This window comes from Musa acuminata, chromosome BXJ3-6 (genome assembly GCF_036884655.1).
Source record: "Musa acuminata AAA Group cultivar baxijiao chromosome BXJ3-6, Cavendish_Baxijiao_AAA, whole genome shotgun sequence".
Taxonomy (NCBI): Eukaryota; Viridiplantae; Streptophyta; class Magnoliopsida; order Zingiberales; family Musaceae; genus Musa; species Musa acuminata.
Window position 1 is genome coordinate 7,421,525 of NC_088354.1, and position 263,347 is coordinate 7,684,871.

The following is a 263,347-nucleotide window of genomic DNA, read 5'->3' on the forward strand; positions in this document are numbered from 1 at the left end:
AAGATTTACCTTATTCTTTCTTTCTAGCATCTTCATTTAGCAAACTGTCTTTAACCATATCTATAGTTAGAGTCCCCTCTAGCGTGAAATTATAAATTGTCACCACATATGTTTCCCAATTTTCTGGTAAAGAGCTGAGAAGTAATCCTTGCATCTCATCATCTATATTCATTTTTATAGCAACCAATTTGTTTGCAAGACTCTGAAATAGGCTTATGTGCTCAACAATATTACCACCATCTTTATACTTCAAATTTACAAGCCTTCTGAGGAGAGAAATTCTATTTCCCATTGTCTTTTTCGCAAAGAGGCTTTCTAACCTTTGCCAAACAACATCAGCTCTGGTTTCATCAGAAATATGCTCATGCAAGTTTATATTTATCCATCTTCTAATATAAGTAATAGCTTTTCTATGTTGAACTTCTCATTTTTCATCGTCCATAGTAGAAGGTTTATCTTTAACCTTGATAGGCTTATATAAATCTTTGCAATAGAGCAAATCTTCCATCAGACGCCTCCAAGTGAAATAATTTGATGAGTTCAATTTAATCATACCATCTGACTGCTTCATTTCAATCACACAAGAAAAACTAGCACCAAACAACCTATTGCTCTAATACCACTTGTTGAGAAAAAACTTGTTAAAGCAGAATATTCTTTTTCTTATGTATCAAAATGGGTTCCTCATCAAAATACTAACTTGATATCCAAATGAAAATATTAACTAGCACAACATAAACAATAGAGCAAATAATCAATCACACAGTGAGACCAAATCTTTATAACGTGAAAAACCCAATGTGGGAAAAACCACGGGACCGTAATCCACCTCAAACTTCCACTATCAATAGTAATGATAACAGGTTTACAATAGGTCTTATCTAGAATAACTAGAGGATCACAATAATATCAAGATCATAGATATTGACTCAAGAATAACATATCTTCATCATAAGGTGGATCTCCTCATAAAAGAATTCTAGGTCTCACAAAATGATTATAACATAAAAGTATCTCAGAGAGAGTAAAATATAGATCAACACCGTTAGGATTGTAGAGCTTACTGCAAGGATTCTTATAAAATTTGGATCAAAACTGACAACGGTTGGCCACCGATCGTCAAGTAAAAATCTCAAAAACCTTACTTTCTCTTTGTTTCTCTCTCCTTTGCACTTGCCGCACACGTTCACTATACACACGTACTATCATGACCCGAGCCTGATGGGCTAACTGGCCTATCAACTTTCGTTTGGTCTAAACCACTGACCAAAATGCTTAAGCTGAAGTTGATAGTAGTACACTCATCAGACCCTTATAAGTCAATCTTAATCCTGCCCACTTTCAATGTGGGACTAATCAGGGGTGTTACAATCACCCCCACTCAAAGGCTTGACGTCCTCGTCAAGCCCCAACATAACCCAGATCAAACCCTAGCATAGTGCATGTGAGGCGTAGCCCTGTGGTGGCTCCACGCCGTGACGAGTCCTCTAACTCTGTCTACGAGTAGCCCTTTCCTACTCGAGCCCCCTCACCATGCTCAAATGCTAGGTCGGCTCTAATACCAAATATCATGACCCGAGCCTGATGGGCTAACTGGCCTATCAACTTTCGTTTGGTCTAAACCACTGACCAAAATGCTTAAGCTGAAGTTGATAGTAGTACACTCATCAGACCCTTATAAGTCAATCTTAATCCTGCCCACTTTCAATGTGGGACTAATCAGGGGTGTTACACGTACGTTGCCCTCTCTAATTTTACCCTTTTTTTTAATTTTTAATTTTTTTGATTTGAGCTCAAATGGTTCAATTTGTCCAAGCCGACATATAAGCTGGACTAAGACCCGAGTTAAAGCAGAACTCTGTGCACTCCCCTATAAACGTAGTTGATTCTACCCGTTTTGAAAAGATATGGCATACAAGATTATCGAATATATAAGAGATGATCCGCAGATTAATAGAGTCAAATTATATATCGACGTCGAAGTCGATTGCCTTATGGGGTGATGTGATTAGCACGCGGTGTTATGAACGCATTCCCCGTCTTCCTTCCGTTGTCTACCCTTTCGGGCATACCATGCGGTCACTGCGACCGCACAGCGACGAGGATTGGCTGAGACCGTGTGCTACTTAATTTTCTATGGATCAACACAGAGAGAGAGAGAGAGAGAAGGGGAGCTCAATGTTGCTGCTGTTTGTTTTCTCCGATTGTAATCGACAGAACCATCACGTGAGATCGGACAAGCCGAATCATACGCTGCCAGTCCACTGCGACTCGGAGGACCGAGCAGATCATCTTTGATTCCATGATACACACACATTTGTCCACATTTAAGTTTTTACTGGCTGTAAGTTGAAATTAATTTATCCCCTCTTATTATTAATTTTATGTTGTTCTGCCGTAATATTTGTCTTCTTCTGTCCGTCTGTTAAAGATGAACATGACTTTGTATAGAGTATTTTCGTGATTTCTCTATTTATGGTTAAATAGAAATTTAAGAAAAAAACTAGTCGTAATATTCCAATTACCTTAGGGTCAGTTCTTGATTTTTTTTCGATCGTTAAACTCTATACAAAGCAATTAAATCGATACCATTGATTGTATAGGTTATAATAAAATATTTTTGGTCCTCGTTTTTCTCTTGCATTACTTGTATTCGATATCTTGTCTTATCTAACAATTCCATTTACAGGGCTCATTAGAATCCATCCATAAAAACATTATATGATCATGATAGTCCCAAGGACCCCTTGCCCAATAAAAAAAAAGAAAACCCTTCCGGTTAGAGGCTAAAAGCTATTATGATCATCATATCACTATTCTAATCGTCATATCCAAAATTCTATCTCAGAGATGATGAGCGCCTACTAGTACTTCTATTTGCTACTTGAAATACAAGTTTAACTTGTTTTAGCATAATTTTTGGTTGTCTAAGTCTTCTATTTGCTACTTGAAATATAAGTTTAACTTGTTTTAGCATAATTTTTTATTGTCTAAATCTGAACCAACTTCAAGATAAGGAAGGTTCTTCTCCTATCAGTCCCATTGTGAATTATAATTATTAATGATTTAATTACCTTAAACCTATAAAACTAATTAGTTGGGAGAATTCTCGACTAGTGTTCCTTTGATGATCAAGTTTGTATTGAGTTTGAATGAGTTCTTAAAAAAAAATCGTGTCTATGCGGATAGTACTTTTTATAATGGGTCATATTATGAAAAATAATTATGTATTATTCTTGAATCAAATTGGGATAATGACATCATGATGTATTAAATCCAGGTCACGTATTGACTAACTGGACTCATTTTTGGGTGTTGAAGTATCGAATATGCCATCCATGTGACATCAATTTGTTGTTATGCCAATCACATTAAGTTATACTATCAATCATAATATGTTAGTTATGTATCATTCATGTAACTTTGACTGTCAACGTATTAGTCATATATTGTCTATGTGACCATAAGGTGTTCGATTAGTCAATTTTGGTTGACCGTTAAGGTTAATTCAAGAGCACGTCTTCGTTTTGCACTCACACGCACAAAGCTTCAACTTTGGGCAAGTTGGTGAGTCGGAAAACATCTTTATTACATTAAATGCTGGAAGACGCATAGAGTAGTAGAACTTCCGAATGAAGCGCCAGGTTTTGCCAGATACGAATGCAGAACAACAAGTGCATGATTGTTGAAACCTCTCGTGAAGCGTAGACTCTGCAGGCTGCAGCAGCATGGAGTCCACGGGCACCACAGCGGAGGAGGAGGACATTATAATGGTGAGAGTACAATCTGACCGATTCAGAGATTAATTCTACTATATTTCCACGGAACCGTCCAAACAAAAACGAGTGCCGTCGCCATCAGGCTCGAAGGAATTAGTCCAACGGTAGCGCAGTTTAGTAAGATGAATCCACCCTTCCCCGGGGAAGTCTTCCGTTCACTCCTTTTTCATGTCGATCTGGAAGAAAGAAAAGACTGATGGCCTCGAAAGAGATAGATTTCCGAAATGTGGAGTAAATCAGGCTTATAACACAAAAGAAACTTGCATCACATTCAACCGGCCTTCCTTTGATTGCTGCGTCATGTCAATTTCGCATTCTTATCTTGACTGCCACATACGCTTTGTCGTACATTTTGTCCACCGTTGCAAAATAGAAGAGCCTCCAATCTTTCTTGAACAGCATGATCACGAACACACTCCATAAGCCGACCAAATATCCGAGCCCGGTACCGAAGTAAAACGACAGCACATGAGATCCTTGTTCGTACTCCTCTTCCGTCGAATCGACGTTGGGATCGTCGGAGCAACTCTTGGTCACCGGAGGCCCACAGAGATGGACATTTCCGATATAAATGGATGCATCATCCAGCGTCTGAAGTTGATTCCCCGATGGAATCGCCCCCGATAGATTGTTGTAAGACAGATTCAAGTGGCTCAGAGAATTCAGCGCCGAAAAGCTTTGAGGAATGACTCCGGATAACTTATTGAATGATAGGTCCAGAGTTTCCAATGACTTCATATCGCCCATTGTTTTCGGAATCATGCCTTCAAAACTATTTCTCGACAAATTCAATGTTTGAAGCGCAAAAAGAGAACCGATTTCCGGAGGAATCACTCCGCTCAGATCATTGTTCGAAAGATCTATGCTCTTCACAAATCGGAGAATGGTGGAGAAGCTGAACTCATCGCCCTTGGTAACCAGAGATATACTCTCGCTTGCCACGAAAGAGGATAACACAAAATTCATAATGTTCGAAACCGTAGAAGCCATCGACTTTGACGCGGAGATCATCGCGCTGAAGTTGCCGAAAGAGTGCGGTACCGATCCCGATAGTCTGTTGTTGGAGAGATCGATGATTTGAAGATTACTAGATCGTCCAAGTTGCAGAGGAATATGGCCCGAAAACATATTTGAGCGCAGTAGGAGTACTTGCAGATTCCGTAAACTTTGTCCGATCCACGCCGGAATACTTCCCGAGAATTTGTTGTTGCCGAGATCAATGACAGCCAGCCGACTGCAATTTTTCAGCGACGAAGGAATACGTCCGAAGAGGCTGTTGTTGTTTAAGTGAAGGAACTGAAGGTTGCCCAAGTTTCCGATGGAGTCAGGAATCTTTCCTCGTAGCTTGTTGTTCGCCAGATTGACAAACAAAAGTTGTGATCCCTCCGGCCGACAACGCGGGATTTCTCCTGATATTTGATTGTTGGATAGATCAAGGGCATAAAGTTGCTGCAGGTCGCAGACGTAGGACGACGGTATGCTTCCAATGAGATAGTTGTGGGAGAGGAACAGGTAGCCCAACTGTGATGAGATGGTCGAGGGTAGCGATCCCGACAAAGAATTGCTGGACAAGTCCAGCGCTTGTAGGTTTGGTGGCAAAACAGGAATGCGACCTCGAAAGAGATTGGAGCTCAAATTCAAGAGCATCAAGGTGGCCATACTCTCCAAGGATGCCGGCAAAACTCCACCGATCTTATTGTGGGACAGATTTATGTCCATAATGGTGGAAGAAGAAGAATTCCAAAACCAATCAGGCAGTGTGTCTTCGATGCTTGTGTTGGACAGATCAATATCAATGAGGAATTCCTGAGAACGGAGCCACCTGGGAAACGCGGGACCCAAGTCACAGGTATCAACTTTGATGGATTGAAGTTGAAAAGGAGGCATCCAGTCGTGGTCGAATCGGATGGTCAAAGGGTTGGCGTACGCGTACAGGACGACCAACTCGGTTAGGTTCACGAAATGGAGTTCGGACATGGTGCCCTCCAGGGAGTTATCGGAGAGATCAAGAGCGGATAGGTCGGAAAGCTTGCCGATCTCAACCGGTATCAGTCCGGAGAGTGAATTATGACCCAAGTCGAGCTGCGTTACGCTGGACAGATTCCCAATCTCGGCGGGGATTCGACCCGAAAGTGAATTGCCGCTGAGGCGTAATTCCGTAAGACTGGTCAAGCGCCCAATCTCGCCAGGGATGGAACCAACGAGGAAGCACTGAACGAGGTTTAGCTGCGACAGACTTGTCGTGTTCCCGATTTGAGGTAGAAGGGGACTCGTAAATGAATTGTGGCTGAGATCAAGTATGGTTAGACTAGCCAAACTCCAGAGATCGACAGGTATGGAACCGGAAAGCGAGTTGCCGCTAAGGTCGAGCTGCGCGAGATGAGTCAAGTTCCCAAACCCGGCAGGTACGGTGCCATACAATTCAGAATTGCTGATCGCGAGATAGGAGAGGCTACGGAGTTCAAAAAGCCAGCTGGGAAAGGTGGAGTTGAAGAAGTTGCCACGGAGATCGAGGGTGGTGAGAGCCGTGAGGTTGACGCGGGAAAGAGAGTCGGGGAGGGCAGTGAGACCACAGCCTGACAGATAGAGTTGTTCCAGGGAGGGCACCTGGTTCACGGCTCGTAGCCAATCGGGAGAGGCCGTGCTGAGGTTCACAAAGTTCATTTGGAGGAATGTTAGAGAAGAGAGACGCGAGAGCCACTGTAGGTCGTCCCCCGCGTCGATCCTCAAGTTGTACGAGGACAGGCTCAGATAGCGGAGGGTTGACAGGTTACCCAGCTGGGGAGGAATGGCTCCGCCGAAATTGGAAAAAGAGAGATCCAGATATCTCAGCCTCCCAAAAGAACCCAAGAACTTGGGGATTTGGGCGCCGCCGAAGTCGTTCTGAGTGAGATTCAAGCGACGCAAATGAGTTAGAGAAAGCAAAGATGGACCGATCTCACCCCCCAACACCGTCGAATTGTCGTAGTAAGCCTCCGCATTCTGGAGGTTGAGCTGCACGACGTGGCCCGTGGTGTTGTCGCACACCACGCCGCTCCATCTGCAGCAGTCCACTGGGCGACGCCACGAGGACAAGCGGCGGGATGGGTCGAGGATGCCGGCTTTGAAGGCGAGGAGGGCGTCCCTCTCCGCCTCCATGCACCCCCTCGTCGTCGTCACGAGCGTCAAGAACAGAACGCTCATTAGGCAAGAGCAGCTCAGCGACGAATGGGATGGGCTTCTCGTGTCGCCCATGCTCATTGGTGAACGAATGACCAGTTGGCTGCAGGCGGCACAGCGGAGAACATGTATATATGAATATAATATATAGAATGCGGTAGGTTGAACCATTGCTCTCCGCGATTACCAATGGATCCTCTTGTGAACTGACTGGTCCCTTCGTCTCCACCCGGCATCCCATGTGATCAAAGTAGTGAAACAGGATACATATTATAACGTGAGTGCTAATCTTTTTCGTCCTTTCGTCCAACTTGGACTCCTAATCTAATGATCATGGAAGCGCAGCTGCCAAGAAGGACGCACACGGAGTTGAGGTCAAAAAAGCTCCGAAGGCTAAAATGGCTTCAGCAGTCGAGTCTCTTCCTAACTCTAAAGAACGGGCATAGCGTGTGCAAGGAATCCTGCAGGGAAGGACGAGAGTCCACAATGGTCCTCCCAATCGTGGAATGCCATATAGACTCACCGATCCTTGTCGAAGTTGACTCCGGTCGCCAAGCGGTTCGAGTCCCCCACCGCCCTGCCTTCGAAGAAGCTTCCACGGCTGCTGCGATCGGACTCGAAGTGACTTCTCCATCCTTTCTTCATCTCCTACTTTTTGATGGACGGGACGTGTGAGACTGCTACGGAAATGGCCCAACGTTGACTCGGTCGGTCTTCCTTTTCCATAAGCACATGCGTGAAAGCATGACTGTTTACGTTAAGCGCATAATACCGTGGGATTTTTATGGCGTTATCGTCAGCATAGGTGTTGGCCAAGTCTCAGGTCATCGGATTAATGATTGAACCGGTGGATCGAGATTTAATATTAATTTAAAAATAATATAATATACTGTAACATATTAAAAATACAAATATATAACATAATATTATAAAAATATTGTATTATAATAATTTGTTGGGTCCAGTCGACATGTGGGCTTGGACAATTTGGACCATAAGCTCAAATCAACTAATCGGAGATTAGAGAGAATGAAATTAGGGTGAGATTAGAGGAAGAGCGTGCAGAGTGCCGCGTGCAGAGAAATAGACGGAGAAAGTAAGGTTTCTGAGTTTTTCTGCTTGACGATCGGTGGCCAAACGTTGTCAGTTTCGACCCAAATTTTATGTGAAGAATCCTTACAGCAAACTCTACAATCCTAACGGTGTTGATCTGCAGTTTACCCTCTCTAAGGTACTTTCCTACGATATCCACTTTGTGAGACCTAGAATTCTCTTTGGAGGAGATCCACCTATGTGATGAAGATATGGTATTCTTGAGCCAAAATCTATGTTCTTGATGTTATTCTGATCCTCTAGTTATTCTAGAGAAGACCTACTGTAAACCTGTTATCATTATTATTGATAGTGGAAGTTTGAGGTGGACTACGGTCCCGTGGTTTTTCCCACATTGGGTTTTCCACGTAAAAAAGATTTGGTCTTACTGTGTGATTGATTATTTGCTCTATTGTTTATGCTGTGTTGGTTGATATTTTCATTTGGATATCAAGTTGGTATTTTGACGAGGAACCCATTTTGATACACAAAGAGGGAAAAGATTATTCCGCATTAACAGGTTTATTCCCAACAAGTGGTATCAGAGCCAGGTTGTTTGGTGCTAGTTTTCTTGTGTGATTGAAATGGAGCAGTCAGATGGTATGATTAAATTGAACTCATCAAATTATTCCACTTGGAGGCGTCTGATGGAAGATTTGCTCTATTGCAAAGATTTGTATAAGCCTATCAAGATTAAAGATAAACCTTCTATTATGGACGATGAAAAATGGGAAGTTCAACATAGAAAAGCTATTGCCTATATTAGAAGATGGATGAATATAAACTTGCATGAGCATATTTCAGATGAAACCAGAGCTGATGTTGTTTGGCAAAGGTTAGAAAATCTTTTTGCGAAAAAGATAATGGGAAATAGAATTTCTCTCCTCAGAATGCTTGTAAATTTGAAGTATAAAGATGGTGGTAACATTATTGAGCACATAAGCCTATTTCAGAGTCTTGCAAATAAGTTCGTTGCTATGAAAATAAATATAGATGATGAGATGCATGGATTATTACTTCTCAGCTCTTTACCAGAAAGTTGGGAAACGTATGTGGTGACTATTTGTAACTCCACGCCAGAGGGGACTCTAACCATAGATATGGTTAAAGACGATTTGCTAAATAAAAATGGAAGAAGGAAAGAACATGGTGAATATTCTTCTGGTGCATTTGTTACTGAAAAACAAGAAAGACGTGGAAGAAGTCATAGCAGAAATCCATATGGTTATAGAGGAAGATCCAAGTCTATAAGAGATATCAAATGTTTTCATTGTAATAGGCCAGGTCACATGAAGAAAGAGTGTAGGTTTTGAAAGCGAGAACAGAATGAAATGAAGAAAAATGAGAAAGAGATCAATATAGTTGCTGCTGAAGGTAATATCACTATTGTCTGTGATGAAGGTTGTGTTAGCCTTGTAGCTCAGGACAGTAGCTGGGTAATTGACTCTGGTGCTTCATTTCATGTCACTTCTCATGGTGATTTCTTTAGATCTTACACTGCTGGTGATTTTGGTAATGTCAGAATAGGAAACAATGATATATCTAAGATTGTGGGTATTGGAGATATTTGCTTGGAGACCAGTATTGGGAGCAAATTGATACTCAAAGATGTAAGGCATGTTTCAGATATTCATCTTAACTTGATATCTACAGGTAGACTTGATGATGAGGGCTTTGCACATTATTTTGGTGAAAGTAAATGGAAACTCACTAAAGGTTCTCTAATTGTGGCAAAAGGAAAGAAGATTAACTCTTTTTATGTCATGGAAGCTAAGCTACATAAAGGAGAGATTAATGCAATTCGAAAATGTGAAAGTATAGATCTTTGGCATAAGAGGCTTGGACATATCAGCGAGAATGGACTTCAAACTCTTGCTAAAAAGTAGTTCTTACCAGAGTTGCAAGGTACATCTCTTAAATCTTGTGATCATTGCTTAGCTGGAAAAACACATAGAGTTGCATTTCAGACATATCCATCATCTAGAAGATCTGATGTTATTGATTTAGTTCATACAAATGTTTGTACTATGCAAACTAGAACTCTTGGAGGTGCTTTTTATTTTGTTACTTTTATTGATGACCATTCTAGAAAAGTTTAGGCTTTTGCTTTGAAATCTAAAGACCAGGTACTCGATGTTTTCAAGGAGTTTCATGTCAATGTTGAAAGGGAAACTGGCAGAAAGCTAAAGTGTGTTCGATCAGATAATGGTGGCGAGTACAAGGGTCCTTTTGAGAATTATTGCAGGTTCCATGGTATCAAGCTTGAGAAAACAGTTCCTAAAACTCCTCAGTAGAACGGTGTGGCAGTAAGGATGAACAAAACCATTGAAGAAAGGATTAGGTGTATGCTTTCTCACGCCAAGTTACCGAAGTCATTTTGGGGGGAGGCCATGAGAACTACAGTTGACCTGATAAATCTTTCTCCATCAATTCCTCTGCAAGGTGATGTTCCAGAGAGAGTATGGAGAGGAAAAGATATATCTTATAATCATTTGAGAGTCTTTGGGTGTAAAGCATTTGTGCATATTCCCAAAGATGAGAGGTCCAAGCTTGATAATAAGGCAAAAGCATGTATCTTCTTGGGATATGGTCATGAAGAGTTTGGGTACAGATTATGGGATCCAGTGAACAAGAAGATTATTAGAAGCAGAGATGTTGTGTTTCTTGAAGACCAATTGTTTGATGATGGTGATAATGTTGAGAAGCCAGAAACCTCTGTTTATATTCCTTGGAGTTTGGGTCCAGTTCCTTCACCTGTAGTTCATGATGATCATGGGGGAGATGAACAAGAAGATTGTGGTGAGAATACTAGTGATGATACACCTACAGTTGATGATGCTAAACCAACTGAACAGACACCTCCACCACCAGTTGAGATTCCATTGAGAAGATCCACTAGAGAGCGACAACCCTCTACCAGATATCCTCCACATGAGTATGTTATGCTTACTGACGGGGGAGAGCCAGAAACTTACTAAGAAGCTATTCTACATGAGAATAAGAATGAGTGGGTTAATGCCATGCAAGAAGAGATGAGATCCTTGCTTGAGAAAATTACAGTTGGAAAAGGTGCATACCAATGATAATGGTTCAGATATATTGACAAAGTATTTGTCTAAGGAGAAGCTTGAAGCATGTAGGCGAAGAGCGGGCTTGGTACAGCCCACCATATGAGCTGAAGGGGGAGAATTGTTGGGTCCAGTCCATATGTGGGCTTGGACAATTTGGGTCATAAGCCTAAATCAACTAATTGGATATTAGAGAGAACAAAATTAGGGTGAGATTAGAGGAAGAGGTGCAGCGTGCGGCGTGCGGCGTGCGGCGGCATGCAGAGAAAAAGAGGAGAGAGAAATAGAGAGAGAAAGTAAGGTTTCTGAGTTTTTCTGCTTGACGATCGGTGGCCAAACGTTGTCAGTTTCAGCCCAAATTTTATGTGGAGAATCCTTGCAGCAAACTCTACAATCCTAACGGTGTTGATCTGCAGTTTACCCTCTCTAAGGTACTTTCCTACGATATCCACTTTGTGAGATCTAGAATTCTCTTTGGAGGAGATCCACATGTGATGAAGATATGGTATTCTTAAGTCAAGATCTATGTTTTTGATGTTATTCTGATCCTCTAGTTATTCTAGAGAAGACCTACTGTAAACCTGTTATCATTATTATTGATAGTGGAAGTTTGAGGTGGACTACGGTCCCGTGGTTTTTTTCACATTGGGTTTTCCACGTAAAAAAGATTTGGTCTTACTGTGTGATTGATTATTTGCTCTATTGTTTATGCTATGTTGGTTGATATTTTCATTTGGATATCAAATTGGTATTTTGATGAAGAACCCATTTTGATACGGAAAAGATTATTCCGCATTAACAGGTTTCTTCCCAACATAATTCAATGCATTCTTCACAACAACATTATTACATTCAACAATTATGTTTTCATCTTCACAATACACACAATATTTACAAAGATGAAACAAAGAAGAAGAGAGAGAAATATTGAAAAGAAACATTTACATGATCTCAAACGATATCATCTTGCAAGATTCAAACTTATTATGGATACAACACACAAGATACTCCTATTACATTGACTTTTGATGGTGTCCTCACCCTCAATCAGTTGTTAATCTATTAATTCTTATTTTGATGAAAACATAAGCTCTATCATATATTTTATCAAACATCTGAAAATAAAAAACTCTCCCATTTTTCTTGAACAGCATAATGATAAATACGCTCCATAATCCAACCAAATATCCGAGTATGATACTCAGATAATATGACGGTATAAAGGATCCGTCTTTGTTGTCTTCTTTTGTCACATTGTTACTTTTAAGATCGTAGCAACTCTTGGTGAGGGGAGCTCCACATAGATATGCATTGCCAATATAAATGGATGAGTCATTGAGTGTTTGTAGTTGATTTCCCAAAGGAATAACTCCCGATAGATTGTTGTAAGACAAATTCAAGTGATTCAGAGAATATAGGTCTGACAAGCTTTGAGGAATGGCTCCAGAAAACTTATTAAATGAAAGGTCCAGAGTTTCCAATGACTTCATGGCACCAATTGTCGTTGGTATTTGGCCGACAAAATTATTTCTTGATAGATTTAAAATTTGGAGTGCCGAAAGAGACCCAATTTCTACTGGGATTTCTCCGGTCAAATTATTATTTGAAAAGTCTATAATATTGACAAGGTAAACAATAATCGAAAAGATGAGACTTTTTCCCTTTATAGTTAGAGTGATGCTATCATCATAAGTGCCATCAAAATGCGACAAAATAGGGCGACTGCTTGCCAATGCTCTATAAGTTATACCAGTCAATTTTCGTTGCCTATAAGATTTTGTTGCATTTAAATTGCCAAAGGAGCGTGGAATTGGCCCTGATAAATTATTATTAGCAAGGTCGATAATATGTAGATGATGAAGTTGTCCAAGCTCTGTAGGAATGTTACCAAAAAACATATTTGAGCATAGTCTGAGTACCTCTAGGTTTTGAAAGTTTTGTGCAATCCAAGTAGGTATGCTACCTGAGAATTTATTGTCGCCAAGATCAAGAAAAACTAATCCACTGCAATGTTTCAATGACAGAGGAAGATGCCCATGTAGACTATTATTGTTTAAGTGCAAAGACCGAAGCTGAGTCAACTTTTCAATAGAGCTAGGAATTTCTCCCGAGAGCTTATTATCTGCTAGATTAATGTAGAAAAGGAAGTTTGTCTCTTGCCAACACCAAGGGATTTCACCTGATATTTGGTTGCTCGATAGATCGAGGATACGAAGTTGTGTCAAGTTGCAGATAAATGATGGCATGCTCCCATTGATATGGTTATGTGAGAGATCCAACAGTTCCAATTCTAGTGGGAGAGAAATTGATGACAACGATCCCGAAAAGGAATTATTTTGCAGATACAAATAACTCAAGGAAGGTGGCAAACGAGGAATAGGGCCTTCAAGCAAATTCATACTTAGTTTCAGAGTGGCTAGGTTTGTCATTTGCTCCAAGAAAGTTGGCAAAGTACCATTAATCTGATTTTGGGAGAGATTTATAGAAAAAGCGGAAATGTTCCAAAACCAATCAGGCAAGACGTCCTCGATGCTTGTGTTCGACAAATCCAAATCCTCAATGGAGTTTTGTGAACGGAGCCATCTTGGAAATGCAGGCCCCAACTTACAAGACTTCAGTTGAATGGATTGGAGTTGAAAAGGGGGAACCCAATTATAGTCTACTGAGATGACTAGGGAGTTTTCAGATAGATCGAGCTCACTTAGTTTGGTTAAGCGAGCGAAATGGAGTTCAGACACGGTGCCCTCTAGGGAATTACTAGAGAGAGAAAGAATATTGAGGTTGGAAAGCTTGCCGATCTCAGTAGGTAACGATCCAGAGAGTAAATTATTCGTGAGATTGATAAGTTGTAGACTGTTCAAATTTCCAATCTCAGTGGGTACGGGACCTGAAAGTGAATTATCACTAAGATGAAGTTCTCTTAGATCGGCCAAATTTCCAATCCCAGCGGATATGTTACCATGAAACATAGAAAAACTGAGATCAAGATAAGAGAGTCTGTGGAGTTTCCATAGCCAGTTGGGGATGGTGGAGTTGAAGAGGTTGTCACTGATGTCCAGAGTGGCCAGTGCTGTGAGGTTGACATGGGAAAGAGAAGAGGGGATGTCGGTGAGGCCACAGTCATGTAAATGTAGCTCCTCTAGTGAGGACAACATGTTCACTGCTTGAAGCCAATCGTGGGAGGCCATGGAAAGGTTCACAAAGCTCATGTCGAGGTATCTCAAGGAAGTGAGACGCGAGAGCCAGTGCAGGCCATCGGTCGATAAGTCATTGTGGCTGAGGTTGAGACGCTCCAAATGAGTTAGCAGGAGCAAGGATGGTCTGATCTCACCTCCGATAGACGTCTCATTGTTTAGATAGTCTGGATTGAGGTTGAGCTCCACGACATGGCCGGTTGTGTCGTCACAGACCACCCCGCTCCATCTGCAGCAGTCTACTCGGCCTCGCCATGATGACAAACGGCTGGAAGGATCCTTGACGATGCCGGTTTTGAAGTCGAGGAGGGCGTCCCTCTCGCCCTCTACGCACCCCTTCGTCGTCGGCGTTGTTGCCGCCGTGAACAAAAGAATGCTCGTAAGCCAAAGCCCGAAAGAGTAGTGCCGAGGCACAGGGTGTGTGGTTCTGGTGCAAGAGGCCATGATGCTATTTGGTGAGTGCATAGTGTACTGAGAGATGGTAGGCGGTGGAGGACATGTATATATAGAGTGGGTGGTGTGCGGGCGTGATGGCCCTCCCATCCCCAACCCATCATAGACTCCTGTGAAACGTGAAGATTGATGCGCTGGTAGCGATAGGCAGATAAAAAGACTTGACTTCAGTGGGATTCGACTCCTGCTGGACCTGCAGTGCGTGCACCGTGTAGCTTACTCAAACTTGGTTTCTACCTCGCCTGGGTCCCAACAACGAAAGAGATTGGTACTGGATTTTAAACTTGAAAGATACGGCCATTTAATCGGACTTGTTGGATTGCGTAGAATGTCTCATTCGGCCCGAATGCGATAGTGTGGAAACTAATTCATGCCTCCCTCATTCCACACGGTTTGATTCTGATGTCCGCACATCGGAACGCATCATCTTCTTAGCCAAGATAAAATGTATGGAGGCGATGAATACCATATTCCAGGGGTCGGAATGTCGCCACCACATGTCAAACGTCATCACGGAAGACAACGTGGATGAAGACTCCGACCCACCGCAAACGATTCCTCACCCAAGATAACACGGTAAGCCATCGCTTCGCTTTCACGTGTGGAAGTCTTTGTTGGGAACCCAAAGACACGCAACAAATTGATTCGTTTGATACACAAGTGGTGAAGATGATGAGGATTTCCCACCATCTTTGTGATGAATTTTGTGTGGAATTGTCCCCACAGGAGCGAAACAAATGGCTGCAATTTATTTTTCTTTTTATCTCTTTCGTTTTCTACAAAATTGCATTTTTTTTGTATTCCCTTCAAAATTAATGATTTCGTACTTATTTAAAATTAACTTGATTATGCAACTTTTATTACCTAATCACCAATAAATATATAGATTTACAACGCAAATGGATGGATCCCAACTTGATTCCCATATGCTTTTGTTCCCGAGAGATCATCCTGACTAACACCCAAATGGACGGATGGGATGCACTGAGCTACCTTGGACTCCGTGATTTTTTTTGTACATAAGCGTGCTTGTTTTTGTTAATGATTACCGGTGAAGTTTATATAGTTAATGATAGAAGAAAAAATAATATTAAATCTATGATCGAATTACGCATTCATTAATATTTTTTTCATAAACAAATTATAATATTGAACATATAAAATAAATGAATAGTTATAAAATATATAAAAAATAAAAGCTTGAGATTATGCATTACATAACCTTTAAAATATTAAGTAGGGATATTCGAATGCATTGACCTTTAATCCATCATCAACCTAGCGATCCGTATCTTGAATGCTACGTAAATCTTGTCATACAAGTTATCCATCACTCGGAAGTAGAAGATTCTCCAATCTTTCTTGAAAAGAATAATGATAAATACGCTCCATAATCCGACCAAATATCCGAGTGCAATGCTGAAAGGAAATGATAGCACATCAGATTCTGTTTTGTTTTCTTCTTCTACGAAATCGACATTAGTCTCGTTGACGCAACTCTCGGTGACCGGAGGTCCACAGAGATACGCATTGCCGATGTAAATGGATGCATCATCGAGCGTCCGAAGTTGATTCCCTGATGGAATGACTCCTGATAGGTTGTTATACGACAAATTCAAGTGGCTCAGAGAATCTAGCTCTGAAAAGCTTTCGGGAATGACGCCAGATAACTCATTGAATGACAGATCTAATGTTTCCAATGACTTCATCCGACCAACCGCTGCAGGAATCGTGCCGCCAAAACTATTTCTGGATAAATTTAAGGTTTGCAGTGCAAAAAGAGAACCAATTTCCGTAGGAATCACTCCGGATAGCTCGTTATCTGAAAGGTCGATGCTTTTCACGAGATTGAGAATGGTCGAGAAACTGAACTCATCTCCCTTCGTGACCAGAGATATGCTTTCGCTGGCCACAAAAGAGGATAGCACAAACTCTACATTGTTTGATATCGTAGAGGACATCGACTTGGAGATAGAGATCATCGCACTGAAATTGCCAAACGAGTGCGGCACTGACCCCGACAGTCTGTTACTGGAGAGGTCGATGATCTGAAGATCTCTAAGCTGCCCGACTTGCATAGGAATATTGCCTGATAACATATTCGAGCGCAGTCGAAGCACCTCCAGATTTTGCAAGCTCTGTCCGATCCATGTCGGTATGTTCCCGGAAAATTTGTTGTCTCCGAGATCAATAATAGCTAACCGATTGCAATATCGCAACGACGGCGGAATACGTCCGGAGAGACTGTTGTTGTTTAAGTGCAAGAACTCAAGGTTGCTCAAGTTTCCGATGGAGTCAGGAATTTTCCCCCACAGCCTATTATTCGCCAGATTGACGAAGAATAGTTTCGTTGCCTCCTGCCAACACTGAGGGATTTCTCCGGATATCTGGTTGTTCGATAGATCGAGAGCATAGAGTTGCTGCAAGTCGCAGATGTCGGATGGTATGCTTCCCCGAAAATAATTGCGGGAGAGGAATAAGTATGCCAAGAACGGTGACAGGGTCCATGGAAGCGATCCGGACAAAGAATTGTTCGATAGGTCCAGTGCTTGTAGGTTCGATGGCAAAGCAGGAATGTGACCTCGAAGCGTATTGGAGCTCAAATTTAAGAACATCAAGCAGGACATGCTCTCCAAGGACGCTGGCAGAGTGCCACTGATTTGATTGTGGGAGAGGTTGATATCCATGATGCTGGAAGAAGAAGAATTCTTCCAGAACCAAAGGGGCACCGCGTCTTGGATACTCGTGTTGGACATATCCAAATCCATGATGGATTTCTGGGAACGAAGCCACGTGGGAAACGTAGGGCCCAATTTAATGGCGTCCAATTTAACGGTCTGGAGTTGAAACGGCGGGACCCAGTTGTGGTGGAATTGCATGGCCAAGGGGTTGTCGTACAGGCACAGGACGATTAGTTTTGTGATGTTAGCGAAATGGCGTTCGGACACAGTTCCCTCCAAATAGCTACTGGAGAGATCGAGGGTGATTAGGTTGGAAAGCTTGCTAATCTCTGGTGGTATAAGTCCGGAGAGCAGATTATGACTCAGGTCGAGATTGGTTAGATTAGACAGATTCCCCATCTCGATGGGTATTTGACCCGTCAGTGAATTACCACTGAGGCTTAGATCCGTGAGACTAGTCAGGTACCCGATCTCGGTAGGGATGGAGCCAATAAGCGAACAGTGAACGAGGGTTAGCTGTGACAAACGAGTCATGTTCCCGATCTGTGGTAGAAGACGACTCGTAAACAAATTATGGCTGAGGTCGAGGAGGGTCAGACTGGTCAAACTCCATATATCGGCGGGTATGGAACCGGCAAGCGAGTTGCCGGTAAGGTCGAGCCGTGTGAGACGAGTCAAGTTTCCAAACCCAGTCGGTATGGTGCCATGCAATTCAGAGTTGCTGATCGCGAGATAGGAGAGGCGGGGGAGTTCAAAAAGCCAGTTGGGGAAGGTGGAGTTGAACGAGTTATCACGGAGCTCCAGATCGGCGAGGGCCGTGAGGTTGACATGGGAAAGAGAGGTGGGGAGGGTGGTGAGGCCACAACCGGATGACAAATAGAGTTGTTGGAGGGAGGGCAGCCGGTTCACTGCATGTATCCAGTTGTGGGAGGCGGTGCTGAGGTTCACGCCGCTCATGTCGAGGTATCTCAGGGAAGAGAGACGCGAGAGCCAGTCTAGGCCGTCGGTGGTTAAGTCGTATGAACGCAGATCCAGATAGCGGAGGCTCGACAGGTTGCCCAGCTGGGGCGGAATGGCTCCGCTGAAGTTGGACCAAGAGAGATCGAGGTATCTCAGCTTCGGAAAAGAGCCCAGAAATGCTGGGATCCGGGAACCCTCGAAGTCATTGTGATTGAGATCCAAGCGATCCAAATGCGTTAAAGAGAGCAAGGATGGACTGATCTCACCACGCAGAGCCGCCTCGACCGACTCGAAAGTCATGTTCCCCGCATTTTGGAGATTGAGCTGCACGACGTAGCCCGTGCTGTCGTCGCACACCACGCCGCTCCATCTGCAGCAGTCCACTCGGCGTCGCCACGACGACAGGCGGTGGGATGGGTCGTCGATGCCGGCTTTGAAGGCGAGGAGGGCGTCCCTCTCCGCGTCCATGCACCCCTTCGTCATCCTCGTTGCCGTCGCAAGCGTCAAGAACAGAACGCTCAGCAGGCAAGAGCAGTGCAGCGAGACAGTGTACGTGCTTCTCTTGTCCATTCCGTTTGGTGAATGAATGGCTATTTCGTTGATAGATAGACTGCGTTGGACATGCATGCATTTATAGAACCAAGAATAGGTACAATTAATGAAACGACCCGACCTTGTTCGAGTCTCCTGCCGACGCAAGACGAGGTCTAAATTGACCCATCGATCGGGAGTGGGATGCCATATCGGGCCTAACAACACCATCGGTCTCCCAACTTTAATATAGTTCGTCTTACCGAGGCTTCTCGGAAGCTTCTTGCATGCTTTCTTTCACGTCGAGAAATTAAAGAGGCCATTTTCCTGATCTTTTCTTTTCCAGATTTTTCATTTACCTCTTCGTTTGTCCTCACTATCTTAAAGGAGTTCTCACTCTTCAGTATCTTAGATCATCATCCTGGGATGGGATGATTCAGAGAAAAGGAGAAGGGGAAAAAAATAAGAAGAAAGAACTAGCAAACCGAAACGAAAGGAGGATAAGAAGTCGTAGTCAAGTCCTTTTCCATTCCCACCTCACCCTCATCGGTGGTGGGAAGTGAAGGCCGACATCCCATGACAATTAGTGGATCGTACCCTTATCGTTCTCACATATAATCGACAGTGATGTCACTGTATCTACTGTACGCTTGCAGCCCAACCTTTTGATCCCTGTTATGTTAGAGATCGGCTATTATTAGTTCCTGCTCGGTGCGTCTTAACTCTTCCACTCGTAAGGAATATGATGTTGCCACGTACACTAAATGCTGCATCGATATCGAATGTGGTGCACATTATCTGATTTGTAAGGGACCAAATCATGCATCGGAATTTTAAGGGATGATTTAGTCCGATGGAAAATTAGATCTCAACTTGAAGCCATCACCACTCATGTGTACATTATTGATGAGTTTTTTTGCTTCTCACACAAATAATTCGATGAGGATGAAAATTGTTATTGTCTTGATGTCACCGATTGGGAATCGACACAGATTCTATCTCGAAGGTGTAAGCTCGATGGCTCGTGTGATAATTATGTGATAGGACCTGAGCTAAGGAAGGTCGGACTGAAGTAAGGTGGATTATGTGTCGAGCAAAGGTGACCTAGGCCTCCTCGAGTCTTCTGGAGACAATCCAACGTATATGTTGGCTTTGCTAGGGTCCCTGCACAAGTGGTCAACATCGGGGAGTTCCCAATCTGATCTCTCCGATGGTAAAATTAGTATAGTTGGAGTATGAATAGTAAAAGTTCTCTCTTCGACCCTCTCTTCAAACCCTGGGGATTGACTTTTATACATGAGTAGCCGATGGATGAAGGTTGATGATTGATGAGGTCGTGCCCATATGTCCTTCGGGAGCTCATTTATAAAGACGGTCAATCGGTATAATTCCCTGTGGTGCATCATTAGTGAGGAATGATTGTAGGGGTATCGTTTTTCAATGTTGACGTCGGCCCAGGATAAGCGAACGACGATCGCTTGTGCCAGGCGATCGAAAAGAGGGTAAATAGACTTGTCACCATGGGTTAATACTCTCGACGGCCGGTCTATAATGCCTTTCTCGAAACTATGATTGATTGGTGATGGAAGGTCACCTCATTGCTACTTGTTGTTGGGAAAGATAGACGTGTGGGTTATTTCGCCCATCTCATCGTCTAGGTGGTAGTGGGTCATCAAGCGAATCAATCGGTTAAAAATTAATCTTGATATTAAAAAAATACAGATTGATATTATTTTATTATTTAATATTCGAGAGATTATTGTTCCCTAAATCATAAAAAAAATTGAAGAGGGTGAAAAAAAAATGTTGATATCATCGTTAATAATCTTATAGAATGACAATAAGTTATAGTTTAAAGATGATAACAAAGCAAAAAAAAATCTATTATTTATTCTTATTATATGATATATCTATAAAATTTAAAAAAATGATACATTTATGATTAGCATGTGCGAGTGGAAGTTGTTCATATGCATCGTATGAATGTAAATGACGAGGACAATGGCTTGACCGATATGACCCGACCGTTGACTTCACCGAGTCTCCCGCGTTCGCAAGCACGATGCTCTAAAGTGGGATTCCATTTCCACGTCCGGCCTAACACCGCCCTCGAACAACAATAATGAATGCTGCTTTCTTCCCTTCTTTACTTTCGAGGAAAGGAGAGGGGAGAAGAGAACAAGCGAAAACGTGACGGAAACGAAAGGGCAATAGGAAGTCGCGTAACCCAAGTCTCGCAAACACACCGAGCTTTCCTTTTCCGTTTCCACCTCGCCCTCGTTGGTTGTGGGAAGGGAAGGCTGTCTTCTCCAAGACAATTAGTGGATCTTCTCCCAGTCATTCTCGCACCTCATCGACGGTAACATCATTACATCGGCTTCGCCGGCCGGCCTTCACCTTTCGACAACTTTGTCTTCCATGTTTGATTTATGAAGATGTATGGATCAGCTTTGCCGTGTGGGGAAGCGTCCCTGCACTGCACTCAAGTCGGTGAAGGGCACAGAGATCCTTACATAGGCTTCGTCATACGTTTCATCAACCATAATCCGATCAAATATCCGAGTGTCTATCAGATCCTCAAATCGAAATCAGTCTCATCGACTGTCGGTCCACAGGTTCACCACAAAGATTTGTCGAGCGTGGAAGGGAACCTTTGTGGAATGACACGACCACAGGGCATTGGACCTGCTAGCATGTGTGTTTATATTGGGCCAAGTCGGAGGCTCGACTACGAAGAATGCATCCCCTACTGTGTTCATCTGGCCCCATCCTTATCATCTGCGTGATCTTTCGGCATGTTGGGTTGCTAATGAAATGGATTTCTTTGTGGCATTATCTTCTGTTGCAGAATACGACCAGTCTGCATATTTCAGAATGCAATCATTTGTGTTATCATGCAATCACAAGCGAAAGAAATCCTCACCGATCTATAAATTCCATCGTAGACGATAACGCATGGTATTTATGGGTAGTGTATGAGCAGCGTAGTAGCGCCAAGCCTTCGTCTCCATCTTTCTGTCATCGATGATGACGTTACTTTAGAAGAGCACGTGATCCTAAATTGTTGCGACTCGCCTCTTCCCAATCGACTCTGCCCTGCCTTCCTGCCAACAAAAGGACGCCATTCTTTCCTGCACTTCAAACGCACAGCCACAGCAGCAGCAGTAGGTGCTCTAATTTTCCTGGTTTCTTGTTCTACCTGTCCTCTTGGTCCCATAGGCTTGGACTTCAAACCAGCAATTCGTCTGGCCTTCGAGGTCACAAGAAAGTAAGGCTTTGATCCACGTGAAAGCAGAATTCGGTGCACTCCCCTACAAACGTCGTTGATTCTACCAGTTTTGGAATGATATGACACACAATACCGCTGATTAATAGAGTCAAATTATATATCGCGATTAGCACGCGGTGTTATGAACGCATCCCCCGTCTTCCTTCCATCGTCTACCCTTTCAGACATACCAAGCGGTCACTGCGACCGTACAGCGACGGGGATTTGCTGAGACCGTGTTCTACTTAATTTCCTATGTATCAACTGTATCAACAGAGAGAGAGAGAGAGAGGGGTGGGGAGCTCAATGTTGCTGCTGTGTGTTTGCTCCGATTGTGATCGACTGGACCATCACGTGAGATCGGACAAAGCGAATCATACGCTGCCAGTCCACTGCGACTCGGAGGACCGAGCAGCTCATCTTTGATTCCATGATACACACACATTTGTCCACATTTAAGTTTTTACTGGTAGTATGCTGTAAATTAGTTTATCCCCTCTTATTATTTTCATGTTGTTCTGCAGTAATATTTGTCTTCTTCTTCTTCTGTCTGTTTCACTGTCTCTGTTCAAGATGAACATGACTTTGCACAGAGTATTTTTGTGATTTATCTATTTCTGGTTAAATTGATCTTAAAATTTTTTTCTCCCGATCATTAAACTCTATACAAAGCAATTAAATCGATACCATTGAATGTGCAGTTTATAATAATGTATTTTTTTTGCCCACATTTTTCCCTTACATATCTCATCTTATCTAACCATTCCAGTTATAGAGCTCGTTAGAATCCTTCCATAAAATCATTATAATTTTCTCCTAAGATGTCGACCCCCCCTATTCATACTTCTATTTGCTATTTGAAATATAAGTTTAACTTGTTTTAGTGTAGTTTTTGATTGTTTGAGTTTGAATGAGATAACAAAGGTACTTCTCATGTCAATCTCATTATGAATTATAATTATTGATAATTTAATTATGTCAAATCTATAAAACTAATTAGTTGAGGGCATTCCCGACTAATATCGTTACGACGATCAAGTTTGTATTAACTTCGGATTGATTCTTGAAGAAAATTGTTTTTGTGCGATGACGATATGTCTAAACTAACTAAACTCATTTTTTAGTGTTAAGATATCGATCATATGCCATTCACATTATATCGATTTGTCGATATACCAATCATATCGAGTCACACTATCATTTATGTATAGAAAGCATCCAAAGTGTGTTTAATTGTTGTCCTCTTCCATATTGGATTGAATAATAATAAATAAATACTTTATTCATGTCTCTTAAATCGAATGGAGAAGTGTCACTTAGTGATCCACTTTTACGCTCCTCGATTCTTTTTTTTTCTCTTTTATAAAAAATATTTTTACTTTTTCATCTATCATGAATGGCAGAAAATGTTTTCTCCCTGCAAACAACACAATTTTCTTATTCGTTCCTTTACATTTAATGCATTAAAAATGTGTTTTTTGGTCTTACAAAACACCAAACACGGAAAAGGTCCTGAAAGCATCGTCACTCCCTGGCGTCTTTGGTCTTTAAGCTCCCATTTTACTCGCCATGGCCGAACCAACCAGCAGAACCCCCCTGGTCGACGTAGCTTCCACGAATAGGATTGCGGGTCCCACGGCGGGGAGAGATGCATCACCCAGGAAAATGGGAGGCCGGCTGACTCAGTCGGTCGCGCGGGTCGGGTCGCTTTATATCGCTGCCCTCGGCAGCATAAGCGAGTTGACAAACGTCACCTTCTCTTCCCACTGGCTGACTCCTCTTCCCCGTCTCACTCCCTTATTCTTCCTAAATCCTCAATTCCGAGGGTTTTCTCATCGCGGGAGTAGAAAAATCTCCGGCTTCTCGCTCTTCCCCCTCGCTCCAGCTCGGTCCCCGGCGACGGCTCGGGGAAGAACACCGCTTCCGGGAGCCAAAGGTACGGCCTTTCCCCATCTCCCCGTGTCTCACCTTCCCCCACCTAACCCTCTCCCATTTAGGGTTTCTTCCACAGATCAAGATTCCTCTCGCGAGTCTTCTTGTTCGAAACGCTTGATCTTTGATCTTCCGACGTGGTCGGCGTCCAAACTGTCCTAATCTTTTCTCTTCTTGGATTTTTCTTGTTTCTTTTTCTGTCCGTGCGTTTGCCAACCGAACCATTTTTCGAGAAATGGTCGGATCTTGGGAGGTTCGAATTGAAACGAAAAATTGCTGATTTTTTTCTTTTCTTTGTATGCTTCTTGGTTGGATTAGGGTTACTTCTTGCTCTTTGAAGGTTTGATTTTGGTCTTGGAAGGGTTGCCTTCTTGAATCTTTGATGTTCTTTTGCTGCAGGCATCTAGTTCCGGTTCCATGGTTTGACTAGAAACTGGGTGGGGGGCAGAAGAAGGCATGGAAGGAGACGAGCAGCATCAGGTCGTTCTGGCATGCACCGTCTGTGGGGTTTTCTTCTGTGTCCTGAGTCCTCTCAGTTTTTGGATCCTCTGGGCTGTGAATTGGAGGCCGTGGAGGATATATAGGTGCGATCCTTTTAAACCTTGGATGCTGCTTTTATTTTGTGTGGTAGTGGCCATTGATTGTCCGTTGTGGCTTTTTGCCATGGAACAATTCTGGCACGAGCACGAGCACGATCATGCTCGATTTCTTGAATTGTTGAACTCACCAGTGGATCTTGTGGTATCTTTGGGTTATTGTGATCTTCCTTGGAATTGCCAAACGGAGAATCTAGTCCATATATCTTTCGTTGACAGGGTATATCATGAGTTAACTCTTCTAGAGTGAGATCTTCATGCCATGCGATATACGCAGGACACGTAATGGATCAAGTAGATGGGTTTTTCCAGAAGCTATCAAGATTTGAGATTGCAAACTTTCTGGAACAGCAACCTTAATTTTCTAACTCTGGCATCCCATCTGTTAATACATCACGGTGCTTGCCACTTCATGTTCGCTTTGCAAACTTTGCTGCTGCAAAGTTCTTGGAGACAAGGATCTATTTTCTTGTTCATGCTCATAACTGGGTCAGTCTAAAGTGCTTGTCATGAAAATAAATCTATGCAACTTTTAAGGCGTTATACTCCATGATGTCCAAGAATCTTGACCCTCTAGGAATCTATTGGAAATGTCCACCAAGAATCTTGACCCTCTAGGAATCTATTGGAAATTATGAGCAGCAGTTAGGAGAGTTTGGTTTTCCTTGGACCAGAGTATCTTAGTTTTAGGCTTATAAGAAGGTGGTACAAGATCATTAAAACAGCATGAACGTGGAATGTATCACCTTTTTCTAATATAAAGCTTCTGCATGTGTTTTTCTCCAGCCAGTGGAAGTCTTGAAATCATAATGGTTGTGAAGAGGGTCCTGTATTAGTTGATTATTGCTATTGTCAGCTTCCCTATTTTAGATTATTGTCTTAACTCATTTTAATCTAGCATTTCCCCCCTGATACCATGTAAGATTGTTGTTGGGTTGGGGGGGGGGGGAGGGTAGGATCTGAATTAATTACGTACGTTCAATCTTTGGTTTCATGACTATGCAGTCTTTGATTACTCATCAAACTTCTGTAGTTTGATAGACTCTGGGTGGTCCACAACAAATTTGAAATGCTGACACATGATACCAAATTTTGTTACTTGATTTCTTTGGTATACTGTTGCATGAGGACTGTTGGCTACACTGAAATTATCTTGGGATTTAGTATGTCTTTAAACAAGTTGGCATTGTCATATTTTTGCTTCTAATGAGCTTATGTACAATCAATGGTTATGTTTTCCTTGTAGAACTCTTGATTGTTACATTGACCAATATGACATCAGATTTTGCTTCATCTTCAAGTTCAATGGGGCTGGGCTATCGTTCATCCTACATGCATGGTTTTAGCAATTAAACTTTAGCTAATTGTGTAAACTATTAATTTGTACTTCTTTTTAGTCTTTTGAAACTTAGTATTTCAAGTGGTTCCAACTTCTGTGAGCCAAACTAGTAATCTAATTATTGTTCATCGTACATAAGTTAATACTTCTTGGTTTGATCAGTTTCTATTCTTACTCAGTGGGCCCATACCTTTGTCTGTCTTACATATGCCTTTGGTTATTTGTTCTAAAGTGAAAATGACTTGCTGTTATTTAGATGGGAGATAATAGATCATGTGCTTCAGTGTTAATTTGCAATAATAGGTTGCTTTAGTATGTAACTTTGAGATTTTCCTTTATGATGTTGCTTTTCCTTGCCATTCTGGAAGGCATAATGTTTTGATTATTTTTTTGAATATGCTTCAAATGGGCTGTTTTGGTTTCATGAACTGGAGACAAATACGACTATTAGATCTCCCCATCTTTCAAGTTGGCCTCCTAATTGGTCTGGCAGGTTTTCAGATTTGGCCATAATAGCTTGATAGGATTTCTGTAAATTTTGTGTAATTCTTAAATGCTTCTCTGTCATGTTTTTTTTTAAAATTTGATTCAGTATTTTATATTGATCTATACTTTTTATTTGATGAACTACATATCTGATTGTAATAAATTGAATTGTTTGCCTTTTTTTTAAGAAAATGGTAATCAATTTGAAGCTGCAATTTGCCATGTGACCTGTAGTTTTTTCTCTTACATGATACTATGCTGACTATTGACTGCGAATTGTTTCTTGTCATTGGTGTTTATAATGTATATCTTTTTTTGTGTAACCTTCAGTTGGATATATGCAAGAAAATGGCCAGATATCATACAAGGGCCCCAGTTAAGTGCAGTTAGCAATGTGTTGTCATTTCTTGCATGGGTGATTGTTCTTTCTCCCATTGTCGTGCTAATAACATGGGGAGCTATTGTTATTGGACTTCTGAGACGGAATATAATCGGTTTGGCTGTAATAATGGCTGGCACGGCTCTTTTGCTGGCATTCTATTCTATAATGCTTTGGTGGAGGACACAATGGCAAAGCTCAAGTATGTATATCTCTCCAACTTTTGAATATTGTAGTTGATTTATTCAATTATTTTTAGATTTCATGTACATGGCACTTGATATTATGTGAATCACTAAAACCATTAGAATTGTTCTGGTACTGCAATTGCAGTTAGGAATTTTGATCTATAAGTTAGGCTTCCTTGTCTGAATAACTCTTGTTTCATCAGGTTATCCTTTATGATCTGTATCTGAGTTCTTAATATCTGTATTTCATTCCATTTCATTCATGTAGTTGCTTGCTATCTTCTTTACTTATTCTTTTGGATTATAAGCATTCTTGATTTCATGGGTTTTTTTGTACCCTTTTTTTTATAGTAGTGGCTTGCCTTGACTTCTTTTGCATGTTATTGTTGGATGATGAAGGGAGTAAAACACTTTTGGCTGAGTTGCACTTTTAGTTAGTGAAGATTATCTGAGATGGATTGCCAGCATTAGTTATGGTTAGCAATGTGTATGGTGATATAGATTAGGGAAAGTATAGTAAATTACTCTTTGGAGATTGATGCGTTGCCTGTTGAGCATGTATAGGCTCCAATGAGATTGGTAACAAAGTACTAACATGCTATAACTTGGACATGAAAGTGCCTAGGCATGTTAGCAGAGGAGGTGCAAGTGTGCTGATATCCCTAGGTCCCTACCAACTCAAGATACAGAAATTCGCTCAATTTTTCATACCACCAAGTTTAATCACAAGCTTCTTAGATAAGAACTGTCCTTGTTTGAGATACAGCTGACAGTAATATTATAGGCTAATATTCAATTGCTGTAAGATCTATTTGTCTGCTCATGCCATCAGTGAGGCTTCGACTGGGAATCCCTTAGGTTGCCTCCTCTTAGAACAGTAAATTTACCTTTGAACACTGTTTGCAGACTGCTGAATAGGTCCATTTGTCAGGAAATTTATTTCTGAGTTTGAGACTTCTTATTGACCGTGATAATTAAGATTGAGTCTCATGGCCTCTGTTTGCTGCACTAAGTTGAGAGTTCTGCATTGCAGGGGCAGTTGCTTATCTTCTTCTTCTGGCTGTAGCATTGCTTTGTGCATATGAGCTTTGTGCTGTCTATGTAACAGCAGGTGCAAGTGCTTCTGAGCAATATTCACCCTCTGGATTCTTCTTTGGTGTTTCTGCAATTGCACTAGCCATCAATATGCTCTTCATTTGCAGAATGGTCTTTAATGGTAATGTTTTCAGATTTCCTTCTAATTTGATCACGTTACTATACTGTAAATGATGGAGCTGCAAATGTATACACTTTAATATCTGGGAAGTGTTGATGTTACAATTGATCACATAACTAATAAATGTTTCATATGCTTAGGAAGTGGATTTGATGTGGATGAATATGTTCGAAAGTCATATAAGTTTGCATATTCAGATTGTATTGAAGTTGGTCCTCTTGCTTGCTTACCTGAACCTCCAGATCCAAATGAGTTGTATATGCAGAGATCCCGTAGGCAAGTTCTGTTTATTTTTCAACGAAGGATTCATTAATTTTGATGACCTGGCTATTTTTGTTGGATATGTTTGTGCCAGATATTCACATCTTCATTCTTCCCTTTGAACGCGTTTGCACAGGGTCTTACATCTAGGAGTTCTATATCTTGGTTCCATGATCAGCCTTGTTGTGTACTCTGTCTTATATGGTTTGACAGCAAAGGAAGCACATTGGCTGGGTGCAGTGACTTCAGTTGCTGTTCTGGTTCTTGGTAATGCTCACTCTAATATTGTCTCTTCCTTTGTCTCTTATTCTATGTGAATTTCTCATTAAAACTCATCAATTCATTTCATTTTGTGATAGACTGGAACATGGGGGTATGCCTGTTTGCATTTGAGCTAGTTAGAAGTCGGGTGGTGGCATTATTTGTTGCTGGAATATCCAGAATATTTCTTATCTGCTTTGGAGTTCATTACTGGTATACCTTTATCTTCAGTTCGTTTACCCCATGATATACTGTGAATGTTAACAATATTACATTTATCTTGTTTATCTTAATTTCATCTTTCAGGTACCTGGGTCATTGTATAAGTTATGCTTTTGTCGCATCTGTGCTATTGGCTGCAGCTGTTTCTCGTCGTCTGTTTGTCTCAAACCCACTGGTTGAAAGGAGAGATGCTTTAAGAAGTACTGTAATACGATTGCGGGAAGGATTTCGGCGCAAAGGACAGAATAGTTCTTCAAGCTCTTCTGAAGGATGTGGATCAAGTGTGAAACGAAGTAGCAGCAGTGTTGAAGCAGGTCACCATATTACTGCTATTGAGGATATTTGTGGAAGTAACTCTCATTGTGCAAGTGGTAGCAGTAATTGGAACAGTATGCTTTTTGGTCGCTCTCGTAGTTGCCAAGAAGATGTTAATTGTGACAAGAATGTTGATTGCGGGAGTGCAAGCTTAGCACTACGTAGCAATTCATGTCGTCCTGTTGTTCATGATTCTGAAATGATCAGAACTGCTGCTGATAGACATCTTGATCACAACAGTTCTCTTCTTGTTTGTTCGAGCAGTGGCTTAGAGAGCCAAGGCTGCGAGTCAAGTGGATCAGGTGCTACTTTAATAAATCATGCTGGTTTGGACTTAAATATTGCTCTAATTTTTCAGGACAGACTGAATGATCCAAGGATCACATCTATTTTGAAAAGAAAAGCTGGACTTGCAGACCATGAACTGGCTAGCCTCCTTCAGGATAAGGGTCTCGATCCAAATTTTGCTTTCATGTTGAAGGAAAAGGGTTTGGATCCTAGGATCCTATCCTTACTTCAAAGAAGCAGTTTGGATGCAGATAGAGATCATCAAGATGCTGCAGATGTTGCAGTACCTGATTCAGGTAGACTGGACAGTACTGTCCCAAATCAAGTATCTTTATCGGAAGAACTCAGACAACGGGGGCTGGAGAAGTGGCTCAACATTTCCAGGCTTATGATGCATCAAATGGCTGGTACTGCTGAGCGTGCCTGGATCCTTTTTAGTTTGGTCTTCATTGTGGAGACAGTTCTTGTGTCAGTTTTCCGGCCAAAGCCTGTTACGGTTATTAATGCTACACATGAACAGGTAAATTGGTGTATGTCAATTGTTGACTGTTCATGATTGGACTTGTTGAAGTAGCTTCATTTGTTACTTATCATATTGTGTTATATTTTGTTCTTATTCTTTTATCTGCAGTTTGAATTCGGTTTTTCTGTTCTTCTTCTGTCACCTGCTGTCTGTTCGATTATGGCGTTTTTATGGTCTCTACATGCAGAAGGAATGTCCATGACATCTAGACCTCGCAAGGTAAGCTGGAAAAATATGATTGTTTCATTTTCTCCCATGGGGAGATCACATAAGTTCAGTACCTAGAATGTTTCTTCCGTTATATATATATATATATATATATACCTTGTTTGAAGGCTGTGAACAGAAGTACTTTTCTTAATGTAATATGAACTCAGTAATTGATGGGTGTGATTTTCAGTTATCTGGTTTCTTGATTCAGGTTAAGATTTTTACTGCAGATACACGAACAATTGTAGTTCTTGAATACTATTGCTTATTACAAAAAGTAATCTCTTATATTATTAGCAGAACGTCTCTAAAGGTTAAAGTAGTACTGTCTACTTTTTCTATTTTGCTTTGTACACTGAGCTTAGATACTATATTTCTATAATTTTATTTAATGTATAATATCATACATGCTTAGTCGCTTTTGTAGCTTCAAGTTTTTTTAAACTTTCATTTGTTTAATGTGATGTGCCTTTTTTGTTTCTGACTCCTCTAAACATTTGGTCCAAGAATAAATTTTATAGTTTTTTCATACTAACTGATGTGCTTTTTGTCTAGCCTAACTGTTAAAGTAAAGCATTTACCTATAGTCCTTTTCCTTTTTGCAAGTGTTTTTATTATTTTTAGCTGGATCCTTCCTGACTTCTTTTTTTGTGCTTCAGTATGGTTTCATCGCATGGCTCTTGAGTACATGTGTTGGCTTGCTTCTCTCTTTCCTAAGGTACACTATTTTCTTTTCTCATGATGGACCTTTATGTGTTTGTTTTCTATTTTCATCTAGCTGTAAAGTCATTCTCCACAATTAAGTGTAATATACAATTAGTAGGAACCCATTTGGGTATCTTTGATTGAATCTGTGGTTGGTTGGTTTTACAAAATACTTGGAACTAGAAAAATGATAAGCTTTTCTGAGTAACTTTTGATGTTTGCCACTTATTGGGCTAATGCCATCTTAAAAAAACAAATGCTACATGAGAGTTTTACAAGTAGGTCACTGTTGTGAGTTGTGCCAACATGTATGCCAAATATAGTGAGCTTTAGGTTTCTGTTAGGTTCTGAGATGCTTGTTTCTGCTAGTTATTTTGTCACTCATGGAATCATTTAACAAGCCAACTTTCAGATTTTTACTCAGGTCACATGGATATACTATCTTTTTATATGAAACCTAAGCAAATGAAAATAAAGTATGCTCTCAAATCTCAATGTTTATTTCTTAATGGAAAAGCTACATTTTGAATTACTGGTATCTTATTTGTGCAAGTTGAAATGCACAGACCAATGTAGTACAATGAGATAAGGCCATGGACCGGCATGGATTCAGCAGCCGAAATTGAGAACCTTGAATGATCATTCGTAAGCATTACCATACCAAAATATCACCAATGTGCCAGGATCATCCGCCGTCCACTATGTAATCAGAAAAACTTGAAGAAATAAAATACTAATGTTCATCAATTATATGGACAAAAGCAAAAGATGATATGCAAATTTAGCGATGATGGACTCATTTATCATATTTATCAGTGAAAATGATGGATTTGTGCCCTCCGATTAAAATAGGTGCCATTGGTCTTTTTTTTTTGGACCAAATAAGGTTTAAAAGTTAATATCTGAGGTTTTTTATCTTGAGCTGAGTTCTTCTTAGTTGAAATTGATGAACTTGTTGATTATTAGAGCCATTCAATTTTAAGCACTTACTATGGGCCTATCATGTGATACGGCTGCCATTTGCCTAAGCGCTTGTTATGGCACCCGTTATATACTGTTTCATGGCACTGCTGCAATCTTAGCATAGCACATACATTTACAAACCATGATAGCAGTTGCTATGGTCACTCTTTGGAGCAATGGTTATGCCTGATGTCTGCAATTTGCAGCAGATGATCATCGATCATGCACTGCATCTGGTATGTGATCTATCAGCAATCTATATCTTAATTTTTTCTGCTAACCCTTGGATCAATTTATGGTGACATTCGCTGCACTCTATGAGATAATCTACTTTGTCCGATTGACTTCATCAGGAGATCCCTATGGTATGGAGAGACCCTTCACACAAGTGCCAATCTCAATTCAAGTAAAAGGAACTAGTGTGCTATTCTTGCGAAAACATCTGGCATAGCCATTTTGGCCTGGTCTCTTTATTGTGTAAAGTCTAAAGCTCCCTTCCTCTCCCATTCGGTTGAGCCCTTTCATTATAAGAAAGAGGAATTAGTTCAAAACATTTATCACCAGGCATTTAGTTTCCATTGACTGTGAACATTGGTTGTTCATGTTGAATTAATGAATGCAACCACTGTGCCATCAGAAAATGGAAAAAAAGGGAAAAGTTTAGGTTGATCAGAATCCGATCAAGGAGAAATTACTTGCTTTTTGTTTTCCATTTTTGCAACTTTTTCTTGTATTCATTGGTCAGTGGAGGCATGACAAAGTGCCACAGAGATACCATGAGGGCTGTTATAGAGGCTCGGTTAAATGACTTCCATCCCCTCTCCCTTTTCTCCTTCTGTGTGTTATGCACATTTTATGTATCTGTTTTACTTCTGATGGACAGTTAATTTTATATGGACAATGTTTTGCAATTTTTTGCAAATTACTTATGTTTGTGTATATTTTGTAGCAAATCCTCTCTGATACTAGGATTGGCTTTGACCTTCCCGCTCATGGTGGCATGCCTTTCTGTTGCTGTTCCCATTTGGAAGTGTAATGGTTACCGTTTCTGGATATCAGGAGACCTTGAAAATCATGCTGACAGTCGGCAGTCCTCTAGGAAGGAGGTCAGGATTTCTGTTTCTTCTAACTTTGAATCTTACACATTCCCCATTTATGTTTCATTCAAGGTTATGCACGAGTATGAGAATATGCGTCATTGATAAATGCTAGTTTAGCTTCATTTTTCTGTTCTTCATATTTGATAGTTATTTAATATCAAATGGACCCATACACTGGGCTTACGAGAGCAATGCATCTAATGGTAAATGAAGTTTCTTCATATGGTTAATATCAGGATACAACTGATTTGGGATCTGCTGATAGTAAATTTTTTTTCCAAGGTGCCATATGATAGTATGGTTTTAATTCTCTCTTCCTTTCTGTTCATTCCCCTCCTCACCTTTTTCTTGTGGGTGACATGTTAGCTGCATTCATTCTCTTTCTGGGACCGTTCTCATCTTCTTGCCATTAGATTTCTCACAACTCTGATTTTGTGACTATTCTTGTTGACTTGTTGTTATACTTTCAACATGATGTGTTTCTATTGTAGATTGTTCACATGCCTAAACAAATTGAGTAAAGAACATTGTGTATAACAATGTAAGATACAGAACAATTTTTAAATAACTTGGCCATGCTTGAGCACACTGTACAACATATAATGTACTGGTGAAAAGTGGCAATTTTAATCCTCGTAGCTATTTGAGGTCTCACATCTATAGCTAATGCAGAAGTCGGTTCATGTTCTGTTGGTTCTTATAAATGGCCAAGTAAATCTACTTAGCAGATGATTGATGATGAATGTATCAGAAGTGTCAGTAGACTCAAATATAATTTTTGAATCATTGCCAGCATGATTATGATTGAATCTATCTCAGAATATAAGATGTGAAGTGCCATCTTTCCTTTTCAAAGCTTCTGTATGCAGATTTATAAATGAATGTACTGATTATCGAGTATTATATTTTTTTTACTAACATGTCCATGGTTCTTGTCTTGTTTTTGTTGTTTGTTTTTCTTTCAGCGCATCCTGCTTGCTCTCAGCCTATTCATATTTATTGGATCAGTTGTAGCTCTTGGTGCCATTATATCTGCCAAGCCTTTAGATGATCTAGGCTACAAAGGATGGAATGTAGACCAAAACAGTGCGTACTCTCCGTATACAACATCTATGTACTTGGGATGGGCACTAGCTTCAGCAATTGCTTTGATGTTTACTGCTGTCTTGCCTATTGTGGCATGGTTTGCAACATATCGGTTTTCACTTTCGTCTGCTATATGCCTTGGCTTTTTCACAAGTAAGTAATGTTTCAATTTGCATGATGCTGCTACACCGTCCATGTATATGCCATGTCTAGCTCGCTTTGCATGATGCCTTACATGACTCGGCATCATCTTTGGTGAAAGCTTGTAATAAAAGTTACTTATTTTGCTTTAGTTGTTCTTGTTACCTTCTCTGGCGCATCATACTGGGGGGTGGTGAGTTCGCGAGAGGACAGAATTCCAATGAAGGCCGATTTTCTTGCTGCTTTACTTCCATTGATATGCATTCCTGCCTTTTTGTGTCTCTTCACTGGTTTATATAAATGGTAAGCAAATATGTCTTGGCTAGAGTCGTTTAGCTGCATCTCGAGACACTGAAATATGAGATTTTCAAACTTGATTTGCAGGAAAGATGATGATTGGAAACTTTCCCGTGGAGTTTATGTCTTTGTCGGCATTGGGTTTATGTTATTGCTTGGTGCAATATCAGCACTTACATGTTTGATAACACCTTGGACGGTGAGTGTGGTTTGAAAATTGTTGCTACATATAATATCTTATATATTTTGTTTGTGATGATTATCATTTTTTATAAGCTTACAGCTATTTATTGCATTTGACAGGTTGGGGTTGCTTTCCTCTTAGTTATACTTCTTATCCTCCTTGCAATTGCCGTAATTCACTATTGGGCATCAAATAACTTCTTTCTGACAAGGACTCAAATGTTGTTTGTTTGCTTTCTTGTTTTTCTTCTGGCTCTGGCTGCATTTATTTTGGGGCTTTTTGAAGGTGGAAAATGTCATTCACTTTTGGTATTTTTATTAATAATTAGAACAATTTTTTCCTAAGTTTTTCTTACAAGTTGAGAAATTAATTTCGTTGCAGGCAAACCATTTGTTGGTGCATCTGTAGGATACTTCTCTTTTCTGTTTCTGCTAGCAGGGAGGGCGTTGACTGTATGTTATATAATCCTCTTAAAAACTGTTTTTCGTCTCGTCTTAGTATTCTTCTGTATATCATATAATTTTATCCATAATCCTGTTCATACTTTCTTTATAATTTGTTTCCCGTTGTTCATGACACTAATTATTCTCTTTTTCCTCTCCATTATCAGGTGCTTCTTTCACCCCCAATTGTTGTATATTCGCCAAGGGTTTTACCAGTTTATATTTATGATGCTCATGCAGATTGTGCAAAAAATGTTAGGTTTGTCTAAAACCACTTTATTTGGGTTAATTTTTCCAAATTAAATATAAAGTTTGCTTGATCATCAGATATGTATGTTTTTCTTTTTCTTTTTCCATGTTTGATAACCTATTTATATTTTCATCACTGACAATTTGATTCTTTTCAACAGCCATGCGATTCTTATTTTATATGGCATTGCTTTAGCAACTGAGGGATGGGGTGTCATTGCTAGCCTGAAAATATACCCTCCGTTTGCTGGTGCTGCTGTATCAGCTATTACTCTTGTTGTTGCCTTTGGTTTTGCTGTATCCCGTTCTTGCCTGACATGTAAGGTAGGTACATTCCTGTTCTGGATAAGGGTCAGCACGAGCATACTTCTGAATACTCCCTCTTATTTTTCTTGTTTGTTGTTATAGTCTTAGCCTTTTAGGTACATGCCTTCTACTTGTCTGCCCTGCTAATAAATGTGTTGTATTTCCAGATGATGGAGGATGCTGTACGCTGTCTTAGCAAGGACACTGTTGTGCAGGCAATTGCACGATCTGCCACAAAGGTGAGTCTTCGGCCTAGAGTAAATTGTCTCTGAGGTTACCTTGTAAGTTTTATAACTTTCATGTTGTTTTTTTATTTTCTATTTTGTCCAGATTTTGTTTCTTTTATTCCTGCCTTTCTGGATCTTTTGTCTTCATAGGCCCTGCTTCTGTATGGGTTTCCTTAAATATTTCCTTTGGAGAATGTTAATCAAACACCATGAAAATCCCATCGGAAAATCTACTTTCAAATCCCATCATTCAAATGACACATTCATAAAAAGTCAAGCTAAACACCTTTAAAGTCCCACCCTCACAATCCTGTACTACATTTCCACCCTCATGAAAATCCCTTGTTCAAGTTAACAAGGGTACTCAGAGAATTGAATCCCAAGATTCATAACCTTTCAAATTCTTATCCATGTATCCAATGCCCGACAATCCCCAGTCATTTACAAATTTTGATTCATACTTGGCATTTGGAGAAATCCCTGCTTGGAACTTCTGTAGAGGTCCCATGAAATCAATTCCCCATCCCAAAGAGATCTTAGGGTTTTGTCACTTAGATAGTTATCTTGTTCGTCTTTATGTTTTTGGTTGTTTGCATTCATCCTTATGTGCCAGAATTTATATGCACATATCCACTTATATATGTAGATGTATCACACTAATATATTTCATATTGGACTGTTGAGGTCTTTTAGAAAGCATGTACAATTGGCACTTGCCATAATATTTTTGCTTCTTGCATTAAATTATCCTGTTAGTTGTTTTTGTGGCTTTCTATTATTCCTCTAACTTATTCCAAATATATAAATATGTAGAACTTGTAGCAAGGTGAATCGTGTGTTTTGATTTTATGACCCATATTTAACCATGACTATAAAGTCATAAGATATGCTGGGCTATATCCTATTCTATTTAAAATTCTTCTTGCTTTTAACTTCAAATAAAGCTTGTTTCATCTTAGCATGTTGTATTACATGTCATGTCAAAATTTTAGCAATTTCTTTATCTTGAATTTATGTACATTACTAGTAAAATAATACCAATTTATTTCATTTGGTGGGAAGTACAGACTCGAAATGCATTAGCTGGTACTTATTCAGCACCTCAGAGGTCTGCCAGTTCAGCTGCTCTTTTAATTGGTGACCCTACAGTTACACGGGATAGAGCTGGAAACTTTATGCTTCCAAGAGCAGATGTCATGAAATTGAGAGATCGTCTCAGAAATGAAGAAATTGCTGCTGGTTTATTCTTTTGTGGAGTAAAAAATGGCCTCATGTATCATCGTGAGTCTTTGAGTGATGCAGACTACAAGAGAAAAATGTGTGCACATGCACGAATTCTGGCATTGGAAGAGGCAATCGACACTGAATGGGTATATATGTGGGACAAGTTTGGTGGTTATTTACTTCTTTTATTGGGTTTGACTGCTAAAGCTGAACAAGTACAAGTAAGCAAATACATCACTTTAAAACTTTGTTAATGATATGTCTCTTACGTTCGTGCTTTAATCTTGTGTCAGGATGAAGTCCGCCTTAGACTTTTTCTTGACAGCATAGGCCTATCTGATTTAAGTGCCAAAGAGATTAAGAAATGGATGCCTGAAGATCGCAGGCAATTTGAGATTCTTCAGGAGAGGTGAGCATTTTGAAATAGTCTTCCACATCTATGTTATGTCTACATTGAATGATTACCTTAGTTGATATGCTGATAAAAATGTTTGTTATAATTTTGCAGCTATATACGAGAAAAAGAGATGGAAGAGGAAATCTTAATGCAGAGAAGGGAAGAGGAGGGCAAAGGAAAAGAAAGGAGAAAGGCACTATTGGAGAAAGAAGAGAGGAAATGGAAGGAGATTGAAGCTTCTCTTTTGGCTTCAATTCCCAATGTTGGAAACCGGGAGGCTGCAGCTATGGCTGCTGCAGTGCGTGCTGTTGGAGGCGACTCTGTTTTGGATGATTCTTTTGCTAGGGAACGCATATCCAGTATTGCTTGCCACATTCGCACAGCAGAATTGGCTCGCCGAGCAGAGCAGGTTTCCTTTTCTCTTACAAGCTTTTTCTATAAATGTGAAAATATACTGCAAATTTTCCAGAAAGATATTGTCTACATCAACTAGATGTGCTCTTAGAAGGGGCCAAAGAATAGGACAGTTTAAAGATATCTGAAAGTGATGCTGGACTAGAATTTGCAAAAGTATTGTCATCTAAAGCTCAGGAATGCAAATAAAATTAATGGAACCTGTGACCTACCCATATGTAGTTTGATTAATGGCACAGTACCCCATGGTGCAATCCACCATGTGCCCTCTTCTTGCCGGGAGCATGGAATCGCCTTCGAGCAGCTGATATTGGACACTGTCGCTACTGTCATTCACTGTCGCCTCTGTAGCACCGCCGCTGTCCTCCCCTGTACGCTTCCTCCTTTTCCTCCATCTCCACCGTCTCCTCTTCTTCCTCTTCCTTCTTCCTTCCTTGTCCACTGGTCCCTCTTATTCCTTCCTCCACTAGTTCCTATTCTTCCTTCCTCCATCGGTTCCTCTTCTTCCCTCCTCTACTGGTTCCTCTTCTTCCTTCTTCCTCCTTCGTCCTCTTTCTCCATTGCTTCCTCTTCTCTCCTTTTTCATCCTTCCTCCACTGTGGCTTCTTCTTCGCCTTCATCTTCTTTGTCTTCAAAACACCGGCATGCTATGTGTAGGTATGTACTGGTGTACTGTGTCAGACACCAGGTTGTACCTGTATGTACCGGTCTGGCCAGGGACCGATGTCCGGTATGTGATATGATATTCCTTGATATATACACACTTACCGAGTTAGGGACAAGTTTTTATTGACAGAAATTCTCCTTGTGTTAGAACTTAAAAGTCATTGTAGTCTTTCGGTGCTCATAGTTCCTGCTGTTTGTCAATCTTTTATATAATACAAGAAAATTGTAGGTGAATGTTATTATTGAAGCCTTTGATAAACATGCGTGTTGCAACTTGTGGTGCCTTGAACTCTGAAACAACACATCTTGTTCCAAATGGCAATCTTGTCTAGACATGTCCTGACCAGATACACCTGGTTGATGTAGTCATATATATCATGTCTTTCTTTTGCCTCTGAAATGTATTCATATTAGAATATATGTTAAGATGTTACTTATTTATGTGTTGACCGTGTAATCGCTAACCTTCAAACATGAACTCCACAGACTGGCATCCAAGGTGCAGTATGCATACTCGATGATGAGCCTAGGAGTTCGGGCAGACATTGTGGGCAGATTCATCCTAGTCTTTGTCATAGTCAAAGGGTTACCTTCTCCATTGCCGTGATGATTCAACCTGAGTCTGGTCCTGTCTGTCTATTAGGAACTGAATATGAAAAGAAGCTCTGCTGGGAAATTCTTGTTGCAGGTTCTGAACAAGGCATAGAGGCTGGACAGGTTGGTCTCAGATTGATTAGCAAGGGTGACAGGCTGACAACTGTTGCTAAAGAATGTAGTATAGGCTCTGCAAGCATAACAGATGGAAGGTATGAGCTGTCAGTGGAGTTATCAACATTACTTTTTTTTTTCTCAATCTTTGCATTTGATATTCTTCAGGAGCTTCAGTTCAGAGTTTTTCATATCAGTATACTTGTATTATATTCATGGCCATAATACAATCTCCTTTAACCTGCCTGTTTGGTGATGCAAATTTGTACTGATCTACAGGTGGCATATTGTGACGGTGACTTTAGATGCCGAATTAGGTGAGGCTACATCCTACATAGATGGAGGTTATGATGGATATCAAAGTGTCTCACTGCTTCAGGGGACTAGTTGCATCTGGGAGGAGGGGACAAGTGTCTGGGCTGGAGTTAGACCACCTGTAGATTTGGATGCATTTGGAAGGTCTGATAGCGAAGGTGTTGATTCTAAAATGCAAATAATGGATGCTTTCTTATGGGGAAGGTGCTTAACAGAGGATGAGATAGCTGCACTCCATGCTGCGGTCGGCACTGCTGCATATGACTTGATTGATCTCTCTGGGGATGTCTGGCACCTAGGTGATTCACCTTCAAGGGTATGTCAGCTTTTCTTGTTTGTGTGAACCAACTTTACTACTCTTTTGAGCATGATGCGCTTTGTCATGTTAAAACTATACATATACCTCTCCTTATTGGCTCCGTTCCAGTCATGCTTACATTATCTGTGTTGATTTCTTAAAGATGTTGGGCCTTTTTCAGGGGACATAACTATAAGTTGTCTTAGGTTCCAGATTCTTGAACTCTAACATGATCGAGCAAGTTCCGAAATTGGATTTCTGTTAGATAGCTGACAGAAAGCATAGATTTCTATCAAAACACATATTAATATGGATATTCTAGGGAGAATAAAATAGAAGGAAAAGATGCATCTAACTGTCCCTTCAGTTCTAGATGTGCCCTCTTACATGTAGTGGCAACCTTGTTGAGACTTTGACAGTCTGGGGCTTAATCACCAATAGCAGCCCCCTAGTCTAATTTACTGAAGCTTTCTGCTAAAATTTTTCAATCAACCAAGGGTCATGCGACTTAGGGATACTTTTCTATATCTTTGTTAATGCTGCAACTGACTCTTTTGCTTGTTTGATAAGTGGGTGATCATATTATCGTGACTATTTCTTTTAACAGTAAGCCAGGATTTAGGAATTCTTTCCCTGCTTGTATTATGGTCTTGCTGCAGTGGTATATATTATACATATTCTGTTTCTTGCCATTGCAAGCAATGTTGTGCATGAAAAACCAGGAGATGCTTGATTGAGTTGTAGGCACTTCTGAAAAAGGAGTTGTTTCGAGCCAGTTCATGCTTATCTGTGTATTATGTCTTAGCCAAGTACCTTCATTTCTAGATGTCTTTTTCTATTGTCAGTTTTCATAACTTGCCATATGCTAGTTTATGTTAAACATTCACCCGAAGTCCTTTATGGATTCTTTTCAAGCTCAACTCTTTTAATGCATGGTGTTGCTTCCTTTGTGGCTTTTCTAATCAGGATAGACTTATCCCTTGTTGCAAGTGTCCTATATTTGACATAAACTATTTTATTTGATAACTATTTTATTTGATAACTATTCTTGGCATATTTGACACAGTTAGCTATTTTATTTGATTTTTTATTTTTATTTTTGTACTCTTTTTCTGATTATGCAATATAATTTCATTGCAACATATACTGTCATACGAAACTGACTTCTTTGCAAGGATTAAAGTTGGTGTATATTTTATCCCATAATGGATATGCACCATTAAGAATTTTGGTACATATATGAGTAAGGAGTATATAGTAAGAATGATTGGTTAGTTCATTTGGGTTCAGCATCATTATAAATTGTATCAGAATTTGGTCTGACTCAGAATTTTTTGTATATGATCATAAAATAAAGGAATAGATAGTGTACTGGAGGGATGCTCTGACTCTATCTTTGAAATCTTTAGCTTGTTAATCTTAAACTAAAATGTTCCTATTCTAAAACAAATTTGTTCCACATTCTTGTTGCAATTGGAACTCAGGAGCTGTTTAATGGCGAATGATTATAGTTTTTCTTTGTCCACTTTTACATAAAGTAATGCAAATGCTTATCTTTCCATGCATGTGACACCTAAATGACATATTTGCTAGCTATTTATTCTTCTTATTTAACTATTCCTTCTAAGGTTTTTGATCTATGCCCTAAAATTATATAGGTAGATGACTGGGAAAGTGAAGAAGCAGAAGTGGAACTTTATGACAGGGAAGATGTAGATTGGGATGGTCAATATTCAAGTGGCAGGAAAAGGAGGTCAGCACATGAAGCTGTGACACTTGATATGGATATCTTTACCAGAAAACTGAGGAAACCTCGGTTTGAAACTCAAGAGGAAATCAATCAACGTATGTTATCTGTTGAAATGGCTGTCAAAGAGGCTCTTTTAGCTAAAGGGGAGACACATTTTACTGACCAGGATTTTCCTCCAAATGATCGTTCTTTGTATGTGGATCCAGTAAATCCTCCTCAAAAGTTGCAGGCAAGTATTTTGTCCATTGATTTGTCTCATGGAACCTTTAGCTTAATTAAAAAAACTTGCTATCGTGTTGTCTTACTGTTATGCCTTCTAATGCTTGTTCACTACTGCAGGTTGTTTCTGAGTGGATGAGACCAACTGATTTAGTGAAAATAAGATGTATCAGTTCTCGGCCTTGTTTATTTTCTGGTTTTGTTAACTCCTCAGATGTTTGTCAGGTACTGCTTATTGGCTACCGTTATCACCAAGAAACTTTGGTTTTCAACTGTTGTCTTTTCTTTATGTCTAAATAAAGAAAGATTAATAATGTTAATGAATTACTGTTTCAGAATCTCCCATTAAAATTATTGAAATTTTGACCTCCCTTGCAGGGTAGATTAGGTGACTGCTGGTTTTTAAGTGCTGTTGCTGTTTTAACAGAGGTGTCTCGTATATCAGAAGTAATAATTACACCAGAGTTCAATGAGGAGGGAATATATACAGTTCGATTTTGCATTCAGGTACCTTTTTTGCCTCTATCGAAAGCACTAGTTTTCTTAGCTAAGAGGGTTCAAAACAGGATAACCAGTTTTTTCCCCTTCCTGTTAATAAGATAAGATATCTATGCTATCTTTTCTCTTTTTAACTTTTGGAAGCATCGTGTACACCTATTTTGATTTTAATCTCATCTATAAACTTTGTATGCTAAAGTTGTGCTTCGTATGTATAGTTTAATTCTGCTCGTTTAAATCCATATTTTTTTACTTTATGACTTTATAGTTCATGTCTATATTCAAAGCTACTTAAACTCATCAAACACAGTAATTTCATCAACAGATAACGTGCACAATGCAGTGTTTTCATAAGGCGCTCACTTAGCAAGGTGTTTTGATAAAGTGCTGCTCCGAGCAAGGCGTTTTGATGAAGTGCTGCTCGGGCGCTTGCCAGAGCACAAGTGCCGGACGCCTCGGGCAAATGCCCGTGTGAAGTTGGGTCTGGGTTCGAGCGTGGTTTGATTGAACGAGCAAGTTGGTTCAATCGAACCAACTAATGTACCCTAACACAAAACCCGCATCCGACCCACTGAGACAAACCATAAGTGAAACCCTACGGCTGTCGCTGCCACTTTCATCCACAGCTTCGTCCACCATCGCTGCCTTCATCTGCAGCTTCGCCCGCTGCCCTCTCCTTCCCCCACCTTCCTCCACAACCATCGATTACTCCTCTTCTCAGTTCCCTCTTTAGAATTGTTATGCATTGATTAGAGTTGTTTAGTACTATATTGACCCACTCTTTAGAATTGCTTAGCATGGTTCGCCTTATCGGTCCATATCGGTGTATCGACCAATCGTTGGTACGGTATGTATCGATCCGTACTAACGTATTGACGCATGGTATGGTAGGGTGTGCCGACATATCGGTACATACCGCCCACATCGGTCCCTTGTCGGATCGGTATGTACCAATATGCCCATATTGGGCGGTATACCGTGGTGCGACGAACCTTGCTGTTTAACATCAGTTAGAAACATTTTTAGCATAGGTTTCCATCAGTAGAAACCCATTTAGCATATTTTTGTTTAGCCACATATATCACATTGATATGAAAACATTGTGGATGTGTCATTGTTTATATAATTTCAATTTGATATGTCAGTTTTATTTTTATGATCATATTTATTTTTTAAAATTTAATATTTTGGAGTTAGCTCGAGCGGGCGCCTTTCGCCTCTGGCGTTTCGGGACTTTGGCGCCTAGCGCTTTTAAAAACATTGGCACAATGGAAGATTATCTTGCAATTGCTTATAATGATTTAAATTGAATAGATACATGTTGACACTTGATGTAAACCTATGATAGCTTACCACAGTAAATAAATAGCATTAATGAATGATCTTAGCGTAAAACCAAATTAATTTCTATTAATATCCTAGCCTTGATTCTCATTCATTTATTAGTGTTGATGATCAACATTTTCTAACCTTTTACTGTTTGCAATGTGCTTTGGTCTTAATGAAGATTGGTCTAGATACAAGTTTACGAGTGCTGTTGGTTTCCTTATCTGGTATCATATTTTGTTATCATTGCCTTTTCCCCTTGATCACATCTGTTGTTGTAGAAACCATTCGCTTATGTGTGTTATGCCAATATTTCAGTATTGTTCATTTCATGAGTATGGTAGTTGGTGAAAAGTCTGACCTTGTCCATGTAGGGTGAGTGGGTCCCTGTGGTAGTTGATGATTGGATTCCTTGTGAATCTCCTGGAAAACCAGCATTTGCAACTAGTAGGAAACGGAATGAACTCTGGGTTTCCGTCTTGGAGAAAGCTTATGCCAAGCTCCATGGTTCTTATGAGGCATTGGAAGGTGGGCTTGTCCAAGATGCACTAGTCGATCTTACAGGTGGAGCTGGGGAAGAGATAGACATGAGAACTGCTCAGGCACAGATTGATCTTGCGAGTGGAAGGTTATGGTCTCAGTTGTTGCATTTTAAAAGGGAAGGTTTTCTACTAGGTGCTGGTAGTCCATCAGGTTCAGATGTACATGTTTCATCAAGTGGAATTGTCCAAGGACATGCTTACTCAATATTGCAGGTATGCTGAAATTATTAACATTGTTTCCCCAATTACTCTTTGCTAGATATGCTGTAACCATATCTTCTTTCTCAATTGGTGATCCAGGTACGAGAAGTAGATGGCCATAAGCTTATTCAGATTCGAAATCCCTGGGCTAATGAAGTTGAGTGGAATGGCGCTTGGTCTGACACATCACCTGAATGGAGTGATCGAATGAAGCATAAGCTCAAGCATGTACCTCAGGTGTTTATTCAGCCAATTCTTTTATCATGGTCTTTTTTAATTGGTCTTATATGTTGTCATTTATAATGCTGGCCTGCTAACAATGTGTTACTTGAGGAATTCTTTGATAGTAACTAGGTCACATTATCGTGACTGCCAAATACACATGTAACAAGCTTCTTGTGCAAATTTTCTGACTATCTCCTTGTTCAACAGTCAAAGGATGGGATATTTTGGATGTCTTGGCAAGATTTTCAGATTCACTTTCGGTCCATATATGTTTGTCGAATATACCCACCAGAGATGCGCTACTCTGTCCATGGGCAGTGGCGTGGCTATAGTGCTGGGGGCTGCCAAGATTATGAATCTTGGCATCAGAATCCTCAGTTCAGGCTGAGAGCAACTGGGCCTGAGGCATCTTTCCCAATTCATGTGTTTATCACCCTCACCCAGGTATGTATATGGTCATTAATTGCATATCAACATCATATTGCAGGTCCGATCTAATTATTTGTTCTCTATGCATTTATTATTAGGGTGTGAGCTTCTCCAGAAAGAGCAATGCATTCAGGAATTTCCAATCTAGTCATGATTCTTCATTATTTTATATTGGAATGAGGATACTCAAGACTCGCGGACGTCGTGCTGCATACAATATTTACTTGCATGAATCAGTTGGTGGGACTGATTATGTCAATTCAAGAGAGGTATCATGTGAATTGGTATTGGAACCTTATTCTAAAGGATACACAATAGTGCCAACAACTATCCAACCTGGAGAAGAAGCACCATTCATACTGTCTGTTTTTACAAAAGCATCAATAACCCTAGAGGCCATATGAAACATAAACTCTCTGAGGCAGTTACATTTGTAGATATGGGTCAGGGCTGCATCATTGCTAGAGTAGCTTGGGGCCTTTGGGACTCGCAGGCTTGCCAGCAGGTCAAGTGTGCCACAAAGTAGAAGAGATGCCAATCAGTGGTATGAGTTCTTTCTCCATTCATCTAATTGTCAATGATCAGTTACCTCTTCTTGGTTAGCATTTATATTTACACAACTAGTTGCACATATCAAGTCTTCCTTGGTTTAGCATGATCAAAGCTTCAAAAAAATTTTATCTAAAATATTTTTTGGAATTGCCACTGTAAATTTTAGGGATCTTGTTTCTGATTCACTACAGCTTGCTACTAATATAGGGGAGCATATCAATAGCTTTATCCTGTTAATCTCTTTTCATTTTTGTTATATGATATATCTTTTAAACTAAAATTTTCAGAAGTATGCTATCTGCTGCTCGGTTCTGAAATGAAGTTACTCATATTCGTCTCTTATATCATTGTAACAGATTGGATTGGAGCTGGTATTGGTGCAAATCGCAGCAGCTAATCCCTGCTGGCAGAAATCATGCAATTGGCTTATATTTCTTTTGGAGAACCATGCAGCTGTGCTTGAGTTTTTATTGCACATGATTATTTTGTTTTGCATGACAACCGCATAAGTACGAGGGTGGTGTACTTGGATAAGCCGGTTGCCTTACCAGCTCGTTTGGCACTCCTTGACCCAGCTCGCACGGCGTCCTCGGCCGAGCTTGTAAATAGCGGCAGCGGCAACCTGGTTTGAAGAAACAGGGCCTGATCATGATCAAGTGTAGGTATTGTCGATGATCATGTATAGAAATTAGAAAGGGAAGAGGCTTTTATTAGCAAGACAATGAACATTGTGTTCACGAGGGGGATGCAGCTGAAAATGCAATGGTATTAAGTTCCAGCTCCAGCTGCAGTTTTGTAGTTCCCATTCCTTTCTTTTTTTCCCTTTTTTGTTGCCACAGGCATTTGTATTAATGTTTTCTACGAGTAATTTCGATATCTATGATGTTTAAACAGGGCCTCCAATTGGAGTCGTGAATTATTGAGTCATTTCTTTCGAACTATTTGATCCATTGTGCTTCGGATTGGTTCTGTTGTTGTAATCGTGGAATTATTACACTCCAGATCATACCTAACCCGTTCAATTCATAATTTTATGATTACCGACTTTATAATTTGATTCCAATTAAAACCCTCTTCTTGTGTTTCTTTTCGGTTATTTTCTTCTTGAATCATTCAGGGTTTTCCCCTCGTCTTCCCACGCCGTTGCTCTTCCCTCCCCTATTTCCACTGCTCCTTTCAATCAAAGCTTACTGTTCTTGGATTTCTTTCGGTTCCTTCTTTACTGTGTCCTTTCTCTTTCTCTCTTGCATCCCCTGTTCTACTGATCCTTCCCATCAAAGCTTGCCGTTCTAGGGATTTCTTTAGGTTCTTTCTCGTTGGTTTCTCATCCTTTGAAAATTTATGTATGCTCTCTTTTGCATTTCGGTACTTGATTTTAGATGCTAGTTCTTCTTACCCTTGGCTGTTAAGTAATTTTTGAGTCGATTCATTCTTTTGCAGCTAGTTCTTCTTACTCTCGATTCATTCTATCGAGATGTCACTCTGAGATGCAAATATTGTTTTTTTTTTTTTGTATATATGGATGGAAGAATGTACATTTTAGTTGTACCATTTGAGGTGTTTTGCTTTTCAATCATCTAGCATGTTGCTGCAATTGTAGATTCGTACGTGGTGCGATCCGAGTCGCTGAAAATATTCTTAGGTATCATGGAACCGCATCTCAGATTCATCCACCTTTCAATATCTATTAATTGTTATTATTAGTACAAGTCGATATATATTGGATCGAGATTTGAATCTGATAGATGTCGTCATGAAAGTGTTGCTTTTTCTTATGGTGACAACGCTCCCACCTCGTAAAATTCTAAATATGTTGGTCTTCTTCGATCGTGGATCGGATGCTCGGACGACGTTCGGACATGCTCGTGCGCGACCCCCGCGCGTCTGTTTGTATATAGTATATACTATGTCGGGGCAAAGGAAATCCGACCGGGTCGGCGGTCGGGTCGGACCGGACGGACCGGTTGGTGTCCGAACAGGATAAGACGATCTTCTTGCGACACGGACGGGGGATCAAAACCCTAGTCCCTCTTTTTTCCTCTTGCAAATCTTCACGAAACCCTAATTGGAAGCTCGGTGGCGGGAATAACAGCACCATCCGCTCAATGCTTCCTTTCTGGAGGTAATCGCGGCTACCTAGCTTTGGCTTTCTCGTTTTGTATTTCTCCCTTACTTTTCGTCCATAGTCGTCGTCGTTCTTCTGTTAGGAATCGTGATTTCTTACAAATCTAGCGTGGTTGTTGATTTTTGTGAACGAAAATTACTCTGAAACCCTAATTCTGTCCGCTTCGCTGCTCCTCATTAAGAACTGATGTACCCTCGAGCGAGTTCGAAGATTCTTCGTTGCTGTCGCTAATTCTATTGATCGGAAGCATTTGGTGGATTTAGTTGTGTTGCGATGAACTGGAAAAAGGTTCGACGTAATTCACCGTGGCATATACTTACGAACCCTTGGAATGTTGGACAATTTTAGTATTGGGGGGCTGTGAAAATTGTTCAAATTACTAAATGTGTCTCCTCATTTTAAATTCCTCAGGATTTCTGTTTCAGTTCGTAACTCGAGCAGTTGGAAATTCATGTGCTTTGTACTAGTACGATGGTACCTATCATATGCTGTTTCCTGTTCTATGCTGATTTTAGATGACTGCTTTGCTAATTGAGGTCATGCATCTATCGTTGACATCATGTTCAATATCTTAAGTCTTTTTTTGTACGCATGCTAGGTGCATACTTACCTTTATTTGCAAAATAGAAGTACCCTCTATATCAATGATGTTATTTCTAATAAATGTTTCTAAATTGGTTTCATGATTTACAAAATAGAAGTAATTCCATATTTTATCTTAAAATATGGAATTACTAATTTCAATATTGCTTTTCTTCTGCTGTATCAAACGTACTATTTGCTTTTATAAATCCTGTATATATATATATATATATATATATATATATATATATATATATACTGAGCTGGTTTAGTAGATCAACTATTGATGGGTGATTTTTTATGGTTGGATACAGCATATAAGAAACCTTCGTGTCTCTTCTCAAATGACTGTTCCAAATGTGTGGAGTTTAGAAACACCAAGCGACATGAAAGAAACTTTCCCAGCTGTCTTCAATTATCCAACTTCAAGCACCGGAGATGCTAAAATAACATGTAACTTGTTTCAAAGTGTCTCATTTAATTCCCATCTATTTGATAGCCCAGTGCTTGGTGACGGTTTTTCTGCTTCCCACAGTGAGTTTGATTAGGAGTATGAATTACACTCTCAGAATTGTTCAGAACTGCTTTAAGTTGTTAAAATAACATTGGCTGTTGCAGGATATATACCTAATGAGCACCATCGCGTAGTTGCCGGTGTTTCTCTTGGTTCTGCTGGAAACCTTACTTCTTGGTGCGGAGGGAAACCTGAACCAAAATCTCCTCAACATGTACCACCATTATCAAGAAACATTACCATTAATCAACACTTTGGCAATCAAATGCCACCAGAGCAATATAATGAATGCCACAATAACCAATTTTTGCATGAAAGCACAACTAAAGGGATGTCTTGCATGGCTCAGATGCCTTTCTGCAGCACTGTTAATAACTTTCACAATGCTGACGTGCCTCTTTCAATGGGTCATGTTCAAGTAAAAGATGGGGCAGGAGCACCTGAAGCATTCACAGATCCCAGTATCTATGGTGAGTCTATAGTACTTAATTGATTTGTTCCAGAATCTTCATACTTTTTTTCATTTAACTTATTGACTTGACTTTGCAGGTGATACTAGATTGATGTTTGATTGGAAGTTTTCTTCTTTAAATGTGTCCAGCATGCCTGTATCACCATTTGTTTCAAGCATAGATTCCAAAATTATGAAGGGACGGTTTATAGGCTCTAACTTTGAATTGACCGACATGATCGGTATGCAACACCCACCACCTGGTTCAGGAAGCCTCCTTCAGTCCTATTTAAAATCACAGGTGCATGATTCACATCAGGGGCATTTGTGTCAAATCAAGCAAAAATGTATGGGCTCACAACCGTCACCGCAAGGGCCTCATCCACCATATGATCCATTTGTTCAGCATCAATTCTTGCAAAAGGATCAATATCAACAACAGGAAGAAAACATAGTTGGAAATCAGGATTTTGCGTCATCACATTCAGAAAGCTTTTTGAATGGGCCACGTCTAATGAACAGTCAAAATTTATTGGACGTAGTGCCAATTGAGCCCCTGGCTATCCATGACGTCATTAAGCATGAGCAACCTCCACCAATGTTCGAGGGTATTGCTTCTGAGGTTGACCATTTAACTACAATCCCACAAAGGCCAACACGATTCCAAGCCATCCACAATGTCTTATTCCTATACGAACATGTTAGGAACTGTCAGGATGATGGGAAAGGTTGCATCTTGTTGCAGTGCATGAACTTGAAAAGGAATCTTCATCACATTTTACATTGTAAAGATGCTAACTGCACAAAGAATTGCTTTAAATACAAGAGGCTGTTTGATCATTATACAGAGTGCTGTAAAAGTTTATGTAGTATTTGTGGTCCTGTAAGAATGAGACTCAAAGAAGTTTCTCAGAGGAATTTTAGTAATGCCTTCACTGAACCAGAGACTACTTTGCCTGCTCTTCCAAGGCCAGACCATAAGGAATCCCCCTTTAAACGTGCGAAAACTATGCATCATTTTGATCAAAATGGAACTCATCATGTATCTCTACCAGTCATGAATTGCAGTCTTCTAACTGACACAGGAGTGTCCCAACTAGGTCAAGAGGTGAGCATACCTGTAGATATGAAAACTGACAGTCCAGAACCAGTGGAAAAGCAATCTGTGGATTCCAATTTTAGAGTTTCTGGAGAAATCTATGACACAAAAATTGAGGATACAGAAGTCAAGATCCAAGAAGGTTTTGGTGTTGAGCCTGCTGAGTTAGCACAGGTGGTTACACATTCTGAACAAGAAAACCTTGTTCAGCTTGAGTTTCTCGAGGCTGATATCAGTGGTCAGTGTGACATCACTCTAGCAGCAGCCTCTAAAGTGTCTGAAACAAAGATGGACAACCCAAAAAGAGTTGTTTCTCTGCTTGATACATTTACTGTAGAAATGCTTAGGGAACATATCAGAAGTCTTGAGCAACACATTAGCAAGGTGTGTCTCCAACTTACTGGAACTAAGATTTTGTGTTTTTCATGCTTATGAATCTAAGAGATGTCTAAACAAAGGATCCAAAGAGGACACTGTTCTGCAGGTTTCCATATTGAATGAGTTTCACATATTTTTCACCCATGATTTCACATATAGCCTCAGATTGGCCTTAAAATAGTATATTTGGTGACCAATTTTGAAATTTTAATTACCACTTTGGAGTATCTATTATTATGTAAAGTTTTATGTTTTGACTAGTCAAAATTGGTGGCAGCTTTGTGCTAATAAATCTATATTTATATTAGCTCTATCAGAGCATTGGATTTATAAATTCTCACAAGTGATACATTTCGGGTGTTTCAATAAAACGACAATCATTTTCAAATAATATTTTGGTGTAACATGCTAATTCTGTATCTTGCATGAGATGTTGTTTGGCTAAATTTTTCATGTTGTGAAGTCTTTTATTCAAATGAAATTATGTATTCTTTTCTACAAGATATATGTTGTATGATGCTACTTTTGTATATTTTTTAAAACTCTTTTCCATGATGCAATAATTAAAATGTGTATGTAGGCCTAGCATTGAAGCCAATCGGCTTTAGTGAGCTCAAAATTCCTTAAGTTGATTGCAAGAAAAAGGAATAGGATGTCCTTGTAAGTTACTGCTGTTGCACATCTTCTTGTGATGCTCATATTTGTCATATAATGTGTACAACCTGTCTGTCATCGTGGTGCTGTACTTATGGTCAAGGTACAATTTACTCTCATGCTTTAAGCTGAATGAATTATTAAATAGACAATAATTACACTCGGAATACAGGGTAATAATTTGATGCCAGGTAGGCCAATGAACCTTTTATGGCTGCAGCATGATCTTCTAGTTATATTTAGATTCGGTACAAGCATGAACCGTTTAAAGCAAAATGTGATTATCAAACAGCTTGGAGAATGAGAAGATCAAGATCGACATATTTGCATGCTGTATTCTCTGATTAACTTGCTTTAACACCTTTTTTGAATTTCAAAGTTGTGCTGAGATCTTTTTCTAGACCTATGATCCTGAGATAATGAATTTTGTGCACATGTGCTATTGATTTCACTCTAGCTATCTTTCTATTGTGCTTTGAGGAATTAATTAGTTTGCAACTATAGTGTCTTATCTGGAAAATTATCTAGGGTAAAGCAAACACCAGCGAGTCCCAAGGTATGGAGCACTTGGTAGATCAGAACTTTTGCAGTTTGTGTGGGATGGAGAAACTTATTTTTGAAGCACCACCAAGGTATTGTTCATCATGCTACAAGCAAATCAATCCGAAAGGAGTTTATTATACCATGAGAAGTTTCAAAAGCACAAAGTACGGGTGTGGTGCAAAGATTTCTCTCTGTGGTAAGTGCCATGGTGCTTCTGGTGAGAGTATCAAGGTTGGTGGGGAAGATATTCGAAAGTCTGATTTGGAGAGGAGGTTAAATTATGCTGAAACTGATGCTGAAACTGAATGGGTAACTGCCTTCATATTAAATTTGCCTTTTTTTTCTTTACCATGAAAATATTTTTAAACTTTGTTTGTGAATGTGTTTTCCAGTGGGTCCAATGTGATAAGTGCAAAGCTTGGCAGCATCAGATTTGTGCTCTTTTCAATGGGAAGAGGAAGGAAGCATTGCAAGCTGAATACATTTGCCCAAAGTGCTACTTGGAGGAACTAGAAAGGGGAAAACGTGAACCACTACCACAGAGTTCTATTCTTGGAGCAAGCGACTTACCAAAAACAATCTTGAGTGACCACATAGAGCAATGGATATTCCAGCGTCTTAAACAAGAGAGAGAAGAAAGAGCAAGGATATTGAAAAGGAGTGTTGATGAGGTAATGCATCTTATATTCTCTGAAATTTATCCATGTTCCTTGTCTTATATGAAAATCATCCATGTTATGTAAGATCCTTATTTATTAATGCACACAAGATACTTGGCAAGCTGATTTTTTTCCAAGTACTTTGTACCATTGATAACATACTAAGCAGTTTGACCTTTTTTATGCATTTAAGGATAGAGCATGTCATGCAGAGAACACTAGCCCAAATAAATAACAAAGTGTTTACAGTGGCCACAGCTGCTGTTCTTGTAGTCCTGTGTTTGTGAAGTTTCTGAAAGCATAAAAGTTTTAGCTTTCAAATCGTCTTTGGCAAAACGGCATTGGAAAGTCAGTTTCTCGTGCTAGTTTCTAGCTTCACCTTTAAAATGAAAAGAACATGATAAACATGATGTCTGTCGTAAGTAACTCAAATGGAACTATAAATCCAAGTAAATCCAAAGTCTCTTACCTTATTTTAATACTTCCCCCTTTCATTTTTTTATTCTGTTAATAATAGAATAATCAATTTTTTTAATGAACTTAGCTTGTTGCTTATCATTTCCCTGTCTTATATACTGAAGTTCAAGAATCTCCACTAGATCTGATATTATTCTCTAGTTTGTTGTGAAAAATGAAGAAAGGTTGACATGCTCATGTCTAAATTTGGTGTTCCATTGTGTGGTATGACTGTTTATAATGGCTTTTCACTACTTCCAAATGTTTTAACTTCAACAAAAAAATGAATAACTTTATCAGATTCATGGATGGTCATACATGAACAGGTATGTAATTATATAGATCGTTTATAATGTAGTAATATATTAAAGATTGTGCTTATAGTACAAATTGGTGGATTGAATGACATAGTCACATTATAACTACAAGTAGTTTTCTGCCATCGTTTGGAAGGATTGTATTCTTTATTAAATTGTTCCATTAAATTTACCAATAGCATAGTTATGATACACACTTTTAAGGCAGCCCGTTTATGTCAACTTGCTTTGTCGCCAGAAAGCCTCCTTTGGTTGATTAGTTGCTGACTACATATAAACGGAATACCTGACGTTAGTTGGGATGGTGAAACCCAGTGAAACATTGAACCCTGATTTTTCATATAGAAATCATTCTCAATCAAATGTCTTGAATATTTGTGGTTAAATGCGATCAAGGTGAGGACTTTCTTTCTAAACACGACAGTATGTTCTGCTATCATGCTAGTGGCAGATGATGGTCTTTGAAGCTTGATTCTGGCAGTGGCACTAGTCCCTCGATGCTTTGATGCATAACTAATGGGCAGATCTGCTTAGTTATTTGGTCTTGGTTAAACTGAATTTTAGTTATTTTGCTTACTTTAGTTTTTATAATGGATCGGACATAAAACTCAACTAACATCAAACTCCTGTATTTTAGCATTTACCCCAGTTATATGGTAGTTGTGGAATTAGATAGTATCAGTTTTATGTTTTGATTAGATTTTATTTTCTCATGTCAGGTGCCTGGAGCTGAAGGTCTTATAATTAGGGTGGTTTCATCAGTTGACAAGAAATTGGAAGTAAACCCAAATTTTCGTGAGGTTTTTAAAGAAGAAATGTACCCTTCACATTTTCCTTACAAATCTAAGGTGGAAAATTTAAAAGCTTATTCTGCTGTGTCTTGCATTTTTTCATGTTATTAGTTGCAACATTATCCTAGCAATCTTATATATCTTATGCTGTATCAAATTTGTTTATCCTCTTTAGGTCATTCTGTTATTTCAGAAGATTGAAGGTGCAGATGTTTGCCTCTTTGGCATGTATGTCCAAGAATATGGTTTGGACTGTGCTTTCCCAAATCAAAGATACGTCTGTATTTCATATATAGATTCTGTTAAATATTTCAGGCCTGAAATAAAGGCTGCTACAGGGGAGGCTTTACGGACTTTTGTTTATCATGAAATTTTGGTATGTAAAAGAATTGATAGCTATTGAACTTCTTGTAATCTTATCCTATTAAAAATGAAATTATTGATGAAATTGATCTGACACTATTTTGATATTTTCTGTTTATCTAGATAGGGTACCTTAACTACTGCAAGAAATGTGGTTTCACTAGCTGTTATATATGGGCTTGCCCATCTCTGAGGCAAGACTATTATATTCTGTATTGCCACCCAAAGACACAGAAGACACCAAAGTCTGATAAGCTTCGTGAATGGTAAGTGCTATTCATGTAACATGCTTGATGCACCTCCAAGTTGTACCATTATCTTGCCTTCCAGCTTAGTCTGATGATCTCTCAGGTACCAAACAATGATACGGAAGGCCATGAAGGAAAAAGTAATTCTGGAGCATACCAATCTATATGATAATTTCTTTGTGCACACTAGTGAATGTAAGACTAAGGTCACTGCAGCTCGTTTGCCATACTTTGATAATGATTTCTGGCCTGGAAAAGCAGACATCCTCCTTCAGGAGGATAAGAATGAGTCTCAGAGAAAAGGAACGAAGGCTGTAATCGAACGAGCACTACGGGCTGCCAAACGTGATGCTTCGGCAGGAAATCCAAAGGATATTCTGCTTATGCACCAAGTAATGCTTTCTCGAATTTATTGATTTCATATATCTTCACTTTGCATTTTTTTCCCCTCCAAATAGTTGTTATTTATGGTTAAATCCAAGTTTACTATGTGCAATCAGTTCAATTTAATCCTGCATTATATTTGGTGGGTATCAACTTTGTGGTTTACCAGGACAGTGAGCTTTCTCATATCCATACTCTTCTATTGGAGTTCTTTTTAGCCTTCACTTTCTGGTCTTTCTTTTATTCACAGGATAGTGCCTTCTCCACTTGGCATCATTGTAAGGTTCATGATTATCATTCATCTGGCATGAACAGCATGTGTCTTGTTGTTACATGTTTAGGTCATCTTTTGGCCTTTGATTGCTGACACAATAAACTCCAACTGGCACAAATTGTTGGCGTGTCAAAAATCTATTCCCATACCCATAAGCCATGAGATAGTCCTTGTCCCAATTTTACATGTTGATTCCTGATCATTTTGGTTCCTACTGCTTTTTCTTTCATAGCATGCTTGTGACACTTTATGACATAATACTTGAAATTTGAGTCTTTAATTAACATGTATATTTGGTCATATATGTTAATTTATATTCAACAGCTTGGAGAAATCATCCGCCCAATCAAGGAAGACTTTATCATGATCCATTTGCAGCATACATGCAAATATTGCTATCTGCCTATTGTATCTGGAAAGCAGTGGGTCTGCAACGTTTGCAAAAACTTTCATCTTTGTGAGTGGTAAGCTTCTTTTTTCCTTATACTATGATTAAGCACTAAGTTTATGTGCCCTTTTTTTGTTTTCTCTACATATGTAATTACTCAGTTTATAAAACAATTTTATTGGTGTTTAAATTGTGTTGGAATTATTTTACAGAATTGTCTTCTATTAGCAGTATGTGGCTTCCTCTTCTCATATCTATGAGTTGTATATTGGACACTAATAAATTGTTGTTATAAGTAATGTAACAAGAGTAAAATGGTTTAATTGAATTATTTATTTGAATAAAAAATAACAAAAGAAACAACTAAAGATGGTTACTTAAAAAGATATCATGCAAACTGCACAGCAATAATGGTGACATTCCTGGTCATGAAAAGTCACTAAATCGTTTACTTGATACATGAACACAGCTATGATAAATTAACTAAAGATAGTTTCTTCCAATGGATTGCCATGCCACATTCTGCATGGCCGCAACTATCATGTGCGCAAGCGTCTTTTGGCTGTCATTCTTGGTTATGGTGTTTAGCTGTGGATGCATGAATCTGCTTAGCTTTATTTTATATCATATAAGCATATACAGGTTCAATATATGCAGGCTGGCACTTGATTCCTGGGGCAAGTTGCTCAATGGACACTGCTGATATGAGTATATAGCGCATGCTTATCAACTTGGAATAGGTGTTTTTGCATTTGGTAACTAAGTCATGAATGGTGTACAATGTATATGCTGCTTATAGCCAGCCGCCCAAGCTCAATTGTTTTCTTAACTTCTGAAAGAACAAGGATATTATAAGTTGACAAAGATGTATAGTTTTCAGATATATCTTCTAATCATATTTCATTCTCTTGACTGACCCTGAATAGCAAATGTATCTGAATCATTTGACAATATTATGTTTTTAGATGATTTCTTATAGTAATTGAAAGGAAAATTTGGTCAACTCCATTTTCTTGATTTTTTTAATTACTTTTCATCAAGGTATTTGGTCTTGCATTACTAAGCATAATAGAAATCAGGGCTGACAATGGAAATCAGGACTTGATCAAAGCAGAATAGCTATTAGAAATGAGGGTTGTGTCTGGTGAGATTGAGATTACTAGACAGTTTGTATTATTTTAATAGGAAGTTAATATGTGGATGACTGGAGGTGAACTGCCCTTGAACTTGGTTCCTTTGGATCAAGGAGGACTATTAGTTGCATGGCAGGTTTACATGTATCTTCTTGTCAAGAATAGTGTTGTGGTGGCTTGGTGCACTGTCCATTATGAGTAAAAAAAAGTGCTGATCGTTGTTTTCTTTATGAGTTTTTTAGAAACATCTCTCTGGTTTTTTTCACCTGGTTTTAAGTTTTGGTTTTTAACATTTTTTTCTTTGTTTAAAATTTTTCTATCAGGTGCTATGATAAAGGGCAGAATCTCGATATGAAGGATAGACACCCTGTTACTTCTAAGGAAAAACATTCCTTTCGACTAGTAAGCACCTAAACTCTGTTTTACATGTAATTTTGTTGATATCTTTTCTAATTTTTTGAAATTTCAGGTTGAGTCAGATGGTCTTGCAGATACCGATGATAAAGATAAAATGATGCAGAGTAAACTGTTTGACATGAGAACTGGATTTCTAGGTTTTTGTCAAAGTGAGCAATACCAATTTGACACCCTCCGAAGGGCAAAACATTCAACAATGATGATCCTTGATCATCTTCATGATCCGACTGCAATCACTACTGCATCCTCATGTGCCATTTGCCATTGTAACATGGATAATGATCCGAATTGGCACTGTATGATCTGTCAAGATTATCATCTTTGTGCTGATTGCTATCATAAGAAAGGAGCTTCTTACCATAAGCATCAGTTGGTAAGCCATGCCACCATGGCTGATCGTACACTGCAGCCAAAAAAACAAAGAAATGGAAAAATAAATATTCAGGTGTTTGTTTGAATTTTTCTTATTTATTTAGTGCATCATAATTTTAAGATATAGAAGACGACTTTTTGCTTTTGTAGAACGCTGTCCTCTCTGATCCAAGGGAATAACTGATAGTATTTATATGCTTCTATCAGTGTGACATCCATCTTTGAAGAATAGGCTGATCATGGCCCTTCCTCTTTGTCTTTTAATTTGTCTTCTTCATTTCCTTTCCACGAGGTTCTTTGATACATCTTTTACCATTTATACAGTTGCTAAATTCACCACCTTGTTCTTTGGGACAGATGCTAGTAGCTCCTAAAGACCATGATTGTTAAAAGATTGATTAGCATGCATCCATAGGTTTCAAAATTTCATTATTAGGGCATTTGGATCATTTTAGCACTTATATGCTTTTTTTATATTATTCCTTTCGATCACTAGAATGCTTCTCGAGTGTTCCGCTATATTATGTGCATAGCATTCTTATGTGTCTTTACATTACAGCTCCGTCAAATGCACGTTTATTATGTCATGTTATTGGTCAGTCAAATAGATTACTAAACCCATGTGATCTTGTTTTCTTCTGATACATATGGAACTAAATTTGTTCTGTGCCTGTTTCTACAATTCACTGATGTCTCTGGCAGAAACTTGAAAAAAGAAAAAGAGTTAAAACATTTTAAGGCATCAAAGATATCTCAACTCTGGTACACACACACACACACACACACACACACACACACACATATATATATATATATAGAGAGAGAGAAAGAGAGAGAGAGAGAGAGAGAGAGAGAGAGAGAGAGGATGGGCTACCAGTTCCCCTTCATCGTATGACTTGTATAAAAAGGCAGTAACTATGGAATTTCATGATTGCAATGCTTTTGAGGATTCCTTTTTCTTTTCTTATTTTCCTACTTGCATGTGAAACAGCTTTAGTGCACTTTTTTAATGCTGGTACGTGTCAATTAACAGATGATCCTTGATGCTTTGCTGCATGCACCAAAGTGCTGTGCTCCTCGGTGTGCTTATACATGCTGTCTGCAAGTCAAAAAACTCTTCCTTCATAGTAGGAAATGCAAGGTGCGTGCTCATGGAGGTTGTATATCTTGCAAAAAAATCTGGCTGCTTCTCCGGTGGCATGTCCGTGTTTGCCAAGAGTTTGATTGCCATGTGCCACGGTGCAAGTATGTATACAGTGCATTTTTATTTTTCTCTTTTTGCTGAATTTCCCTTTTATCTATTTCCTTTAAGACCTACATTGATGATTTTTTACGATTTAGGGATCTTAAGGATTTTACAAGGAAAATGAGACATTCAAGATCAAAGGAATCAAGCAGCAAGGTGATTTCTGAATCCAGTATTTCACCAGATAAGCAGTTACCAAGTTTTTTTGCAAGTCTAGAGGGCCTATTATGATGTGATTTATCTAATCCAAGATGGTGGACTAGCAGCTGTAGCTTAATTTTTTTCCTCAGGTTGAAGATGGAGGAAATAATGAAGAAAATGGAATTCCCTGTTTGTAACAGCTTGTATATATGTAGGATTCATGGACGGGAGAGCAAGAAAGCAACATATTTGCCCTGGATACGATCATGCGATTTGCCTCGTATTGATCACTAATTTATCAGGGTGACTGAAGTAGAAAAGTTATAGAAGCAAAATGACACCAGTGCAATAACCTTGGCATCAGTGTCCAAGTATCATGGACAATCTGTATATTAAGTTCTTGTATTTAATTGCACAGTATCAATTCTTTTGTATGACTAAATAAACGAGTAATTGCATCAGTAAAAGGTAAAACTTTTCCTGTCTGCTTGGTAAGATCTTTCTGTTCTTTATGGTGAATAGTTTGGGTTGCAAGTAAATGTGGTTCTTGCACAAGACTTGATGATAATTTGCTTTTGGCCTGTGTCTCTTATTCTGGGAGAAACTTACTGGGACAGTATTTGGACTCGCACAAAGTGGAGTTTGCTTTGTGAGGATGCAGCAGATGAACTCCAATTCTTTCCCCTCTCCTCATTGCAAACAATCATATCGAGTCGAGCCCTAGTCAAATAATGTCAAATCTAGAGATGGGACCGCCAAAATGCTACAGCAGAAATGTCAAATCTTGAACAGAGACTGTACGATGGTACTCCACCATTCCATCAAATAATGTACTGCTTTGCATCAATCTTCACTGCGGCCTCATTGATGGGAGATGAAAGGAAACCGATGGTGGAATCCTCGATAGGTGGAAGTAATAAATAGAGAGGCAATGATCTGTTAACTGCACTTATTCTCACAATGAACCAGCGATAGAACAGCAATGCAATCCAGGGAGTCGACCTTTAAGCCTAGGAAGAGAAAGCTGGCCATCCACAATCAAATGCTGGCTTGAAGTGCAATCTTTAATGCTGCATCCACAAGATGATGCTGTCCTCTGCCCACCGCAATCATCATAGGATAAGGGTGTAGTGCAATGGCCGCAAGGCTCTGCTTAATGGTAACAGATGGCACAGGTCAAAACCTTGTGAGGAAGCCAATCAAGTAAATGGTCCACATAATCACCAGCATCCATGTAAAACTTCTCCGAATCCATCATATTGGCTGTGCTGCCGTCAGGATTCATGGTAAGAAGTATGTTCTGGTTGACTTCGCACCTCGGTTGATAGGACAGAGATAGATCTGAGTTAGTGGCGAGCCAGTGGATGTCGGATTCCACGTTCCATAGAGAAGCTCGATCTGACAGCAGAGTTGGCATGCTGCAGAAGTATCTCATTTATCGATTTAGGCTTTGATCCCCTCTTCTGAGAAGAAAAAACAGTATTATTGTTCTACATGAAAGCTCTAATGCCGAAGCACAAAACAGAGCTACAGCTCTAATGGAAGAACCCATGTCCTAATCTACATTGAAACTATTCACTCTTTCTTTTCGGTGTGACATATCATTTTCCTGTCAAATTTTGCTGCATGCATTATATTGATCATTTATGGATCCAACTGCCTTTCTGCGGTCTTCATTTCTCAGCACTGCAGGAATGAAGGATTATCCTGATGACGAACTCCATGAAAGCATTCATAAATACGCACTGCAGATAAGCGACAATAGCTTGACAAACTACTCTAACATTCTGCCAGGATATACTGCCTGCTTCATACAAGTAGTAAATATGGTGTGTACAGCTATCTGTGCAGGTTTGGACAATCCTACAAGAGCATGACCAAAAGAAACATGACCATCACCTCTTGAACAACAATTCCCCACCAAAAACCACTAATTGAAGAAGCAGGAAACAGAAAAGAGGTCAACAGACCAGAATTCTGATCTGGATTCCTATCATCTACCCTCTCGTTGGCATTGGAGCCATTGGCGGAGGGCTCTTGGTCTTGCTTGCATTGTGCCACACCGTGAGGGGCACTTCCTGTGGCCATGGCTGCAGCATTGCAACAGAGATTTGGATTGTTCCAAGAAGCAAATCTCTTTCCCATCCTCCGGTAGAACCTTTCGGGGAACTCAAGCTCCCCCGTTAAGTTGTTGCCATTGAGATAGAGAGCAGTAAGAGAAGGCAGAGCTGCGAACTTGGAAGAGACAATGCCAGAGAGGTGGTTGTTGTCTAACGCGAGGTATCTCAATCTCTTCAGGCTTGCAATAGTTTCAGGAATCGTGCCTTCTAAACCCATATGGGAAAGGTCCAAGGTGGTAAGGTTCCTCAAGTTCTTCCACTCGAATTCCAGCAGACTCCCACCCCATGGGTTGTAAGACAGAAGCAAAACCTGAAGTGACTCCATGCCAGCAAGTGATTTGGAAGGAACACCAGATAAGCTATTGTTCCTGAGGTCCAGAAGGGTAAGGTGGCTGAGATTTCCAAGCCCGGGTGGAAGGCTTCCATGTAATCGATTGCTGTTGACGTCCAGCTTTAAGAGTGAACTGAGACCGCAGAGAGAGGAAGGGAGAGAACCGGTCAGGGAATTCCCGCCGAGGTCCAAGATCAAGAGCTGGTTTAAATTGTTGCAAAGAGAAGCTGGAATTTGACCAGAGAATCGGTTCCCCGAGAGCATCAGTCTCTTCAGCTGGATCAAATTCCCAAGTTCCATTGGCAATTCTCCCACCAGTGAGTTGTCGACTAGCACAAGGGACCGTAGATTACGAAGCTGACCAAGGTTGGCTGGGATTCCTCCCACGAGGCCTTGATTGGAGCGCAAATCGAGGTTTTCCAAGCTTTCAGCTAGCTTCTCCCAGTTGCTTGATGGCAAGCTAGTTTGTTCATGAGAAGAGAAGCAATCGAAGATGGAGAGGGTTTTGAGATGCTTGAGCTGAAATAGCAGTGGACTGAACTCTGATTTCTCCGTGCATTCCAGTGAATTCTCAAGGATGGGTCCGATGCTTAGGGCCGTAACGTACCATAGACCATCAAAGAGATCGCATGATACTCCCTGCATTGGGAAAAGATCATGAATCAAATAAGTAAAGTCAAACCCCTGACTGACTCTGGAAAAAAGTCAATTTTAGAACAAAATTTTGTTGTATGATGAGCATCCATCATCTTCCTACTCTATCGAATTCCTGAAATAAATATGAGAAGCCGCATCAATCAATTTAACATCTATGTGTTTTGGACAGCAACAAGCTTCGATAGCTAATGCTGCTCGAGTTTTCAGTCTTGCAGGCAGATACTCAAAAGTATATCCATATGCGAGTGAGATCAAATCAAACATTCGAAAAGCAGCACTCGAGTCATGCAAGCTCATGCTTGTCGAAAGTAGCAATTCCCTTGTCTCCGAGATACGAATGATGCTTAGAAGAAGGGAAAAGGAGGAAGGAACCTTGGTACTGTCTTTGCGACACAAATCTATTTGGATCTCCTAAATAACTTTCGCTATTAAGAAAGCCGATGGCAGGAAGCGATGTTCGCAATTCAAAATGAAGTTTTGCTATCTTATATGTATCAGCATGAATCTAAACACAAAAAAGAGAACTTGCAAATCAATTTAATGAAGGAATCAAACTTCTGATGTCTGTTAGGAACCTGTATTTGCGTCCAGCCGCAAGGATCCGGATAAAGATCCGACCCATTCCACCGTTGTCCGACAAAGCCTTGGATCACCATGTACAGGGCTTCTTGCTCTGTCTTCTCCATCGGAGCGATGGAGCTTTCTGGTTGGGATAACGCATGGAAGATGAGGAATGGTAGGAGGAGAAAAGCCCGTGGAGAAGCCATCTTTGTCATCGTGAATCTCGAGAGCAGAAGAGCCAGGGTGATGTCAGTCAGCTCAAGACACAAGCAAGAACAGTGCCGAAACTAATCAAAGAGATGCGAAGAAGCGCAACCATCTGGATAAAGATGCAGAAGCAAGCCTCTCCGACGACTAAAAACCAGAGAACCTTGTGATCTGTCGACGGTGTGGGAAGAAGCGGAGCTTCTCATGCGCGAAACGCGATACTCATGCTGGTAGAAACAAGGCCGACATTATCAGAGAAAGCAGCACTCGGGCTCACAAGAAAAGCAACGGTAGGCAGCAGATTCTGAAGTGGGATGCGGAAACTCTAACAACCACAAAATCCAAAAAGTGAGCTAAACAAAAGAAATGTATGCCAAAAGGAAATGGATCGAAAGAAGGGAAGCAGTGCCGAGAACATTCCCACAACCGATGCGACAACCAAAAATTGAATCCGAAGGAGAGCAGTTGATGGGCTCTTCAAGTACTCGAAGAACACTAGTATTCGAAAATCTATGGAAAGAACGGATACAGATCGGAGAGAGAGACCGCGCTAACGATGACATTTATTGGGGCTCGGTGAAGTCAGAGTGATGATGGCGAGGACAAGAAGTAGAAGAAGCGCGCTGAAAAGATGGGGAGATCGATGCACGGCGGCTGAGAATAACGAAGGGGAGGGGGTTAATTATTATTACTAGCTAGTTACTTTAGTATCTTAAATTTTATATTTTAAAATATTATATTGATATGTTTATAATTATAAAAGTAAAACATCTTCATCTATTCATTCTAATATTTTTGCTTTTATCAATAAAAAAATAAAAATAAAAATAAAAATGTACTTTTAATATTTCAGTTAGTAACGATAGACGACATCGAAGGTGATAGACGATGATGTCATTGGGATCGCGGATGATTATTGTACCGAAGAAGAGTGACGATAAGAGGTAAGGATCGTTTTTCATCTACGTTAATATCGATACAGTTATCAAGAGGTTCTTTCATTGCTTTGTATCTATATCGAAATCGCCAATGTCGAGTAGTCCTTATCTTTTACCATAGCTCTTCTCATCTACAATAACTCGCGGTCTCTAACGATATCATTATTTTTCATCAACTAAAATATTAAAATTATATTTTTTATTTTTTATTTTTTTTTATATTTTTATTAGTAAAATTGAGTAAATATATCTGTATATTTTATCTTCGTAACTATAAGAATATTAATATAACGGATCAAAATACTAAATATACCCAAGGGAATGGGTGAGTAACTCCGAGAACTGTACGTTGCTTAGTTGTATTTTAGTTGAGGTGGAAAAGGATGTGGAATACGTGTGGGGTAGGAAAAAATTGGAGGTATCGGCATTGTTCTTTAACGAGGGGACCGTGCTCCGTGCATGTGCCTGCATGACCATTACGTGATGAGGGAAGTTCATCCATTTGTCACTTCTTTATCATATCCAATACCACACAGGGTTTTCACTGTCCGCGTCGACTGTTGCTTTCGTTTTCCAAACAGCGAGCCACAATAATAATGGCTGAACAGAAAACACAGGAAATCAATCAGGATGACAGCACCGTCGGGGCCGGGTGAACCATAGAAGTGGTGGAAGAAGAGGTGCCTCCCATTTATTTGTCCTAATGTCCTATCGTTCATAGACGGAGGAGGAGGACCGCTCATCGTGGGACGGCGTGGAGAGAGAGGTGCAATGAAAAGCTACAGAAAGTGATGTTTGCAGATCCAGGATGGGCATACAAAAGCGTCTCATAAAGATTTGAGAGGCCGCCTTTATCTAACATAGCAGGTACTGCTCTGTCCTGCAGCCTAATCCTACAACTCTACCTGCCCATTCCATCACCAAAATGCCACCCGACACAGTATCTACCCTTCCACTCGACACCAGGCGGGAAGCATGTACAGTCGATGCGCTACGGCACATGACTACTTCGATGCCTCCAAAAATTAAGGTAAATTGCTGTTCACCATGGGAATTGTTGGTCTGCCAGCGGTAAGACAACTTCGAAGTTTCGAGAACAGGAGGGGGTGTCACTCTTAAGATGGCCAACAATTTACTGCGGCAGTTGGCGAGAAGGCAGCTTTATCAAAGATCTCTGACGACAGATCTTGGAGAGCACAACTCACGCCTCGCTGTGACTCGGTTGTGAGGAAGCTCGCAGAGAGGGAGAGGGAGAGGGAGGACCACGCCCACCACCATCACCACCACACGGTAGCATTGAGGAGCTATTAGTGACGCATTCAGGTCTGATCCTCTGGACAATCCACTGAAAGAGAAAGAAGCCAAGGTGAGCGAAGCCACCTTCACATCTCTCATCCACGACCCGTCCCTATCCATGCCGGCCTTTTTGTATTTTGGCAGCTCCTCCCTCTGCTCCGTGCGGCGGTTGCGTTCGGCAGTAGGCCTTTGCATTAGCTTTGGTAAACGACGAAGGCATTCACAAGAACTAAAACTGATTCACGAGGCAAGGCCAACACCTAATCATCCCCGGGCTGGCCGTTCTAACATAAGATCCATCAGAAATTACTTATGTTGAACTACAAAAGAGTTACCAATCAAAATCAATACCGTAAAACTTACGTCCAGCGTCTCTCTTTACCAGCGAACGATAATCTTTGAAGAAAACTGAACGGGATGTTGAACTGAAGGTTAAATAAATAACAGCGGCAGGAGCTTGAGGAGCAATGGTAGCAATCTGACTTAGGCAGAAGAACCATGTTCTGAAGGTGGAAGATTGAATACATCCACTGTTGATACACACAAGTTGGTTGCTATGGAGCATCACCAATTACTACAGACAACAAATAGCAATAAGAAACAATGATACACGAAACCTACATGACTAGTACCCGACCCATCAAAGCAGCTTAAAGAAAGCTCAACTGACAAAGTAGTGTAGCTACAAGAGAAGCAGGACCTACAATTTTTTTCTTTTTTCTTTTTTTTGTTTTGAGGGGGGTTAGTCTGGACTTCTGTCCTATGCACTTATCATGTCGTGAAGAAAGTCCAAAGCTTTTTCCCAATTGAACGATTTTGGTCATCAGAGTTCTCTTCAGCCTCGTCGCTGTCATCATCTTCACTGCATCCATCATCAGGAGTGGCAGGTTCTCTTTCTACTGCTGTTGCCCCATCTGCCATGACCCCTTCTATGCCAGTCTGCTTGCTGAATTCAACCGACTTCCCAGCATCATCGGCATGGCACTCCTCTATCTCGTGCTGTCAAGAGTCATCATAATTAAGACCTCAGTCACACATTAAAAAATTAAACAGTTAAAGTATCTTCCAAATATTAAACAGTTCAAGTATCTCAAGGTGTCAATAGAACCAGATATGCTCAATAGCATGCTATAATTGGTTACACTGGCTACACATGATGCATTCCATAAAGTAGTTCGGCTTATCCTAATATGGTCATTATGGCAGCAACTTACTCTTGATGTCCCAAGATTAATTCCTGTGGGACTTATGTAACTAAAGTATAAACATAATTCTTGTTGGCAAAACATTGATGCTTTTATTCAAGTCTTATATCAAAAAGATGACCCAATGAAATATTTGGTGATAGGACCGATCCAGCAAACCACAAATCATGGTGAGGATTAACAAGGTATATCCACTTGGAGCTAACAATGGAGGCAAACAGTACAATCTGAAACTTCCAGAGGATTGGGTCCTTCCCATATTTATGCACCACACAGAATGGTAAACTCACCGAGACAGGTTTCTGGAATATCTCCTGGACGTCCAAGACATTTTCTGCAGCCATCTTCTGCATGTCTACTGATTTCAGACTCTCAGCAGCAAAACTTGACGCCGGTTCAACATCTAGCCTCAATTTGGAAGTTCCTTCTCCATCACCATCTCCCCTCAGTGATTCATCTCCAGAGGGTTGCTGGTGACCTCCTCTTTTATGCCCTTTAGTCTGATCAGATATTGACCTGGCTGCAGCAGCACTGAGAATTCAAAAATATGAACAAGTTATTCAGCCACAGCTTTCCATAAGATATTCAAGATTGTTAATGATAATAAAACTCACATCCTTGAAATTTCAAGGTGAAAGGTTGTGGAAATCAACAACATACACATAGAAAACAACAGTAGTTCAATGTTGAGCAGAGGTGGTGATTAAAATTTAAGCGGGCCTATACATTTCTAGTGCAAACTATATTTTAAAATCCAAAATATACCAGACAAAATATCAGATATCCTACTGAGATGAACTGTTTGAAACAGAGCTTTGGGACATGAGCCAAACCAAAAACGTTCAACCCCGGCAAAGGAAAGAAACAGAACACATCCACAGCACAACCCATCCAGACCTTAAAGAATCTAGCCTAACAGAAGACTCATATGTGCAATTTCAGTCTAACAACAAGTATACTTATAACAACTGCATCAGATCTAAAATCTGAACTCTACATCAAGATAATGTGTTCAAACAAAAAATGAATGTATACTAAAAGCAACTCACATTGTAGAGTGCCTGAAATTGTAACGTTTTTCCCCAGGAGTCTGAGTTTCTGGAATGTTTATTTGTCTCCTTTTACGGCGCCCTCCAAGTGAAATGCTCTCTGAACGAGTTTCACTGTCCTCCCCATCCAGCTCACTAGCTGCAGCCACAGATATGTGAGTAAGACCCCTCTTCTGCCCAGCATGAACTAAATTGCCTTCGGTAGACTCTTGGATATTCAAAGAACGCTTTGCAAGCCCATTTGGCTGCCCATTCTTCCCCATAGAGGTCTCACCAAGAATAGCCTGTGCTTCTTCTACAACTGCTTTCACCGTGCGTGTTCTACTGATCTTTCTAGGCCTACCACTCCTCTTAGGCTGGCGTGGCTTCTCATTTGAAGGTTCAGGCTGGGACTCATTTCTGGGTGGTACAGACAATCCTCCTCTCTCATTTTCATTAATGGGGTGAGTAAGATGAACAGCTACCTCCTTGATGGCATTATCTGTCTGGATCCCAACAATATCAGCTGAATTATCAGCAACACCAAAAGAAGATTCCAGCTCCTCTCTAGCTCTGCCTAACCTTTTTGATACTTCGTTGTCCCTGATTCCACTATCTGATTGGGTTCTCTGGGTGTCAAAAGATTTGGCAAAAATTCCTTGTGACGGTGCAGGTTCATCGCTGGCTTCACCATCCAAAGCTTCTCTAGCAAGTCTTACATCAAGAGAAATAGGGTTCTTCACCTGGTTTTGTGCTGTGTCCTCCGATCCTTTTGGAGAGAAACTAAAAAATCCTGAACATTTTCGCAGCCACGATAAACGACCACCTGAAGACACAGATGGAGACACCATATGCCGAGGAGATGTTTCAGAATCCTTGGCTTCCAAACGATCCTCGAATGTCAGACTTGGTAGCTGAACAACTTCAGTATTTTGCAGACCAAGAAGATCTAAGTTACAAACCGAAGAGCCACAGTTCTTGCAAATCTTAAACTGATTGGCCAGACCAAGGAATCGATCTCTCTCCTCCACAAATTTTTCCCTTTGATCCTTCAATTCCCTACTGAGCACACGAAGAGTGTCAATATCCTTCTGAATCTCAAGTTGGTCAGTTTTAAGACTCTCTCTGAAAGCAGAGAGATCTTCTTTTTCCCTCTCTAGTCTATCTTGTTCCATTTCTAAATTCCTGGATTTTAATTCAAAATCACTGCTTACAGATCTTATTTCATCTAGCTCGATAGTCATCTTTCTCTGGAATTCACTCTCTCTGTCTTGCAAGTCCTTCTCCATAGCCTCCTGCCTTTTTCTCATATCCATCTCCAGCTCATCTTTGCGAAGCTCAAATTCCCGAGCCACAGCAGAGCGCTCCCTCATGAGCATCTCATGAACATTCAACCTCTCATGTTCCATTGTTTTCTCAAAAGCTTGTTTCTTCATCCTAAGGTCTTCCAATTCTGTCGCAATGCTAATTCTTTTTGCCTTTTCCTCATTCCTAATCCTTTCCTCTTCATCATATCGCCATTTTCCAAATCTTTCTCGTTCATCATTAATCTGCTTTGTCTCTGACTCTAATGCTAACTGTTTCTCATCCAACAATTGCCATTCTTCCTCAAATTTCTCCCTTTGCTGGCGCAAATCCTCACTATCTCTACAAAGTGAATCCTTCATTATCATGTAATCTTCAATCTCTTGCTTCAGTTTTGACTTCTGCAGGTTATGTTCTTCTCTCTCTTCCTTGGTAAGTCTAAGTTTTTCCTCCTCTTTGATAATTTGTTCCTTCGCAGCTTCTATTGTAACCTTCAAGCTCTCCAGTTCAGAAATAGATTTCACAATGTCCGCACGATCTCTGTCCAGCTGCTGCTTATCTTCCTCCAACTTCTTCTCATAAATTTGTACAGATTCCTCCCACCTTTTCAAGGCTTGTGATTTTGATTCAAGATTTTTTTCCATTTCCTTCAGTTTCTGCATGTTAATCTCCAAAGCATGCTCTCTTTCCAAAATTTGCTCCTCTTTATGGTCAAGTTCTTTTTTAATCTCTTCCACTTCATCAATTTTGGCTTTCATCTCTTCTTCAAAGGATTTTCTTCGATTCTCCATTTCAAGTTCAAACTCATGTTTCTTGGAATCTAACATAGCATTATGATCATCAAGAAGCTTTTGAATCTCCACCTTCAGAAACAGAGAAAGAAAAAGTCAAATATGATATGCATGAAAAGGAATAGGAACCAGATAAATATTCAAATAAAATCTAAAAGCAGATGCCACGGTGCATTATGCCATGTAAACACATGCACAGACCAATTTTCAACCTATGTCTACTATCTGCTGACCAACATGATCAGGACATACAATATCTGAAAGAATCTGGCCCTGCTAAACAAATACGAAAATAAATAAACATACAATGAAAATGGGATGGGAATGACAAATATCCATCAAGTACCATCATCCGAAGCAAAATGCGCAATCTTTTTATAATATATATGTCAAAATGCAAATAAAGAATAGGCATGCCATTCAGGTAAAAACAATATTTTTAACATCCAAGTTCTAGACACACAAGCTTCTCAAGAGAAATGAGACATCACGTCCACAGACATGCACAACAACAAGCGAGCATATACTGCCATGCAGATAGGTCGTCCAGTTGCTACAAGCAGATTTGCTCCAATTGGAAGTAATTGCTCAAAATCAAACTCATAATAATCCAAATCCAGGTCAAGATTGACAAAACATTAAAATTTTAGAGTTTAAAAAAATTCCTTATTTGATAATAAATGGCCTGAATACACATGAGTTTGTTCATGCCTAGCAGAAACTTTAGCTTTTATATCATGAAACTTTGCCCATTTAACTAAAATTTGAAGGTATAAAGTGTAATCCCCCATGTCACAAGAAAAGCATAATAAAATCTCACAGAACAACAGGACTGTGATAATAGAGTTGAACTGTGATCTATGAAATGATCAGAATGCATTTTAAAGAAAAAGAGAGAGAATAGTACTAAGTGAGATCAAGACTTGGTACAACAGCAAGGTTGCCCCTTTGCGACAAAAGAGACCAGGTCTTGAATCACAGTAATAGCCTCTCTATATTTAGAGATAAATATATGAACCCTTCCAGATCCCACATTGTGGGGAGCCTCGTGGACTCCTCATGGACTGGTATGCCCGGAGAAAGTAGTATAAACAACATTAGACAACAAAAGCTGGCCCACAGCAATGTTTCATAAAGAAATGGCAACTCGTTGCCATCCTGATCCATCAACCAGCATGCATCCGGCAAACATGGTGCCAAGGAGTGCCATAATACCACCTATGTCAGCATGGCAACAGCACTTATGCCCACTAATGGTTTCAGAAGCATGCAAAGCCAAGAAAAACCATAATCATGAGGATAGATGAAAATCAGAATTGGATCTCGAATGATAAAGCTTAAGCTAAATTTTAACTCTAGAATTCAAGAAATTTAATTGACATGAATAAGAAGTTAAATATTTGACTAATTAACTCGTTCATCGACCTTAATGACCAGTACAATTACTAAAGTCTTCTCACCAACTACATGAATGATTAAACGATTCCAATATGATACATACGAAACTAACAATCAGATGCCAACTCATTTACATGTTCTTCGCTCAATCACTGATGGATATATGACCCCAATATTCATGATATTCTCCTAATGAAATTTGATGCCACTTAGAATTATTTAAAACCATATCTGTAACACAGTTCCGAACTGGTTGGATTCTTGTCTGTCAGTACTTTCAGCCCATATTGTTCTAGCCTCAGATTTCACAAATAGTAAAAAGAAAACGACATAAAAGCAGTAGTACCACAAAGGCAATTCAACACATTCTGTCCGTCAGTACTTTCAGACCATAATATCCTAGCCTCAGATTTCACAAATATTGAAAAGAAACTACATATAAGCAGTAGTATCACAAAAGCATTTCAACACATTCTGTCTCTCAGTACTTTCAGCCCATAATATCCTAGCCTCAGATTTCACAAATAGTGAAAAGAAAACTACATATAAGTAGTAGTATCACAAAGGCATTTCAACACATTCCTAGTCACCTTAAGATAAAACTTACTCTTTCTCTAGAATTAAGTTTTTCTTCTCTTGCAAATAACTCCCTCTCCTTCCTCTCGAGACTCCCCATCTTGATTTCTGCTTCCTAAAATCAAAAGTTTGATAAAATAAAAAATTAGACAATGATGACAGTAGGTGACCGAGGGAAGAAACTGCACCAAATACCATGTTAAAGAAGCCTATACCTTCTCTTTAGAAGCTAATGAACTTAGTCTTATGGTGATATCATCCTCTTCTAATTTCAAGGATCTCTTAGAAGCCTCGATTGCTTCCCGTGTCTCTTCAAGCTCTGTCTCTTTCTTTTTAAGAATGTGATCTGCCTCATTTGCACTATCTTCTCTTTCATTGAGGAGCCTCTGCTCCTCAACAAGCCTCCTTTGACTCTCTTGCAGCCTTTTCTCCCAATCAAACAAATGTTCTCTTTGTTCAAGAAGGTCCTTTTCATGTGCTTTTCGTCTAAATGATAATAATACAAGTCAAATGAGTTATCTATTGACTAGAAAAGAAGGTAAAATGAAAAAGGAGCTAAACATACTCAGATGTTAATGACAGACAATCTCTCTGGAGTTTCCTCTCGCGTGCCTCAATATCCTCCAATTTTCTATTTGTCTCAGAATTTCTGCGACCTGCTTCTGCTAGCTTAGCATCTGCTGCATGCATCCTGGCTTCAATTTCCAGATATTTCTCTTCTAAACCAGTCTCTAAAGCATGAGCTTCACTCAACTTCCTTTCGGATGAAAACTTGACTTCTGAAATTTCGAAGCGCACCTCTCGCAAATCCTTTTCAAGCTGACATGATTCAATCAACAAGAAAGGGAAAAGGAAAATAAAGGGGATCAGAAATGTCTTTTCTGTAAGATAAATAATCACTATTTCATGGACAAAGTGCAGCACAAAGATGTAAAGGTACATGTTTAAACAAGATACCAAAAAATATACCTGAGATAAATAGGGTGATGTTATTTAAAGCAAAACAAATAGGACAAGCTCAGAAGAAGTATGTTGCAAAATTTGAAAAAAACAATGGTCTAAAAGAAATATACATTAGAGAATGATGAGTCTTCTAGTTCAGACACTGATTCACAATAACAAATAATTGAGGAACTCCGCGGCTAAAAAACCTACACACAGATGCATGATACAAAAAAAATAAGGGCCTAAAAAAGTTTTAAAAGACAGGTAGGAAAAAAAAATAAACATATATGAAAAAGCATTAGCCTATTTACATATGTAACTAAAGCTACAGAAGTTACGTTTTCATATGTATCACCATCGGCACATGTTTCCTTAAATGATGATATCTTCCATTATAATTAAAACCTAGTTAACTACAAAATCCATTTTTCAAAGTCATCCCCTTAGATGACCCTTGGTGAAATACACCGTTTATCTCTGCTAAATACATCTGCAGCTTGAGTGGGTCAATCTGAGCCCAATAAAGTCCAATCGCTCTTTAATGTGCTTGTATATAATTTTGTAAAGCCTGTGTGCGGCTTGGTCTAACAAAATGAAATCTGATTTAAATTTTGGTCAGGCTCAAGTCAAGTAGTGAGGCAACTCAACACATGTAATAGAAGCCCTAAACCAAAGCTATTTCTTTCTTAAGCATTTAAATTTTCACAAAAAGAACATCTTACATTTTTTTAACATACTCCTACTTTACAGACAAAAGCACTTCAGCCATGATTGATTGATCTCTTGATGTTTCATCAGTAACTGCATTCATTCATGTGTCTGATCTTGAGCAAGAAATTTCACGAAAGACATAGTAGGCCAAGAGATGTTCCCTTATAATAAGTTCAAAAAGAATGAAGTCAATTAAATCTAAGTCATTAGTGCTTTTCAAGGTTTATGAAAAAGCCTCAACAGCAGTACATGGTGATAAGTAAAGAATAATAGTTCAAATTCCAAAGAATGATACCACAAGCCCAAGCCAAGCTCCTTGGGGGTATAGTTGGATTATCAGTAAGCAACAGGTTAACTTCAAATGACTAATGTATCCAAGCAGTTGCTTAAATGTAATGTGGAAGTAAAAAGTTAAAAGTCAGACTCATACAGCTGAAACTTTTTGCTTCTCAACCCCCAAATCCTTCAGCCAGGTCTCCTCACGCTTTTCATATTCAGAGATCGCAATCAAATGTGCAGTTTGTTCCCTCTTCAGAATCTCCTCTGCCTCTGCCAAAGCTTGCCTAACTTCTTCATACCTAGCAATTGACTCCTTCTTCTCAATCAGTAAAAGACCCATATTGTATTGATATTCATGAAGCTGCATACAAAATATCACAATGCAAAGTTACTGAATGGTAACTATCTGAAATATGGAAAAATTTTCTGTATCTGACAAAAGTAAGGTATTTTATTTGACAATATAAAAGAAATTAAGAATTGAACTGAATTGCATCTATGAGAAGCAAAATTTACAAAATTCAACAGATTGCCGAAAAATTATAAGCAAAAAAAAAAAGAAGTTCCAGTTGATCCAACCTCCAATAGTGACTTGAAGACCAATATAAACCCCATGTAGCATCAACAAAATTTAATTGACCACATACTGATATGCAACAATATGATAGTATAATCCATAAGAATAATCATGGAACTCATAAAAGAAAAGCTATCAAGACCAAGCTTGCAAAACTTCTCATGTATTTTTTATCAATTCATAAGAAAACTCTGTTTCAACCAAGATCAGATCAGACCAAACTGTTCAGAGGCATCCAAGAAAAAGAGAGACATAAAGTTGGAGAAGCAATGCACTTGTTGCTCTTTTCACTTGAAGTTCAAGATGGGTTTGGTTTGTTCAGGATCATATTAGAGTTTGACTAGAAGCAGATGCTTCGAAAGGAGAAACAAGTAACGTTTTACTTGACCTATTGATTAGTTTATTTGCAATCAAGTAATGTTATAATTCTTAATAATATGTTTTTCTTCGAGGTATATGGAACCACAATTTGCATTAATCTCTGGATCACAGAGATCCAAGTGGGTACCTCAGGCATCATGCTATGTTCGTGTTCAAGGAACGGGTAGAAATAGACCAGCACAGTGTTTTCGGTATTATATTATCAACTGAATATGAAGTAAAAAAAAAGCATGTCCAAGTTCATTGGATAAACCAAACAAATATACGGCACAGCAGATAAAAATTAAGATACAGCCAAACCAGCTTGAGAGAGTATAGTCATCATGATGTAATGAAAAAGAGATCTTACGTTGAATTCCCTAAAGTACTACTATATTGTCCCTAGCACGTAAGACGATGCAAGTGAACATGAACTTCAAGATTTATGTTGCATTACTTTCATCATGTGAAATAATACATAACCAGTTAGGGACCATCACAATAAGGACGGGAGTAAACTCGCATATCTTCTAAACTCAGATTATTATACTTAACAAGGTAGGATCCGCTAACTACCAATACTATTGAAAAAGGAACATGGAGATGATTGCAGAACAAGAAGAAAGATAATAACCTCTTTCTCGAGCTCTGTAATCCTCTGAACAAGAGCTTCCCTGTCTTTTCTCTGCAGAACAGACTGGTCCAGCAATCCAGCCTCGCGAAACCGCCGCCAAGCCTCCACCTCCGTGCTGCCACCGAAGGCATCCTCGCCATCGTCACCAAGCAAAGCCTGTGGTGGCGGTGCTGCCTCTACCACGCTCTTCCCCTTCCCCTTGGTGGAGGCCAGTCCACCGAGACCTCCTCGAGGGTTGGCCGTTGAACCCGAGCCATCGTCGGCTCCGCCGCGAATCCTCGGCGAGAGCGACCACCCTTTATTCTGCGGGGTAAACATCAGGAAGCCTCCTCGTTCATCAAACCTCACAAAGCCTAAACCCTAGCAAGGTCTCCTGGTCCTCCGATCGGAAGCCAGAAACCCAAATCCCCAAACGAGGTTCAAACAACCGAGAAGAGGAGAACTTAACGCCCAAAAGGTAAAAAGAAATCAAGCTAAAAGCAGAAATAAGAGAATTTCTTCTCGCAGACGAAAGAAAGGCTTTCTTTTACAGCCCTAATTTGGAGAGAAACGGGATCAAAGAAAGATCTTTACGGCCCTAATTCAGGTAAGAACCCTAAGAGCTAAGGAAGCGAGGAGCGAAGAGGAGGAGGACAGACGAAACCCTAGAATTGCAGAGGGATGACTGAGTTGGCTTTCTCCGCTGCATTTCTCTCTCCTCTTCTTATCGTTGGTTTGATGGAGACGTGGCCATCGGATATATGGACTAGAATACCTAAATTACCCTTACCATGGCGTGATGAGATTCGCCAAACAAAGGTACGGGAAGGCTGTTAATTGGTGAAATATGAAGCTAGGGAGGGTTTTTTCGGTACTCAATCGCGATCCGAGTGAGATGCGGATGGATGGATGGATGGATGGATTCAGGGTTTGGAAGGTAATGATTGTGGCACGGAAAGGGGATCCCACTCACAGGATAAGCATCTGTCTCTCCGGTGCCCACGTGCAACTCCTTGATCTATCATCGATTTTTATTTATTTATTTATGAGTAAATTGTTCTTCCCTCTTCATTTATCATCTCCAATATGATACAGTAAATACTCGTGAATTAACGTGTGGATTTGGTCGTCCTTTATTTTCATCTTACATCGTCATGTTCTGTCTCCCCCCTCTTATTCATTCGTTACCCCTCGATTTTTATCCGATTAGGAAACATATACCTATTGCGTATCAGTATGTAGCATCATCGCGTCATCTTATGGCAACCATCATCGTATCATAACCATCTCTTAGGGACAAGCCTTGAGATGTTACATGGACGGATGAATGGCCGAGATTTGGTGATCGGATCATCTATTATCGAATCTCAAAGACAAATGATGACGATTTGGCTCATTAGACGGACTATATGTGCGACTCCGCTCCAATAATTATTCGGATCAGAAATATTCTCACACGTGAATTAGCCGCGCCGGTTCGCCCGAACCAATTAGCCGATCAGATAAATGCAATGCACATCATGTACAGCTAGATGGACAACAGGCGCCGAATAAACAAAGCCGACGCCCTCAGAAGCTAACGGCGTCAAGAGAACTAACGCCTCGCTCCGCTCCCAAGCGTCGACTTCTAGTCTCTCTCCCCGTAGAGAAGAGAGGCTTCTGGCTCCGGCCCGGCTCAGATCCGGCTTCGATCGGCTCCCCCTTCGGCTCGCTCCGTTCTTCTCTCGGCGCGTCACCGTCCCCCTCCTCGCTGACCGAATCGGGCGCCGGGTGGGGGTTCGATCCCTTGTGACGAAGCCCTAATGGCCGATCCTTCATAGTCATCTAGAGAATCCAAAACCTGATGCTCGTGTGTGCGGATCGGGCTTGAGCCTGATGCCTTCGCGCCATTTTGCTATGAATCTTGGGGTAAAAATTCCTTCTTTCTTGTTCTTTCTGTCGAACTAGCGATCCTGGGACGTTTTGGGCGATAACCCATGCATTCAGTCGTGACTCTGCTTTTGATTTCCGAAATCTAAGTAGCAGTTGCATGGTTATTTGTTGCTTCGTATTTTCAAGTGAAAGATCACCTCCTGTAGTCGCAAGGTCTACTTACCGAGTAGTGTACTCGGTATACCGTCGCTGAATGTTTCGTGGCATATAATGTTCATTAGTGTATTCATCAAATTTATATGAGAACATAGTATTAAAATGAAAAGAGTTTTGTCTACTTCATGCCCCTTAACTATCCAGCATTTGTTCGTTCTATAACTTAGAAGCGTGATATATCTTGAATAGAATGGAGAATTTAGACAAAAGGACCAGAACAATGTGATTCAAATGCAGGTCAACAGCAGCTGGCTTACCTAAATTGCTTTAATAGATATTTGGCTCACAGTAACAAAGTTGGCTTGATTTACCTTTTAATAGAATATATCGATGCATGTGTGCCCTATCATTTATGCTTTGCTTGTCATATGCAATATTATGGGCAGCAATATGTAGGACATATGCTTATGTGGATTTTATTTCTTTGTTCTATTCATTCTATCATTTCTGATCTCATTCAGACTTTTCATATGATACCACTAATTCATGGTCTATTCCAATTTGAAGATGCTTCTTTATAAGCTGTAAGCAGTCAAATTATCAGCAGAACAACTTATGATACATGCTTCAATAAATTCTATTGAGAAGTAATTGAGATTTGATAGAGAGAATTTGTATGAATGGAACTTCCGCCTTTTGGAACGGCTGCATACCTTTCCATCATGATTTTTCACCCGCTAATTATAAAATGTCTTACTCGACTGAACTTTTCTTGGCACTGTCTGATGCACGGAGTTCTGGTTTTGCCTTTTGATCTTATAGTTTGTGTCTTTTAAGTAGTTTCTTATAAATTCTCCTCCTCTCACCTAAAGATTTTTCTTAGTTGTAACACCAGATTTACCAGTGTACTTGTCCTAAAGGCATAAAGTGAAACTTACTAGAAAAGGCATTACAAGATCTTATGCATTATTTTTCTCTATCTACATGTAATTTATGTAGAGATCTTATTCAGAAATTGAATTCCTTTTATTTGATTATGGTTATTGAAAATTGTTTTTTGTTGATTTATAATTTCAAGAAGGTTTTCCACTCTACTGATAATTTACTCTGACAGTGGTGGAAACAAATGCTTTAATGGACATGGCACTTGTACCATCAGGAGCAACTGCAGATGTTTCGTTGGGCTTGTCAGAGAAAGGGAATGCTGGTCCATCACTTAAACCAAGAAAAAAGTCCATGACCTCACTGTATCTCAAGTTTTTCGAAACATCTCCTGATGGAAAGAGTCGCAGGTGCAAATTTTGCAAGCAAAGTTACTCTATAACTACTGCTACTGGTAAATGCTATCTTTATGCTACCCTTTTTGCAACTTGCATTTATATTTAATGATCCTGGAATTGTTTGAATATGCTACTAGGTTGTTACATAGAAAATCATTTTTTTCTTTTGCCTTGAAGAGAAAAGGCTCTATTTTGGCAGATATAGTCCGGCACTAGATTATCATTACAAGTGTGCATTTACCATAATTTGCATAAGTAAGCTTTTTTATTGTGATTTTTGTAATGATATATTTTCTAACACATTTATTAATAATCGATGTACATATCTCATCCCCTAAGAAAAAGTGATGTAAAGGGAACAATAATATGTTTAATCTTCACAGTATTGTGGTTTTTGTCCTTAATTAGTCCTTATATTGTCCCATTGTTAATTGTTTTTTATTTGGTTTGTCCATGGGCTTTCTTTAGTGCATGTAATATATTGATTATTGAACGCAATAACATTAGGGCAATCAGGGTGGGTGATAGTCTTCTAATTGCTTGATGTCAAACATTATTTTATTCTTAATTCTTAAGAGTTACTTACTAGTTTCTGATGTATGAAGGAAATCTTGGTAGGCATCTCAGTCATCGCCATCCAGGGTATGATAGGCTTGGTGATGCTGGCCAACAAGTCCAACAGGCTGTTGTTACTTCCAAGAAGCCTCAGCCTCAAGTAAAACCTTCAACTGATCTTGATCATCTGAACTGGTTGCTGCTTAAATGGCTCACTGGGACCTCTGTTCCTCCTACCTTTGAGGATGAGATGCTTTTGAATTCTTTTAGGTTTTTAAATCCATCAGTAAGGATTTGGCATAAAGAAAAGGTCCAAGCAGTAACTCTTGAGGTTTTCAGAAGCATGCGGGAGGATGTAAAGGCATCATTGCAAAATGTAAATTCAAAGGTTTCCCTTGCCCTGGATTTTTGGACTTCCTATGAGCAAATATTTTATATGTCAGTCAAGTGTCAGTGGATAGATGACAACTGGTCATTGCACAAGGTTCTTCTTGATGTCTGTCATATCCCTTATCCATGTACTGGGTCTGATATATTGACTGCCACAACGAAGGTACTTACAATGTTCAACATTGATAGAAAGATTCTTTGTTGCACAAATGATAACAGTCCACAGGCGGTTCAAGCCTGCCATGCGCTAAAGGAGGAGCTTCATGCTCACAGTTTGCCCTTCTTTTATATTCCCTGCGCTGCTCGGACCCTGAACTTGATCATAGAAGATGGCCTAAGAACTCCAAAACCAATACTATCTAAGATTCGAGAATTTGTCCTCGAGGTGAATTCCTGTCCTGATATCGCTGAGGATTTTAAGCAAATGATGGCACTCTGCCAGGAGGGTTCATGGAAGTTCCCCCTTGATTCCTCAACAAGCTGGAGTGGTGATTATGCTATGCTTGATATTGTGAGAAAGGTACCCACCGATTTCATTGCTAATGGCTTCATAGATAGGTGGAATGATTTTTTCATTGATCTATCTGAAGATTGGATACTGATTCTCTGTATGATATCAACTATGTAGGCACCTAATGCCATGGACAGCACAATCAAAAAGCATGAAGAAACATTCAGCAGCAGAAACTTGTTGCTGAGCACGACAGAGAAATCTGTCGTCAATATTTTACTTTCGTATCTAGAGCCATTTCATAAGATAACGACCAACATATCCACAAGCAAAGTTCCTACAGTTGGTCTGGTGCTTTTTTTCATGGACCATGTCTTCGAATTAATTAGTTCTTGCAGGGATAGTTGTCGTCAAGAGTGGCTCAAGAGTGTTGCTGATGATATGGCTAAGAGAGCAAGAAGCTTTTGCACTCAAGCCTATAACTTCTTTACCTTCATGGCTGCAATTCTTGATCCAAGGATAAAAAAAGAGCTCATACCGGAGAACCTTAATTCGGAGAAGAATTTGGAGGAAGCAAGAAGCTATTTCACGAGATATTACCCCAGCAATCAATTTCCCATCATGGCTAATGGATTTGGCACCCAGGATACCACGGATGAAGAGAATGTTGTTTCCTTTGCTGAAGAGATTGCAAGGAAGAGGCGTCGTGCGAGCATGAGCACTGCTGCAGATGAGCTATCCCAATTCTTATCGGAACCGCCTTTGCCAATCGCCACTGACATTTTGGATTGGTGGAAGGTAAATAGCACACGGTATCCCCGTCTCTCTGTTATGGCCCGTGATTATTTAGCTGTTCAGGGGACCTCGGTAGAGCCTGACGAGTTGTTCACAAGTAAAGGTGACGATATACACAAGAAGCAGTTTTGTTTGCCATACAGCAGCATGCAGTCCTTCATGTGTATCAACTCATGGGTCCAAAGCGGATACAAATTCAAATTTCGGATGACGGAAATCAACTTTGAAAAGCTGGTAGAATCTAGTTCTGCCTCAATTGATGGTGTCAAGTCTTGACGAGAAACAAGAATGCCTCAGTAATGTAATATACCGTAATACTTGCAACATCTGTCCCACAATTCAAGAGCTGGATTTAGGTCGACAAGTTGATAAGTGATAGGGCTGTATAGTTCATGATGTATAATATCAGAGTTCAAATGGATGTCAGAATCTGATAGAACAGTGTCTAGTTAGTAGATAGCTGGAAATTTGTGTTCTAGATCTACATGTTATGTTGTTAAAACTTTTATTTATTCATAAGGATTAGTCTTTTTGGCTGCTCGTGATTGATCATACATGTCTTTTAAGATGAAGTTTCGATGGAACTTTGCTGCGAATGATAATTATCTTGAATTTGTTGAGTTGTCTGGTGCCCGTTGCCGAAAAGGTTTCTTATGTTACGTGGTTGAAATAGAAGATAAGTATAATAAACCCCGCGGAAGGCGAGGTCGTCACAGCAAGCTTCGGATACGAGGAGAAGGCAATCTATCGTTCCAAAAGAATATTAGGACCATGATGTCACATCACATGGCTAGGAAGCCATCAGTAATCAAGCAAGTTTCTTTGAAGAGGTATAAGTTATGTGCTGATGCATCTCATGGCCATGTACGGTCAGAAACATTGAATATATAATCACAGAACACTAGTCTTGATCTTGAAGCCAGGTTGTTTCTTCTTGTATTATTCCATTAGCTAGATTGATCTTATAATTAACCGTAGAACCTTGTTGCACAATTAGCTAAGACCCATCTGCCAGTAGAACAGGTTAATCCCAACAAATTAAGATCACTGGGTGTTCTCCAGAAACAAGAAAACAAAAAGAACATCCAATATACTCTTGAAATGTTCAAAATTCAAAACTGGGATTGCTGCAGTTTAGTTCAGTGACCATTGCATCTCAACGAAGGCAAGTGTCAAAAAAGACGGCCCTTGCCTTCTCCTCAGCATGCAGATTCAAAGGTTCTAATTGCATTCTTAGAACTGGAGCTTCCATCTCTATGAGAGGATAAGATGGCATCAAGAGCTTCCTTCACTTTGCCAACGTCCGGGGCTTTTACTCCTTGTGCTGGCCAGAACTCATCGGTTGCCAACACCTGCACAGGGATCGAGAAGGTCACTCTCATGCATCGACATACGAAGAAGAGAATCCCTTTTTGTTTGATCGAGGGAAGGACGGGTAATTAGTTCATGCAACGAAGAGAAGATCTTTAGATTTTGGTAGCTACATTACCTTCACTTGCAACTGAAGGAACTTCACGTAGCTAATTGCTTTCTCGAGCATGGTCACCAGATCAACCTAAAAAAATACAAATGCTAAGACAACAAGGAAACAAAACCGAGAAACTAAATTGATCCGAAGCTCGGCAAACCTTTGTGCCATTAGGAACAAGATCCTGTAGAATCTTGAGCCGCTCGCTGATCCGTTCCCGCCGATTCTGCAACAAGGAAACATCTATAAATGGATCGAGTAATCCATTAACTACCTTCAAGTGCTCGTTGGTACTGCTCCATCGGTAATTTCTCATACAATCAGCGAAATAAAAAGAAAAAGGAGCACAGATATTTGAACGGTCATCGAATCATGAATGCAATGGATGGAGGAAGGCACCTTTGCTGCGGTGCTCTGAGGATCCTTGGATGGACTAGACTTGTCTTTGGTCGTTCCAGTGTTGCCACGACACTGCTTCTTCGGACTCGGCCTGTCAGATGCATCCTGCATCAATAAACATATCTCATTTTAATCCAAAGTTGGTTAATCACTATAGAGAATCCAAGAAATGACATGATCTCTTCGTTTCTCCCCTTAGCCCTGTTTAATCTATTCTATCACGCATCAGCATGATCAAACTCTAAAACATAGGCAAAAATTACCGTGTACGGGCGCTTTTGTAGGACTGTCGCTCGGCCAATGCTTTCTCGAAGGCCATCCGCAGCAGCTGCACCAGGGTATATCAACCCAAACCGATCCTGACATTGCCGCTTATCTTTCTCAGGAGTTCCTACTACAGCGGACCAGTTTTCTACAGCGAAGCAATCTTGCTCGTGAATCAACGTGGAATCAGCAGTTGGACACTTGATATCAAGGTCGCTCAGCTGACAATTTTGGTCCATGGCGTCGATCCAAGCAGCACAATCGTCGTCATGATCCAGGCTCGGAGGACCAGCACGAGGCATACGACCTCCTTTCTCGAAGCAAAGCACCGAAGCGTTGGAGTAGGCCCAGTGTTCGGATGTGGTAGCATTGCAGTCGAGGATGGAGAGAGCTTCTTGCGGTAGCGCATCCACTGCCTCAAGGGTGTATGTACTGCTAAACGAGTTTTTAGGGTCCGATAAGAAAGGAAGAAGACTGCTCCAACTGCTCCCGTGGAAATCGGAGCCTTCTCCTTCTCCGATCATCATACGGCCAAGTGAAGGAGGATTAAGCCTTTGAATCGATGCCTCTCCACCGTAAAGTGGACAAGCTTGTGAGCCTTCCCAAATTCGATCTTTCTCGAGGGCCATAGAGCGAGGCAGAGCTGTGAAGGAGGGGAATAATTTGTGGTACTAAGGCAAGCAAGAAGAAGGACTTGCTCTTGGGGAAGTCTTGTGCTTGTATGTTCTTATATATGCATGGTGTGGACTTAAACATTCATATAAGGAGATGTCTACTGCAGCTTATAAATTAATATACATATGCGATGGTTCATCAAATATATAATCAGAATAATTCATGTAATCTACAAGTATTTTTGCGAGGAGTTGTTAGCAGGCATGAAGGAGAGAGAGAGAGAGAGAGAGAGAGAGAGAGAGAGAGGAAGCCAAAGGAACGCCGGAAATCTCGCGCTCCCACGTCAAAGATTCCATGAGAGTAATCCATGGAACTTGGCATGAAAGCTCATCTTGTACCTCTATGGGCATCATCTTCTTCTCCATATCTCAAGACAAGTCTGGTTCTGGACAAGATACTTGCGTGGCGCTTTAAATGCTGCCTTCCCTTTTCTATCAGTTTGCGGCAGCAATATCGAAACAAGAGATCGACATGCGCAGTCGATCCATCCATTGATATACCCTACAATCTGATCTCCATAGCTTAGGATCAGGTCTGTCGTAATATAGAAGCCCAAACTAAACCAAGCCTATATATAATGTTTCTCTGGGATCAATCTACAGAAATCCATTTCGGCTGTCAGAGGAACCAAATTACATGTAGTCGTGAAGAAGTGATCTACTTCTTTAATCATCATCAACGAGTTAAATTAAATGGCGAAGGGCTGTAACAATTCTGAGTAATCATGGAGTTGATCTCGAGCAAAGCCTGTTTCCCGCTGTTGCTCCCAAGAGGCACCTTCTCAGCCTCCTCTGCAGCCGTTCTCAGGAACTGCAGCTCAAGTCTTAATTAAGATGTAAATTACGCTGTAAACCTTCCTCCTTAACTTCTACAACCATCTGCCACCATGATTAACAACATCTGAAATCACTTGCTTTGGTTGCCGGAAGGATTATTTTAGTATCCAAATGAATGATCAGTGATGAGTGGGTTCCCTGCAGATGGGCATGCAGGCCAATAATGCAATATGATAGAGATTAAGCATTAATGGTTCATCGAGGCAGCAGTTAAAAGCATTTATGCTGGACGGGGACAGCTGTTGTTAGTGAGAAATGCATGACCTTAAAAGTCCAATGATCATGTGCATGGGATCCTAAGAGCTTGGGACTAACATTGATCCTGAACTGTACGTTCTATGAGATGCATGCAAATGAGTGCAAAGCTCAAGCAATAATGGCCACTTAAAAGAGCATTTAATGTTCAAGGGTCGTCTTATCCTTAAACAAGTGAAACCCGATGTGATTGAAGATAAAGTACACAATCATGCTCGGAGAGTTCCCTATTGAGAATTATTTGCTAGGAATGGAATCCCAGATACTGTAAGAAAATGCACAATCTTTCTCATACTTTAAGCTGTGCACAGATCCCTGGTCGTCACCTGGGAGCAATCCATCCATTAGTGCACTACAAGGAAATATTAGGTCTGTTTTAGCATGCTGCGTGAATGCTGTTAAGACTTCTCATACTAAAAACACTTCTCATATCCTCGTCCACTTCTATATGATAAAAAGATTGGGGGCGGGTGTCGGCAAATGAAAGAGAGAGAGAGAGAGAGAGATCAAAGTACGATATCTCTCAGTTCAAACTTATCCGAAATGATTCAGAAAGAGCATAGTTAATATGTTTGGTTTCTTTTGTTTTATTGGATGATTAACTCCTTCGATTTATTTTATTACATCCATAGACATACAAAAAGTAGGAAAGGACCAAACTTGTGACTTCCATCAAAGCCAAACCAACTGGGAACGGGATTCAATAATACTGAAGCTTGACATGCAAGGACATGTAACGTTCCGCAACGTAGTTTACGACCAAGTAGAAGCTCATGGGAAGCAAGGGAGCTAAGTCAAATCAAGTCGACTCTGGGCCAGCACTGAATGCAGTCAACTTCAACCTGCCTTCGTGTGTGATCGTGAGCACTCCAGCTCTCTTAAAGTAAAGAAGGAAGTTCTTTCTGTAACACATCGATTAGAGCAACATCACCTTCTCGACCAGCAAACGCTCGATTGATGAGAGCAAGTTTTGACACCAGTTGCTTCCCTACGGCTTGAATGCCGCACCGAAATAACATACATTGGCATCTTCACCTTGATTCATCATGAACCATCGTACGAATTTCCAGCATAATTCTGAAGCTGTTCAGAGGAGATATTTCTCTCGATAATATTGAGTTCCAGTTGCCTGAAGACTCGTCTTCGCTCCTCAAATAAGATGTGCCGATAGCGAAAGACAACAAGTCGAGGAAGCTTTCGATAACAACTTCCGCAAGTTGGCTGGTCCTCCGAGATCACATGCTGCATAGGATCAAATAGACGAAATGAGAGATTAAATTCTGGAAGGTATTCCTCGGAGAACGAACACCGGTTGTCCTGTAGAGCCACTACCGAGTTCAACAGTGACAGTAGAAAGTTAAGCAGATTGTTTTTGAGGGTCAGCTCAAGGCCTCCAAGGCCCGAGCATTGTGTGAATGTTTCAGATTCAATTTTCTGAAGCCTCTCCAAATTGGGTGATGGAAGAAAGCTGCTGCAAGTCACTAGTGTTGCCGGCATGAAAAGCTTTTGCAACATGAACCTCCACCCGCTTTTATTACCCCTCGACAAGCAGCATTGATCATGATGCATGAAATGAAATTTTTAGTTTGTTGCCTGCATATGTAGCTGAATAACATAAGCAAATGCCAGTAATTGGGTGTAAATATAATTGTACAGAAATGTAAAAATAAGACGGACGATATGTGATAGATTGTCGACAATATTAAAGTTTAGTGCTAAAATAGGGCTCCAAGTAGATGCCTTAAATCTTATGTAATACTAGAGTTTAGAACAATGAATGAGATAATTACATATTATTTCTAATATATCTGTCCTGTAAAAGTTACATTAAGATTTCTATACTTACGAAAGTAAAATATTTAATCATGTTGTTCCAACAAAACCCATCTCTCTCGTTTTTAATCATGTGAAATTACCTTTTTAATCATATACGGAAATCTTAAAATTTTACTTTCGTAAATATAAAAATCTCAATATAACTTTTGAAAGTATAGAAATTGAAATGCTAAAAATAACTAATTATAGAGGATAATATATGATTAGTTCATCGTAATATAGACCATTTGAGATAAGAACGGATTATAATAAGCCAATTATCAGCCAAGCACTGTTCCTATCCTTGCTTTCTCTATTTTATCATCTTTTTAAGATAAATAAACATCACGGGTAAGTTTTATTTACAACACTAACACAAAAAGCACATTCCACTCAATTTACAATGATAGGGAAGGGATCACATCACCTAATAGACATGTTCCCACGTTCTTAACAGTTTGTATCACAGCATCAGAGTCGCATTGTTTCTTGATGTCATTATGATTCAACACAACTGATCTTGACTCCATATATATTGCATGATCAGCTGCAGTGTTTTTCTTGAGTGTCTACCTTTAAGAATGGTGCACCTAATAGCATATAGCAAAAAATTGGTTCCAGTGTCTAATACTAGACTTCCATGAGTAGGATAATCATGACATGAATTGCAAACATTAATCCAATCTTTCAATTTATAGTTTTTCCTCTTGATATGCTTGCCTTTCAGCGTACAGTACCTAAAAATACTTTTCGAGCGATGCAAGATAACAAAGGAAATGAAAGCTAAAATGAACAAGCAAGGTGCAATCAGCCTACTTGCATGCCATCCTCTACATTCGGCAGCTGCAAACTAGTGGTTTAATCTTAATAGCCGAGGGAAAAGGGAACAAGCAAAAAATAGACGAGCAACTTGTACCAGTTCCAAAATGACCCCGTTGGCATTCCGACAAACACATAGCAATCATTCAAGAAAGTGCATGCAAGAAGCAAAACCATACCTCACGATTCAAAAGAAAAGGAGATGATAACTCATAATTGGACAGAGATATTTACATTAAAAACGGAACTCTTCTGACTATAGGAGGTGGGAGGAGAGACGTGACCGTTGAGGGTGGTGGCGGGTAGCAGCGCTGAACGAGTCGCAGGAGGAGAAGAGATGAGAAGTTCGTCAGTAAACCGAAACTTGCGTAATATCGAAATTGTAGAAGGGTGTTATCGATAAAGCCTGGGAAAAAAATTCCAAATAAATATATGCATAATTTATTTATTGTTGCATGAAATTAACTTTTTCGAATATTTATTTTTCGGAAAATGAAGTGTATAGATCTCAGCATTCAATTAAATCAAATTAAATACAAGATATATATGAACAAATTCTCTTTGCATTCTTCTTTGTTGATACTTATGAATCAGGGGAGAAAATGGTTGTGCAAGCATGATATTAATAACCATTTTATGAATGTGATCCATCAAAGTAGATCACCAGATCGTCGTCAAGTGTTTCTTCTTGGAATCCAATGCCTACAGCGTGCTGAGCTTGTGAGCGCCTCAGCAAGCAGACAAAGGCAAGACACGCAGTCATGGGGTCCGAAGCACGGTGCCCAGATGCCCGCTTCCAGCGTCTTCACGCGCAGGGCATGAGCGAAGCCAATGCCCCAGTAGTACTTCCAACAGCCATTGCATCGAAAACTCCACTCATTTACCGCTTACAGACTCCAGCAGTGGGACATCAAACAGAGCCCTTGAAGGGAGGGCTTTGATCGATGTCCTTCTCAGAGTTCTCATTGCCTTCATTTCTTTCTCGGCATCAGTGCAGTGTGGCCATTTTTCTACACCAGGACGAATCCAAGGTTGGATTTGAGGGAGTAAAATAATGATCCAAAGCTGCACTCATGTCACACTTGATTACCACATGGCATGATGTTTAGGTTAATGCTGAGTTAATCACAAGTATGGGAGTTTAGCCGAATGAGAAGAATGTGATTGTGACTCTGCAAAAGGCATCAGGCCCGATACATATGCTGAAGGCCGGAGAAAAAGCTAACACTAACATGATGGACTTCAACTTTTTCTTCTTCTTTGTTCAGTATTAAGAAGAGGCAACGAGCTGCTATAGAACTTTATCGTGGTATGTGTTTTAAAGGCAGCGGTAGGAATGATGACGAGAGAATGATGGAGCAGCAGCAGCAGGAGGAGGTCATGGCAACTCAAGAGCCCCGCACTGCACTGCACTGCACTGTTAGCTTTTTGTTGTCTGGTGAGGGTAAAGTTCGGTGGAGAAAATTCTGTTCTATACTGCATTCTCCTGCCATGCTACGTTGTATACATCCTGTTGGAACGTGTGATAGCTTTTTACGAAGAAAGGAAGGCCTTGACCCAATTCTTGAGAAGGTGAAAACTGCAGTCGTAGTTATCTTGCGCAGGAACTACAAGCCCTAAAAAGGTGGAGAACCTAAGAATGATAGTTGTTGACTGGAAGATTTAAAGAGTCATCTGGCGTTCGGAACACGAGAAGTTCAGCGTCTCAGTCAATGCATTAAAACACTCTCAGGCCCAGGTTGTCGCCTGTGGGCACATACTGCGATGTACGTGTATCTCACTGTACCAAACATACCGCAGATTTCCATACTTTCTTTATCAATCACTAAGATTGCTGACATAGTTTAATTTGATGCAAATTTTCCATGGAACTCGAACGATTTCGATCAGAAATACGAGCAATATACGACGACAGTAAACTTTATTACATGCATACCACATCAGCAAAGCATCAATCTGATGATCAAAAAAGCATTATGATCCAAAAGGCTTAAAAGTATCAAGTGATGGGTATCTTTTTGTTAATTTGGTTCTTCAGATGGGCCTATCTTCTCGAGGTAATAATGATTTATCATAATAATTTTCAGAGGATTTGGAGTGATGCCCTCAGTGTGGTTGAGTGTATTCTACACTTGCCCTCCAAAGCCATATACAAGTAACATCCACTTTATCCAATCATATACACAATCAGCCCCTCCACAACCTTCTCCCCCTCTCCTCCGTGCACCGATCTATTCTTTGGCCTGTCTACCTTTCCCTCTCGCCCCATTTCCTCTCGAGAGACACAGTAAGAAAAGAAGAAAAAGAAGCCACGTAAAAAAAGTAAAAGCGTTGCACTCACCACCTCAACACCCTCCCGCCCTCATTACTCATTCCCTTAGAACGAAGCAACAGCACATCATAAGGTCCACTGCCTCAAAGAAAACACCGTGATAGAAAGAGGAGAGAGAGAGAGAGGAATGACAACGATGAGCCGTCTTCTACCGCTGCTGCTATCTCTTCTCCTCCTCCAAGTCTCCCTCCTGGCCGCGCAGCCCGCTCTGCCCGAGCCTGACGCCGCTTCCATTCAGCTCATACCCTCCACCTCCTCTGCCGCTGCTGGTGGCGCCTCCTCCTCTTCCCCTCCGGCCACCATTCCCGCCTTTCCCGAGCAGTCCGACGTCTCCACAGCCGCCTGTCCCCTCGACCCCCCTGCCGACCTCCTCCCTTCCGTCTCCGCTGCCTGCGGTGCCTCCGATGACAGTCTTCCCTCCCGCTCCCGGTGTTGCCCCACCCTCAACGCCTGGCTCCTCGCCGCCTACTCCGCCTCCGCCCTCGCCGCCCACCCGCCGCCGTCCTCCGGCTACGACCTGCCCGCCCTGCCCGACGATTCCGAGGCGTGCATCGGCGGCGTGGAGCGCGCTCTCCGGGACCGCGGCGTGGATCTGCCGCGCGTGAACGGCACGTGCGACGCGGCGTATTGCTACTGCGGCGTCCGCCTCCGGCGGCTAGCCTGCGCGGGGGCGTTCGTGGCCGATGCCGCCGAGGGGCGGTGGGTCCCGGCGGGAGACGCCGGGCGGCGGCTGGAGAGGGACTGCTCTCGTTTCGGATTTGCCGGGTGCACTCGGTGCCTCCGTTCCCTCAACCAGGTGAGTAGAGTGGCTCCTCACCCTGTCCGACTCCCTAGCTGACTCGCTTAGCTCGCTTGATCAGCTCGTTTTTAACTCGGTACTCGAGGTGAGAAGTTGAAAAGGGAGTCCGCCAACGAAATGCTGCAAAATTAAAACTTCGTACAGCCATGGCACGAGAATTCGTGAGAGTTTCTCCTTTCTAAGTTTTGTTTGCGTCCGAGTTCCTTTAGAACCGAGGCAGCACTAACTCGTTAAGCAACCATCGGCATCTGCAACAATGTGATAATGCAACTGTCATCACTTCATTTTCCATGGTTTTGATGCATCGCTGGTTTGGAGATGTCTATAATAGTCTCTTATTTTTCCTTCTTTTCTGATTTTGCTGAGCTGAAACAAAGCAGTATAAACATGGATTCACATGCATCGGTACTCATGTCAGTTTGTATAAGAATTCAACCTTCCTATGGCCCAGAAAGCTTGGAGTTTACCTGCACCAACCATTGGCATCGCTGTCCTCTGATGCGACTCTCTTCTCTCAGATCAATGATTGCAGCAAAATAACACATTAAAATAACACGTCCAGCACAAATCTCCGTTGTTTTAAGTTCTTTCTTGTTAACATATCTAAATCTGAATTCATTGTTCTCCTTCGATCTGTGTGTTCTTTGGCAGCTAAAGTCCGAAGAGAAACGAGGCATCGGCAACGCAACCAAGTGGGACAAGAAGGCGGGCCCAACTCAAGACCGGGAATGCCAACTGATGGGGGTGACGTGGCTCCTGTCAAAGAACCGGACGCACTTCCTGCCGGCCGCCACCTCTGTCCTCCGGGTGCTCATGGCGGCCGACGGCGTCGGCGGCCCCGATCCCACCTCATGCACTCTCTCCCTCGACGACATGCCGCTCGCCGTCGGATCCGACCAGATCGATAGCCGTGGCGGATCCTCCGCCGTCCGATCTCTGCCCTTGTTCCAGCTCTTCCTGATGGCCACCTTTGTCCTATTCGCACTCTTCCATGTCTAGTTTGTGCCCGAAATAAAGAAAAGAATTTAAATGACTCGGATTAATGTGCTTCCAACCTTCCCATCTGTCACGGTCGGCTCTGCTGACATGGGCAGGGTGGGTCCAATTGGATCATTGATGTGATTGGTTCGAGAATTTTACGTGCAGACGTATGATGGAAAGCAGAAACTATATTACGATGGATTTTTCGGGTGTAAAAATGCTTCGTATCTGAAGCCATAACCGTTCTCAGATGGTCAACCTATGCCTTATGTTAGTAAATGAGTTGATTGATCAAAGCATATATGCATTGATTAATGCAAACAAGATAAAAGATAAGATTGAGCGAAATCAAAATTATATAATATTGACCCTAAAATAAAATATGACTGACTCGATCTTCTCATGAACCGAGTCAATTATTCTAATTCGTATATGACATATGAACCCAAATAACATAAACGAAGGTCATATTAGGAGTTCAGATCAAGATTACTACACTTAAACTGAGATAACTGATGCATAGATTTTAGGTGGAGTTCAAACAGGGCTTGATCATTACCTGTTCTCAGGAAGGAAAGCTTTCTCTTCTTGGTCTGAGCACTAACAGGCAATCCTTTAGCGTTCATAAAAAGCAGGCCTCATAACATAAGTTATCCAACCCCTTACAGCGTAATTCGACCCATTACGGCCCATTTAGGCCATTCCGGCCTATTTTATGATCACATTTGTGGTTCTTCATCCGACGCTCCACACGTCCCCACGTAACTGCGGAAGGATTCTCGATTTGCCCGTTGGCTTTATCTTCGCATCTACCCTCGCCCACACTCGGCCCCTTCCGTTGTTACCGCAGAGCCACCGAGCTATCGGAGTCTCTCGAAACCCGCTCAACGGTAACTCTCTCTTCCGCCTCCTCATCCTCCTCCTCCTCCTCTTTCTCTTTCATCGATTGTATTGGAGTCTCAAGCCATAGGTTTTGGTCGCTTCAAGATTCATGGTTTGAGTGAGGTGCTCGGCCAATGGGATTTGGGTGCTTGGAGCTGGCAGCGCGATGTGGTCTCCCAGTCGGTGAAGACCGTATCCGTGGATCCTTTAGTTTACCTCCTTCTTAGTTTTCGTTGATTCTTTTGGTGTCGAAAGCTTCGAGATTCATGGTGGTTTGAGACGCTCAACCGTTGGTATTCGGTGCTTAATCTTCCTGTCCCGTCGTTGGTCTCCGAGTGGCTAAAAGTCTTTAGACGATGATCTCCTTCTTTTCCGCTTCTCTTATCGATTCTTTTGGAATAGAAAACTTCGAGGTTCATGGGTTGAGTTGATCCGCCTTGGGATGGGTGCTCGAATCTGCTTGTCCCATGGTCGAGTGGTTAAAAATTGGTCGTCATCAGTCCTCTTCCCCTTTTTCTTCCCTTGTCTCATCTATTCGTTTGAAGTCGTAAACCCCATACTTTTGTCGCTTCAAGATTCAGCGTTCAAGTGGTCTTCCGTTGGGATCGCGTTCTCGGAGTTGGCACTGATTATGTGGTCTTCTTCCCAGTCGGTCGTTGAGCTGGTAGGGATCTTGTCCCTATTCTCTTCCTTTTTTTTTTTTTTTTGGAGTCTTAACCCCTAGGTTTTTGTTACATCAAAATACACGGTCTGAGGTTTTCTGCCATTGGGATTGGATGCTCGGAGTCGGCGATGCTATGTGTGTCTTCGTATGGGTGAAAGATCATCAGACATTAATTGACATTAATCACCGTCATCTTATTCCCTTTACTCATCGAAACTTTTTGAGTCTTAATCCAAAAGTTTAAGGTGGTTTGAGTTGGTCTGCCATTAGGACTGGTTACTCAGAGTTGGTAGGTTGTCACGGGCTTAGCTGAAATTGCCTAAGTCGTGAAGCACTCTTACAACAAAGTCACAGATTTAGTTGGAGTTGCCTAAGTCGTGAAGCACCTTTGCGCCAACTCCTCGAATTTAGTTGGGATTACCTAAGTCATGAGGCACTCTTGCGACATATGCGTCCGTAAAGGATCAGCCTAGTTGCAACCTCGTACAGGTCCCGAAGGACCTGCGAAACAGAAAGTTGATTAGTTTGAAAATGAGCGACTCTCGCAAAGAGAAAAGCTTTACAAGCAATTCCGCGAGCACCTTGAGTGTAAGAGAGAAAAGAGACGAAGGAGGAAACAAAGACTTTAGAAGGTAGAACGAATAGTTGCAAGTTCGCAAATAACTGCTCACTGGGTGTCGGAGGTGAAAGTAAATTCTCGTTAAGTTAACGTGCGAACTTGTGAAGATTGTTCAACGCTCGACACTACCTCAAAACTCCATCCCTCTTGGTGCCACCGGGGGGGTTCTAGGGTATTGAGATAACTGACGTTTTGCGTGAGGCTATGGTCTGTAGAAAACAGGCCGTGACACGTGAAAACGGAGCCATTTTGGGGCAATTTGGCCTGACGCGGTGAGCAGTCGCACTGTAGCGCTGCGAACTGTCGTTGCAAAAACATAAAATCAAGGCAAAACATGCTGCCATGTAACTGTACATGCATGCAAAAGCGACGAACGGTTCGTTGAACAAAGTTGTTGCGGGTGAGCGACAACCGTTCGTGACAGGGCGATGCTGTTTGCTTGGCCTTTGTTGGTCTCTGAGTGGGCGATGCTGTTTCCTCCTTGTTTCTCATCAATTCTTTTGGTCTTGAAGCTTGGTTTTCACTTCAAGATTCATGGTTTGGGCTGCTCCGCTGCTATGATTGAGTGCTCAGACTGATTTCATAGCTTATGGTTTCCCTGCCCCTGTTCTTACACTCCAAGTGGCTAATGATTGGTTGAGAGGAAACCAGGATATTGTTTCATTTATCCATCAGACCGATCACCAATCACGATAAGGGGGCATTTGCCACGGTCTAAAGTGTTTCTTTTGGATTGTATTTCATGTGTATGAGGGAGAATCACAATTCTTTGAAATACTTTAGTAATGGTGGAATATGTGCGGGAAGTGATTACACAAACATACCATGGGTAATATCCAACACGATGTTGTTCTCATCCAAGAAGATTCTTTTGAAAGGGTACCTGCCATATGACGTCTACAAGATTTTGATACTCGATTAAGTACTCATGATTCTATTTGTGGCTATAATATTGCTGCCTTGTAATGATTTTTTCCAGTAAATTGGAATAGATATTTGTGAATATTGAAGTATCTCCACTTTTCTTTCTTCTTAGTCACTTGTGCCTTTTGTTTTCTTCCTAGAGTGGCTTAATGATCACCTTGTAGATGGCTCAGCTGGCTACCTCATTTGTACAAGCATGTTGCAAGGTAGAGTTGAATATTGTTTCCTGCATGTGTTTTTCCCTCTAAATTAGAGTTGCCTTTTTCTTAAATTTTCAAAGCTATTTTATAATAATGGTTTCATTTACAGTCCATCTTTCTTAAATTATGATTTTTAATAAAAAAAGGGACCCATTCAATGATGTTTGGAAGGACTTTCATGTACTATCATGGTAGCTCTTACTTGGAACTTAGTCCCTGTTTCATGTTATGACTTCTGAGGTCTTGGAAAAACTATAACAATTATGTTTAGTCTACTATTATTAATGCTCCTGTCAGTGACATTCTTTGCATGAAGCCAGAGTAATGGTGCACCAGCTCTCAGTATCCCCCATCAGTTTTATGTGTCATGGCTGGATAGATGCGATAAAATCTTCACCATAAACTACTTGTAGTTTGGCCACTGTTTGTCTTAGATATACATTGCAAAATCTCTAATTCTTGATCTCACACTATATATTTCTTTTGTCTTCAGGCATCTCCATTTTCTTTTGAGTCATGTATGCAAATGATAAAAAACATCTTTTTGTAGCTCTTTCAGTGGTAAGAAGCTTACTGACTTAATATGGTGGTGAAATTCTGTTCTCACCCTCCCACTTTGCTTCCAGCTGGACCTTTGATCAACACTTCTGTTTTTCTTACTTTTTGATGAATGATATTCAAAAAGTCAAGATCGGTATTCAGGATTTCTTTTTCTATTTGAAGCATCTACTCTTACCACATTATCTTATTAGGTTAGGCTGTACAATCTGTATACTTCTATATATTGTAGATTTATGCTGTTTCAGATTTTTTTAATTACACTACATATTTTTTTTGTACAAGCAACTTCTAAATTATACCTAATTAGAAAGTTTGTTTTCAGGGTTTTAACGAGAGCCACCTAACACGTGCCATATCTTTTGAAGCCGAAAGAGGACACTGCAACACATTTGGTAGGACTATGAGGTACTGTGCATATATTCACAATATGTCTACTCATAATTGAGCACAACTGCGAAAGACTATTTCATATTAGTTACTTCACTGGCAGGTTTAGCAACTTTCTCCACTCGAAACTCCTAAAATGGTGTTCCCGATCTAATCATGGGTCCTCACAGAAGCTGTTGGAAGAAGTTGGTGACTATAGCACAGCAAGCACGTCAGAACGGTCTAAATTTCTAAATAAGGTACATAATTCTTGTCATGCTATTATGACAATTATGCATGCTGTTAATGCCCCGCCTAAATAGGTAGCCGTGGAATCATTTGAAGTATCACAAGAGAGTAGATTTGGAAATAGAATCTGCCAAAAAATCTTGAATAGGACAACATGAACCTAATGTGCCTGCATTATAAGATGCCCTTGGGCAAATTGGAATTCTTTGTTGTCTTTTCTCTTTTGCTTGTTACTGTTGTTAATACTTTAATGAAGAGCAAATGTAACATGGTAAGTTAAGTTAAAGTTTAAGCTTAAGACATACTTAGAAGCCTGCAATTCACATTAGAGTTAAAAATTTTGTCTTTTGATAATTTGGTGGCGAGGCTCATTTAATTGCTCGTGTTCCAGATTTGATGGTGCTTCATCAATGTCAAACCCCAGTCACCAATTTTTATAGCAGACACCAAGGTTTCAAATCTTGATTTAGTACGACGCTGGTTCTTGAGCGAATCAATTCAATGTCGCTATTGTGGAGCATATTGTGTGTTAGTGTGCCCAGGTTTAATCGGAGGAGGAGAAGACGGAGGAAGAGGAGATGGCGAAGGAAGAGGAGAAGAAGAGAAGGTACTGAAACAGATAAGGTGATGCATATTGAAGAAGGAGACGGCAACAACAGCTACATGTGAAGAAAATGATGGCTGTTATGTGTGGATTTAGATGCAGAAGCAAAGTCGATGGAGGTGGAGGAAAGAGTGGGGGGGAGAGCAAATAGCTGTTGAAATCTTTGTTTACAGGTTTCAATTGCTTCCATATATATTGATGTAGTTATAAGTTGTCAGCAGCCATTAACAACTATTTTCAATTACAAATACTTAAAAAAAATGAACTTTATGTATTTCAAACTGGGACCAAATAATATCCCTCGATCCATATGCCATGTCCTGTGTAATCAGTAAATACTTAAACGTACATAGTAGTATGCCAGATATTTGAAACCTTGGCTGCCTCTCTCAAGTCTCAATTCCTTTCGATTATTGAGATGATTTTGTACTTTGCCACAACAAAAAGTTTGTATGCACTATAATTGATCGACTTTTATTGGTCTCTGATCAAGGATTGTTACCGGACCACATAAGCTGGTACACTTGGTATCAAGCTTTTTGATTCTTGTTACTTGAGTGATGTCAGTCCATGGTCGGACTGGTGTGCTGGAATGTATTATTGTACCAATCTGTCAGGGAGGGAGAGGGAGAAAAGTAGAAGGAAGGGGAAGGAGATGGAAGCATGTAGGCAGCTCTTAGCTGGTAGGCAGCAACGGGCTGCAAAGAGGAGAGACACTCTCAAGGAATCGCCAGCCCTAGTCCATGGGCAACGGGACATTTAAAAAAAGAGAGAGGAAACAACGTTATATAAGACATTTAAAAGTAAAAAGAAAGAGAAAACGATGTTATATAGCAAATCAGATTGGACTGCTCGGTTTTAAGTGATCCTCCCAACTGATGATTGGATTGGTAAATACCGGTTGAATTGTGCTATACTGGGCAAACTAAAAACTTTGGTTGGTGTGTATTTATTATTATTTTTCAGTAATATTGGGTGGTATGAGTCGGTACGCCATTCCAATGCTGTGTTATTCAGTTTCATTAGTCCGACCAAGGATTGGGAAAAAGCCATCTAGGTCGATACTTGTTGTTGTCAATATTGTTATTTCATTCAGTAATACCGGGAGGTATGAGTCGATATACCATCCAGTGCATTAGTACTATACAGGTCTGATTGGTTATTAAAATTGGTATTGGACCTTGATTTAAATCCTTGTTTGCAAGGTTGACAAGGCTGCAAGGATCTAAGCCAAATTGGATATATATTGGAACAGTCCAACATCTCGATCACCAGCACGAGGTGTAAGAACTAAGAAACATCACAATATATCAAATTTCCTTATAGTTTCCCTTGTTATATCGTTCAATTTCAGATTTTTTTTGCTTAGGCATATATGCTCATAGTTTACAGATGTGTTGATGCACAAAATAGAACTTTACCTCTATTGAATGTTTGAATCTTGCCAAAATGGATGGTAACTGGGTGTCCTTTTTTTGTGTTTCTTTGCCTTTGTGTTTCTATGCCTAGATATGCCTAGATTTTTATTGGCTATATGATTCAGTGCATGGTGGCTGTAATTGTTTTTAGCTGTTCATTTTATGAGAAAATGTACAATGCAGGCACACCAACTTTAACCATTATGTTTGTCATTTTATTGCCAAATTATGTGATATCTTTATATATTCTTAGCGCTGTAGTGCTTGGTAGGGTTACATAGAATGGAAACCTGAAATGTTCTTTTTATGACAAATTTATTGCGGAACTTTCCAAGCAACATCTTTTGGAATTGTTTGAAATTTGAGATGCATATAACTTGCTTTTGCAAGTGTTTGTGTTTGACAGATTAATTGGCTGATTTATATTGATAACTCCAACAATTTTGTCTGTTCTGTGAAACATAAAATTTGTCCTGTCAACTCTTTAAAAGAAGTATTAAGATGTAGGCAAGCTGAAATATTTTAACAAGATCAATATGACTATATTGAAGGAAGATATCTTTTTGTGTGCATTATATGTTTCCCTTGTGGACAGTCATTTGTTACATTAATTCTGATTGCTATGTTTTCTGCTTGTAGATCTCAGTTTTTATGGGTTATAACAACATACAAGATCTAGTTGCGCAAGAAAGAGATCGAAGACAATCTACAACAGATGCAAATGATGTATATGAAGAATTTGATTTCTCATTGACCTGTGGAAGGTTTCCGTGCATTAAACTGGGTGATTCCTCACTTGTTGGACTATATGATGAGGTTCCACATGCAGAAGAACAAGAGAATCTTTTACCTCCTGAAAGCTGTGACAAATACCTATCTACTTCTGGTGCAAACTGGGAAAAATGTAGTAAATTGGTTGGCACATGGTATTCAGTAAGGCCTCCTCCCACAGAAACAAATCCTTCATCACCTATGGAAGACAATTCGTTCGTGGTGCAGTTAGATTCTCGAGAAGCAGATTCTGATGTAGAAGGGAAGGTAGAAGAACAAGAGACTAGCAAAAACTTACTTGAAAGTTCATCTACTGAATCAGTTTTGGACAGAGCTATCAGAAGTTTACCAGGGACAACCAGTAGACAATGTTGTCAGCTTGAAGGTGGTGGCTTCTATACGGTGAGGAGTTGGTGATCATGTGAGATTGTAGATCCTGGTTGATGTTGATCTTTTATATGTTCTTTGTAAATCTTTTGTAGGTCCGAAAATTGTTGCATCATTTCCCTCACACGTATTCTGATCTACTGAATCCCTTGGAAACAATAGAGGAAGGGCGCTATGTGATGCTTGTTGGAATTATTTTATCTTCTAGGTCAGTTGTATTTGAACTTTTAAGAATCTTAGCATGTGACTAACTTACCCCAATTTCACTTCACATAAATCTTCCCTTCTTTTTGTTTTGACACTTAAATTAGGAGATATATTGGATCTGTTTATTTTCTAAGCTGACTTAGTTTTAGTGATGAGTGATGACAACATCCTTATAGACTAAAACATAGGTGATGATTATGGATTTTTGATGACTGTGGTTGTAGAATCTTATGACACAAGTGACATATCTAGAGATACTTTATGTTCCTGTTTGAATATTTAAATCCAGTGTTTATGCAAATAATACCTTGTTTGATCCTTTTAATCTAAAGATGATTAAGAGGAAAAGTCAGAAATTGGTCTTAAAGTCAGTGAAGGAATTCACAAAATGATTTTAGCCGCTGGTATGCGTTGGATTAATCCCATTAAGAAAAGTATCATTATGCGTTGGATCTTTGCCTCGTGATCTGGCTCTTAATCTTTTAGCTGCACAGATGCATCAATTTTTTATATTTTATGGATTATGCCTCAACTCTCAATACAATGGAAAAAATGGTCATGAGTCAAGGGAATTAATCTTTCTACCTCCTATCTAGTTCCTATAGAAAAACTGGTTTACTGTTATCATACATGCCTCATGACAAACCAAGGATCACAGATGCTGGTTGGCATGGGTTGGCACATGCCAAGAAGCCAAGTTTTAGCTTATGCTGGTCGTTATGCCCTTGTTCCTAGAAAGATATTAGTGTGTTGCTATTCCCCAGTGCCATAAAAGATATTAATATGTAATCCTTGCTACATATTATCCACTCAGTCTTCACCCATGACTGTCTATGTACTTCATGTTCAAGTTCTATGGTGTATCTATATAATGATGATATATATTTTTTGTATTAAGGTAGCATAGATATAGTTTTTAGGTTAGAGTTGAGTTAAACTCTAAAAACTAATATATTATTGAACAAGAATAGCTTGAAGATGATATTTCACTAAGAGTAGGTTTGATAAAGTGAAGATTTTGCATTCGAATTGTTGTATGACTGTTTTAGTTGCACTTTGATTGAAAGGAATCTACAAGGTAGCTACTAGATTAACTATGTTTATGGATCAAAATGTTGGATGATTGACTTGAGATATTATACAATAAGATGGTGAAAGATGATGTGGATGTTTAATCTTTGATATTGCAAGAAAAAGTAGGATAAAGTGAGGATGGTTGCATTTGTTTTCTTGTACAACTGGTTAGGAGCCCTTTAACCTAAATGAGATATATATATATATATATATATATATATATATATATATATATATATATATATATTATTAAAGGTGGCTATTAGATTAGCCATGTCCATATATCAAAATATTGAATACTTGACTTGTGAAACAATACAAGAAGAGAATGAGGTAGCCCTGTTTGATAAATGACCTTGCTAGAGAAAAAGTAAGATAAGAAAATCACTTCGCGATTGGTTAGTGGTAGGCTGGTAGCCCGATTTGTGTCTAGTAGTAGAGAACAAGGTACTTCAGACATGTTAATTATGACTTTCAAGTGTTACGGTGTGGAAAACTAAACCGATATGGTTTCATGTCTTTGGAGAAAGAAGATCAAGAGAAGGATAAATTGCAAGCTGTGAAACTGGACATACATGACCCTCAGATTATCTGAGCATGGTGCCTTTGATAGGATACTGGAATAAATTATTCATGCTGCCCCCAAATAATTGAAATTATATGACAGGTTATGGCCTACAATCAACTTAATTCTCTTTGTTTTCCTCAAAAGTTTATGCACTAGACTAGCCTCAAGGAGCATGCTATATTTCTCATTCTGTGTGCCATTTCCTTTCTCTCTTTTGATCAAAACAAACATTTTGGCTTGCAAATTGTGGAAGAACTCATATTTTTCTGTGCCCCTAAAACTCATACATTTAGAAACTTTGACCTTTTTTTTTTAACTATGTGGAGATGTCTACCTTCTGTTGTTGTATTTATTAAACATCCTTTTCATGATTTTTCAGGGGAATCAGAGCTGGTAAATCATTCTCTTTCCTTGAAGTTGTTGTTTGCTGTGAGTTCCAAAAGAATGAAGAAGATTCTAAAATTGAGGATGATTATGGCACCGAAGATAAGAAGATGATTTACTTACACTTGAAGAAGTTCTTCCGTGGAACACGCTTTACATATCAGCCTTTTCTTAGAAGTATCGAATCAAAATATACTGAGGGAGATTGTCTACATGTTAGTGGTAAAGTGAGTTAGACTTGGATATTGTGTGTTTGTTCATTCTTTCAATTGTTCCCCATCTACATGTTAGTGGTAAAGTGAGTTAGACTTGGATATTGTGTGTTTGTTCATTCTTTCAATTGTTCCCCATTTTCATCAAATGGCTTTTTCAGTTTCTTGCTGTCCATTTATCTTATTGATTTATGATTTGGATTCCATGAACTTACGTGTTTCGCCTTATTCTGGTGACATGAATTCTGATCATACCTTGACTTGCAAAATTACAATCAAGGTCGAAATATGGCTTTGTATTTTCGTCCACAATTTGTAAGAGTCATCTAAAATATTGTCTTTTGCACTTCTAAAGGTTATTAGCTGTTTGTCATAACATGGTGCACATGATACCTTGCAGAAGCCAAAGGTGATGCATCACATTTAGCAATTTTTTTGAAGTTTTTTAAAAAAGAAAGCTAATAAACACTATGCCGCTTTAATTGATAATTGTTATTTGTCAACCACACTTGCTGCACCTTTTTCTCCCTGCGAATGAATGAAGTTGGAGTTTATCAATGATGAAAATCATGGACTATTGTGTTTATTATGGTGGTTAGTTTCAAATACTGTAATGTGCTGAAGTGTTGCCATGTTGGTTTCTCCAAAGTATTTGGTAGAACTAGAAGCCTTAAGTCTTAAATGTAAGTTTAAGGTCAACTAACTACTCTTGCCTTTATATCTGATGGGAGAATTTCTACATTAACATATCATGACATATTGAAGTTCCATTCACACAAAATCTTTGGTTGCAAAATAATTGTTGTTTGGGATTGCTATTTTGTGGCATGAGTGCATGTGAAGCCCTTTCTAATATGGCATGTGGCACACCTCTGCTTTGGTTGACATGGGGCAAAAATTTGGCCTAGCCATTTCTTGAAATGTTTGACTTGGATTGGCGTGACTCACGACAATATATTTCTGGCACAGTGTGTTCCATTATGGATCAATCTGTTTGAAGAACTTTGGTTATTATATAATATCGTGGACTGCAGTCAACTGGCTGATGATTACATATTATTTTTGTGCACATTCTTTAAAAGTACATATTATAAACATGGGTGAGGAAACCTGCTTAGTTGTTTGTGGCTATACCATATAATATATATGCTGTTTTTATTTGTTATTTGCCTAGGTGAACAAATTATCTTTTTAAGTATCTGAAATTTGCTTAAGTGTAGGTTAGAAAGATGCTTGCTGAAGGCCATTATGAAATGACGGAGTATGTTATTGGTAATCCTGATGAGGAGGAACGGGATGTAAATAGGCAGAAAATGCCATATCCACTCTATCCTTCTAAAGCTGGCATAAAACCACAATTTCTTCGTGACATAATATCAAGGTCAGCTGACTCATAGCTGTCCCTCATCAAATGTCTTTGTTTTTATAGCTAGACTTTTCCACTAGTTATTTATTATTTCTTCATTTATATGTTTGATTTTATGCGACATTAGACACCATTAATTTTTTGTCATCATATGAAGTTGTTGCATTAAAGAGCTTTTGTACTTGAGATTACCATCATGACATTGATCAATGCCAAAGATCCATATTTTGGTGCATCGCCTTGTAGTATAATATATATGGGCATTTTCTGCTATGTCATGATCAGGTGGGGTGCATGTTGATTGGCAATGGAAACATGTGTCGAGTCATGTTGTGCCAGCCATGGTGACACATGATCTGGCCAATCTTTTGGCTTAGTTGGCTGGCATGATATGGATACTTCACCATTTTATAAAGGTATTGACACTGCTTGTTTGTCAAGAAATGGCAGCCTTTGTGACCATATTGTGCTGATAGCATACTTTAAGCGCCTGGCAGCCCATGCTTACAAATCTTCATCAATAGAATGCTCAATCACTGAGGAACTGTAGATGTATGTTTCCTAGGAGACTTTTGAGTGATACTAATTATTGCATAGACAGATAGAAGAGATCCTGGTACTACATCTCTCTCTGTTTGCTAAGACATGATAATAGGGTGCTATATTTCCGCCTGTTGCTTGCATTGTTTATGGGCAAAAGCAGGTGAATAGAGAGAGGGAGATGACATTGTCCCAATTGATGTGTGATAGCTCTCCAGTAATTTGTGCTACCTGCTGACGCTGAAGTAGGAAATAGATTGAAAAAAAACATTCTTTTAAGGTAATAGTACTTGCCTCAGTTGAGCCCAGAAAGTAGTTCCAGTAGAATTCTGCCGAGTTTTAGAGACAAACCATCTAGGATGAATCTGGTGAGTAACTTGTTGACATTGAACTACCTACATGTTCAAGAATTTTTGGACCCATATGCTATATATATATATATATATATATATATATATATATATATATATATTGTAGCAGATATGACTACAAATTTTAGGCTTTTACGTGTATATTTCTTCTGTAATCCCTGAAAAGTTAAGTCTGATAAATGTGCAATGGCAAGTAATGTGTACTTTAGATATATGCAGAGCCTTGAAGACATTGACTGTTGACATGGACCCCATGCCTGATGAGATTCGTAAGGATTTCAACTTGCTTAACCTTTATGATGTAAGCAACTTTTTTACTCGAGATATTCTTAAGTTTGAATTTTCTCAATTATCTTACTTCCTATTCCTGTATCTTACCTAGTTGGGTTTTTGTTGATATCATATCTTCCTACAGCAACTTAATGTTTCTTGCGGAAGGTTGCTAATTAACTCATTGGAATTGCAAATCTTATCCCTTATATGTAGTCTTTATCTTTTCTGTATGTATTTTTCAACATTTTTGCAATTATAGAATCATATCATTTTTATGTTGGTAATGGACAAGTGGTACTGCTCTTTTTGCTGTTTTTTTATCCTCTTTGGGAAATTTGTCTTGCCTCTAGGTTGGTCTATTTGTGCATGATCAGAAGTTAAGGATTAGCTGTTGGGTTGGTGGGGAAGGGAAGTTATGCTAAGAAACTCGACTTAAGTTGGAAATTTTGTCAACTACAAAAAAAAAAAAAAAAAAACTGCACCTAACAATTTATGAAAAATAAAAGAAAATGATCATAAAAAAGGTTTTTTTTACCTTGACAGATGCTCTTGCCGTCATGTAACATAAAGAAAAATCTCAGGACTTTCCTCATATATAAAGACCCTAAAACTTGCATATGTCTGTATTCCCCCTAAAAGGTAAAAGTGATTGAAAATAAGTTCTAATGCATCAATAACTAACCAAAAAGAAAAATAATCAATAAATAAATTCACCAAATTGAAGATACACCTAATAGCCATTATTGCAATCCTGAATTGGCCTTGGAACATTGATTCAGCAAGCGGAAGGAACCAGGTCTTAATGTAATCATCATGAAATCAACCTTCTATGCAGTCCTAGAACCCATTATCATCAGCTTTGATGGATAGAATCCTTTTGATGTTATCATCCTTTGGAATTCAATTTCATGTGATGTTAGAAAAAGGGTCCTTTCTTATCATGTTCGACGAAGTTTGCTTGTTCAACTTCATATGTGTCTCAACTGGCCACAACTGATTAGTCCTATTTTATATTGGCATATTCTGAATTATTTACCTCTGTTTTATGCCCTTGTGATTATTCACTAAATAATCAGTTTTTCTTCTTTGCAGCTTATTTTTTCTGAATATAATATTAGTAATTATGTCTACCATTCTTCATGGTGTTTACTTTCTAACAAAATGCAGGCCTATATGGGTATCCACCTTCCGAAGAACTTAAATGAAGCTTATTTAGCTCGTAGAAGACTAATATTTGATGAATTTTTTTACCTTCAGGTAATTGTTTGTGCAATTTGTCACATATCTTCCAAAACAACTTAAATGAAGCTGATTTAGCTTGTAGAAGACTAATATTTGATGAGTTCTTTTTTTTACTTCGGGTAATTGTTTGTGCAATTTGTCATATCTCTTCCAAAATAGACTCCTCCACTTATGCTGATTGCATCATGCCTTGCCACCAAAGATTGCCTATTGAAAAAACTTCTTATGGTAGAATCCTAGAATGAGCCTTAACTACAACTTGAGGATCTCAATCATTTTATCTTAAAGAAAGAAAAAAAATGTAAAAATCACCTCTCTCATAATATAACTTCTAGATTGATCATCCTCCTTGTTTCTATGCATGTTATCTGACTCGTAATTCCCTAAATCGATTATGAATATTTAGAAACTTTTTTATTTTGCATGTATACTTTCTCAGAAAATTCCTGTATCTCTCACACTAAGCTATTTGTAGTGCATGTACGCTAGACGATCAGGCCAAGTATGAGTTGAACTCGAATTCAGCTCAATGGATTTTGAGTCATACGCCAAATTGATTTTGATCCAACTGAACCAAGCTCAAGTTTGAATTCGAGCTCAAGGATCCAAACACAGCTTAAGTCTCATTCTAGGTTAGCTCGAATCAAATTCCAATTAAAGTCCAATTTGGCTTGCCTGGACTTTGACTTGAACTCTGAGTCAAATCCAATCTAGCCTAAACCAATGCAAGACGAAAGCTTCAGATCAAGTTCGGCCATACCAACATTATTGAGTCTCACTCGAATTAGGATAAGGCTTTGCGGCCAGCCTAGAGAAGCAGCCTTTCTCAATCCGAGTTCTTCTCGAGTTGTAGGAGAACTTGCTTCCCAACTAGGAGGCACCAAGGGGCGCTGATCTTAGCTAAGGTGGTAGTCTTAACCTGGTTAGGACTCCACCCCCTAGCTATAAATCAAAGGGGTCGTAGCCCCCTTGAAGGATCCAATGCAACCTCCTCAAAGAAGAAGGCGTAGCCTCAAAACAATCTATGTGCAGCCTTGAAGCAACCCTTCACAGCCGGCCCTAGCCTTCTAGCTTCTAGCTGAGCAAGAAGGAGGAGGAGGAGGAGGAGGAGGAGGTGATGGAGGAAGATGAGGACGAGGAAGGAAGAAGAGGAGGAAGAAGGGGAAGGAGGAATAGGAAGGAAGAAGAGAAAGCAGTGTATGACAAAGAGCTCTTGCAAATATGAAGGAAGATAAAAGAGGAGGAAGAGGAAGAAAGAAGGAAGAGGAAGAAGAGGAGGCAGTGAAGGAGGATGTTGAAGAAAGAAGAGGAGACATGGAGGAGTCGGGAACATACCCAAAATTAGCAACACACAACGGTTGGTATTAGACGACTTGCAGAGGGAGCTTATACCGCGAAGAGTGCTCATATAAACCTGAATTATATAGGATTTTTTTCTTTTTTAATATATTGGACCAGATCACTCGAAAAGGGGGCGATTGACATCTTGGTTCAGGCTCGGACCGGTAAATACTGGCTGGTATGAACCAAACCGGCTGAGACAGCAAATGGTCGTTTTAAACAATAAACATGCATACTGTTTTACATATGCTGCCATACAGACTACATGTGCTAAAGTCCCTTTGCTTACCATGATAAGTGATTTATGTATTGCGTAAGCTGATCTTAATCATTCTTATTCCCATGTCTCATTTTGAGAGAACTGGTGCTATAACACCAATCAGTGGTTCAAACTCTGGAAACCTGGAAGCAAGCAGAATGCTGTTTTGGCTTTGTCACCTAATTTGTTTTTTTAGTTACAGCTAAGGTATACAGTTTCGAATGATACCACCCGGTACAAATGGTATATACCAATACGTGGACAGCTCGCTACCGGGCAGTATATATATATATATATATATATAGGCGACGTCGTGTTGTTCTTCTGCGACGACGCCCTGCCTGGGGAGAAGAGAGGCGACGTCGCACATTTTTTTTAAAACTTATATATATAAATATATAAATAAATAGATATATAAATAAAAGAGTATATACATATATACATATATATACATATATACATATATACATATATATACATATATACATACATATACATATATACATATATATACATATATATATATATATATATATATATATATACCGAATGATATATCGAGCGGTACACAGTACAGTACCGTACCGAGAGAATATCGAAACTTTGGTATGGTACGATATTTCAATCCTTGGTTACAGCTACTTTCAATTTTGTCACAAGCTGCTCTTTTTTGCTGCTAAAATAATGGAATTAAGTATTAGTTCATATAATGGCTGAGTTGTCTTATTATGTTTTATAGTGTTGTAACTTGTCAATGTGCATGCCACACAAAACTTTCCCACATCAATTATGAAAGGAAGAACATTACCTTGCTTCAATAATGCAATCTTCAATTCCCAAATTTCGAGATTCTGCTGCACTCTGATTAGAATTTCAAAGTTTTAATTAGGAGTATTCCAGATGCAAGATTACTTAATACTTTCACCAGGACTTCTATCCTTCATTTTGCTACTGTTGTGCTAAATCTGCACTTAACTTTATTGGTTTTCACACTTTCACCTGTAGTTATATTTCTTGTTAGGAGCTTATGATATACTTCTTCGTTATCATTTATTTCTTATGAATGCATTGTGACTAAATTTTTTTTTTATGTTCCAGTTGGCAAAACTATTTCAGATGCTTGATGCAATTGGAACACCAATGGAGAAGGAAAAGTTGCTGGACAAATATAAGAACCATGAATTCAACACTGTCTGTGTTAAGGATTGGTCTGATCTTACTAAGAGTTTTCTAAAGGCTCTTCCGTATTCTCTTACTCCTAGTCAGCAAAATGCAGTTTCAGAGATTATTTGGGATCTCAAGAGGCCTGTTCCGATGAATAGACTTCTACAGGTGTTGTCTTTTATTTTCTTTTTCGTTTTTAGCTATAACTTGAAATTGGTTTTTGAACATGAACACTGTCCCACTGTTTCTTATTCCTATATTATTCAAAATACCACAAAAAGTTTTCTGCATGTATAAGTTTTTTCAAGCAAGTGGTAAGAGGCGTATTCAGTCTGGGTCAACCATGGCCAACTATTAGGACTATGGTTCCTTGATTGGTCCCATATAGGAATCCCAGAGGTAGACTCTAGGCTACTTAATGAGGACATGATGCCTTCAAATGGAGGAGGTTGTAACTTGTATGGAAAAAGGGGTTGGTTGGGCGTATATGACTGGATCTGTCAATTACTAAAGTCTTGGCTCAAGATGTTAGGTCACTTTGTGTGAACCAGTCTCCTAAGGAAACTAACATATTTTTAGAAGCAGAAAGAAGCATGTAGCAGTGTTAATTGTTTAGTTTTCCCCAGAAAAGGAAAATAGAAAGTGCAGCGGTATCATCTATTCAAATGTGTTTGTGCCTCTGTATTTAACTGGATGTTAATCCAACTTTGAACATTTATTATAGACAGCTGGTATCTTTAGCTATTCTTATAACTGTTTGTAGACTGATGATTTCTCTCCTGCTGTACCGAGGACATGTTTGGTTTCGTTGGCCTTTTTTTCTTTGAATTTAGTCACTATTTCAGTTATATCTTAATTAAAATCATGAAATAAGTGAGTTCCTTTTGTTCACATTTCTGAGCTTTATGAACAGCAATGATCTTGCTGTCAAGCTGTTCGGTTGCTCTACTTTTTTTTTTTTTTTTCAATTTTATGTCTAATAGATTCCTGCATGTGATTTTATAGCAACACTAAAATTCACCTATTGATGATTTCCAAATGATTACTGAACGGATAAATTCTATTTTAGGGTGATGTTGGGTGCGGGAAAACTGTTGTTGCATTTTTGGCTTGTATGGAAGTTATAAGCTCAGGATTTCAGGTTGGATACATCAAGATATGCACTTGCCAATTGATTTTATCCTAATTTATATGATGTTGCTAGCATTGCTGGCCTGCTTATTAATAATAAGCTTTACCATCAATATTGTAAAGTGCTAAAACTTCTGTCAGGCTGCTTTTATGGTTCCAACTGAGCTGCTTGCCATCCAGCATTATGAACATTTGCTTTCTTTGTTGGAGAATATTGGAGGGACTGAATGCACACCTTCTGTTGCCTTATTAACTCGTTCTACATCCTCAAAGCAGTCACGAATGGTTCTCAAGGCACGTGTTTTTCCTAATTCTTTTGTGGTTTAGGTAATTATCTTAGTCTTATTTTTCTCTTGTTGGTCAACAGGGTCTTCAGATGGGAGAAATAGCAATGGTGATTGGAACTCACCGCCTAATAGCTGAGAAAGTTGAATTTTCCGCTTTACGTATCGCAGTCATTGATGAGCAGCATCGCTTTGGTGTCATCCAAAGAGGAAAATTTAACAGTAAGGTTGTTTGCTTTTCACTAAGATCTTTCCTTTTATACTAGAAGTTCTTTACTGTGGATGTTCTTTCTTATTTTTTGAGTAATTTAGAAGTAATTTATAGGAAAATTAATATAAATAAGGTATTTTTTTCTTCCTCTTGTTCTCTACTCTACTCTCGTTCCATCTCTTCTTTTCCTACCTAGAACTTTCACTCCCTAGCAAGTTGTACTTCCTCATCTTAACCTTTATAACCCCGATACAATTTTCAATTTATGAAATAGTTATTGGTGTTGAAGTATACTGTATATAAAGAGCAAGTCTTTCTTAACCTTTTATAATCGTATCCAAACTTGCAAAAGAAGTTAATTTTATTTTACGTATATATTTATAATAATGGAAGCTGTCACCTATAGACTGCATTTTGTACTGGTATCATACAAAATGGATGGTATTCAGGCATGAATTGGTATACAGACCATCCCCGTTTTGGGTTGATTGGTTCCCCTTACAAAAAACAAATCAAAAATAAAAAAAATACTTAATGTTTGGTTTAGGGCCTGCCACGTCCATAGGTCCTCTTTGCCCCTGAGCAGCAAGCACCATTGTACGTGTTTTCTTCCTCTTCTCTTCCTCCCTCCTCTTTCTTGATCCACTGCTCCTTCATTTTTGAGTCATTGGTAAGTGACCAACATAACAAAGTAACAGTGTATCAATCGGATCGGTGCATATTGATCAACCAACCACTAATATAGGTCCGGTAAAGTATCTTAAGATGTATGCTTCTTACTTTGACATAACATGACCATGTGTTCCAAATGATGCATATTTACAGCTCTATAACACATTTGTTCATTAAGATTGTGGTCCTTTTGTTGACACTTCAATTTTGAGGCAAATTAGTGATACTGTGATCATATGTATTATATACGTTCATAATATATTTTTAAAAATTTATTTTGATTGATATTATTACCATGAGTTTGGTTAAGGTACAAGTTTAATATATGCATTGCATAAGCATAAAAAAGAGATAATTTGTAAGGAAAATATATTTTTCATATGTATAGTGATGTGCGATATGAGAGTCCACATATATAGTATGACGTGTGGTGTGAGAGTGCTTGTAAGTGTGACAATGTGCAACATTCTCGATCCTCCCTCCTCATCAATCTCCTATTCTTGCTTCGCAGCATCACTCTCGATAGGTTGTCGTCTCAAATAGGTTCGCATTATTTTTGCTTTTGATTGACATTCTGTTGGAAAATGAGGCAAACAATCTACTCTCGATAGAACCGACCATCATTGGTAAGGATTTGACAATTGTTGTCTTCTATTAAGTCTCTTCGAGGGACCTTTGAACATATGTCAATTAGATAAATACAAGAATTGGAGTACTCGATTTCGCCTATTCTCTTAAGAGCTGAGAAGGCAAAGGTTACTTGACTTTGCCTATCTCCTTGAGGGTTGTACTTCATGTATCAAGTTGGTAACTAGTCTTTGCCTGTTCTTTGCTCACACTTTTGAAGCACCCAAAGTGTTTGCACTCATTGTGTTGAATTAGTTATTGCAATTCGTCTCATTGCCCGAAATGAAAAAAAATTGTCTCAACTTAAGAGTCTTAGATAGTTTTGTACGCCTATGAGATTGTACCATCTTCTCTATCATTTCTGTCGCCTACTCCTCTGAGTATAAAATGTACATCACTGCATGCTACCTACTCCGTTCCTTGGTCGGGTACTCCTTCATTGACCTAAAGTCTCCCCACTTTTGGCTACATTGATAAGAAGCACGTTGACATCGGTCTTACAAAGTTTCCAAGCCTTTACACTTCGGTCTTGTCTCAGTACTTAGAGTTTGCCTTTGTATTTTTCACCTTCTCGGTTCCCTTTCACGACCATGCGCTCTCCCTCCAATCGAATGAAGTTACCCCATAGGATTCACTAGTACTTGCACTTGGAATCCCCCTCTGTGGTACACAATCCTCTCATATGCTGATGACCAAGGCTTTCATCCAATGTAAAATTCAATCTACGCACGGAAGACTTGCCTATGTTGTACCATAACATTCACTTCTTGAATCCATAACCCTTATTGTTGTCGTGTTGCTCACCGAAGTGGAGCTCTCAATAGCTTCCGATCATATCTTTGTATGATAAGTCCTTCATGGGACTTCTCCTTTGTGTGTTGCATTGTCTTGAACTGTTCCACCACGATTTGTTACACCATGTCGCTTCCTAGTGATATCTCCATTGCATTAATAATATTTGTGAGATAAACTCGCACTGTGATCTCTCCATGTATGACATATACTAGCACATCGTAGGGCCTTCGTCACCTCCGATTGTGTTTGCTCCTCTTTGTCCATCGACCTTCGTCCACCCGCTCTTGTGTCACACACAAACGAAGTGCAGCTCTATGACACTCCGTCGCTCAGCAACTCTCGAAGTCCATTGACTTCGTTGTAGTTGGTGTGTCATTGTATGGATCTCAGCCTCCTTTCCCAACATAATCTCCACTGTGCACAGCTTCCTTTGGGGTAACTCAAACGGTAGCACATCGATATATTCTTTAAAAGTACCCACTTCCGCGTCCTCTTGTCCCGTGTCAAGGCCTTTTGATCTTAACTTCGCCTCCGCTAGTTGAGTTGCCTTAGTCCCTCCATCAATTGCTTTATCGAGATAAGGTGTATGTGTCTTGAATCTCTCTTCGACTTTTGCACCACCCAACATAGGTCTGCTTTATCAGAATGAGGGACTCATAGAATGACATGATCTTGCTCTTGCCTCTACAAGAGTTCATGTCCTCGACCTCTGTCTGATGAAAGCTTCACGCCTCTGCTCCATGCTTCGTCTTTTATATCGACTCCCTTCATGTGGCTTGAGCACTTCACTAAGTTTCACCCAAGTTGCTCCGTTTCTCAGTTTGTATTTAGTTGATGATGGCTATTGCGCCCATCAATCCACGGGTCACCCCTCCGTTAAGTCCGATCTCCACATTGGCTCTAAGTGTGCATTCGTTTGGTGTTGCCTAGGGTTGCTCTCCGACTTGATCTCGCAATGCGTCTACCAATGCATTACCTTGTGCGAGATCATATGACGACTCCTCGTCGCTTGCTCGGTCCATTGAGCTTTAAGGAGTTGTCATCTTGAGGTACCCCATCAACATGTGCAGTCCGTTGCACATGATTCTCCCACTAGAGAATCGAGATTTATCTCTCCTATATAAGTCCACCATCTTGTTAGAGCAATTTTTCTCTTCACATCCTTCCCTCTAGAAGTTTCGAAGACTACCATCCCCTTGGACTACTTTGCCTTGCTGAACTAACTGTGCGCTATTCCACCACCGTAAACACACTTGTTAGATTATGACTCTTCGCCAATATAGCCTCCTCTATGCCCCTCAAGGGCTAGTAATATGTTGAATCTACTACACGCTTCAGCCTCTTACGAGCATATCCTTCCTATGACGAAGAGAAAGTTTTCATGCTCTATGACGTCGAGTTTCGGTTGCCTTGGGATGGCCATGGACAGTCCATCATCCGTATACAAGCCCTTGCACGAGTACTATATTTTTTGAGTTACTAATTCTCCCCACCTCTATGAGCTTTGCACAACTCTTTCAGTTATTGAGCAACCTATCTCTCTTTGCACTGTTTCATCTTTTGCCAAGCGCTCTGCTTACTTTGAGCACCGTCAAGTTTGGTTGCCAATGGTGAGCTGTAGCTCGAACTCAGCTATCCCAACCTTTGTGCGCTATGTGTTCTTCCCAACTTGCTTGGCCTCGTTGTGCCTCTTGCGCGAAGGGTTGACCATTCCTTTGAATGCCAATCTTGAATGCTTGCTCGTACGAGCGACTCCTTTTCCTACGTCTCTACGCTTGTTTCCCTCAAATGGTCACGCGTACTAGCTACCTTCAACGCAGTCACGCTAGGATTCTGACGTTTGCATGCCAAGTGTTTCTAAGCATGTTTGTTTGGCTATTATGCTATCTGTCATAGACTTAGCTGGTTTTGCTTAAGTCGTGCGGCACCTTTGCGTGTCTGTCCGTAAAGGATCAACCTCCTCGAAACCTCTTATGGTCCGTTAAGGACCTGTAAAAGATAAGATAGGTTGGAGGAAGCATTTAACTCAAAATTGTACAAGTAGACATTTCAGTAAACACTTAATATATAATACAAATTATAAATATAGATTTTGTAAGCTTTGAACAGCCACGCGATAAAAGTCCAAGGTGGTTCGCCGCTGCCAAAAGTTCTCATAAGTGCCCACATGACACTGTTGTGGAATAACGCAATGAACTAGCCCTAGACACTATCCCAAAGGCTCATCCAACCATGTACCACTTGGGTGCTGTGTTGGCTGATACTTCGCACCACTCTGTAGAGCTAGAAAACCCTCAACAACACACCCTGTCCTCTTGTCTCTTCCCCCTTCTCCCTTCCCTCCTCTCTACTTCAGTGGGGCTCCGATGGCCCACATTACTAACTTCCTTCGCTCTTTGTTTCTCCTTGCAATTCTTGTTAATAATAGTTTATGAATTGTGTTAATTACTGAATTTGTCACTTGTCACTATAGTTTTAGAATCCTGGGATCTTAATCATGGTAATCATAGATTGTACTGTATTGTCTAATTTTTTAATTCTTGTTTTCCTGCTTAATTATATTTTATAATTTTTATATTGATGAGCATCTCATTTCGCTTAGGCGAACGCTTGGTTTCCTGTGTGTTTTGAAACCTTGGCGCCTTTTAGCTCTTAGCGCCTTTGACAATACAGGTTCTTACAGTTTGGTACTTGTTTTTACCTTGGATTTTCTACCATAAGTCATTTTGGTAAAAATATTTCTTTTCAACTATTTTTTAATTTTTTTTGTCAAATTCGTTTGGTAATAGCTTTTTATTCATGAAGATCTTGGTTGCTAGAACATTTTGTACTATGGTATTCTTCCTGCTTAATGTTCCTGCTTGAGATCTGCATTTGTTTCGAGAATTAATGTCTCCTTTTGAGCAGAAATCTTTTCTTTTTTGGAGACGGAGTCTTGTTTTAACATAAGGTTTCCCATAGTTTGACTAGCTAAATGTGCATTCCCATTAATGTAAATTCGTTGATGTACTAGCTGAAGCTGTGGACTTCTGTTTTCCAATTTTTAGCTCCATTTTTGTCAAAATTGCACTAATAACATACGACTATGTGATCTCTTAGTATTGTATCTAACGTCTAGGCTCTAAAATACTATGCTTATCGATTGTTACGGGTCGGTATTTACTGATCTGACAGCCAATCAGGGGGTGGACTGAGTGATGGTTCAGCTGTGGGCTGTGCTGCCCAATAAGCTCATTATGCTAATCTTATTCCCGGAAGATATGTAGACCTGCACTGAATGACATTTCTAAGCTTCCTGGAGGATATGTAGACCAGCACCGAATCACATGGTGCAGTAAACTTACCACTCTGGTATCAATATTTCCTTTTTTAAAAAAATTATGTTGACTGTCATCCATCTGTCTTTTCTTTTTTCTTCACTTTCCTTTTGTCCATCTCTCTCCCCTTCTTCATATCGTATAGCCATGGCCTCCTCCCTGTGGCATTGTTGCTCCCTCCACGTCCTCCTGCCACCATGATGACCTTCTTCTCTTTTTCCTCCCTCGCCACCACCTCCGCCACTGCTGCCCTACCTCCTCTGTCTGTCACCTCTTCCTCCTTATCCTCACCTCCGCTTCCTTCTCCCCTCTTCACTCTTTCTCAATCTCCCTCTCTTTCAATTCTCTCCTCTCTTAACTGGACCATTATTGTTCAGAGCAAGGTTCGCCGTATCATACCGTACCAACGTTTCGACCCGGGCTCGGTACAATACGGTACCGGTGTATCGGATGGTACATCAGGGCATACCGAGCGGTATACCCTGGTGAACCGAATAATTTTATACTTTTTTTCGTGCTATAGCAGTGCTACAGTATAATACTGTAGCACTATAGCGGTACCGGGCGGTCCGCATACCGGTAACCTGTCGGACCGGTACGTACCGCCTGGTATGGGTGGTATGCTTCGGTATGGCAGACCTTGGTTCAGAATGGGGGTGTATCAACACAACATACTCAACGAAATAGGTATTGGACTGAGATTTGAGACTTTGCCTTTTACCATCTTAACAAATTAGCTTTATCCTTTGTGAGTGAATAACTTGTCAAGTTTGGTAATTCTCAATCCAAATAACTTCAACTTGAGCTCCATGAAGGCATGAACTTTAACTTGTGACTGACTATGTAAGAGCTTTTTATGTAGTCTTTCTTTCCACATCTAAATTCTTTTATAATGGTAGATTTATTTTCCTTTTTTGATCAGGTGATATGATGCTTCATGCCATTTTCTTGTTCATATGTTATTTTTATTTGTTGTTCTGACCATGTAAACAATTTTATGATTGTTTTACTGAATCAACATGAAATTGTGCTGTCATCATTCAACATGTTTTCTTCCAGCATGTATACATCATTCTTAACAAATAGTGTTTTGTTAAAACGCAAATAAATGTTAGCCAAGCTCAGTCTATATGTACAGACTTAGATGCTACTGTAGCTATAGTATTGTTTTAATTTGTTATTTTCTTCTATAATCAATGATGCCTCTGACTCAAATGGAAGATAATTAGCTTTATCCTTTGTGAGTGAATAACTTGTCAAGTTTGGTAATTCTCAATCCAAATAACTTCAACTTGAGCTCCATGAAGGCATGAACTTTAACTTGTGACTGACTATGTAAGAGCTTTTTATGTAGTCTTTCTTTCCACATCTAAATTCTTTTATAATGGTAGATTTATTTTCCTTTTTTGATCAGGTGATATGATGCTTCATGCCATTTTCTTGTTCATATGTTATTTTTATTTGTTGTTCTGACCATGTAAACAATTTTATGATTGTTTTACTGAATCAACATGAAATTGTGCTGTCATCATTCAACATGTTTTCTTCCAGCATGTATACATCATTCTTAACAAATAGTGTTTTGTTAAAACGCAAATAAATGTTAGCCAAGCTCAGTCTATATGTACAGACTTAGATGCTACTGTAGCTATAGTATTGTTTTAATTTGTTATTTTCTTCTATAATCAATGATGCCTCTGACTCAAATGGAAGATAATTAGCTTTATCCTTTGTGAGTGAATAACTTGTCAAGTTTGGTAATTCTCAATCCAAATAACTTCAACTTGAGCTCCATGAAGGCATGAACTTTAACTTGTGACTGACTATGTAAGAGCTTTTTATGTAGTCTTTCTTTCCACATCTAAATTCTTTTATAATGGTAGATTTATTTTCCTTTTTTGATCAGGTGATATGATGCTTCATGCCATTTTCTTGTTCATATGTTATTTTTATTTGTTGTTCTGACCATGTAAACAATTTTATGATTGTTTTACTGAATCAACATGAAATTGTGCTGTCATCATTCAACATGTTTTCTTCCAGCATGTATACATCATTCTTAACAAATAGTGTTTTGTTAAAACGCAAATAAATGTTAGCCAAGCTCAGTCTATATGTACAGACTTAGATGCTACTGTAGCTATAGTATTGTTTTAATTTGTTATTTTCTTCTATAATCAATGATGCCTCTGACTCAAATGGAAGATAATTTTTTTTACAGTTATATTCTGCTTCACCAAGCTTAAGAATGAACTGGAGAAACTTGGATGATTCTCTTGAAGATAAAGCTTATATGGCTCCACATGTTCTTGCAATGTCAGCCACTCCAATCCCAAGAACATTGGCTTTGGCTTTATTTGGGGATATGTCTCTAACTCAAGTACATATTTCTTTTCTTGCTTTTTATACACACAATTAATGGCATAATTTATGATTACTTGAGAATTGAGGTTGAATGGTTTGTTCTTCCCAATACTTCGAATGAAGTGATCAGTAGTATTATTTATTGGAGTAGAGATCATTTATTCTCTTTATGCGTTGATACAATCTAGCTTAATTTCTTCTATTATACAAAAAACAGAAGCTTGGAAAAAAGGGAGACGGAAAAAAGTGAAAACTCACATGACTCAGTGACCATTTTTCACATCTTTACTTAAGTACAAGCTATCATATCAAATAATTATTCTCGAATTCACATCGTTACTTGTGTCTTTTTTATTGACAAATAGAAAATAAGGGGGTAAACTAGCATCATAATTTTTGCATGGGAGAGCAAACTACTAAATTAGAAAATTAAATGAAATTCATGTTATGTGGAAAACATTTGACAATTTCTCTCATATGTTTGATTGTAATGGTGAAAAACACTTTCAGATCTTGTCTTTAATGTTATAGAATGATATATGTAGCTTGGACTACATCATGTGTGCAGCTTATATGCCCTTGAATATGTTAACAATATTCATAACTCCAACCATAGTGCTTTTAGTTCCATTGTGTTTTAGTTGTGATTAGTTGATCATTGTCTTTGATCTTCTTTCCTGTAGATTACAGATTTGCCTCCTGGTCGGTCACCAGTGCAGACTTTTGCTATTGAAGAAAATGAAATTGGTTTTGAGAAGGTATTCCAGGTAACAATTAATACAATTTTATAAACTATTTTGTACCCTGACAATAGCTGGACAATCATCTTTTAATTTGTGTAAAGCTTAGTGTAGTCAGTTCGTTCTGTAATCTGAAGGATTCCATCATTGTGAGCTAAAATGTGCCTTTTGCATGTGCATCACTCTTCTGATTCGTTTCAGTTTTCTTGTGGTTTTAACTTTTAAGTGGGGATGCCTGTTTAACTAGTAAATGAATGTCACGTTATATTTTCTTCAGCTGTTCCATATATATATTTTTAATTGCAAAGTAGGTAAGCTTTGATTATTATGCCCTGATTAAAATTATCTTGTTCAAACTTTTTCTTTAGATGCGGTTATTGATTTTTGTAGTTATCCTATGACATGTTTAAAGTAAAATTTAAAGAAACTGTAAATAAGCTGATAAAATTTTAAGCTAAGAAATAATATATGGAGAAGACTGTTCTACAAGCAAGTAATGCAACATGAAGTGCTGATTAGTCTTATTGGGTTAAGTGGGCCCACAAGTGTGAGTCCCATAACTTGTGGTTTGTGACATTCCAAATTACCCATAAAATTTGCTAAATAGCTTTTCTATTAAAATCACCAAGCCGCTTATTAGTGGCGTAACCATTTGAGCACATTACATTGCAACAGAATCAAAAGTTCCTAATTAGATTAAACATATAATAGCTAATATGCTATCTCAAGTTTTTAAATACTGGTCCAATACTGGATCTGACAAATTGTCAGATTGGTATGATATCAAAATACCACATCGTATTTTGACCTGTCTCGCATGATGTAATCGAACATTGATATAATAAATGAGCAGTCTACTGACTGATGCCGAGTTGTATGAACCATTATGGACATTTGGTCGGAATGGCAGATACCAGTCAGTAACACTGTTGGACCTGCTTTTCAAACCATGTGCTATGTATTCGTAGAAATTTAGAATGACAACTATTTAAGTGTTTCATCTTCTATATAATGCATAGTCTTTTGGACATGATTAGCGTTTATCTGTTATAAATACAAAGATTGGCAATAATGATTCAAATTTAAATGTTGGGAGACAACTTGACACCCTTAACAGAGCCATAATTTAAGAAAAGTGCTAAATGCACTCATATATTTAGAAAAATCCAACCTATATGCACTTCAAATCAATTGCCAAGAGGGCCCAAAAATAAACGACTAAATGCAGGTGGGATTCGTAACATAAAGTTGAGGCCTGCTATGCCGGAATGAAGTGCAAGGGGACTGTATAGGCTGCTTTAGCTTAAAGGCATGAGCATGCAAGTGGGCTCCTGAACACAAACACTAGATCTGCCACTCGATGCGATATGTGTGGTTGAGGGCCTGTATGAGCTGCTTTTGCCTATAGGTATGCATGTATTGTAAGCTTATTACTTATAAGTACCTTGAGATTACTTGACAGCACCATTAGAATGTCAGATACATGGTTCCTAATTTTCTCCGGCCATTATGTACCAGCGGTGTGTACTGATCCAGGCATAAATTGGGATGTGGACTGTTCCTTTGTGGACAGTTAGGGTCAGATACAAGGGTTACTGCCTTGTAGCCCCTTTGAACCAATCTTACTGCCTGCTTCGTATTTCTTCAGCTGTCAGCTCGATAGGATTTGACATCACTGCCAAATTGTGCTCACTCACTCCCACTCATTCTTATGCACACTGAAGGGTTTGGGCGAATCGGGCCACCACCTCTTAAACCTGAGCTGAACAACTCTGTTAAGTCGCAAGGAAAAAGGTCTCACATCCCCATGAATCCCCTTAAACATGAAGACATGCAAGCACTCTTAAGAAAGACACTTAGTCTTGTTTGATTTTGGTTAAAAGTGACGTATATTTTTCCTCATTGGTAATAGGACTGATTTGTTGTTATTATACAAGGCTATGCTTTATGAGACTATAAATTCAATCAAAACTCGACAAGTAGAAAATAACAATTGACACAACAAAAAAGGTCATGTAGCCCTGCAATCTCTCCTAAATATGCATGCTCACACACGCATACACTCTAATGAACACAGTTATGTTTTCGTTAAAACTGAGATATACTTCCTCCTTATTGATCATAGGTCTGATTTGTCATTATTACGAGGCCATGCATACTAGACAAGAAATTCAATGGAAAATTGTCAAGCAGAAATTCAAAAATAACTTTCCAAACAAAATCTATGCTCTCATAAAACTTGACATGGCGACTCTGAATTCCTTAAATCATTAATGGCCACTTTTCCTTCTATGTGCTTCCCATAAAATGATATTTATTTAATATCTTGGTATTTCATAACAATAAAACAACTTACCATTTTAGTTCGTGTCCTGAAGATCTTTGTTGAAACATATTGCATGTCATTGCAGATGATGAGAGATGAGTTGATAGCAGGAGGAAAGGTATATCTTGTTTATCCAATAATTGTAGAATCTGAGCAACTGCCACAGCTTCATGCTGCTACTGCTGATTTTCAATCAATACCAGACAATTTTAGAGGTTACCAATGTGGTCTGCTGCATGGGCGCATGACCAGTGATGAAAAAGATGATGCACTGAGAAAATTTAGAACTGGGGAAACCCGTGTACTCCTTGCAACACAACTCATTGAGATTGGTGTTGATGTCCCTGATGCATCTATGATGGTTGTTATGAATGCTGAGAGATTTGGAATTGCTCAGTTGCATCAGTTGAGAGGACGAGTTGGAAGAGGAGAAAGAAAATCTAAATGTGTTTTCTTGTCTTCTACTTCTGCGGGTCTCAATCGATTGAAAGTACTTGAAAGATCTTCTGATGGATTTTACCTGGCAAATGCTGACCTTCTACTTCGTGGGCCTGGTGATTTGCTTGGTAAGAAGCAATCAGGACATATTCCAGAATTTCCAATTGCTAGATTGGAGATTGATGGAAATATTTTACAGGAAGCTCACCTTGCTGCCTTGGTAATAATCACCATCCTGGATATATTTTCTTGTTATGGTTTGCAAGAAAAGTTTAACTTATTCTGACATTTTAAATTTTGTCGTATGTTTTATTGGAACTTTTATAATGTACATGCTAGAACAATGGAATCTTTTCTGATCGTCTGTAATGTAAGGTTAATAACTCTTATTAGTACATTGAATATTTACAAGCCTATCAGTATTCCTTCTAGGTTGTTGACTTGTCAGTGTTATTATTTAATTCGTTTGTGATTAAACTGACCTACCTAAATAAACATAGGCGAGAGTTTAGCTTAGGTAAGAAAACTGGAGCCAACCCTAAACTGAGTAGTCTTGAGCATATTGCCAGTAGATGACTCTAGGCCTATATTTTAAAATTGCTTCTTTTGTAAAGGTGCTTGATTTTGATTAGGCACCAGATGGCACTTAAATCCTTCTTGCTATTATCCGGATGCTTCTTGAGTTAAAGTGGTATGTCCATGATCTTTTAAAATTTATACTTATGACATTCTTTACCAAAAAAAAAGGTCACAATATTTCTACTTTCCAAGTCTTTCAGTGCAAGGGAATTCATATACGACCTTCGATGGTTCATCTTGTCACCCTGTTATGCCATGTAGCTGACCTTGGGATTCATGTCATGTTGGCAGCTCCTTCAACTCATATATTAATTATTCCGTAATTAATGTTTTTCGGAGCCTGTTTAAGGTTTGGGATCCCTTTAAGTTTTGTCTTCTTTGAAACTCTTGGGACTGTCTTGTTGGAGCCTTTATTTACTTATCATTACTCATCACTTGATAGGACCTTTTGGTTTTTGGTTCCTTCATTCCAATCTGATGGCAGTGTGTAATTTCTTTTGGTTTTATGTTCCAGTCTTTACAGCATGGTTTTATGTTCCAGTGTTTGCCACGTAACACTAAGTATACCTGTATTATCTTGATATCGGGTCCAATGTCAAGCACTTGCCGACATTCTGGTGGCTGATAGCAATGTCTCTGCTGGTGTATTGCTGATTTGTTCCCATTCTGCAGAATATATTAATTACCTTTGCTGCCAGTATGCCTCCTTGATCATTTTGTGCTCTATGCTATCTGTTGCCCTTCATTGTTGCTAGTCCTATTACTTGTTTCTATAGTTACATGATCTGGTTCATGGCTATCAAAATAAGAATGAAGTGACAACGACAATAGTTTTAATGTTGTACTAAGTTTTGGTTGTGATGTTAGAAGCTTCACCACATTAGAGTCCTCTATGCTCAATTTCCAACGGAGACATGCAACTTAAAGTACCTAAGGAGTTTCAGTGGAGTTTTCGTTTACAGAGTTCTGAAAAGAGGACAGGACACTGATCTGCTTGTTCTTGTGAAACCTTTTACGCAAAGATGGTTCTAATTAATACTGCCTATCTTCTGTATTGTTTATTGCTTTCTTGCTCACTTTATTGCTGAACTAAGGAGCACGTTTCCATGCTATGTGGTGCATCTTCCACCAGATTAAACTTAGTCATCATTGTTGAAGTTATTTGTGACAAACAAAAGTGCAATGTCCTGATAATCTCCTATTGCTAGTTATTTGTAACTTGATTTTCTGGATGACAGAAAGTTTTGGGAACAAGCAACGACCTACAGCTTTTTCCAAAGCTTCGAGCAGAGCTTAGCATGAGGCAACCTCTGTGCATTTTGGGTGATTAAGGTTCTACCAAGGCTGGAGTACTTTTTGAATTTTGGATGATTGAGGTTCTACCAAGGGTGAAGTATGTTTCATGGGACGGTATGTTTGTTTGAATTTATAGAATTATGTTGTGTTTCTTTCTTGTAAAAGCTGTCCCTTACCTCGTGTGGTCTGTAGCTGGTAATCCAGTCCTGCTGATTTTTCCTTTTGAAGAGCTATGTTTAGGCATCGTGTATATTGTTATGACAAATGAAAACTCTAGTAGCAGGATCTTGTTTTGTGCTTTGCTTTAAATAATTTATACCTGTATTGGTAGTTTAGGTGCACACATATATGCTTTGAATTATGATATTAGTCTATCTGATGTGATTTGGCACAAGCAAACAAACCAAGCGCACATAGTACTGTTACATCTTTCTAAGCTTATTGATGCTCTCAAATTTTTTGATGTTTTCAGTGAAGAGGTACTTGTATTGCAAAGACATCGAACTATGTTTTCTGCTGTTGCAAAGTTCTGAGCTAAATATAATTTGTTTATCTACAGATACGTGATCCATGTTATATGAATTGTACCAATCTGTCGTGATAGAGAAGCATTTACTGTCCTCTAAATCAGTAGTTTAGCCGTTGCTCGACTGCTAAACTTGTTCAAGAAAAACAGTTTTGAGTGGTTAAAAAGCTCAGCTTAGCAGATCCATCAAATCCAGGGATATCAGAAATGCACTGTTTTGCTTTTAGTACAAGCTTTGCTTAAACTTTCATTATATATGTATGTTAAATCCATATCAATATTTCTTGTTTAAATAGTTACATTGCTATCAATATTTTTAAGTAAGTGTCTGTTATGTTCACAATTTTTATTTAAATATCAATAAAAAGGAATCCATGCCTTGTTTTACTTACCTGTGTTTGATTCCGCATCCAATATTTCTGACTGATACCCACCTTCTCATGCTACATCCTCATGTAATTACTTTTTAGATATTCTGAATGAGAGGTCTATGTTTATAGTGTCGTTTGATATTATTAACTTTTATCGTAGTCTATATGAAAAATTTTATTTTTCATTTGTCTAACATTGTTTATTTATTTTATTAACAATAGTATTTTTAAATTTTTTACCATATTTAGTTGTGGATAAATTCATATATTCTAAAATACTTGTAATTGATGTGGTGCAGCCAATTGATCCATCGGTCCAACTGACGATTTGGCGAGATCACTTTCCGTTCCCATAACTTTGCTGGTTTGTCCATACAAAATGATTAAGGGTGCATTGATACAAGCACGCAATCTTTGGCTAATCGTTTGCTATCGGGATGCCTTTTCTTCACATTAAGGTTGCATTGTTCCGTGCTTCTGTCTTACAAAAATTAAACAAAAAAATTAAAAGGTTTGGTAGATGTGGATTACATTGGAATAATAAAAGAGAAGATTGCCGCCTATATTGCAATAAATTTTTTCGGTTGGAAGATCCTACATTGCAGCCTTCTAATTTCTGATAGATTGTTAATGTTTTGGGATTCATACCTCTTCTGATTGTGTCTTTTCTTCTACTGTAACCATACGAGATCGGTGTGTGAACTGATCCAAATTAAGCTTGGTGTCATCTTCTTGTACATTATACCTGAGATTATGGTGATTTGCTATAGAAGATAGCAATCCCTTTTCTTTGCTGATCTGCCATAACGATTACCTCGTTGTCGATTTCCTCTTCTACCCGGCATTCCTCCCATGCCAAACCTCTTAGATCCGCCCTTCTCGCTCGCCAGCCATCATAGATCTGCTCTTCTCGTTGACTTGCCCGACGAAGCTTCCTATGTTGCACCTCTTCACCCACCGCTTGGCTCTTCTCATTGTCCTACCCGACACAGCTTTCTTGGTTGCTCCTCTTCACCCACCGCTGTTGTTGTTGCTGTAGCAAACAATGTCGCTTCCTTGTTGATCTGCAGCAATAGCAGCACTGCTTCCTCGTCGCAGCAGCAACGACAACGCGATCTGCGTAATAGATCTGCTCCGCCACCTCGATGATCTGATTAGTCCTCCTTCGACGCTGATATCGTCTCTGGCGATCGTTCCCCTCTTCATTGCTGATTTGATCAGTCATCCACCTCGCTGATCTGATCAGTCATTCATCTTTTCCTTACAAAGACTCCATTCAAGATCTATTGTCGAAAACGAATATAAAAAATATTTAAAAAGTCATCATCCCACTCTCCATCATTGAATCACTTCAATTATATGATAACAACTCTAGTATGGATCTCACATAGTATTGACAAATACTTGGTTCCTTATAATATCTCTCACACACATTCATACGTCTCATTTGCGGTCAATAAATTATCATACTCTATGTATCGTCTCTCCTATACACATTGGTCTACGTTTTATAGGATACGTATCCTAAAGGGACTCTCAATTATGAATTTATTCTTCGTAAATACTTATTATTTCATCTTCATGCCTTCCTCAATATTGATTAGACAAGCAACATTGATGATAGAACATCTATATCAACCTACAATTGAATACAATTGCAAGATTCAACTAGATCACTAATCTGCTACATGAACTTGGCATCACCTCCAAATCCACTTCTACAATATAATGTGAGAATGTTGGTGCCATATACTTATGCACTAATTCGATATTTCACTCACGCATAAGTATATTATCATTGAATTTAATTTTGTTATAGATCAAGTTATCAAATATCAACTACATGTATCTCACATCCATACTTCTGACCAAGTAACAAATTGCATCACAAAGCCTCTTAAAATATTTCAATTACAATGGTCCAAGATTGAGCTTCCGATAAAGATTGACATCCTTATCGAAAGCTCAATCTTACGAGGGCATAATAAAATATCATGACAAAAGTAAATATGGAATGACATTCCCATATTCCTTACATTCTCAATCAAATTTAAGCATCAACCACATAGTGCATGATTTAATTGAATAATTTAAGTATATGATGGAGGGAAATCTCTTCCTCAAATCCTATATAAAAACACATCACCACTCTTTACAAAAGTTCTTCAATTCTTCAATCGAAAACTTTGATCAGCTTCAATTCTTGAACTTAAATTATAATAGTCTCTTTGGATATCTTCCATCATCACTACAAAATTGCAGCTGGTTGGCTGTTATTAATCTCGGCAATAATAGATTATCAAATCATCACTCCAAGTTAGATCGTGTTTATATAACAAGGAGCCTTGCATCGATTTGGCCGAAGGAATTAGGAAGTCGGAAGAGGTAGCTGCTGCGTAGACGAAGTAGATACAGAGACCGATCTGAGGAGGTAAGTCGATAGAGCTTCTTTTGCTGCTTTTAGTTTTGTTGTACTTGAGTTGCTTCCTTGGACGTATCAGGTCGAGGAAGGCTAACTCTGCTTTCGACGTCGTGTTAATTCTTCCTTATCAAACAGGTGGCTCGATTTGATGGGATCGATACATGTGCAGCGTACCAAGAATTTTGCGCTCTGCTCTCTCCTCGCTGCTATTCGACCAAACAAAAGCTCCATGCCGGAGTCACCTGGTGGTGCACTTGCATCCACTTGGCTTCCTGTGCAGATCAAGCCTTGCGTCATCGTTCCCTATGCGTGCCTCACACCCTTCGAAACCATTCTTTGGAGGCTTCTGCTCCTGCATATCTTGGATGACGCAACGCTCAACATTTTGTTCTTGCTGCAGGATTCAGGTTGATCCTTATCGCTACATCCTCAGCCGGTGATCGCATGCTGTAGCGCAGGAAAACTTGAACGTGATTGCATGGTGATCATATATGCTTGTGCTCCGAAATCGGAAGGAAGAACGAGTATTAATCCTGCGCAGGAAGGCCCAAAGGATAAATCTGTCCGGATCATTCGTCCATGCGAACGCAGATGATGTCGTGCATGCCTGAACCGACTTCGTCTCCCACCCTGCGTTTGCATCCCCCGCCTTCCTATCAGCGAATCCCCATAATCCACTTGTGATTGACACCTGTTCAATTCCCCTAGTGGCCTCCACGTGTCGCTCTCATGCCTTGTCCGAGAAGAACCCTACGCTACGACATATATCCATGCTTTACCATCGCCACCCCCCTCGACCACGCTTTTCTTGCCATAAAGCCTCGAACAGCTACCCTAAACCTTGAACACACATCCTCTGGTTCCTCTTCTCTTTGCAACCTCTTCGCCACTTTCTTGGTTTACTTCCTCTGTGACCTTTGGTTTTAGGTAATAAAACATTAGATAACTGGCATGGCTGGCTATGTGGATCCCCTGGTGGTGGGGAGGGTGATAGGAGATGTGGTAGACCTTTTTGTGCCCACCATAAGCATGATGGTGAGGTTTGGATTGAAGCACGTCAACAACGGTTGCGACATCAAGCCTTCCATGGCTGCCAACCCGCCGTCGGTGCAGATCGCAGGCAGGCAGTCCGACCTCTATACTCTGGTCTGTGAAGCTTATTTCTGGGGGTTCGCTTGCTTGTTTGCTGAAGTGAACGTTTCCTCTTTCTTCTTTCGTTACTTGAATTCAAGTCGAAAAAGGGATTACAGGGGAGTTTTCTGGTGTGCAGGTAATGACTGACCCTGATGCACCCAGCCCTAGTGATCCCACAATGAGGGAGTGGCTCCACTGGTAATCACCCTTCGAATTGCTTATTGTGACTATAGTATCATTCCTGTACCTATATATGTGGTCTGTTCATGCAAAATCTTCCTTTCTAAACGTTTTTTTCTTTGTTGTTGTTGTATCTGTGGATTCAGGATGGTGATTAATATGCCGGGTGGAACGGATCCTTCTCGAGGTAAGTGAGAAGAGAAGGCTAGAAATGACCATTGACTTTATGGTGAATGATTGTGACCTGCATGCATATGATCCAAAAGTCTTCTTTCTCTTGGCCACTGCATGAACGGTGCATACAACTTGAGATCTTCTTCCACAAACCCTCTCTTCAAAGAAAGTAACCTCTTCTACAAACCCACATAATTACGAACTCCTCCACTGGATCTCATATGGCACCTCACACTTGTTGAACTCTACATCTGAACTTGAGACCTTCTTCCACAAACCCTCTCTTCAAAGAAAGTAACCTCTTCTACAAACCCACATAATTACGAACTCCTCGAGTGCATCTCATATGGCATCCCACACTTGTCAGAACTCTACATCTGACATATGTCACACTTTGCCTCCGCCTGAGGGGTGGCTCACCGACGGCACGACACCTGTCGTGTGCTGCATGACGCCGGCGGACTCTTGCTCACCACGTTTGCTTCTCTGGTTGGGCAGGCCAGGAGGCGGTCCCGTACATGGGTCCCAGGCCACCGGTGGGGATCCACAGGTACGTCCTGGTGCTGTTCCAGCAGAAGTCTCGCCTGCCGGGGGTGGCGCCCCCGGCAACGCGCGCCAACTTCAACACCCGGTCGTTGGCGGCGCAGTACGACCTCGGCCTCCCCGTCGCCACCGTCTACTTCAACTCGCAGAAGGAGCCAGCCGCCCGGCGCCGCTGAGCAGCTGCAGGGACTGTGGCTCCTCCATGATATCGAGGCTTTTAATCACACACACATGCTTTGAGTTCGTCTTTCTTCTTTACTCTCATGCTCTGCGTTTGTCTTTTTATTTGTCACCTTAAGCTTCTTAATTAGGTTGGTTTGTGGGACTAGTAGTTCGATTGATGTATCTCAGAGTCTGATATATGTTGGGGTGTTTCCGTGCTTAATGTTGCTGATGTATTTACGATTGCTAATTAAGCCTAGTGGTTGTAATAATGGGATGACGATGATGACTACATGCATCTTTCTATTCTCTTTTATTGCTTAATTTCGGTAGAGGTATTAAAAATAAGAGGGATTGGCTCACACTGACTCATAGGTGTATAGATAATTGTAGCATAGTGCAATGACGTTGTAGGTGACTGCTGCAGTGCGATAATAGCCTTCCTCGATCTCTGCATGCAATCAAAACCAGACTTATGTAAAGTAAAAGACAGAGATGGAGCAATAAGGGATTAAGAAAATACATAGTGGGTCATCATATGTGAGGAGCAATAAGAGATGGAGCATTTGTTCCATTCCACATCCCTAACTAAACCGCCCCCATTAAAGAAACAACGCCGTACACCTCAAGGAGCTCCGACCTAATCAAACTCTTCGCATCTGCAAGCGATGCAACTCTACAGAGATAGACAATAGGAAGGGAATTGTAGAGCTTAAAAGCTTAGATAGAGATGCGAAGAAGATTGATATTTTATTGTTCCCTCTCCACATTCGTGCTTTTAAGGTGCATGGCAAGACCTCTGACACTACAGTACTCGATCATTCAAGTAGAGTTAAGTAAGTATATGAATGGACTCAACATAAACTTTTGAGACAAATGATGATTCAACTCAACTCAAATCTTTTTTATCATGTGGAAGGAATTCATTGGCCACAAGCAAAGAACTTAAGTAGTGGAGTGGGTGATGATAAATTTGGCAGTGATGGCCGGCCAACTCATCTTTCCTCATCCGTGTGGCGGGCACTACGTTTTTAGCATTTCTTCTTGATGCATCTTCTTTTCCTAGTGCATTTGTGGTCCTCCTCCCTCCCTCCTCATCTTCTTCGGATGATGTTTAAAGTAGAGGAGGACATCATCAGTTTTGTGTGATCAACAACGATTCTATAACATAGTTTTTAGGCCAATGATGCTTTATAATAGATATGATCGTTTCGTCCCTAAGAAACAATATATGAAAAAAAAAAAGTTTATATCAAACTAGATGTGTAAAGTTATTAACAAAAATAAAAATAAAAATATTTTCATTCACGAAGAATTATGTGCTAAGAAGATCTATAAACAATATATTAAAAAATTTAAATAAAAATTAAATATTTTAAATTTAAATATGGATTTTTATTATTTTTATAGAGTTCAATAGCGTTAAAAGATGCGTATAAATGATCTCGATATCGTAGATGTTGGATCCCTTTGTGAGGTGGGCTGGTCCGAGACTTAGGGTCATGAGGCACGAAAAATTTGGGCCGGACTGTGCCTCGCTGACAGATTAGAGAAGCCTTGGCCTACAGATTGAGATGTCTATTGGGCCGTTGGAAACTGGGCGTGAAGTTGTCATCGCCGTCCATTTATCAACGGCCAAGATTGTCCCATAGAGTTTAATCAGCCCGCGGAATGGACCCACGATCTCCCAACACGCCCTGCTTACTACCAACTGCCATGTGTACTCATTCAACGTGGCGAGATTCCATTGGCTGTTTTCAAGCCTTTCCATGTAGTAATTCGCTTTTTTAGGGTCCAATTTTCCCTTGATCTATTATACGTGTATATGTGAGACGGACAACTATTTTAAAGAAAATAAAGCGGTGAAAACTCAAATAAAGAAGTAAGAAAACTCCGGATGAGAGAAGTGAGCTCCGCTTCCCTCCTCCTTCCGTAGAGCTCCAATTCCAATTCCCGCGGAGGCGACTTCTCCAAACCCTAAATCTAATCATCTTCCAATGGTGGTGTTCCCCTCCCGTTCCCCATCCCCTGGTTTCTGATCCCATCTTTCGCTACCAGAAATCCGTTCTTGATCTTGATCCGTGGCCGGCGCTCGAGATCGGCCGCCGCCAAGATGTTGAGATCTGCGGCTGGAATCCGGTTACGCTTGGCCCTATTTTTGATCTTTTCCTCGTTTTCGATTCCCTCCGAATCGGCCGTCTCGAGCATCGATCTGGGCTCCGAATGGATGAAGGTGGCCGTCGTCAACCTGAAGCCCGGCCAGAGCCCGATCTCCATCGCCATCAACGAGATGTCCAAACGGAAGTCCCCGGCCCTCGTCGCCTTCCATGGTGGTAACCGCTTCGTCGGCGAGGAGGCCGCCGGGATCGTCGCGAGGTACCCCGATAAGGTGTACTCATTGGTCCGCGACATGATTGGGAAGTCTTATAAGCATGCCAAGGATCTCGCCAAATCGCTCTACCTACCGTACGATCTCATCGAGGACACGAGAGGGGCCGCCGGTATCAGGGTCGATGATGGCGTCACCGTCTATACCGCAGAGGAGTTGCTTGCGATGATCCTTACTTATGGGATGAGCTTAGCGAAGTCCCACGCGAGGGTTCCGGTGAAGGATGCGGTGATTGCAGTGCCACCCTATTTTGGCCAGGCGGAACGGAGGGGAGTGCTTCAGGCAGCGCATCTGGCTGGGATCAATGTGCTTTCACTGATTAACGAGCACGCTGGCGCTGCTTTGCAGTATGGGCTTGATAAGGATTTCTCGAACGAGTCACGACATGTTATACTCTACGATATGGGTTCCAGTAGCACTTACGCTGCTCTAGTTTACTTCTCGGCGTACAATACTAAGGAGATCGGGAAGACAAAATCTGTTAATCAGTTCCTGGTAAGCTTTGGTTTTACCCTGATAAATTTCAAATGTGGCATACATTTGACCGAGGAAGCTATATTTCATTTTTTTTTTGTTACTCAAGGGATAAATTTCCTTAAACAATCTTCCTACATTCATTTTTGGTTTGGTCTCCATCTTCAATCTGACAAGATTACGCAAAGATACTCAAATAGATACATAGGAGATGTTTCCATGCGTCAAGTTGATTATGATTTTTTTAAATAGCTCCTAACTTATAAAATTTATTCAACTGAAAAATAAATTAAAATGTTCCTGCTCCAATGTAGCTTACTGAACTCGATAAATGAAATCACAGCCTGTGTGGAGCTGTATTAAGGATGAGATTTAGAATATTTTATGCTAGACCTTGGTGAAGGAATTTTCTGGGCAATGCTCACAAGGGTTGATCTGAAAGACCTTAGTCTGAAACTAAGCAATTTAGGTTGGTTATTTATTGGAACCTTGGACAGCTCTCAGCAAACAGATTGTTTGTCACCAAATTGATCAATGTTTGCCCATGATTGATGTCATCTTACAGTAAAGAACACAAATAATGGGTAGCAGTAATACTAAAAGATCTGGAGAATAAGAGGGAATAGGTACAGTGAGCTCTCGGGTACCAGGAGCTTTTTCTAGGATTGAAGGTCTAACACCTTTCTCTGATGCCTCACATGATTGGTGCTGTGAAAATTTAAAACCATGTTATTTTGCATTAAGCATTCAAAGACATTATATTTATTACTAGTTCCAATTTCTGCCAAAATTGTGGTTATGCATGAGCGATAAGCCTAATGATTCAATAGCAACTGATATTAGCTGTGAAGGCTATCAATTGTTTATTCTATCAAGTTTCTTTATTGTATTTCCTGCATTATATATGTGTTGGGGTTTGATAATTTGGTTCTTCAAATTCTTCAACTTCGGTTTTCCCTTATTTCCTTTTAGACTGCTAGTCTAGTCGCATTTTCTTTGTTGACCTTCCTTCATTCATTTGACTTCCATTCAGTATCCAACTTGCATATTGTCTAAACTTTGTTCCATGCGACAAAATTTGACCTGCCAGGGTCATGTCAAACATATGATTTCTTCTGTTTAAAAATTGTAGGAACTTCATCCCAGCATATTACTTTTTGTCAGGTAAAGGATGTTAGATGGGATGCTAAACTTGGAGGTCAAGATATGGAGATGCGGTTGGTGGAGTATTTTGCTGATGAGTTCAATAAGCAATTAGGAAATGGAATTGATGTGAGGAAGTCTCCTAAGGCAATGGCTAAACTGAAGAAACAAGTCAAGCGTACAAAAGAAATTTTGAGTGCAAATACGGTAGCCCCAGTTTCAGTGGAATCCCTCTTTGAGGACCTTGATTTCAGGTATAACCACCATGAAGCTTAACAACACAATATACATATTGGCGCTGATCAGATTTTCTCCTCTCTGATGACATGAATCTTACGCTGTTTTTCATATTGCCAATATATGTCTAGTACTTATATTACTAGCACTTTATCATATTATTCAGATTGTTAAAAATAGTTGTGGAATGTTTATGACTTGAGTAAACCTTAAATTTTGTCACTACTAAATTATTGAGTTTAATGTTCATTGTTTTGTTCTGTTTGCATAATTGTGCATGTACTAGGGGATAATTGATTATATAAGATGTTCTTTTTTCTTTATTTGCATTCCTCATTGGGTTAAGAGCATTACTCATTGCATTAAGAGGTATAAAGTTACAATATTTAAAGATATTGTATTGAATCTTAATGGGTGTTATAAAAAGTGTTTCTAATTGCATATTGCTACCAAACTACTAATATTGGCCAAGTTTGTGTTATACGATAATGTTTATATGCAGCCTTCGTAGCATACCTTTAGGAAACAATCACTGAAACTATTCATTGTTTGTGTGTTCCAGAAGCACAATATCCCGTGAAAAATTTGAAGAACTATGTGCAGACTTGTGGGAGAGGGCGCTTGTGCCAGTAAAAGAGGTGCTGAGACATTCCAGCTTGAAGATAGATGAAATCTATGCTGTGGAGCTGATTGGTGGGGCTACTCGTGTGCCAAAATTACAGGTAACCTTAAATTATTTCTTTTCCATTGAAAACTGTAATTGTGTAAAATTTTTCCCTGCATTATTGCATAGACAAGCTGGAGTTCTGAAGAAAGCTTTAGCCGAGTGGTCATTACAAAATGATTTGCCGTAGTTTCTTGTATTATGACTACAGAAATGCTTTGATGGCTCAGAGTGGTGATCATGAATATTGAGCGGTGTTGGTGTGGATGACCTATGTCACCATACTGATTTTACATCGCTATTCAGCATGTTGTTCATTGTTCTGATGCAAATGGATCATATATTTTAGTACCTATCCTGACTAATTAAGATTCCTTCAACAAACTCAATATTGACCAGATACACATAGGTTAAATTTCTTGTACAGAACCAGGATTTTTGTCAATTGAGATCTCAATCAGTAACCTATATCAGATGAAACCAAGTGAGATGTGATAAAAATTAATCTGTGTTATCGTGCATGTTAATCAATTCATAAGTATAGAGAGCTTGAGATTAAAAGGGACAACTTATTCTAGCGTTGCTTGATTGGAGAAGGCTGAAGGCTGATTGACTACTAAATTATAATAGAGTTGCTAGATATAAAATTATGACGGATGCTGTTGCCTTCAACATCAGTAGTAAATGCAATGAGTGACCAGCTAAGTATGATGACAGACAGTGACCTCATAATATGAAGAGGTGAATTTGAGCAGTTCTGCTTGCATAAAAGTCTTCATAGCAAGGATTAAAAAGATTAAGACTTGATTAATTATGTTGTCCATTGGAGGTGCTGTTCGAATTGCATTGGATTTCAAAGTTCCATGATGGTATATCAATAACCAAGCCAAATAAAGAGACTGTATGAAGGTGTATTAATATAAAATGAAGATATGCTGTCTTGGTTAATAATCATTATCTAAAATCTAAATACAAGAAAAGGAGTAGTGCTTGTCTAAAGCATCTGCTTATTTCTCATACTGGTTGGCAAATCTGAGGTGCTGGCTTTTTAACAAAAACATCTTTTACTTACCAAATTTGGCCTAGATAAATTGGTATCACTCGCCTTAGTCACCCTTAAGTATAACTGGCATTGGATATAAAACCATGACAAATGTAGTACAAAGTATGTTTTCGCTATTATTTGTGCCATCTAGATTTCTTCTTTTACAGATGCTTATATTTAAATGTACTTGCTATGAAGTCCGAATGATCGTTTAGGTAGAAATTTCTCATTGTTTTGTATTTGTTCTAATCGGTTGATATTTTCAGAAAATTTACAATATGTTGTCAATAAGATCAAGTCATATAGTTTTGATGTCAAAACAAGTTGCATGCAGTTCCATATGCACAAACTTCAGAAGTCTATGCAATATGCTTGCGCAAGTTGATACCATGTAAAATAATTGATGCATAATTGAAACACATTTGCATGTGGCTGAATCCTATACGCATCTTGATGAATAATTTACGTGCTATACCTATCACTTTCTAAAGTATGGCCCTTAATCAAGGTTTCCAATACCGGTCGCACCAAACCATATGGGTCGGTATGATTGCTATACAATTTTTTTTCTTTTTCTGGTGATACTAGGTGCTATAGCCCCAGGTACCACTAGTATGCTGGTACTATACAAGACTGAGATTTAAATTTTTGTTATTAATTAATATTTGTAGTATGAGGAGAGGTGGAGGAAGACCTAAAAAGATCTTAATAGAAATTATAAATAAAGATCTAAGTACTTTGAACCTAATCAAATATATGATTTCTTACAGATCTTCATGGCGGTAAAAGATCTATATAGTCGATCTCAAACAATTGGGACTTACGGCTTTGATGTTATTATTATTGTAATTATTTATGAATGCCATGTTGAAGATTCTTGTTCATCAGCTACAGAAGTGTAGTGATGTAACTGCCTGTCTACAATGCATCATGCAGGCGAAGCTTCAGGAATTTCTTGGAAGGAATTATCTGGACAAGCACCTTGATGCTGATGAAGCAATAGTTCTTGGCTCGTCGTTGCATGCTGCAAATTTGAGTGATGGCATCAAGCTGAACCGTAAGCTAGGAATGATTGATGGATCTTCTTATGGCTTTTTGCTTGAATTAGATGGCCCTGATCTTTTAAAAGATGAGAATACTAATATGTTGCTTATACCACGGATGAAAAAAATGCCCATCAAGGTAGAAACTTCGTACCTACTTTTAAGTTTTAACCGTGCACATTATTCTCTGATGTGGTAACACCTATTTGGACTTGAGCTTCTTGGCTATCGTCATGACCTTTTGTTGAACAGTTATTCAGGTCTATCAAACATAACAAGGACTTTGAAGCTTCTCTTAGCTATGACAAAGTGAATGAACTGCCCCCAGGAGTTTCTACTTATATATTTGCACAATATTCAGTATTGGGTCTGACTGAAGCCAGTGAAAAGTAAGACAACTACCTATGGACCCAACTAGCTATAGGCAACTTCTGTTGTATTTTATCAGTTGCTTTTGTCGACTGCCAGTCATGCATTTTATGTTGATTAGATTGTTGCATTACTAATTTGCTTTATTACGTGTTGTTCTAGTTACTTTGCTAACTCAGTGTATTTCTTCTCTAGGTATGTGGCTCGCAATCTCTCAGCTCCCACCAAAGCAAATCTGCATTTTTCTTTGAGCAGAAGTGGAGTTTTATCTCTGGATCGAGCTGAGGCGGTTATTGAGATATCTGAGTGGGTAGAAGTTCCTAAGAAAAACACAACATTGGAGAATAATGCCACTAATAGCTTTAACGTATCTACTGAAACAAGTCCAGCAAACAGTTCGCAAGATAATGCAGAAAACCTGAATTCTGCTGATAGTACTAATGGCTCATCCAACTCTACAAAAGGCGAGCAAGCTTCAGATATCATTACAGAAAAAGTATTAAAGAAGAAAACCTTTAGGGTACCATTGAAGGTAAAAACTGAATGATTATACTGCTGGCTTTTTGTTCGCTTCTGTTATGTTTGAAGTGTCAAGGGGAGATTAACTGAAACTAGAGTAAATCCATATGCTGTAGGTACTGGAAAAAACTACAGGCCCTGGATCTGTTCTTTCAGAAGAATCAATTTCTGAAGCTAAAATCAAATTAGAGGCACTTGACAAAAAGGATGCTGAAAGGAGGATAACTGCAGAGCTCAAAAATAGCCTCGAAGAATATATATATTCTACAAGAGAAAAGGTTTGCCATGTAGTTTTTCCTATATAATAGTAATGATTGTGTTATAAATTTAAGGTATGATCATTTGTGATAGAACTTATATATTGTCTGTGAAGAGATGTCTCTACCTTTATAAAGATCAAATCAGCCCATCAATAAATTCCCAGTTAACCTAGAATTGTGTCTCAGGTTCTGTAGGTTTGGGTCATTTGCCTTTCACCCCTGATTTTACAAAGAAAAAGGAAAATAAGAGTTGGGGGGGGGGGGAGGGGGAGGGGAGGGGGGTGTGGTGGTTGTGCGGGGTTGGTGCAATTTTGCTTTTGCTCATGGTGGTTGGCTGTATACGATAGTAACATGGGTTTATATAAGAAAATAATGACTGCACATTTTGGTCATTATGTAGTAGTCACAAATTGCCAAGAAACTACATAATCTTATATCTAGTGTTGTGTTGTATAGAAAAACAATTAGAAAGCCTTGTTCTGGAAACTGTTTTGAAGGTCAGAGAACATCTTTAAGGACAGTCTTGTAAGGAAAAGATATCTAATAAAGCAAATCAAACAGATTTTGTCAAAACATGTTCTGAGGAGAGCATAAACTGCCTTATCGTCTATAAAACTAGATTAGAGGAGAATTTGGGAGTAATTATTTCAAAATGTCAGCAATGACTCATCATAAATTCATAGTAGCTTGCCTTTAAGCTTGATAAACAACTCTGAAACAATTTATCCTGGTTGAAATATGACAACTTATATGTGGTGATGACAGGATTTTGTTTTATGTTGAAATAAATTTTCTTATCAGTTGCTCGGATCTCAATAATTCTCCAAGATAACAAAGTACAACAACAAATTCAAGCATCATATTTCCTGAAATTTTGGAAAATGCCTGTTAGTTCATCAGTAGATTACAACAGCAGACTGCAAATTCTTTTGACTAAGAAATTGGATTCTTACGTTGACATGTGCTTTGTGGCCTTTGAAAAAGAGATCTTTCATGCAATGCAAAAATCAGTTCTCTCCGACAAGAATATGACCATCTCATTTAACTGATTTAATTTTTCAGATAATTCAGCTGGTAAAACAACTTGACTATTATATGCTGAACTTAATTTTGAAAACTGAATTCTCTTGTTTTAACTAGATATCTCTTTCTTCTTATTGCAGATAGAAGATAATAATGAAGTTGAGAAAATATCATCTGAAGAAGAGCGCCACTCTTTTGTAGAGAAACTTACTGAGGTGAGTTTGGTCACCTGTTTGATAGGCTCACTCACATGGTATTCTGCATTGGGTTTTAATCATCCTTTTCTGTTCTGAAGGTGCAAGAGTGGTTGTATACTGATGGTGAGGATGCTTCAGCAGGTGAATTCAAAGAACGACTAGAGTTACTTAAAGCCATTGGTGACCCAATATTTTTCAGGTAGATCCCAGTTTAACTTTCAAGTAATAAATAATATGGTGGTAATGATTTATGCAAATATGAAGTAACTAATATTTGATATATTTATCTAGATTAAACGAGTTGACTGCACGACCACTTGCTTGTGAACATGCTCAGTTGTACCTTGGTGAGCTGCAAAAGGTAATTTACCATATGATTTCACTTGCTCAGATCTACTGAGCCTGCCTATACATGAAAAGTGGTGATCTTATCACTTCTATTCTTGGACACCCAGGCTACCATGGAGAAAAACTGTTGTGGTGCAAGGTTTTAGTTGTCCTGTATGACTACAAATACTGCCCTAGTTTGATATTCAGAACAGGTCCCTGTGAATTTCCACGACTGATTTGGTTACATAGACATCAATATCATTTTTAAAATGGTAAATGAGGAAATTTTGATTTAACTGTGAAACATCTAGAAGTGCAAAATATGAAGTTAGATTTGTGTGCTGGTTCATGCTTGATGCCCTTGTCTCTGCTAAATATCCTTGTTTATGCTAAAGTATGTAAGTTCTCAGTTTAGACAACTACTCATTATGGTTTAGAACTTGTTTAAATGGTATATTGGTTACATAGACATCAATATCATTTTTAAAATGGTAAATGAGGAGATTTTGATTTAACTGTGAAACATCTAGAAGTGCAAAGTATGAAGTTAGATTTGTGTGCTGGTTCATGCTTGATGCCCTTGTCTCTGTTAAATATCCTTGTTTATGCTAAAGTATGTAAGTTCTCGGTTTAGACAACTACTCATTGTGGTTTAGAACTTGTTTAAATGGTATATGAGGCCTTAAGTTTGCTTTTTCTCCCATGCAATTTTTTTTTCCCCTTGGGAGATGTTATCATCTATTATTAAGTTGTTATGTCTGCATATAGGTTTTCTGTGAGGATATTTGCTTTAGTTTTTGAATTGATTTCATGCAACAATCATGCTTACTTTCAGAAATTTATCTAGACTTTCACAAAGCATATTCATGGGCAAGCTTTTAAATCATGGGTTTTCAGTTTTTCATTCCCCTTTTTTGATGATATGGGAAATTGATATATGCTTATATAAAGAAACTATGGTTTAATTTTGTTTATCGGTTTTGGTAGAGAGGTTTTGACAGTCATTTATTGATTTATAGTCTTGTCAACATTGTGTAGGTAACTGATTACTGTATACACTTTAATTAATTTTGTTCTCTGGATGTTTACAGATCGTAAATAATTGGGAATCAAATAAACCATGGCTTCCCAAAACTAGAATCGAGGAGGTATACTATTAATCATATGACTCCGATTGATCCTGTTGTGTGTTTTTCTGGTAAGCTATTATCATGCTTAATAAGTTGTAACCATAACTGCACTGAAATTCACTGTCAGGTACTGAGCGAAGCGAAAAAACTTAAAAATTGGTTGGTAGAGGTGGAGGAACTACAAAAGAAGTAATTTTTTGAACTCTAATAAATGGATGAGCCTTATCTTTTTCTTCTAAAATATGTTACCTTATTTCTACTATTGACTGAATCATATTCTATATTATTGGTCAACGAATTACAAACTTGTACTTTAGATTTGTGGCGCTAGAAGAGATTAAGGCACAAGAAGATATTTCAGAAACAATTAGATGTTTGTGCTCACTTAAAGTCTTTTTTTAATTTTTTTCTGGCTCCAGGGCATCCCTCCTCAGCACACCAATCTTCACGTCAGATGAAGTCTACCAGAAAGTGTCCAAGCTTCAGGATAAGGTAAGAGCGGTCTCTGACCTGTGCGCATAACTAACATTAGATTAATCTCTTTTCTTTTTCTTTTTCTTTTTCTTTTTTGCTACTTTGACATATGAAAGATCCTTTGTGCTTCTAGGTAGCAAGCGTCAATAGGATTCCGAAGCCAAAACCAAAACCTGAGAAGCCTCCAAAGGAAGAACCAGCCAACCATGATAACAGCACAAGCACATCCAACTCCACTTCTGGTGAGCAAACATCTGAGACAGGGCACGCCACGCAAGATTCATCCAGCACAACAGCTGATCAAGAAAATGTGGTCCATGCGGAGTTGTGATATCTTCATCTAGTTACCAGCTGTAAGTCTAGATGGATAGCTGTTGACTTCCGGGGGAATATACCATAACTTCAGAGACATACGGTTGATTCCAAAGTGGTGGGTTCTGCTGCGTGCAATTTTGTTAGACTATGCGCCGTCAGCGTTGCATCCAAGAGTTATGAGCCATCGTTAAGAGTCTCACATATGCAATTACTTGGATACCATGTTCTTTCATTTGGTCATGCTTCAATGGCTGCAAAAGCGCAGGGGCCTTTACATTTGATTTATTATGTTGATTAACCCCACTAATCAGGGGGTATCCTGTACCTTAAATCATCAAGCATGCTCTAATTTTGTACTAATTTTGTTGGAGTTAACAGCTTGCAAATTTCTCTCATTTTTTTAACTCTATAGAGTGTAAATGACGATGATGCCATCGCGTAATAACAACGGTTTCTTCGCCGTTGCCGCCGCCGCCATAGTAGTGGAGATTGCGATATTCCCCTTTGCACGCTGGGGCTATGGTGGCGACGCCCTGAGGAACACGAACTTCTCCTTCCCGTCGCTCTGGCTCCGGCCGATCATCAGGTCCCGGAGACGACACCGCAGCGACGACCCGGTGGAGGCGCTCTTCTTGCACCGGTCAGGCTCCCACACGCAGTACTCTCCGACAGCCTTCGGCTCCTCCGACGTCGAAGCCGACCGTGCTTCCCTCTCCTCGGTCAGGAGCCATCGGAAGCGTAATTTGGTCGGCTATATCGTTGGCTTCCGCTGCCGCTTCTGTCTCCTCCGCGCCGGAGGAGGTCGCGGTTGATGACGGGGTAAGCGGGGACGATCCGGCCGCCAGAAAATATCTCGTCGGCGGTGACCGAGGGGGAGGCGTCCGGGTCCCTCACCACGCATGCGAACTCGAAGTCCTCGCCGGAGTCGTCGTCGGCGTCGTCCTCATCCGCCGCCTCTAGGAACTCGATGTGATGCGGAGGATCATGGTGGATGATGAAGCTACAGTCATCGACCGCCGGGACGTCCTCGTTGGCGGAGGCGGCGCTGCCACCGAATCTGAGGCAGGCAGCGAGGGTCCGGGCGTTGTGTCGTCATCTCTCTTCTTTCGCTGTGTTGTTAGCTTCGTCGATGGGGTTTCGATGGGAAGGCCGGCGTTTATAAAGACCGATGGGTGTATGTGTGGAATGGAGCGAATCTGACATGAGCGCCGACGATAAAAGAAACGCGTGAAGGCGTTTGAATTGAGGGCGACCGGCATACGTTGACCATAGCGTGCGTCGTCTCCTTGCTCGTACGGGCAGCAGTAAGCGTTCAATTGGTCGCGAGCTCTCGCCCACGTGCAAAGCTTCTAGATCGTCAACGCAGCGCCCTTTGGTGGGGCCATCCACGTGGGATTTCTATGCGGATTCTGGATCGCCGTCCGTTTCAAGATGCTTACGTCCTTGTGCGGGCGAGCGCGGTTTTCCGCGTTCGGGCCAAGTTCCCATTTCGCGAATGGTGAGTGCGCAGGAGATGAGACTGAGATTACCGTCTGTCTTGGCCCAAAACATCTTGGGCCATAGAGTTTGCTTAGGCCCAGTTCCATCGAATGAGGCCCACCCGACGGGCCGAAACGCTTGCCTCCGCCTGACCCATAAAAGATCAGGTACGATCACCGGTACATGAGCGTACCGTCAACCAGTCGAATGACAGATAGGCCCGATTTTTTTTTTTTTCGGGGCTCAGAGCCTTCAATGGCCACGTCTTATTATCACCTCCGGTCACTGGAATCTTGTAGATGTGATGGACCATCTGACGTGTTGTGAATCATAATGCATCTACCGTCGCCGTCGCACGATGGCACCGTCTTCGATCCAATGCTCTAAGCTTCTGCGACTGCCCTTTGGCTCCCTCCCAGCTCGTGCTATCACCCTTCGCCACCGCCTACGTCTTCCAATGCACCGTTGCATCATGTCCTTTCATTTCGCATCCCCTCAAATGCCCGCCGTGCGTACTCCTCCTCCCATGTCAAGAAGCTGGTTACGTCGGGCCTACGAATTAAACGCATCATATCTAAATCAATATGGGGCAACATGGTGTACTAATTAAACATAGGAGATCAAAACAATATGGCAATGTACTAATTGAATGCATGAGATTTAAATCAGGATGGGGCTACTACGAGTACAACGCATGTGATTTAAGCCTAGATGGCTCAATATGCGATTACCCAATAATCATGATTGAGATGGCCCGATATACATAGAGTGGGTAGGAGTACCTTCGTGTGAGTTTACCGCCCACCAGTCTGATGATAAAGTGGGCCAAAAGAAAAATTTTCGGTCTAAAACTCTTTAATTTTCAGTTCCTTATTCTCACTGTGGTGACCAGACTCTACGGACATATTTATATGGGCCTATCATTTCAAAACGTTCCACCGGGCCTGGCCTTACACATAACCATTAGGAATCGACATCTCCGGTCAGCTTAACAGTTCCCAGTCCGATGACAAAGTGGCCCAAAAACAATTATTTTAGCGTCAAATCCTTTAAGGTGGTCATTCTTATTCTCACCGGAAGTGATCAGAATCTTACTTTTTTCGTAGGGCCGGTTGCTTACGCCACTCCTAAAGCATCGAGCCATTCGCCTCTTCGTTGCCACCGTCCTCTCTGTGCCGCACCGGCTCTCCACGCCTATTGCCAGCTGCTCCCGTGCGACCTCTCCCGAGTCCCTTTAATCTCTCAATACCCGAATACAATGCGCATGTCGACATCACTCATCGCAAGGGGAGCCTTGACCTCCACCTTTTCTGCCACCCTTCACCGCCTTTATCATCCGCCGCATGCCACTATGTCCGTCTGTCGACCACGACCGTCATCCTGCCGGTGATGGCACCAAGCTCGGAGGACGAGAGTGCTATCGGTGCCGTGGCCCAGTGGCCTCCCCGCTAATAATCACGACCTGGCCGGGTGCAACAAATGTTAAGTACGAGTACCGTCAGTTAGACTTACCGCCTACCAATACGATGATATAAAGCCCCAAAAAAAAATTTTGGGCCTCAAAACCATCAAGTTTTCGCTTCTTCTTCTGACCGGTGGTGATGGGAATCCACATCAAAATATGCAAATGATTTTTAGAGGGCTTCTGAATATGACACGTGTCTATCTGCGACTTGTAAAGCATCACTTGGTCCGCGTCTTTGTCGCCACCACGCATGTCCTCGATGCCAGAGTTAGTCCCGCCGTCCTCTTCGTACCTCTCATGTCGGTCTCTGTCGTCACCCAGAGCGCCGCGGCCCGTCGCTACATTGGACCAACGAGCACGATTCTTCCCCTCCCGACGGCGGCGTCGTGCTTGGAGGATGAGAATGAAAGCGGTGGCGCCACATCCGTCGACCATGCTAGGCAGCAATCAGTGAGTGACCACCACTGGGTTTGGGGTCTCCTCCGAAGTCAGTTGTGCAAGCGCCGAAATGAGAGACATCAACCTGTTAGTGCGTTGCCAACCCCTCTTAAACATACAATATGTATATACATACTCAACTCTGGTTGAAACACCTAATGTGCCAGATGTGACTCACGTCCACCTCTCTTAGCCACCAGTTGATTTGCCTTTTTTCCCCAATATCCTGTGCAGTAATACTCTTTCTTGCAATTGCAAAGTCATAAATAAATCACTCCTTACGTCTCCAAATACACAAGTACATCAATTCGTAGATTTATCTATTAGCTTTATTTAAGATAAGAATGGATTTAGAAAAATCCTCCATATCACATAGATTTATTTGTTAGCTTTCGTTCCAAAGCTTAACCCTTTTTTCATCTCGACATCCGAAGTGCCACCTCAAAGTAAAACCCCACCAGACGGCACAAGAAGTAGACAACATATTTCCATCGTTAGGACTCTCCACCTTAGGCATCGTTAAATCTCATTATTTACACCCGCTACAGCGGTAGCAGCAGGGAAGACCATACTTGAGAACCGCAGCTTCTGCGGTATAAATGGTAAGATGAGTGTCATTATACTTCCTATACTATCCTGCGGTTGTCTCGAGCACCATGCTTGTTGCTTAAACCAAAATCATGGCCCCCATTCGTTGTTATCCAACTGAAATCAAAGCCACCTTGCCAAAACCACTTTCATTTTGGAGTTCACCTGGCCAATTGACACCTCTGTTCAGCAACTGTTGTGTCAAATCAATTCTCGATACTAAGTAAAGCAATCACATCTGACTGACCACAAGTCCCGGCAATCTATTTGCCAGCATGTATAGCTAACCTCTATTTGTTTTGACTGCAACAGCAGCGCTCACCATATCAATGGGCAATGAGTTCAGCTGATATGGAAATTTTTCAATGGGGGCGAGTTAATCCGAAGTGCAAACTTGACCACAGTAACAAACATAGAAAAATAAACCACATAAATGCAACAAAGCACAGAGATTTCCTTCAAGATGGTTACTAAAGCAGGATCCAAGCTGATGGAGGAACCATCTGTTCTACTGACCATACTTCTGAAACTCCCACTCACTGTTATCTGCAGATGTACAAAGTTTTTGTCAGCCACATGATGTACAATTGCAGTGGTTAAATTTGAGGGGGCATATCAAAACAATGGATGCTCAAAGGACAAACTTGATGAGTCTTGAGCCAGCGACTGATACAATGGAAATGGAAGGCATGATTACAGACACCTGTTTCAAGCAAAGCATGTCAATTGTAGTCAATCAATAAATCACTATTTGGATAAAATGTGTCCAATTGTGTATAGGCATTTTGCTCAACAACTCGAACTCCACCTTAATAAAGTGTGTGCTCTTTTTCTCCAATCATGCATTGATATATTACAATGTATCTTTCATCAGAAAACAAATATAAGCTTATACTAAACATATGTAAAATATATGAAAAAACTCCCACATATCCACATGCATTTGTATTGACAACATATGCACATATAATTTTACTGACCAAACCAGGGTATTCTGCGACCACTCACTTTCTCTGGTTTCAATAAATCTAGCGCCCCAAACAAATTCAGCCAGATATAACGAGTGAAGCAAAGTTTGATTGAGCTAAACATGCAAATTAGCTGCATTAACTTACAAAGTTCAGAAAAATAGAAAACAAAATCTAAACCACCGTGCCAAAATGACATCTATGTAGCTGCATTTGTGGCATTTGTGACATTATATGTATATGCAGTCGTTTGATAGGTTATATAAGGTTGTGGTCTCCGTACATGATTCATTGCAAGGTTCATCGTACCATGGCATATCGCTCAATATAAGTGGTACACACCAGTTTAATAGGGGACTGATATGCCCTACCATATCATGTGTCGGTGCATCAGAATGGTTCGGTACATACTATACCGACAGCTGATTGGTACACCGGCATGGGCTAGTAGGGCGAACCATAGTTCATTGGATATATGAAATCTCATGATCTGCATAAGCATGAAAATGCGGTTGTATATATAATTTAAATTCGTCCTCTTTAGTGTTGTTTAATCTATTATCGTTATTATTTGGTATTAAATACATGATTCATGTTGATATGACTGAGAACTTCTACCTTTCTTATGGCATCTAACTTAAACAGCTACCTCCGACATATGCGTTATGCAATACCTTGACCATCCACATATTGCAACTGCTTTTCAGAACATCAATCCAAACATAATCACGATTTAAATACAATACTTTAGGTTTCTCAATGTTCTATCTAAACAGAAGCAAAATACATCGCATCCAGAGTATGAATTCCTTTTTTATTATACCTCACGTCATAATACATATACTCACATATATAATAATGTACGGTGTGAGAGTGCACGTATATATTATGATGACATGGGGTGTAAGGGTGCATTTATATATTATGATATGGGGCATAGAAATTCATAAATTTGCTATGCTTTCTAAATGTGCATATAAGTATTTTGAATTATTTCGATATAAAATTTTATCTCTTTATTTTGCATATGCTATGTTGTAGGGTTATGCTTATTAAAAAAGTCATAGGATGAGGGGTTTATCATTGAATATCTTATGCCAATAATTTTGAAATGTATACATGACATATTGTATGCTCACCCGAATAAAGCTATAAAGGCTTATACTTACTGAGCGATCACTTATTATAGATCATACTTTGTATGTTGGATACTAATACCCCATCCAAGTGATTGGATAGGAAAGTGAGTACGTGCAAGCCCATGCCAGCATAGATATGGACGATTGATCTATGAGCATTTTGTGTGTATAAATTTTGGATATGTTATGTTTATGTTTTCCTTTGATCAGATGTTGTAATCAAAAATACTATGTATAGGGAAAACCCTATTAGTAAGTTAACATATTTTAATTTTAAGATTGCCTACTTTTCACTGCACTCCTATCGATGGTAGTAATGAAAATTAAAATGTGACATCTGACTTTAGTCATGTATGTAGGGTATTGGTAGAACTAGGAGTAGGACGTTATAACGATAACACCATCGAGTCGGCCACCATTTCCTTCAACAACGTGGTCGAATCGATCACAAAACATTCTATGATGACAACGCATCAAATCGACCACACATCCTACAATGATAATACAATCAAATCAACCACAAAGCATCTTACGATGACGATGCGATTGAATCAACCATAAATTCTTCTACAACAACGACACAATCGAATCAGCCACAAAATGTTCTACTACGACTTGACCAAATTGGTCATAAAGTGTTCTACGATAATAAAATGATCAAATCAATCACAAAGGTCATACAATGATACGATCGAATTAGACACAAAGCATCTTATGACATGACAGAATCAACCACAAAGCATCATACGATGAGGACAAGCGACACCCAATGACGACAAACACAAATCCAACAAGGACCTTCAACGATACAGATAACTAAGTATTAGAATATCACCCGATAAGCAATTGATGTGATCGACATGTTAGATGGGACCTAACCCCATGTCAAATAGAACATCACCCAACTTAGTCTTGGAATATCACCCAACAACCCACTAAGCACATCGTGTCCCGACCCTTTTCACATGTCAAAACACGATGAGAGCATATGACACATTATTGGCATGTCACACCCATTTGATCGACATGTCAGATGGGACCTAACCCCACAAGGTAACAATGTAGCATCAACGAGAATGTTGACCCAACCACACGAGGTCAACTATGCAACACTAACGAAAGTTGACTCGATAGGGCCGTTACCATATAACTACGGCCCGAACGGTTCAACGCATGATTCTACCACCCTTTAATAGTTGTAATTGTTCGTGACATTTATCGTAGCTTCAACCCAATGCCCATCACACTAGAAAGGCTTCAATTGTTCGTGACATTATCGCTTTTAATTTCAACACTTGACCAAATGCTCTGTGTGTCTTTCCTAACTTAAGTATCAAAAGGCCTTGTCAAGCGCACGACTCCTACATAATTTTTTGCACGATCTCAATTTGAATTCCCAAGCTACCCAATACCTCAACTTTGAGACAGATTCAAAGTGGACCTCAATTAGCTTGAAACCCAACCACATGTGACAACCAAAATCTAACTTGACAAAAGATAGAATTCAAATCTAGTTTGAAATTATCATTAACATGTCTAGCATGAAGCAAGTATATATAGTCTGCTCAACTTTCCATTACGCTAAAGTTGCATTCTTTAGGCGGTGAAGCCACAATGCATGATTAACTACAAGGGTGGGTAGTATATCAGATTTTTCCAAGGGGAGTGTTTTCAGAAACTTTATGGATTTAAGGTCGCCTGCAGATGTAAGTAGCCTGGCCCCTGCATTTTTCACAATAGTAAATTTTGCTAGCCACTATATTGGAAGTCACCTCTCATGGATTTTAACAGTCCATGATTCCAAATCTGAACATAATTAGGTTTAAATATGTGACAGAAACCATAATAAAAAAGAATAAAAATATGCAGGACACTTCTTCAAATAAAATTCCTGGATATAACAAAAACACCCTGGTTTGTTCTTGAAGAAAATCAAAACTGCAACAATCTCGGGCATAATACCTGCTCAAGATTTATTTGAGTGTCACCACAAGGTTCCTGTCGATGAATTTGGCACCTCCTACCTTTCCCTGCATGGAAGAAGGCAATTTGATTACGCGTCTCTGGTCCCCAGCTTCCACCAATAGCTCTGACCCTCCCCGATACTGCATGTATCAGATAACAGCAAATCAGCATTCCAAATGTTGGCCATTACATCGATAACATGCACAAACGCAGAAAAAAGAAATAAAAGAAAACGGCATGAACCCTTTGCCTGTGCAAGGTTGCCGAGTTAGCAAATCCAGGTAATGATGAATTGTTGGCTTGTGGCCTTATAAACCTTGTCAAGTCTCAACAAGAAAAGAGAAATATACTTCTATTCATAACTTAGCAGCAAAATATGACAAGTGTACTAGATAATACAACCATATAGTTCCATATTCCACATCACAATATTCGGAGAGGAAAGAAGTGAGATGAACTCCTTTTTACTGGAATTCTTGCAAGATCCTGCTATTGTGCATGGCCTATTCATCAATCAGACCATCCCTAATATCCTAGGAGCCGAAATGCTCGTGACATGTGACAACTAATATCCTTAGACACATGGTAGAACTAATGGAGTCCAGTTCCATGAGAGGATAATAAAGAAAAAACAACCATCTTTAGATTGGCAAATCAGTCTGCTTAACAAACTTGAGCTTCCTCAAAAAGGATCTAATGAATATGTTAATCAAGAATGTCCATCATACATAATCCATGAAATAACAAAGTTCTGTTATTTTCTTGAAAAGAAAATACTGTAACAAAGTTTTGTTATTGCAAACAAATATGTAAACACTAGCACAAAATATAGAATAGGGAAGTTACAGTTTTGCATGAATAAACATGCATGGGCCACAAGTTCTTATATAGAAACACCTATTAATAATTCCAGAATCATATCAATCTACCAAAACAACAGGTTCTTCCATATAAAACACAAGTGAGATCAAAAATGGAAATAGTTCATTAATGATATGCATTTCATGAATCTCATCAACAGTCAAACAGTAACAGACTGAAGACTAAAAGGTCAACCCAAGGAGGTCACCATAGTTCGTGATGAAGAAGAAAGTCTCTTTGCTGATTGTTAGTTAAGAGAGGTGAAGAGAGACAGAACGGATGAGATGAGTACAGTGGGCGAGATAGAAGTTCATATAACCCATGCATATATTGTAGAGCAAACAAGTGTCTTATCAATTAACACTGGAAGAAAAAAGAAAGGATCACCCAAGTGCATAAGGTTCTCACCAATGCAGAATATAGGGAGGAACAACATAAAAGTTGCTTCCATGACCCAAACTGTTGCAACAATCTCCGATGGTAATCAACAAAAGAAATGATAATCATGTATTGGTCAAGGTTCCATCAAGTTCTATTATGCAAAAGTTTACTAGGTGCAATTTCGCAGCAGTGGCAATGAAATTCACGGCATGGAGGATTCATGCAGAAAAAGTTGACTAGAAAGAAAGCAAAAAAATAAAAATAAACAACACCAATTAGTACCTAGAATGTTTTATATCCAGAAAAAGATTCTCAAGGACCAAAATCAAGTTTTATATGGAAACAGTCACATATCTCTGGGCAGCATGCAGTTAAAGTAATAAGTGCAACTAAACAAAAATTTACTGTTTATGTATGACAACATGGGTTACAAACACCTAGTCAAGATGCTATATTAAATAACACAAAAGTATACCACAAACCAGGTGCAACATACTTGGTATAATTTTATCTCCGCCTTATCAAAACCTGGCATGAAGAGGGTCACCGACTTCTGGCTAGGGTCAAAAATAACAGATGATTCAGAACAGCGGCTCGAAGTCCGAAACAGATCTTTGGTGTCTTTGTTTAAAGATTCTATCATGGCTTTCAGATCTACACATTCCTCTGAGGAGATATACGGCAGACACCCAAAGGGTAAAGGCAAGAACTTTTGGATTATCGATTCTGTCACAACTGAAGATGTTGGATCAAACCCTAATACTCCACATATGTGTGTTCCAGCTTGAATTGCACAACCCCAATAACGCAATGCAGCATCAACAGATGTTGATCTGCTTGTATCCATAACAAGGTAACAACCAAACTTTGATGAATCAGTGAATGAAACTGAGGATTTCTGCAAAGACAGAAGCAAACGGTGATGAGTAACTTCCTGACAATAACAAGAGAATGAATATCATCATAAACTATAAAATAGATATCAAGTTGAATTAGGATAAAACCTCTAGAACCCGTTCAATGTCATCCCAAATTTCTGCACTTGTTTTGTCTTCAATGGATCCACCATATAACCTTATAGATTCATATGCTAGTTTCAATAAAGAAGGTGCTGTCAATCTTCCGATGTCTGTCTTCTCAGCCATGTTTCTCATATACTTCAAATACCATCTTCCTTTCAAGGGAAAAGTCACTTACATTCACAAACAGAAATACATTTGAATCATAGAGGCAACACTTACCTTGCTCTATCTGTGGTACCAATCAACCTTAACGTCTCCTCGGTGCTCATGCCATCATACACGATCACATCAAAGTCTCTTTGTGAGAGATTTCTCTCGCCAGGAACAAAATTCACCATCTTCTGAAGCGTCAAGGCAGAGAAAATAGAGTCCATCCCAGGAAGAACCCCGAGTTCTTCACCCACAACCTATCCTTACAAAGAATAATATCAAGTAATTCTTCTCAGAGGTAGAAATAGTGTAAAAAAATACAGATTGTACGGATTACAAGAGTGGCATTCCCACCCCTTCAAGGACTCCTTGAGTCAAATTCAGACGGGCATCTACTTTCTTCATTCGATCAAGAGGCTCCAGAAGCATCTACACTTTTTAAGAAGATTGGATGAAGCAAGACTTGTCATTTCCATAATCAAGCAACAAAACATAGTGGTTGAATAAACAAAATATGATCATAACACTTACCTTGCTTGTTTCCAACCTAACAACAGAAACATTATTATCACACACCCGTGGAGAACTTCCAATCCTGCAACCCATCAGCTTCTCAACAGTCGGGTCTTGAGAATGTACTAGTAAGCATGTCTTCAACCCTTCCATTGCATAATACTAGAGATTCCAGAATGATAAAGAAATGGATAATAATACATATGCACAGTTTTGAGTAACACAAAAAAGTACTGAGAAAATTTTCCAATCATTTCCTTTCAATATCACTGCACTCAAGGGACATGGCATTCTACTAAACAGCTAGCAGCAGTGGTTTCGGTCCCAAATTTTCCGAGCCCGTGAAATGATTGCAAGTTTCTCTAGGAACTTAGAACCAGGTAATCAAATATCCACATAACAAGCTATTATAATAATCCTAGTAAATACTTAACCTTTCGTTGTCTAGTTGTCTCGTAGATAATATCAAGAAAATAAGCACCTTAGCATCACCGTATGTATAGCACACAAGAACACCACATTTCAATTTCACATTTCACTTAAATATCAGTGTCCCATCCGTTGTCATCATAATTGAAAAGTGGGCGTTCTCTGTTCAAGAAGTAAACTACCTTAATTCCAAATTTTCTCTAGAAATAAGATAGCGAGGTGTAGGACGGAAAGGATTAGATCTCGAGTCCCATTCAGACTAAAGATAAGAGATAACCAGAATGCTTATAGTGTACTGAGCCAATGTATTCATTTTACTGCCAAATCAACGGAAAAGCGGATATAGGTCAATGACCTCAGAAGGTGGGAGCGAGACGAGGGCAGAGAAGGAATGAACCTGGGCGGCAAGCACCGCGGCGGTGGTCTTTCCTGAACCGCCTTTGCCCAAAAATGTGACCAATCTCGTGGGCTTCTGGGGAGGATTGCGCGAATCCGCCACGACCGGGGCTCCACTTCTGCGAGGACGGGCTCCTCTGCGTATCCGGAGGGGTTCAGCGTTAGGGTTTTGTGGGGAAATGGTCAGGGTGGAGGAGAAGGGTGGAGGAACCAACAGAGCCATGGATTATCGAGGGATCGAAACGATCCAATGAACTTGCAAGCAGCCCAAATCTCCGGATTTCTGTCCTGTAGGGCATGGCGACATTCCTGGCGTGGGGTCTCCCATGGAAGGGATGAAGGGTAGGGATGACACGTGCTGTTGCCGTCACATTCCCAATCGAGCTAATAATATTTTATACTGTTCGAATGGATCAATATTAGCAAAGTAGATTAAAATAAGTAGATTAATATAGATTATATCAATACTGTTCTTGCTATCTTGCCAAAATAATAATAAAATAAAATAGAACTCATACTACCAATAAATTCACAGAGGCCAGACATGGTGAAGAAATCGATCGATCTGCTCCAATCTAAGTCAAACAGCTAAACAAGCTGGATTAAGCTGCCGTGAACATTGAAACGGACGCTCGCATGCGTTTGGAAACAAACAAACAAGCACTGAACTCGTCCTGTTCCTCCTTGTGCAATCTCTAAAAGTCAATCAAAAGAGTAGGGCGGCGGGTTGACTATTAGAAACATTAGCAATCCAATCGCCGCTATTCCAACCAATACATGAGAGCTGACTTCGCCTGATCGAACTAGTTATATAATGCCACCATGAAACACGTCCCTATTTTCATCAGAATCAAAGCTTTCGTCAACTTCGTTACAGCCCAAAACTTGTTCAGGCTCGGCTCATCTACCAGCTAAAGAGGAGACTCGAACAATTCAAAGAACACACAAATAACAATTATCCTTTCTCTAAATCTCTCTTACATAGGACAGAAGTAAACACACCAAAAGACAGAGAAAGAGGACGTAGGATATTCTGACGACGTTCATATAGGAATCGTGTTCACCGCGCTAAGTGACTCAATCGGCAGTCAACGGGCTCTTCTGAGCGAAGGAAAGCAACGGGCTCCGCAGCGGCGAGCGCGGGGTGGGCACCTCCGAAAGCCGCCGCCCGTCGGCATCGTAGTATATGACGCCGGAGAAATTCAGCGGCTGGCACTTCTCCCCCATCAGTATCGTCCGGCGCCACACGCCGACGTCGCCCCTCGTGTACTCCTCGCGCTCTCCATCCGAGTCCGCGTCGCCGAAGCCGTCCACCCTCAACTGAGTGACCTTCTTCTTATGGATGATGCTAGACCGGCGCCGCGAGAGCTTCCTGGCCGCGCGCGACATGCGCTTGGAGCAGGTTGAGACGAGGGCGGTGACCACGTGGAGCAGCCGGATCGTCATGGCCGGGCCTCCGGAGTTACTCCCCATCACTGTTCGGATCACTTCCTTTCGAGTTCTACGCTTCAAATGCATTTATTTATAGACATCGGAAGGGACAGAGTATTGTCAGTATAAGGAAAGAAAAGAGAGATGCAGATGCAAGCATGAAGTCCAGCAAAAGACATAGTTATATGGATAAAAACTGAAATGTTTGGCTAGTTTAGTTATAAATTCAGGTTAAATCTTAAAGAGTTACAATCCTCTACAACTCTTATCTTTATCTAAACTTAAATTTTAAATGTAAGATTTTTCTTATCAAGATTATCTTAACATGGAAAGTGAACCTAAGCCCATTAACTTGCAATGTCATAATAGAATAATAGTCCAAGATACTTAAATTCAAAATAATGACAATAAACTCATCTAACTATTATTTTCGATTGAAATCAATTAATTAGCATATACATGCGGGTTTTCCTTCCTCCAATCGAAGAAGTTGCTTTTGGAGAGGAGTTCTCTTATATTGTATGTGATCAAAGTCAGGAACAAATAGTGAATGATGACAAAAAGAAGAAGACGAATTGAAGGAAAAAAGTTTATATAGCTTTCATTTATGTCACTTCCGCAACCATTTCATCAGTGAATGAGAGAAGCCAAACAATGGTTGGCCATGCTCAAAGGTCAGTGCCCCCTTCTGAAGCAAGCAAGACTTGGTCCATGAGTCAGGTGACAGTGGAATTATGACTGAGGTGGACAGTTGAAGGGTCAGTTAATCTCCTCAATTGGCCATTGCTCTCTCTAAAATATGCCTGGGGTATAAGGTCAACTCACTGATGGAATCACCAAGGTCAAGGTACAAGGCTGAAGACATTGTAATTAAGCTCACATCCAACACGGTATCATAGTTGACTTCAAGGGATGTGCAGCCATCCCAAGCATAAATAATTATTATGACTTGCATGTACCAATGATGCACGTCCAGTAGAGGATTCAGTGTACCATCCGATCATCGTAGAGAAGAAAGAAAATACAATTACTTTAATGCCCTTCATCACTCCAAATCGATATTCCCAAAACGTCAGATCCTGGCAATAAGCTTGGCATGCACAAAGAAGGAAAAAAGGAACACTGCAGGTACACGTACCAATTCCCGCAATCACTTCTCTCCTCGGTCTAAGACTTCGTGGGTTGATCATTGCATTATTAACACAACGCATCAAACAAGTCAAAAACCCAGTATCTAAACGATCAATTTGAGGCCTGACAAGAAATTTTAAACGTCAACCAGGGAATTTGAACCTGATGGCTGGCATAAATATTACACTCGCTTAACTCATCAATAAGATGTGAGCCTCTTATTCAATTGAAAATTATGGAACATATACTCCAATTTAGAATAATGAGGTGATTTACAACAAATTTTTAGCTCACTGGACCATCTTAATTAATAACCTATTGTAGTTGCATAATCACCAACCTCATCCCTTGGTGATCGAAGGATAAGACTTCCTAGTGGCTCTGGCGTGAACCGTCTCACAACTTACATGATGTGTTGTTTCCTGATGCTATGCTGCAACTCAAGGCCTTGATCACTCTCCGACGCCACGTGGCAGTCTCTGGATCAAATTTAAGTTCCCAAGTAGGCCAGTAGTGAAGGTCCTGCTTCAGCGTCAGCACGTGCGGCTTTCCATTCAAGTGAACGGTTTTCACTCTCACGAACTCTCCATGCTCCAGTCCCTATAATTTTAAGAGAGAAGAATCTTATAAGATCTTGAATTTAATAACACTACCGTGTGTGCACAACATAAGACATACCTTTACAACCTCCAGAAAAGTTCCAAGATCTGGTGTAAGTTTCCCATTTACTTCTACTATCCATTGCAGAGCATAAAGACCATATCTATGTACTGGACTGCCATGGCACCATCTGCATTCACAAATGGTAATGTAATGCTTATGACAGATATGAGAGCTGATAACCTCCAAATAACAAGAATATGAATGTTTGTCCAGAAACAAAGATTCATATAGAATTTCTGCTGCTTCAGTACCCCCAATAACTCTACCAACAATGTAATCCTGCTGAGGGAGGGAGTCCATCAACTTAGATGGCTCCAGTGTAATGAGGTATGTGTAATCCATCTCTCGTGAGATCCAAAACATTTCCCACATAAAAGGGTATACCTAATGCACGAAACTCCCACCAATGCAGGTTTAGGGAGAGTCAATGTACATAATCTTATATTTAAATATTTTAAAAAAATTATTTCCGTGACTCGAACCCGAGTCTCCCAGATTGCAAAAGAACAACCATCATATCATAAATAGAATATAAATATCATAGAATGTCACAAAGAACCTTCTATGAGAACATTTCCCACGTAGAATATAAATATTTAGTTAATTAATGCTTCATGTAGACAAATATACCCTTACCATCTTATCTTTCATCAAAGGTTTATAAAAGCTTGAAAATTTCAAAAGCGTTACAAACCGGATGATCATAGAAGGTCAATAAGACGCATGGAATTGAACCAATGTTAAACATGCATCCTAAAGCACAAGAAAAGCACAACTATAAAATTCATTTCTCCATTGTAAGCAGCATATCTTGAACGATGAGATGTAAATTTAAGTACGTATGACCTAATACCATCCTATTAAGCCTACTATCAGACATGTTATTGACTGTACTCTGTGTAACAAATAGAAAACTGGAAACAAGGAGCAAGTGATTTAAGAAAGGGACTGGTTTCTCACCTTGCCACATAAACCCCATGTCCTTCTTCAGGAAGAAACCCAAGTGCGCGAACTGCTGAATGCGGATCCTGAATTATGCATCCACACCAGTTCACCATGCGAGTTGTTCCATTACCATCCCTTATATCAGTTCCAACAACAATCTCTCTTTCTTGACCCTGTATTGACAAGAAGCTAAGTCTAAAGCAATCTTAATATTTTCTTCCAAAGCACATTATTCAGTTTACCTGGCGTAAAATAGTCATTTTTAATTCTCCATCATTGGCTTCACATTTGTCTAGTTCCCTGCAAGCATTCTCTATGTCAAGAAAGCATGTGATTGGTTCTCTATCGATTGCCAGAACCATGTCCCCTTGTTCTAATAGACCCTCAGCTTTTGATCCAGCTAAACAACCCTTAACACGCAAGACTTGTCTTCTAATTGGATCCTTTTTGGCAAGAGCCTGCGAATAAACCTCTTGATCAGTAGAGAGGGACATATAGAACAATATGATTTATACTTATTAAATCCCAATCCAATACCAGTTTTTGTAACCAGTACAGTTCTAAGAGTGGATGGTATAACAGAAAAATAATAAAAAATACATACCAAGCAGTACTAACCTATACGATCCAATACTAGTCTTCAGTTGTCCCGGTAAACACCGAGCTTAGTACCAACTGGTACAACTGAAATTTGATTCGTTGTTGCTACCAAACTAAAGAACAGGGCCAGTTTCAGAAACTCAAGCTGAGTTCCAACAACAAAAAAGCATGCTCAACAGTTATAAAATCAATAATCATACAAAGAAGATGCCTTTTGGTACAAAACTAACAAGTGACAAACTTAGATCTAGATCATCAATATGACAAGTATATTGATATCAATCAATCCATATAGAAGATCATAAGGTGGTCTGATATCTGACAAATATATTTCACATCAGCTAACTACAATTCTGTCTGAGACCTTCAACCCATGGATCACTTCAACAGAAACTAGTTGAACATGCTTTAATCAATAAGACAAACAAAAGGGATCTCGTGGCTCAAATTGGTATCTTACTAAAACTAGGTGTAGAGAAATTCTTAAACTTTATAATCATCCAATCCAGTCTAAAACTGTGTAACTCCAATGCCCAGAAAGGAATGGCCAGAGGTTACCGTTTGGGTGGATTTGAGATTATAAATATCATTATGCTCACTGCACTACTGCTACCACCAACAATGTTTCATCTCTTAGTTGTTCCAGAAATTCACAAAGATGCACAAGTCTAAATGATCTACAACAAGGTATCAAATACCAATAGCAGACCAATACTGGTCCCTGTTTGGACTAGTTTGGTCCAATACATAAGAGTCTTTTTCAATGAATTCTACCTGATTAGAGCCAAAAAAATCATTAAATATAAGTGACTTTTAATTATAAAACAACAAATAATGAACTGAAACATGTTTTTAACAAGGATTACAAACTGTATTTAAAGATACAAGCTAGATTTGCATGGATCTGACCTAAATCCATGAAAATCAAAGCCTCATCCAAGAAGATATAGACTACATCCATGAGGTCAAACCTTGATCCACGCAGGTGTAGAGATCCACAATGTTAGCTAGACCCAAAAGGATCAAGGTTTCATCCTCATGGATCTAACTTAAATACATCAAGGATAACACCTAAAATCTATCCTATGTTCATGAAATCCATTCCTAAAATTGTTGCAACAAAATGAGAAGTGAAAACTCGAATCAGATAATCAAATAAAAAATTATTGGATTTGCCTATTTTGGACAAAACCCAATTCGGATCATGGATTGAGGCTTGAATTTGTAGAAATTAAGCTTACCTTTGAGTAATCTTAATTAAATTTGGGAGAGGATTCAAGTGAGTTTGTAAGAGATTTTGGGCAAACTTCAAGCGGGATTGAGAGAGGGAGTGAAAGAGGAATGAAAGAGAAGAGAGGGGAAAAGGAGGATAAAAAGGTCCAACAAGTGTTGCAACGTCTCTCTTTGGATCCAGTAACCAGGCAGTAGGGGATGGTCTTTGTACTTGTTTCAAGGCTGTCCAGTAAGTACTGACTGGTGTGTATCAGTCCACCCGATATTAAAATGCTGATCTACACAATGCTTTGTTTTATCAGAGTCGAAGTCAAGAACCACACAACTTTGGTAATTTGTAATGACTTTATCATACAAAAAACATAGCCTACAATAAGTGAGATTGAATGTGAGTGCCATAATCCCCCTTGATAGGGCACATTTCGGTATCGTCCACGTGGACACAGTAAAGCAGACACGATGGCACGGACATGGAACCTTAAGTCTAATGTGGCGTGCAACACACGAGTATGCCTCATACTCAGGCGGCCAGCCACCCCTTCCGCACGAAACAATATCATGCAGTACAACCGCTCCGAAAAGCTCGGGGCGGCGCCGATCCGTGCAAGTTGGTCGGCGCTCACACAGAAGCTTAAGCCGGCCGCCCGAGGAGCCGACCGTAGTTAATTGACCGTATACAACCAACTCATCCTCGCAGGTATAAAAGCCAACCCTCCCTGATCGGTAAGGGGTGGATTTTTCCAAAAAGCTCAACTCCTCTAACTACATAGTGTTGACTTAACCTTCGAAGGGGCTAAGTCAGGAAACCCCTCCCCTCCCGACGTAAGCCTGTGTGCAGGAGCCTAGTGACGACGAAGTGGACCGCGTGTCGACAGAAGGATCGCATGCGGAGCCAACCTTGAACTCAACTCGACCCGACGAAGGCCTCATTGCAGGGACGATCCTGAACACCGATGATCGAACCGAGCCATGCTGACACCTCGACCACAGCTAGAGAAGTTCGTTAACACCCCTTATGTCCATGGCATTATCATCAGGATCACTTGGGTCTATCCTCACAAGTGATGCAAGATTTTTGAGGCATTAATTCTGTTTTTTGGTCAAAAAGCTCTCTTTGGTTCTTGCTATGGAGGTTAAAGATGTCCTCTTAAAGACGGCTGCACCTTGTGACTATCCTTTAATGTTCCTCCAATTATCACTCATAAAAAATTGATCAACAGGATTAAAAATTTCTTTCATAATAGAAAAATAAGCCACTGGCTTCAGTGGAACTTAAATTCTAACTTCTAAATGAAGAAAGACAATCAATGAGAATTAAGAATGAACATATTAGTTACCTGTACCCAACGATCACTCAGTCCAAAATTTCTGGCCTTAGAAAGCAAGGTTGGATAAAGCTCAACTTCCAATATTCTAACACGTGGCATTGGTCTCTTTATGCCATTGATGAGAAGAAGTGGTCCTGGTGACCCGCAGATAATTTTCTCCAGAACTTGACTAATTGCATAGATCGGTATGCCCCTAACAAATTGATGATCTTCCAAAGAGCTACAACCATACTTCAGCTGCACCATGGAATCATGGAAATTCTTGTTTATAAACATGTTTTATGATAGATAATTTATAGTAGTGCAAAAAATTGTGGTTACCTGAGTAGAAAAGCTTGCCCAAAGTGCTTGAACCCTTCCATGTTCATCGGTAAGCACACCAGAAAAAGTACTACCAAAATCTAAAGTTAACAAAAACTTAGTACACAAGGAAAATAATGTATTTCTTTAAAACAAAGGTCCACACATCTGAAAAAACTGGTATGCAATAGAAACCATACCAGTATCAAGCTCAATGACTTCCATATTAGTTGCTCGATATCGTGGGCAGTCAGCTGATCCAATATTCAGAGCAGCACAAGGATTGGTAACAATAGATTTCCTTGATGTTGCTTGTAAACTCCTACTTAATCCCACAAGATATACCGAATCTCCTCGGCGTAATGCAGGCTCTGGATAGGGGATCAGAAAGCATAAACCATGAGTTAACTTGTAGATAAAAAATATAGTGATTTTGACCAAGTTAATCAACATAAAAATATATGAGCTGATCATCTAATACAACTAAGATCAATAAAATAAAAAACAGTATGGACAAATATAACTCTATGTCTCTCTATCTAGGTTAAATTATGGTATTCAATTTGGAAGATAATACAGATGGCCTAGTTAATAGTTTATTCTTTGGGTATGCACAAACCTTTAAAACAACCAGTTCACATCTTGCTGCTTGCAGTCAGTATATCTTGGGTGTTGCAACAAACATTTCCTCCTCTTTACAACATTCCAAATTCATGTTTGAAAGAAGATATAGTACTTGAAGACTTTGCCACTAGGTAAAAAACAATGTTTTCTTCTGCTACTTAACATAACAGTGATTTAAAATGCGCTAGGCGCTAAAAGGCGCCAAGGTTCAAAAACGCCCGAGGCGCTAGGCGCTCGCCCGAACAAAACGAGGCGCTAAAATATAAAAATATATAATATAATTAATAAATATAATTATTTAAAATTTTAAATAAAAATATGCTATTAAATTAAGAAAATCTAAGATATAAAATCACAATGGCAGCGGCAGCGGCAGCGGGAAAGGGAAAGAGAAAGGGAGCGGGAGGCGCGAGCAGCGGGAGGGCTCGCGGGAGTCGTGAGCAGCGGGAGGGCTCGCGGGAGGCGCGAGCAGCGGGAGGGCTCACGGGAGGCACGAGCAGCGACAGCGGCGAGCAGCGGCAGCGGGAGCAGGAGCGACGAGCAGCGAGATCGGCAGCGGGTTAGGGTTGGGTAAGTGTTATATCGGTTTAGTTGGTTCGATTGAACCAACTAACAACCGAACCAGGACCGAACCAGACCTAAAATCCTGGTTCGATCACTTGGTTTACCCAGGCGCTCGCCCGAAGCGCCCAGCGCCTAGGCTCGGGCGAGCGCCCAGGCGACGCCTGTTTGAAGCGCTCGGGCGAGGCGAGGCGAGGCCCGAGCGCCTTTTTCAATCATTGTAACATAATGCTATATTCAAAGCAGGTAGTCATCAGATTAAAATGATCTAAAATATAGGTTCCTTAATGATCCACTTTTAATATACAGATCGTAAACTTATTCACATATGCATGCGTCAAAAGTATTTGCATCACTACCCTACAAGTCATAACATATTTTCACAGGTGTCCTCTGTATGAATTCTGTAAAATCAATCATTAAGCAAATCGGAGTTAAATGCTATGAACATCAAATTGTCATTAGTTAAGAGTGTTCAGTCCTAGCCAAGAATGCCCAACCATGCCTAGCTGTTCCACCAGCATGGCCACTGTGCAAGCACTGAAATAGGAAGAACTACAAACATTGCTCTTCCGTGTCTATCTAGAAGCGAAAGAAAATTCTCATAACCCATCTATTGCAGCTGAAGTTGCACTCTTTTCTTGCCAAAGTTGATTAAAAGCATAGAGCAGCCTAAAGCACAAGTTCATTGAGAGTATCAATGATGAAACTATAACAAAATAATTATCATTCCATACTGCGATTCACTTTTAAAGTAAAAGACCAATTATTTCCTTACAAAAGCAAGATGACATAACAGAGGAAAGCTAGGATCATGATTGAGTAAAATATTTCATCAACTCAAGCATAATGTTATGACTTCAACAGAGTCACATGCAAAATGTAACAGTGTAATAATTCTCACAAGAAATGAAAGTCTGAAGAGGCAACAGAAATAATGACTAAGAATAATTGTGACAAGAACAATTGCAGAATGATCAGCCAGCAGAGAAGTCTGTGTCTAGATAAGTAAACTAACCAGGAAGAAGTTCAGCGGCACGAACACAGGAAGCACCCATCCCCAGAGCAGAAGGATTATAAGCAACAAGAGCATAATTGTGAACAGGGTGCAAGAAAACAACCTGAGGATGGTTGCATAAGTACAACAGCATTACACTGATCATAGTTTAAAAATTAATGAACCTTACCTCTCCAGGAATTTCCATAGGATATGCAGCAAATGACAGCATTACATCAGACACAGATACAGCAACAGTGTTCTTATCAACAGCAGCTAAACCCAAGGTATCTGAATGATGTACAATAACTCCTGTCCCAAAAAAATGTTGAGAGTGCACACCATCAATCATGCATGATGGTGGTACATGAACCTGCAGTGTGGACAACATACAGAATGTCAGAGGATTAAGCATGCTTTATGTAAAAGCAGTTTGCTAATCATGATAGGTCATTGTCGATCACACATAACTAATCCAGTTTCAGTTGATTCTGTAAGTGTCTAACAGTACAGACTCCAGACTACGTAAGAAGAGAACCTCGTTGAAATGGATAACTCATGGTATAACTATGAGACTTGATGAAGTATCAGGTTATTAAATTTATATGAAACTTCCAGTTTCTTTATAGCTTGATTGCATCTTTTTCTCTGTTCTCCTGAAGAATTTCTTTTACCAGTATACATAGGAGGCTTCTATGAAGCAGTGAGTTATTAAACTTATATGAAACTATTGAGTTCCTTATAAAACTTGAAGGCATGCATACCATCTTTGCTCATAAAACCCATCAAACTTCTATCCCTACTATGGCCTTCTACCTCCTATATTCTTCCCTAACTTTACCTTGCCTATTCTTTTCTATATTGCATCATAACAGTATAGCATGGTTACAATCACAGATACCTAACTCATTAATCTTTTTTTATATTTTTCAAAAGGTTTGTCCTCAACTTTCTTAGTATTTCGTAAGAATAATTAGAATAATCAACAGATTTGTTTTGGTCAGTCAAGGATTTCTAATTAAATTTTAATTGAAGGTAAGATGTCAGGAATGCAAACTATGGTACAAAATGATTCAACATTATCCCTTAAGAACATGATTTTAAATAGGATGGATACAACAACAGAAAATCAAATCAGCCATGATAGAACATTGAAGATTATGCTCCGAAAGCGAAAAAAATCAGCCTCTTCTAGTGAATTTCGTTTGCGAGAATATATAGGCATCTTTTATGATGTATTATGTTAAAAAAATGGTTAATTCGAAATTCTCTACGGATGGATGACCATGGCAATCCTCTTCCCGAAATTATTAAATTTCACCAACTGTTAAAATTCCATCTTCCCGAGTCCCTACCACATATTTCTTCCTACCTTGCACTATGATTGCACCGCATCAATATTTCTGAAATGATATAAACAAATTTAAAATGCCAACAAATAACTTGCCTAACACAATGCAAAACATTAAACAGTCACGTTTTGCAGTGAAAAGGAAACTTAGTCATTTGCAACCTAACCAAATATAACAAACCAACAAGATAACAACTCTGTTTTATTAGCTCAAGTTGCAACCAATACTTTCTACCTACCAAGCAAACTTCCAAGTTCTATCTCCCATAAGTTTATGATCTTCCAAGGAGACTTCAACTTAGTTTTTTTTTCCCTATCTTCTACCCCATATGAATGGTACTTCATTATTTGTCAATGTATCACCAGTTTTTAACAAAAATTTGGTTAAATAATTATTAGACTTGAAATGTGCACTAATTATTAGTCAACCCATATGAATGTACAAAAACCATAGAAGCACCAAAATTATTCATGACCTATGGGTCAAAGCAACACAATGTGAGGAATCCATATCTTAGACCAGCAATTAGAGAAATCCATTATAAGTTTCTATCTTAGCCAAGAATTATCGTACCACCTGAAACGGTACAAAACAGGAGGCACTCACCAGTCTAGGCATGGAAAGGTACACAAACCATTCCCATTTTGGGCGGTTCGATCCAAATGTTTTATAAAAACATACAAACCCTAAAATAAGTGTGAGGTCACCCAATTAGGGCTTGCTACCCGACGCTGCTGTTGCCGATGTCATCATTGCCATCACAGGACGTGGCCCGCCCATGTGCTGTCGTTGCAGGACGTCGCCCACTAGTTTGCTGCCACCGGGGAACGTCACCCACCTGTTCGCTGCCGTCGTGGGACGTCACCCGCTCATTCATTGGCGCCGCAAGATGTTAGCACTCGTACGCTGTCACCACAGGATGTCGCCCACACATTCACTAACATTTATCTCTTTAGTACACACTCTTCTCGTCCTCTACCTTCTCCTCCACAGCTTCGTCCTCTTCCCTCTTCCTCTCCTCTTCTTCCTTTTCCTAGACCGCTCCATCTTCTTCCTTCTTCCTCCATAGCTCTGTTTTCTTCCTTCCTCCTCTTCCACTGCTTCCCCTTCTTTCTCCGCCTCCACTCTATCTTCTTCCTCATCCTCCATCGCTCTGTCATCTTCTTCCTCTTCTTCCTCCGTTGCTTCCCTTTCTTCCATCTTCCTCCTGCTCCATTGCCTCCCTTCTTCCTTCTTCTCTCTCCTTCCTCTATTTCTCCGCTACCCATTCCTCTTCTCCCTCTTTTTCTTCCTCTATGAAACACCGATACATACCGATGTACCAACACATAGCACTATGGTAGTGACCGGTATGTACCAGTCCGACAGGTCCATACTAGAGGGTGTGTCAGTGTGCGTATGTCAACACATACCAAGTTTGAAAAAAATCTTTAAAAAAAAAATTGTCCGGTACAAAGCCTGCACTGCAATGTACCAGAGAGCACCAGCCTTGTACTGGGTGATACCAACTTTGGACCAAGCATTCCATGCGATACAGACCCTGTATTGTCCTGTATAAATGGGATACCGGGTGTACCACCCAGTTGACCCAGTCTGTGTACAGATAAACTCCAGCATAAATACCGAGGAGGTGACCTATCGAAGCAGCAAATGCCACTTGTGCAGAACTGTACCAGACGACATAAAAAACCCTGGCCTTAAGAAATTTTAAAATAAAAAGCTAATGGCTGCTGATTGAAGTGCTCCAACTTAACATAAACAAGCATAATATACTGCATTCAGTAAGAAACCAGTAATTTGAAGCAAGCATACCACAGAAAGTAAACAAAAGATGAAAATAAACAAACAAAAGCCAATCTGGTATTAACAAATAGAAATCCATATAAGAATTTGTAGCCTAAGCCTCCAAATTTTAAATCAAACATTCAAAAAAGCACTGAATTAATAGATACATAAGAGAGGTCGATCAATCATCGAAAACAGAAAAGTTGCATCGAGAAACATTTAGATTTTCCCATTGATATAACAATATCGAAAAATAAATCACTTGTTTGCCTACCTCAAACATTACAAGAGTGGGCTCGATAACCTGTTCTGCAAGTGATGCATTGATCCTGACTGCTTCCTGATCATGTAAAACCTCAGTATTTCCCAAGTTGTGTTGATGCTCAAAAGCCTGATCTTTAAGTTCATTCAAAGCTCCATTAGAGAATACTCTCCCTTCCGCTATTGACTCTTCCTCCACTCGTCGCCGTTTCTTCTCAATTATCAAACCTTCACCAGAGATCGAATCATCAACAATGTTCTCATCGTCAGTCTGCATTCTGTTACATCCATCAGCTCGGTTTTCATTGCTGTCATGATGATTATCTTCCAATTGTTCTGACCCAACCATTGGTGCTACCATAGTGGAGGTTGTGCTTATTTTATCACAATTAACAGCTGAAGATAATAAAAGAGAACCAACTGGTGCTGCTGGCCTAGCCATCCATAAGCCTGTGCTATCATTGCGTTCATATATTTGAGGAGGAGCATACCATTCATGACGATCAATTGTGACAAGAACTGACTGCAGGCCAAATTAATAAATCCATTATAAAAGAGTAGAGTTTGTGAGCATCATTTCATGACGTAAATATTGGCTTTAAAGGCTTTCAGTCGTAAAAGCCTGAAAAGGCTGCACATTACTAATGAATGAAGACCTTGATAGTCATTAGGAAGTTGCAATTAAAAGGGTTAATGACTAATGAGATATAGTACACATGGAAATCTCAAGGATTCCACTTGCTAAATAACAACACATAAAAGAATGAGCAGAACCTTGTTCCGATGGCGATCCACATAGCTCACATATTCTAAAGGCACACGGGCACCTCTAGATAGTTTGGACAGAACTGATATAAAGTCACCTATTTGAGATGTCTCTTCTCCAGCAAGCTTCTTGATGATGGCATGGCGTGGAACACCTGCACGAGATAGCATATACCTGCAAAATGTAGTCCAACCAGACTTTGCATTACGGAAAAGAGTATTTGACAACAGCTTAAGTAGCCAATCTTATAAGCAGACACTGTTTGGCACACAGAACTAATAGGATAGATATCATATATCATCAGAGAAAAGACATGTTAAGAAAATTTCACTAGTGAGAGAAAGTAAACAAAGCATAATTAATTAGATAGTGTCCTAGCCTCCTAGGAAGGTGTACTTGACCATATAGCCACCAACATGTGAGTAATTAACCAGAAGTTTGGTAATACAAAATGAAAACAACAAAAACAATATATATCACAACCAATCCACCAAGAGCATCCTACTAATTATAACCAATAAATGTATAGCACTACTTATTACAAATGTATGACAGCAGACCACCTAGTTCCTAACCAATAGACCAGATTAGATCAATCACGCTGATCCTACTGATTTACATCTGGATTCAACTAAGCCCACCAGTCCAACCATTCTTGTTCAAAAAACATATGATTTTACAACCAAATTCAGATAATTCAGCAAAACTAGATGGTGGTTTTGCCAATCTTTCTTTTACCACTATCACCACAAACAGCAAGCCTTTATTTCGATCATGGTCTTGCCAATCTTTCTTTTACCACTACCACCACAAACAACAAGTCTTAATTTCCAAGGACACTAATCAAGCTACATGCCACATTAAGAGACTATGCAATCAAAATAGGATCATATTAAGATAAATTGACACAACTTACATGTATAATGGATAAATTACAATAAAACAATAGAACTTAGTACAAAGATTGAGCTTGTTTCTCAAAACAAAAGCTTACCCTGTATCTGCAACATATACAAGGCCACATTTGAAGCGAAAATTTCGAGCCTGTTAAAGAAATGGATAAGCATACTTGGAATACATAACAAACTTATGGTCATAACCAAAGCCTAAGAAAGCCTCATGATAAAACATAGGTTGCTAAGGATTGTGGTTTCGAACAATTAAAAGTAAAAAAAAGATACTTATATATCCAAACTAATAAGTGAACTAAAGATAGATTTCTGATGTTAAAACATTAAAAAAAATTATCCAAGGTAGTTTCCTTTTTAATATATGCCCCTTGAAACTTGGGCAGTTCAAGCAAGCAAGTCACTTTTAACCCCATAAGGCTTCTCATTTTCTGCTGCTCTATTTATGAGCGCAATTAAATGTCACCATTATCTTAACTCAGTTGGCCATGTCAAAGGTTGTCATTAAAGAAATCAGTATACAGCAAGCCACTTGGTACCACTACAGCATCAACATGCTCATGTATACAGTTGCTGTCAAACAAAATCAATCAATTTAAAATCTGTGTTAACAGTTCGACTTATATGGGCTCAACAAACTTAACATTCACAATCTAAGTGCTGCTAGGTCACTAATTTACGATCCACTGATTAAGACCCTTTAAGTGCAACTAGGTCATGAATTTAGGATTCACAAAATAAGTTAACAGAGAGATAAGCAGGGACATGTATGAAAGCAAGAGAATTCAAACAAACCCGACAAACTTTTAGTACAAAGGCAAAAGAATGCCAACTATTTTTTCTTGTACCCCATCTTAACCCTATAACTGGACAACATTTACCAAAGTGGTATCCATCTATGTCTCTCTATTTTTGGTGGGTCAACAATCCTTCTTCAAATGCCAACATTATGTTAGTCTCATGTCCTAAAAATGGTTTAGACTTTCGGTCCTATACCAGTTTTAACAGCTCATCGAACTAATATATCAATATGCCAAATGGAATACGGACTCGTACAGACCAGTATCAATAAAAATATAATAAAATATGAATACCATCTAAAATTGGACCAAATGATCCGATACTTGTCCTTAGTCGGTCTGGTAAATATCGGTCTATACGTACCAGTCTGAATGGTATTTGAAATCTTGTTCACATATACATTAGCATCTCTGATCTCATCTATTGGATGGATACTACCTCTGGCAATATTCTTCTTGACTAACCTACACGATAAGTATCAATTGTAGAGCATGTTAGATGGATTCAACAACCTATTTAATAAGGTTTGAAAAATTAGGATTGATAAGGGAATTGGCTGAGGGGTTTCATTCCAGACCAAACTAGAACCAACAAGTTGACTTGGATTTTTAGATTCTCAAGGATCATAGGAATAAGCCTAAATCAGCTAGAATTATCTGTCGAATCTAGGATTGCTTCCAAACAGTCAAATGACTGCTCACTGACATTGAACTGATTGCTCATTGAGATTATAAGTGCCACCTGGTTGAATGTAGATTGAAAATAGCATGGAGTAGTTACTCGAGTTCCATTGAAGTAATTCCTTACCTGCTGATATGAAAGAGGATGGATCACTGCACCACTCACTTCAAGAAAATAATTTGGCGTTATGGAATGCAAATCCTGAACCTGAAGAATTAAAAATCAGCAGTGCAAATGCAAATCCTGAACATGAAGCATTAACAAATAAATGTGAACTTGTCAAAGCAAACTGAGGAATATATAAACACCACATGTATCAAATGCGGTTCATAGGATCATCAAGAAAGCATTTTACTATATGAATACCACATATTTCAAATGGTGAAAAAGAGAATTTGCCACATAGGAAACTTACATTCAACTTAACGGTCAAAGAAGTTCCACCTCTTTCAATAAGCAAATCTATATCTTTGTTTACACTGTCATCAAGTAAGGTCTCCATTTTAAGAAATTGAGTAACAACCTGAAGTTAAATATCATCCATTAAATCACAAATAATAAACAGTTAGCAGATTTATGTAACTAAAACGAAAAGGATATGACAAATGGGAAGATATGTTTCCATTGACTACTTTAAAATAAAGTGATCTTCGCATCCTGAAACAATATAACAGACTCAAATAGGTAAGAGCATCCTCTATGATAACTACAGATAGTGACTATGCTCCTGGGGATTTCCAGTAACAACAGAGCTCTGGTTGCCCTTTATTTGCTCTTTTCCATCATTGCAGACCAAATGGTTGCAGCGAACATAGTAAAACTGAATATAAACAAATGGGAGTCTCCTTCAGAATGTGCAGTCAAATCTATATATTTTCCAACAAGGCTAGAAGATATTCTGCCACCGGTATATGTATCTTCTCCCACTAATTAGGAAACCCTAATAAGAACCTTGTTCATGTAAGGCCTGGGAATGAGCCACTAACTGATTCAACAGTCTTCCTTAAGATAGGATTGGCTAGTGGAGGAGGCTTGCTGTGAATGTTTTATGGTCAGGATAATGTCTAGGCACCTAAACAAATTCTGGTACACCACATTGGACTAACACTCTTGAGGATCATAATGGATGTTTCACATTAGATACTAAGTTCACTACTCAGAAATATAAACAGAAACAGTTGTGCATTCTTCACTAATAGTTATTGTATGTTAGCTAGTGTGACCCCATACCAGTCCCACATAGGAAGTGAGAAGATAGCGTATATAAAGCTAGATGGGCATGGGTTTAAGCATTTTGAGTCATGTGGAAAAATGTTCATTATATCCAAGTTTTGTGCCAGTGGAACTAGCACAAGGGATGTGCACTAATAAGGTAAGGACTCCCTGTAGATTACAGAGCCATCACTATGACATGAGCCTGACAAGTCACCTACTAATAAATTATTCAGGGCTACCAAGCCTTTAAGCAGGAGAGATTGTAACATCCCAGTTAGTATCACATCAAAGAGTAAAAAATGGGCATGATGGTAAGGCTATCTAGGCTTACTATTACTAATGTATGCTTAAGCATCTTAGGCCACATGGTTTAAGGCCAACTGATTTGGATTTCAAACCAATCAACCAACAAGTCCAGTTTGGGACTGAGAGAAACATGAAATTACTAGTAGTGGTGGGACCTTGACTGAGAGTAAATAACATTATAACAATACTACTATCACACTTAGTAATGTAATCATGCTTCTCAAATATATTATCTACATCACCTTTATGTGCTGAATGTGCAGGTGTCTATCTTATTTTAAGAGCTGTAACTGCAATGGCTATTTATCATGAAGGCACATTTCATATCCCCATCCAAGCTTTATGCTACATCATGATATAAGATCAATACTTATACATATCACAGGACCCAGAGTTACTATGATTTAGTAAAGTAATAACCAAGGTATGCAGTTTTGAATAATATCGCCCGGTATGGGCGGTACGTACCGGTCCGTCAGCTGACCGGTACATGGACCGCCCATTACCGGACGGTATATATATATATATATATATAGGCAACGTCGCATCACCTCGACGACGTCGCCCGGAGAAGGATATATATATATATATATATATATATATATATATATATATATATATATATATATATATATATATATATATATAAGGCAACGTCGCGTCTCCTCAGCGCGACAAAGAGTTGAGATATTTTATCATATGCTAAGTTGCATAACATAACAAATCTAATATCAAATAGCATTAACACAAAAGAGTTGAGAACAGAAACAAATTCTTTGATGGCAGACAATAATACATGCATCAACTTGACTATGACAAGAGTTCATAGTTATGCATATGATGGTCATAGATAAGCTTTACTTCAGAAAACAATGAGTTGAGAAGTCAGAAAGCAACAAAAAAGATGAAATGGTTAAATGACAACAAAAATTAGTTGATAGGATAATTAAGAGAAAGATGCTCCTACTTACGTCTCCATTGACACGAACAAGCACATCACCAGGTTCCAGATATTTATGAGCAGGACCACCAGGCACCTGTAACAATTAATCAATCAGAACATAGAACACCATCACATGATTACATGAAAGCTATAAAAGTTCTTGGTAGAATTAACAGAAACTCACCACAGAGTCTACAACTAACATCCCTGTCTCTCCGGTATGACAAACGAGCCTCACCATCTGATTGTTAGCCAAAAAAAGAGAGAAAGTTATGGTAAGCATATCAAGTATTAATCAACAGTGTAAAAAGAGTTGGATGCATAATAGGAAACCGAAAGTCAAATATTAAGGAAACTTTGAATGCAAGTGTATATATACATATATATCAGCAAAGAGATAAGTAACTTAATTTCCGAATGCACTAAACATCTAATGAATAGCAACATACCTTCTCTGTTTCGTTTTGAAGGCCAAGTCTCCGAGTTTCATCAAATCCCTTATGAACAAATGTTACCTAAAAAATCAAACGTAAATCATAAGAACTTTAAGAAAAGACGATCTAAACAAACAAAATCATTTCTGTTTTCATGTTATACTTAGCAGCTTATCAATCAGATTGACCAAGAAGAAGATTGAGGCAAGTACATTAAACCTCAGGCATAACATGGACTAATGTCATGGTAATATAATTTTGCAATTAATCACATATCTATAATAGTGGCCTATATTCTGGAACATCATCTGAAATCTTCAACTCTGCAGAAACATAGCAATACCTTGGCCGATGCAGTTGCATACTCTGCCCTTCTTAAAAACAAATATCAGAGCACACAAAAGAAAATTAGAAAAGATCACCCTAACTAGTTCCTTTCGTCTTACTTTTGTGATAGACCATTTTCTGACCCCGCATTTTCAAATAAGCAAAATATCAGTATTCCATACTACAGCAAGCCTAACCGATTTTACCACGGCAAAAAAATGGGTCTTTTTCTCAACAAAATAATGGTTCGCATCAGGTTATATTCTGACAAATTTTTAAAGCAAGACAGGAGTGGTCTCAGGTGTAAATGTAATTACAATTTTTCTGTCTCATCATTGATTTTACTACTACATCAAAATCAGGTCGGGTACATTTGTCGATGGTCAATCCACCCAAACCACTGACAGACCATATGCATGAAACTTGAACAAAATAAATGAATTGTGAAAGTTCTTAACATCAGTAGTAAGTATTGTGCAAATAGCTCTCATACAAACATTTTACCTTTCAAAAGTTTTGCATCATAAAAGGCTGGGGAACAGATTATTCACACAATGATTTGATCAACTTGGTTGACTTAAAACATGTCAGTGATGAATGCACTTCTAAGTTCTACCAAACATATAATGATATTTTATCTGAACCACAAGGAACAACAACGGCAAACAAGCCCATAAGATCTCAACATCTATTACACTAAAATCCTAGATAAAAATAATGTCTCAAGTCAAGATCTGACAATAAATTTAATGCTCATACAGAAGTCCAGATGTCGAATTAAAATGATGGTGAATGTCAAGGGTAATGATTCCTCGATAAAGCTCAAAACTAAACAAACAAAAGTCCTTATAGCAGACACCATATATATGGGAAGCAAATAACTAGGTGTTAGCTGGTCAGCAATTTCTAAGAGGACGAGAGAGAGTCTAGAGACATCATTACAATATTTGGTTGGGAAACAAGAAGGCCGTGGACAAGGCAATAGAATTAAGAAAGATCAACAAAGAATATGTACAAGGCAACAACAGCAACAATACATTACTAAAAAGCCCAGCAACCTCATAAAATGCACAGAACAAGAGTAGCAGATATGTTTACCCAAAAAACAAACCTGAAGTGTTCCACGAGGAATTGTAACAGCATCAGGCTTGCTTCCAAACGTACTCCAACTCTTTTGAATTAATGTTAACGCTCTTACAACCTGTAAGAAATTACAAGATAAAAAAGTTACAAAACACTTAATGAGCCAGAAGCACAAATCTTAAAAGAAAGCAAGCACTTATTCACAATTTATGGTGCTAAAATACAAAACAAGTACATCAAGTCATGAAATCAAACCAATGGTCACACATCAACATGTAATAGTGCTGACAGTGCATTACAATAACCTACAACAAAAGGTAGCATTATTAACATCTAGAAAATACAAAAGGTAACTTTATTAGGTCCACAAATAGCTTGAAGAGGATCTGAAGATTCTAAGGATGCCAATTGATCTGATCATTCAAATTATCCTTCAACAAACCTAATATCCATATAATCAAAAGATGCCAAGCTTGACAGCATTATGTGCATGAAATTACTTGTCTTATGCTAGCATTGTGGCTTGTGCTCCATCAGCCTTTTGGCTTAACTTATATCCTTCTGGAGCAACTGTTTAGCTTTTCCACTTCATTCATTAAATTTCCAAGGGAAATTTATAGGCTGCTCAAGTTCAAGAGCTTAAGAAGCTAAAGCAATATCTTTTTACTAGCCACTCATCATTTTTGTTCATGTAAATTCTTCTATGCCAAAAATTGCTTTGGTTAGTAACTTTCACTAACTTCAACTGGCTGATGCTATGTTAATAATAGAAGCCTTCTTGACTACCGAGATCCTGAACCTTGAGCAGTGCATAATTGGACTTCCATATCTTTTAACAAGAAATTCAAAGTAGCAGATTAGTGCTTTTATTTAACACTCAGAAAATTTATAGGAGCATTATGTTAAGAGTCTTAAGACTAAGAAATCCGACATAATTTAAAACATTTGATATGATAATATAGCCAAAAAAACCAACTCGCTCTAGTGGAAGAAAAAATGCAGAAGCACTAGACGATTTGCTCCCAGCATTTAAGGCAACAGCTCTTCCTTGGCAATCTATGACTGGAGAGCCACTTGAGCCACCTTTTGTTCCAGATGCAGCCTGCACAAGAAAGTAAAACATGAGTGAAATGTTATGAACAAAAAGAACAAAAAAAGGTGCAAATACTCATAATAACAAGTTTAAATTTCACAGAGATGCTAAATAAGAAAGAAAAAACATGACAATGCTGACTGTATTCTGATTCTCTGAATACACTCTCACTAGAAACTTCTAAGAAAATAATTTGAAATTCTTACTCACAAGGCAATATCATGATGCTACCATGAATTTTTACTGAGTAATTGATTTGAAATTTCTAATAAACTGAATGTCATAAGTTACACCATATAAAGCCAACATGTTGATTAGGTTAATTTAGAATAGCACTTTTGTGACTTGCATTTCTCAGAGAATCTTTAGGGCTATTCTAGTCAGGATGGTGTACTTAAGGTGTCTTAGTAGCAAGGTCTGCAATTTCGTACCGTACCGGAGTTTCGACGTTCGCTCGGTACGGTACGAAACTGTATATATATATATATATTATATATCATGGTATGCAATTTCGAATGATACCGCCCAGTACGGGCGGTACGTACCGATCCGAAGGCATACCGATACGCGGACCGCCCACTACCGGACGGATCGTGCTACAGTGATACGCAGTAGCAGTGCTACAATGCTATAGTAGGAGGAAATCGCTCGATAAACCCTGGTGTACCGTTCGGTATGCCCTGGTATACCGCTCGGTACACCGGTACCATACCATACCGAGCTAACCTCGAAACACTGGTATGGTACAGTATTGCATACCTTGTTATATATATATATATATATATATATATAATGCGACGTCGCCTTTTCCTTCCCCAAGCGGGGCGACGTCGCCGAGTTTATATATATATATATATATTATTTTATTATTATTTTTCGTTCCGCCCAGTAGCGGACGGTCCGTATACCCGTATGCTATCAGACCGGTACGGACGGTATCATTCGGTATCGCCTACCTTGCTTAGTAGTAGTTGAAGTAACCTAATCACAAAAAAAAAGGTAAATCTTTAACAACTAAAATAAGACGCCTAGGGGGTTAACAACAACTTCATGGCCACAAATCACACTTCAAACCAACCATCTCCAAGTTGGGCTCCAAACTGATATCTTCAGAGGGATAAGCCTAAACTAAAAAACAATCTTAGAACCACCTTTTCAATCAATCTCAAGTCTCAAAACCCTATCTTCCAAGGATGCTCCTCACATTCTTCAACACAATTTATTTCCATAATGCCCAGCAACAAGGCACAGCTCTTCAATGATAAAGTGATAAAGAATTGAATTAGCACGATATATGACACCTATCCTCATGTATTTTTTCCCTTGTTATGGGTGAGAATTTGGGGTTAATTTAAGCAACATGATCAATTTTTTTTATCTCTGTAGGTTTACAACAGATCAATTTTTTTATCTCTGTAGGTTTACAACAACTCAACACCAATTTGAGCAATATATTGTAATATTTAGTATTAATATTTTTCCTTTTTTTTTTGTTCTAGCAGCATACCACTAGCACGGCACAATCATTTTGACAGCCAACTGAAACCCCACGTGCCAATGAATTTTAGGCCTTGCTTCTGGGAAATCTGGCATCCAGAGGCCATCAAGTATACTCGTTTAAGCTTCTACAAACTAGAATTCCAATCTGAAAAATAGAATCTATATAGGAAGGCAAATTAACAAGACAACTTATTCACATCTAGATATAAAAGACATCAGGTGATATTATGAGCAAGAGGTGAACACAAAATAACACACGTAAAGCACTATGGATCAGAGAGATCTGTTGGCAGCGCAAAGAAGGAAAAGAGGAAAAAACCAAATAGGAGTAGGGTAAAGATGGACAAGGGAAAAGATGTTTAATATTTCAACCATTTTGAATTCATAAAAACATGCGCTATTCAAAACAAGGATAACCAAACACAAGTAACTAGCAAATCATCGCAACCAAGAATATGTCGGAGTGCTAGCATGCATTTCAACCGAGAATCTTTATAGATAAGTATAGCATGCAAACCATCTAACCGCATAAAGTCATTTAACCTCAAATAGTGTATAATCACATTGAAACAATCAATAGAACATTCATCCAAATATGTTCTAAAGGATGCATTAACAAATAGGTGGTCCTAGACTCCTAGTCATAACAATTGTCATGGAGATAAAAATATTTGCCACATCCAAGGTTCATGCATGGCATACCTATAGGCTTAAACAACTCCTACCAATTGAAAGCAAAAGGAGGAAAGAACTCTCGAAAACCTAAAGTATGGTCATTATTCTAAATCACCATTCTTAAGGTATGACATGGAATCACTTATTTAAGACCCAAATGATGGGAAAAAAACCATCTCAAAGAGGGTCATCTCTTGCATTCAATGCTAGTTAGAATTCAGTGGTGCTTGGCAGCATTCATGAGAGTCAATCACCAGATCCTTTCTTTCTTGCACTTTTGCTATTGACATTGAATGAGATATCAAGTTAACTTTAAAAACCTTTAACTTTCATTTTGACTTTTCACCAAGTAATCATGGGCAGATTCAACCACTATCAAAAGTCGAAGCAGAAATTTACTAAACTTAACACCATTGAACATATAGCAGGTAAGCTTTAATATCTTATATATACAACAAAGAACAATTTATGGAGAAACTATTTTGGAGTGGATAACTAGGCGCCGTTGTAAATGGTTCAGTGTGATGACATTTGTTTTTCTTTGGATTTCCATTTCCTATAACATATCTAATTTGAGATTAACATACTGATGATTAAAAACAACTGACAAAACTCACACCACTATATGAGATTATTCCCATGAAATTCTCTTACAGCCTTTGACAGAGGTTAATTCGCTATAAAAAGTCACAATAAACAGGTATTCATGTTACAACGAAATATGTAAGTGATTAACTAGCAGCAAATGGTTAAAACTGATTGAAATAAATGGAAAACTAGAATTCAGTTTTAAATGTGCAGCTTCTGTGAACATCTATCAATCATACATACCTGCATGTAGAATGTATTGAAGTCATTGTATCCATCCCTGTATTGAGAATGCAAAAATAACATCACTTAACTAGGAAATAGTGGACACTGATGAGAGACTCAGAAACCATGATGTAACCGACATAATGATAATGCAGCAACAAAACATTAGTGTGACATACATGATCCAAAAACAGTGTCAATCATGGTATACATCACTGGATTAACATGAATGCTTCCTTTCACAGTTCATGTGCTAGATACAGAAGATCATGGTAAACATCACTGGAGTACTAATTATGTAAATATAACACATCAATTCATTACAAACGCAAACTACTGTACATCTGAGCCAAACTTGAAGATCAACATAAGTATCTAAAATGGCAGTTTAATGAAATAGAAGATGAGTTTGAGATGTTTTTCCACTTCGTTGAATTGAACAAGTGTCAGACAAGTGTAGAATGCTGAAGAAAATAATTGTTGCAATTAGAACTACGAGCAGATCAGATGGGATCCACCTCCGGTTTGGCTACAGACCAGATCATCAGGTCAGTCAGGATTTGGATTACCCGAATCACAAACTTAGTCCTTATCCAATCAAGGGGAACAACCTGGAACTCCAATAAAGGATAGTCAAGTAAACAAGGATTGCAATTCAGCCAACGGACACAGCCAGAGAATGAAGTAACAAATTCAGAGCCATAGACCAGAATGCAAAAGATAACTGAAGCCTCATTTTCTTAGCTAATACCCAACAAACACTAATTAATTGATAACTGATTTTGTGAAACAAAATTACCAACAAAAAGAGAGAAGGAAAAATAAACATCAATGAAACAAAAACAATCAATCAATCTGAGAAAGACGAGTACGAAGCCATGGATGATGTTGAACAGTCGCTCGTTACTGATGTGAAAAGAAGATACTCTGAAGTTATAAGCAATGGGAAGAGGAATGAGGGGAGGCAGCGCACCCTCAAGACTGGGGCAGCAAAAGACAAGATAAATGGAAAAAGGTGGAGGCAAAGATTAAAAATGAGGGAAGAGGGGGTGATGGTTGGTGTTTCATGACAAAATCTGATATACGAATGTAGTTAAATTGTAAGGAATTAGTACGTTAACTCTTCTTAATTCTTATAAGTTATAAGTACAGAAAAGTTCTCAATGGTGTTTACTATCATACATCATAGCAAGATATACAAATGACGCATATATTATGAGACAGATAAAGATGACAGCACATACTTTTTATAGTGAGGAGCATCTCTATCAAGACGCGCTACAGTTCCTGCTAAAATGGAGACCTGCAAGTTTATAGAACCACAGCATAAGGAAACTCTTGAACTACACTTGTTCATCAGTTTATGGTGCATCCTGGAGTCAAAAAAATTTACTGCACATATAAATGAAGGTATGGACTTCCATGCATAAATTGAAAGGCTCTTATGTGCATATGGTGCATGCATTAATATGTAAGCGTGTTGTGGGTTAGGTGCTTGTATGGCACATGTATGTGTGGTTGTGTGGATATCGACTGGTACTTGTGTGCTGCAGGTTATCATTTATTCATGTCTAGCGAGCATGTGAAGTATATAAGCATTCTTTGTTCTAGTTGCATGCAAGTGTAAATTCATACTTGTAAGAGTAAAATCACATATACATGAGCATTACCAGAAGATGGATTATCTAAAAAGATAAATGTTGGTAAACGAGATGGTGAATATCGCATTCATAAATTTAAATGGGTAACAATAGCATTATCAACATGATCGAAGATTACCGTTTTGACTGACATATGTTGGCACGAATTGAAACATACCATGCCAAAAATGTATTAGCGTTAAGCATGTCGATCCATGCCAGCAGTGCCGACAAATAGCAGCCAATATTTTGCTTGTGCCAACCATCAAGGGGGCATTAATTGGCACACCACAGAACCATGCCACATCAACAAGGTGTTGGCACAGCGGACCGCTCGTTACCAGGCGGTATGTGTGTATATATATATATATATATATATATATATATATATATATATATATATAATAGAAGGCGACGTCGCCTTTTATAAAAATATTTATATATAAAAAATCTTTTTATATATAAATATATTTATAACATTTTTTTACTTATATATATATATATATATATATATATATATATATATATACACTTATATAGGCGACGTTGCTTCGACGAAATCGCCAAATTTTTATTTTTATTTTATTTTATTTTATTTTATTTATTATTATTATTATATATACCTATACCGAACGGTATATTGCTCAGTATACAGTATCGTACCGTACTGAGTGAATGTCGAAACTCCGATACGGTACAATATTTCAATCCTTGCCAAGAACCAAGCTTCGCATTGACAAATCTTTATTTCTCAGCTATTCAGTTATTTGACATATAAAATTATGTGAATTCTCAAAAGCGACATGTATGTATATGTAATACTTATTGTCATTATAATCTTTTGCACTAGTCACACATATAAACATAATCCCTCCTCCACCAGAATAGTACATATAGAAAAAGATTCATAGCAACTCCTTAATTAAAGACATTTTAAGAACCTCACCCTGTTTCCTGCCAGGTATTAACCACACAATTCTAAACCACATGCAATAACAATTCTTTGATTTACTAAGAATGAAAAATTAACAAGGTCCATTAAACAATCATAACTATGATACGTACCTTTTCACCACTATCGTTTCCTACAACTCGTATCTCCAAACCAACACAAGCAGCTTCAGGTGTAAGGGGAATCTCCTCGTAGATCAAAAACTTGATTGCTTCAGGGTCATAGCGGAAGAAGCCAAAATCATGTATCTAATCATAAAAAGACAGGAAATGTGTAAGACAGCAACCAATTTTCCTAAAGCAACATGAACAGCATTCAGATTTTCACCAAATTGAGAATCTGTAGAACCCACTACTAAGTTAAGGTGGAAGACATAAAATATCAAATGCTTGCTTGACATAAATTATCCGATGTACTAAACATCTATGTTAAATGTCATAGATATGCTTGTGTTCTAAAATTCAAGAACAGATCAAGCAGATGGATTTCTTGCTTCATATTCCCATTCTTCAAGTGTCCAAATTCTCAATCCGAATCCATTCAACTTAACAGATGTCATAAGATAAATGGTAAGTGGGGTAGGAAAGAGAATAGATCTCTCCATCATAACACGAGTGTCATTGCTTGTTGATCACTGGCAAAAATTCTATCAGAACCTGGTTAATTATAAGCTTTCATGCCTAGCAATACAAACATATGCCTGAATAGTACATATTTGCATTATTAACAAGGCCCTCCCAAGAAAATAAGACGAAGACACGAAGCTATCCACTGAGAGGCTCAGTTTATTGAGATAACAATCTGTGGCATCAACAAGTGCATAGACCTCATTAGTTATAGACCAAATTAGTGTTTTGAAATATTTCCACAGGATCCTTAATATTAGATTTCAAGAAAAATAACCCAAAAAAAAATTATATCCAAAGAACAATGACAAGAAAACGTAACCGATGTCAAAGACCTCCAAGAAAATTCATCGCTCGAATAGTTGCTAATCACGAAGTTACTGAAACTGCAGCCAAGAATCAAAAAACTGAAAACTTACAGGATCCTTATCTCTACTGGATAGACCGGAATCGTGAGCTTGAATTCAAAAAAGTGATCCGAGAAAAATGATATTGAAAGAACTATCTCAATGGTGAAAAGGTAACCAATGTCGAAGACCTCCAAGAAAATTCATCGGTTGAATAGTTAACGATCAAGAAGTTACTGCAAAACTGAAAACGTACGGGGTACAGAATATCCAAGAAAACTCACAGGATATTAGAATTCAAGAGAAATGACCCGAGAAAAATGACATCGAAAGAACAATCGCAATGCCGGAAAGGTAACTGATGCCAAACACCACCAAGAAAATTCATCTCTCGAAACAGTTACCGATCAAGAAGTTGATGAAACGCAGCCAAGAATCAGAAAGACAAGAACTTACAGGATCCCTGTATATCGGATAGACCGGAATCTCCTCTCGGTTGACAAACATCGCCTCCGCAACGACGGGGCCTGCACCAGCATAAAACAATCGCATGGATAAGAAGGGAGCATCAATCTTGATCGTAACGGCGAAGGTCAAGATCGAAAAGGTACCCGGCTTGACCACATGGCGGTTGGTCAAGATGATGCCCCGGCCCTTGTCGACGACGAACCCGGTGGCATAGCTGGCCCCGGCGGTCTCCGTGTCGAAGCCGCGCGCAGCAGTGGTCCGCAGCACCACCACCGCGGGCACCACCTTGGCGAGGGCCCGCCGCCAGTCCTCCGCCGTCGCGGCGCCCTCCCGACACGGCTGCGCGTCGATCTCCATCCCGAGATCTCCCTTCACGCACGAGGTATCCATCGCCTCCGGTCCCAACCTCTCCAGCGCGTCGCCCTCTCCCATCGATCCAAGAACAAGCGATCGGATCCAACCCTTAGATTTAAGGTCAGTGTTAGGGTTAGGGTTCCCAAATAGAGGCGAGGGGGAGGGGTCCAAAATGAAGGGGGGGATGGGGGATGGAGAACCGAAGGCGTCGGCCGGAGAGGAAGAATGGAAGAACAAGAAGAGGGTCGAAGATTGACAGGAGGGGTCGACCAAATAAATTGTACGAGGCGTCTTCCCGTGAGTGAAGTCACCGGGAGGTACGTTTGAGATGCCTGTGACCACTCCTTAAAAAGTTAAAAAAGAGAAAGAAATAAAAACGACTTTGACCGACCACTGAAAGGAAAGGGGCGGAGTGTCTCCTGCATGCGGTGACCGGGAACAGTGGGAAGTCAGGTCTGGAGTCGACGTGAGAAGGCTTCTACGTTTGGGCTTTTGCTCGTTGCGATGACCTTTCCACGCCAGTAATGCATCGGCTCGGGGTACGGACGACGGAGTCCGTTGAGAAGGCTACGTGTGCAAGGAAGCGTATTCTATGTGGGGGACCTTTGCTGTTCACTGACACTCCTGTTTCTTTCATTATTTTTCTTATCTTGCCTTTGCATTTTATAAACAACAGCAAAATATAATTTTAAAATAAAGACCAAATCAGCATGTTAGTACATATGAAATATGTATCTAATATTTAAATAAATATATATTATTAAATTTTGAAGGGATAAATATTAATTTATATAATGATTTGAGACATAAGATAATGGACGTGTAATAAAAAGATGTCAATGATATTCTAGTCAGTGATATATATAGGATTGTTCAAAGTATTTCTGAAATGAAATATCGAGTTCCCGATATATTATATGTACGGAGTTAAGGAAGATTTCTTGACTCGATTTTTTTGACATCTAAATTAATAACTTAATATAGGTACGTGTGAACGTAAATAATTTAAAATGATTATTATCCCTCACTAATTATACTAAAAATAATTTTTTATATCTGATCATAAAAAGATAAAATATTCTATAGGAATGTAATCCTTTACGTCTCTGACCATTTATCTTTATCCTTTTATTTATGTAGATAATAAGAAAAAAAATAATTTATAATTATCTACATTGAACTTACTTATCTCCACACAGATAGATCAAGAGAGCAGGTCTAATCTCTTCTGTGTTAGCTTGATCGTCATGTGACGACCCAAGTATCATATTTCCCTAACAGGTTGAAGACGAAACCGGCATGCTAGGTAGATACAGAAATCATACCTCAGTTTAACCTTTTTATTTATTGAGCGTGCAGAAGATTTATCGTTTGCAAGTAAGCTTTCTCTTTTGGCCTTGTTGAGGTATTGCCAATAAAAGATCGCTCATATGATTACAGCAAGAGAGCACGAACGGTGACTCGTCGTCGTCGGTGGACACCGAACTGGCTCCGCTGTCGCTTTCTTCTTTGCTGCAATTCGGTCATAAAACCATGTCCAAACACCTCTAAGAAACCCGAAAGATGTTATGCTGCGAATGGACTTAGTGTTGAATACTTAGGGTGGGTGAACAGGACAAACAGAAATTGATAGGAAAATAATGTTTATTTTGTATGCCAACTAGATAACGATGAGCTTTCCCAGTTTTCATATCCGAAGACAGACAGACTTGGCCACCGACTTCCAGAGAGACAAGCACAGGTGAGCCTCTGCCAAATGTTTTATGTTATTAGTATTCGTTTCATTGTCGGCCATAAAGAATAAACTAGAAGTTGGTTCAGATTTAATGCATTAAAAAGAATAATCTAACAGATATCGAGGTAGCAAAGGAAATATCCATACTAGATGGCAGGAATGTGAAGTTTAGTGTTCAGCGTTACGACATACAGGGGAAATGATCCATGGCATCACTGGAATTACATTGCAGGTGTTACACATTCTCCACTGTTCGGAGCCTAGAAAAGTGCCATCTATGTTTCTCAAAAGTTCATCCATAAGATAGATACTTAATTTGTGCTCTTGAGTATCGCAATCCACATTTGTGTTTGGTGGTTTTTGATTCAAGACTATGCTGGATGCATTTTTTTTACACTGATATGCAACCATAAGACACAGATGAATATAGGCAGAAACAAAAGAACCCATCCAAATTAAGGCAGATGTCCATGCAAAGCCTTATTTGCGAATTATGAGAAAGCTTAATTGGCTACTGCATTCTGTGATTTGCGATACTTCAGAATTCCAACACTAGAATTTTATCAGGAGAAAAAAAGGATATACCATTAGCCCACAGAAAGGTAAAACAAAGAACACATGAACTCAAATTAACACTCGACTGCTAAACCAGTCACCTGATACCATCAGTGGCCTGGACCGGCATCATCTTGTTACCTTATTATTAATATGGTTTTCTGTCACTACTTTTTGTACAAGTACAAATGAGAACAAAGGATGAAATCGTCGAAAAAGAAGATGTTTATTTTGAAGAGACTTCAGATCGGTGGTTACCAAGAGGCAGCTCGGCCGGAGTGCACATGAGGGCCCTTCGCTGCAAATGCCTCAGGCTCTGCTCCATGCTAATCTGAACCATCTCAGCCAATATCTTCTTTGCCTTCTCTGCCTGCTCATCACCACTGATCCTAGACACGATGCTACTGACAACATTCTCAAGCATCTCTGCTTGTAATTCAGAGCTTCGACAGGGAGAGTCCCTCAGCAACTCTAGAAGTCGACGAGCTTTGGCTTGAGACTTCGGTGTCCCTTGGACGGTGAGCTCAAGAAGACCCGGAATGGCGCCTTCTTTGAGAATAACTTCTTTGTATCTACTTCGATCGCTCTCACACAATGTTAAGAGGGCTCCAACCGCATGCTCTCTACTCTGAAGGGACCCTTCTTCCAGAATTTCTACCACAGCAAGCACCCCACCTTCCTCAGCTGTCAAAGCAGTTCTTCCTTCATCAAAACCAACCAATGATTCCAAAAGGGCACAACATTTTTCAGCTGTTTTCGAGGATTTCTTGCAAGTTTTGAGAAAGCTGATCAGAGGAGGAATAGGACAGAGTGAGAGGACAGTTCTGAGGTTGTCTGTGATGGTGGAGAGATTGTAGAGAGTTGCAATAGCATCTATCTTGGCTTGTTGACTTCCATTTTCAAGGACCTTGATGAGGAGGGGAATGGCTCCAGAGGCACTTATCCTGGATTTGTTGACCGACGAAGCAGAAAGGGTATACAGTGCAGCAGTCGCATATCCTTGTAAATCAGCATCTGGAGATGCTAAGCAAATGATCATTGGTTTGAGCGCACCTGCTTCCACTATGCTGATCTTGTTCCTGTGAACATAAAAGCTCAGTGCAATTCAGCAAATATTTTATATTAGTTGTTAACAGCATCACAGTAAAAGACATTCATGGATCAAGAGAAAAAAAGTGCAGAATCTCCGAAAGAGCAAGGATATCGTCGTTTGATCTTTTCTCCATCTCCTCAAGACTAATTTCTGTTGAAATTTAATTAGAGAACCTAGTGTGGAACTGGTAGTCACAATAATTTTTCAGCTAATCAATACCTAGGACAAAATTGCATAAACCAAGGAGTGTCCATTACCACACTTTGTCATCCGACAATACACAACTATTGGTCCTAGACTTCTATCTCTGCATCAAGTTTTCAATATCTCTGCTATTCTTTCTATCGAGTAAGACATATATGCAGAATTCTTAGTTCAAGCAACCATGTCTGTGGAATAGAAGAACAAGTTCTAGAACAAGAGATCTCAGAGAGAGGTTCAATTTTTTGTTTTACCATGTACAAGTTGCCATTTTATTATCCTCATGTGAAATAATACATGTTACATATATCGACTATAACTTCACAACCAACCCGAGCTTGCCATTAATCCTCATATGAATAATATAGAAGTCCTCTGGTCCTAGACAACAAAATATGGTGAATTGGCAACAGATTTTCTCATTCAATGATATAAGGCCAACATCTGGGAGTTTGTCTTTTTTAGTAATAATAGGATAGCGAATTGGCAATATCATTATCATCTCCACACTATCTTGATCATCCAAAGTACTCAAACATAAAAACAGAAGACTACTTATAAATTTATTATCTCACTTGTGATTGGAATAGTTAGTAATGAAGTGGCAATTTCTTTATGCTCTATGTGTGTGACATTTAAGGAAAAAAATTATATGAAGACTGAGCAAAGCAGTTTAGGCAGAAGGATCAGCCATCAACTTTCTGCTTCCATTTTAATGGCACAGATAACAGATGAAATGCAATCTGCTTCCATTTTAATAAATCTACAATATGCACTAAACACTTCCTTTTGACAAAATTATGGAATACCAGCAACATATCAAAAGGAAAAAGAAATATCAGATGGTTTATCTGAAGCACCTCCTTTAGAAAGTAGTCAACATTTTGGCTACAATGTAACTTCTATAATTCCTGGTCTGGTGTTTTTCAAAATATCTAAAAAATGTGGTGCCAAGGGCAATTTTCAGCCCAAAAAAATGAACAAAAGGAAAAAAAAGAAATGCTTAGATACTTAATCTAGAGTAATTATTTGAGCAATTTCTACTCTAGATTCATATGATATCTCTGCTAAAAAAATAAACTTTGAGCTGTCGATTTCGCAATAACAAAAGAAGGCAAACGTAAATAAATAAATAAAAGCAGCAATATCTTCTCTTTTTAAAAGAACATAAAGGATACTAGAATACTAGAAGCAACAATCAACGAGTTATTCTCCGAACAAAAGACGAAGAAGCAACCCAACAAGAAGTGTACAGATCGAAAGAATCAAATCTTTTCCGAAGCGAAAGGCCAAAGACCGCACCTTTCGTCCTTAACCGCAAGATTAAGGAGGCCAAGGATGGCAGCCTCAGCAGACTGAGAGCTCCCCGACCGGAGCATCAACACAAGGGGCTCGATGGCGGCGGAGAGGTGCCGCCGGTTCCTCGACGACGTCTTCGTGAGCCTCCGGATCTCGAACGCCGCCTGGACCTGCTGCACCTCGACCCTGGACCTGATGCGGTCCATGATCCCCTGCAGCTCCGCCGCAGAGACTCTCCCCTCCCCGACGCAATCGCCGGATCCCTCGCCCGAGGCCCTAATCTCGCACGAATCCATCCCCGTCTACGTCTACGTCTCTCTCTCTCTCTCTCTCTCTCTCTCTCTCTGTCTCTGTCTCTGTCTCTGTTTCTGCAGGGCTATAAAACTGTGGAAGGAGGGGAACGAGAGAGAGAGGAAACGCGCAGTGAGGGGTGACGAGGCAAGGGCGACCGCTCGTGTCGGCTGTGCTGAGCGAAGCGGTTGGGTACTTGGTTTTTTGTGGCCCCACCAGATCGGAATGGTTCGACCTTGATCTCCGTCGGCGAGGAGAGAGAGAGAGAGAGAGAGAGAGAGAGCAAAAAAATATAGTGGTGGACGACGGAGTCTAACCTGTACCCAACCATAGTGACGAATGCGTTGTTGGGCTCGCTTGAGGCTCTGTGACCGGACAAAGAGACGACGTAGTGCGGGATGCGTTGTTGCGCTTGTGTTGGATTCCACGTTCCCCCTCAAATGCAACTGTCGAGGAGACAGACGGTTGATATGGTCGATGAGGATGGATCGACGGACGACACCGATAAGAGAATCAGAGAATGTTTCATTCTGATTGAAACATGATAAGTGCAACTAATACGAAGATGCGAATGATGGGGAAGGCAACTATGATAAGAAAATCTACTACAAATACAGCAACTTATTCACGAGAAATCATTTTTGTTGCAATAAAATGAAATGAATGGGGCTGACAGCTGTAAAATAAGCACTATAGTTTGGAATGAACGAGAGCTTCCGAGCGACAAATGCATCTAATACAACAAAGATGCATGTCATGTCATCTTCCCTGGAACGATCACCGAGATACGTATGGCAAGGGAACGCCTGACGAAGTCGCGACAAACAAACCCACGATAGATTTTTATTGTGCTCAACAGAGTGCACCGGACACCGGAACACAATTTGACTTTTATACAGACTAAACCGTCGGTTTTACTTTAGTCATTGGTCAGGAATGGGATTCCACGTTTCGACTGACACGTGGGCGAAGTTGCAACGATAAAAATGGAGTGGTAACTCGACAAATATTAATCAAAAGAAAGAAATAAAAAGAAAGAAATCCCACCAGAGGCGGTGTTGATGCGTACGCGTGGGGCCCTCGATCACAACGTGGCCACGCGAGACACGTCGCTCCCTCGATCGCCCGATGCGGGTGGGGCCCGCCCGATTTGTCACCGCATTCTGCTGACGAAGCGTTACTGGATTCTTTTGTACGCGTGCCATCCGCAGGGCCCCGAAAAATCCTGCCCTTCAGCTTCCGCCCGGGTTGTGGGGTTTGCGTAGACCTTCATGATCTCGAATCCAACCCGGTCCATCCAAACCCGACCCAGCCCATGGGCTGGCTTTTTTTTCACATCCGTACCCTGAATCCGGCACACCTATTACGTTCGATCCGGTAAACATACGACTGTTCGTCGAAGTGACTTGCGACCGCTGGATGCGAAAGATGCAATGAGAAGTAACGCATCGTCGTTGATGTCGACCGCCGCTGTCACTTGCGGCCTCGGGCGAAGGGCGATGAGTTGGATCGTACGTCGAGTCGTCTTCCTTGGAACCGAAGAAGTTGACCTCCAATTCCAAGCACATATCTTCGATTGACGATGAATGCTCAATATCATGCGAACACGTTGGGCGAGACGACAGTGACCCCAGCCGTTTGGTTGGATACACGAATGAATGAATCACGATTGCAATCTAGCGTGATATCATCTCGACGAGATATGCATACAGTAGTATAGCGCTTTCAATGTGACCGAAATCATCTCAACGTGACATGCATATAGTAGAATAGCGCTTTCGATGTAACCTCATCCGTGAGCGTATCGAAAGTATAAATTGCATGACTCTAATCCATATTAATTGACTCGGAGCCTTGCTAATCGCAAGATCAAACCGCGGTAGATAATGTGAGAAAATTGCACCCTTTATCTTGTCATCTTCAAATCTAATTAGTAATTGGCTTGGAGCTCAAAATGCTGGTTATTCCCTGTCGTGTTTATGCAAATTGCCATTGCCATTTCACCATTATTATTCATTTCAATTACTAATAAAATGTCATTATTCTATCGCTTGATCTACGAATACATTTGTTCGTCACCAACCCTTTTTCTCCTTGTTATGCTATCGATCGATGTCATCTTCATGAACAGATGTCATTTGAGGTGCTGTGCAGCTTAGGCCAAAAAAAAAAAAAAGATAAAACCAGTTAAAACGGTGACAACATATGCCAAATCAAAGATCTCCGCCGTCAGAGAGACCCCAAAAAATAAGGCCTGCATAAAAAAAAATTAAAGGTACAGTAAAAGTGAAAAAAAAAGAGGGAGATAAAAAGGCAAGGCCTTAAAAAAAGAAAAGAAAAGAAAGCTTTTCCTTTATATGATAAGATATTGGAAAGTAAACAGGAACCAGAAAACATCATCGATACCGTCGTCGTCGCGAGGATCGATCTCCACCGTCGGATCAGTAGTGGGACAGCCAAGAGACGAGCTCCGCCCCGATCCGGCGGTCGACGACGGCGCGCAGCTCGGGTGCGGCCAGCTGGGAGCGGCACAGAGGGCAGGAGAGATTCAGCTGGCGGAGCCAGCCGTCGAGGCACTCGCCGTGGAACACGTGGCGGCAGGGGAGCCGCCGGACGCGGTCGCCGTCCGCCAGGCTGCACAGGCACACCGCGCACTCCGGCCGCCGGTCCCCCCCCTCCGACGGGCAGGAGAGGAAGGGGAAGGGCCGGTTGGAGGCGAGGTGATCGGCGAGGACGACGAGGCCGGCGAGGCCGGATCCGATGGACGGCTCGATGTCGTGCACGGCGTCGACGGGGGAGGATGATAGGGGGAGGAAGCGGAGGAGTAAGGATCGGAGGTAGGCGATGGATCCTGCCGCAGCGGCGAGGAGGAGAAGCGGGAGGGAATCGCCGGAGACGTCGTGAAGATGGTTGGAGAGACCCATCTTCTCTTTAATTAAGAGAGAGAGAGAGATAGAGGGGGGGGGGAGAGAGTAAGGAATTTGAACGCCAGAAGGAAGAAGATTTATAGGGCCATTGTGGGGTCGGATATGCAAGAGGCGTTCATGTGATGGATCCCATCATTGGTTGGGTAAATCGTTCCCTATCTAATATTTTATTTTATTTTTTAAACTCTATATATATTATTAAATATAAGAAAATAGATAAATAAGTTATGATTCTATGTATGGTGGATTAATGGTAAATGCTTATGCAACGCTAACACATTCTTATCTTTTTTTAGTCAATAACATAAATTTCATTAATAAATGCCCACATAATGTTGTTTTATTTGGTGAAGTCGAAGTCCGTCAGAGCAATAATTCGGTGGGACTTTTTTCTTTGTCCACACCGGTAAATCTCGAGTCAAAGGTTTCCGTCACAAACAAGGAACAGTATGTGACAACACACTCTAATTAGCTTCCTGTCAACGAATTGTACTATTCTGTTGTCATCCTCCATGGTGACTGGTAAATAGATATGTCAACGCCATGGAATAATGATCTAATCGATCGACGAGAGGGAGGAATGGAGTGACACATCTCCATCAAAGAATAATTACCGCGGCATATGACATCCACATGTTTTGTGAAGTCGATCGTGTTGTCAGCACAAGTGGACAATAGGTTATTACGATACGCCGAGATCTTCGGACCTAAAAAGCATGATTTGTCCTCGAAAGGGTTGATTACAGAGAACATGGAAAGTGCTCGTGAGATCGTCCGAATCTACCAACACGGCTTAAAGCTACTTTTATGCCTCCTCGTTCACATCTCCCTACTTGCCAACTTGCATCTCCATTTGACAACTTCCCCTCCGCCTTCTCTCTCTCTTTTCCTCTACCTCTAACATAAAGAATGTGTCCCTCGTCTTTCTTTTTTGATCTCAAGACTAGTAGTGTCATGGTAAGCTTACTTCTTTTACCACATGGAGTGTTCATCAGCATGGATGACGACAGCGCATCGACCTTTAGAAACCCTAAACAAGCATCTTTGGCAGACAAAACTACATGCTTTGGCGACGTTTCCGTTGAGGTGCACTGCTCACCTACCGGATATGAGGTTTCACCTTGCACCGGCGAACAAAAAGGCACATGTTTTAGGCCCCATGACAACGCTAGACCAGCGAAGGGATGTCACGTTAGGTCTTGCAAATTGCACAAAGATCTGAATGCATCAGTTGCCGGTGCCCATCTTTATCACACGGTGTGAGTGCTCGAGTAAAGATCGCCGGCATCGGAATTTCTTCTTCCAGTGCCCTCATTCTCATTATCAAGCCACAACACGTTGTTGCATTTGTAATTCTCTTACCTTGAGTAGTACAATCACAGTCTTTCTCCAGTAGCTTACATCAGATTAGCAGAACAAATTTGGCAAATCATCAAGTTAATTACCTCAGGGGCTTTCTCTGAGAAGTGGATGTCGAAGCAGGAGCCCCTCTCCACAATAGTGCAGACAACTCCTGAGACTTTGGATCAATAAATTACACAGAATCAGTTCTAGTTCAATTATATAACCAGCAAAGGTATTAAGATAGCAAATGCAGATGGCAAATTCTATTTATGATTTCAGAATCAATTTAATTGACGGTAGTTTAAGGTTAGTCTGATCATTTGATAGATAAACTTGACCAATCTAGTGAGTAAGCACTGTATATTGCGTAAACTTGATAACTTTGAACTTTTGGCAATATTTGCAAGCCCCAAGGCAGATATGTATGTCTGCACACAACAATAAACCCTCCATAATCCAGGAAGATTAACAAAATAAAATTAACATCTGGTACAACAAAAATATCATGAAATACAAACAAATGAAAACGAAGATGAAAAGCAATGACCTCGAGCTCTTCCAAGCCGCCATTTTTTGTATTACCCAGAGGACCTGCCAACTTGTGTCACAGCATCTTTGGCGTTAGAAGACTCCACACAGCAGTCACTCACAGGACCTCCAAAAGTAACAGGACTAGCTGAAGAAGCAACGGCCTTTGCTGATGCTGATCGGATAGAAAATTTTGATGATAGAATATTCACATAAGGATATATTATCTTTTTTGGGTCTAATTTAATTAGTTAAAATTCTAAGAAGCAAAAGATAGTCGTATGGTCTATAACTGAAGTTGAATATTGTGTTATCGCTATCATTGCTGCTGAACTCAATTAGGTTACGAATCTCCTCAAGGAACTCAATGTTAGTTTTACCCTTACTCCCACAATATTTTATGACAATGTTGGAGTTACCTACTTATGTGTCAATCCAGTGTTCCACTCATACATGAAACACATTGTTATCGACTTTCACTTCGCGCGAGATCAAGTTGTCAAACATTAACTTCATGTCTCTCATGTACATACGGTTGATCAACTAGTAGACTCACTCACGAAGCCTCTCACCCGTAAACTATTTTTGTTGTATTGGTCCAAGATCAGCATCCTTGACAGAAGCTCAATCTTGCGGGGGTATGATAACAAAGAGATTTTCCCAACTGCATAGCAGATGAGATTTTCCCAACTGCAAGAGGAAATCTCGCTGCTCAATTGAGAAAAATACTCTCTTTCAACATGTATAAATAGATATCATATCACACTAATTGAAGTATACTCTTTTTACCTTTTCTCTTCATTCTCTATTCTATCAGGAACAAAGTCTTTAGCGTATCACTTTTTATTCGACTAAAGTGCTAGGTAAGAATTAGACCTACACTTACCTCTTGTCACACCTATGTGTGCAACCATTCAACTTGTTTTCAATAGTCAATTGTGTTTTGTTTTGTGTTGTTTGTAATCTCAGTTATCTTATCTTTCTTTATACGATGATAATATATTACCCGCATGTTTATCCCGCTAACATTTTCTTCTATGTGCATGTCCTTCGTGGATGGTAAGAGGTTAAGGTGTACATCGACTCTTGCAAACTAAAATCACTAAGTTGCTACATATCTAAGGAAATCCCAACTAAAAACGTAAAAAAATGATATATGAGTGGGTCAAGCAAACATCAAATTGCCATGGTGGGTTAATATGGTAATATTAGCACTGTTATACAAGAGAAACAACAACCATATATGATCATTCAAGAGAAAAAAATGAGAACTTATGCACAAAATAGCAAAGTTCTCAATTGGAGGGTGGCTTTTGTAAGGAGTTTTGCTATGTAGAAGAGGCCAAACCTAATGGGTAGTCTGAATGACACTGAAGCACCGAAGGAAGAGTGATCAAGTTGGTGGAATATTATAGAAGGCCAAACCTAAAGTTAATGAAATTTTATAGAAGCGAGTAGTGGCAAAGTACATGCAAGAAGGTTTCGAATATTGACATGATTATCTAGAAATCTAAATCAAAAGTTAAGAAGGACTTGAAGAAAAAAAGCACCCCAATAGGATATGAATCTAGAAGAAACATTCTAAAGTTCGACAAATGTTTTTTTGAAAGGTGGACATTATCTAACGATGGAATTCTCGCAACAAAAAGAGGTGCTCGATACTCTTATGACTTCTTTCTAGTTGAAGACATGTATAGTAAAAGCAAAATCTCTCAACTCGAGAAGGTCATGTCTAAGTAGCAATTACTTGTCACTAAGAACTTGCATGGAAGTTGAGCATTTGTTGAATATATTATGAGACGAAGTTTGATAGAAATCTTAGTAAAAGCCATCTAAGAAGACTTAACTCTTCAAGCTCATGTTTGTCGAAATTGAGTCCTAATTAAGAATCATCATAACGATCTCACCTTAGGATAGTGCCATAATTGAATACATTGTGAGATCAAATAGAAGAGCAGTTGAAGACACCGACTAAAGAGGCAAGGGCATAGTGAGGTTTCTACACTTGAGTTGAGTTAGTTTGGTTGCAACTTGATTAGGAGTTTGAGACTGAGCTTGCATTGGGGTTGAATTGAACTTCGACTAAGCTAAACTAGATTTTGATTGAAACTCGATATAAGCTGAACTCTAGTGAGACTTGAGCGACGTTCAATCTGGTCCTTGAGCTGGATTCAGGCTTGAGTTGGATTTATTTGGATTAGGATCGATTTAGTGTTGGATTTGAACTCTAATTGAGCCAAATTAGAGTTCAGTTCTAACTTGGGCTAGATCATCTTGGATCACATGAAGTATCCTTTGACTATAATGCGATAGAATCTAGCTATAAAGCACTATTAAAACAAAACACAGTCAAAGTTGTAAGATATTGATTACAAATAACTTGAAGTCAACGCATCCAAATACATAGCGGATGAGGTAGTCAAAGAACCTACCAAACCATCCATCATATTCTGATACTATGCATGCCAAAACAAGATGAGGGTCCATTGATATAGGGTTCTAACAAATAAGCTAATTAATGACACATCATGCCCATTTGTATACTTCGTCCACCCGACTCAACGATTAAATTATCATCCCATAGAGATGCTGACCAATTATCAATGTGGACAGTGATATTGCTAGAAGGGTTGTCTATTCAACTAGAGCAAGAGCTAGCACCCCCCAACATCAACGTGAACTATTACTCTACGTAACAATTCCCGACACTAATCTATATCTTGATCTAGTGATCACCTTTGCATATTATAAAAGTTCACATGATTTGACAAATAGATGCTCTCTTAGTTTCCTTAACCATTTGAATTAAATTTTATGGGCATGCCCTTGATATAAATTTTATATGATCATCCGTCAAATCCTTCATCTACCCAACACCTCAACTTACAACGTGAATCTAGATTGGATTGGAATTGTCACGATGTATCAAAGAACCACAATCTAATTTATTATATTATAATCCAAATCTTTTTGTATTAAATAAATCATGTGGACCAAATTCATTAAGGTGGGGAGGAAAATTAAAAATTCCATAATTTGCACATTATCATATGAGTGTAATTTATTTCCTAATAGGTTCATCCAAAAATGAAATTTTATTTTGCCAACCACTAAGACTATTTCCTTTATTGAATGGGTAATTATGGAATAATATAATTATTTAATTAAATATTAATAGGAAAATAAAAATTAGGATTTCTACTTTAATTGAATCATTTTGTATATTAATGGTGGAGTCCCCTGTTCATTCTATTGATGTTGAGAGGAGCACAAAGATAAGAAGGATCGAGGAAGAACAACAATGTCGGAAAGGTATGTCCTTCATTATTTCTTTAATTTTTATTTAGGTTGAAAATATTTAGGATATTATTCAATACTAGATTTTAAAAAAAATTTGATGTAAAATTTAGAATTTATAATGTTATTAAATTACCACGAATTTTTCGGAGTTTTAGATATTATTTAATATTGTATTATTGAAAAAAGAGATACATGATGTACATTTTAAGATTTAAAATGTTGTAAAATTATGTTAAATTCTTTATGAGCCTTGTATGTTATTTAACGGTAGACTTACAAAAAATTGAGATTCATGATACAAAACTTAGAATTCGGAATGTTTTTAAATCACCTTCGGTTTGTTATGAATTTGAGATATTATTTAATGGTAGATCTTCAAAAATATTGAGATGCATGATGTAAATTTAAGAATTTTCAATGTTATCATATTATTATGTATTCTTTATGAATTTTGGATATTTTTAGTGATGGATTTTCTAAAAAAATTGAAATGTAAATGATAAGTTATTCTAAAATCCTAGACAAACTCATATTATCACTAACCTTAAATTGGACCAAATTAACAGTGTATGAGACTAAAGCTCTAATCCTTATATAACCCAAATTTTAAATATTTTTTATTATAAAATAACTTCGTCTCAATTTAAACAAAGCATGAGGGGTACTCCATGCAAAAAAACAAGTGATCTATATTTTTTTTATTATAAGATACCTTCATTCCAATTTAAATAAAACATGAGAGATACTCCATGTAAACCAAGCAATCGACATGAACTCAGGCATAAGCTATGTAATATACCCCACTCCTTATATCCTCTCTCTCCTTTACATCTTTGTCTCAGTTTTGCTTAATTTTCACATGACTTGATAATAAAATAATATCATATATTTCGCTTTCTCGTAAAACTCATATATGTCTATCAAAAATATGGTTTCTTTTCTATCTTCCTCTCGACTACACTAGATTATATTTATTTTTTATTTTCTTAATATATGATGTTGTGATGTAATTATTTTGCAATAGACATATGATGGTAAACAACAAAGAACTAACGGAGAAGGAGGAGAATATGGCCAAGCATGTCATCAAGTATATTCCCATCGATATCATCCAGTCAGTGTTAAAGTATTTGAACCCCAAGGATATTATTCGCTTGAGAACTATATGCAAGGAGTGGTGGGCCATAGCTCCACGATATGACCCAACCATGAGCAAAATCCCATGGATATTAGGCAACGCAAAAGGCAACGATTATTGGAATGTACACAATATGATAAACAAGGACATGTCGTTCAAAATCAAACTTGATTATAAACCCGAAAAATACAAGATTCATGGTAGCTCACATGGATGGCTAGTTCTGGAGCTTGACAGGATCTTTCTGTATAATCCCTTCTCTAAAGTACAGGTAGACCTCCCAGCACATGAGCACGGACGATTTGTAAAGTTCATTTACATGTCATCACCTCCAACAAATCATGATTGCACCATCATCTTTTATTTACATGAGTTCTCTCATCTCTATTTTTGGAGGCTGGGAGATAAATCATGGACCAAAGAGAATGATATATATGCCTCCTCTTATACGAAAATCCTCAGATTCCAAGAGCAATTCTATGCTTTAAATGATAAAATGCATTTAGTGTGCTTCCAAGTTTGTCCATTTCGGGTCGGAGATTTGGATGTGCCACCGCCGACAGACACAGACATTTTCAATAAATATATCTATTTAGCTGAATGTTGTGGGGATATGTTTTTAGTTAACTGCTTATGGTTAGATCATGAAGTTCATCTATTTCAATTTGATATGAAGAATAAGAGTTGGATGAAGAAGATGAGTTTGGATGATCGAGCATTATTCATGATTAATGACAAGTATAGTAATTACTGTCTCTTAGTCTCCACTCTCGAGACAAGATGTTGTCCTAACTGCATATATGTAATTAAGTGGATCCACGGAAGACCACATGTTTTCAAGAAAGAAAATCACACCATGAGAAGAGTGATCGAATCAAAAGATTGTTTTACATACTGCTGCTGGATCACTCCAAGTTTTAGTTGAAACAAGAAACAACAACGACTATTATACTAGTTAGTCATGGAGGTAAAACATATATTAGAGTTTTATGTCATGGATGTGATTGATGATTAATTTATGTTTCATTATATGAGCTTTTGTTTTGTTGTATAAACCAACTTTTGATACTTGTGTGCAAAAAGATATGAAGGCCGGTGGTGAAGACTAATGATCATTTATTAATCATATCAAAATTTTTGAATCTACGAAGAATAATGTAAATGATTACTTCATAGAGTAATCCCGAATTTGATAAATCACATAAATCATCTTAGTCGAAGTACCTCAAGTTTCTAATTTATCATAAAGATTAATTCTAACATTCTCTCAAGGAGTTAGTCATATATGTCACAATCACATGAGTGATAACACGTAATACGTCGCACAATCTTTTTTATGTATTATTATTATTATTATTATTATTATTATTATTATTATATTTTATATTTTATATTACCTGTACATATATTATGATATTCATGTATCTATACAATGGGAATCGGATCGTGATGAGATCACGATAATGAGACCCTAAATAATCCTGATCACATGTTACTCGAAAGGGATATTGAGATAACCGAATATATTAGTATGTTGTATACTAATCCGAGACGACTAGTCTCATAGCTATTCATATTGGGATACTAAAGATACAGTATGGGTGCTCATTAAAGAATGAGTTCACTTATTAATCCGCTCACGAAATGCTAGATGGTTAATGATATTTTATTGTCAGACAATAATTTCGATGTCATAGTTGTATATCTAATCTTTAGACTTGAGATACTAAGGATGTTTTACATAAGTACTCCACTTTTTGATACCAAATTTATAGGTTTGAAAGTTTTAGATTAAGCATAACTGATCCTCGAAGAAGACTTGACTCGTCAAGCACAAGTTTTTTAGAATTGAGTACTAAATAAGAATTATCGATTTCACCTTGGATAGTACGATAATTGAATACATTGTGAGATCAAATAGATGAGTAGTTGACGAGAATGACTCTAGTGAGACTTGAGCTACATTTAGCTGAGTTAGTTTGGATTAGGATCGATTTGGTGTTGGACTTGAACTCTAATTGAGCCAAATTGGGGTTCAGCTTTAACTTTGGCTGGATCATCTTGGATCACATGAAGCATTCTTTCACCACAACGCGATAAAATCTAACTATAAAGCACTGTTAAAAAACAACACAGTCAAAGTTGTAAGACATTGATTGCAAATAACTTGAAGTCAACACATCCAAATACACAGCGGATGAGGTGGTTAAAGAACCTACCAAACTAGCCATCATGTTCTGATACTGTACATGACAAAACATGATGAGGATCTATTGATATACGGTTCTAACACAAGCTATTCAATGACACATCATGCCCATTTGTATAATTCATCCAACCGACTCAATGATCAAATCATCATCCCATAGAGATGATGACCAATTGCCAATGTGGACAGTGATATTGCTGGTAGATTTGTCTATTCAACTCGAGCAAGAGCTAGCACCCCCACAACATCAACATGAATCATTACATCCGATGATTTGAGATATAATTTTCTGGCTGGATGATAGGTGGATAATTTACATAATAATTCCAGACACTAATCTATATCTTGATATAGTGGTCACCTTTGCATACTATAAAATTTCACATGATTTGGCAAATAAATGCTATCTTAGTTTCACAAACCATTTGAATTAAATTTATAAGCATGCCCTCGATATAATTTTTACAGGTTTATCTATCAAATCCTTCGTCTTCCCAAGATCCCAATCGACAGAGTAAAGCCGAGTTGGATTTGAGTCGCCATCGTATTTCGAAGAACCACAATCTAACTAGTTAGAGTATAATCCAAATCTTTTTCTATTAAACAAATCATGTGGACCAAATTCATTATGATGGGGAGGAAAATTAAAAATTCCTTAATTTGTACATTATCATATGAGTTTAATTTATTTCCTAATGGGTTCGTCCAAAAATAATGTTTTATTTTTCCAACCACTAAGACTATTTCCTTTATTGAATGGTTAATTACGGAATAATATAATTATTTAATTAATTATTAATAGGAAAACAAAAATTAGGCTTTCTATTTTAATTGAATCATTTTGTATATAAGCATGACGGAGCCCCCTATTCATTCTATTGATGTCGAGAGGAGCACAAAGATAATAAGGATCGAGGAAGAACAACAATGGTGAGAGAGGGACTTCCTCCATTATTTCTCTGATTTAGGTAGAAAGTATTTTGGATATTATTCGATACTATATTTTTCTAAAAAATTATATAAAATTTATAATTTATAATGTTATTAAATTACCATGAATTTTTTAGGAGTTTTAGATATTATTTAATATTATATTATTGAAAAAGGAGATACATGATGTAAATTTTAAGATTTAAAATGTTGTAAAATTATGTTAAATTCTTTATGAACTCTGTATGTTATTTAATGGTAGATTTACAAAAAAAATTGAGATTCATGATACAAAACATAGAATTCGGAATGTTTTTAAATTACCTTCGATTTGTTATGAATTTGAGATATTATTTAATGGTTGATCTTCAAAAATATTGAGATGCATGATGCAAATTTAAAATTTTTCAATGTTATCATATTACTATGTATTCTTTATGAATTTTGGATATTTTTAGTGATAGATTTTCTAAAAAAAATGAAAATGTAAATGATAAAATTTGCAATGGTATTGAAGCACCTAAAATTTTTAATTGTGTAAATCATAATAAAATAATTTCATGAATTTGATACCTTATATTGATTGATTATTTTAGACTAAATTAAGTAATTTGAAGCTTGTCAAATACTTTTTAAAGTTTATGTCGTATTAGATTAAATATAATTGCTTATCATTTTCAAAATAATTTTATTATGAAATATATGACAAAATTCTAGGCTCTTACCATAACAAAAATTTTTGGATGAATGGGAGACTAATCTTTAAAAGAATTGGATTAATAGGTCATTGTCAAATATAGTTTGACTTAATTTAGTCTCTGGTTTGACATGGACAAGATTCGCATGGAGTCAGGTCAGTCGATTAGGGTGCGCCAAATATAACTTTAGTCGAAGTCCAACCCGCCATGATCGAATAAACTTAAACTTGTCTCAACTCCAACCTTATGCCTCAAGCGGAAGCCTCCATCTCAACCTAACGCATGCGACTCAGCCAAACCCTATGCAATTGAATTTAATCGAACTACTTTAATCGATTCAGATCAGTCCAAAGAGATCTTTGATCTATTCCTACTAATTGAGGCTATTCATTGGTGGCTGATTTGGACTGGCCTCGGGTAATTCAAATCAATTTGATCTGGACCCGATTCAACGTGACTTCGTCTCAACATTAGATTGGTACCTTCCAAATGAGTTCATCTATAGTTTAGGTCAAAAATAGGATATAGTGGCTTTGGTGCCTTCCAACAATAAATCTTTTGATTTAATGATTTAAAAAAGTTCTTATTTGATGTTAGAATTTTCAAAACTATTAATGAATTTTGAGTTTAATTAGTAATCGGGATTAAATCAATGATATGATGATGATAGTTGTTAATATTATTTTTCTACCTAATAAGATAGTTTATTTTGGGATTATTAGATCTTAGATATGGCAGTTAGTTAGTTCATTATTCTTGAAAGAAATATATTCTCAAGGATACTACTCTATCTTTTATTGGGACCAAGATATGATTTCTAAATAACATTTGTTATTATATTTGTTTTTAGAAAATATAACATTTGTTATTAGATATACTACTCTAAATATAAGATCTTTATATATGTTATTAGAAAATATATTATCAACTTTTATGATTAGTGGTAATGAATATCACATGATTTGATATTTGTCTTGAGATTATATCATGATTTCTCATTTAAGTCTTATAAAGTTAATTATGGAGATTTATATTTAGGAGATTCTTACTTTGGTATGACTGTTGGTATGTTTTGATTTTATATTTATTTTTAAAGCAATGTCTTAACTATGTTAGATGTGTATCGATAAGATCTTTATTACTAGGTAAGATTGCTAAAAATTTCTAGCTTATTGACCCTTAGTTTATGTTGATAAAGCTTGTTTTATTTTCCTTTATGAAACACAATTGTTTTGAAAAATAAAAATAAAAATATTTACTAGTTTAGTTGGTATGAACTTTGACAAGTTATTGTAAAATCCTAGACCAACTCACGTTATCACATACCTTAAATTGGACCAAATCAAAGTGTATGAGACTAAAGCTCTAATCCTTGTGTAACCCAAATTTTAAATAATTTTTTATTATAAAATAACTTCGATCCAATTTAAACAAAGCATGAGAGGTACTCCATATAAAAAAATTGATCGACATGAACTCAAGTATAAATATTTTTTTATTATAAGATACCTTCATTCCAATTTAAACAAAACATGAGAGATACTCCATGCAAACCTAATGGTCTACATGAACTCAAGCATAAGCTATGTAAAATATCCCACTCCTTATATCCTCTCTCCTTTACATATTCCTTTCGATTTTGCTTAATTTTCACATGACATAATAATAAAAGAGCATCATAGGGTTTGCTTTCTCTCTATCAAAGATATGCTTTTTTTTTTGTATCTTCCTCTCTATTACACTAGATTAGATTTATTTTTAATTTTCTTAATATATGAGGTTGTGATGTAATTATTCTGCAACAGACATACGACTGTAAACAACAAAGAACTAATGGAGAAGGAGAAGAATATGATCAAAAATGTCATCAAGTATATTCCCATCGATATAATCGAGTCAGTGTTAATGCATTTGAACCCTAAGGATATTATTCGCTTGAGAACTGTATGCAAGAAGTGGTGGGCCATATCTCCACGATATAATCCAACCATGAGCAAAATCCCGTGGATATTAGGCATCGGACATGGTAATGATTATTGGAATGTACACAACATGGTAAACGAGGACATGTCGTTCAAGATCAAACTTGATTATAAACCCGAAATATACAAGATTCATGGTAGCTCACATGGATGGCTAGTTCTGGAACTCGATAGGATCTTTCTATATAATCCATTCTCTCAAGTACAGTTGGACCTCCCAGCACATGAGTACCAAGGAAATATAAGATTCATTTACATGTCATCACCTCCGACAAATGATGATTGCACCATCATCTTTTGTTTATGTGAGTACTCTCATCTCTATTTTTGGAGGTTGGGAGATAAATCATGGACCAAAGAGAATGATATATATGCCTCCTCTTATAGGAAAATCATCAAATTCCAGGAGCAATTCTATGCTTTAAATGATAAAAGGCATTTAGTGTGCTTCCAAGTTTGTCCATTTCGGCATGGGGATTTGGATATGGCACTACCCACAGACATAGATATTTTCAACGATGACATCTATTTAGCTGAAAGTTGTGGGGATATGTTCTTGGTTAACTGCTTATGGATGGATAATGAAGTTCATCTATTTCAATTTGATATGGAGAATAAGAGTTGGACGAAGAAGATGAGTTTAGATGATCAAGCATTATTCATGACTGATATCAGATATAGTAATTACTATCTCTTAATCTCTACTCTCGAGACAAGATGTTGTCCTAACTGTATATATGTAATTCGGTGGACATGGAGAGGACCATATGTTTATATGAAAGAAAATCATACCATCAACAGAATGGTCAAATCAGAAGATTGTTTTAGATACTGCTGCTGGATCACTCCGAGTTTCAGTTGAAACAAGAACAATACTATTATACTTGTTAATCAAGGAGGTAAAACTTATATTAGAGTTTCTCTATCATTTAAAGTAAAATCATAATTTAGAGTAATTAATGGACTTTTATGTCATGGACGTGATTGATGATTCATTTATGTTTCATTTTATGAGTTTTTTTTTATTGCATAAAGCAATTAGTGAACTTTTTATTACAAAAAGATATGAAGACCGGTGAAACCTAATGGTCATTTATTGATCTAATTAAAATTTTTGAATCTACGAAGACTAATGTAAATGATTACTTCCTAGAGTAATCTCAAACTTGACAAATTACATAAATCATCTTAATCTAAGCACCTCGAGTTTCTAATTTATCATAGAGATTAATTCTAATATTCTCTCGTATTAGAGGAGCAAGCTACTAGTCATATGTGCCCTATAAGCCAATCACATAAGTGATAACACGTAATACGTCGCACAATATTTTTGAGTATTATTATTATTGATATTTTCTCACTTTATATTACTTATTATATATATTGTGATGTCCATGGATCTATACAATGAGAATCGGATCGTGACAAGATCATGATAATGAGACCGATTTATCTTTAAACAAAGCTCCTAAATAATCCTGATCATATGTTATTTGAAAGGGACATCAAGATAATCGAATAAACTAGTGTATTGTATACTCATTCATATAGTTGAGGTAACTAGTCTCATAACTGCTATTATGAGTATACTAAGAATATAGCGCAGGTGTTCATTATAGAATGAGTTCACTGATTAATCCACTCACAGAATGTTGGATGATTGATGATATCTCATTGTCAAACTATGATTCTATTATCATAGTTGTGTATTTGACCCTTAGACTTGAGACACTAAGGATGTCCTGTATGAGTACTCAACTCTTAGATACCAGACTTGTCAGTTTAAAAGTTTTAGATCTAATTAGTGTCGGAATATTTTATGTATTCTTACTCAAGCAAATCCCTAGCCATGGTCATTTGGATTGAGAGAGAAAGAGTTTTCTTAGAGAATCTAATTAAAGCGAGACTCGAGTAGATTCTGGGTCTAACAATATTATGCCGATATATAGTCTATTTGTCCTTCTAATATTTCTTTTCTGCATGTCCTTTGTGGGTTGCAAGAGGTTACTATATGCCTTACGAAATCCCAAATACAGGTTAACGTGGTTATACTAGCACTGTTATACAAGAGAAGCAACAGTGATACATAATCGTTCAAGTGAAATAGATGAGAACTGATGCAGAAACTAGTAAAGTTCTTAAGTGGAGAGTAGATTTTGTAATGATGAACCTATAGAGCAAAAGTTCTGCCATATAGAAGAAGCCAAACCTCATAGTAAAGTTCTTAAGTGGAGAGTAGATTTTGCAGTGATCAAGTTAGTGCTGTAGCTTGATATTGTAAACTAAAAGTTATTGAAATTTTATAGAAGTGAGTATAGGCAAAGTCCATGCAAGAAGGCTCGGAATCCGGACATGATTATCTAGAAATCCAAATCAAAAGATGAGAAGGATTTAAAGAAAAAAAGTGCTCCAATAGGATATAAATCTAGAAGGAATATTTTGAAGTCCGACAAGTGTCTTTTGAAAGGTGGACATTATCCAGAATTTTCATGACAAAAAGAAGTGCTCAATGCTCTTATGACTTCTTTTTTATTGAAGAAATATATAGCAAAAGCAAAATCTTCTAACTTAGAGAAGGTCATGTCCAATTAGTAATTACTCATCACAAGAACTCGCATAGAAGCTGAGCATTTGTTGAATATATTATAAGATGAAATTTGGGAGACATCTTAGCAAAGGCCAAAGAAGAAGACTTACTCTTCAAGCACAAGTTTATTAGAATTGAGTACTAACGAAGAATCATCTATTTCACCTTGGGATAGTGCGATAATTGAATACATGAGATCAAATGGATGAGTAATTGAAGGCAATGACGAAAAAACAAAGGCATAGCGAGGTTTCTACACTTAGCTGAGTTGGTTTGGTTGCAACTTGATCAGGAGCTTGAGATTGAGCTTGCATTAGGTTTGGTCAGATTAGATCTGAATTGAACTTTGGCTTGAATTTTGATTAAGCTAAATTGAACTTTGATTGAAACTCGAGACAAGCTAAACTCTAGTGAGACTTGAGCTACATTCAATCTGGTCCTTGAGCTGGATTCAAGCTTGAGTTGGTTTGGATTAGGATCGATTTGGTGTTGGACTTGAACTCTAATTGAGCCAAATTGGGGTTCAGCTTTAACTTTGGCTGGATCATCTTGGATCACATGAAGCATTCTTTCACCACGACGCGATAAAATCTAACTATAAAGCACTGTTAAAAAACAACACAGTCAAAGTTGTAAGACATTGATTGCAAATAACTTGAAGTCAACACATCCAAATACATAGTGGATGAGGTAGTCAGAGAACCTACCAAACCAGCCATATACTGTACATGACAAAACATGCTGAGGGTCTATTGATATAGGGTTCTAACACAATCTATTTAATGACACATCATGCTCATTTTTATACTTCGTCCACCTGACTGAACGATCAAATCATCATCGCATAGAGATGATGGCCAATTGCCAATGTGGACAGTGGTGTTGCTGATAGGGTTGTCTATTCAACTAGAGCAAGAGCTAGCACCCCACAAGCCATAGATCAAGGTCGATCCCTTGAGGGAGTTCACCTCGTCAAGCGCTGCCACAAGCCCGATTGCAAGAAGTTCTCAAAGGTGGCGGTCCATACAACAATCGGGTTCATGGTGATGGGATTCGTCGAAGGTCAGGCACATAAGGCATACCTCGCTCCAACAAGAACAGGCTGCGGCCGTCCAACGCCATGACAAGTCTAAAGGAAGGGAGAGTAGAGGAAAGGAGAGTAGAGCTTGCTAAGGCAAGAATTGCTATGATACAATGATAGCAAATGAAATTGTGTGTTGTCACCGAATTCTCTGCTCCAGAATCATTAGCAACCTCTGTCTTCAACTCCGGAATCATTCTATTAGACCCGTTGAAGATCGATCAGTCTGCTCTAAGAATCCCTTCCCATCATAAAACAATCCTTTCCTTTATCATGTATAAATAAACATTATATGATATTAATTGAAGTGTGCTTTTTACCTTTATATCTTCCTCTTCGTTTCATTTTATCATGGTATCAAACAATGAGAAAAGCGAGGTTTCGCCCCTGCTTCCGACCAACGATCGACCACCGTCACTGCAGCCACATTCCCAAGCGAGGCTCCGCGGCCAGCAACCATGTCTTCCTCACCACAATAGTCTTTGCTGATCTGGTGTCTACCACCGTCACCAAAATATAGTTGAAGAAATGCATCTGTAATCATATGTAACCTTCAAAAATAATGTCAAAGTCAAAATAATTAAAACAATTGGATCTATATATTTTTAATAATCGAATTATAGATCACAAATGGATTTTGTGTATAACCATTCTTAGCATTCTACTCTAACAAGCATCAATCTTCACACCCAATTGCAATTATTAGAAGACAAGTATAGTTCTAGCTAAATATTCCATCATGAAGCTAACAATACAATCATAATAAAGGTTAGTTTATTGCAGCTTATGGTCCAAAGTTTCATGCAGCTAATTTATGACAACGATATGTATTATTATCTGCATTAATACGATGAACTTGTGTAGTTATCTTAAAATATTTAACTTTAAATTAATAAATAAGAGTATCTTCTTCGTTTAAAATTTCATGTCCTCATCATGATTCAGATATAAATCTTAGTATAGTATATTAAGATTTCATGTCCTCGTCAAGATTCAGATATACTATAATATATTGTGACCCATGTTATAATGTGCATGATACAATCCGGTAAGTCATTATCTTCACAGAAAAAAGAATATCATTTATAGAATTACTTAAAAATCTTGTGGTTAACATGCCTTAATGTGCCAATATTATCATTGCTTAATCTTTCATAAAATAAAATGTTACATTTGGAATTTTGTTAAGCCAATTCTAAGAAACACGAAAGATAAAAGAATCAATTAGTTTACAAGGCTATAACAGCCGTGCTGAATAATTATGTGTTCAAATGACAAAGAAATCATAAAAATAAATTAGATCTCCAAATGGTGTTATCATTTGTTGTCTTTAAGCAATACATATTCTCGGATTAAGATGATGCTTTCATTCTTCTCTCTCTCTCTCTTTTTCTTTTGGCAATTGAGACAACGTCAAAAATAATGTTCGAACTTTCTAGGAATTGGACAAATAGATTTCTGATGTCAAGTCAAATTATAGATCCTACATAGAATTAAGTTCAAATCCCCCATAAATAAGCATCAGTTTTCTCTTGTCAGTGGTCGTAATTAATAGGTGAAAGATAGTTCGTGCAAAATAATCAATCACAATGTCACGCATTATTATCCTGACTTGATGTGATAAGATATTTAATCTATTAATTTAATGAGCTTGAATCATTGGTTCAAGAATACTTAATTTTAAATTATAAAATAACTAACTAAATCAAATTAACTAATTTTAAATTAATAAATCCAAATCGATTCCGAGCGCATCCCAACTGGTCACATTGACCCAAAAAGACGGAAGTCGAACGAACACAAAAGCTTGGTAAAAACTTGGGTAGGGGCCGCGCGTGCGCGTACCCCCCTGCCACAAATTATGACGTCCACTCTCCCACTTGGGGAGATGGTAAGCCAATGCTCCTCCAACGTGCAATGGAGGCCATTGGCTTAGGCCACGAGCCTTGTTGATCGCCCATAGACCCCGTCCAGGTAAGTATGTTACAATCGTAGCACGAATCTTCTTTTAAGCATCTCTGCGGTCTCGCCACCCTCAGATTCCTCGATGTGGGATTAAACCCCTCGTGTGAACGAAGCGTTGATTAATTGTGATATAGTATCCATTGCTAAATATTCCAATCACAAGTGAGACGACAAATTTGTCAGTAGTCTTCTGTTTTTTATGCTTGAGTAGTTTGGATGATCAAGTTAGCGTGGAGATGATATTGATATTGCCAATTAACTATCCTACTATACTAGAAAAGACAAACTCATCCATGTCTTATGGTTGCATATCAGTGTAAAAAGAATGCATCCAGCGTAGTCTTGAATCAAAAACCTCCAAACCCGAAGGTGGATTGCGATACTCAAGAGCACATATTAAGTATCTATCTTATGGATGAACTTTTGAGAAACATAGATGGGCACTTTGTTAGGCTCGGAACAGTGGAGAATGTGTAACACCCACCTGCAATGTAATTCCAGTCATGCCATGGATCATTTCCCCTGTATGTAGTAACACTGAGCACTAAACTTCACATTCCTGCCATCTAGTATGGATGTTTCCTTTGCTACCTCGACATCTGTTAGATTGATTCTTTTAAATGCAATAAAGCCGAACCAAATTCTTGTTTATTCTTCATGGAACCAAATACTAATACCATACAACATTTGGCAGACAAAAGTTGTTTATTAGACGGTACCTAAATATATTTATTTAATAATAATATGTATTTATTCTTCACAAAAGTTAGCACAATATCGCGCACAGCTCGGATATTTGAGATGCCTGACTTAGGGCTACAAAGCTATATTTATTTGTGTGGCTTTAACGCATCACGCATGAGGTAACGGCTCATTCGACCACAATAGCATTTCCACAACTGACAGCAACAAATGAGAAGCTAATTGACGGGATGTATCAAACAAATAAGACAACACGCTGCCCATCTAACAAACAGCTTTCTTTATCAGGTCACAAAAGTTACATGACCGACTTCCTGAAAACTTACAGAGTCCAATAAACCTCATTCAAGGATGGGAAACAACTGGCATTTCCTTTTAAAAAGATTCTCTATTACAAATATAACTAGAATACCCCTTGCTACTAAAAAAGCATCAAGTGAAGAATTATAGTCTACACATATATTTATTCAATTTTTTATTTTATATATAAAAATTATTATTTGTATCAAGCAGTATTTGTTTATAAACGTTTTGACTTATTTCAAATTTAAACAGCAATTTTCTTTACCAAATCATTTATGTACGAATTTTAGGTCGAACCACTGTTTTCATTGAACTTTATATCAATTTAAAACTTTGTTTGGCTTTATATGTAGCATGTAAAATTTAAAATACTAAATAGAAAAAATAAATTCAATTTGGTAATATTTCCTGTGGCTTACGAGGCATTCATCCTTGGAATTTTCTTTTTTACTTTATCGAAGAGCAGGTAGTAGCGCAACAATAAGCACGGTAACTTCACCGGTTGTGGTGTCGTTCTCTCTCGAAAGCGACCGAGGCGGAGTCGATCACATCGTCTCGCCTTCTCTCTTCCCAGTGCCACTACCTCTCTAGGGTCTGGATTACAGCCGTTGGTGGTCCGAACCCCAGGCGCCACCGCCGCATCACCACCCCGAGTCCCACCTTTCCAGCGCACCGCCGCCGCAGCATGACCTTCCCCGCCCCGTCGCTTACTCCTCCTACCACTGTCTCTATCCTAATCCTCACCCCAACCCTTACCCTCCTAGCGATCCTGCGACCCCAGTCAGACCTGACGCCCATCCCAGTCACCACCGGGTCCCCGCCGATCCCTATGTCAGTCGCCTCTACGTAACCCGTGGTGTGCACGACGGCCTTCACCCGGCGCCCTACCCTTATCCTGGACAAGAGCCCGGCCACCGCACGTTCCCCGCAGATCCCTATGTCGGTGGCCACTACGCTCCCCGTGGTGGGCACGAGGGCCTTCACCCGGCATCCTACTCATATCGCGGAGGAGAAGGTCCGGCGGGGGTTTCCGGGGTGTCGTTGTACGTCCACGGTCGTCGTGGTAGCGAACAACATGGGTGGGGGCGATTCATCCGTTTCATGGGGCTAATCCACTCAGTCATAGTGCTGTAAGTGTTTGGTTTTGTATTTTCGTTGGTATGACTACTGACTTACCACTCCAAATTTTGAGACCGCAAGTTCTGTCAGCTACGACAACATATTTTCAGTTTGATTCAAACTATAACCTTTGGGCGAAGAAAAAAAAAGTTTCTGTTGGATGATTGGAAAAATTATTCCTGATGCCATTAAAAAAATATAATCAGACGTCTTACTGTATTATTTTCAAATTTACGCTATTAAAAGTTTGTAGTGAGGTTTTTTTTTTTAATATAATTTACGTCTAACTTCTTCATTCTTTTAAAGGTTTTTTTTAATGTTTTCATTGGTTTCTTGTGATTGTCCGCAGGGTCAATCACAGATTTCTACGGAATTTGAAGCTGTGGAGAATATGATTGATCTCAATTCTCATTTTCCTCAGCTCCTGTTTAATTGATGGCTTATTGTCCTCTAAAGCATGCAGTTCCTCAACACAAGGAATGCTCATCAAGAAAATAATTGCTGTCAATCTCAACCTTTAAGGGAATGCAATTCATGGGTCGAATCATGCTTTCCTGTCCTTTAGAGTCGCATTTTGACTGCGTAAAGTAAGTCTGACCATGATCAATTGGTTCGTCTTCGGCATCATTGAATTGGATGACGTGGACTTGGGCCCGGCCCAGTTACGACCTTTACATCGAGACGCCGACACAGGTTAAACCGGTACCGAACTCAGTTGTCGCAGTCCGATATAAAACGCGGATCTGGACAAAACCACCGCCCTGTGCCTTGCCCAGGGCACGAGCACTAATCGACGGCGATTACGTCTCTTATATTTTGATCTGACGGTCAATATCAAACCTGGCATCGAATCCGCCTCCCTATTTAAACCCTTCGTCGGCCATCCCACACCCCCAAACCCCCCACCCCCCCACCCGAGATCTCCCTCTTCTCTCCTTGCTTGCCTCGCCCGCCGTCCTCATCGAAGCGGCGGCGACGATGCAACCGGTGGCTGGAGTGGATCCGCGGCGCACCCCGTCGCCCCAGCCTTGGACGGCGGTGCGGTACCCGGCACCGGCGATGGTGATGCAGCACCCTATGATGGCGCCACCGCCGCCACCACTGCCATACGGGCATCCCTTCGTTCCCTACCCCCATCCCCCGACGTCTCCGCCTCAGCCGCCGTCGAAATCGAACCGCCACCAGTACGGCGAGGAGGCGGCGGCGGAGGACGAGAAGCGAACGATCTGTGTGGGGGACCTCCAGTACTGGATGGACGAAAACTACCTCCTCGGCTGCTTCGTCCATTCCGGTGAGGTGAGGATTTATCCTTTTGCTGCTGCTAGATGCTGTCTTTCTTTCATATGTGATGGGAACGCCTTTTACTTCTCTTGATTGATGCGAACAACTGGATCTTCCTGCTTCCTTTTGTTTGCTTTGTGGTAGTTCGTTGAAATATCTGCATTTGTAGGCCGTTTACCTTGCCATCTGCATAGACAAGCTGAGTTAAAGAAGTATTGTTTGACTTAAATCTACATGTCATGTGGATATTTTCATAATTTCTCTAGTAATTTTCCTTTTAATAGAAGGTCTTAAATTTTATGCATTAATCTAATACATTTGGTCTCGATCTTTTGTTATAATTAAGTTTAGAAATGTCAAATTTAACAAAGGGTTTGTCCTTTAACGACTTATAATCTGTAAATTGCAGCCCTTGCTGTCGTTCAGATCTTAGACGGGATCTGAAGGCAATCATAACATAGAAATTTTATGGATGATTAGATGTGGTGGATTCTGTTCAATCCTGGCAAATTGACTGTGGCTAAATAATAAATTTTAAACAAGGAAGGTGATCCTCTGGTGAGCAGGTAAATGGGAGAAACAATTTGAGCAAATTTGGCAGCAGCACTTAGGAGCTAGGAAGAGTTAATGGAAGAATCTTGAAACATTACACAGTTTACTATGTAAGTGTGCTTTCTGCACAAATTAAGAAAAACTCTTTCAGTATAGTGCTACTTTTTCGTTTTTAACCAGTGTTAAGGAGTTGATTCTAGACTAAAGTAGCATTTTCATGGCTAGCTGGCATCATGAAAACTCAGAGATTATGTCTTGACTAACATTTACAGATTGATAATTGTTATTATATTGTTCACATGGTATCTTTTGGTTAGACAATAACGTGCAATGTGGTAGAGATGTCTGTAATTTTTCGGTCTTATGTAAGGAACACAATAATTATTTTCTTGTTACATTTTGCTTAAATTGGAAGGATTAAACCACATATGCCTATTTTTGTGCTTGGTGAACTCATATTTTGTTTTCATCACATGCACTGTTTGTCTCATCTGAACAAGAAGATATTTTCAATTAAATCTTTTGAGTCATTTTTATGGTTTGTTGCATCTATATAATACTTTAAACTAATCTCGTACCTTTTATACTGACTAAACAACTTGCCATGCAGGTTGTCTCCATAAAGGTTATTCGCAATGAGCAGACTGGACAATCAGAGGGTTATGGGTTTGTTGAGTTCCACTCACATGCAACGGCTGAAAATATACTTCAGAGCTTCAGCGGTCATCTGATGCCTAACACAGATCTGCCATTTCGGTTAAATTGGGCACCATTTAGCATGGGAAATAAGCGTTCAGATCTTACTTTCGATCACTCTATTTTTGTAGGTGATTTAGCTTCTGATGTTACTAATGCAATTTTGCATGAAACTTTTACTACTAAGTACCCATCAGTAAAAGGTGCAAAAGTTGTTATTGATGCTAATACTGGTCGTTCAAAAGGTTATGGGTTTGTAAGATTTGGAGATGAGAATGATAAAAAAGTTGCTATCACCGAGATGAATGGTGTTTATTGTTCTTCTAGGCCCATGCGTATTGGCCTTGCTACACCTAGAAAGTCTTCTGGTACGTTTGGATTTTTTTAACCATCATTTCGATATATTTTCGAAGTTATTCCGTTTAAGAAGCTGGTACACAACTTAGACCATTCTTAGTTGGTGCTAACACAATAGTGTCCCAAAGATAAAGATGCTTTATTTTCTCTGTGTTACCTTAAATTTTCTATGTGCTAACACAAAACTTCTCTTCCATGGAGAAAGTTCAGAAATTTCAGATCCTATGTTCATCTGTCAATCTATTTGTTTAAGAATAATGGACATTCCTTGAGATGCTTTAATTTTCATGCTTACTTCATGGATTTTGCTCTAATTATGCATTCTACACAACTGACCTTTTCTTGTAAGTACTGCATAAAAATTCAAAATATCTTCATAGCATATTATTCTCTAACCTCGAGCTTTTCTTGTAAGTACTTCTCTTCCTTTATCTTGTAACATCTTTTTCTCCTTAGTCAATGGTTTTATGGTGGCTTGGTCACAGCTATGCTCATGAAGGAATGGGTAATTTTACAGCAGATAGAAAAATGTTCATCTTTAAGTCTAGAAATTCTCTTTTATTCCTGGCAATCATTAATCCTTTTATTGTCCCCTCAAAGGATATGAAGAGTAGAAACTTTTTAGAATTTTTCTTTGTGATATAGTAGTGAAGGCTTCGTTGATAAAAAATGTAAAGTTATTCAGACTGGTTTTGTATCTGTTGAAAACAATATATAGGTAATCATTCTAGGGATACTAGTTGGCTAATTAGATATCAAATCCATTCAGGCACAGATGAAGTATGGGTTGGCTTGACTGCCTATTCTCTCCTGGTTGGTTGGCTTGATATTCAAGAAAGAAGAAATAAAAAACAAGAATATAGAATGTAACAACAAGGAAAAGTCTGCAGCCATAAGTAACCTTACTGTTTAACACCCTTATTTATAAATCTGACTTAAACCCAAATCTTTGTTTATTCAATTTAAGATCTTACATAATTAAATATAGAATCATGGTGGCTAAGCCTCCATTAAGACAGTCGCCTGTTAAAGGTTGAGTGTTATGGACTCTTTTGACACCATCAACCTGGACAAATTCACAGAGGACATGGCATTTATATTTTCGTTTCTTTGTCACAGTATATTAGAAAAAAAAAATCAGAACTAGACAGAATTCTAATTGGAAAAAAAAACCTGAGGATATCATTCTATGTTCAACCTTAGACCTGTTTTTTTTTCCTGGTTGACTTTATTTCTGATTTAACTTAACTCTAGGTCTTTGATTGTATCAATAGATGGTTTACAAGCTTGAATGTATTTTAAGTCAAAAGCCTTATCTTATCTGGCCTTAGTGGCAGTATTTTCCCACTTCAAATTATGATTGTTGGTTTTCTATATTAGGATTCAATATGCAAGCATCACTTAACACTTTTCCTTTGTTTTACATCGTAGTCATTTTTTTTATAAAGAACCCTAACTGTGGATACATTTAGGTGGTCTTGGACCTGATGGTGCATCAGCAACCGGCTCCCAGTCAGATATAGATTCAGCTAAGACAACAGTAAGGAGATTTTGTCCATATATGTTATAGAGGTAACATGTATTGGTACAACCTTTTAACAATATATTTTTGTTGCTGAAGGTATTTGTTGGAGGGCTTGATCCAGAAGTCAGTGAAGATATCTGAAAGAAGCCTTTTCATAGTATGGAGAAATCACCTCTGTTAAAATTCCAGTTGGAAAACAATGTGGTTTTGTTCTTTTTTCCCATAGGTACATCTTGCTAATGTATGTTTCTGAACATTGTAAACAAATGCACGACAAGTTTGTTGAGCTGTGTGTTTCTTCTTTTAACCCATGCAGAAATAATGCTGAAGAAGCATTGCAACAGTTAAATGGTACAATTATTGGCAAGCAAATAGTGCGTCTATCCTGGGGTCACAACCCTGCTAGGCAGGTATTGACTTTTAGAGTTTAAGCTAAAGCATGTCTATTATTTATCTACAAAAGAAAGAATGACCTATAAGTCTGAAAAAGAAAGATTCTCGATTCATTTTATTTTAGATCTAAGAATTTTCTTAGGTTAAGTTAGGCCTTTGTTTTCTAGTTTAATTCATAAATAATTTTGCTGCTATATTTTCTTTTAGGAATGTTGTTATGGCCAATAAGGTTTTACGATTAAAGCAAAGTTTAGAGCCGTCAGATGAAGAGTTCATTAAAAAGTTAGTATTTGTACTTTTATTATATTTTTTTTATTGTAATTTGTAAAAAACCCTTAAGCCTCGATATCATGGGAGAAGTTTTAAATTATATGGATACCAAGAAAGTCATGCACCTCCACATAGTGTCCACTGCATGGAGTACTATGATCTCAAACCATGATCAAACCAAAAGAGTGATCCTATGACTGACCTTTAAGAAATATTCTAATTGGAATGCATAATATAGTAGACAATCGAAAGTCCTTTGAGGTGAGTGTACCATTTTACTATAAAGAATACAATGTTCTACAAATCTATCATGTTTGGATAGTATTTTTATCTTATCCCCAAATCAGTCTATATAATCCATTTTATAAAATGCGAATTGATCTCCCTACTTGCGATGAACGTATCTTCTAAGGATCTACTTACCTATCGTCAGTTTTGGAGAACCCTGATAATACATTCATTTTGACAACATACACAACAGTATATAGTTGGAGAAAGCAAGATTCTTCGTGGAGTATTGAGGAAATACCCAATCATGATCATTGGTGCATCATAAGCTAGACATGACATTTCTATGCACTAGAGACACTTAGTACTGAATTGGTTGGTTTTCAATTGTTCCCTATACGGGTCACTCGGTTGGGTATGAAAATTCTTGTTGAAGCAAAAGTGTGCATTTCATGTATTTATTTGGTTGAATCTTATGAAGAATTGTGGTTTGCCTTACAACATAAATTTTGTGATATCTATGTATATCAATTAGATCTAGAGAGTAAGGCCTGTGTAAAGATGGATAGCTTAGGTAATCGAGTATTATTTCTAGATGATAATGCCAATTCTTTCGGGATCTCCGTCCCAACTCATGAGACAAGATATAAGAGTAATTGCATATATCTTATCCATTGTAATAAAGTTCTAATTATAAATGATGACTGTCAGAAAATAATTTGGAAAAAAGTAGATCGTAAAAAAATAATTTGGCAAGATCTCTCCGATCGTATATTTTGGATCATATCAAGTTCTAACTGAAAGAGTTTGTTACAGGTATGAATTTTTTTATTATTTTATCTTTATACAAAATTATTTATAAATTATTTATAAATTACATGAAAAATTAGATTATTCAATTATAAATTGTTAAATATTTTGTACTCCATATCGAATAAATCAATGCATAAAAGTTCTTACTGTTAAGTACTTAAAATTTAATAATTGATGATGAACTTTTCAAAATTATTGTTGATGTCGAGTTTTTCTTATTTAAGTTTTTTAGGATTTTCATACTACATATTGTTATCGAATAAATTAATGAATGAAAATTTCACCATATATAAAATTAAAATAGGTGTACAATTAAAAGTGTGTTTCTTGATTTCTTTTATTTTTGGTATGAGAAATATCTGAAAAGCATATACTTCTAAATCATAATAAAACAATATTTTGTGATACATAAAACAAAGTTTTTTGTTTTTTTTGTTGGGTTGCACTTCTGCAAAATAATTTATAAAAAACAAAAATTTCTATAAAAAAAAGAACGGATTTATTTTTCTTTTCCTATTCTTGGAGCATTGAACACTCGTTTTTTTTATCCCACGGCCGTTTCATTTGTGTTTGTTTTAGCATGATGTAGACAATAAATGAAACAAGCTAGTTGCACTTGTGGTATAAAGCTTAGTTCAAGAGATCACTAAGAGACCTATAAACATATCACTAAGAGAATTTTAGAGAGAAGAAAGCTCTGCATATGATTCTTCATTACCAAAGAAGCTTTGTAGAGCTTGTAAAAAGAATGATGTGGCTTCTATATAACAGAGACCTCCTATAGCCATATTAATGTGGTTAACGTGTGTACGATGAACCAATTGCTACTGGTAGAACAATAAGAGGCAAGACTAGTGAGTATTCTACCAACATAGTGTTGAATCAGAGAACAGCTTTAAGTCAAGTTATCACACGTGAAATAATTTATGCATCACAAGTGTACAAGATAAACTCCTATAGAGATATTATTTGCTGATAAAATTGTTTTTATTAATGACAGTCAAGTTGGAACAATTTCTTGAAGACAAGCTCCAGAAACAAACTTTTAGATTATGTAGAAAACCATACCCGTGTTGCAACTTCTGCAACACTTAAATGAGGATCAAAGATACAAGATTAACATAAAATTCAAAGCTTTAGACATCATTAATTATTATTCAAGAGAAAAGAAACATCAAAAAAGGTATTGCTCGTAAAATAAAGTCAGATCTACAAACCAGACAGTGCATCAACTAAAACCCCCAAGGATCATCAAATGCCTCCTAAATTCTGGCTATGCTCTATATATAAAAATATATACGGCAATTAAATACAACAAATCTAGAATATTTTTTTTGTTGATATAGGATCCATCTGATGCATATGCAGGATTATCCGAAGATGAGAGCAAAATATATTTGTAATTCTGAATCAGGCTCATACCATCAATAAAATTATGAGACTCAATTCACGGTTTAGTCTTAGACATGTTTGAAGAAAAGCTACAAATGACATAGCTAGTTGAGGTATAGTGCTACTAATTGATAATATCATGAGTGAGGAAAAAAGCCTAAAGCTCCTACCTATTTCGAAGTCCTTGATTAGACCAACGATATTGACCTCGACAAAAGCTTAATGGAAGAAAGTATCCATGATTATTTTCATTACAAGGAAAACACAGTTCATACAACCTCATAAGAAGCTGCTAGTCATCCGTGCAAATGAACTTGTTGGAAGAATCCAAAACACTTCAAAGTTAACTGTCAACAAAAACAAAATGCTCATTATGACACTCACATGGTTTAAGGTAACTGGAATGCTTCTGATGAAAGCTATCTTTAGATCAAGGACTATGACTTATTCTTTCACCTCAAGTAGCCAATGTAAAAATTCAGCCCATTCTGCTTTCAATACCCAATTTTCTAGTTTAAATAATGTTAGAAATAGGCACACTACAATACTGATAGACACGAGACAATCTGGTGTCAATTCTATACCAAAAGCCTATATGACACATGATAGGTATTGGACTACCGGAGCCTTTCCTCAAACTGCATTCAAGTATACAAAGTGTCTTTGACAATTTTCTTATGGTGCTCTAAGCTTCTGTAGTACCTAAAATTATAGTTGTATGATAACAAGCTTGCACAATTATTATATTCTTGATGCTTGAACACTAAAGGGCAGATCCATAATATTATCTCGCAATGAGCACCTTCCCTCACATTATGCAGCCTGGACATATTCTGTTAGAGAATGAAAGAACTGGGATATCCGTAGGGGTTTTTGCATAACAACCAATCTTGCCTTCATATTCTGATTTGTAGCTTATGTCAAAATATCATGTATTCATTTTGAAAATAATTTCATTCAGAAAAAAAGAAAGAAAGAAAGATCCATCAGGATACTAAGACTGCTCAGATATCATGGTCTGTAGGTGCTCTTCCCTTAATGAGAAATATTTTACAAAATCATTAGCAGTGAAAGGTGACTTGTTACTTTTACCACTATAGGATACATCTTTAAGTGAAAAAAAGTAATCCAGTAAATCATGATTTATTTTAAATTTCAGTAATTCAGATTCCACTGATTCTGAAACAAGAATACCAGAACAATATCTGGCACAGAAATATACAGCAAGCCTTAACAATCAAATGAAACATTTATAATTTTCATTCTACCATATTTACCACTAAAAAGTAGGTTGGGTACATTAAGAAGTGTAAATTCTGCGACCTTTAGATACTGATACTATCTCGAGTCTAACAAGAAGTACTATATAAGTACAGGAGAGATGGCTACTTCTGCATCATATTTAAGGTTGATGATAGAATTCAAAATTAGCTAACAGTGGCTCAACCAAATAGATAGCAAATGCAACTCAAAGGACTAATTACATCTTTTTGACCCTCTTTAACTGTGATTAAAAAGAAATTAACTTCAAGAAAATCCTTGAACTACTCACCTCAAAATCAACCAAGGCTAGACTCAAACTGGGATCAACCTTTACTCCTTAAGTCAAATGCTCAATCTTAATCTGTTAGCTGAACTAGGATTCTTGATGATTTAATTTTCTTCTATCACGAATGAGCATATGCTTATGATATTTTGTTGTGCCTTGGACCCTAAAATTTATCTTCAAAAAACAGTTTGCCACATTGACTAAACCTGATCCTATCTAACCAATCCAATTTTTGTTGATTCTTGGACTTGTCTGGCAATCTGATGTGATAAATTATAAAGATGGAGCTCACTGCTAAGGAGATACACCTGCTCATTTGAAAGTGTTGTGCCTCAATCTAGATAGAGACTGGTGTGGCAAAAAAATCCAAAACTTCCTTTCTCATTATTTTCTAATATTTTAATCAATATTTTATAAAAAATAATGATATCAGAGGATTATATCATTATTTACACTATAGTCAGAATAACTAGTGTTTTGCAATCTATAGTCAATATGCCTGGTACTAACCAATAATAATCAAGATAATTAAACGAAAACAGTACACCTATCTAAAGAACAACCTTGTCACAGTTATAACCTCCACCTCTGCCTCCTCTTTCTTCTCCTATTTTCTCACTTTTTTCTTAGTTTCTTTGCTTGTCTCCTTGAGCTCCTCACAAAATCTTAAAGTTGCAATTAGGGTTAAACAACATATCAAGACTCATGATTAAGATCTCTTAGTGATCTGTTGAACTAAGTGGTTTCACTTGAAGTTGGAGAGGCGAGAAATTCCTAAAAATTGTAAAGGTTGGAACAACATATCAAGACTTGTTTTAATTGATTTTATATATCTAAAAATGAACAATGAAATTTAATTGATTTTATATATCTAAAAATGAACAATGAACACTTGAAGTTGCTTAAACCAATACATGGTGGAAAACTAGTAAACAATGAAATTTAATTGATTTTATATATCTAAAAATGTATTAATTTTATTTTTTAGAAAAAAATTGTTTAGAATGGTGATGAAGACTTAATAGATGTTGAAGTGTACTTGAAACTAAATTTCCATGAATTTTCCCTTGCTTTTCATGAAACAAACACAAATGATCCGATTGTGAGATCTAAAAAAAAAGATAATATTCAACGCTCCAAGAATAGAAAAAGAAAAAAAATTCATTCCTTTTTTTTATAAAAGTTTTTTTTATAAATCATTTTACAAAAGTGCAACACAATAATAAGTAAGAATCTTTGTTTTTTATATCACAAAAGATTGTTTTCTTATGATTTAGAAATTTATACTTTTCAAATATTTTTTATACAAAAAATGAAAACAATCAAGAAACACACATCTAATTGTATGTCTATTTTAATTCTATCTATAGTGAAGTTTTCATACATTAATTTATTCGATAATAATATATATTATAGTATGAAAAATCTTAAAATATTCAAATAAGAAAAATTCAACACTAACTATAGCTTCGAAAAGTTAATAATCAACTATCAGGTTTTAAGTACCACATAATAAGAACTTTCATGCATTAATTTATTTGACAACAATATAGAGTATACAAAATTTAATAATATGCAATTGAATGATATAATTTTTTATTCAATTTATAAATAATTTATATTTAATTTTAACGATAAGATAACTAAAAAATTTATACATGTAACAAACTTTTTCAGTTATAACTTGGTGTGATCCAAAATATAGGGTGGGAGGGTTCTTGCCAAATTGTTTTCTTACCATCATTTTTTTTCTAAATTATTTTTTTACAACTATCTTTTATAATTATAACTTTATTATCATTGATGAGATATATGCAATTACTTTCATATCTCGTTTCATGAGCTGGTACGAAAATCCCCAAACAGTTATCTTTATCATCTAGAAATAATGCTCAATCACCTAAGTTGTCCATCTTAACTCAGAGCTTACTCTCTAAATAAAGTCGATATACATAGATAACATAAGATTCATGTTGTAAGACAAGCAACAATTCTTCGTAAGATTCAACCAAATAACTACATGTAATGTCCTCGTTTGCTCTAACAGGAATTTTCACGCCCAACCAAGTGACTCGTAGAGGGAACAATTGAAAACTAACTAATTCAGTACTACATATCTCTAGTACATAAAAATGTCTTGCCAAGCTCATGATATGTCAATCATTAGGATTGGGTTTTTCTTTTATAGTTCATGAAATATCTCCCTTTCTCCACTTATATAGTGTTGTATCAGTTGTCTTACTGAATGTACCATTAGTGTTTTTCAAAACTGACGATAGGTACGAAAATCCTCAGAAGATATCTCTATTGCAAGTACGGATATCAATTTTCACTTAAGAAAATGGATTGTATAGGCTGATCTAGATATCCGGATAAGAAAAGAACATCTAACTGTTATAGATTTGTAAGATGTTGCATTCTTCGTAGCAAACTAGTATACTCACTTTAAAGGACTTCTGATCGTTTTTTATGTTATGCATGGCCCATTTGAGAGATTTCTTATAGGTCAACCATGAGATCACTCTCTTGGTTAGATCATGGTCCGAGATCATAATGCTCCATGCAACGCATATTGTGCAGATGCACACGATATTTTTGGGATCCATAGAATTTAAAACTTCTCGCATGATATTGAAGTATAAGGTTCCTTTTTCTTCATCTTCTTATTGCTTGTAATTTTATATTTACAAAAATTATTTGAACAAATATTAAAATATATAAATTTTAATTAAAAATAAATAAAATATTTTATGAACTATACTAAATAAAATAAAATAAAAGTACAACTCTTTAATGAACTCTTCAACTGACGACTCTAGACTCTACTTTAATCCCAAAAACCTATCAGCCATAACAACACTCATAAAAAATATAACAACAAAATTATTTATGAATTAAACTAGAAAAGAAAAACAAAAATAGAGATACTAAAGCCTTCTTAGCCTCCTCCACCAAGTCCTGAAATAAGCTTCACTAGTGAACTTGATCCGGCCATGATGGTGTTCCTAAAAATATAAATAAAATGATGTATGAATTATAATAAAAAAAAAAAATTTGTAGAATACTAACTCTTCTATGGACTCCTCCAATAAGTCTGAAAATGCTTTAGCCACCACGAGTTTCCTAAAAAGAACATGTTTATACTAAAAAAAAGAAGAAAAAAGTAATATTATGATTGATTCCAAATAATAATGATATTCCTAACACTCTTCCCTTCTAGTACATGTTTCATTTATTTACACTTGGAGCCTTGTATTTGTTTGGTTAAATCTTCGTGTAGTCCTTAGTTGCTCATAATTTATCACATGGTTTGCCGTACCGAACAGTACCGCCCGGTACGGGCGGTACGTACCGGTCCGATAGACTTTCGGTACGCGGACCGTCTCTTACCGTTCCCGTACTGTAGCAGTACTGTAGCACTGTAGCACTGCTACAGTGCTCGGCACACCCGGGTGTACCGCTCGGTACACCTCGGTATACCGGTCGGTACACCCGTACCGTACCGTACCGAGCGCGAGTCGAAACGCCGGTACGGTACGGTACGGCGAACCTTGATTTATCATATAATATATTGAATCATAATTATCAGTTAATAATGGTGAGAATTGATCTTTGATTAACTACTCTAGATGTTTATTTTTCTGATTGTAGATGCATGTGCTTTTGAACATATTATTTCTCCTTTTGTTTCCCCCTAAGATATGATAAATAGAGCTAATGTAGATGACTATAGCTTTCATTCACAAGGCTTCATCTCTGCAAGAAGGTACACGTCTTAGTAGTGCACTTTCACTTTAAATTTGTTGATTTATTTTTTTAGCATCTATTCTTTTTTATTTTGAGTAGACAAAATTGATTTGACTTGATTTATTTTCCTAATTATCGTGGATGTAATACAGAAGCCAAAATCAATTGATGATGAATGTCACACCATGATAAAAGATGCTTGTATTTTGTATTGTGTTTTATTACGAGGGCAACAAATATTTATATCTCATATCTAGTATCTAATTTTAGGATCATATCTTATGAGATATTTATATCTCATATCTGATGATGATAAAAGATTTATTCTTATAAGAGACCATATCAAACATGTACTTAATAAGACTCTTTTGAATAATGAAATCAATTTGGGTTTGTTGGTTGCAAGAAAAATTGCTCCTAAATAGTTGAATAGCTCAAGTCTAATTAGTTCTGAATGGATATATATATATATATATATATATATATATATATATATATATATATATATATATATATATATATATATATATATATATATATTTATTTATTTATTTATTTATTTATTTATATTCAAAGGTAACTTTATATCATTGTTATCACAATTTTATGTTGATATTGGAAGTATTATAGATGGTTTGAATGTGATATCTTACCTGCATTGAGTCCAAATTGTTCAAACTCATATTTCAATTTGCCTCGTGCAAGCTTATCACGTAAGAGTGGACGTTCTCTCTATCAACCGTTGAGTAGTGGGTTTAGATGGAGGCAACTAAATCTTGTGCTGAAGGAAAGTTTTCGATCGATTCAATCTAATTTAAATAGATCATAACATCGTATATGGCAATTGCAAATCATGTCACTAAAAAAGTTGAGCTTGAAAGTAAATGCTGGATACAGAGATGAAGGAAGCAGATTGGAGCAGCTCTTGAAAGGAAAACGTATCCAGTACCAAGTGGCATGAAGCTTATTATGATTGGGAACAGCCATGTCTGAGAACCATATATAAAGCGTCATCATTTCCGCTGCCCAGACTTGAAGATTCCAGCTGCTCTCAACTTGCTCTCTGCAGCCAGGCTTCAGCTCCAGGCTGAAGCCTGGAGCTGACCACATGAAACAAAGTGGGGTTGACGCTCCAGGCTTCAGCTCATGGAGGTTGCCGGCTACCGAACCTCCGCAACTTTCAAGGATCATGCGTTCTTCGACTGCTCATCTTGTTTGTGTTCTGCAGATGCATCGCTAGCCTTGTTGGGCACAGGCAGACATGCTGAATTAGCACAGGATTGCAGTATCATCTAAGTGCAGACGATCCTCAAGTTGATCAGAACTTTTATGATTGTGATGAGCTGAGCTTCTGATTACCCCTGCTAGGTTTCTGTGTGAAGTAATGATAAAAAGAAAGAAGGCTCATGGCTTTAGGCATGAAAGAAGAACTTTTGTTTTCTTTTTCCTTTTGATTTTTTGATTTCTAATATTGCGTCAACAGTCCCTGTTCTTGTTTTAAGTTGGCGTTGGTGGCTGATGGAGCCTCACTTTGTTGAACATGATGATTGGTAGTCATGTTTGGTGATCGCATCTGCTTCCATAGGCATCTAGCCATCTGAATTATCTGCTAAAACTAAGCTTCAAAATCTTATACATGATATAAACCGAGAATATGCCCTTGAAGAACATATTAGAACGAACACTAACAACAGATGGTAGCAGTTGCCACAGAACAAAGAAGACGAGCTATAATAGATCAGTGAGAAGACAGAAAGATTCGTCCTTGAAAGTATTATCTCATCAATCATGATTTATATTTTCCTATAGTACAAATCAAGAATTAGGGGGAATGTAATGAGCGAGGAATACCTAATCAAACATGTGCTGGCCCCTGGTATGAAACTATCAAAAGGCATCATTGCATGTATATTGACCAAAACCATTGCATGTAGATTTCATTACATGCAATGGATTAATCTTTCTCATGTGCTTCACTTAGTTTAAGACCTCCAGACCAAATGAATAGATAGATTTCTGAAACCATATTCTTGAAGACCACATGATATTTGATTCCTTCCAGTCTCCTCTTCCAAACCAACCACACTCAATCATCATCAGCTTGACATGATAAGCATTGATAATTTGATGCTCACATGACCCCTCCATCTTTGTGAAGAACTTGAATGACATTATTGGGCACAGAAACAAGAAGAAGAAACAAAAGCCACACCAGACATGGATGCACTCATTTTGCTGATAGACTCGTTGTCTTACGGTTCATTATTCATCATTAGCCTTTGGAAGGCAAAACTGTTCTGCTGCAACATGGACATTTTTCACTGTATTCATCCTGTATTTTTGAACAAGGATGCAAAAAAAGAAAGCAATTTGCTTCCTCTCTTAAACTATACATTTACATTCCATACACCTTCATTATCTCATAATAAAAATTTCTATGAGTATACAAGTGATTTATGAGCTAAAAAGATGTCAGTAATGAATAATGGGAACAGGGTGCCTAGCAGATGAGGAACAATGTCTCTTCCACACAAATCGTACGATCTCAGCAGCCTGTCCGACATGCTTTAACTTCTCCTTGTCTCCTTGACCCTCTCTTTCATAGAACAAGCATATCTATCAAAAGCATTAGTAACCACTCTACTCATTCATGCAAGCATCAATGCAAAGAACACTAGAGAGAGAAAGAGTGGGTCAATTCACAAAGAGACCGAGACAACCCGTCCTGTTGTCTTTGTTACAACACCATTTTATTGAAGTCATTATAAATCATTAGATACTATAGATAATTCCACTTGTTTCATACACCCAAGGCTCTATATAAAGCGTCATGCCCTCTTGATACAAGCACCAATTTCGGTTTCCTCATTGTAGCATCCTCTCTTCGTTGTCAAGAGAGAAGATGGGGGGAGGGTCACAAGTCTCCGAGAAAGTGAAGCTTCTCATAGCTGTACTGGCACTGCAATCCTGTTATGCAGGGTTCCACATAGTTTCCAGAACTGCACTCAACATGGGAATCAGCAAACTTGTCTTCCCAATTTACAGGAACGTCATTGCGTTGGCTTTGTTGGCCCCCTTTGCATATTTTCTGGAGAAGTAAGGCAATGTCTTAGCTTGCATGCTGTTGAGAGCAGTAAAACATTCTATTCTGATGTCTTCATTCTTGTTTTTGGCTTTCCTCAGAAAAGACAGGCCACCTCTTACCTTATCTTTGCTGTGTCAGTTCTTTCTTCTAGCACTATGTGGGTAAGCAGATACAAAGTTCTCTCCACATGAGCAGAATACTAGTTTTGGTGCCTCCTCCCAAGTTCATATGATGGGTATTTATCTCTTTTTTCCTTCCAGGATTACTGCTAACCAAGGATTTTATCTCTTGGGTCTGTATTATCTGTCTCCAACCTATGCTTCTGCCATTCAAAACTCAGTTCCAGCAATAACATTTGCCATGGCTGCAGCTCTTAGGTAATCGAAGGTCAACATGTAGCCATATCTATATGCACACTTGCTAAAGAGAAATTTGTTTACATGCACACAAAGAGATGCATCTAATCTTCTCTCGCTTAATTCTCTCTTCCTCTCTCTGCAGGCTGGAACAGATCAACATCAACAGTAGGTATGGTGTGGCAAAGGTGGTCGGAACGGTTGCCAGTGTAGGAGGTGCCACCATCATCACTCTCTATAAGGGTCCTCCTCTGCTGCACCACCAGCACCATGCCCAACTCTTCCTCGGTGCCTCATCAAACACAATATTGAACTGGACACTGGGTTGTGTATACGTCCTTGGGAATTGCGTTGCATGGTCCGGTTGGATGGTGCTTCAGGTCAGTCCCCCTCACTATGTGATCTTGCAGTCGATGATATATACCAGAAACAAGATAGCCCATCGCTGTTTGTGTTGAACAAGTGCAGGTTCCAGTGCTTAAGAAGTATCCGGCCAGGCTCTCAGTTACGGCAATCACCTGCTTCTTTGGGCTGATCCAATTCCTCATCATCGCAGCCTTCTCAGAGAAGGACATTGAGAGGTGGAAAGTCCACTCGGGAGTGGAGCTCTTCACCATCCTCTATGCTGTAATGCCACCATAGATATGCTGACTGCTTTGCTTCTCTCTTTTAGCAAACAATAGAAGAGTTTGTGCTGCTTAAGATCATCACCTTCACTGTCTCAGATTTTATGCTTACATTTCAATTGTCTGCAGGGTCTTGTGGCATCAGGGATCTCTTTCTCTCTCCAGATTTGGTGCATTGATAGAGGAGGTCCTCTTTTTGTTGCCGTCTTCCAACCAGTACAAACAGTGGTGGTGGCCATCATGGCAGCTGTTATTCTTGGTGATCAGTTGTACTCAGGAGGGTATGGCTACATTAATTTCATGAAACATATTTCACAATCACAATTTTCACCACATAATGCTCAATCTACTAAACGTTTTGGTCGTTGCCTCTCTTTCTTTTCTCCAGGATTATTGGATCCATTCTGATTGTGTCTGGCCTCTACTTTGTCCTCTGGGGGAAAAGCGAAGAGAAGAAAGCTACAGAGCAAGTAATGGAGGAGGACATAAGAGGGCATCTCCTTGACCAGGAGAAGTCGCATAAACAAAATGCTGCAGTTTCTGACATCCCATGAGGGTGGCTAATGCTCAACATAATGATAGTACAATGGAGTTAAGTTGGTATGGACAATCATAGATTCCAAATGACACTGTAAACTTGACAAGCTCTTCCTAATTAAAGTCTTGTCCAACTTGTACACATGTTGGGGGAGGTGTGTGACTCACATCTCTGTTAGTATCAAATACTCTTGGCTTGAGTATATGAGGAACAAAAATGGTCAGTGATTCACCTGCTCAAAGCTTAGAGTATGTGAGCAAGAAGAACAGCCCATCAAGCTTGGCAATACACGTGAAATGAACGACAGCCCATTTGGCTCAATATTAGGCCCAATTAGGACCATGCGTTCGTTCGTTTACCAACTGTTGACCTCGAAGGATATGCGCGTAATTTCATGTAACCGTCCCTGAGTCGTGACGCACACGAGTTCTAAGCACGGCACCCCAGCAAAGGGAAATTGTGAGCAAAGTCCCTCCTGAACCGTTCATCTCACCAATCTTTGTAATCGCAACCGTTAATCTTTCATAATTGGAACAAACAGTGTAGGTTCATACCACTGACTAGATAGGCGGTTGAGATGAAAAGAGGCAACGAATGAACGGTTCCGATGGAATTTGCATTCTGTAGAGGCCGACATTAGGGGAGGGGGGATCGAATACAAATTATTCGTGTGTGATGACAAGGACCCACCAGACGACAGATGCAGTCACAAGTGGAACCTGGCCACGTATGGTCTCGGGAAGTGACTTTTTCGCGTAACACGCGTTTCACATTTTCTTTTCTTTCGTTCTATAAAGCGACACGAATGATCCGAAGTGGGAAAAGGTGAACGAAGGGGGAGAGAGGGAGATGGCGTCGTTGAAGCTAATCGCTCCGTCAAGCCAATGGATTGCCGGGGAGAGGCCTCTCTGCCAGCGGAGGTGCGTCCTTAAGGCGCCGTCCCGGCGGGTCGCCGCAGGGTCGATCAGGGCTGGATCGTACACCGACGAGCTCGTCCAGACCGCCGTGAGTCCACCTAACCCTCATGGCCCCATTTTTCTTCTTTTATCGATCTCACACCTCTCTGGTCGATTCACAGCCCCTGTGACGAGATCCCTCTCCCGTGATCCCAGAAAAGAACGTAGATCGATAAAAAAAAGGATCGCTTTTTGTCGTTCTCTTTGTTTCCTTTGACCTTTAGAGTCGGTCTTTTTTACGTTGATCTGTTGGGCTAATGCGATCTTGTTTGTTGTTCCTCGACTAATGATCTGAAATGTTTCACGCTTTGCAATTTAAATTACTAAAAGATCAAAAGGGTAGGAAAATGTATTTCTGATTTCTTATGTGATGATCATTTTGTTGAGTCCGAGGAATTGATGTTGAAGGCAAAGATCCAGGTTTCTGAAGGAAGTCATTGCTATGAAAAGTTTGGTCTGTGGAAGTTTTGTTGCTTCTGATGTTGGTAACTTGGAGTTCTTTGATGATGAAAATAAGCTGCTTTTGCGCCAAAAAGAATTGTTCTCTCCTCGGTCCTGGAACTGTTGCTGTTGATGTTACAAATGCCAGTTGATATTTGTTTTATAAAAAACTTATTACTTCCCCCGGCGGAGGAGTTCTTGCCACTAATGAACCAGATGCTGGTTAATTTAATTTTTTTGTAGAAATCTATTGCTTCCCCTGGACGTGGAATTCTTGCAATTGATGAATCAAATGCTACCTGTGGCAAGCGGCTTGCATCAATTGGTCTGGAGAATACAGAAACAAATCGCCAAGCATATAGACAGCTTTTGTTGACCACACCTAGTTTGGGTGAATATATTTCTGGAGCCATTCTCTTCGAGGAAACGCTATATCAGTCGACCACAGATGGGAAGAAGTTTGTGGATTGCCTGCGTGAAGAAAAAATAATGCCTGGTATTAAGGTTGATAAGGTAATAGTCACCAGGATGACTTGTGGACATACTACAATTGAACTTCCAGTAATTAGAGCTGGTGAATATATACTGATCAACCCATTTGGAGTAACCTTTTTCTAATTTGTCCCTTGTGAAGGGCTTGGTCCCATTACCTGGATCAAACAATGAATCTTGGTGCCAAGGCTTGGATGGATTGGCCTCAAGATGTGCTGAGTATTACAAGCAAGGAGCACGTTTTGCTAAATGGTTGGTTTTAGATTTCAAACTAAACCTGTTAAATTCTTTCTTTGCTCAATGTCACATTTTATCCAAAGTATAATGGTTTGTTTGGTCATTTACACCCTCTAAATGTTTGTTAAAAAAAATTCAGGAGGACGGTTGTCAGCATTCCTTGTGGTCCTTCTGCCCTAGCTATCAAGGAGGCTGCATGGGGCCTCGCTCGTTATGCCGCTATTGCTCAGGTAAATCAGGCATTCTTCGCAAGTGAGGATTAAATCGTTGGCTAATATTCACTTTGTTGTCTCTTCTAGTCTGCTTATAGTTTGATATCAATTGAGCAAACAGTTATTTTTTTTTCCATTGTTTAAAAGTCATTTGCAGGATATGTATCTATTTGTCTTTTAGTCTCGGATATCATGTATCCACCTGTAGTTCTGGTAATGACAAGTGTATCTAGCTAGAATACTTCAATGAAAAGATGATTTCATGTACATAAATTGTTCGTTAATTCCCTAAAAGTGTTCCTCAGTCGCAGAACAACAAGATGAAGATCTTTAAAAGACTTACCTTATGCATTTATTAGAGAATGAAAACATTGTTTGCAGTTAAATAACTTAAATTTGAATTGAGCATTGACTGCTTCATCTGTTCAGACAAATAACAATTTTGTTATATTGTACAATGTCTAAAAGCAGTCGTGGCATGTAGTCAGGTCTAGGTGCCATAATGCTTATATGCAGTATGCATAAGCATATATGACTGAGTATGTAATTCAATTAAAAAGCTTATATTTTTAAAAAAATAAGTATTAATAAAGAAAATACAATCAAGTATAAATTATTAAGAGGTAAATATATACTAAAGTCAAATCAATGATTAAATATATAAGATATTGTTTATTCTCATCTAAGGACTTGGTGGCAAGTCATAAGAAATGAGCTAAGGTCTATGTCATTATTATATTCATGGAATATATATAATACAACAACAACAAAGCTAAAAGTCTCAACTATTTGAGGTCGACTACATGGATCCTTTGTTGCTATTGAGACATGTGATCATGAAATATATAAAATACTGAAGCTATGCATCTATGCATGATCGTATTATTACCCACACAAAACTATGTAGTCTCCATATGCGGTGTTGTATATGTGTATTCAATCGTGCATATATGGTAACATAAGAATAAAATTATACTTATGGTCATTTATGATTATATCTTTTTTTTATCAGTATTGTTTCAAATTACTAAAATTATTTTAGTATTGTATATACACGATTGAGTTATATATACAATATTAAAATATTTTTAGTATTTTGAAAAATACTGATAAGGAAAAATATAATCATAAATGATCATAAGTATAATTTTATTTAATGTTACCATATATGCATGATTGAATTCACATATACAACACTGCATATTGAGGCTGCATAGCTTGATGTTTGCAGTTATATGATCACGCATGGATACACAGGTGCATACATGGCCACATTGACTGCATTCATGAACACTGATATTATAAGTATATGGTGTAAATACCAATTAAAAAATTCAAATTTATTTCCCTACATCTAGTTATAAAACCAGTGCATGAGTTGATGTCGCATCCTGTGTTGCATTTGAATTACAATAGTATCATTATCCTGGTGAGTGATTTTACATGTGCAGAGGCGCATTAATTTCTGACTCTTATACCATTGTAGGATAATGGTCTTGTCCCTATAGTGGAGCCTGAGATTCTCCTTGATGGTGACCATCCAATTGAAAGAACACTTGAAGTGGCAGAGAAAGTTTGGGCGGAGGTGTTTTACTACCTAGCTGAGAATAATGTGGTGTTTGAGGGCATCCTGCTAAAACCCAGTATGGTGACCCCAGGTGCCGAGCACAAGGCAAGGGCATCACCGGAGACCATTGCAAAATATACACTCAAGATGCTTAACCGGAGGGTACCACCTGCAGTTCCTGGAATAATGGTATGTTTTGAAACATTTTATTGCATGCTTTCTTCCCGAGTGCTCAACACAAGGGAAACATTTGTTGCATCTAACAGATAGGCAATATATTTTGAAAAATAATCCCGACAACGTTATGCTATATAACACGATAACTTCTGGGCGACCTTTTCTCCCTCTCTTGACAAAAACAAGTGGTTTTCCTTGGCATTTGTTTGGAAATACAAGGATTTGCTGTGATGCCTAAATTTACTTGTTGTGAAAGAATGATTGGCTGATGAAAACTGTTTGCGTATGGCAAAGACTCAGGGTTCAACAAAATTATACAGATTGATGATTATTGTTTTCTCTTATTCAGTTTCTATCAGGAGGGCAGTCTGAAATGGAGGCAACCCTCAATCTGAATGCGATGAACCAAGGCCCCAACCCATGGCATGTTTCATTCTCTTATGCCCGCGCCCTTCAGAACTCTGTTTTGAAGACTTGGCAGGGGCGTCCAGAGAATGTTGAAGCTGCACAGAAGGCACTCTTAGTTCGTGCAAAGGCTAATTCCCTTGCTCAGCTCGGGCGGTACTCAGCTGAGGGGGAGAATGACGAGGCCAAGGCAGGAATGTTTCAGAAGGGCTATACTTACTAAGGGAGGCAGCTTTCTCTATTGGGTTTCCAAATTTTCCTCTGTTGGCTTTCGAACCAATACAAGCATGTACTATGTAGTTTAAGAATCCATGTGGTTAGAAACAACTTTCAGGAGGAGCAGAATAAGCACTACTAAGACTGCAATCTGTGCTGTAGTCGTGAGGTGCCGTATGAGTATGACTATTTGTTTACATGAACAAGCATTTTGAATCATTTCTCACTTCATCAATGCCAGCATAATTCCTGGATGTTGCATATAGATTTCTTTGTTCTGTGATGAGCTTAAGTAGGCTGAGTTTATAATAATATGAGAGCTTTTAAGCATCTAAACAGTCGATCTTTCCTTCATTTTTTCTAGTACGTTATAACATGCCAACTATGGGAATGTCTCCTCACAGACAAAAAACAATTTGTAACTCACAGATAAGCTGACTGGGTTTATCCAAAAAGTGTCGCCAAGATAAAAAGTTTTGGTGGGCTTCAGAGGATAATGACATGGTTGATATGAAGCTCAAATATTTTTCACCCAGAAAAAGCCGGTCAGCACAGGAGATATAAAAACCATGATCCACGTTAAGATATAAACAATCATCCATTTGCATTCACTCACAGATTCTACCAAATGCACAAATAAATGTGAAAACAGACGACGAGGATGCATTTATTTCAATTTCATACAGGCATGAGATACCTGCAAAACCAAATCAAAACCATGGACATCTGTTGACAAGAATACCTAAATTGTGATGGAGACTAAAAGTAAATCAAATACAAAAGCCTGCACTTGCTTGCAGTCTTCGAAAAATAGAAAAATAGAAAAACATCGACGGTATTCAAAATCATCCAAGATTCGAGACATTCTGTCACTCGACATATTCCGGTCTACTTCACAGTGATAATGTCATCAATCTTCAGGATCATCCACACACTGTCACTAGCATCATTGCACTGGTGCTAACCAACAGTGGCTGCACAACATTCTCCTTCAAGATGTTCGTGATCTGGCCCTTCCTAACGTTAATCCCAGCATTGATCTCACCCTGGGCATGGCATTCTCGGACAAAGTGTAGGGAATGACCTCAACAGCTTCTGCAAACTCCTTGATACAGTAACTGTCCATTCCCCAAAGCTCTTTTGCCCAAGCTACAAGCCACCTGGACACCTCAATCTCTGGTGCACCCCCACCAGCAATAAGAAATCTCTTATTTACCAAACATCTAAACATGCCATGAAGTATGTGAATTGAAGTCAATACAAAAAAAATTTCGAGACAATCTAGTGCAGAACAGAAACAAAATGATTAACTAATGCATGGAACTGAGGAATTCATGAAAAGGCTTTTTTCTGCAATTGCAATAAGCAACTACTGTGAAATGCAGCCAATAAGATAAAAGCTTAACTTTAAACCTCTCAGTTGGTGATGATGAGTCCCATAAAATTTAACCACAAAAAGCTACAAAATTCCTAAACTGAGCCTATCTTCATTTAACTATCCATTTGTCTAAGTAAGCTAAACTGTTAATATGGTAGAAGCAGACATCCTCATGAATCCCAACAATATTCAAGAAAAGCTAGAAAATTCCAAGGCCACATAACACTCGAGAAAGTCACTGTAAGATGATATAGTTTGATTACTAGAAGTCAACAGAGGCCACATAACCAGTCAAAAAACTTCTACACACCTACATTACCTTTGAATTATTTACCCATTGACTTGAAGAACAAAATCAAGTAATATAAAAGGTAAAGGCACCCCCCACAAAAAGATGACTATCAGAAGTAACTCTAAACTTGAATCAAACATGTGAATCCTTGTGATGTGCAGAATAAAGAATCCATCGTTTTGGTCACCAAAAAGGAAATCATATAAACCTTCTTAAAGACACATTAATGAATGATGGTTCTACGTTTCAAATGAAAGATAAGAATTATACTTTCCAATGAAGGGACTTCCTAAAGACTGCTCTAATACTTACCTAGGCAAAATTTGCACTTCCATGCATAAATCTATTAGAAAAACAGTTATCTCTAAACTGTGATTACTAACCCACTTCCCATTTTATTAAGAAGGCTACTTTCCACTGGTACTGTTGATACTAACACATACAGCACAGTCAAATGTATCAAGCAAGTTACTACATATATAAGCTCTAGGTACAATGAAGCCGCTAATAAACATAAACACAAGACAATTTTGAGGAATAGTTGGTGTTGTACTAATGCATACAAAGGAGAGATCCGCAGCTGGAGAAAGAACTAACTAAAGCAATTGAACGTACAAAGTCTAAAACTTGTTGAGATAAAGGATTTAAGTCATGGTCTGATCCTGATTTTAGTAATCCATCGGATCAATACAATAACAGTTGCTGGTCAGTACACTAACCCACCATCCAATACCATCTAAAACATATTAAAAATAACACTGATTGGTACTGGACTATATGGTCCAATACAAGTCTACGGACAGAACGGTATGTACCAGTCCGTATGCAGTATGCACTGTACCAAATGCACCATATTTGTGATCTAATAATCCCGATACCAGACAAATATGTAAAAATTCATAGTGATTACTCATCTAGAAAATATCAAATTCTCAAATGTATAAAGATCAATCAAATCATCAAGCCATTACCCATATTTTGGCACTACCACAACCCTTAAAATACAAGAAAAGCCTTATACCTTTTCTGTTGTGATGCTTTAGATCTTCATTGCATTTCAAACATAATGGTGATATCAACACAGTGCACACCCTCTAATTTTCAGTGCATTCCAATGACCTCTGCCACCCAACCAATGTCCACCATAGTTACTGCAACAGTTCAAAAATATATCCAAGAGAAAACATAATAGATCCAGCCCCACTCTGCTCACCCCAATCCAATCCCTTTCCACAACTAGAACACCCAACACTAAACCTAATCTAAGAAAATTCTGTCTACAAACCATAAGAGTACCTTTCAGCTACTGCTACAATGTTGATAAGAATCATATAAAAATGATAGGCACAATATATATATATATATATATATATATATATATATATATATATATATATATATATATATATAACCATGAGTACACTGATTTTAACAAAACATGTTGAGAAAACATGTTTCTCTCAGAATTTGCAATTTGCAAAACCCAGCTTCTCCTCTCGGAAATGCTCGATATTAGCGATTGGCAAGCAATTCAAAGTTTTTGTAAGAAACTCAATATCATCTCTTTCTATGTCCTTAATCACCAGAATCTTTGCCTTGGCCAGGTAGTGCAGCGAGAGATCAGTCACAGCTTCTCTCAGAATGCTTTTCTGAATGGGGAGAACATTGCAGCCTGTGGCTTTGATCTTCTTTACCATCCCCAAAATATAATTTCGTTCCTCCCGGAGAATTATATCCATCTGGGTGTAGTCAGAGACCACGATACTCTGCTCGATGTCGGCCTTTGGTGGCGAGATTTGGAGCTGGATGACGACAATCTTGGCATTCTCGACCCTAGTGGGGCCGCCGGCAGAATGACTGACCTGAGATCAGGATAGGCAGGGTCGGCGACGGAGAGGACAGCGTCGACGGCCAAGGGCGCGAGGAGGGAGGAGTACTGGCTGACGACCTTGCTGTTAACGGAGGTGGCGGCGGACTTGGCAAGGGCGTCGCGGTCGAATAGATCGAGCGGGATGGCCATGCCGTGGAGGACGTCGATGACACGAAGGGAGAGGCGGTGGAGGGCGTCGAAGACGGCGGTTGGGTGGACGCCGGCGGAGAGGAGGGAGAGAGAGCGCCGGAGAAGGGAGCCAGCAAGTACGACGACAGTGGTGGTGCCGTCACCGGTGGCGGCGTCCTGGGATCGGGAGAGGTCGACGAGCATCTTCGCAGCGGGCTGGAGGACCTCCATCTTGTTGAGGATGGTGGCGCCGTCATTGATGATGACGACCTCGCCGTTGGCGGAGGCGATCATCTTGTCGTTGCCCTTGGGTCCCAGGCTGGTGCGGACGCCGTCAGCGACGGCGCCGGCGGCGAGGATGTTCGCCTGCCAGACGTCGTCGGGCCGCTTCGTGTCGACGTAGCTCTCTGTCTTCGAGGAAGAGCTCCGCGGAGCGGGGGCGGCAACGGCAGCAACCACGAGCTCAGGAATTGTGGGAGGGGAGGACAAGACGATGAGACCCTCCAAAACCCTAATCCTAGATTAGGACTTTCATGAAGAAAAGATAACTGATGAGCTTGTTATATCGGAAGGGAGGAAGATGAGGCGGGAAACATCCATGGGCCTCGGAAAAAGACAAAAAAAGAAAGAAGTCACGTGTGCTGCACGTGTCAAAGTACGTATACGAAAAAATAATGATAGCAAAACCACGGCTAATTACATGTATATCCTCGAATTCAAAATTTTTATATTAGAATCTTTATAATTATAAAAAATAAAATATTTAATTTTATTTATCTTAATACTATCTATTTTACTGATAATATATATATAAATGATAAATAAAAATATAATTTTAATATCTCAATTACTAAGTCAACGTAGATTCAAACATTAAGGCTAGGGCAATGATTGTGGTAGCGATAGCGATTTGATGATGATAGTGGTAGATCTTAGGAATACCCTTGAGATGAGCAGGGTGAAATCGGAGATTAGGGACTTATGTGCCTTGTAGGAGGAGAAGGAAAAGGAATCACGGGGGGTGAGATAAAGAGAGAGGAGGAAGAGAATAAGGATGATGGTTGCTTTGCATGTCTTACATTTACATCGTCATTGCTTTGCATTTGTGTCGATGTCATCTTGTATTTACGTCAATGGATGATGAGGCAAAGGGCATGCATCTCATCGATGCAGATGTAAAACGTTGGAGGAGGAAGAGGAGAAAGAACGACGATAAGATATGAGACAAAGAGAGAGGAGAAAGAGGATGACGATGATGGCCACTTTGCATTGTCCTGTATTTGCATTGGTACTGCTCTGCATTTGTATTAACGAGAGGTAAGGCAAGGGGCTTGCATTCCGCTAATATAGATGCAAAGCAATGTGGTGTCAATACAAATGCCTCATCTTATCATTTATTGAGCAACCTTGCGTCCTCGTCCTCTTCCTTTTATCATTTTATCTCACATTCCACCATTGCTCTTCCTCCTCCATCACAAGAAACCACAAAAGTCTTCGAAGACATTCTTGAGATCCACTACTACCATTATCAAATCATCATCGTTGTTACCACCTCAATCATCAATATTCGAATCAACATCGATAAGATGGACCATCATATTGTTCTCATCGACCATCATCACAATAGCCACCCATGGCTCCTAGTCGTATTGCCATCAGCCACCACAATAATAATTGACTAAAAAATTTTAATTAAGAATTAAGATATTAAAATTATTTATTTTCTATCGATTTCGTTTTAATCTTACATGTGTTATTATACTATATCTTCCTGGATCACATTAACATAAATTAGGTTAAATATTTTATTTTTATAACTATAAATTTTTTAATATAAAATTTTTAATATAAAATATTTAAAATTAAAATTAAAATACTAAAGAGATTTAACTAAATGAGGAGGTAATATATAATTAGCCAAGCATAACCACGTTTTACTTCGACTGATTTCTCCGTTGCCTACGGTACTATAAGATTCTCTTATTTCATCAAGATCGATATTCAACCGTCCGATCTCCGGACATTGAGATCGCCTCCCATTCTTTTCTCCAGACACCAAATGTCATATTCCATGAATTTAACATCGCAACGTGTGAACGCTTATGCGGTCCCACTACGGTCAATCGAACTGGGATCGTCGCCTTCTCATCAGTCGGTGTCAGCGGGGCCCGCATTTGAATGCCCAGGCTCAGTCGGTGCAACGCCTTCTGTCCGCCACATGAGGTCCATATAGCTACACATCCCATACACCGAACAGAACGTTCTTTAATCCCCAATCTCTCCCCCGTGCGGGCAGTGTATGATCGGTGGCGTCGCGCAGTGTCGCCGCGTGACCACCACGATGCCCCTGGCGCTTCCCAACCCTGGAGGTAATCTTGATCTTGGTCGCTGCCTTGCGCCGATGAAGACTAGAGGCGACGCGATCACCGGAGTCTTCGTGCCAGATCCCGTGGCTTCTTTTTTGGTCGGCTAGGCGCACGGTGCCGGAACCCTTCCCATTGCGGTGAGCGTGTAAGGTCGGTGGCGTTCCGCGTTGTCGCCGCATTTCCATCACCATGCCCTTGGTGCGTCCCCTCCCCGCTCCCCTGCCCCAGAGGTAATCTTAATCTTTGTCTCTGCCTTGCGCCGCACGAAGACTGGAGGCGGCGCCACCTCCGGAGTCTTGGTCCCTGGATCCTGCGGCTTCTTTCTTGATTGCCTAGGCTTCCGTTGCAGGAACCCTAGCAATGTCCGTGGACTTCGGTTGCTGGGACGGAGGCGCGCATGAAATAGCGCTCGTTCTGCCGTCGCCGGGTACCAGTATCTCCGTGGGCGACGTGTTTCCGTTTCACTTTCACATGTAAAGCTCGGTATCCGGAAAGGTTGGTCTCGCCTGAACTTAATTAGTCATAATGGGGTTCACAATGAGGTTTTCACGTGGAAGTGCTTCTGAATTTTTTATGAAGTTCACTCTGAGTCAGTGTCTTTTGTGGAGCTTGTCAGTCTTATATTTCTAGTTTATGATAAAGTATATTAGCAAATCTGCTAGTTAAGTCTTTCTCCTTTTCATAAACTGTGCTTGCCAGAGTGTTCGGAGTGCATCAACTTTGGAAAACATTGACAAACAGAAGTGCAAATTAAGCATTCTTTTTCGAAATGAAACTGAGCAAGAAATAGTATCAACAGAGAGAGAGAGAGAGCAAACATGATCATGAGCATCTTGTAGTATTCACTGCGAGATAGGACTTGTATAGGTATATTTTGTGCATCCTCATGATTCAATTATGCATCCTAACATCTATTCTTGGTTGTTATTTTTTAATATGCATCCTAACATCTATTTAGAGACAGAATCATACTTGTTGAATTGGCACTACGTGAAGGTTGTTGTATTTAATAAGCTGCCTATGCCAGACTACAGAATCCAATCTGGATGGAGGTACTTTTGAGGAACTCTTTTATGGCATTTGGTGTAATATATTTTTCTTGAGACATTTAAAAGAAATGCATTGATGATTTGAATATTTTTGTGAATCGCATCAATTCCTCTTTGTACTTCTTTTGAAGCCCATTCTTTATTTTCCTTGTTTTCACAATATGTGCTTAATGTTCCTCATAACCTAGCACAGGTCCTTGTTAGTTCTTCATTCTTGTTGTCTGCAAAGAGATGTAGATGCTTTGCTCGAAGCAAACCATTGAGAAGGCATCCCATTTTCAAGGTCAAGTAGCACCAACAGTTTTATGACTGATGGTTTTTTTCCATTTTGAACAACAGGATCCACAGACATCTACAAGTGCTATATGGAGAAGATTCTCTAGCAAGGAGGATTGTATATGATTGTATATTTTGTATCTATCCTTATATGACCTAAAACTTAATTGTTCTTGTTATATGACCTAAAACTTAATTGTTCTTGTCATAGTGCATGATAATTATCCCTCGTCTGAATTCAACCAAGTTGGAGAATCTGTATTTTGATCAAATTTGACTTACATTGTCCGAAAAGCACGTCTTTTGTCAAAAAAGTAAACAGTATATATGAACAGTACATTGTGGATCCATCAGATGGTTAACCAAATGTACAACTAATTGAAACTTCTTAAATCTTAAAGCAGGATACTAAATCTTAAAGTTGACAAGTCAAAATTTATGTTTTCTAGCTTTCAGGATGCTACTAGAATGATAAGAAGTGACATGGCATGGAATGATCGTTGCCATTTTGTGCCATTCCTTTCAAACCTTGTTTGGAAGATGCTGAGATCGTTAATCAATATTGCATGTCTGCCAAACATGATGTCTTGGTCTGCAAATAAAACTTGTCATTTCTGCCTCATTTATAATTGGGTTTTGAACTGAGTCTGGTGCATATAACTCCAGTCTGATCTATCAATTGGAATTGAATCTGTTGCATATAAACTCCAATTTGTTCTATCATATTTATCCCAAATAGTTTTCCAGTACACTGAAGGTATTTAATAATAACCTTTTCCTATTGTTGTACTTTTAATGCTATTGACTTTGTTTGATTTAATAATCAATGGGAGTGCTTGATTTCCATTGATGTTGTTTTGAACCTTTTAATGCTAATGTTTCTCAATTTTCTTGTTGTTGATAGCTCAGGATTGCTATTGAATTTTGATCATCACAACAATTTTTATATTCTTGTTGCAGAATCTGGAAAAACTCAGTTTTGTTGCCATAGTTATAGACTTATAGTTATCATCCTTATGAGGGAAGGAAGGATGCAGAAAGAGAGCATTATGGATATAAATACTGCTGGAATAACTTTATTTTTCCACAGGAAGGCCGATGGTTCTCTTTAGAGGCAATTTCCTTTCCTTCTGATTGTACTACTCTGATTAATGAAAGTTCTCGTATATGCAGCAAGTGCACTCAAATTGAAAAACCTGTCTTGGCTGGCTTGCTCCTGGTGTTGTGAGTTTAACCCTTTTATCTGTTTCTTTATGAACCATTCATTTTTACATATTCCATGTTCTAGTCTCTTCTGGTTAAGGAACTTGTATTCACATATTCCATCCAGAGTGCTAAAAAAAAGTAAATGTTTTTGGATTAATATTTTGCCCATTTTACACATTATACGGATCATGCTTACATGTTCAAACCTCGAATTAAGTTTTATTTGATGTATGAATATCTCCATTTTATGCGATCCATTTTGACTTTCTGCCGCTCTCTGAAACAGCTTGTAAATCCTAGAATGGACCTTCAGTCGGAGAGAGAGCTCCTGTTGGCAATATGCAATCGCCTTTGCGTCTTAGGTTGCCAGTAGGTAAGGATAATCTCCAGAATTAATTGCAGACATTGTCTGGAGCTGGGCACGAGAACTCCATTCACAAGGTTAAACAGCTTATGAAGAAACAATTGACACTGCAGCTAAGATCTGGAGTGGCTCATGGACTGGTTCTCATCTGGCTCTGCGGACATTGGTCACATGTACATGTTGGTAAAAGAGCAAGTAGCAGCATCATAGAACTTAATAGGCGCCATGATCGTTCGGCTACTGCTGAGATTAGAATGTTTCCTCGCCAGTTTCTCCCAGCAATGGAGAAACTATAGGGGTCATAGAAAGTAATATTGCATCTTTTTACAAGGCATTCAAAATTTGACACTGGCCTTTCTTTTTTAACAGTGACAAGTGTATAGATCCGGAAGACAGAAGCTATCTCGGAGCAGGAAGACTCGAGAGATGCATATGAATGTAGCTTGACAGGTATCCAAAGACTTGGTATATAATAGCCAATCTACATGTGCCTCTGCTTCTGTGCGTTTTAACTTACTCGTCTGCATATATCTAATCTACACGTACATTGAAGCTGAATATGACCGCATCTGCTGCTGATCCGTGGCGAGGCAAGCGACACTTACAATAATGATCCACTGAATCTCCCAGCGGCAGCTGTTCTAACTTCATCAATGAACCTTGTTACGCAAGCGTCATGAAGCTTATTCAAATCCTAGTTGCTTCAGCAGCAAGAGGGACGGAGGGTGGTATCAGGTTTTGACATACTCCCACCTGATGGTTTGTTTTGTCAATGCAGAAACAGATTCTCCTCTTGGGCCTCTTTGATCACACTCTACAGCCGCATCCCTGATCGGGCTGGTCGCCCCAAACTCCCCTGTATCGGGTTCGACGATGCTGTCCGCCCTGTGATCCCTCTGTCGTTCTGTTGATGGCATGATCGGGATCAGGTGGAGGGGAAGGGTTCCAAGGCGTTGCCGCTGCGACAGGATCGAGACGTTTGACCAGTCAATTATGCTGCAGTGGGGTTGCTGATGGGCCCGCGTATATCAGACATCTTCTCGGCTCCTGCTGTATCTATCAGGTAAGCATACGACAATCGAGCACCGTCCGATCGCGATCGGACTGTTGTGACATGGTCCTGGACACTTATGCATGTACTACAACCTCAGCAGAGATTCCTCTTTGTAAATATTAGTATCTGTCACCGTCCCACTCCGCTTATCAGAAGCGAATTTTTTTTGTTTTTCTTTGTGAGCTTTGCAGCAGTGCCTCAGAGCCGAAGACGATCTAAATCATTGTGCCACTGCAGTCAGTCAACGGTCAACAACCTGACAGTAACGGATCGAAGGCCACGTCTGGTCGCCATCATCAACGTAATAAGGAAGCTGATCTCCTGATCATCAACAGTACTGTTCAATACGACTGGTACGTACAACATGAATGAAAACATACCCACCAACGAATCATTCAGTAGAAAATTGCCTTGAGTCTTAAATCTATATATCCTTAAGGTCATTAGGACCAGGATGAGCAAATAATTGTACCATAAGTACCATGGTTCGACGGGTCACAGAAGGTATCATCATCATCGTGGGTTCAAGGGGTCGGTCTGGGAGCCCACAGCGGCAACGAGTACTGGATATATCACTTTTTGTCGCCTTGTGGGGCCTTTTGCCCCATGGTTGTGGGGTTGGGCTGGCAAGCATATGACACCACTTTTTGGCCATTTTGTCGTCTCCTTGCTTGGATTAAATGGGAACATATTATATCTTAGAGGGAGAGGGGATTTAAATCTCACCTGTCACTTGGCATTTAGATTCGTAGCAGTGGTAAGACCACATGCACGTAGCATTTAAGGTTTTTTGCGTATTTTCTTTTCCTTTTATGGAGCTCCGGGTCAGGCCCACGCTCCCATGTCCCTACTTCTTTTGCCATTTTTTGGCCTATAACAAGGAGGGAAGGACTGGCTCAGAGTTGGATGTAGGGACCACGAAGGCCCCTTTCCCCTCTCCTTTCTCTGTCTTCTTTTACTAGGGTTATAATGCTGTCGTCGGGTTCATGAGAATCGGAAAACACTTGGAATTCTCAAGAACCAGTCTCCCCTCTCTCTCTCTCTCTCTCTCTCTCTCTTTCATTTATTTTCTTTCTTTTACGGATGCATCAGTGGCAATCGGGAGTTGCGCTAGTGTTTTATTTATCGTGTGCTTGTGCGTGCGCTTCCTTCAGAAACGGCCGAGTTTGGCGCCGTTCAACGTGAGGAAGGATGTACTATTGTTGATACCTTCGTCTGATAGACTGCAGTGCCCTCGTTCCTCTCCATGATTCACCAAACCACCTTCGCCTTCCTCGTGCTACTCTTCTTGCTTACCAAGCCTGCAACTTTAGTTTAATCTTAAGATATCTGTCAGTGAGGCACACCCCAGCATCATGTGCCCACAGTTGTGCACACATCTCCATACATTTTCCTTTGGCCTCATTTGTGGGACATCAAAGTGAGCTTGCAAATATACTATTGCGTTACAGTAAGTGTGCTCTTAGAAAACAGTGTTTACCCTTATGGGTGTGGGAAAATTCTCTCTTACGCAAGTGCGGTCTTACAGACCAGCTGAGATCGGTGCATGTTTCTGTTTAACTTGATCGGAGATTTGGTGCCTTCATTGATGTAAACGAGATCGGTGTATATAGATATATGCAGCACCTGATGGAGGAGGAAGATATGAAATTCCGGTTTTAGTTTAAAGGTTAATTCATACATATGGATGATATTCCGACTTAATACTTTTCTTGTTTAGTTGGGTTGAACATTCCTAATACTTGCAGTGTGAAATAGTGGCTTCTGAAGACAAACATCCACTCGAAATCATATGGTTTACGTTAATTTACATCTGTTTATATTCTTTCAGGAAGCTGCTGTTCTCAGATGAGATTATTGTCGAGTCAACTCCATGGAGCGATGATGGCATGTGAGATCAAGACTTGAGAGAGAGAGAGAGAGAGAGAGAGAGAGCATAAAGCGCAAGGATCTGAAGGAAGTGTTTGTGCGCTTGTGAATTCTCTTAAACTAGACAGCTACTCACTAGTTTTCTGATGCACCGTACATTGCTATCAGTCTATCATCTACCCTTCTTCATTCCCCACCCTTTTTGTGTGCACGTAGGGGCATTTGGGGGAGGAAAGTTCTGATATGAATGGGTTCTTGGTGATGGAAACAGTACTCTGATGGCGAGGCTATTTTGCAGCAGAAAGAAAGCTCTCTCACAGCGATCACTGTTGTGGTCTCAGTGAGCGTGGAAAGATAGGACGGCTCTACGGCCTATGCCGTTCCTTTGCCATGTAGCGTGTCCTCACCTCCGTTGTCTTTTCTCGCAGCTCATGCCGACGATACCCTTCCCTGACTGCTTGGCTATACTCCTCCCTCGAAGAACCTGTTCCGGCTGAGTGTACAAATATTCTCTAATTCCATCATGATTTCATATTAATTTATGGTCTTATCTTTACTCTCAGAAAAAAAAATTAAGTTCTAGGAGTTTAGGATATAGAAGTCAGATTCAGTGGTGTTCGTCAATTCTGTGGGCTGATGTAAATTTCCCTTTCGGCTACTTTACACACATAGAGATCCACTTTATTGGAATGCTAAGTATGAGGTCGCAAGCAAGAGATACTGGATGAAGCATTGGTATATCTTGAAGAGTTTTGACTTCACTTGCGCTCTCCTGCCGTCAGCTTCCTCGCTTCCTAGTATTCTATCTTCCATATTGAATGGCCACCGAGTGCTTTTGCCGTCACTTGCATGGAAGAGCATTGATTGCATGATTCGTCGCATAAGGTACATTTACATCTGCAACTATCAACAAGTGCATCAACCATTTATTTTGTTGATGAACCATGGAACTTAGTTTTCCCTAAGGGTGTGCCAGATTGAAACAGTGGACCACAAGAAACAAACAACAAGACGAATAATCAACGGTTTATTGTGTCTAGAGAAATGTGTTTTATTTAACCAAAATATTGTCATTTTTTAAAGTGGGAAAATCTTGCTACTCTTAAGCATTTTGTGATCAGAATGAAATATTTTCATTGAGACATATCCTTGATATGAGTTTAAACCTTCAAAGTATATTGCAGGTGGCTGGCTTTGTAAATATAATGGAGGCGGTATTCATCCATGAGGTCTCCATATATTGAAGCGACCCTTTTGACCATCTCAGGTACTCTTCTCTCTCTATCTCTCTCTTTCTCGCTCTCTCGCTCGCGTCCGTCCATAACTGTTCTGTTTCTCGCGATCGGTCAAGACTCGAAAAGAGAGGAGAAAAAGGTAATAATAAGCACGCGCAATTGATCAAATCGGGCTGCTTTTGGCGGCCTGGATCTCCTAATCTCCTGATCGTACGGCGGTGGGCGGGCTTGTCGGCCGCTTCTACGTGAGTAATCCTTCAAGAAACGGGGACGAAGGAACCGCCTTTACCCTGTTTCTCCTCCACTTTGACGCATTGAATCCGCCATAACTGTTATGTTTTTCTGCGATCGAGTTGCATTGGCGAAGAAAAAGGAAGAACAGATAGAAGGAAGGAATAGTACGATTACTCTTCGAGGCTTTGTATGCAACAATTCCCTTTTTTTTTTTCCCTCTGTTTGAGGTACCCCGAGCTCTTGATTTTATGTATTCGAGGAATCTCTAGTGAAAGCCTTCTCTCCGTTGGGCGGTTCTTTACTTGTTTCTGTTGGTGTCTTCAAAATTTGCTAAAGCTCGTTCCTTTTTAATTTCTTCGTATCATTTGCCGTCTCTGTGCTGGGTTCTGTTAGTTTTCATCCGGTGCTCCGTGACGAGATCATCCTTCTCTGTGAACGTTTGTGTCCTGAATCTTTAGTTGGGTGCTTGGTTCTGAGGCTATTAATCAAGGTGAATGATCACTGGTGTAGTTTTGGCAGGTACCTTGCTTGTGGTTTCCTTAGACATGGGCCACTTAGATGCTCCCAAGTTTGGGTTTTGGATTGTGATCGAGGTTTATAAATTAGCGACAAGAGTTTTTGGGTTTTTCTTTTCTTTTTGAGTGGTCTCATTCGTCTTTCCACTTTTGCTTCGAAAGATTATTTCTTTTAATTTATTTATTAACGTTGGCGGTTGATTAGCAGCCGTAGATGCACAATATAGTGGCTTTGTGAAGTTATCTATTATTGCGCTGCACTCTGTACCTTTTCCCATTTTTTTGAGATTTTAAAACTGAAAAAGCTGCTTATTGGAGTATTATTCTTTTTTTGTGTGCTCATCTAAGGATTCTAACTCTTTTTGTAGGTGAATTTTTTAAGAATAATCTTTTTTCTTGTCTGATGTGTGGCAGCGTTGCTCGTTTAAGAAGTTGATGCATTCTTTCTCTTTCTTTTGTGTCCTGGTAGATCCCTTGGTCTTTTCAACATATGGTTCTATATGACAGTTCATGGGTATAACATTTTGATTGTTGGAACGAGTGTTGGCTGACATTTCCTGTTTCTTTTCATTTTACTTCAAGTGATTGGAAAAGTTTTGGAACTTAAACGTTAAAATTGTTCATCAGGAACGATTTCTGCTCTTATTTAGAATTCTTTATAATAAGTTTCTGTCTAACATGCCAATTAATAACTCCAGGGAACAGCTTGGCCGGTGCTCATGGAGGCCAATGGCGTAGGAAAAACAGCAAGAAGGTGCCACATATCTCGAGAAGATAGTGATGTGAAATCTGTAGGTGATTTTGGTGAACTTGATCCATGGACAGCTTGGGCATACAAGCCACGCACAATATCTTTACTCCTCATTGGGACATGTGTATTAGTGTGAGTCCTTGCTCGTGCTTATTTCAAGGTTATTTTAGTATCAAGTAACTCTATATGAATCCGTGGTTCATAGTGGCATATATACTGGTGAGATGACATCCCCCTTCTTCTTTCTCTTCTAAATGTTCAATTAAGGAAGACATTAATGTACCATATGCGTATCTGAACTCATAATTGATTGAGCAGTATTTACTCAGAACAGTTATTTTTAGATATAAGCTATGAACATAACATAACATACTTCGTGGATTTAATAAATGCTGCAAGGGGTTTATATTGTGTAGTTTACTTGTCTGATTTTTGCCCACAGCTGATGGTTCTACTTTTCAAAAAGTAGAATCACTCATTATATGAATTGCATAGAAGTCTTATGGTCTTGCTTTAGCTCTTGGTTAAACTTACATAATAAAATGGTGGTGAGGCTATAGTAAAACTATTAGTAAATCATTTTTAGAACAAGAAATCGGACTATCAGGTTGTAGACCTGTTACTCATCTATGAAGCGAAAGATAAGAGTGTAATTGCTGTCTTAATCACAAGTGTTCCATTGAAAGAAATACTAAGACACTACATAAGAAATCTGACAGTCCTGTAACATATGTACTTGTGATGGTTTTCTCATGGATTGGTAGCAGTGCATTCTAAACCATTTTGTACTTACAGTTGGGCTAGTGGAGCACTTGATCCTGAAAGCTCAGCATCAAATGACATTGTAACATCTGTGAAGAGGTGTGCTTATTTTGAAAAGTTTGTCCTGATTCACACTTATATTATGATCTTAACATACAAGCTATATTATTTGAGTATTTATATTGCTGAATTGTTCTCTTTGAATGTGCATTATTAAACTCTTGGAAGTTTGTAAATTTCAATGTGCCTCATTTATATTGCACTTTATCGTCACTAACCTTTCTTTGTTTTGTAGGGGTGTTTGGGCAATGATTGCAGTCTTCCTAGCCTATTTCTTGATGCAAGCACCTTCAACGTAAGTTATGACTTTAATTACTGACTCCAAGGATTTAAACCTATTGCTTATTCTCAGTTTTCATGTTCTAGATTTATGGACAAGTGTAGTGGCTACACCTTTCAAAGCATATTAGTCATGAAAAATTATGAGACTTATCTGTACTTGTATAATCAATTATAGCTAGTCTATGTGCAATCCTTCCAGTATACAGAAGTTGGACAAGTTTTACTGTGAATATTTAAGTTGTGAAGTATCTGGTATCGTCATATGGTGGCAGACTTTGAGATTGACTTAATAGCTTTGGAGGATTTTGTGGTACTCGCATATGGCAATTCAAGCATTTTATCCTTCAAGAAGTACAATTTAGTTTCATACTAAAGAAATTTGTCACTTGTCTCTAGACTTAACCTGTTGCTCTATCCATATAAGATGGCATAATAAATTATGCCTTGTTAATAACCTATATGCTTCTCAGGGTCCTTATAAGGCCGCATCCTGCCATTTGGCGCTTGGTTCATGGAATGACTGTGGTGTACCTTGTTGCCCTCACTTTTTTGCTTTTCCAGGTATGTCTTTGATCTTCTAATCTGATAATTTACAAGGATAACACTAATTCATTTCTGATTTCTACCTATTCTTATTTTTTCTGGAACTATTTTCCTATTGCCTTGCTTTAGTACTTGGTGTTGTTGATCTAATTTAGGATGAAATTTTGAGTCACATGTATAAATTTGTACAATGTCATTTGAATTGGGGTGTGTGTGTGTGTGTGTTTCTCTCTCTCTCTCTCTCTCTCTCTCTCTATCTCTCTCTCTCTCTCTCTCTCTCTCTCTCTCTCTCTCTCTATCTATATATATATATATATATATATATATATAATCTCATGATGGATAATGTATTTGGTATTTGACTTTTAGCTATTTGTATAACCTGAAAATAATCATATTTAGAATATTCTGCTGCTATTATCTATTGACATTTCACTTCTGTATCATATTATGTGCCATTTTGTTCTGAGTAGTGTCCAGACTTGAATCTTGATATATAACATAAGCTTTTCAATTTCTTTTATATCTGTACATTCTGTAAGAATTTCTCTGGCATCTTTTGTCCACTCCCTAGAATCGTGATGATGCTCGGCAGTTTATGAAATATCTCCACCCTGATCTAGGAGTTGGTAAGCATTCGATTTTGTAACTTTTGATTTGTGTCATAAGAATAGCTTTTTCTGACAAAAAGGATAACTTTTTGTTTATAGAACTACCTGAAAGGTCATATGGAGCTGATTGCCGTATTTATGTCCCTGAGAATCCCAAAAGCAGGTTTATCAACGTTTATGTATGATTTCTTCACTCCAACCTAATTTTCTTTTCCATTCTATATTTCTCTATGTTTTCAAGAAAAAACATGCTTTTATGTTTTGCAATTACTAAACTGTCTTAGGTTATTCCAGGAGACATTATTTGATGAGTTTGTACTTGCTCATATTTTTGGATGGTGGGGGAAGGCAATAATGATACGTAACCAACCTCTTTTGTGGGTATTGTCGATTGGTTTCGAATTGATGGAGGTCGGTTTTCACACTCGGCAGGGGATTACTAATATATATTATGGCTTTCTTCTTTAAATTCAGCATTTTAAAGCTCATCATCTAACAATTACAGCTTACTTTTCGTCATATGTTGCCGAATTTCAACGAGTGTTGGTGGGACAGTATTATTTTGGACATCTTAATCTGCAATTGGTTTGGTGAGACATCATTTACTCTTTATCTTGTTGCTAGATGCAAATGATGCTTTTCAAGTTCAAAATTTCCCACTTTGGAGTTCTTGATTTTGAATTAATCCAGATACTTGGAATATTAGACCTTTTTTTTTCAAGTGGCATAAGGTTTTATGCAATATTTATTATAATGGTTACATCTCGTACTCTTATTATGTCAAGTGTGACTTGGTCTTCCCTCTGGTTCATGACAAACTAAGGTGTGGTTACAGTCTCTGATTGATGCAACACAAGTTTTCTTATTATTAGGCTGTTCTGATTATTAATTCCATGATAGTCGTGCTATACAAGTGGTCAGTATTGCTTCATAACCACTACTGGACTTCAGCCTTGTGATTTCTCTGCATCAATTATTTAAATGTCTTTGTTGATTGGAATTTAGGACATATTAGTTAGTCTTTTTGTAGTTTCTATCTGGCTGAGGGCAATATTCAAAAGTAGAAGGTTGCTTAGTATAGCGATGACTTGTGTTCTATTTCGTAATATTGTTAGGTTAAAGGGAGGAGAAAAACTTGGTTTTAACTTCAGTATATATAATCAGGTTTAAATTCAGTGAATGACTTTGCTGGCCTTTTTCTTTCCATTGCAACCATACTGCAATAGTTGATGAACCCATGTCTTTAAAATTACTGTTTATAGTCCTTGGTAATACATGGTTCTTTGGCTTATCTCACTCTGTAACCTTCGAATTTTAGAGTGCTAGAAGGATTTTCTGAAAAGATTTGCTGAGACCTACTATATAAGAGAAGATGTCAGCCATTCTGGAGTAATGAATCACTCTTCTATTTCTCTTTCCTTAGAAACTCAGTAGAATTCTTCGATGATGGGACTTTGTATGAATATGATTATTAATGAAAGTGTTCTATTTTTTTGTTGCTATAAGTCTATAACATACACATGGAACTTGATGTGTTAATATTTTTGTGTTCTTTTGTATTTCCAGTTTCTGTTTCTTTCTCATTACTGTATTCTCTTTTTTTCATTGCTTTTTTCTGCTCAGTTCCAGATAACTGTAGGTCGCCAAGAATTTCTCTCCATTCCTATGGGCTTACCAATAACTACAGAATTGAATCCGCTGTTTCAAGTTTCTTGGCATCTCTTTGTTTTTCTTGTAACTTAAGGTTATTTTTCCCCTACGAGAACTACTCCTCCGGAAGCCATTTCTTTTAATTTCTAACTTTTCCTAATCTTGATTTCTCAGAACTAAAAAACTATTATGATAATACCTAATTGACCAATATTAAACATCTAGTACTATGAGCCCGAGAATCATCCAGAATATTATCATAAAGCGCTCTGTATTTCCTTCAAGCTTCTGTACTTTTAGTGTAGGCAAAAGTTTGATACTAGTTTGCCATGAGAATATATATTACAAGAAGAATCTCATTTTAAGCTGTCTTCCTTTAGCCAGCCATAAGCTGAGTAAATTTTGAGTGAATGTGTGTGTATCAGCTAATAAGATGATCTTGTTGAGAAATTGGATTTATATAGTCTCCCTTCTCATTTCTCTTGGGTTTAGGTTGATTTATCTGGATTTAATTAGGATCAAACTTGATGCTTTCTGTTTGAGAAAATTTCATGTATTTTGATGTTTGTGTTCATTTAAGATCTTGCACCTTTTTGCTTTCATTAAGCTTCTAGTAATTGATTGTAAATACTATTTATTTTCTGTTTAAAAGTAAAAGTAGCAGCATATAGTAGGTATGCTACTGAAGAGATATTCCTCCTCCTTTCCACCAAGGTATGTATTTAGTTTGGTAAAGAACAGGTGGAAATGGATGCTGTTTATTTAGAGACAACTTGTCGAATTACCAGAACCTTTAATCAATTTGTGGATCAAGATTTATTTTTTTAATCATCAAGACTTGATTATTCAATCATAACATTCTTAAGTGAGATCCTGAAATTTTGTTTCTCTTGCTGTTTTATCACATGAAAATTTTCTTGTTGTTACTTGTCAAATCAAATCAATTGGGCAAAAGAAAGCAAAGTCAAAAAAATATCTCTATCATTCTGATGATGTTTTGGTTTATAATTCAGGTATCTGGGCAGGAATGCATACTGTTAGGTACTTTGATGGGAAAACATACGAATGGGTTGGCATAAGCCGCCAGCCAAATATCATTGGTAAGGTATGTTCCATGACAAGCTGTTGTGGATATTTGAGTTTGCCACTAAAATTATGAGAGAAGTTGGGCTTGAATCCTTTGTATGTTCTTGGGAATATGATTTAGAATCTGTCAATATGATAAGATGAGAATCTAATAGTTTCATTATTTTCTATGACATTAATTAAGATGAGAATTTTTTTCAGACATCAAATTGAATGAACGGGTTTGCAACAATTACTGCATGATTATTGAATCCTTAAGTTTCATCTCTGGTGGAATTCTAACTTATGCAATTTCTATTATCACAAGTCTAAAGTATTCATGTCTTTTAATCCGTCTTAGTTGCTCTGTGACTTTTGCTTTGTCATTTCAGAAGATGATTTTAATTTTGGATTTGCCTACACTTTTATTTGTTTTTCAAGGTCAAAAGAACGTTGAGCCAGTTCACACCCGCACAATGGGACAAAGACGAATGGCATCCTTTGCTTGGACCATGGAGGTTCATTCAAGTGCTGTGCCTTTGTGTTGTTTTTATGACTGTGGAGCTGAACACTTTTTTTCTCAAGTTTTGTCTTTGGATTCCACCTAGAAACCCCTTGATTGTTTATAGGTTGGTTCTGTGGTGGCTAATTGCTATACCAACCATCCGTGAGTACAATACCTACTTGCAAGACAGGTATACTTCTACCAGAAAAAAAAGAGATTTTTCTTCAGTGAACTTGCATAATTTCCTAATCATATCATGTATCTCAAGTTCTTAGTTCATTGATGCACAAAGAGCTATCTAGTTCTTGATGCTGTCTCAGTTTTAAAAACACAATGATTGCAAGCTTTTCTGTGTCACTAGAAGGAAGACTAACATGATCAATGGTTTCAGAAAGCCTGCGAAGAAGGTTGGTGCATTTTGTTGGCTTTCACTAGCAATATGCATCGTGGAGCTTTTAATCTGTGTCAAATTTGGCCATGGTGGGTTCCATATCTTTTTATACGCATGTTTTATGTTTCTTCTTTGCCTCATTTCTTCTAGCATTCCGGAAGCAATCTGACTAGTTTTTCCTCAAACCAGGTCTCTTTCCCAATCCAATGCCTCCATGGTTGATAACTTTCTGGACGACCGTGGGTACAACCCTCATGATTTTTCTACTTGTTTGGTCTTGGCAGATTCATCAATCGGTGACGAAAAAGATGGTATGATCACATATTAGATTCTCTGCTACCGGTTTATTTTGCATCTGTACATATGCCTCACAATTGTAAATGGCGTAATTGTTGCCTAGTCTGGAAACCAGTCGGGCACGTAGAGGATGTCTTTTTTCATTTTCCTTGTTTTTGGTTCCGATTCCTCCGTTAACGTTATGTCTGCTTTTCTTGACCATGACCTTTTATGTATCCAATTGAACTATGAGATGAGTTCATACCCACAGAATGAAATGGAGTCATCATTTTATGACATCTCAACCATTGATCATTTTGTTTATAACCTTTAGTTGTTACTTGTTTTCCAATATCATAAGCAACTTCCTCATGCTTATATCATCAGTAGCCATCACAGCTTGGACTTGGACTTGTTAACTTGCTGATTCAAGTTCCTTGATGTTATTTCCCTACTCATTTTCCCTATGTCCATGATATTTGTTCCACCATTTAACTGACAGTCCATTCATTCCATTTGCATTTACAGATGTCCAGGTTAATAGATTTTTGGCACTCTTTCTTGTTCTAACTATCTAAAAGGCTGTAGTGATTCTTTCCACTTTGAATAACTTTGATACATTCAGTAATTCTTGTTGCCACTGAGTTAAGGCATCTTCTATTAGCTGATCAGACCAACCCTGCTTTGGTTAGGTGGCCATGATCTTCCTTTTAGAAATCAGATCGAGAACCACCCTGTAAGGAAATTTGGTTTGAATTGACTTTGCTGATTATAAAAAAGCACCAGTGTTTTTAAAGGTGTGTTTTGTTCACCATCAAATGTGAGAATCAGTCTGGTGTTCTTTCCGATGGCTTCCTCATCAGCTTTTGAGGTCAGTAGTTGTGTTGGTTTGCTTCTTTCTCGAATGTTTGGTATCATTGATAGAAAGGTTGCGTTCGGAGATTGTTATCAGTCATCTCAAGACCTCAAGAGGTTTAAGAGCACATGATGTCAGATGCCCGACGGACTGCTGAGTTCCACCTGAGCTGCGATGATCTATTTGGGACTAGTCGTTTTGTTGGCAGGTCGTGGGTTAACCCTCCTCGCCAGGTTCGTTAGGAAGAACTCACAGGGCTCGATCGATCTCATGCTCTGATCTCACATAAATTTGTGGCGAGAGGAGGAAGACGATTGGTCCCTGAAGGCATTGGGAGTCTGCACAATCTATGTTATCTGGCAGTCATAATTGTTACGCTCGGATCCAGAATAGGTTCAGTTGTTTGTCGTTTGGTGAGCATCTCCATCCTCTGCATGTTTCACTGCATCGTCAAATGTCAATGGCGGGTCTCCTACAAATCGTAGACAGAGAGAGAGAGATCCAGCAAATGCTCAGGAATTGATGTTACCAAATCGTGCCTAATAATGTTGCCGTGGTCAATCCTTCATACTGTGGAGGCAGGCAGCAGTGAGACGTCGTCGGAGAGGTTGGCATCCATCGGTCTCCGTTCCCATCATATGGACTTTGACATCGAATGGGACTTTGCTTCTGGTTCAAGAGAAAAGAGACCGCCAGGAACCCGAGGTAGGTCCCCAGCTGGATGCATCACATGCAGTGACTGAAACATTCAGACACCATTCATGAATGACTTCACAATGTGGAATCCCTCAGACATGCACGCAGAATTCACATGATGGAAGGAGAAGAGTCGTCGAGAGCTATTCCTACCAACTTTGTGAAAGCTCTTGCTGCAGATATATTTGAAATGCTTGGTGATTCGGGACATAATCGACTAAAGGTTCTCCCTCGCATCATCCCTTTGAACTGCAGCAAGCAGTGTGCATCATCCCACCTTAAACTTTAGCGAGCAGGGCTTAGAATATGACAGACAGCCTTTTGCTGATTCAGCTTGGAGCATTAAAGCATGGCCATCCACCTCTGTCTGCCCAGCCAAAACTTTGAACCACTAGTGGACACAGGTTTTAGACCTCTATCTTGCTAATCACCAATGACAACCACATTTGTTTTCGTTGTCATTGTTAATTGTATTTTGCGGGTGAAATTTATTGAGGAAGCCATGTTTTGGTGAAGGGTTTCTTGCGGGATTTCAGGGACTTAGTTTATTGATTCACAATCATGCTTTTGGTCCCGAAACATACTCCAGTCAACATCACTCGAGATATGAGAAATGAGGGGGTAAAAATCTCACAGCTACCAGCGAAGAGGCCAAAAGCCGAGACGTAATATATTTATTGGAGTAATAAGTGTTCACTACAGGATTAATAGAAAAATATAATCAATTAATCAAATATCATATCAAGTTAACAATTATTTGAGTTGCTTTTCAATAAAATATATCGGTTGAAGAGAGAGACTTTTGAGTCATTTGGTCAAACATGACCAGAACAACATCAGTGTAAACGCAAATCTAGTCCTTCCAGTGTTGGATAAAGAAGAAAAGTGATCCACAGTGAGACAGAGAGAAGAGAGAGAGAGAGAAAGAGAGGAAGAAGGATGAAGCCTCTCAGGACTCCTCCCAGGGTCGAGCCCCGGAGGCCAGGCAATGCGCTCATCGTCGCCGCCATGCTTCTTTCCCTGTGCATCCTCTCTCTCATCAAGGCTCGCTATTGCCCCTCTCCATATGGTATCCCCGCGATTGATTCTTGTTTGATCTTTTCTTTCCTTGGAGATTTGTGGATCTCGTGTTCTCAAGAAGATTCTGTTGTTGGTTCTTCTTACAGCCAAGGCTCAGTCACCGACAGAAGTAGATCACGTTGAGGTCTCAGAGATCGTCACTGAGAAGAGTGGGAAAGCTGCTGCTCTACCAGGTAATTTCACCTGCACACCGAGGGAAACATCAAGACACTTTTTTTTTGAGAGAGATTGTGGGTAAGATCCAAACTTTGATGTGAATTCAAGAAAAACCCAAAGAGGTGGTGAAGAAAGCTGGATCTTCCTCAGAAAAATTAGCTGAATCAGCCGGTGATGGTTCAAATCTTCTGTTTTGTGCAGGGGTTGAAGATGATGAGGGAAATGCTGTAGCTCCAAAAATTGTCGCAGAGGAAGCCGTGAGCAACTTGAGCAGACCTCTTTGCTCCGAAACAAGCAAGAGATCCAACGTCTGCGAAGCGGAAGGCGGTATCAGATTGCAGGGAAGCTCCCGAACCATCTTCCTACACCCTTCTTTGGCAGATCGAGAGTGGAAGATCAAACCTTACTGCAGAAAGCATGACCCCCCAGCCATGAAGAAGGTCGATGAGTGGACGATGAAGCCTTTCCCCAGCGACAAGGCACCCCCTCGGTGCACCGCCAAGTACACGGTCCCGGCGCTGGTCTTCTCGATCGGAGGATTCACCGACAACCTCTTCCATGACTTCACCGATGTCATAGTCCCCCTCTTCATCTCCTCCTACCGGTTCCATGGCGAGGTCCAGTTCGTGGTAGCCGACTTCAAGCCTCCGTGGGTGAGCAGATTCATCTTAATTCTAAGGCAGCTCTCCAACTACGACATCATCGACGCGGACAACGACGACCCGGGCGCCGTGCGCTGCTTCCCCCGCGTCATCGTCGGGCTTAGCTTCCACAAGGAGCTCGGCGTCGACCCCTCGAAGACGGCGACGGGGTACTCCATCGTGGAGTTCAAGGAGATGCTGAGGAAGGCGTACGGGCTGGAGAGGCCGACGGTGGAGCGGTGGGGGGTAAGGAGGAAGCCCAGGCTGCTGCTCATCTCCCGCAACAAGACCCGGGTGTTCCTGAACGAGAAGGGGATAGCGGACATGGCGGCCAGCCTGGGGTTCGACGTGCGGGCCACCGAGCCCACCAACAAGACCGACGTCGGGGAGTTCGCGAGGCTGGTGAACTCCGCCGACGTGATGATTGGCGTGCACGGCGCCGGGCTCACCAACATGGTGTTCCTCCCGGCGGGGGCGGTGCTCATCCAGGTGGTTCCCATGGGCGCCCCGGGTTGGCTTCCAAGGGACACCTTCGGGCAACCTTCGCGGGACATGCAGCTCAAGTACTTGGACTACCACATCGAGGGAGACGAGAGCTCGCTCACCGAGCGGTACCCGAAGGATCACCCGGTGCTCAAGGATCCGTCTTCCATCCACAAGCAAGGCTGGTACGCACTCAGCGAGGTGTACTTGGAGAACCAGAACGTGAGGCCTCAGCTGGATAGGCTCAAGAACACTCTCCTGGAGGCTCGCAGCCTCCTGCCTCACAACAGCAAAGAAGCTTGAGCTATGGCGTCCGCAGTTGACGAGATCTCCCCGCCCGCATTTCTTCTCTGTTCTTTTTATTTTTTTTGCATTCGGTTTTTATCTGGCTGCAAGAAAATTCTTCCAAGTGTGCCTCTGGATCGGACAATAGCATTTGGATCTTACACAGGTGTAATTAGTCACTCATACTGGGAAATTGAATCAAAGGAGTTATCTCAGGGCATAAGAACTTGGCACATTGCCTGCAGATTGACACATCTCATTCATGGCTACCCAAAAGTCTGATGCCAACTTTGTTGGAGGATGCTTGCTTAACTATTGATGCCACTTCTTTGTGATCTCCAATTATTGCCTCGTGGGAACTGGGATATGTTGGTATATGGGATACGGGATCATAGATTCATATTATTTCCTGCATTCTGCGTAAACATAGTGTACTGCAGCTTACAATCTTTTTAGGAGAGTGTGAGATTAGGGATGCCTAATGAAGTCTCTCGACATTATCGCAAGAGAGTTGAAAGATACATGGTTACCAATCTGCAATAGTTGTCAAATCAGATTTGGCAGAAGTCAAATCAGATGCATGAACATGCTATTCAGCCATTTTGGTTTGGTGTCGAGGAGCTATCAGAGAAGGATGGCAACTGCGTGCCCACACCAAGAAGCCACCTCTCGCGTAAGTGGTCACCGTTCTCTCTTTTACCGACGAATGAATCCCATATCGCAGCTGAAGAAACTTGCAAGGAAAAGAAGGCTCATCATCACCATGGGCAGCCAAGGATCAGCAGAATCTATTCTTGGAAGTAGCATCCTCAGGTAATGATCATGACCTGGGGCCAACCAGCTAAAAGCAAAAGAAAAAGGCCAAGTTTTACTGCTTCAACTTTGTGGTGATTCTCGGGAGAGCAGCCGCTTGTCACATTATAAGGCAATTCTGCGTAGAGATCACATGCCACACAGTATATTATTGCTCCATCATGCCGGTGGGGCGTCCGTCCGCTGCAATGGCTATTTCGCAGACTTGCAGAGCAGCTCTTTTTTACGTCGGGATGGCGTGGAGCACGATGCAAATGGTGGATCGATAATTGTCCTTCCTGCGCCCCTCTCTCGTCCTCACCTATGCATGTTTCGTGTATGCATGTGTATTCGAAGATGGATTCAAAGACCAGAGTAGCATCACAACAACATGTTTATGGACTTCTGCTGCCTCCCCTCGTTTTTAATCTTTATCATTTAAAACCAAAATTACTTCTGCATATTAACTTCACCAGATTTGGTTTCTTAACTTCTGATGTTGCAGTTTTCTTGTACTTGCTTTCCTAAATTTCATCTGAGCTGGTTCTCTTGATGTTCCCTATTTTCTTGCGGAGATGAACTCGAGTGAAGAATAGCTTTGCATGCTGTAGTTCGCAGATCATAAGCAGAGCATTGCAACTGGCTTTTCTACCTTGCTTTGGCAGGAAAACATTCTAGCAAAGCAACAAACTTAAATCTCACACTGAAACCATACTGCTGTTAATTAACCTAGTAAAGTAAAGCTTGAGTTTAATCAAAATGAAACAGATGATTGCTGAATAGTTTATTCATCTTCTCTTAAAGAGTAAGCAGAATAAAGCGAAGAGTCTACTGATATCTTTGGCTCCACATCTGTGCAGCAAGCAAGATATTGCAGCCGTTAAACATGGTCTCTAAAGCATAACATCACTAATTGGAGTACTAGTGATTCACATCAAACACCAAAGACATCCATGAGTTGCAGATTCAAGCTACGGGGGATTACCTGATCTCTGAGGACGCAGCATTGAGCTGACCGCAATGCCAGTGAACATAATGACACATTTGGCGGCAGAGCTTCGTAAGCAAACTAATGGAACCAAGCAGAATCAGCAGAGAGGAAAAGTGGCCGAGATCGGAGGAACATACGAGATGGGGAAGTGAGAGGCCGCGGCATCACCATGAAGGTCATAGAGAAAGAAAGTGACGAACACCACAAATCTTGATCTTTGAGATTGGCCGGCATTCCGGAACAGCTTCAGTTCCGTCGCCATCCTAAATTCTTCTCTATTCGGGTCAGCGAAGGGCAGAGTTATCTTTATGCAGCCGAACCGGTCTCCATTGACGACTCGGAGATGGTAAGCTACTACTGAGCAAATACGGACTTGTGTGTGTCAACGTGATAGTCGACCAAGTGAGCATCTCTCTCACTCTTTGCTTGTCCGAGACATGGGTTCGGTGCAAAATACTATCACAGAAAGTTGGTAGAGAGGAATACGTAGCGAGGGAGATGGACTCCCCTCACTACGTTTGTCACCGTCCTACTTTCAAGTATCATTCTTCTCTCTACATGTTGGATTCCTCATTATATAGTCTGTATCGATCATTTCAAATGCCTTTGACGTGCCCCCACGTACCTAATTCCTTTCCCCACTATAAAAAGTCTTCTAGTTTTGTGCCCTACAGCATCGCCATCTTCTATGCATGCACAACTATTTGGGCTTCATGTGGTGGCAGCAAGTTAAGTGTGGTACAACCAAAGGGGCATATCTAGTTCCCTGCACCATCAACGAGTTCCACTGGAATGGGGCCATTTCGAGCATAAATTTCATTGTCTTCCACTACAAAAATGTGGAAGATGTACAGGTCATCATCGAAAAGGTGTCATCAACATATAGAATGTGCGATGCTGTGTCGGAGACATGGAGGAGGCCTTAGCGACGTGTGGATTGCACAGTCGAAAAGTGTGGACTTTCTTCTGTTCCTTTGATGTTGCTGCCATTTGTCCTCCTACAGCTTAAGTGCACCATCAAAAAGCTTAGGAGCCTGCAGTCCACTTGCACCAGAACAATTATGAGATGTGATTTCGCCAATGACTGTAGAAGATAGGAATCTCTACTTTTTGAAGAATTATGGGGCCTATTATTTGAACTTTCTAATAGAGAAATCAAAACACTAAACAGCATTTTCTACACACGAAAAGGGAGTATCTTGGTCAATCAGACAACTAAAACCAGTCAAAAAGGTCACCTCAAACAGTCCCTCCCTCTGTCAATTTTCTTGGTGATCTAACTTACACAGCTTTAAATGATGAACATGATGTTGAGATATTGCGAATCCTCTCTATGTCAGCAGAGCCCAAGAAGATGACTATATCGGCCATATGGGTAGGGCAAACTCCCAACTGCATCACAACTTTACTGGTGTATCATGATGAATGATCGTGAGCAATATCCTTGTGCCACCCAATATGATTTAGTCCAAACAAAAATTTAAATTGAATGACAAAGGAACAGAGTACTTCGTTTGTCCATATGTCTGTGGAGAAGAAAAGTTATTAGATGGACAAACATCAATCGTTGAGCTGATGCTTTGACCTGTACCACAAGGAACTCATAAATTTCATCCTTCTTTTTCTGTGAAATATGGGCTGTCAAAAATGTCCCCTCTTCCATGTCGCTGTCTGCTATCGATCGATCGATGAATACATCTAGGTCTTCATCGGTATCAGGTCCACCACCGCATGGCAATGAAGCCCTACCTACTGCGCAGGGTTTCCCCGACCGAGTCATGTGAGACATGCAGGCCTCGGAGAAAGGGAAATAGTGGACGAATCTATTTAATGTTTTCATCGATTGCCACGAGTGGCATCGGGCGTGAAGCAGTCTGAAGGCTCACGTGATTCCTGCAAGAATCCGTCTACCATATTTATTGCTCACCAAGTCATCGGCGGGACACACACCATATTGTCATCTTCCCATGAATCATCTGAAGAGGAATTATCGACATGATGAAACTAATAATGGTCACTTGTTGCAGAAAGTATCTCGTCGGTTCCATATGCAAAGGCTGCCAAGGTATGCACCGTAGAACACGACATGCCTTGGATCGAAACTGGAACTTTTTCTGGAGTCTTATTCGATACACATAATCAATAAAATTTCCTACTTACTTTTGCTGTATCTTCTATTCTCTGAGAAGCCTGAGAGCCTCGAGTAAAACTGGCTTGAACCTTTTCAGGTCAAGCCTTACGTTTTGCTTGGTGAGGTAGATTTCTCCCATCTTGATCCACCCAAGCTTGTGAATGGACTTGGGATCCCTGAACACTGGATCGTCTCTGGGAAACAACTCCGTCAGCGTGCTCTCGTCCTCACCGATGGTGTACTCCAGGTACTTCAGCTGCGTCTTCCCAGCAGGCTTCGCGAAGTAGGTGCTGGCGACCCACTCCAGGCGGCCAAACGGCACCACTTGTATCAGGACGGCGTCGGGCGGCAGGAACACGAAGTTGGTCAGCCCTGCGCCGTGCACGCCCAGCATCACGTCGCAGGAGTTCACCACGCGCGAGAAGTTGGCCAGGTTGAACCCGCCCTCCGACACCACCACCTCGAAGCCTACCTTCTTGGCCATGCCCACGATCTTGTTCACGTTCACGAACCTCCTCGTCTGGCTCCTCGATATGATCAGCAGCCTCGGCTTCTTCCCCGGCGCTTCGCTGATCCTCAGCGCGTGATCTCTGTCGAGCGAGTAGGTTCTCCGCATGAACCCCATGAAGTCGGACATGGTGTATCCCATCGGCGACTTGGAGGGGTCGATCATCATGTCCTGGTCGCTTCTCAGGCCGACGATGACGTGTTTGTAGCAGTGCACTCTGGCGTCCTTGTCGTAGTCGATGATCTCGTACCGGGACAGCTTGTCGAAGTACGGCTTGTACTTGCTGATCCACCAGAAGTTGCACGAGCTAATGACGAACTGGACTTCGCCGTCGAACTGGCGCGCCGTCTGAAACAGAGGGACCAACACGTCGGTGAAGTCGTGGAAGTAGTTTCCGATGTATCCGGCCGTGGTGAAGACGATGGCAGGGACGGTGTGGCCGACGGTGCATTGAGGGGCTGCAACATAGTCGTTCTCTGATCTCACATTCACTACCTTGATATGGGGCATGACCCCATGGTCCCACTTCCTGGCGTAAGGCTTCACCTGCCATGACTCGTTTCGGGCAGCTCGAGAGGGGGTGACGAGTATCACAGACGACAAATCCTTCCCAATGATTCTAATGTCACCATGGATATCACAGACATCACTCCTGTAGCCGATCTCACACAGTGGCCTCATCTGTGCCTCCACATCTACATTCCAACACAGTGGAAAGAACATGCGAAAATTGGATCAAACCTTTGGTCGCTGAGAAGCTGAACTCATCCAGCCGAATGAACTGTGTCTTATTAAGACTCGAGTAATTTCAGTTGCTTTCTTCTGCCGCAGAACATTAGAGTTGTGTTCATCGAACATGAGACAAGAGCTCCGTACCTGGTTTCTTGGAATGGCTTGAGACTGGTGTCTGCAGACGATGGACCAGGGTAGGCGGACCGTTCACAACTTGACATCGGCCGGATTTTGGATCGCAAGGTCGGCCGATTCCCTCTTTCTTGTTGTCTGGATGTGTAGTGCAAACTGAGCTTAGGATACCACCTCAAGGCATCAACTTAAAAAGGACGATGTGATAAGTCCTCTCGTTGAACTCGAGAAGCTGTGCTATGATGGAATCCAAAGAGAAGGGAGGTGGTCGCTTTTACCTGGTTTTCTTGTACCTGCAGAAGTTTTCTCCCTTGGTATAATATCAGATTCAGAGGGAGAAATCCTTAGCGTGCCTGTAAATTCGTTCTCTTCACAAAGATCTGATCCGGCGCTGCTGCTATTGCATCTTGGCTTGCTCTCCCGTGCTGTCTCAAGAATATAGTTGGGAAAAGAAAAGGAAACAGGAGCGATCGTCAGCTACAACAGAGTGCAGAGGACTACATGTATCTCTGTAAACAAGCCTAAACCTGAGATCATCCATCCGGTAGTCCAAATCAGAAGACACACCCGAGTCCCCTTTCTACCGCAAAGATCAGAAACTCGTCATGAACACAGATTTCTAACTCTTACCTGGTTGTCGAGTACCACTAAAGCTTTCGACCGAATGCCTCGTGGAAGCTGCGTCCGTCGACCATGAGATCTGGGAAGCCACTGCAAAACAAATCGGAACTATGAGGAAGAAGAACGAGGCTGTGCCATATTTTCACAGAAAATGAACGCCGACAACTTACAGAAAGAAGAGCTAAGCATGTCAGACTTGTACATGGTAACATAGGTCAGTGAGACCAGAAAGCATCCGATGAGCACTCCCACTCCCAAACTCAGAGGATCGATTCCTCTGACGTTGGTAGCTAACTTCATCTCGCGTACAAATTTTCCGGCCACCGGCACTGGACGGTCTTCTTCTCTTGCGGGCTCAGAAGAGTGCCATCTTCCTCACCGAGAAGGCCAGGGAGAAGCAACCGTGATCGGCCTGCAGAGCATGAAGCTCATGACATGTGAAACTCACAGTTTTAGCTCCATTGTCGGCCTGTAAGGTCGGCTTTAGGAATGTTGCTAAACAAGGTTGGCCACCCCTTGTTGACCGGTTTGTCGATGATAGTAAAGGCTTGTTTGCTTTCGTCTTCCAAACCCTCGTTTACTATTCTAAGCAGATGTTTTAGATCCATGGTTTTCTGTGAGAAGCTGAATCAAGCAGGAGTGCGGATGGACTTTTCTGGATCCACGGTTTTTAGTGACGACCACATGGATCACTGTTCTGGCATGTGAGGAAAGCACGGGGAAGCGCAAGATACAAACACCGAAGACTTTCATGTGGGGAAGTTGGACTCCTGGATGAATCGAGACATGTAAAGGAAGCCATGGGTGGGTGAACGCCCACCTCAATCCGGACGTGTTCATTACGTTGTGGACTCTTTGGCTGCTGTAATTAAGAACAGATTAAAGCAGTAGATACAGGTTAGCTTGAGGTGGTGCGCAGGAAATCAGCTAATGTTGTAAGACTAGGTCTTTTAGAGACACATAACTTAATTTAAGATGAGGAATATAGTTTGATTCTTTTCAAGTTAATTATGCTTCTATTTTTATTGGAAAGAAAGCATTTAAGGGGCCAATGGGATGTAAACAATTTGCTATGACGAGAAAATAAAATGTTATATTGTTGATAGGAAATATAATATCTACTAATATAACTTGTGAGATCCGGAGAAAGATTTCTTTGTGAGAAATACAAACTTCATTCTCATTTATTATGATAAAAAAATAATTATAATTTTTTTATTTTTTATTATGATAAAAAAGATAATTATAAAATTTTTTTTCTTATTCATTATGATAAAAAAGATAATTACAAGTTTCCTTTTTATTTTTATGATAAAGAATATATTTGATATAAAAAGATCATTTAATCATAAATTTTTTTTTCATCTATTATAATAAGAAAGGCGCTTATAAGTATCATTTTCATCAAGAAGATACTTCTCGTGTTTTAAGGTATAAAAATATATCTTAAATTTAATAATTTTATTTTAAATTACTCGACTCTA

At 39.2% G+C, this 263,347-nt stretch overlaps 22 protein-coding genes, 1 long non-coding RNA gene, 1 other non-coding gene and 1 pseudogene across 44 annotated transcripts; 11 read left to right on the top strand and 14 right to left on the bottom strand.

Moving 5' to 3' along the window:
- Positions 1–4,082: 4,082 nt before the first annotated feature.
- Positions 4,083–7,013, bottom strand: LOC135640778 (receptor-like protein EIX2). Its single transcript, XM_065155512.1, has one exon. The coding sequence runs from the start codon at positions 7,011–7,013 to the stop codon at positions 4,083–4,085; it is 2,931 nt and encodes a 976-aa protein (XP_065011584.1).
- Positions 7,014–12,044: 5,031 nt separating this feature from the next.
- Positions 12,045–14,887, bottom strand: LOC135640289 (receptor-like protein EIX2). Its single transcript, XM_065154585.1, has one exon. The coding sequence runs from the start codon at positions 14,833–14,835 to the stop codon at positions 12,142–12,144; it is 2,694 nt and encodes an 897-aa protein (XP_065010657.1). The 5' UTR covers positions 14,836–14,887; the 3' UTR covers positions 12,045–12,141.
- Positions 14,888–15,931: 1,044 nt separating this feature from the next.
- Positions 15,932–18,947, bottom strand: LOC135640101 (receptor-like protein EIX2). Its single transcript, XM_065154237.1, has one exon. It carries the CDS (start codon positions 18,867–18,869, stop codon positions 16,008–16,010), a length of 2,862 nt encoding a protein of 953 aa, XP_065010309.1. The 5' UTR covers positions 18,870–18,947; the 3' UTR covers positions 15,932–16,007.
- A 4,996-nt stretch (positions 18,948–23,943) lies between these two features.
- On the top strand, positions 23,944–46,816 carry LOC103987364 (calpain-type cysteine protease ADL1). Its single transcript, XM_009405649.3, has 32 exons — positions 23,944–24,121; positions 24,517–24,701; positions 26,869–27,119; positions 28,139–28,321; positions 28,462–28,597; positions 28,719–28,849; positions 28,942–29,056; positions 29,150–30,188; positions 30,300–30,410; positions 31,061–31,119; positions 33,019–33,175; positions 34,135–34,408; positions 34,549–34,699; positions 34,781–34,892; positions 34,997–35,162; positions 35,259–35,329; positions 35,488–35,579; positions 35,731–35,893; positions 36,043–36,114; positions 37,170–37,547; positions 37,620–37,735; positions 37,835–38,132; positions 39,290–39,609; positions 39,791–40,142; positions 41,783–42,103; positions 42,214–42,318; positions 42,472–42,600; positions 44,292–44,672; positions 44,760–44,897; positions 45,093–45,329; positions 45,413–45,858; positions 46,223–46,816. Exons 2-31 carry the CDS (start codon positions 24,574–24,576, stop codon positions 45,716–45,718), a joined length of 6,492 nt encoding a protein of 2,163 aa, XP_009403924.2. The 5' UTR covers positions 23,944–24,121; positions 24,517–24,573; the 3' UTR covers positions 45,719–45,858; positions 46,223–46,816.
- A 970-nt stretch (positions 46,817–47,786) lies between these two features.
- LOC103987365 (histone acetyltransferase HAC1) lies at positions 47,787–59,896 on the top strand. 6 transcript variants are annotated; one of them, XM_065155438.1, is made up of 16 exons: positions 47,787–47,988; positions 48,888–49,107; positions 49,192–49,557; positions 49,637–51,021; positions 52,198–52,521; positions 52,605–52,883; positions 54,364–54,492; positions 54,611–54,811; positions 54,922–55,064; positions 55,150–55,438; positions 56,029–56,168; positions 57,549–57,627; positions 57,695–58,087; positions 59,048–59,259; positions 59,356–59,416; positions 59,617–59,896. In XM_065155438.1, exons 2-16 carry the CDS (start codon positions 48,918–48,920, stop codon positions 59,686–59,688), a joined length of 4,263 nt encoding a protein of 1,420 aa, XP_065011510.1. In that variant the 5' UTR covers positions 47,787–47,988; positions 48,888–48,917; the 3' UTR covers positions 59,689–59,896. The 6 variants fall into 6 exon arrangements, with proteins under 6 accessions (XP_065011510.1, XP_018683155.2, XP_009403925.2 ...); XM_018827610.2 differs by having other exon boundaries at positions 47,788–47,988; positions 59,551–59,896; XM_009405650.3 differs by having other exon boundaries at positions 47,788–47,988; positions 59,356–59,896.
- Positions 59,897–61,167: 1,271 nt separating this feature from the next.
- LOC135640728 (piriformospora indica-insensitive protein 2-like) lies at positions 61,168–63,862 on the bottom strand. Its single transcript, XM_065155442.1, has 2 exons — positions 63,085–63,862; positions 61,168–62,491 (listed from the first exon to the last, which is right to left on the bottom strand). Exons 1-2 carry the CDS (start codon positions 63,283–63,285, stop codon positions 61,265–61,267), a joined length of 1,428 nt encoding a protein of 475 aa, XP_065011514.1. The 5' UTR covers positions 63,286–63,862; the 3' UTR covers positions 61,168–61,264.
- Positions 63,863–66,010: 2,148 nt separating this feature from the next.
- LOC135640729 (nuclear matrix constituent protein 1-like) lies at positions 66,011–76,011 on the bottom strand. The gene is made up of 8 exons (XM_065155443.1): positions 75,321–76,011; positions 73,901–74,110; positions 72,380–72,633; positions 72,030–72,300; positions 71,846–71,929; positions 67,766–69,912; positions 67,007–67,247; positions 66,011–66,510 (listed from the first exon to the last, which is right to left on the bottom strand). Exons 1-8 carry the CDS (start codon positions 75,636–75,638, stop codon positions 66,283–66,285), a joined length of 3,753 nt encoding a protein of 1,250 aa, XP_065011515.1. The 5' UTR covers positions 75,639–76,011; the 3' UTR covers positions 66,011–66,282.
- A 5,899-nt stretch (positions 76,012–81,910) lies between these two features.
- On the bottom strand, positions 81,911–83,588 carry LOC135640580 (transcription factor bHLH130-like). Its single transcript, XM_065155178.1, has 5 exons — positions 82,929–83,588; positions 82,666–82,770; positions 82,427–82,492; positions 82,288–82,353; positions 81,911–82,150 (listed from the first exon to the last, which is right to left on the bottom strand). The coding sequence occupies exons 1-5, from the start codon at positions 83,556–83,558 to the stop codon at positions 81,998–82,000; spliced, it is 1,020 nt and encodes a 339-aa protein (XP_065011250.1). The 5' UTR covers positions 83,559–83,588; the 3' UTR covers positions 81,911–81,997.
- Positions 83,589–89,572: 5,984 nt separating this feature from the next.
- LOC135640447 (uncharacterized GPI-anchored protein At4g28100-like) lies at positions 89,573–91,493 on the top strand. Its single transcript, XM_065154886.1, has 2 exons — positions 89,573–90,457; positions 91,112–91,493. Exons 1-2 carry the CDS (start codon positions 89,789–89,791, stop codon positions 91,457–91,459), a joined length of 1,017 nt encoding a protein of 338 aa, XP_065010958.1. The 5' UTR covers positions 89,573–89,788; the 3' UTR covers positions 91,460–91,493.
- Positions 91,494–92,248: 755 nt separating this feature from the next.
- Positions 92,249–124,381, top strand: LOC135640805 (ATP-dependent DNA helicase homolog RECG, chloroplastic-like). 11 transcript variants are annotated; one of them, XR_010497451.1, is made up of 19 exons: positions 92,249–92,331; positions 94,671–94,736; positions 95,614–95,696; positions 95,782–95,917; positions 98,568–99,101; positions 99,182–99,294; positions 101,315–101,546; positions 102,752–102,912; positions 104,028–104,109; positions 105,249–105,338; positions 108,022–108,255; positions 109,157–109,228; positions 109,360–109,512; positions 109,586–109,729; positions 117,346–117,504; positions 118,172–118,255; positions 120,640–121,212; positions 122,810–122,981; positions 124,064–124,381. XR_010497451.1 is itself a non-coding variant. In XM_065155558.1 (18 exons), exons 2-18 carry the CDS (start codon positions 94,695–94,697, stop codon positions 122,900–122,902), a joined length of 2,985 nt encoding a protein of 994 aa, XP_065011630.1. In that variant the 5' UTR covers positions 92,249–92,331; positions 94,671–94,694; the 3' UTR covers positions 122,903–123,208. The 11 variants fall into 11 exon arrangements, 1 of the variants encoding a protein (XP_065011630.1); XR_010497456.1 differs by having other exon boundaries at positions 118,172–118,246; XR_010497457.1 differs by having other exon boundaries at positions 101,315–101,534.
- A 2,625-nt stretch (positions 124,382–127,006) lies between these two features.
- Positions 127,007–128,695, top strand: LOC103987373 (protein MOTHER of FT and TFL1 homolog 1). The gene is made up of 4 exons (XM_009405661.3): positions 127,007–127,332; positions 127,457–127,518; positions 127,647–127,687; positions 128,173–128,695. The coding sequence occupies exons 1-4, from the start codon at positions 127,138–127,140 to the stop codon at positions 128,391–128,393; spliced, it is 519 nt and encodes a 172-aa protein (XP_009403936.2). The 5' UTR covers positions 127,007–127,137; the 3' UTR covers positions 128,394–128,695.
- A 1,555-nt stretch (positions 128,696–130,250) lies between these two features.
- On the top strand, positions 130,251–140,395 carry LOC135639347 (heat shock 70 kDa protein 17-like). The gene is made up of 14 exons (XM_065153067.1): positions 130,251–131,263; positions 132,407–132,639; positions 133,185–133,344; positions 135,268–135,513; positions 135,627–135,763; positions 135,939–136,275; positions 136,379–136,540; positions 137,686–137,760; positions 137,841–137,941; positions 138,034–138,103; positions 139,164–139,220; positions 139,330–139,391; positions 139,622–139,694; positions 139,810–140,395. The coding sequence occupies exons 1-14, from the start codon at positions 130,493–130,495 to the stop codon at positions 140,005–140,007; spliced, it is 2,682 nt and encodes an 893-aa protein (XP_065009139.1). The 5' UTR covers positions 130,251–130,492; the 3' UTR covers positions 140,008–140,395.
- A 3,809-nt stretch (positions 140,396–144,204) lies between these two features.
- On the bottom strand, positions 144,205–152,138 carry LOC103987375 (uncharacterized protein At1g26090, chloroplastic). 2 transcript variants are annotated; one of them, XM_065153814.1, is made up of 9 exons: positions 151,787–152,138; positions 150,979–151,122; positions 150,802–150,876; positions 150,517–150,704; positions 150,280–150,445; positions 149,772–150,173; positions 148,031–148,173; positions 144,606–144,664; positions 144,205–144,507 (listed from the first exon to the last, which is right to left on the bottom strand). In XM_065153814.1, the coding sequence occupies exons 1-7, from the start codon at positions 152,006–152,008 to the stop codon at positions 148,042–148,044; spliced, it is 1,329 nt and encodes a 442-aa protein (XP_065009886.1). In that variant the 5' UTR covers positions 152,009–152,138; the 3' UTR covers positions 144,205–144,507; positions 144,606–144,664; positions 148,031–148,041. The 2 variants fall into 2 exon arrangements, with proteins under 2 accessions (XP_065009886.1, XP_065009887.1); XM_065153815.1 differs by having other exon boundaries at positions 150,979–151,042; positions 151,787–151,919.
- Positions 152,139–154,543: 2,405 nt separating this feature from the next.
- Positions 154,544–181,171, bottom strand: LOC135640568 (protease Do-like 7). The gene is made up of 24 exons (XM_065155136.1): positions 180,718–181,171; positions 180,563–180,633; positions 179,247–179,381; positions 177,786–177,844; positions 176,560–176,596; positions 173,437–173,562; positions 172,489–172,578; positions 171,066–171,131; positions 170,801–170,857; positions 170,645–170,710; positions 168,568–168,675; positions 168,279–168,359; positions 166,757–166,806; positions 165,771–165,936; positions 165,010–165,519; positions 161,789–161,971; positions 161,620–161,722; positions 159,617–159,787; positions 159,438–159,517; positions 159,126–159,353; positions 156,198–156,413; positions 155,971–156,128; positions 155,026–155,137; positions 154,544–154,947 (listed from the first exon to the last, which is right to left on the bottom strand). Exons 1-24 carry the CDS (start codon positions 181,004–181,006, stop codon positions 154,744–154,746), a joined length of 3,366 nt encoding a protein of 1,121 aa, XP_065011208.1. The 5' UTR covers positions 181,007–181,171; the 3' UTR covers positions 154,544–154,743.
- Positions 181,172–183,266: 2,095 nt separating this feature from the next.
- On the bottom strand, positions 183,267–186,244 carry LOC135640058 (U-box domain-containing protein 4-like). The gene is made up of 2 exons (XM_065154169.1): positions 185,815–186,244; positions 183,267–184,297 (listed from the first exon to the last, which is right to left on the bottom strand). Exons 1-2 carry the CDS (start codon positions 186,105–186,107, stop codon positions 183,445–183,447), a joined length of 1,146 nt encoding a protein of 381 aa, XP_065010241.1. The 5' UTR covers positions 186,108–186,244; the 3' UTR covers positions 183,267–183,444.
- A 1,834-nt stretch (positions 186,245–188,078) lies between these two features.
- LOC135641838 (E3 ubiquitin-protein ligase RHA2A-like) lies at positions 188,079–189,069 on the bottom strand. Of its 2 annotated transcripts, none has more exons than XM_065157597.1 (2): positions 188,509–189,069; positions 188,079–188,256 (listed from the first exon to the last, which is right to left on the bottom strand). In XM_065157597.1, the coding sequence occupies exon 1, from the start codon at positions 189,024–189,026 to the stop codon at positions 188,544–188,546; it is 483 nt and encodes a 160-aa protein (XP_065013669.1). In that variant the 5' UTR covers positions 189,027–189,069; the 3' UTR covers positions 188,079–188,256; positions 188,509–188,543. The 2 variants fall into 2 exon arrangements, with proteins under 2 accessions (XP_065013669.1, XP_065013668.1); XM_065157596.1 differs by having other exon boundaries at positions 188,079–188,356.
- A 17,580-nt stretch (positions 189,070–206,649) lies between these two features.
- Positions 206,650–206,808, bottom strand: LOC135641902 (U1 spliceosomal RNA). The gene has a single exon (XR_010497840.1). It is a non-coding gene; the product is annotated as a U1 spliceosomal RNA (small nuclear RNA).
- A 1,565-nt stretch (positions 206,809–208,373) lies between these two features.
- LOC135640118 (polyadenylate-binding protein RBP47-like) lies at positions 208,374–214,959 on the top strand. 2 transcript variants are annotated; one of them, XR_010497174.1, is made up of 6 exons: positions 208,374–208,926; positions 209,265–210,211; positions 211,359–211,812; positions 213,274–213,341; positions 213,423–213,552; positions 213,643–214,959. XR_010497174.1 is itself a non-coding variant. In XM_065154257.1 (5 exons), the coding sequence occupies exons 2-5, from the start codon at positions 209,894–209,896 to the stop codon at positions 213,465–213,467; spliced, it is 885 nt and encodes a 294-aa protein (XP_065010329.1). In that variant the 5' UTR covers positions 208,374–208,926; positions 209,265–209,893; the 3' UTR covers positions 213,468–213,612. The 2 variants fall into 2 exon arrangements, 1 of the variants encoding a protein (XP_065010329.1); XM_065154257.1 differs by lacking the exon at positions 213,643–214,959 and having other exon boundaries at positions 213,423–213,612.
- A 9,637-nt stretch (positions 214,960–224,596) lies between these two features.
- On the top strand, positions 224,597–226,600 carry LOC135640073 (auxin-induced protein 5NG4-like). The gene is made up of 7 exons (XM_065154205.1): positions 224,597–224,814; positions 224,902–224,964; positions 225,064–225,180; positions 225,305–225,539; positions 225,628–225,786; positions 225,915–226,066; positions 226,174–226,600. Exons 1-7 carry the CDS (start codon positions 224,621–224,623, stop codon positions 226,337–226,339), a joined length of 1,086 nt encoding a protein of 361 aa, XP_065010277.1. The 5' UTR covers positions 224,597–224,620; the 3' UTR covers positions 226,340–226,600.
- A 529-nt stretch (positions 226,601–227,129) lies between these two features.
- LOC135641725 (fructose-bisphosphate aldolase 1, chloroplastic-like) lies at positions 227,130–231,261 on the top strand. The gene is made up of 6 exons (XM_065157382.1): positions 227,130–227,328; positions 227,964–228,233; positions 228,355–228,464; positions 228,589–228,679; positions 230,148–230,417; positions 230,755–231,261. The coding sequence occupies exons 1-6, from the start codon at positions 227,173–227,175 to the stop codon at positions 231,031–231,033; spliced, it is 1,176 nt and encodes a 391-aa protein (XP_065013454.1). The 5' UTR covers positions 227,130–227,172; the 3' UTR covers positions 231,034–231,261.
- A 2,862-nt stretch (positions 231,262–234,123) lies between these two features.
- Positions 234,124–237,252, bottom strand: LOC135640781 (T-complex protein 1 subunit delta-like; annotated as a pseudogene).
- Positions 237,253–244,154: 6,902 nt separating this feature from the next.
- LOC135582691 (CDP-diacylglycerol--serine O-phosphatidyltransferase 1-like) lies at positions 244,155–252,086 on the top strand. 3 transcript variants are annotated; one of them, XM_065155882.1, is made up of 14 exons: positions 244,369–244,535; positions 245,562–245,746; positions 246,410–246,475; positions 246,672–246,731; positions 247,189–247,279; positions 247,836–247,890; positions 247,972–248,051; positions 248,167–248,283; positions 248,378–248,462; positions 250,536–250,627; positions 251,029–251,105; positions 251,217–251,282; positions 251,484–251,572; positions 251,673–252,086. In XM_065155882.1, exons 1-14 carry the CDS (start codon positions 244,449–244,451, stop codon positions 251,798–251,800), a joined length of 1,278 nt encoding a protein of 425 aa, XP_065011954.1. In that variant the 5' UTR covers positions 244,369–244,448; the 3' UTR covers positions 251,801–252,086. The 3 variants fall into 3 exon arrangements, with proteins under 3 accessions (XP_065011953.1, XP_065011954.1, XP_065011952.1); XM_065155881.1 differs by lacking the exon at positions 244,369–244,535 and adding an exon at positions 244,155–244,359 and having other exon boundaries at positions 251,029–251,282; XM_065155880.1 differs by having other exon boundaries at positions 244,370–244,535; positions 251,029–251,282.
- A 2,158-nt stretch (positions 252,087–254,244) lies between these two features.
- Positions 254,245–256,171, top strand: LOC135640972 (alpha-1,3-arabinosyltransferase XAT3-like). The gene is made up of 3 exons (XM_065155879.1): positions 254,245–254,380; positions 254,478–254,564; positions 254,749–256,171. Exons 1-3 carry the CDS (start codon positions 254,251–254,253, stop codon positions 255,972–255,974), a joined length of 1,443 nt encoding a protein of 480 aa, XP_065011951.1. The 5' UTR covers positions 254,245–254,250; the 3' UTR covers positions 255,975–256,171.
- On the bottom strand, positions 256,029–258,639 carry LOC135640973 (uncharacterized). The gene is made up of 2 exons (XR_010497504.1): positions 257,734–258,639; positions 256,029–257,422 (listed from the first exon to the last, which is right to left on the bottom strand). It is a non-coding gene; the product is annotated as an uncharacterized LOC135640973 (long non-coding RNA).
- Positions 258,640–259,738: 1,099 nt separating this feature from the next.
- On the bottom strand, positions 259,739–262,535 carry LOC135641832 (alpha-1,3-arabinosyltransferase XAT2-like). The gene is made up of 5 exons (XM_065157590.1): positions 262,034–262,535; positions 261,873–261,953; positions 261,521–261,667; positions 261,255–261,380; positions 259,739–261,073 (listed from the first exon to the last, which is right to left on the bottom strand). Exons 1-5 carry the CDS (start codon positions 262,161–262,163, stop codon positions 259,914–259,916), a joined length of 1,644 nt encoding a protein of 547 aa, XP_065013662.1. The 5' UTR covers positions 262,164–262,535; the 3' UTR covers positions 259,739–259,913.
- Between the last annotated feature and the right edge of the window lie 812 nt (positions 262,536–263,347).

Coding starts and splice junctions, on each gene's coding strand:
- LOC135640778 (XM_065155512.1), bottom strand. CDS start 7,013: ATGGGCGACACGAGAAGCCCATCCCATTCGTCGCTGAGCTGCTCTTGC.
- LOC135640289 (XM_065154585.1), bottom strand. CDS start 14,835: ATGGGAGGGCCATCACGCCCGCACACCACCCACTCTATATATACATGT.
- LOC135640101 (XM_065154237.1), bottom strand. CDS start 18,869: ATGACGAAGGGGTGCATGGACGCGGAGAGGGACGCCCTCCTCGCCTTC.
- LOC103987364 (XM_009405649.3), top strand. CDS start 24,574: ATGGAAGGAGACGAGCAGCATCAGGTCGTTCTGGCATGCACCGTCTGT. Junction 34,700..34,780: donor TTCACTGGTTTATATAAATG/GTAAGCAAATAT, acceptor CTTGATTTGCAG/GAAAGATGATGATTGGAAAC. Junction 42,319..42,471: donor ACTCCTCAGATGTTTGTCAG/GTACTGCTTATT, acceptor CCTCCCTTGCAG/GGTAGATTAGGTGACTGCTG.
- LOC103987365 (XM_009405650.3), top strand. CDS start 48,918: ATGACTGTTCCAAATGTGTGGAGTTTAGAAACACCAAGCGACATGAAA. Junction 54,493..54,610: donor ATTTTCCTTACAAATCTAAG/GTGGAAAATTTA, acceptor TATCCTCTTTAG/GTCATTCTGTTATTTCAGAA. Junction 55,065..55,149: donor TCTGATAAGCTTCGTGAATG/GTAAGTGCTATT, acceptor ATGATCTCTCAG/GTACCAAACAATGATACGGA.
- LOC135640728 (XM_065155442.1), bottom strand. CDS start 63,285: ATGACAAAGATGGCTTCTCCACGGGCTTTTCTCCTCCTACCATTCCTC. Junction 62,492..63,084: donor GCGGCTGGACGCAAATACAG/GTTCCTAACAGA, acceptor TTCCCAATGCAG/GGAGTATCATGCGATCTCTT.
- LOC135640729 (XM_065155443.1), bottom strand. CDS start 75,638: ATGTTTACCCCGCAGAATAAAGGGTGGTCGCTCTCGCCGAGGATTCGC. Junction 71,930..72,029: donor CATTAGCTTCTAAAGAGAAG/GTATAGGCTTCT, acceptor TTTTGATTTTAG/GAAGCAGAAATCAAGATGGG. Junction 69,913..71,845: donor AACTTAATTCTAGAGAAAGA/GTAAGTTTTATC, acceptor CTGTTTCTGAAG/GTGGAGATTCAAAAGCTTCT.
- LOC135640580 (XM_065155178.1), bottom strand. CDS start 83,558: ATGGCCCTCGAGAAAGATCGAATTTGGGAAGGCTCACAAGCTTGTCCA. Junction 82,771..82,928: donor TACAAAAGCGCCCGTACACG/GTAATTTTTGCC, acceptor TTATTGATGCAG/GATGCATCTGACAGGCCGAG. Junction 82,493..82,665: donor CTCAGAGCACCGCAGCAAAG/GTGCCTTCCTCC, acceptor TCCTTGTTGCAG/AATCGGCGGGAACGGATCAG.
- LOC135640447 (XM_065154886.1), top strand. CDS start 89,789: ATGACAACGATGAGCCGTCTTCTACCGCTGCTGCTATCTCTTCTCCTC. Junction 90,458..91,111: donor GCCTCCGTTCCCTCAACCAG/GTGAGTAGAGTG, acceptor GTTCTTTGGCAG/CTAAAGTCCGAAGAGAAACG.
- LOC135640805 (XM_065155558.1), top strand. CDS start 94,695: ATGGCTCAGCTGGCTACCTCATTTGTACAAGCATGTTGCAAG. Junction 108,256..109,156: donor CGATGAATAGACTTCTACAG/GTGTTGTCTTTT, acceptor ATTCTATTTTAG/GGTGATGTTGGGTGCGGGAA. Junction 109,229..109,359: donor TTATAAGCTCAGGATTTCAG/GTTGGATACATC, acceptor AACTTCTGTCAG/GCTGCTTTTATGGTTCCAAC.
- LOC103987373 (XM_009405661.3), top strand. CDS start 127,138: ATGGCTGGCTATGTGGATCCCCTGGTGGTGGGGAGGGTGATAGGAGAT. Junction 127,519..127,646: donor ATGAGGGAGTGGCTCCACTG/GTAATCACCCTT, acceptor CTGTGGATTCAG/GATGGTGATTAATATGCCGG. Junction 127,688..128,172: donor TGGAACGGATCCTTCTCGAG/GTAAGTGAGAAG, acceptor CTGGTTGGGCAG/GCCAGGAGGCGGTCCCGTAC.
- LOC135639347 (XM_065153067.1), top strand. CDS start 130,493: ATGTTGAGATCTGCGGCTGGAATCCGGTTACGCTTGGCCCTATTTTTG. Junction 136,541..137,685: donor TATATTCTACAAGAGAAAAG/GTTTGCCATGTA, acceptor TTCTTATTGCAG/ATAGAAGATAATAATGAAGT. Junction 137,942..138,033: donor GGTGACCCAATATTTTTCAG/GTAGATCCCAGT, acceptor ATATTTATCTAG/ATTAAACGAGTTGACTGCAC.
- LOC103987375 (XM_065153814.1), bottom strand. CDS start 152,008: ATGGCTCTGTTGGTTCCTCCACCCTTCTCCTCCACCCTGACCATTTCC. Junction 150,877..150,978: donor TTAGGTTGGAAACAAGCAAG/GTAAGTGTTATG, acceptor TAAAAAGTGTAG/ATGCTTCTGGAGCCTCTTGA. Junction 150,705..150,801: donor CTCAAGGAGTCCTTGAAGGG/GTGGGAATGCCA, acceptor TTGTAAGGATAG/GTTGTGGGTGAAGAACTCGG.
- LOC135640568 (XM_065155136.1), bottom strand. CDS start 181,006: ATGGGAGAGGGCGACGCGCTGGAGAGGTTGGGACCGGAGGCGATGGAT. Junction 180,634..180,717: donor CCGCCATGTGGTCAAGCCGG/GTACCTTTTCGA, acceptor ATGCTGGTGCAG/GCCCCGTCGTTGCGGAGGCG. Junction 161,723..161,788: donor CTATGGAAATTCCTGGAGAG/GTAAGGTTCATT, acceptor AACCATCCTCAG/GTTGTTTTCTTGCACCCTGT.
- LOC135640058 (XM_065154169.1), bottom strand. CDS start 186,107: ATGGATTCGTGCGAGATTAGGGCCTCGGGCGAGGGATCCGGCGATTGC. Junction 184,298..185,814: donor CTTGCGGTTAAGGACGAAAG/GTGCGGTCTTTG, acceptor TTATGTTCACAG/GAACAAGATCAGCATAGTGG.
- LOC135641838 (XM_065157597.1), bottom strand. CDS start 189,026: ATGGGTCTCTCCAACCATCTTCACGACGTCTCCGGCGATTCCCTCCCG.
- LOC135640118 (XM_065154257.1), top strand. CDS start 209,894: ATGCAACCGGTGGCTGGAGTGGATCCGCGGCGCACCCCGTCGCCCCAG. Junction 210,212..211,358: donor GCTTCGTCCATTCCGGTGAG/GTGAGGATTTAT, acceptor CTTGCCATGCAG/GTTGTCTCCATAAAGGTTAT. Junction 211,813..213,273: donor TACACCTAGAAAGTCTTCTG/GTACGTTTGGAT, acceptor GGATACATTTAG/GTGGTCTTGGACCTGATGGT.
- LOC135640073 (XM_065154205.1), top strand. CDS start 224,621: ATGGGGGGAGGGTCACAAGTCTCCGAGAAAGTGAAGCTTCTCATAGCT. Junction 224,965..225,063: donor TTTCTTCTAGCACTATGTGG/GTAAGCAGATAC, acceptor TTTTCCTTCCAG/GATTACTGCTAACCAAGGAT. Junction 225,181..225,304: donor GCCATGGCTGCAGCTCTTAG/GTAATCGAAGGT, acceptor CTCTCTCTGCAG/GCTGGAACAGATCAACATCA.
- LOC135641725 (XM_065157382.1), top strand. CDS start 227,173: ATGGCGTCGTTGAAGCTAATCGCTCCGTCAAGCCAATGGATTGCCGGG. Junction 227,329..227,963: donor ACGAGCTCGTCCAGACCGCC/GTGAGTCCACCT, acceptor ATTTTTTTGTAG/AAATCTATTGCTTCCCCTGG. Junction 228,465..228,588: donor GGAGCACGTTTTGCTAAATG/GTTGGTTTTAGA, acceptor AAAAAAATTCAG/GAGGACGGTTGTCAGCATTC.
- LOC135582691 (XM_065155880.1), top strand. CDS start 244,449: ATGTTTTTCTGCGATCGAGTTGCATTGGCGAAGAAAAAGGAAGAACAG. Junction 246,732..247,188: donor TTGATGCAAGCACCTTCAAC/GTAAGTTATGAC, acceptor TATGCTTCTCAG/GGTCCTTATAAGGCCGCATC. Junction 248,284..248,377: donor TTGGTTTCGAATTGATGGAG/GTCGGTTTTCAC, acceptor TAACAATTACAG/CTTACTTTTCGTCATATGTT.
- LOC135640972 (XM_065155879.1), top strand. CDS start 254,251: ATGAAGCCTCTCAGGACTCCTCCCAGGGTCGAGCCCCGGAGGCCAGGC. Junction 254,381..254,477: donor CTATTGCCCCTCTCCATATG/GTATCCCCGCGA, acceptor TTCTTCTTACAG/CCAAGGCTCAGTCACCGACA. Junction 254,565..254,748: donor GAAAGCTGCTGCTCTACCAG/GTAATTTCACCT, acceptor TGTTTTGTGCAG/GGGTTGAAGATGATGAGGGA.
- LOC135641832 (XM_065157590.1), bottom strand. CDS start 262,163: ATGAAGTTAGCTACCAACGTCAGAGGAATCGATCCTCTGAGTTTGGGA. Junction 261,381..261,520: donor TGCAGGTACAAGAAAACCAG/GTAAAAGCGACC, acceptor CTACACATCCAG/ACAACAAGAAAGAGGGAATC. Junction 261,074..261,254: donor AAGCCATTCCAAGAAACCAG/GTACGGAGCTCT, acceptor GTTGGAATGTAG/ATGTGGAGGCACAGATGAGG.